This window comes from Capra hircus, chromosome 10 (genome assembly GCF_001704415.2).
Source record: "Capra hircus breed San Clemente chromosome 10, ASM170441v1, whole genome shotgun sequence".
NCBI classification, from domain to species: domain Eukaryota; kingdom Metazoa; phylum Chordata; class Mammalia; order Artiodactyla; family Bovidae; genus Capra; species Capra hircus.
In genome coordinates, this window is record NC_030817.1 from 85,677,369 (window position 1) to 85,941,674 (window position 264,306).

General features: G+C 47.8%; 1 protein-coding gene and 1 pseudogene across 2 annotated transcripts; one reads left to right on the forward strand and one right to left on the reverse strand.

The window, feature by feature from the left end:
* On the forward strand, window positions 16,014–16,624 carry LOC102171340 (annotated as a pseudogene).
* Window positions 42,322–193,363, reverse strand: CORO2B (coronin 2B). 2 transcript variants are annotated; one of them, XM_018053593.1, is made up of 12 exons: window positions 192,710–193,363; window positions 113,757–113,957; window positions 68,949–69,065; window positions 57,309–57,458; window positions 56,428–56,592; window positions 54,401–54,517; window positions 54,175–54,279; window positions 53,540–53,636; window positions 49,632–49,744; window positions 49,207–49,297; window positions 48,864–49,003; window positions 42,322–44,293 (listed from the first exon to the last, which is right to left on the reverse strand). In XM_018053593.1, the coding sequence occupies exons 1-12, from the start codon at window positions 192,722–192,724 to the stop codon at window positions 44,162–44,164; spliced, it is 1,443 nt and encodes a 480-aa protein (XP_017909082.1). In that variant the 5' UTR covers window positions 192,725–193,363; the 3' UTR covers window positions 42,322–44,161. The 2 variants fall into 2 exon arrangements, with proteins under 2 accessions (XP_017909082.1, XP_017909083.1); XM_018053594.1 differs by lacking the exon at window positions 192,710–193,363 and adding an exon at window positions 172,181–172,486 and having other exon boundaries at window positions 43,522–44,293.

Below are 264,306 nucleotides of genomic sequence, written 5' to 3' on the forward strand. Positions count from 1 at the left end.
CTCCTTTTTCATTTTAAGTATGATAGTTTCTCCCTCTAAAGAGGCTTCAAAAGCATACCTGAAAAGGCTATGTCGTAGTCCATTAATTTACTTAATTCAAACCAAATGGTAAGATATTCAGGTTATTTTCAACTTAACCACTAGACATTGTGTTATATTCTTTTATGGATTTGATAGTCCAAAGATCACACCACATACTGTGGTAGTTGATACATATACACAGAAATTCATTCTCAGCCATAAGAGCTTGAACCTCACAGCAAGCCCTAGATCCTATGTGATTCCCCCAGAAAGGGTGGTGCCTGGATACCTACTGCCCCCTTTGGAGCAGATGGACATTTTCTGGCTCCAGGTGTAGGTTGGGGAGGTGGCCTCCCAGAGGCCAGGTGCTATGCCTGGCATCAGGACTGTGAGAATGGCCAGGTGTGCCCTGCCTCCCAGAGCTGGGAAAGGAACGGGGGAGTGGAGTGAAATGAAATGCAGAGACACTGGTCTCAGGTTTTCTGATGTTGACTCTTGTGAGGGCTTTTAAGAATCAGTTAATTTCACATAGATTGGAAATAAATTGTAAAATGGATGACGGTGGGTGAGTTAGTGCTGATGAGACCCAGAGAGGAAAAACCTGTCTGTGTCAGTCATATTAAGCAGTCACATCAGCCCTTGAGATAAGGTCTTACTGTGCCCATTTTACTAATGAGGAAAACAGGTCCAGTGACTTGGAGGTATGAAAAGCAGGAGGCAGGTAGGTCTCTTTGGGCTATTTCCATTTCATCAAACTTAGTCATGTATGGCAAGTAGGAAGAGGAAGCTCAACCAGAGGGAGGGAAGCAGTAACCTCCTCATTGAGCTCTTGCTGAATACCTGGTATCGCATCTCACTGACCTGATTGAATCCTCACAGCCATCTTAGGTGACATAATCCTTGTCATATGGGTGGTTCAGAGAGTGGCAGGCCCAAGGTCATGCAGTCAGATAAAAGGCAGCATTGAAAATAAACCAGCGATGTGTGGTTCCAGCACCGGCCCTCTTAGCAGATGGTGGTGGTTTAGTCGCTGTGTCGTGTCCAACTCTCAGAACCCCAATGGACTATAGCCCTCCAGTTTCCTATGTCCATGGAATTCTCCAGGCAAGAATACCGGAGTGGGTTGCCATTTCCTTTTCCAGAGGATCTTTCCCACCCAGGATTCGAACCCGTCTCCTGCATTGCAGGCATTCTTTACGACTTGAGCTACAAGGGAATCCCTCTTACCAGGTGGCTCGGTGGTAAAGAATCCTGCCAGTGCAGAAGATCCCTGGGTCAGGAAGAAATGGAAATTTATTTCCTTAAAGGAGGAAATGGCAACTTTACCTTGAAGGAGGAAATGGTATACTTTCCCAGCTGTGGACAGAAGACCCTGGCTGGCTACAGTCCAGGGATTCATAAAGAGTTGGACCCAACTTAGCACGCACACACACACCAGAGTACCTCCAGCCTCCTCCTCCTCCCCCAAGCTGCAACCAGCTATGTTGAAGCAGTTACCCTGCTCACCTTTGGTGCCAGGTTTCCCCACCAGGTCTAGCAAATGCCACAGGATGGACCCTTGAGACAGAAGGGCCCTTAGAAATCACCTAGTCCTCAACCAACCCTCTCATTTGATGAAAGAGGAAACCAAACCCAGGGAAGGTAAGTGATGTGCCCAAGGTCATCCTGCAAGACAGTGGCAGAGCCCAAACTCCCATTCCTGGGCTTCTGAAGAGCCACGTCTCTCACAGATACATCCTGTGGTTGCAGGGAAGCCAGCTGTCATGAGATGTAGGATGTACTCACTGTAATGTCTTCCAGAACACAGCCAAGTCTTGGGGGGGAAAGGATGTGGTGAGTGCGTGACACACCTGTTTTATGTGACTTTGGGGTTCACCTATGTGTTTAAATATTCACGGCGGGTTTGCCTTCCTGGTAGTGTCTGAGAAGTTGATCATCCTAGAAAAGGGTGTGAATTTGTTGATGGAGAGAGTAATGTGACAATTCTTGATCATGAGTTCCTTCTTTGTGTAATGTGCTGTCTCTACTGCCTCCTTCAAACCTCATACAGATTTCAGAGACAAAACCAAGGCCTAGAGAGGTGAAACAGCTAGCCTCAAACTTGTCTTTCTGATACAAGAGAACTTGTTCTTATGCACTACATTGAAAGAGCCAGGCAGATGAGGGAAGAGGGGATAAGCAGTTCAGTTTGTCTCATTTGCTGACTTGCAAAGGCTGTTTTTATCCTCATTCAGAAACTCATTGTTCTTGGTTGGAAAGATTCCCACAGTGGGTCCCTAATAAGCAGCTTTGGACAATGGCAGCCCTGAGTCCCAGGACCAGCCCTTAAACAGGCCCCTGTGGCCCGCTGGACCAGGGGAGAGTGGGGCCAAGGACTGGAGATGGTGAGACAGATGAGGGCAGGTCTGAGGCTTCATCTGCCTGACTGAGGCCCTCAAGGTAGCCACAGATATGCCAGCAAATGGAAAGACCAGAGACAGATTCAAACCTGATAGGGCTTCTGTGGACTGCCAACGGTCTGTGATTGTAGGGGCTGATGCAGGGGACATCAGCTGCTATTGGTCAAGGGACCAATGAAAGGACTCACACAGATATGGACCACTCCCATTCCTGAAGTTCAGATGGGGCTGACCCCCACTTCTGTGGTTCCTGGGATGAGCAAGTGACCCTGTCCTAGTCAATCAGCATATTCCAAACTTTGACCATAGTGACTGGTTCGAGGAGAGCCTGGAAACCAAACTGGTTAAATGAGGCTTGGTCCTTGGGATTTTGAAAATTGAGAAACCTACTACTAGGGTTACTGGGCTGGGAGGATGGAAGGACATCCCTTGGAGAGAGACTCTAGATGTCTCCATTTTGGCCTGAGAGAGTCCTGACGAATTCAGAGAAGTGAAGATACCAGCATACCAGCATACATAGAACTTATTGCTTGCTGGACTTTGTACATTATTTTGCTCGTTTCTCAGAATAATCCTGATGGTCATCGTTATCCCTTTTTCAAAAACTGAACACATATAAGTACTTGATAAATATTAGCTGCTCCGTGCCAATCAGCCTGGTGTTTCCCAAATTTCCCTAGAAAGGATCCTCGGTGCTTGACAGACTGCCAGGTGTCACCCCTGGGAATTCTGGTCCAGGAGCTCTGGACCAGGGCCCAGGAATCTGTGTTTTAACAAGTGCCCTGAGGATTCTCACCATCAAGGACATTTGGGAAGTGCATTCAACTCAGTCCCCACCACAGCCTACCAAGAAAGGTTATTACAGACATTTTAATTTAAAGTTGCAGCAAGCACAGCTCAAGAGAGGTTAGGTAACCTGCCCAAGCTGACGCAGGTGGCGAGTGACCGAGCTGGGGTTTGAACCTGGGTCTACCTGACTTTCACACTCCTTGTGGAAAGGGGGTGATAATAACTGCCTGTATGTGTCACAGATCATGAAAGACTCAAATGATGGAAAGGACTTCACAAAGTGGGAAGTGAAAACCACTGCCAAGAAAGAGAAGTCGTGATTTATGAAAAAGAAGCCCAAGTAACAAGAGAAAAACAAAGACCTAACAGTGAAAGTCGCTCAGTCGTGTCCGACTCTTTGAGGCCAGAGTACTGAAGTGGGTAGCCTTTCCCTTCTCCAGGAGATCTTCCCAACCCAGTGATCGAACCCAGGTCTTCCTCATTGCAGGCAGATTCTTTACCAACTGAGCCACTAGGGAAGCCCAAGAGTGTGCTCGAGTGGGTAGCCTATCCCTTCTCCAGTGGATCTTCCTAACCCAGAAATCAAACTGGGGTCTCTTGTATTGCAGAGGATTCTTTACAAACTGAGCTATCAGGGAAGCCCTAAACCACTTGGTAACTGAGATGACCTACATGGAAGTTTTTCCCTCCCTTTTAAAATTTGTGTATAATAAAATTTGCTCTTTGTGTCAACCACCAGATAGGCGGACTAGATTTTAGTTTGTAGATCTTAGTTGTAAAAAGAAATGGATCAACTCTCCGGGAATGTCGTAAGTCTTGCTGATGGACTTCTGGAAGTGTTACAAGTCTTGGCTGGGACTCAGAGGAGACTGGACTCACGTCCTAGCTCTGAGACTAACAATTTGGGTGACTGTGGACAAGTCACCTTTATGTCCTATAAGAAGAGTGACATGGGCCGTGCATCTTCCGATAGCCTTAGTTGATAGTTTGTTACCTTCTTTCCCTCTCTGCCCTGAGGCTCCAGGTTAGGCTTTGTTGAATGTGAAGTTTAGGAAAGGCATTCATGGGAAGAACTCTGGGGTAAGAGAAGGGTTAAATGTGGGCGCAGCAGTCTTTCTGCCGAGGTAGGAGCTCTTGGTTGAGAAACTAGCAAAATGATTTTAAGGTCCCAACCTATAGATAGCCCAGTCTTTACACACCCACTATTGCCTGGGTCGTCCAGCTGGCCCAATAACGAAGCAGAGAGAAAACCAGTCTGAACTGAGCGCTCACCAGGTGCCCAGAGCTTGACACAGGTCCTCTCATTTCATTCTCACAGCAGAATCCGCTTTGAGGTACTTATCATTCTTTTCACTTTCCAGATGAAGACACTGAGGTTCAGAGATGCTATGTCATTTGCTCAAGGTCACACAGCCCAGGAAGGCATGAGCTGGTATCAGAACCCATGGCTTCCTGGCCTGAAGGATGGAGGTGTTTCCTCAATCCTCAGATCCTGAGAAGCCTACACCGAACGGCAGCGAGATTCATCTTCTCCAAATCTTGGTTTGACTAATTTCACATTTCTCAAGAATCTAGCTCTCAGAACCAGTGCGCTCCTCCCACTCACCTCTGCGGTTCTCCAGACTTCTAAGTTTGTGACAAAAATCAGCCTCTCTGTGGTCCGTGGAAATAGATGTCTTAAAACAAAAGTGATCAGAACCTCAGGAACAAGGAGGATGGATGGCTACCTCTGGAGAGAGTGACACTAGATGTTTTGAAGGATAAATAGCAACCTCTTCTGGAACTTCCCTGGTGATCTAGTAATTAAGACTTTGTGCTTCCAATGCAGTGGGCTTGGGTTCAATCCCTGGTCAGGAAACTAGGATTCCACATGCCCCATGGCCAATGACAAAAACAAGCAAACAACAACAACCGCCCCCCCTCCCCCAACAACTCTTTCAAATGCTTGAAAAATAGGAAGAGATAGCATGGCTGATGGTACCATCCTGAGCTAGAGCTGGGAGGCTTGTATGATCAGCATAGAGCCACCTCTCTGGAGTGGGTATCCTCCCAGAAGTGTCAGGAGAAACAGAGCATGTCTGTGTGCTGATAGGACTGGTCCAGAGGAGAGGGAGGCACTTAAGATGGAGAAAAGACAGAATCTGGGAGAAAATCAGAGGCCTGGGGTCCTGTAATAGAGGCTTAGTCTTCAGTACAGGAAAGGACACTTCTTCCTTTGTGACAGAAGAGAAAGGAGAAGAAGGTGATAGGTAAAGTTAGGTGGGTAGCTTTGGTGGAGGGGACAACTGCTTTTGAGGGAAATGTGAGGCAAGGTCACCAGTGGGAGCAGAAAGGAGCAGAATGGCTGTTGAGTTTTGAGGAGAGACAAGAAGGTATGAAATGTTGTTCTGAAGGGTGGGAAAACCACCACCTCTGGAAAGCCTGTTGTTACCTGCAAGAGATGACCATAACTTTAAAGTGGGACCTGTCAGCATGGCTCGGCTGCTTAGTGCAGGCATCAAGGGTGTAGACAGCTGGATTTAACTAGCCAGATGAGTATAATACATAGAGTGTGGGGGCAAGGAAGAGGGGGTGTTTAGGAAGTTGTAAGAATGGACCATGCATTCTAAGTTGGCTAAAGAGGGAAGTGAGTCATGACAGAGTGAAAAAGCAGGAGATGGTTGGTAGGCTGGAGAATGGCTGGGATTGAATAACTGTTGGGATGGGAGTACCACAATAGGTTACCAAATGGACTTAGCTGATGTTTATAGGGAATTCCATCCAAAAGCAGCAGGATACACATTCTTTTCAAGTGCACATGAAACATTTTCTGTGATAGATCACATGCTGGATCACAAAACAAGCATTTGTAAATGTAAGAAACTTGAAATCATATTAAGCATCTTTTCCAACCACAGTGCTAGGAGGCTAGAAACCAACTACAAGAAAAAAACTGGAAAAAAAAGAAGTGGATGCTAAACAATATGCTACTAAACAACTAACGGATCACTGAATAGATCAAAGAGGAAATAAAAAAATAATCTAAAGACAAACGACAATGAAAACATGATGATCCAAAACCTATAGGACTCGGCAAGAGCGGTTTGAAGAGGAAACTTTATAGCAATACAAGCTTACCTCAGGGAAAAAGAAGAATCTCAAATAACTGCCTAACGTTACACCTAAAGCAACTAGAGAAAGAAGAGACAAAACCTAAAGTTAGCAGAAAGGAAGAAATCATAAAGATTAGAGCAGAAACAAATAAAATAGATGCTTAAAAAAAAACTATAGAAAAGATCAATGGAACTAAAAGCTGCTTCTTTGAAAAAGTAAAAATTGATCAGCCTTTAGCTAGACTCATCAATAAGAAGTTAAAAGGAAGTTCCAATTGATAACACAGAAATACAGAGACTCATAAAAGTCTACTGTGAATAGCTACATGCCAACAAAATGGACAACCTAGAAGAAATGGACAATCTTTAGAAGAATGGACACTGGGTGTAATGGAGAAGGAAATCGCTACCCACTCCAGTATTCTTGCCTGGAGAATTCCATGGACAGAGGAGGCAGGGGTCCATGGGGTCATAAAGAGTCAGACATGACTGGGCGACTTAACACACACTGGGTATACATTTCAGCTAAAAAAATTAGAACAATAAATAAATATTGAACTTTGGCTAAGGATACGCATGCTGGAGGATTTGGAGGTAAAAGGCGCTGATTTCTGAAACTTAATTTTAAATGCATAAAAAAAATAAGATGGGTTGATAGATACATGATCAAGTGAATAAGCAGAATGTTAATGCTAGAAGTTAAATGGCAAATATGTGAGTGATTATTGTACAATTTTTTCAGCTTGTATGTATGAAAAAATTCAGGATGAAATAATAATGTAGAAGACAGCATGCAAAAACAAAGATATTATATAATCAAGATTATGAATGATTTTTTAAAAATTATTTATTTTTATTTCTTGGCTTTGCAGCACGGCCATGTGAGATTTTAGTTCCCTGACCAAGGACTGAACTCATACCCCTTGCATTGGAAGCATGGAGTCTTAACCATTAGACCACCAGGGAAGTCCCCATGAATGCCTTTTTTAAATCACCTAAAATATTACACTGTGTTTTATATTCAATTTAAATACTTGTAACATCATTCTTGTGTTACCAAATTTTGAAAACAAACATTTTAGAAATTTTGAAATAGAAAAATAGAAACCAAATTTTTAAAATCTGTAAACCTGTGACCCTCAGAGAATCACTTAGTGACATATTAGTATATTTTTTTGTTTACTAATAATATCTTGAACATTTTCTTATTAGTGACTATTCTTAAAACCATGATTTTTTAGATAGTATATTCCATTGTATGTATGTACTATATAAACTGTAAAAGCATTCCCCATGGTTAAACACTGGCTTGTTTCCCAAGTTTTTCTATTGCAAACAAAGCTGGGGTGAACAGTACTAGGTATACATCTTTGCCCACATTGTGATTTTTCTTCAGATGAATTCCTTGAAGTTGGGTTGCTAGGTCAAAAGTTAGAAACATTTTTTACAGTTAAAACTAGCAAATTTACATACTCTATCAAGTGTACAAGAACACTTTTTTCATGCAATTTAGTCCCCTTTGGATATATATTTTTTTAATTTAGTTTTTTTTTTTTTTTTTGCCAGTTTCATAGGAGGAAGATTGTACCTTATTATAGTTTTAATCCATATTCCTTTGAATTCTACTAAACATTTCTTTTCCTCACTCAGTCATGTCCGACTCTTTGCGACCCCATGACCAGGCTCCTCTGTCCGTGGGATTCTCCAGGCAAGAATACTAGAGTGGGTTGCCATTCCCTTCTCCAGGGGATCTTCCCGACCCAAGCATCGAACCTGGGTCTCCTGCATTGCAGGCAGATTCTTTACAGTCTGAGCCAACAGGGAAGCCCTAAATTCAAATAGTGATTTGTATCCCTTTTTTAAAATTATCTATCCACATCTATTTTTCTGTCATTCTGGGGGAATTTTACTATTTTAATTATTGATTTACTAAAACTTTTAAAAATATTTATATTAAAACTTCTTGTAAAATGACTGTTATTCCATGCTTCACATGTTTGCTACAGATATTTTCCCTAGCTCATGACTTCTCTTTTTTTAACTGAAAGTTTTAGTTTGGGATACTTTCCCAGCTGGCACTGGTGGTGAAGAACCTGCCTATCAGTGCAGGAGACATAAGAGACATGGGTTCAATCCCTGGGTCAGGAAGACCCCCTGGAGGAAAGCATGGCAGCCCACTCCAGTATTCTCACCTGGAGAATCCCATGGACAGAGGAGACTGGTGGACTACTGTCCATAGGGTCGCAAAGAGTCGGACGTGACTGAAGTGAACTGAGCATTCACACACTTGTATATTTACATGTAGTTGTAAGAAATAATGCAGAGAAATTCTGCACACCCTTCACTCAGTTCCAGTGGTAAGATCTTACAAAAGTACAGTCAAATATCATAACCAGGATATTATCATTGACACATTCAATATACAGAACATTTCCATCACCACAAAGATCCCTCATGTTGGCTTTTTTATAGCCACACTTTTCTCCAGCCCCAAGTCCCTCGTTAACCCCTGGCACAATGATTGTGTTCTACATTTCTATAATTTTGTCTTTTAGGAATTTTGTATAAGTAGAATAATGTAATATGCAAATGTTTGAGACTATCTAATTTAACTCAGCACAGTTCTCTGCAGACTCACCCCAGTTGCATAATAGCTCCCTCCTTTTCATAGCTGGGTAGTATTTCATGATACCAGGGTTTAACTATTCCACCCATTCTAGGACATGGAGGGTTATTTCTAGTTGTTGGCTATTATGGATAAAGCTGTATAAGAATTCTTATATAGCTTTCTATGTAAACATAAGTCTTCATTTCTCTGGGATAAATGCCCAGGGGTGCAATAACTAGATTGTATGGAAGCTGTGTGTTTAGTTTTCAAAGGAACTCTCTCTTTTCCAGAGAGGCCATACCATCTTACATTTCCACCAGTTATATAAATAACTGAGTTTCTCTTTATCCTTGGTAGTGTTGGTGTTGTCATTTTTTTTTTTTTTTCAGAAATTCTAATGGGTACGTATAGGGGTAGCTTATGGTGGGCTTCCCTGATAGCTCAGTTGGTAAAGAATCTGCCTGCAATGCAGTGATTTGATTCCTGGGTCAGGAAGATCCCCTGGAGAAGGGATAGGCTAGCCACTCCACTATTCTGGCCTGGAGAATTCCATGAACTATATAGTCCACGGGGTCCCAAAGAGTCGGACACAACTGAGCAACTCTCACTTCACTATGGTGGATTTAATTTGCATTTCCCTTATGGTTAATGATATTCTATGTGTCTATCTGCCGTCACTACATCCTCTTTGGTGAAATGTCACTTCATGCACTTTGTCTGTTTTCTCACTAGATACTTTCTTATTTCCTTTTCTTTTTTCCTGTTGAATTTTGAGAGCTCTTTATGCATACTAGTTACTAGCTTTCTGTCATATATGCGGACTTTGGTAGAGCACAAGTTTTTCATTTTGATGAAGGTCAATTAATCCTTTTATAGATGATGCCTTTGGTGTCAAGACTAAGAACTCTGGGTTTAGCCTTATGTCTGGAAAATTTTCTTCAATGTTTCTATCTAAAAGTTTTATAGTTTTACATTTTACTTTTAAGTCCATGATCCATTTTGAATTAATTTTTATATAAGCTATCAGGCTAAGGTTGAGAGTTTGTCTTTAACCTATGAATGTCCAGTTGCTCAAGCACCATATTTTGAGAAGTCTATCTTTCCTCCATTGAATTGCTTCGTAAAAAATCATTTAGGTGTATATGTGACGATCTATCTATTTCTGGATATGCTATCCTGTTGATTTAATGTTTATGCCTCTTTCAATAGCACACAGGCTCGATTAATGTAGCTATTTAATAAATCTTGAAATTAAGTAGATTAATTCTTCCAATTTTTTCCTTTTTTTTTGGCCATGCTGTGAGTAATGTGGGATCTTAGTTCCCTGACCAGGGATTGAACTCATGCCCCCTGCACTGGAAGTGTGGAGTCATAACCACTGGACTGCCAGGGCAGTCCCCCTCCCACTTTTTTCTCATTTAAAATTGTTTTAATTATTGTAGCTTTCTGGCCTTTTCATAGAAATTATATAAAAACCTTGCCAATGTCTACAAAAAAAAAATCTTTGTGGGGTTTTGATAGAAACTGCATTAAACTTAGATATTAGTTTAAAAATGAGTGGCATCCTTACCATGCTGAACTTTCCAATCCATTCACACAATCTGTTTCTCCATTTATTTAAATTTTTTTTCTTTCACTAGGGTTTTGAGTTTCAGCATACAAGTCTTCTCATATTTTGTTAGGTTTGCACTTAAGTATCTCATTTTTTGAACAATTTAAAATGGCATTTTAATTTCAGTATTCACATGGTCGTTGCTAGAATGAAAAACGAAGGTGCTAGTTGCTCAGTTCTGTCTGACTCTTTGCCACTCTATGGACTGTAGCCTCCCAGGCTCCTCTTTCCATGGAATTCTCCAGGCAAGAATACTGCAGTGGGTAGCCATTCTCTTCTCCAGGGGATCTTCCCAACCCAGGGATCAAACCCACATCTCCTGCATAGCAGGCCGATTCTTTACCTTCCGAGCCGCCAGGGAAGCCCATATAGAGGTATAATTGATTTTACTGTGTGGAGCTTGTATACTATAACACTGATGAACTTCCTTCTTAATTTTAGGTGGGTTTTTTGGGGTAGATCCCCTGGGGTTTTAGGCAGACGATCATGCCATTTGCTAACAGTGCTGTTTTTGTTTCTTTCTTCCAATCATTATGCCTTTAATTTTCTTTTCCTGCCTTCATACTCTCACTAGAACTTCTGCATTATGTTGACTAAGCGTGATGAAAGTGGAAATACTTGCTGTGTTCCTGAAATCTGGGAGAAAGCATTCAGTCTTTCTCCAGTAAGTAAAATGTTAACTGTAGATTTTCTGTATCGAGTTCAAGTTCCCTTCTCTTCCTTTTTTTTCTAGGAGTCTTTATCAAGAATGGATGTTGAATTCTGTCAAATGCTTTTCCTGGAATAATTGATAGGACTGAGTGAGTGATTTTTCTCCTTTAGACTTTAAAGTGGATTATAGTAACTGATTTTCAAATGTTGAATTAACCTTGCATCCTGGGAATAATATTCATTGTGCTGTAGTATATGATTCTTTTTATATAGTGCTGAATTCTATTTGCTAATATTTTGTTAAGGATTTTTACATGTATATTCATGATAAGAACTGATTTGTAGTTTTCTTTTTTTGTACTATTTTTATTTGGTTTCAGTATCAGGGAAATACTAGTTTAATATGTTATGAAAATTCTTTTCCTACTCTCTGGAAGAGATTGTGTAGAATTGGTGTCAATTCTTTAAATGTTTCATAGGCTTTTCCAGTGAAACCATCTGGATCTGATGCTTTCATTTGAGAAGAGTTTTTAAGTTATGAGTTCAGTTTCCTTAGTAGTTATAGGATCAGCTACTCAAGTTATCTGTTTCATCTTAAGTTGTGACAGTTTGTGTTTTGGGGGGAATTGGTCTTTTTCATCTAAGTTGTCAAATGTGTATAGAGTTGTTCTTAGTACTTCCTTATTTTCCTTTTGATCTCTGCAGGATCTGTATGAAAATTCAATTTCATTCAATTTCATGAAACCTCAATTTCACCACTCCTGACATTGATAATTCAAGGCTTCTCTCATTTTTTCTTTGTCTTCCTAGTTTTGTAATTTTATTGATTTTTTTCAAAGAATCAGCTCTTTGTTTCATTGATTTTTTCTATTGTTTTTGTTTTCAATTCTATTGATTTCTCTTCTTATCCTCATTATTTCCTTTCTTATTCCATTATGTTAAAAAAAAAAGTCTTTATGATATCAATCTTAAATTCACTGAGGCTTGTTTTATGGCCCAGGATACAGTCTATCATCATATACCAAGCTAAATGTATACCAAGATGTACGTATACCAAGATATATTCTATCAGGGTGTGAAAAGAATGTGTAATTCCGCTGTTATTGGGTGGAATGTTCTAAAAATGTCAATGAGATCCTGTTGGTTGTTGTTTTCTTCTATATCCTTGCTGATTTTCTGTCTAATTCTATCACTTGTTGAAAAAGGAATATTGACGTCTTCAGCCCTAAGTGTGGATTTGTTTATTTCGCCTCTCAGGCCTGGTACTTGTTACTACATATATTTTGCAGCTTTGTTGTTGGTGTATATATGTTTAGGACTGCTGTGCTTTCCTGGTAGATATGTCCTGTTATTACCGTGTAATGTCCCTCTTTGTCCCTGGTAAAATCATTTGCTCTGAAGTTTGCTTTGATATTAATATAGCCACTCTTGCTTTCTTTTGATTGCTATTTGCATGGGAGTTATATTTCCTAAAGAGCCTCTTTAAAATGGGAAATAGATGATGAGAATTATAGTTAAATACTTTTAAAATATAGACTAAACTTTTAGCTATACATAAAGAGAAGAATCCAAAAGTGCAAAGACCAAGCAGCATTGCTGAACTCACTTATTTTACTCCCAGTGTGCTCTCTTATGGGTGAACAAATTAATAAAAGAGTAATGTATTCTAGTAACTTTGATATGCCTAATTCAAAGATGGCTTATACCAATCCCCCTAGAACCTATGCCAAAGAACAGAACTGTAATCAGAGGTCTTCTCCTAATTTGTATTTTCTGGGGACAATTCCTCCAACCTCTAGAATTTTGCTGGATTCCCCCAGGCCTCACATTCACAAAAGATCGTAGATATAGGATTTTGATATTTTTCCAAATGAAATCATATGTATGACCACAGAGGCATGCCAACAAGACTGAAAGAGGTTCATCCAAGAACTTTAAACTTGTGACCCATTAATGGACCCACACTGTTGATTGTGTCCTGTGAATTAACATTTTTACAAATTTTTACAAATTATCTTCTAATTAGCACAAGTACAGTAAATTTTGTTATATCTTTTTTTTTGTATTAAAGTTGCCAGTTTTAAAAATGTAGATATTTAAAATATGGTTTGATTTTCTTGGCCCCATTCAGATATTTATTCATTTTTAACTTACTAGGAATCTAAAAAAAAAAAAAAGACACTAACAGAGTTCTCTTTTGATGGTTCAGTGAGCCCTGAGTCCTCTGAGTATCAGGTTCAGTTCAGTCACTCAGTCGTGTCCAACTCTGCGACCCCATGAATCACAGCACTCCAGGCCTCCCTGGAGTTTACTCAAACTCATGTCCATCAAGTCGGTGATGCCATCCAGCCATCTCATCCTCTGTCATCCCCTTCTCCTCCTGCCCCCAATCCCTCTCAGCATCAGTACCTGGTTCAGTTCAGTTCAGTCGCTCAGTCGTGTCCGACTCTTTGCGACCCCATGAATCACAGCACTCCAGGCCTCCCTGTCCATCACCAACTCCCGGAGTTCACTCAGACTCACGTCCATCGAGTCCGTGATACCATCCAGCCATCTCATCCTCTGTCGTCCCCTTTTCCTCCTGCCCCCAATCCCTCCCAGCATCAGAGTCTTTTCCAATGAGTCAACCCTGATCTAGGATGACTGGATTCGTATTAGCTGATAATTTATGCTTTTACCTAGAAAAAAACAGAACTCAAGTATTTTCCACCTGTGTTAGAACAACACTCTGAAGGAATCAACACTAGAAGGGTTGCTTTCTATCCATGAAACATATGGGGGGATGCTGATCTACCAACTCAAATAAACCATTTAATATAACCAAAATGTGTATCTTGTCCTTTATGTATGTAATATCAGGCAAGCTTCCCAAAGTAAATACAAATACAAAGTAGCCATTTTATCACCTTTTCTGAAAAGTCAAAATCTTTCTCAAAAATCTGCTTAAAAACTGATGCCACAACTGTGTAATATAAATGCAAGCCAAAGACTAAGCCCCAGTCCTTTAAGATAGGATTTGTTGGTGAATTTAGATACTAAAAATATTCCAATCCTCCAAATCATGGAGGCTATAAGAAAACGTCAGGAAAGTTAATGGCCTAGCTAACTTGAACACTAGCATGGGTTAAAAGACTTTTAAAAATCAACCATCACACAATGGATGTTCATGCCATCCCACCGTTCAGTCACTGGAGGTGGCAGGCTGAGGCCACACTGGTCAAAGAGAGAGGTGGGATTATGTCGGATTATATGTCACCATCCTCATATTGAGCTTCCCTGATAGCTCAGTTGGTAAAGAATCCTCCTGCCATGCAGGAGATCCAGTTCGATTCCTAGGTTGGCAAGATCTGCTGGAGAAGGGATAGGCTACCCACTCCAGTGTTCTTGGGCTTCCCTTGTGGCTCAGCTGGTAAAGAATCTGCCCGAAATGTGGGAGACCTGGGTTTGATCCCTGGGTTGGGAAGATCCCCTGGAGAAGGGAAAGGCTATCCACTCCAGTATCCTGGCCTGGAGAATTCCACGGACTTTATAGTCCAAGGGGTCACAAAGAGTCGGACATGACTGAGTGACTTTCACTTTCTTATCCTCAGACAAGTGTGATCTGACAGAGCCATATATAGGTATTATGGTGGGATTCAAGCTTTGAAATCATGGTATATATAATCAGAATTAACATAGATTTTTGTCTGTTATCCATTGCTACTTTAATAACAATAAAAGCAGTCCTTCTGAGGCTTAAAAGATAAGTATTAAAAGAGCAAATAGGTACAGAAATCTCATTAACTGATTACTTAGGATCATTTCTTTCAAACCACTGATACATTAATTTGGAGCAAAGTTTAAACTGTTGTTTTGTTATGGTTTAAATAGGTAATACACTCACATGGGTCAAAAATCAAACAAAGAAGTGTGCAATAAAATACAATATTTAGAAACAAACCTACCTAAGGAGGCAAAAGACTTGTACTCCAAAAGACCCCAAATAGCCAAAACAATTCTGAGAAAGAATGGAGCTACAGTAATTATGCTCCCTCACTTCAGACTATGATATAAAGCTACACTCATCAAAACAGTATGGTAACTGGCACAAAAACAGACATATAGATCAGTGGGACAGGATAGAAAGCCCAGAAATAAACCCAAATGCCTGTGGTCAGTTAATCTATGACAAGCGAGGCAAGAATATATAATGGAGAAAAGACAGTCTCTTCAATAAATTGTGCCGGGGAGACTGGGTAGCTACACATAAGATAATGAAATTAGGATATGCTTTAACACTTTATACAAAAATAAACTCAAAATGTATTAAATATATAAATATAAGATGGGATACCATAAAACTCCTAGAGGAAAACATAAGCAGAACACTCTTTGACATAAATCACAGCCATAGTTTTTCAACTCTACCTCCTGGAGTAATGAAAAGGAAAAGCAAACCAATGGGACCTAATTAAACTTAAATGCTTTTGCAGAGCAAAAGAAACTGCCAGTACAATAAAAGACAACCAAAACAACGGGAGAAAATATTTGCAAATGATGCAACTGACAGGGATTAATTTCCAAAGTAACCAAACAACTCATGAAGCTCAATGTCAAACAACCAAAAACAACCAAACAGTCAGATCAAAATATGGGCAGAAGACCTAAATAGACATGTCTCCAAAGAAGACATACAGATGGCCAACAAGCATGTGAAAAGATGCTCAATATTGCTATTTATTAGAGAAGTGAAAATCAAAAGTACAGTGAGGTATCACCTCATATTAGGCAGAATAGCCATCATCAAAATGTTCACAAACACTCTTTCTCTTCAGAAGGCCACTGAAGATCCTGGTGTTGCCATGGGCCGCCACCCCACCCTGTATTACTGGTACTATAAGAACAAGCCATACCTCAAGTCCCACTTCTGCCGAGGTGTCCCTGATGCTAAGATTTGCATCTTTGACCGGAGGCCAAAGAAGGCAAAGTGAATGAGTTCCCACTCTGTGGCCACATGGTATCAGATGAGTATGAGCAGCTCTCCTCTGATGCTCTGGAGGCTGCCCATATTTGCGCCAGCAAGTACATGGGAAAAAGTTATGGCAAAGATAATTTTCACATCCAAGTGTAGCTCCACCCTTTCCTCACCTGCATCAACAAGATGCTGTCCTGTGCTAGAGCTCGTAGGCTCCAGACAGGTATGTGCTGTGACTTTGGGAAGCCCCAGGGCCCACACCAGCCAAGTCATAATGTCCATCCACAACAACCTGTAGAATAAGGAGCATGTGATTGAGGCCCTCCACAGGGCCAAGTTCAAGTTCCTTGGCCACCAGAAGCCCACATCTCCAAGAAGTGGGGATTTACTAAGTTTAATGTGGATGAATCTGAAACCATGGTGGTAGAAAAGCTCATCCCAGAGGGCGGTGGGGTTGAATACAAGCCCCTGGACAAATGGTGGGCCCTGCATTCATGAGAGGCTTGGCAATGTCCCCTCCTTACTCACACCCACCAGTGAATCCTACTTCCTTACCAAGAAAAAAAAAATACACAAATGCTGGAGAGTGAAGTGAAAGTCACTCAGTTGTGCCCGACTCTTTGCAACCCCATGGACTGTCCACAGAATTCTCCAGGCCAGAATACTGGAGTGAGTAGCCTTTCCTTTCTCCAGGGTAGCTTCCCAACCCAGGGATCAAACCCAGGTCTCCCACACTACCAGTGGATTCTCTACCAGCTGAGCTATCAGGGAAGCCCTGTAAATGCTGGAGAGGGTGTGGGGAAAAGGAAACCCTCCTATACTATTTGTGCGAATGTAAATTGGTACAGTCTGTATGGAAAACAGTGTGAAGCTTTCTTTAAAAACTAAAAATTGAGCTACCAAATGATCCAGCAATCCCACTTCTGGGCATATATCTGGAAAATACAGAAACTCTAATTTGAAAGCACATTCGCATATATAAAATAGATAACTAACAAGGACCTGCTGTATAACACAGAAAACTCTACTTAATATTCTGTAACGACCTGTAAGGGAAAAGAATCTTAGAAAGAATGGATATAATGTATAACTGATTCACTTTGCTGTACACCTAAAACTAACACAATATTGTAAATCAACTAGACTCCAATCAAATCTTTTAAAAAACAAAACAAAACAAAAAAACCAGACCACCCCAATGTTCACAGCAGCACTATTTACAATAGCCAAGACATGTAAGCAACCTAAATGTCCATCAACAGATAAATGGATAAAGAAGTTGTGGTACAATGAGATATTACTCAGCCGTAAAAAATGAAATAATACCATTTGCAGCAACATGGATCAATCTGGAGATTACCATCCTAAGTGAAGTCAGAAGAGAAAGAGAAATATAAAATTTCATTTATATGAGTAATCTAAAAAAAGAATACAAGTAAACTCACTGATAATACAGAAATAGACTCACAGACATAGAAAAGAAATTTATAGTTACCAAAGGCTAACAAGGGGAAGGGATAAATTGGGAGTTTGGAATTAAAAGATACATACTACTATATACACAATAATGGACAACTAGGTTCTGTATAGCACAAGCAACTGTATTCAATATTTTGTAAGAGCCTATAATGGAAAAGAATCCGAAAAAGAATGTATGTGCATATATATATGGAATTGCCGCGCCCTCCTCCAGGGGAGCTTCCTGACCCAGGGATTGAACCTCTGTCTCTTACGTCTTCTGCATTGGCAGGTGGGTTCTTTACCACTAGCGCCGCCTGGGAAGCCCTATGTTTACACACATATATACATATATACACGCACACACATGTATACGTGAATTACTTTTCTGTACACCTGAAGCTAACGCAATATTGGAAAGCAACTACACGTCAATTAAATGAAATTTAAAAATAAAAAAGCCATGCAGTAAAAGCTTTCATTCCCATTGCATTCTCCAATCACTCAGTTCCTATGTGTTACCCTACCGATACACTTGTACTTTTTAAATTAGTTCTAAGATGCCATTTTGTAAATATGGATGTATTATAACTTCCCTCCCTTTTTACACAAAAGGTATCATTAAACACATGATCTCTAAAGCCAGACTGCCCATGCTCAGACCCCAGTTCTTCCACAAATCAGCTGTGTCTTTAAGCAAGTTTCATAACCTCCCAGTGTCTCAGTTTCCTCAATTGTATAATGAGGGTGACAGTGGCAGCTGTCTCCTACGGTTATCTGAGGATTAGATGAATGAATATATGTACAAAGCACTTCGGACAGGGCCTGGTGCACAGTGAGCCATCCACATGTGATGGGTGCTGCTGGCACCAGGGAAGTTGCAGGATCAGAAGTCTAAGTGCACAGGCTCTGGAGTGAGACTGCCTGAGGTCAAATCTTAACTTCCTTACATGTGAAATGCAAAAAATAATACTACTTACCCTCACAGGGTTGTTGTAAGATTGAAATGGACAGAGCCTCGCACTGGGTAAGCACGGCTGTATTTCATCGAATCCAAAATGCCATGTACTCTAAGACACGTCATTATTTTATGGACTAGGAAAGGAAAAAAACATTCCAATTAAATTATGACACACCTTTGACTATAACACATCCTCATTTCAAGTGAGTCACAAAGTGAAAAAATGCACGTCTTAGAATTGATGAAATATGGGATACAAGTGTTAGCTATTACACTCTTATTTTCACTTAAAAATACATCTTGGATATCACTCTGTATCGGTACAAAGAGAGCCTCTTCTTTTTTTTTTTTAAGTGGCTATATAGTAATCCATTGTGTGGTTGAGCCATAAATTATTTAACCGATCTCCTATTAGTTTCCAGTCTATTGCTGTTACAAACAATACCACAATGAATAACCTTGCAGACATGTCATTTTGCAAGCCTGCTAGTCTATCTGTAGGATAAATTCCCAAATTGGCATTGCTGGGTCAAAGAGTACACGTATTTGCAATGTTGGCAGGTATTCTAAGCTCCAGTGTAAATGGCCAGGTTACTTCCAGCTAAGGAATCATGGATTGAGGCCATTTGAAAATGATCAACCTCATGGAACAGGACAGTAGGATGACAAGAGTCTCATCACACAGGAATGGGAGAAAGGAAATTTTTGTATGCTGCTGGTGGCCACCTAAATGGGTCAGACTTTTTGAAAGACATTTTGGCTCTGTCTTTTAAATTCTCATTCTGGAAAACTATCTCACTGAAATTCTAGCACAAGTTGCAAAAACGTATGTAATAAATGCAAGAATGTGTGACGTGGAGAAACAGGGCAAAATGCTTACTCTATAAACTCATCAAAATCTCACAGGGCTAATTCTTCCCATTCTACAGACACGGACACTTGAGATGGAGGAGAAGGCTGCAGAGAGAGGACAGTACTCAGGCAGCCTGCTCCAAGTCTGTGCTCTTAGCGTTATGCAAGTAGACTCTTTGAAATAATTAAGAGAAAAAAAAAGACCCCTGAAAGTCCCAGAGTGAATTAGTTAATATTATTATGGTGGTGGTGGGGAATAAATTAAGAATTTTGGATTAACATTTATATATTACTACACATATAATAGGTAACCAACAAAGACTTACTGTTTAACACAGAGAACTATACTCAATATTTTGTAATAACCTACAAGTGGAAAGAATCTGAAAAAGAATATATAACTGGATTCCCTTTGCTGTACACCTGAAACTAATATAACATTGTAAATCAATTATACTTTAATAATATATATATTATAAATTTATACTTTAGGAAACTGTATAACCATGATAAAGAATGAAGTAAACCTTTATACAGCAACCTTAACTCATGTCTACAAGGTACTGCCTTAAAAAAATTAACACAGTCTGAGTACACTCCAATAGATGCCGATAGTCATGTATCAATCTGACAGGTAGATAATAAAAGGTCTAGATCAGGATCTGGTGCTCGATGATCTGAGGTGGAGTTGATGTAATAACAGAAATAAAGTGCACATAAATGTAACGTGCTTGAATCATCCTGAAACCACCCTGTCACCCCATTTTGTCTTCCATAGAACTGGTCCCTGGTGCCAAAAACATTGGGGACTGTTGGTCTAAAAGGATAATTCAACAATTACGGATATTTTCTCCAAATCCCCCTGATTATGAGCGAGTGGTAGAGATTTCACTTTGTATACTTCCAAATTATTTGAATATTTTTACCGACCCTCTTGTTACTAAAAGGTCATTTAACTCCAGACAAAATTGTTCTTCATCCCTGCACCAATGTCATCAGAATCACCAAGAAATGTTAGGGTATAAAAGGCCACTATGGACCCTGTGAGTTAAAAAGAAAAAAGAACCCAAATTTAGGGAAATATAACACTGACCTGTGCAATGTAAGAGAGTCAGGCTCGATCCTTGGGTCAGGAAGTCATGACTTAGTGACTGAACAAGGACAATTACTTGGGAAATGATTCAGCACAATCACCTACTAAAGTCACTTATCAAATACTGTGCCGTCGTGTGCTGTGCTCGGGCGCCCAGTTGTGTCTGACTGCAACCCCATGGACTATAGTCCACCAGACTTCTCTCTCCATGGGATTTTTTCCAGGCAAGAATACTGGAGTGGGTTGCCATTTCCTCCTCCAGGGGATCTCGGACCCAAGGATTGAACTGCATCTCTTGTGTCTCCTGCATTGCCAGGCAGAGTCTTTACCACTGAGCTCACCGGGGAAGCCCTTATCAAATACTAATATCAAATATTAGTATCAAATGCTAATAGTCTTTAAATAACTAAAAGACCGTTCAATTTCCTTTAGCATTTTTTGTATTGTTTCCTCCATTTTTTAAGTTCTTTTGACTCCCTAGAATCTTCCTGAGCTCACTTGAATTTCTCTCTCAGATACCAATTAAAGTAAAATTTAAGATCTCTTACAGCAGGATGTACAAGGGACCAGGGGTGGGAGGTGGGATGTCTGTGAATGATCCTAAAGGGATTTCCCTTTTTGAAAGGTCCAGTCTAGGCTGAGATGGTGAAGTCAGTCTGGGCACACAGAGCAAAGTCACTGATGATTTCAGGAGAGGGAATACCCTGGTGGCCCAGTGGTTGCTGCTGTTGCTGCTGCTAAGTCGCTTCAGTCGGTCCAACTCTGTGAGACCTCATAGATGGCTGCCCACCAAGCTCCCCCATCCCTGCGAGTCTCCAGGCAAGAACACTGGAGTGGGTTGCCATTGCCTTCTCCAATGCATGAAAGTGAAAAGTGAAAGTGAAGTCGCTCAGTCGTGTCCGACTAGTAGTGACCCCATGGACTGCAGCCCACCAGGCTCCTCCACCCATGGGATTTCCCAGGCAAGTGTACTGGAGTGGGTTGCTATTGCCTTCTCCGGACCCAGTGGTTAGGGCTCTGCAATTCCATGCATGCATTTGATCCCTGGCTGGGGTGTTAAGATCCCACAAGGAGAGCAAGGCACAGCTGTCTAAAGAGGGAGGCAATTTCACCCCAAGACAACTCATGAGGGAACCCTGCTCTCTCCACTCTGTCCTTCAATGATGGAGGTGGACAGTGAGTTCACAGCTGCTCAGGAAGAGACTTGCTCTCAAGGAAGAAGGAGAATCACTGAAAAAAATGGCTTGATCTTTGGAGAAAGTCATTTGAAGTCATATAAAGGCAATTCTTAAGGAACTCTCTACTAGGAAAGCCAAGAAAAGGACTAAAGTTTCATCTTCTTTAAAGAGCTAGGCTGCCAAGGTTCTCAGCAGGAAGCATCTCTTCCAGCCCACCAGACCCTCTGAGGTCCAAGCTTTTCCACTCACTTCAGGCTCTGGATAAGTTCCCATCAGGAGATCCTAATTTTTCATGCCTCTCTTCTTTCTATCACCCTTTTCATACTTCTTAAAGTGGTCAGCTCTCCTTCCTCTTAGCTTTTTTTTGGTTAGATTTTTTCCCCTCTTTCATTCTCCCATTGAGAGTTTTCCTAGAAAACTCTAGGAAAAAAATATTTTGCCTTCTTTCTTGATCTAAAAATGTGATGTTCACTGTATCCTGGGAACCCTGTTTCACTGTCCTGTCACTCACTTTCCCATTATTATTCTGTCCTGGTATCTTGGAGGTGACTGGAAGGGGTTCCTGAATTTGTAAACTTCCTTTGTGTCCCGAAGTCAGAGGAATCCGCAGTCTCTGGCCATGGCTGGAGCCCCAAAGTTAGAAGTCATATTTACAGGCTTTACAGCAAAAAGGCACAGAATATACCTTCTTATTTGAGATCTTTCCCAGCACAGCTCATCCTCACCGGTGGAGATTTACCACTGAGGCTTTGGAGTTTGTGTTTCCTTTCCTTTTTTCCTTATTTAACTAAAACATTGTCTTGGTTTTCTTCTGCTTCACAGCAGCACTCAAAGTGTCTATTCTTTTCTGCTGTTCTTCCTTCATAATGAAAGCAGCGGGGGTGGGGGCAAATGTGGAGCCTGGAAGAAGCCTGCTTTCTGATTCTGCATCATTTCAAGAAGATGCTTACTGACGGGGCACCTCTTCTCAGGGGCGGTCCATACCTCTCTTCTTTCTCCACTGTCCTTGCTTCTCTTGCAAATCTCAGTATTCTACCCCAAGCCATCTGCTCAAGAAGCTCCCCGTGCAGCCACAGCAACAATGTCTGCCTCCCATACTTTCGACTGGAACTAAAGCACTACTTCCTGGTTGTGTCTTTATGTGAAATATATAACTTCCTGGATTGCATCACTTCCTGGAGCCCAGCATTTTACTGAACCAACAACTTTCCTATTCAATTTTGTCCTTGTCACTGCCTGACATTAGTCCCTGGTTCAAAATTTAAGAGGGTGTTAAGAGTTCTTAACACAAACAAAGGGACATAAAGAAACTTTGAATGGTGAGGGATGCCTATTACCCTAGTGGTTGTGGTAAAGGTATCACAGCTTGTATATATGTCCAAACTCATAAAATTATAGACATGATCAATATATACTTTATCAATGATGCCATAATAGACCCTCTTTAAAATAACTCCAATCTTTTGTAATATTCTGCAACATCTGGGTTTTTCTTCCTTTATTTCTCAACCAACTCCTGTTTTTTGGATTTGTGTGTACACATATATACTCAGTGGGCAAAACTGAAGCATATCTCTGGTGGGTCAAAGGTTGGAGCTCTTGGGCTCCTGTGAAGGATTTGGGGGATACAAATACAGTGGTTAAATACAGTGATTACTAATCACATCAAATAGGTACCTGCCACAGGCCTGAGATCATTTCCTTACGTCTTAGTCTGCTATTTGCTCCAAGTGTTCTCTCAGTCTTGATTTCTGTCTAAGTTAGTTGGGCATAAAAATAGTTCCCATATTTTATCAGTGTTTTTTTATCACTTAGAATTTTTCATTTTGTACTTATTGAAAGTGCTCTTTTAGACTTGTTTTTATCATTCATCTGTCTTGTACACACATTAAAAAAAGAAAAATTGGTTGCGGCACCACTAAAACTTGTCCACATTTAGAGCCTAGCCCTTCTGAATCATCACTGCTGTCTGTTCAACTGCATGAGGTTATCCTCTGTGCTCTGAGAAGTTGGAGAGAGAGCTTTTCTTAAAAGGCTACTTCACTAGTCAATAGGCTTTGGAATTTTCTTTTCAACCACGGACACTAATTTTGCAAGTGCAGGCAATAAAACTACCTCAGGACTCCTGCCTGGCCAATATAATTATAAGACACATCTCAATATTGGAGAACTAAAATGGGAAACGTGAGAGTTTTTGAACTGGAGTAGTAGGGAACGTATTTTTCATCATGTGCTGTAATGATTAATAACCTGCCTATTGTTTCTTCATAATGTTTTGTGATAAAGATCATTTTTTTCTTTTTTAGGTTTGGAAACTCAACCTCAGAAAGATAAGGTAACCTATAAAAGCAATGGGAGGAAAGTTAGCACCACTGTGTCTGACCAAACCATCCCCTCTCTATGCTCCTGCCTCTTCCACCCTGCTCCATCTGTCTGACATTTCAAAGCCTCTTATTTTGCCTTGGAGGTTAACATCTTGGGGCACTCTGTTTCTCCAGGCCACACCAGTTTGGGGGGGCAAGAGGGTATAACTGCATGATAAACAACATGAATAAATCCATGTTGCTCTGACGCCTCTACCACAGAACTACAGAAATCCCAGAGGCTCTCATATTCCTCCCGAATATCCAGGTAGGTCTCATATGCACTTCTCAGTTAGTCCCCAGGCCCTTAACTCAGTAGGCTGCCTATACCCCATTTGTCCTTCTGTGAGCCAAAGGTCACTGGCCAGAACTGCTACAGGGAGGACCTCCTATCTAAATACCCTCCAAGTGGGACTCTAATTTTTGTTCCCTGTTCTCAGAACTGGGTCCTTGTACCAAGTTTGTGGGTTGGGTATCTCTTCTAAGAGAGGCTCTCTGACCTGACCTCTATGGAAACTGATTCTCTTCACTTCAATCATTCTGTCTATGGCCTACCCACAACCCCCAACTTTCCAGACATGGTTAGATGCCCAGGAATCCACAGCTGTGGCAGCTTAAGGCTAAGCTCTAGATTGAAAGACCCCAAGACACAGGCCCTGTCTCCTTGTATTAGTTTTCTGTTGCTACGGTAACAAATCGCCACAAATGTACTGGCTTAAAACAGCACACTTATTATCTCACATTTCTGTAGGTCAGGAGTCCAAGAAGGCTTGGTTGAGTTCTCTGATTATGGTTTTTATTAAAGTGTCAGGACTAGGCTCTTATCTGAAGGCTCTGGGGGAGAATCCACTTCCAGGCTCTTTCAGGTTGTTGATAGAAGTCAGCTTCTTGTGGTTGTAGGACTGAGGTCCCTGTTTCCTTGCTCTCGGCTGGGGGCGGGTCTTCAGTTCTCAGTGCAGTTCAGTTCAGTCGCTCAGTCGTGTCCGACTCTTTGCAACCCCATGAATCGCAGCATGCCAGGCCTCCCTGTCCATCACCAACTCCCGGAGTTCACTCAGACTCACGTCCATCGAGTCCGTGAAGCCATCCAGCCGTCTCATCCTCTGTTGTCCCCTTCTCCTCCTGCCCCCAATCCCTCCCAGCATCAGAGTCTTTTCCAATGAGTCAACTCTTTGCATCAGGTGGCCAAAGTACTGGAGTTTCAGCTTCAGCATCATTCCCTCCAAAGAAATAGGGCTGATCTCCTTCAGAATGGACTGGTTGGATCTCCCTGCAGTACAAGGGACTCTCAAGAGTCTTCTCCAACACTACAGTTCAAAAGCATCAATTCTTTGGCGCTCAGCTTTCTTCACAGTCCATCTCTCACATCCATACATGGTCTTCGGTTCTACATGCTGCCTTATTCCTTCTTATGCTTTCCATGTACCCACTCCACCACCCCTACAGTAAGTCAGTTGCCTTCTCATGCTTTGAATCTCCAACTTCTTCATCTTCCTCCTCTGATTCCAGCAAGATAAAGTGCTCTAACTTTAAGGGCTCATGTGATTAGATTGGCCTCACCCAAGTAATACAGGACATCTCCCTATAATCATAAGATCCAAAACCTTGATTACATCTGTGAAGTTGCTTACCATGTAACAAAACATATTTATAGGTTTCAGGGATAAGTGCATGGTTATTTTTGGTGGGGGGCATGATTTGGCCTACCACACCCCTAATTAGTTTGGAATCTCCTTGCAAAGTGGGGGCCATAAACAACCCTAAACTTGCAGGCACCTAATAAATTCTGTTGCTCAGAGGACTTGGAGGCCTTTTGTCTAACAAAGAAGGTTAAAGAGAAGAGTTCAAATTCCAAAGAATTTTAAAAATTCTTTACTCAAAAATTATAGGGGAAGAGATACTGCCTCCTTGTGGGAGGTAAATGCCTTTAAGTCAGTGGCTCTGGCTGGTGGCACTCCTAAAGCTTGGTGTGAGAAAAGCTATGGATACCGTCTGCTGTTTCTGGGGTGGATAGAACAGATGGCCACGCTCCTGTTGGTGATCAGACTGGGCAGAGTGGGTTTATTCAGGGGCAGGAAGCTGGCCTTAGAGATGCTGGCTTTTCCCAGGCTGGCTTTCAGCCAGTGCCTTGGGAAATCTTGGACAGGGAGGCTCTGTGAAAACAAATTCACATGCATTTGGTCAAGAACGCTTTGTGCTGGAGACTTAAACATTCTGGACCTCCCTGAGCCTCACAGAAACCCACCAGTAGCCTGTAGGGGCCCCGTTTTACCAATGAGGAAACTCAGATTCTGAGAGGTTAAGTGACATGCTCAAAGTCATGCAGTGAGGGCACAGAGGCAACACTAGAGCCTGCTCTTCTCTCATAGTTCAGCCTCTGTCTTCCATTCTGCAGGTGCTCCCTGGGGAGGTAAGGAGCCGTGGTTTATCACCAGTGTATTTGTTAGGGGAAACACACTGCTTGAAACCACCCACCATGGCCAGGCACCACAGTAGCCACTTGTGTGAATTATTTTACAAAGGCAGGTCCTAGTAAGGAACACAGCAGTAATAAGTCACCACTAACCAGAAGAGCTCAGGAGAGGTCAAAAGGAGATGCCACGTGTCCTACCACCTCCCAGAATCCTTCTCACTGGCATCCATGTTAGCTGAGTAATGTGTGCACCACTAGGAAAGACCCTGAGTCAGAATGATTGGCCAAAGACAACCTAGAGGCTAATTCCAATTGCCTTAAAACCTGAGACTTCGAGCCACGTGGCAGAGCAGTTCTCCTGGATTCCCTTACCCTCCTGCTCTCCCTTCCTGGGCCTCACTTCCCAATAAAGCCTCTTGCTTTGTCAGCATGTGTGTCTCCTCGGACAGTTCATTTCTGTGTTAGACAAGAGCCCACTCTCGAAACCCTGGAGGGGGTTCCCCTTCCTGCAACATATTGGGTGACTATGAAAGCTTCTTCATTTGTCATTCTAGTCCTAGCCTACCTTTTTCCTGACCACCTCAACCTTTTTATTTTCCCTTTGAGTTTCTACAATATCCATTCATTCATTCTGAACTCAACACACTTAAGTACCTGCGACACACTAGGCATGATGTTGGGTGCTGGAAATGAAGGTGAGCAAGACAGATCATTCCGTCCACTCATCATTGAGCTTACAGAACTGTCTTCATTCTTGGAGAAGACAATTATATAAGTAACAGCTGTGAAGTGTGCTGAGCATTAGGGTGAAGAAATCAAGGATGTTCTGAGAGTAGCAGGTTGTAGGTTCTGACCTATTCTAGAGACAGGAAGAACCTCCTGGGGGGGGATTATCAAAGTCAAGACCTGAAGAATAGGAAGAAATTAGCTAGATCAGGAGAACTGGGCAGGAGCGATGCAAGTGGAAGGGACGTGGCATACAAAGGCCAGGAGGCCAAAGTACATGGCAAAATACTTCATGAAGCCAGGAAAACTCAGCGAAATTGAGCAGCACCCTGTGGGGGCCCTTCCAAGTACATATCCTTTCCATGGTTCCTGTTTCTTGTTTGTAGGAAATAGGTTTCATTCATCCTTCTAGACCTTCCCTCAGTTCCAAAGAACAGATTCAAGTAGTTATTAATCAGGGTTTGATCCCTGGGGTCGGGAAGATCCCCTGCAGAAGGGAAAGGCTACCCACTTCAGTGTTCTGCCTGGGAAATCCCATGAACAGAGAAGCCTGGCTACGGTCCATAGGGTCACAAAGAGTTGGACACGACAGCGCTAAACCACCACAGGGAAGGCAGGGGATACAGAAAGAAGGGAGAAGCAGTCAAGAAAAATGGTGCAGCGATGGGACTGGGTCCCAGTTCCTCCAGCGATATAACATAACAATATTTTTGAGTTCTTCTACAGAAACTAAGACCCCTCCACCCAGGTGGAGGATGGTAGTAACTTTAGGCTGAGCCCAAGACTCCCGGAACACCACTCTCTTCCCCCATCACCAGCCAATAGGGGAAAGTCACACATCCTATAGCCCTCACCCCATGTTTGCCTACAAAAACTTCTTCCCAAAAACCATTGAGGAGTTTGGGGTTATTGAGCGGAGGCCACCCATTCTCTTTCCTTGGCCTTGTGATAAATTTGCCTCTGCTCCCAACTCCAACTTTTTGGTGTGTTTGGCATGAGTGTGTATCAGGCAAATGAACTTGGGATCGGTAACAAAAGCAAAACAAAGAGTATTCATCTGAGATGTTTTGGAAAACAACCAATTCTGCAACACCAGCTGGGTGTTCAACAATTCAATTTAATTGTGAAACAAACTACACAAGAGTTAATGTACACCCTATAGCTTAAGCTCAGTCCCACAAAACAACCTCTATTTCAGATGCCAGCTGTAAGTTGTAAGCTGCACAAACCTCTCACTTACTGGCTATAAATAAGGGGCTCCCAGGACACCCTCCTTGGGTTTGATACTTTGCTAGATCAGCTCACCAAACTCAAGAAGGCACTTTACTTACACTTACCAGTTGATCATAAAGGATGCAAATCAACAGCCAGATAAGAAGTACACAGGGAGAGATAAGGAGGGCTCCTGAGCAGAACTTCTGTCTCCATGAAACTGGGGTGCACCACCCTCCTGGCACGTGGATGTGCTTACCAACTCCGAAGCTCTCGGGATCTTGCTGTTCAAGGGTTTTTACAGATCTCAACCTCCAGCGTTTCCTCCCCAGCTCCCAGCGGGCAGTTCTCACCATTTAATCACTGGGTCCTTCTGTTAAGCAGCCCCATCTGCAGGCTCTCTAGGGGCCCCGCCCTAAGTCACTTCTTTAGCATAAACTCAGGATAGAAAGGGATTCCTCATGAATAACAAAAGACATTCCTATCAACCCGGAAATCCCAAGGGTTTCAGGAGCACTGCGCCAGGAGAAAGCAGAGACCAGATATTTATTTAATAACATAGCAGTCTATAAGAAGCAGAGTTCTAGGCAGCAAATGGCAACAGCTGAGGCCCAAGGGATAAGAGGACCAGATCAAGAAAGATCTTGTTGATGAAGCTAAAGAATTCTACTTTTAGGGCAGTGGGGTGCCACTATGGATTGAAGTTGGGGAGTGATAAGGTGAGATTTATCATGTTGCTGCTGCTGCTGCTGCTAAGTTGCTTCAGTCGTGTCCAACTCTGTGCGACCCCGTAGACGGCAGCCCACCAGGCTCCCTAAAGATGCTATTTGGAGAACTGATTATAGGGACAAAGCTGGAGTCAGAGAGACTAGTAAGGAAGATATTATGGTAATCCTGGTGGAGACAATGACGGTTTGGGGAGGCCGAGAAGATGGAAAGAAGTGGGTGGGGTCATGAGAAGGTTGAGCTGGACTGACTTTGACATTGAATGCACTGTGATTTCTATCATTCTTTCAGAAATTGTGCTCTCCCTTACAACATTTACTTTTACATTTATTCCCCCTTTTTTATGTATACATTTTATTTATTTCTGTTCACTATTACATTTCAATTATTTATTTATTATCCATGCTGAGCAGGATGGGGATCTTAGTTCCCTGACCAGGGATGGCATCCGTGCCCCCTGCAGTGGAAGAAAGTGAAGTGAAAGTGTTAGCTGCTCAGTCGTGTGACTCTTTGTGACTCCATGGACTGTAACTCGCCAGGCTTCTCTGTCCTTGGAATTCTCCAGGCAAGAATACTGGAGTGGATTGCCATTCTTCTTCTCTAGGGGATCTTCCTGACCCAGGGATTAAATCCTGGTCTCAGAATTGCAAGCAGATTCTTTCCTGTCTGAGCCAGCAGGGAAGCCCAGTGGAGTCTTAACCAATGAACCATCAGTGAGGTCCCTATTACATTTTAATTTTTATTCACTTATTTTCACTTCTTTAATGTTGTTTGACTTTTCATGCATTCATATCTATGATTCCAACATTCCTTAAGATCTGAGATTATCTCTCATACCTAATCAAAATGTAAATTTTTTATTCTTTGGGCCTCAGTTTCCTTATTGTTAACATGTGGTTGAGAACTCAGGCTTTTCCTGCTTCATAAGGTTATTTTGAAGACCTAGCCTTCAATGGGAGAAGGCAGTGGCACCCCACTCCAGTACTCTTGCCTGGAAAATCCCATGGATGGAGGAGCCTGGTGGGCTGCAGTCTATGGGGTCGCTAAAAGTCGGACACAACTGAGCGACTTCCCTTTCACTTTTCACTTTCATGCATTGGAGAAGGAAATGGCAACCCACTCCAGTGTTCTTGCCTGGAGAATCCCAGGGACGGGGGAGCCTGGTGGGCTGCCATCTATGGGGTCGCACAGAGTTGGACATGACTGAAGCGATGTAGCAGCAGCAGCAGTAGCCTTCAATGAGATGATGATGATTAAGATGCTCTAAATAGCATGCAGCTGCAATAGATAATTATCAGAAAGGAGTTACCTATCTGTATTAGATTAGCACTGCCCACAGCGGTATATATTGGTCAGGATACAGTCAGAAAAGAGAAAAGCTGGTTTACTGTCTCTTGTATGTTTGATTCGTAAATTATGACTGAAGTTCAATCAATAATAGCCACATAATATTGACTTCAGCAAGAGAGAAGCCTGGAAAAATGTTTATTGTGATAATTGAGTTGGGTAGTCAATGGTTTCTTGTGTCTACTGGGGTAATCCTGATGTAGGAAATAGAGGGACTTCAGGTTAGACATTTATATATATATACATATATTTATATATATCCTGTTTCCATTTCCTGAGACAAGTGATAGGTGGGTTCCATTGAGACATTTACAGTCAGCCTCCTGTTTGCCCTCCAAAATCAAGTAACAACAAAAACAGGGTAAATAGCCAGCACTTATCTCTTGTAAACACTTCAACGTAATAGTCATGGCAAAGACAAAGCGGGACAAAAACCTGTTTGAATTGGAATTGAAAAGGATTAAGGGATCTCCCTCCCCCTATTTTGGGACAAAGGAGACACTACACACATGCAGAAAGGCTCCTTCTGTGTCAAAAGTCAAGGGATAATGTTAGGCCATAATGAGTCTTGCTCTACCCAGAAGCCTTCACTTCAAGATCCGTCTTTGTCCCCCCAGGGGAGGGTTAGCAGGGTAGGTCAGGTGTGAAAAAGGAAAACAGATGATTGGCCTGAAGGAAGACCAAGACCCGGAAGAACTGCCTTATATAAATGACTTAACAGCCTCTTGAGAGGGAACGCCCACACCCTTTCTCTCCAATTGTGCATCTCTGCCTTTCTTCTGTCTCAACTAAATTTTCTCTATGTGCTCTCCCGCTTGTTGTTTGATGCTATATCTCTAATAATAAACTTTGTACCCGCATTTACAGTTTCTGCTTCAGTGATAAATGCATTTTTCACTGGGTGCAAAGATCCAGGGGAAAATTACCTTCTAGCCTCTAGCCCTTGCTGGTTTTGTGGCTAGGATTCCTGGTTTTCATTCCTGGTTTTCCCAGGATCAATTCCTGGGCAGGGAATTAATATCTCGCTTCATGCCACCTTTCACTGCTGCCTCGCTGAGATCAATCCTAACATCTCAATTGTACAAGTGATTGGCTTGAACCCGATCTCACAAGATAGGGAAAACCTAGGTCTTCTTCAAGATTTCTATGACTTCCCTGTCAGACAGGAGGTAGGGCACAATCTTTAAAAGAATAGCATAGACCAAGGACACAATGTAAACTGTTTAGAATAAAATAGGTCCAAGATGGCAGGCGAGTAGATTTCCACTAGATCTTGAGCCTCAGTATGTGTTCACTGAAACACATCAGCAAGTTAAATGACACACCCACAGGCACCAAGATAGATCTAAGTCTGACCATAAAGATCTTGAAATGGGCAGTGGCCCAATTCCTGGAAATCTCCACCCTTTCCGCCAAATAGCTGGAATAATCTTCCCATTCATCAGCCTGTGAAATTATCCACCCCTATAAAAACTGAAAAGACCCTGACGCTGGGAAAGATTGAAGGCAGGAGGAAAGGAGGACGACAGAGGGTGAGATCATTGGATGGCATCACCAACTCGATGGACATGAGTCTGAGCAAGCTCTGGGAGTTGGTGATGGACAGGGAAGCCTGGCGTGCTGCAGTCCATGGGGTCGCAAAGAGTCCAACACGACTGAACGACTGAACTGATAAAAACTGACAACCCCATACCCTGGTGCTGCTCTTGCCTTCTCAGATGGCCCACACTCTGTCTGTGGACTATATTTCTCTCTAAATAAATGCACTTCTTACATATCACTTTGTCTCTCACTGAGTTCTTTCTGCTCTGAGACATCAAGAACCTGAGCATCATTAATTCCTGAGGCCAGGTGTGCTCTCAGTTAAAAGACCATGGGTTCAAGTCCCAATCTGAGTTGCAGTTTCACCTGGACCTATGTTTCTCAGTGTTACCTGACTCTAAATTTCTTTCTTTGCTGTCTGTGGACACACCTTTATCTCTATCCTAGAATTGCCCCCAAAGTTGAACACAGTCCCTACTTTGCTGCCCACTGGCCCTGCTCCCACAAGGCAGCTTTGGGTAATAGACATTTATTGGCGATTTGGGAAATAGATTACATTGGAGAGAGGACTGAATTGCAGGGCTGCAGTCCAGAGATCTCTTTGTTCTTAAAAATCTTCCCCAATTTTTTACAGACCAGGGCATTAGTCTCTGATCAGATTACTTGGTTTTCCTTTTGCCTCTCTCCTTTGTTCTTCCTCATTCCCAAATTCTTCATTTATTTATTTATTTATTTTTTTGCCTCACCATGCAGCATGTGGGATCTTAGTTCCCCAACTAGGGATTGAACCCAAGCCCCTGCAGTGGAAGCGTGGAATCCTAACCACTGGTCTGCCAGTGAATTCCTCCTGAATTTTTGTTCAATTTTTAGGCAGAGCTATTTAGCTATCTTTGTTTTTTCCTCCCCACCCATGTCCTTAGGGCCTCACCTTCTATCCCCAAGGGGCCTATCAAGGTATTTTCCTAAACAATGACATTTCCTTCCTGAAAAGGAACTCTGGTGCCAGCTGATAAAATAATGACTTCTCTTATCTGCTTCAAGAATGACAAGGTTGCCAGATCGTGTTTATTCTTCAGAGGATCTGACATTAGTTGAGCCTTCTGGCAAATGGGGAAAGCAACCTGTCTGTGTCCCTGGTAATTTAGGTTTGTACCCGTTATGTCATTTGATTTGATGCTCAGAAGTTTGGGAGAAAGAGTAGGTAGCTCTGAGTAGCTCATTTTATGTTGGGCAAAAACAGCGTTTAGAAACAAGTGACTGGATAAATGCGCTCCTAGGCTCAATCTTGAACCCAGATCCAGCTCATTCAGTTGTCTTTCCCCTAAGAGTTTTCATGAAAATTGAAAATATCCCTGGTTTATTAGCCAAGTAAGCTGTTTTGAGAATGAACTTGGTGTCCCTGCGAAGAAGGTCAAAAGAGACATGGGTTATTTGACAGATAGGTTTTACATAAATGCTGGAAGAAAAGATAAGCTGTCAGCAGATGCTCTTCTGTGCTAAGACTGAAATGTTAGCCTCCTCAAGATAACCATCTTCAGGCCATTAGGAAAGACTAAGGCTACAGAGGAATCCAGCCAGATTGCTAGGTATGCGCCTCCTTCTCCCTGCCTTGGGTGCCTTGCCCTTTTCTCTCCCACCCCAACCTTATCCTTCTTCAAGCCCACTTTCCACTCCTCAGAATCCTCTGGGAAGCCATCCTGAACAGCCTCATACACATGGAATCTTTCTTTCCTGGAAATCCCACTGGCAACTACTCTCTGCTTTGCACCAATTAGTGTGTTCTAGATCAGTGGCTTCCAAACTTGGTTGATTGCGACCTACAGTGAAAGGCAATGGCACCCCACTCCAGTACTCTTGCCTGGAAAATCCCATGGACAGAGGAGCCTGGTAGGCTGCAGTCCATGGGGTCGCACAGAGTCGGACACGACTGAAGCGACTTAGCAGCAGTAGCAGCAGCAGCAACAGTGAAAAACACATATTTTTTCATTTCAGTACACTCCCCCCTCCCCCAACACAGAAAGCAATACACACGCTAGCAATGCACAAAGTTTCATGCACAGATGTGCTATGCTGTGCTAAGTCGCTTAAGTCATGCCCTACTTTGCGACCCCGCAGACTGTAGCCTGCAAGGCTCCTCTGTCCACAGCGCTTCCCAGGCAAGAATACTAGAGTGGGTTGCCATTTCCTTCTCCAGGGATCTTCCCCTTCCAGATATTGAAGCGGGGTCTCCGGCGTTGTAGGCAGACTCTTTACTGTTTGAGCCGCCAGGGAAGCCCATCTTATTTCATATGGTGGACACTAGTATTTCCTTCCTGTTCTACTTAGTGCTTTCTTATTCTATGATACTAAAAAAAAAAAAATGCTGGTTGTAACACATTAAATTGATTTCAAGACCCACTAAGAATAATCCTTCCTTTGTGCATGAGTGCTAAGTCACTTCAGTCGTGTCTGATTCTGAGCAGCTCTGTGAACTGTAGCCCACCAGGCTCCTCTGTATGGGATTCTCCAGGCAAGAATACTGGACTGGGTTGCCGTGTCCTTCTCCAAGGGATCTTCCCGACCCAGGGATTGAACCCACATCTCCTCCTTTCCTGCACTGGCAGGCAGGTTGTTTACCACTAACACCACCCGCGAAGCCCAATCATTCCTTTGATCTCTCTGCAATTCAGTGTGATATTTTATCATATTCTGCAGCCTCCCTCCACCTCCTGACTCTCGATCTGATTCTCCAGATCAGCTCACCTGAGTACTCTCAGAAGCTCCTCACAGCCTCTTGCCCAACGTGTCTCTCTTTTCCATCCTCCTCATGGATTTTTCGAAAATGTAAATTTCATCTGATCATTTTGACGCTTCTAAGGCTTTCCATTGCTTAAAACTGCCTCCCAAATAAATAGCCCAAGGAGAAGGCCCTTTGCAGACGGTCCCCTTGCCAGCCTTTTCCTTAGCTCCAGCAACTCAAGGCCCTCTCAAGTCCGCTGTTTCCTTCCTCTGTGACTTTGCACACACTGTTCCCCGCCTGGAAGGCACCTCTCTCTCTTCTCTAGTGGAAAACTACTTTCACTTTAAGAACTCAGATTACTAGAAAGAAGGAAATCCTGTCATCTGTGACAGCACGAATGGACCCTGAGCGCACTATGCTAGGTGAGATAAGCCAGACAAAGACAAATATTGTTTGCGGAATCAAAAAAAGCCAAATTTGTAGAAACAGAGACTAGAATGGTAGTCACCAGAATGTGGGGGCTGGGGGGTGAAGGTGGGGTGGGGCAGGAGTTTTGGGAATGCTGGTCAAAGGGTACCAACTTGTAACTAGAAGACGGGGATTTAATGTACATCTAGTGATTATAGTTAATAATACTGTATCATGTACTTCAAAATTGCTACAAATTTTTTTAAGATTAAAAAATATATTTACTTGGCTGCACTGGGTCTTAGTTGCAGCATGCAGGATCTTTAGCTGTGGCATGTGGGATGGGATTGAACCTTGGGTGCCTGCATTGGGAGCACAAAGTCTTAGCCACTGGACCACTAGCGAAGTCCTGCTAATAGATCGGAAATGTGCTTGCTACAAAAAAGAAATGACAGGTTTGATCCCTGGTCAAGGAACCAATGGAGAAAGAAATGGCAACCCACTCCAGTATTCTTGCCTGGAGGATCCCAGGGACAGAGGAGCCTGGCGGGCCATGGTCCATAGGGTGGCAGAGAGTCGGAAAAGACGGAAGCGACTAAGCACGCAAAGGAACTAAGACCCTGCTGCTGCTGCTGCTGCTAAGTCACTTCAGTCACGTCTGACTCTGTGCAACCCCGTAGATGGCAGCCCACCAGACTCCCCCGTCCCTGGGATTCTCCAGGCAAGAACACTGGAGTGGGTTGCCATTTCTTTCTCCAATGCATGAAAGCATGCTGCATAGCTGCAAAAAAAAAAAAAGAATAGCAGCGGTAATGACTTGATTGGGCTTCCCCAGTGGTTCAGGGGGTAAAGAATCTGTCTGCAGTGCAGGAGACATAGGAGACATGGGTTCAATCTCTGGATTGGGAAGATCCCCTGGAGGAGGGCATGGCAACCCACTCTACTATTCTTTCCTGGAAAATCCCATGGACAGATTAGTCTGACGGACTACAGTAAATGGGGTTGCCAAGAGTCGGACACAACTGAGTGACTTAAGCACACGTGAACAGTGATTTAATAAAGATGTTAGCTAACACTATGGTGGTGGTCATACTGCAATACACAAACACATCAAATCCTTAAACTTACACAATGTTGTATGTCAATTATATCTCAATAAACAAAAAATAAAACTCAGATTACTGTCACCATGAGGTTGGTGTTTTGATTGTTCCTATATAGTGCTCTGATCTATTACGTATTATACTGAATTATAATTACTCATTCACATGTCTGCATCTTGAGAGATGCGGGCCAGGAATTTGTATATCTCAATTGGTTTTATATCACTGGCGCCTAATGTAATGTCATTATCCAGCAAATGCTAACTGAAAATTAGCAAAGGAACACTGTTCTCCAGGGACTTCCCTGGTGGTCCAGTGGCTAAGTTTCCTTGCACCCAATGCAGGGGCCTGGGTTTGATCCCTGGTGGGGGGACTAGATCCCACATGCTGTAACTAAGACTCAGAGCAGCCAAATAAATAAAAACCAATATTAGAAAGAAATAAATTCTTTGTATAAGAAAAAGAACACTGTTCTCCAGTTCCATGTCATTAATTAAATTTCCCCAGTTCTATATTATCTTAATCGGTGGCCATTTTAATGATCCTGTTGTGTATGTGTGTGTGCACACGTGTGTACACATATGTGTGCACGCATGTATGTTGGTGAGGTGGGGGGAGGGTGAGAGGATGGATTTTGTAAACAGCTGTTGATCTTATTGTGTCTGATATATCTCCTCCCAGCCAGAGATATTCACTGCCTCAGGGAAAACTAAGATTCTGATAGCAGGAATGTGTAACAAATAAACAATTAATAATCAGATTTTGACTTTCCAAATGTAATTTCAAAAATTCATGGTTGAAACAATAGTTCTGACAGCCTAGGGTTTTGATTTGAAGAGGAGAAAGGGCTCAATGCCAGAAGAAGCAGGTCACAGGGTTTATGCCACAAACAGTGGATTGGGAAGAGGCAAGATTAGGGATTGGGGACACCTGGGGTAGGGTAGGAGGAGCTCAGTGGGTGGCACCAGACCTAAAGGGATCAGGGAAGGCCAAGTCAGCATCAAGAGGATCCAGGGAAGGCTGAGCCAAAGCCTGGGGAGAATCTGTTGTCACCTTTGCGCAGGAATCCACGTGAGCAGCGTGCACCTCAGAGGCAGGGATTCTCCTATCAGGCCTTCCTCCCATCAAGAGTCCAAGACAAGTGACACCTGGCCATATCTGTGTTGCTTACGCCATCCAACTACCCACAGGCGCAATCTCCTCCTCTGGTCTAGAGGGGCCATGACGATGTGGGAGGAGAGGTCCCAGTTCCTGTACCTGGTGAACTGAGCAGAATAAGCCCGAGGTTTCATTCAACAGGAAACAGTGGCAAATCCTACGCTTTTACACGTATTTAAAATATCTTCCAAACTAAAAAATAACCTTTCTCTCTCACTGACAAAAATTGTCTATTGTAGAAAAATGTAGCTCTTCAAAAAGGAGAGTGCTAACCTGTTATCTCATCACCCTGAGAAAATCACTGTTAGTCATCTCGGTCCTCCCAAGCATTCTTTTCTGCCCTGTATGTGAATTTTAACTGTAAATTAGAGTGGAATCTCTTTGCAAACAAGAACTATATCCTGTTCATCTCTTTCATCCTCACATCTAGGATAATATGTGATGCAGAAAAGATGCTTGATAAATATTTTATAAAACAAATATTTTGTAAAATAGCTTTTGCATGAAAATGCTTCCTAGTAGGTGAAGAGAGACTAGTAGGCTTCTACTTGCTTCCTAGTAGGTGAAGAGAGGCAAAAAAAAGCTATTTTCATTGTCGTTACAAATGACTTCACCGTTGGACAAATAGGTGAATGTCAGGCATCCTGAGGGGCAGGTGGGACACGTAGGGTGGAAAAACCCTGGGGTGCGTGGGGCCCTGTCATTTCACGGGACAGTATCAAGCAGCCCCAAGGGGAAGATAGCTTTTATAGTGATAAGAAGAACCCAACAGAGCTCTCTAAGAACAGTCATTCGTCTGTGAACTAGTCTGAAGGACAATTGCGAAGCTGGGTGCAACCAACACTGCCTGCTGTTGGAAGTTTAAGAGAAGTATAAAGCAAGGTACCAAGCTCTGTAGAGTGCTCCATCTGTTGGCAGGGGGTGACTCATTTCTCATCACACCGCTGATTCCATTCCTGGGACGTTTCTGCACACATCCACCTTCCTCCCCTCCCCCTGTATCCCCACCTAAGATGACCATCCTGAAGTCTGCCCTAACCCATGCCCCAGCCACCCCTTTCCCATCTCCTCCCTTACCCACCACTAGCCTACCAGCCCTCGCCTGGCTCCCTGCTTCAGAGCCGCCCCCTAATCCTTTCTGTTTGCAGTAGTCAGAGGGAAGTGTTCACTCCTGCTTCAACAGAGTGGAGCCCAGCCTTCCAGGGCACCGATTCAGGGCTTCCCATGGTCTGGCTGACGTCTTTCTCTGCCCCTGGGCTGTATCTCTTGCCTGGGATGCAGCTCAGGTTTCTCTCATCAGCAACTTCCTGGAGACCGTGTGGGGCTCAAGCTGGTGAGCCCCAGGCCCGGGCTGGACTGTGACCAGGGCTGCAGAGGTCTAGCCTGGACCCCTGCTCCTCCTTCTCTGGCGTTTCTTCCCTCCCCTTCATGTTCCTGGCTCTTCCTTCTGCCATCTCATCAGCTCCAGGCCTCTTTGAATTGTATTCTCCAGGCCCCTCCCTGCCATTGTCCCTTGGGCAGGACAGGAAGCAGGGAGCTGCTAAAGGTCGCAGAGTCAGGGGCTCAGCTGGAAAGGCAACCCCGGTTCAGCCTCTTACCAGCTGCTCGGGACAGGCAGCCTCAGAGGGTGGTGAGGTGAGCGCCCCCCTCTGGCTATCTCCAGATAACTCCTGCAGCAGTCTGTTGACAGCGACTTGGGGCAGCGAGGGTCCTGCTGTCCCCCACTGAGCCTTCTTTCTTCTGTACTTGGGGTGTTTCAGATCCTGGCTATTCTGTGTGTCTGCTTTGCCTGAGGCCCTTGTGCCTATATCTGGGTCATTCATTCTGGGGTGGGATGGGAGGTGGCAGAAGGGACTCAGCTCAGGAAAAATGGGCTTGATAAGAAGGCCATAATCTGCCACCTGCTGGCTGGATTCAAGCTCCTAGCAAACTCTTCCTGGTCTTTGAATCTTGCCTTAATCACTGTGACCTTGATCCAAAATCCGTAGTCTTCAGTGTTCCCATCGCCCTCCTTCCACTTGAGCCCGCCCCTTTTTCATTGCCCCCTTGTTTCCTTCCTTCAACCTGTCCACCCTCTTCACAACAGCAGCTGAATACCGGAGGAAATCTGTTATAGGTAGAGCTTTGGCAAGGGCAAAGCTTCGCCCAAAGGGACTGTGCTAATGGGGGGATTCCAGGCAATGGGACAGCCAGGTATGAGGACTGGGACAGGAACTTCATAGAACTCTGCAGACCCGACCATGTCGCTTCTCACCTTCTCTAAGTAAGGCTGATCCAATTGAGTTTGTCACTGAATTAATTAAAATTCTAAGGGAAGATAGTCTGCAGGTTGCTCCCAAATAGAAATACAGAGGCACAGAGAGCAAGAAGCTTCTGCCAGCATCGCCCTCTTCCTCTCCCTGATCCAAGGGCCTGCATCCCCCTGCTCCTCAGGCTGGCGGACCTGGGTTGGTGGGGATAGAGGAGGGGAGTCTGGTAAGGCTTCCTGTGGTGGAGGTGAGCGTCTGCTCCTGCTCTAAGCAGCCCGGTCAACACAGCCTTCCAAGCTGAGGGGCAGGGCCCTTGTGGTGCAGGTGTTTGCAATATGAAATCATTTCGCACAGGAAAGAAGCAGCCACGTTCTGCACGGTCCACTGGCAGTCTGGGATGTGTGCCCAGCACCAAGAGAGAGTCTAAAAATGCCCAAGCCCATCTTGGGATCTCAGGAGGCTGACTGAAGGGAATCCAGGAATCAGTAAATCTGCAAACAACTGCCTATTTCACCTGGAACCCGGCAGAGGGTGGAACTCACCCCAGCCTCCAGGGGTTCCACATCCCGCTGGGTGACATGATGCCTATCAATGGACCACTGGTTGGAGCTCCTCAAGGGCAAGCCTGGTTCTTTTCCATCTCTGGGTTCCCAGCGCCCAGTACTGAGTAGATTCAGCCACTCAAGGTGAGTTAGGCTGAGCTTAAAATCCAAGTAGGTGTTGGTATGTGGGGGATGTGTGACCAGAGTTCTAGGCCTGCCCAGAGGGACCTCTCCATACAAGAAAAGGGTCTGAAGTTTAGCCTCAGATATTCTCACCTGGAGCAAAGAAGGGAGCAAGCACCTGGTGAGGAACATGGCATTGGGGAAAGGTATGAAAAGCCAGATGGGCTTGTTCTCCTACATGGTTACACTAATCAGAGCAATGTGGTAGGTGAGGCCGTAACTGGCCGCAGGATCAGCAAGGCCGTAACTGGCTGCAGGATCAGTGTAATGAATGAGGAGGCATGGAGCATATTCTAGTATGTGAAGAACTAAAGGACTTATGTGGACTGCCAGTGAGCAAGCAATGGGTTCATCAACAAATGCACCTGGGAAACGGACTGCTTGGAGAGAAATTACATTCACCTCTGACCTTGAACAACCTTCCATAATAAGTGATAATTAAAGAGCTTCCTAGTTGGACTGGGAATTGGGGATCCCATGGGACAGAGGCATACGTGAGACAGATCACCGTGTGTGTTCACCTGCCCCAGGCTGGGAGAAGCTTTGGTGAAAGACCCAGCTCTACCCACCTTCTTCCACCCCTGGAGAAGGAGCTTTGGAGTCCAAACTCTCAATGACCTTAGCATTTCTTTCAAGCCCAGCACTGTGAATTGATCCACATGAGAAGCTCTAAGGCTGTCTTTTTCAAATTCATGTTTCCTTAGAGTATATTTCTGCACCCAAGCCCTGTTGGAAGCCACCCTACTACTTCCCTTCTCTTGATGATATTGGGTTAGCCAAAAATTTTGTTTGGATTTTTCCATAACATCTTACGGAAACTATTTCTTGTTTGCATCACTTGTGCTAGACAATTGGTGATCTTGGGGCTTTGTTCCATTCTCCTAATTGCTAGGAGAAACTTGTGGAAACTCAAGCGTCAGATCATTAAGGGACCCTCCAACTGTCCTACACCCTCACTTTATAGAGAAAGTGAAGCCCAGACAGGAGAAGTGAATCACTTCAGGTCACACAGCCCATCAGAGGTGGAGCTGGGCCTGGACCATGCCCTACCTATCCCAGGTCATGCCCCCTGCTCTTCCACTGCCCTTTATCATTTCCTCTCCAGCCCTCTTTTCTGAGATCTTCATTGCTTTTCTCTGCTTTTCTCTCTCTGGAGTTTTCTGTGGTATCCACACTGTCACATGACTTGGTAGACTGACAGCTCTGCTCCACGACCACCCTGGCTCAGCGAGAGAGGGAGGGTGGCCCAGAGGCCTGGCAGCCCCTTGTCTCATGACCCTGAGCCCTAGCCCTCCTTCCAGAAGAGACCCTGCCCAGCGCTGAGCCTGGCTGAGGACTGGGAACCTGTGCCTCCTCTGACTCTGGGCTCAGGAGGTCCATGTCCCTGTGTGTCTTCCCCATTACACCAGCTAATGACCTTGATTGAGCATGTCACATTCTGGACCTGACTACTCTTTTTGAAAATGGGAAAAATTAGAACACACCACTTAGAGCAGCTGTGAAGATCAAAGGAGTCAAGTACACGGAGTAATTCTTTGTAAACTGTGGAGCAGCATCCAATGTACAATGTAGGTGTCCTCTAGACCCCAACACAGGGCTGGATGTGGGTGCGGAATAGAGGTTCTCAACTGGGGACAATTCTGACATCCCAGGGGGGACACTGGGTGATATCTGGAGACATTTTTGTTTATCATGACGGGCTTCGGGTTGCTGTGGCATCTGGCTGGCAGAGGCCAGGGATGCTGCTAAATAACTGATCATGCTCAGGACAGCCTTCAGAGCAAAGAATCATCTGGCCCCAGATGTCAGCAGTGCTGAGGTGTGAAGTCACACCTGTAGACACAGACATGGGTTGTTGTTGCAGAGGAGCAACAGAGCTGCGGCTGGGGAGTTGGCCATCAGGACACCACGGTAACCAAGAGGAGGAACCGCCCAGGTGAAAACGAGCCGGCTGCGCCCAGGTCTGACAACTTGAAAACATTTTATTTCAATTCTATCCTTGGGAGGCAGCATAAATAATCACAGAAGACCACAAAGGTCAGTGGGGAAGAAAAAAAAGCTTTAGAAGTGTGGGGAGGAGGAGATGTGAGCTGACGCAGTCTAGCAGCGGGGTCTAGGTGGGTGAGGAGACCCTGCTTTAGCTGGCTGTGAGCGTGGAAGGCTCTTGGAGAAAAAGCCTGAGGGTTTGGGGAGCTTTCCCTGCCCAGGTCACTCGGAGGGGCTTAGGGAGCCCCGCCTTTGTGGTTGGATGTTCTGCAGGGTGGCTGTGGGACAAGCAGGTGCAGAGCACAATGCGTCTAGAGATTCTAGCTAATGAGAGAGAGGTGTAGACACCCATTTCTTAATCCCCAGACCAGATCTCCCCCCTCAAACTGTGACTTTTCTGAGAACAGTGTTCATACACTCTGTGAGTAATGAGAAATGAAGGGAGAAAAGGAGGAAAAAAAAGAAAATGGTAGAAGACCAAGTGAAATGTGGCATCTCCCAGGGTCCTGTGGCCTTGAGCTGCTTCTCAGTGTTTTCATCTGCAAAGTGGGGAGAATGCTCCCTGCCTCTGGGAGCTGAGATGCGGCTCAAAGGGGATCCTATATGTCGAAGGGCTGTGTAAACCTTAAAGTGCTACACCAATGTTAGGGGCTGTGGTCCTTCTACAAGCGAAAGGCTGACCGTGGCTGAGAGCAGGGAGGAGGGACACGCGCGCAGAGCAGCCCTCGGGGCCAGCAGGCCACTGCTTGGCCCTCCCAGGGCCAGCTCCACCCTCTTCGGCCTCAACCTCCAGGAGGACGAGGCCTCATCTTGGAGTGAGTCACCTGCGGGGTGAGAGCGAAGGGTGGAGGCCAGGAGGTCGGAGGGATACTGAGTGTGGGGGAGGGGTGTGGCCCATCAGCACTACTGCTGTTGGGAGGCTCCGGGCAGTCCTCCTGCTCCCCCGAGACTTGGGCCCTGCTGATGCCCCTGTAGGACTGGCATCTTGATGCAGTGGGAAGCGCCCAGGCCTGCGGTCTGCACACCACTGGTCCTGGGTCCACTGTTCACCTGCTGGGTGACTCAGCGATGTCACTTCCCCAAAGCAACCCTCAGTTCTATCATCTGTAAAATGGGGACACTATTCCCTACCCTGACTGCCTCACAAAGTGAACAGGAAAAGGGCATTGCCAGAGCTTTAAGAGCATCAGGGGAGGGCAAGGGGTCATTATGGCCTTGGTGAAGGATCCTCTTAATTCCCTGAAGATAAGAGAGAGGGGGCAAGAGACAGGAAGGAGCTGGGCTGCTTGCAACCCTGGTCAGGCAAATGGGCTTCAGGGGCTGCCCAGGGTGAGGGAGGGAGGGGAGGGGAGGGAGACCGCGGATGCCTGCAATCCAGCCCTTACTGCGCGTCCATCAGGGCCACCGTGAGCCCCAGCAGGAAGCGCGGAGATGTCCCGGCAGCCCCCTCTGCCGGAGACAAGTTCAACCTCTAAGACTACTGGGGTTCTGGCTTCCCTCTGCGCTCCTTGGTCCCCAGAGGGCACTCGTCGGGGGGAGTTCACAGCCTTTGCCCAGCAGAGGGGAAGCCGAGGCTCCGGGGGTGTCAGGGAAAGGGATGCCAGCCTGGACTCTGGGAGAGGCTGGGGACTCCTATTAGCATGAGGTCGAGAGGTCAAAGGTCAGCTTCCAGTTCTTGAGGTGGCAGGCGGGGGGTCCTCAGGCTCTCCCCCAGCTCCAGTCCTGGCGCTCTCTCTGGGGTCACCGGAGAAGGGGAAGTTAAGGGACGAGTAGAAACAACGGAGAGATCGGCTTAGAAAGCAGCCCAGCCGAGGAGCTAACAGTTCTTGGGGCTATTGCGCAAGTTTTTCAATTCCAGCTGAAGCTGCCGAATGCGGATGTCTTTCTGGGCCAGCTCCTCTTTCAATCTCCGAATCTCATCCTGCTGCCGGAAGAACATTCGAAGGAGCTGGTGTGGACGAGAGAAGGGGCCAGAAGGGTGGGAGAGAACAAGTGAGAAGGTGACCTTCGCGGGGGGTAGAGGTACTCGTACCCCGCCCCTCCCCCCATGCAGCCTTTGTCCCTCTCACTCAGGCCTCCCACCCCTTCCCCACTCCCGGGTCGAGGTGACTCAGGTGGCCACTCTCCCATCTCTAGACTGAGCTCACTCATGCCCACTCCCGCTCCTACTCATGCCCACCCCCACGCCGCCCCTCCCCACCCCACCCCACCCCACCCTGTGAGGCAGAAAAGAAAGGACCCTGATCCAAGATCACCAAGGAAGGGCCCAGTCCACACAGGCCAGATAACCTAAGCTTACCCATTTAGGGCCTCAAGCCTTAATAATTTATTTACTTACCATTCAGAATGGAAAGCTTTCTGAAATGTTTTGTATCCGCTCTCTCTCTTTTTTTGTTTTTAAATTGGAGTATAGTTGCTTTGGGGGTTTCCAAGGCGACATTAGTGGTAAAGAACCCACCTGCCAATGCAGGAGATGTAACAGATGCTGGTTCAATCCCTGGGTCAGGAAGATCCCCTGGAGGAGGGCATGGCAGCCCACTCCAGCGTTCTTGCCTGGAGAATCCCATGGACAGAGGAGCCTGGCGGGCTACAGTCCAGAGGGTTGCAAAGAGCTGGAGTATGCGCACATGCACAGAGTTACTTTACACTGCTGTGTCGATTTCTGCAGTACACCGCAGTGAATCAGCTATATGTATACATACATCCCCTCTTTTTTGGATCTCCTTTGCATTTAGGTCGCCACAGAGCAATGAGTAGAGTTTCTTGTGCTTTACAGTATCTTCTCATTAGTTATCTACTGTATACATAATATCCTTCTCTTTAAAAAAAAATGTTTATTTCTGTCTAGGTCTTCGTTGCTCCCTGGGCTTTCTCTCCCTAGCTTCGAAGAGCGGGGGCTACTCCCTAGTTGCGGCGCGCAGGCTTCTTGTTGCGGAGCACACGCTCTAGGCTGTGCGCTTCAGCAGCTGTGGCAGGTGGGTTCAATAGGTGCAGCGCCAGGGCTCTAGAGTGCTGGCTCAGTAGTTGTGGAGCACAGGCTTAGTTGCTCCGAGGCCATGTGGGATCTTCCTGGGCCGGGGGTCAAACCCGTGTCTCCCGCAATGGCAGGCGGATTCTTTACCACTGATCCACCAAGGAAGTTAAGAATATCTAATTCCTAAGATTCATATAGTTCTCTTTCTATTCATATAGGCTTCCCCCTATTCTTCTCTTTTCCTTAAGGTCAGGATATAGAATGGTATTTTTCCTGCTGATGGGGGACTAGCACAGCACCCCAAAATTTGCACTGGGCATTGCTGGAGTAGCTGTGAGTAAAGCATAGGAATCTGACAACACCTTTGCTGGGATCACTCCCTGGATTAAACACCCTCTCCACTGCTTCCATAAAACAGACTGGCCCACACAACACAGCCTCTGCAGGCTCCTGAAGGACCCCACACACTTGAGTTGAATGTTAGCAACAGACAGTTGCCTTGGTCCTCCAACTGCCCAGTGTGAGTTGCAGCTGTCTTTGTAATTGCATAATTTAAATACTACATGAACTGATGAAATAGAAATACAAAAAGAGAGTGGCTCTTTCTATAAAAACTAAGTTGAATGCATTTGAGAATCTTGATGAAGAGGGGGTGCTAAAAAGTTGCTACTGATAGGTACGGATGATATACACACAAAAGACTGAGGAATATTCTGTATCTTGATTGTATGGTAGTGGTTACACGGCTGTAGGCATATGTCAAAACTCATGGAACTGTACCCTACAAAGGATGAATTGTACGGCAGGTCAATTATACCTCAATAAACCTGTCTTTAAAAATAACACTTGGGAAAACTTTGAAAAAACAAGAGCTTTGTTTTCAGATTGATTTTAAGTTCTCATTCTACCTAAAAAAACACTGAAAATGGAAATTGGAGTTAAAATGCGATTTATTGGACAGATACATAGAAGATCCCAACTAGGATGTCCCGAGAGAAAAGGAAGGTCTTGATTCTACATCAAAACATGTGGAATGAATGTATATGTTTTATATTTTAAACAAAAATAAATTGTTTAAAGAATGTATATATCATTTATATGATTCATTCCTTTAACTGACTTGGAAAAAATTTATAGTAACCAACAAACCAGTTCTAGTTACCTCTGTTTCGAGAGATATTATGCTATATGCCCCACACTAAATAATTCTACATATACCCAATGCCTTCCAAGTTTCAAAGTTTCCTTGTATAATTTTTTTGGATCAGCTTTTGTTTAAAAAACATATTTATGGAGGTATACTTCATATGCCATAAATTTCACTCATTTTAAGTGTCAATTCAGTGAGTTTTAGTAAAATTACAGAGCTGTACAGCCATATCTCCTCCCGTGTGTCAAGCTACCCATGTTGAACCAGTTTCTTCACTGTTGAACCAATTTCTCATTCGTTGTTTCTAGTTTTTTGTATTAAAATTGTGGGTAAAAGGTAAAACAAGAGTTACCAGCCTCTGAGCAAAATTTTTTTTCCCTCAGGGAGGAAAGGACACAAGCTGTAGTGTATAGATTGTGGCATTTGTGTTGTTTGCTTAGAGACCCTTTAAAATATTTCTCCAGGTCCCCTGTTCTGATTCATATAGACAAGTTCACTCCCTGTAACTGCTATTCAACCCTGCCCTCTCCACACCCAGTACTAGAACAAACTTCAGGCTCTTATTGAGGCCCTAGGCTTGCAACAATTCAACTATGCCTACCTTGTCAGGGTACATAAAAAATTTCTTTTAAAGAAAACGCCAAATATGTACAAAAGTGGAAAGAAAAGCACCATGAACCTCCAAGTACCCAACTTCCAACTTCAGCAAATAACATGTAACCACTCTTGCTTCATCTTTATTTTTACCTACTTCCCCGTACCACTCTCCTGGGTGATTATTTTGAAGCAAATCCCATTGATCATAGTTTCATTCAGCCTTAGAAATCTGAGCATCCCTCTATAATGGCACATAAACATATTTTATAGCAATTAAAAATTTACCTGTCAATTTTACCTTTAAGACTAAGCCTTGGTGGTCAGGAATGATCATACTTTTATGAACAACAGTGATAATTATAAGATGGCCCCCATGTTATCCCCCTCCTTTCAAGGATGGACTGAACCCAGTAACTTGCTTCTTATGAACAGAATATGGCAGATGTGATGGGATGCCATTTGCAAGGTGAGTTTACAAAAAGACTGTGGTTTCTACCTTTGACACCCTCTTTTCCTCAAGGCCATGCTGTGAGCTGCCCTGTTTTGAGGTCCATGTGGCAAGGACCTGAGGGAGGCCTCTCGATGTCAGCTCTTGAGGGAATGAGACCCTTAGTCTAATTACCTATGAGGAAATGGGTCTTGCTAGCAACCAAGTGAGGAAAGCCAGAAGCAGATCCTTCCACAGGCAAGTCTTTAGATGTGACTGCAGCCCTGGCTGACAGTTCACACCTTCATGAGAGCCCTGAGTCACAGGCACCCACAGACACTGTGAGATAATAAGACATTTGTGGGATTTAAGTCCCTAAGTCTTGAGGTAACTTGTTACATGGTTCTCATTGTTCAGTCACTCAGTCATGTCCAGCTCTTTGCAACCCCATGGACTGCAGCACGCCAGGCTTCCCTGTCCTTCACCATCTCCTAGAGCTTGCTCAAACTCATGTCCATTGAGTCGGTGATGCCACCCAACCATCCCATCCTCTGTCACCCCCTTCTCGAGAGCTAATGCAGTTAGCCTCTCTGTGCATTGCATGTGAGCAGGAAAAGTGCTAGATACTTAGGGACGATCTCTTTAACTCTCACAGCATTTCATATCCCCATTTTGCTGTGAGGAAATGGACTTAGGAAGGTCAGGAAACATGTTCAGGCACAGCCAGGAAATGAGAGAGCCAGATGCAGGTGGCTCCCTGCAGCATCTCCACTTCAGCTGCATCCAGCCCAGGGCCTGGCACACAGTGGGCATTCCATGAATCCTGGCTGAGCTGAACTGTATTTGTGCCAGGGACCAAGGGTGTGGTGGAAGGCAAGGCCTCTGGGGGGCGTGGACAAGGCCCAGCTCTGGTTGCCCTGAGAGAGCTGCTCCCTTTCCAAATGGTACAAAGAGTACTTTCAGAAACACTCAGCCTCTTCCACAAAAACAGGAAATCATCAGACCTCGCGGCAGCTGCCATGCCAGGGAGGAAGGCCGTGCTGTAACACATGAGGCTGGCTTTCCCTCGTGAGCCAGGAATTTACAACTGCAGATGACAGCGACATTCTGATATGGATTCACAAGGGGACATGTAACTCCAGGTTCTGGGATTTGTGGGGATGGGGAGGGGCATCAATATCCTACCATAGCCCAGCCTCTATTTATTGGGGTCAGAGGCAACAGAAGCCCACAGCAGGCTACTTACGGTATTTGTCACAGAAAGAAAAATGCCTCAGAACTGAGCTGGCCTAAGGGCCTGAAGCTCATAATTGAAATGCAAAGGTCTCACTCTGCCAGTGTGTGTGGAGGCAATAACTTATTTTTCTTACCTCATTCTCTGTCCTGGGTGGGACATTTTCTAGTAAATCTATTCCGTTGACCACCACGCTCTTCTTTTCTTTGATGGGAGCCTTGAACACCATTTTGGGGGACTTCTTATAGCCTTCTTTCAAAGACATCAACACAGGATCTAAGCAAGGCAAGGCATGTATTCTCACCAGCTATCCTGTGGACTCTCCACTGATGGTGGCTCTCACGACACCATGCCTGACAGTTGGCTGATGTAAGGGCGAGTTCAACGAGGAGGATATGCAAGGGGAAGGGGGTGGGCTAGACTGAAGGCCAAGATTGCAGTCTCCCATTCTCTTCTGGGAAGCCCACCCCCAGTGGTACCTCGGTTGATGCCTCCCAGCCACTCATCAGGGGTCAGAGCTGGCTCCGTGCCCGGCGTCATGGGGTAAATATCTTCCTGGTAGGAATCCGACTGCAGTGGGGTGGAGCAGAAGAGTGGACAGGTGGGGGACTGCTGAGAAGGCCCCTTCTCTCCAGTCAGAGTCTCCCCTTCGCTGACCTCCAACCACATACCTGCTCTCTCTGCTCCGAGTCTTTGTATTTAGTGTCTCCCACCTTGCCTTTGTTAGGAAACTGCCCTCACCTTGGAGTGGCCCTCACCCTCTGCACCCCAAATTAGGCCTGAAGACCCCAATCCACAGGAAAACACCTCCTTCTTCTGAGCTCCTCCAGGCTCACAGCCCCAGTAGTGAGGAAGTTAGCTTTCAATGCCAGGGGCCCTTTGCAGCCAGCCCGGCCCCACTCACCCTCCGGGGCACGATCATGGAGATGGGCTCTATGAGGCCCTTGAGAGTCACCAGCTTGTAGAATCGGAACACCTCGCAGGCAGACACGTCCAGCCCATGCTTGGGCATGACCCCTGCGGACAGGCACACACACGGCTGCATGGGGTCCCAGGAATCCCCCCAAGCAACCCTCCTTTCTGATGACCTTGGCCAGGGGAAAGGTGCAGTTGGAGGGCACTAGGTTTGGAGGCAAGGACCCATGCAGTGGACAGGAAGGGGCTGGGGGCTTCCCGAGTCAGGCTTTGTCTAATAAGCCCCATGGGCCAGCCCTGTTTCACCAAGGTGCGTACTGTAGAACTGGGGGCCTTTGAAACCTGAAAGGGGCTGCACAACTACTGGAATCTAATCCAATCTCTTTGTAGGTGAGACTCTTGAGGGGCAGAAGGAAAGGGGCTTTTGCCCACAGTTACACAGTGTTGTCACTCTATATAGCCCAGAGCCCATCACCTGCTGAAATGAACTGGCTTCCCGAAGCCTCTGTGCTCCCAGTCTTCATAGAGAAAGAAGGAGGGAGAGGACTTCCCTGGTAGTCCAGTGGTTAGAAGTCTACCTACCAATGCAGGGAACATGGGCTCGATCCCTCCCTGGTCTGGAAAGATCCCACATGTCTCAGGGCAACTAAGCTCATGTGCTCCAACTACTAAGCCTGCACTCTAGAGCCCATGAGTTGCAACTAATGAGCCAGTGCTGTGTAGCGAGAGAAGTCGCCGTGATGAGAAGTCTGCACACCACAACCAGAGAGTAGCCCGGGCTTGCTGCAACTAGAGAAAGCCCACCAGTAGCAACGAAGACTCAGCACAGCCAAAAATAAAGAAATAAAATAAAGGAAGGAAGAAAGAAAGGAGAACACTCTCCTGTGCACTCAGAGGTTTAAATGGAGCCCAAGATTGCTGCTTCGTCATGTGCTTTCTTGGATTGACAGGCACACGTGCATGCGTGCGTGTCTGCGTGTGTTCATGTGTGTCCGTGTGGGCGCCAGACACAACAGCCCTAACAGCTGCATCAGCTGAACACCTGCTGGGGGAGCAGTTCGGCGTGGGGTGAGACACACCAGCTTTGGGGTGGGACAGGATCCTGAGTTTGAATCTTGATTCTCCCCCCCTTTCTGGCTGGGAGTCCTTGGGCAAATCACTGCCTCTCTAAGCCTTAGCTTCCCTGGTTGCCTAGAGGAGTCCAGTGGTGGCCCCTCATGAGACTGAGTGTGAAGATGCTTGTTAACTGCCCAGCAGTGATGAGCACAGACAACATGAATTTCTTTCTCCAGGATGTGAATACGACTGAAGGTTCTACCTTTCCTCATCTGGAATGGAAAGATGCTCTACCAGAACAGAGAATTCCAGAACCTGGAGGGAAGTGGCTTCGTGGTACCGTGAGAAGCCAGGAGACTTCAGTTTGAGTCCTGGCTCTGCCACTTAGAGCTATGTTACCCACCCAGGGTGAGTTAAGTAGCCACCCAGAGCCTTCAGAAAGTGCCTGGCTCGTGGTCAGTGCTCAACAGTGAACTCAGGTGAGGAGGACAAGCAGAAAAAGTTATCCTCAGTACCCCCTCTTTCCCTTCTCCCCAAGTCCTGATGACCCAACTTTCTAAACATCCCCGGATCCATCCTCATCTCCATGCCATCCCCCTAGTTACCATCCTCTTTTGCCTAGAAGTCCACAACAGCCTCCTAACTGGTCTCTCTGCCTGCCTCCTGCCCTCTCAAGATCCAGCCTCCCAAATCCATTCTTCCTACAGGAGCCACAGCAATCTCAAACTAACCTTTCAGATCATGTCACATTGTCCCACTCTCACCTACCCACCAGCCCAAGAAGAATAAAATTCTTCAAAGAGTTCCCAATGAAATCCCAACTCCTCCCCGTGTGATGGTTAACGTTATATGTCAGTGGGCTCAGTAAAGTGGATGACCCTCCCCAGTGAGAGTAGGTGGTGGGCATCTCCCAATCCATTCTGGGCCTGCATGGAGCAAAAGGCAGAGGAAGGAGGAATTTGCCCTTTTTTCCTGCCACGCTGCTTGAGCTGAGACATCTCATCTCCTGCCCTTGAACTGGGTTTTGTACCATTGGTTCCCCGGGGTCTCAGGCCTTCACACTTGAACTGAATTATATCGCTGGCTTTCCTGGGGCTCCAGCTTGGAGAGGGTAGATGGTGAGACTTCTCAGCCTCTGTAATTATGAGCCAAATCCTTGCAATTCCTCTTTTATAAATACATTTGGTTGTTTCTCTGGAGAACTCTCATACACCCTGTCTAATGCATCCCATGGGATCTGGCCCCAGCCCACCTCTCCAGCTTAATCTCCTAACACTTTCCCCATCTGCCACGTGTTCCACAGTCTATGCCGAGCCACACTGACCTCCCTTCTGCTCCTAGAACATGCCAGGCTCTTTCTGGCCTCAGGACCTTTGCACTAACTGTTTTTTCTGCTGGCACTACTCTTCCCCCTTCCTGCTTTTCAGATCGCAGTTTAAAATGTCACTTCCACAGCGAGGTTTCCCCCAGTCACCTCATCTAAAACAGTCCTCCTCACTCTCTGTTCTATGATCCCATTTGATTCTCTTCTTAGAACTTACTACCATACAATGTTTTCCTTATATATTTGTTTATTGTCTGTCTTCCCTTCAGTGGGCAGTGAGAGAGGCCATGTTCTGTTTTATTTATTACTGTACCCCTGGACTAAGCTAGGGTCTGGGCACACAGTTGTAGCCAATAAACGTTTGTTGAACGACTGTGTGAAGGAGCAGAAGGAGCCAGGGACTCTGCTAAATGTTTTGTATACGTGATCTCTAAGCTTTACAACAGCCCTTCAAAGTAGGTTTAACCCCATTTTACAGATGAGGAAACTAAGACTCAGAGGGGTTAAGGACACAGCTGAATCAGAGTATAAACCTAGTTTGGACTCCAAAGTCCAGGCTGCTTGTTATACTAGTTGATGATGGGGTGACCGTGAGGAAGGTGGGGGTGACAGAGCCCTGGGGAAGGGTGAAGTCAGTGGAATGGTCATCAGGACCTCAGGCCTATCTCTAGCTTTCCAGTTTGCTGTTGGTCACTGGGGCGGGGGGGTGGCCCTTAGGCCCCTGCAGCCCTGATGTCTCTGAAGCTGGCCCTCAGGCCCTGTCCATAACACCAGATCCTCAGAAGGATGAAGCCAGACTCAAGCTCTAAGGAGAGAAGGGAAGAGAGCCACTCCAGAGATTTCTTCCACTGGGTGATCTGGACCCCACATGGCGGACTGCTGAGTCAGATGCCCTGTCAGTGTGAGTCCCTGGGCACAGAGGCTTCACAGTAAGGCTTTAGTGGTGGGACAGAGTGGGCGTGAAAACCAGACACTACATTCGTCAGTTCTGGAGTCCTCTCTGGGATTTGCCTGAGAACCTGGAGAGCCTGGGGAGGTGGGGAGGGGACCCCTGGAATTCCTCTTGTCTTCTCAGGCAGGGACAGAGCTGCTTCAGGGGACTGGGGGGTCCTGGCTTCCCAGCAGCTTCAGGAAGGGGCCTGTACTTGGACCTGGTTCTGAGCTGTAGTTACTGAACCTCCTTCCACCATGTCAGAACCACAGTGGGCTTCAGCCTCCCCATCTGCAGACAGGAATGCAGGGACCGTGCACAACCCTGCAGGCTGCTGATGGCCAGAGATGGCAGCGGACGCCAAGCACCGTGGATGGATGGAACCGGTCAAATGGGCAGTGACAGGCTGGCTGAAGACGAGTAGGCTGACCTTCACAGGGCAGCACTTGGAGGTTCTATTCTGACTGGTCCATGAGTTGAGCTTCAGAGGCTGATTTTTCATTGTGGGGGAGAGGTGACCCAAGAGCTCAGTTCCAGTCTCTCCTCTCATAGTGTAACAGGCATGGCAGCCCCAGGGCCCCCTTACCAAGACCTTTCTGCGGGGCCGGGGAGCGGAACTCCATGAGGTAACTCAGGTAGGGTTTCTCCGTGCTGATCTCGTAGTACCGGATGTTCCCATCACCCTGGGGGCCAGGGGAGAGGGAGGGGAGGAAGAAGGAGGGGCAGGGGTGGGTTCAGCAGATCCTGGTCCAGGAGGCCACTGAAGAGAGCCTCCACGAGCCCCCAAGACGCTCAAAAGGCCATGGAAGCCTGGCTTCTAGGCCCCAGTGGGGATGCCATGCGGGAATCGCTGGGGGTGGTGGGTGGTGTGTGTGGGAGGGTGTGTATGCTGGTGGGCATATGGACAGTCTTCTCGACAAACAAGATCTCCTGGCAGGTGCCTCAGATCCCATCATTAGGGATGATGCACTCCAGGCTCTGAGCCTCATTCCCCTGTAAACTCTGCCTCCAGTCCACCCCCAAGGGATCCTCAGTCACTGACACCTGAGTAAAAGGAGCATCCAGTGCAAGGGTGGGTTTTGATAGAAGACGGTGGGACCGTTTTGGGTCGGGAGAAGGGCAGAGGTTAGGCTCTTCTTGGGAGGTAGGGAGGGACTGAGGGCCCAATGGGGGCAGAGGTCTCCCACAGGCTGGCCCCGTCCCTCCCCCACCTTTCACTACCTTTCCAGCCAGGTAGAGCATGTGGGTGTCGGCGTCGTAGAAGGGGAACAGAAGGCCAGACAGCCCATCAATTTCCTCCTCGATCAGGGGCATGGACAGGTCCTCCTGCAGGCGGGGCCCAGGATCAGTATCCAGGCAGGACGGCAACTCACCTTCCCCAACCCCAGCCAGGCCCCGGGGCTACGACCCTTTGACATCACCCTCCTCCCCGCCTCCTGCGGCTGACCTGGTCCCAGAGGGCGATCTGTCTCGTGTTCCACCTGGAGACCCCCGTGGTGAGAAGGCGCTTCATGTTCCCCAGGAAGACCACCCGGTTCACTCTGTGGTTTTTGCAGTTCGCCTCCTGATGGAATCAGAGAGCTGGTGAGCCAGGCCCCCGACACTAGGGTGCGGGCTGGGCTGCCTGGAGGGCCCCAGACACACATCCATTTCCCGACTCCCTGAACCTGTGGATGTTTCCTTGTTTGGAAAAGGGTGATTTTCACATGTGATTTTAAGTGAAAGACCTCGATATGGAGAGATTCACCCTGGATCATCCTCAGGGGTCCTAAATGCCATCACTAGTGTCCTTATTTGGAAGAGAGAGGCGAAGGGAGATTCCACAGACGCAGAAGGGAGAAGGTGGCGTGACTGCAGAGGCAGAGACTGGGCTGGTGGGGCCACCAGCCAAGGAGGCCCCCGGAGGCTGGGGACACCTTCCCGTGGACGTCCGGCCTCCAGAACTGTGCGAGAGGATCGATTTCGATTGTAAGGCTCCCCGCTTACGGTAGTTTGTTATAGCCGCCGCAGGAAATGAATACAGGTGCTGTGGAGCATGGAGCCCTGGGACCAGGAAACCAGACCATACCCCAGAGCGGACGGGGACACGGACCAAGCCCCAGGCAGGGCTGGCGCTGGGCCAGGTGCCAAGTGCCCTCACTGAAGTATCTCTCCGTCGCCACAATGCCTACTGCAAGGGCTCTCTGAGGATGCGGAGCTTGAGGCTCAGGATGACCGGGACTCACGCTGGGTCACTGCCGACTGACTCACTTCACCAGGACCTCCTTCTAACTGGGCCATCCTCTGCCTCTGCTCCTCCCTCTGGGCACCTCCTTTTCCTCCTAACACACAGCGGCCCTTTACCGGGATGAGTCAGCGTCAGGTAGGAACCAGAGGCTGGTGGGCAGTGCAGAGAGCCGGGCTGGAGTCACTCACTCTGGATTTTAGTTCCAAGTTCTGCCAAAAAGTGGAACCATGGAGGAGTCCCTCACCCTCTCTGGGTGTGGGATGGAGGTTGGAGGTCTCTGCTGTTTTGTATCTTTTCTGCTCAGCATGGGCTCTGGGGTCCACCTGGCTGGGTTTGAATTCTAGCTCCCCCTGTAACTCTGAGATTCAGGTCTGTCCCTCTCCAAGAAGCAGTATTCCCATGAGGGAAACGGAGAGGAAGAGCAACAGTGGCCACCGCAGAGGACCGTCACAAGGATTAAATGGGGGTGGGGGGAGGGCGACGCGGAGCCCACAGTTAGTGCACGCCACACAGTGAGCTCTGGGTGAATACTGACGACACTAATAACTACGGTGATTATTGTCTGTAAACAGCAGTTGTTGTACACGACTTTCTGGTCCTGCAGTATTGGTTTTTCCAAGATAAATGCGTCAGTCTTGCTTGTGTTAGGAGGTAAACCTCAGATCCCATCCAAATTTTCCAAGCCATCTAGTGCCACTACTAGCAGGAAGTTGGTACTCAAGAAATGTAAATTTCTTACTCCCAAATGGCACCTAATCCCTTCCTTGGAGTCAAGACCCAGAATCAAGGACCAAAACTGGAGCTTAGTTCACCATCCACCTCTCCACTTGGAACCGCCCCTGAGGCTGGCACCATCTACCATCTCATCCCATGCAGGTGGCTGGGCAGTGAGTCCAAAGTCCCCTCCTCCTGTGCCCATGATGAGCACCCAGGAATTCATGTGCGGAAAGGGGTCACCACTTTGGCGTTCAGAGCAGGCAGAAGAATCCCATCTGGGGAGAGGGGTGGAGTCTGTGGGGGTGAGAGAGGCTACTGAGGTCCCTCTGCATCCAGAACAAGGCAGCGCTCCTATGAGCAGAGAAGGGCCCAGAACAAATGGGCTGGTCCCCAGAGGTGCAGGGCTGGTCCCCAGAGGTGCAGGGCGGTACTTGGAAGACCGTCACAGTCCTTCCTTCCAGGGCTGGCTGACAGCAGAGCCCCAGCTCCCAATACCTTGCCTACCCCTCAAGAAAGGTGCGGGGCTTCACCTGCAGGACGCGGCCAGAGCGCGGCTCGATCACGCGCAGTTTCTTGTCCTTGCACGTGGTGGTGAGCAGGCTGCCGTCAGTGTTGAAGGACATGCAGAGGATCACGTCTGAGTGGCAGTCTATCATCTTCACCGGCTCACCCACGTCCAGGTTCCAGATGAGGACCTGGGAGGGCAGACACGCAGGAGGCAGGCTCAGCCCTGCTGGGAGAGACGCCCTGTGCAGGGTCGCCTTGCTGGGATGGGGGCCATGTCGGTGGGCTCTACATCAAAGGTGGCTGTGTCCCCATCACACAAATCCACCACTGTCCTTGGGCAGACCCCAGCCCCGGCCGGGGCTCAGTTCCTACTTCTAGCAAGAAGGATGAGTGTTCCTCGTTGGGTTCCATATCTATTTTGAGGGCATACCTGGGGGTAGGATCTGGGGCTCCATTCTCCCCGCCAGCAGCTTTGGGTTCTTCTTTTTCCTACTAGGAGGGTAGAGACTACTTCTTGGTTAAGAGGTGGTCAGGTAGAGAGTGTGGGCATAGAGTGGGTATTTATTTTTTTTCTTTTTTAAAATTTTTATTAGAGAATAGTTGAGTTCCAGTGTTGTGTTAGTTTCAGGTATGGAAAGGGCATGCTTCTCTGGTATATCAGGGCTGGAAAAGGCAGTAAAGATGCCTCCAGCTTCTGTGGACCGCAGAAATGACGGGCACACAGAAAATGCTCAGCTGTGTGCATGTCAAATGAGCGAATGAATGAGTGACTGAATGAATGAGACATTGGCCAACAGGCTTGGGGAAGTAACAGTGCTCCCTACAGCCCCCTAAAGATGCCCTTCTCTCTCCCTCTGCCTCCCTGCTGAGCTGGCTCTGGCCACTGTGCCCACGGGCTGCCCACCTTGTAGTCGTAGCCAGCACTGAAGAGGATGTTGTTGGTGGTGGGGTGCCACTCGACCAGTCCCACACGCCGGCTGTGTCCGTGCAGCTCCAGGAGAGCCTCCGTCATGTTCCGCTTCAGCCCGCCCTCGGGGATCTCCCAGATCCGCACCTGCAGAGCAGACGGAGGGCCAAGGCTGGTGGGCACAGGGCCAGGAGAAGCCCCTGCTGCCCCTTCCTTGGACGCCAGATCTGCCTAGTAAGACACCTCCTGGCCAGGGCAGTGGGCAGAGCCTGGCGGAGGCTGGGGCGTGAGGGAAGGTTGCAAAGGGTTGTTAGAGAGAAGAGACCATCTTCTCTGTGCCTTTGGGAGGATCTTCTCTAAGAAGTCTCTGCAGACCTTGGCAACTACTATCCCTGGCATGTTTGTTATTGTTTCTGTCTAGCCAGGCCCAGAGGACCACACATTGAGCAACTTTTAACAAGGGCTGTGTTCAAAGCCTATCTCTGTTTCCCTTCCCACGCCCTTCTATGAATGCCTTCAGACTCAGCGCCTCTGTTTGTACCACATGGCCTGTCCTTCACTCTGTCCCCCACCCAGAATGGACACTTGAGCAGAGGGAAACCCATCTGGGAGGCTGCGAAGCCCAGGGCCTCTCCTGAAGATGATGAACTAAGGGGCAGAGAAGGGTGAGGCGCTGGACGCTGAGCTGAAAGCATGTCGAGCCTGGATGTAGTCTTGCGGATGCTGATCAACAAGTGGGAAGAAAGAGGAAGGTGGAATTTAGAGAGAGGAGTGACCATGTGACCCCAGAGAGAGAAAGTGAACAATTTCTCTGTCATCTTCGAATTGCACACATGCATGCTCAGTTGCTAAATCATGGCTGACTCTTTTGGGACCCCACGGACTATAGCCTGCCAGGCTCCTCTGTCCATGAGATTTCCCAGGCAAGAATACTACAGTGGGTCACCATCTCATTCTCCAGGAGATCTTCCTGTCCCAGGGATTGGACCCGCGCCTCCTGCATTGGCAGGTAGATTCTATACCACTGTGTTACCAGGGAAGTTCGATCTTTGAATTATCACTTGATTATTATGTTAATGTTGGCTATTTCTCAAGCCAAACATACGTCACACAGTTTCAACTATAAATGGGGGGGAGGTTCAGTTTTTACCTTGCCTTGCCTACTGGCAGAATAAAATAAGCTACTGATTGTAAAAACTTGTAAAGTATAAAATGCTCTAAAGACCTATGGGATTATAGTTCTTGTTATAATTATCATCGTAATCATTAATACTATTTATTATGATGTAACTGAGTGGAGAGGAAAAAGCCCATGTGATTACAGCTTAAGACACCTTTATAACAAATATTTTGAAAATCTGAACTCCACACTTCCTAGAAAGGAGAAAAACAGGGCAAACAGCTTTGAGATACCATTTATAATCTTCTATTAATAAAACAGCCAACTGAAAGAAACAGTGTTGGCAAGATTATACTGGAGCTTATGGATTCAATTGGTGATGGTAGTATTACAAATCAGAGTAACTCTGTTTTGGAAACAATTTGGCAATCTTTAGTAGATTGTTCCCCTTTGCTGCCGCTGCTAAGTCGCTTCAGTCATGTCTGACTCTTAGCGACCCCATGGACTGCAGCCCACCAGGCTCCTCCACGCATGGGATTTTCCAGGCAGGAGTACTGGAGTGGGGTGCCATTGCCTTCTCCGGTTCTGCCTTTAGTAGGAACTATAAAGACATTTGGATTATATTCTTCGACCTAGTACTTTCGCTCTTAAATTTCAATATAAGCAAAAATCTCCATGCATGAGGATGTTCACTGCAATGTAGAAAATTCAGAAACACTCTAAGTGACCACTATTAGGGAAATAATTTAATATGTCATAGCAATATGAAATATTAGCCAAAGATAATCATGATGGCTCAGAACAAATAAGGGAAGTATACTAAAGAAAGTCAAAGGCAATCCCAAAGACAGGGGAGCAAGGCTGGCAACTGGGGGTGTCCCTAAGGGAATTCCCTTGATGTGGTTTCCTTTCTTGGCACTTTATCCTCAGAGTATAGAAATGAGTATTTCCCACACATGTGTTCCCCTGAAGACCCAGCTCTGAACATACCAGCCATGGGAGGCTCCAGGTCTAGCCAGGGATTTATGGTTACTCTTGGGAGCACCATTCTCGGCTTCAAAAAACATATTTGAGAAAAAGTTTATAATTAAGGGACAGTTTAATGTTTTTTCATCCTCAACGTTATAATCTCCTGTGGTTGTCCCAGCTCTCTAGGAAAGCCCAACACTCCACACAGCCCAGCATGCTGGTGGCAGCTGGGGGGAGGGAGGTGACAGAAAGGGGACCCAGTGTGCTCCCTGGTCTTTCCCTGACCGCCCTCTGCAAAGGCCTTATGAGATGAGGTCTCACAGAGAAGTGGCAGAGAGGGTGGAGTGGGCACCAAGGTAGATGACTCAGTAGTCGTCAGTAAGACACGCATTCTTGGGGCTTCCCTGGTGGTCCAGTGGCTCAGACTGTGCTCCCAATGCAGGGTTCAATCCCTGGTCAAGGAACTAGATACCACATGCAGCAGCCAGGAGTTCGGGTGCTGCAACTAAGGCCTGGCAGAGCCAAAAAAAAAAAAAAAAGACACACATTCTTCTTGTCCTGCAGTGTCCCAGGAGAAGGTGACTGTTGAAGAGTGGAGACTAAAAAATGCTTGTGTTACACACACACACCACACATTCAATACCCTCCCCTTTCTTTCTTTTTTATCCAAAGGGATGCTATGATCCATACACTTCAGTGACTTGCTTCTCTCGTGTAACGAGAGCTGGTGGGCATCTTTCCACACCACTACACGTGGCCCTGCCTTAGCTTTTTAAGTGGCCAGAAGGACAGCTGCTTTGTGGCCGTGCCATGATGGATTTAATCAACTTCTGTGAATGGACACCTGGGCTCTGCCCACTTTTCTCACTGTTGCAATTCATTCTGTGATGATGAGGCCTGACATGCAAGTTTGGGCACGGCCAGGAGTATTCCTGTAAGACACATGCCTAGCAGTGTTTCACTTTTTTAGTCCCTGTAAAATTGTCCTTCAAAGCTGTCTCCAGTTTCACCAGCAGAGTCTGTGTTTCTTTACCTATATGTCTAAAACTGTACCTTCAAAACCAGGTTTTGGGGACTTCCCTGTTGGTCCAGTGGTAAAGAATCTGCCTGCCAATGGAAGGGATACGGGTTCAATCCCTAGTCTGGGGAGATTCCACATGCCACAGGGCAACTAGATCTGCCCACCACGACCATGGAGCCTGTGCGCCCTAGAGTCCACGCGGCACCGCAGGAGAAGCCACGGCCACGAGGAGCCCACGGTGCGCGGCAACTAGAGAGCAGCCCCCACACAGTATCGAGAAAGAAAGACATTAAAAAGCCCACAGGTTTTTGTCCTTGGATCAAGAAGGGCTTCCTGGTAGCTCAGCTGGTGAAGAATCTGCCTGCAATGTGGGAGACCTGGGTTCAATCCGTGGATTGGGAAGATCTCCTGGAGAAGGGAATGGCTACCCACTCCAGTATTCTTGCCTGGAGAATCCCATGGACTATATAGTCCATGACCCCACAAAGAGTCGGACAGGACTGAGCAACTTTCACTTTTAAGAATGCCATCTCCCTGCTGTTGGATTTGCAGGTCTTTAATTTTTAGCAATACTGGGCATCTTTTTCCATGTTGGTAGACTACCCTTGTTTGCACTTGACAGGAAGCTTGAGATGCTTTCAGAGTCAAGGGGATGAAACTTTAAGGGGCAGGAAGATAGGCCAACAGGGAGGTGTATGGGGACAAAAGATCTTGTCTACGGACACCTCATACTGTATCTCGAGGACAGCAGAGAAGCACAGACACCAGGAACCCGCAGCATTCAGTGCACACACACTGACTGAGACAGGAGAGGAAATCTGGCCTTTAAGAAAATCGTTGAAACAGAAAGTTGGGCCTCACTCATTCCATATACACCTCTTACGAGCCAAGCCCTGGGTACCAATGGGATGGATGCTGAGGTCATCCCATGCCTGCGCTTGATTGGCACACAGTGGGGTCACAGGGCAGACAGCCCACGGGAGCACAGGGATGGGGCAGCCTGAATCCAGTCTGGAGGGTGATGGGAAGATCCACGAGGTGCAGGGTTAGAAGAGATGTTGACCTGCATTTGAAAAGACAGGTTGGGAATGTGGGGAAAGACAAGGAGACAGAAAAACGACTCCTGTGAGTGGCTGCAGGCACAGTGGGTGGAAAATTAGGGGTGGGTCAGCCTGGCTGGTGTGGAGCAGGCCAGCAGGTGATAGAGGAAGCCAGAGGCTGGACCCGAGCAGCCCTGCTTGGGCTGAGTCTCAGAAGAAAAGCTTTTTTCAGAACAGCCTGATTCTTGAGGATCCAGCTAACTGAGGCATCACTGGGTCACATCACGGGCAGGGTACAGTAGAGACACCAGGGAAGCTGTGAAGAGTGGGTCCACTCAGGCTGTAATCCAGGGCCCAACTAGATGACCTTAGATAAGCCAGTTAACCTCTCTGAGGCTCAGGCTCCTCATCCAGATGATAAATCGAGAGATATACACCTTTCAGAGGTTAGGGTTGAATGAATCTGGACTTCAGGGTCCTTGTGAGTCTGAGGCTTCCTAGCTGCCCACACAGGTTGGTTTGTTGGTGTGACAGCTCTGCCTGGTAATGAAGGGGCTAAGCCAAGGGGAGGGTGGGGGGCAGGTGGTGTATATGCCCAGGCACAGCCGCTGGACAGGCTCCAAGTCCAGAGGAACGAAGGGCTGCAGCGGGGGAAGCCAAGAATTGTTTTCACCAATAACTGCTAGAATTGGGTCTCAGATGGAACATGCCCCACAGGGAAGGAAAGGGGAGTCTTGTCTTAAAACCCCATTTGATTCTAGCCACTTTGCTTCCTGGGGTCCAGTTTCTTCTGCTGCATAAAGTAAAATAAAAGTCGCTCAGTCGTGTCCGACTCTTTGTGACTCCATGGACTACACAGTCCATGGAATTCTCCAGGCCAGAATACTGGAATGGGTAGCCTTTCCCTTCTTCAGGGGATCTTCCCAGTCCGGGCATTACAGGCGGATTCTTTACCAGCTGAGCCACAAGGGAAGCCTTGCTGCATATTGAGACAGTATTCGTTAATCTTCCAGACTTCTCTGCTTTTGACACCACTGAATGTTATCACTGGGGAAAAGAGACTACTTCTGTTTGATCCACCACAACAGCTAACAGCTGGCAGCACACGCAATGGGAGCTCAGAGGAGGAGCTGGAGTTCAAAAAAGGCCCAAGTAGCTGGAAAGGAATTCCAATCCCTAAACATTCAAGGGATTTGCTGGGAACAAAGACTGGATGGGTGCGGTAGGTAGATCTGCTCACAGGTTGCTCTGGAAGCGGTTACTTCAACAGGAAACCCAGCAGAGTCTGCCAAATTGGATTTCTGGAAGGAAGGGAAGGGGAGAAGTGGCAAAAGCGCTTTCTCCAGCTAAGCTAGCTGTGTCTGGGACTGTCCCTTTCATAAGTCCCTGAGTCAGAGCCCTGTTTAGTTAAACTCAGTTACAATCAAGCCAACGTGTTGGACACTGGGGGCCAGTCCTCAGCCAGTAGCTCACAGTCTTGCAGGGTCGATGGCAGACATGGCTAAGGCAAGGTGGGTGAAAGGCACAGTTCATAAAGCTGCAAAACCAAGTGTCCTGGTGCACAGGGGAGGGAGCACGTGGCTGAGAATGCGAGAGCTTTGTGGCCCACAAGCTCCATTCCAACCCAGGCTCTGACCTTAGCTGCGAGACTTCAGCCAATGTTCAACCTCTCTGAATGTCAGTCTTCTCAACTGTAAGAATAATTACACCTACCGTTATCGTTGTTATGAAGATGAAATAAATATATACCCTGCCAAGCAGATTAGTAATACTTAACAATGCTTTGTTGTTTAATGGCTAAGTTGTGTCCAACTCTTTGCGACCCCCTGAACTGTAGCCTGCAATTCCTCTGTCCATGGGATTTCCCAGACAAGAATACTGGAGTGGGTTGCCATTTCCTTCTCCATAACAATGCTTGCTTAATATTAACTAAGGATTATATACAAATTTTAGACTGGTCCCATTTTAGATGTGATTTCTATTTTTCATATGTGCTTTGTGGTCCCCTGAGTAGTCAATGAATGTGGTAAGAAGTCTGTCTCCATTTTACGCAATGCAAATACATTTCCTCTTTAAAATTCTTATGTGATTATGAAGGTGTCTGGCTGGATCTCTCTGCTTTCTGATACATTGAGGACTGTGGCTGCTAGTGACTTAGGCCCAGGGCCTACTCAGCCCCTCTGAGAACACTGTTACTAAGTGACAGAATGCCCTGGTTAGGGGAACCGCTTGTTACATAGCTACAGCAAACAGCACTTACTGCCTACATCTGTGGTATAGGAGCTCAGAGGAGCGGAAGTTCATAGTGGTCCTAAGCAGCTAGGAAAAGATATGGATTCCAACTCCTTAGTATTTACTTAAAAAACAAGTCTTTTTGGTGTAGTGTAGGGAGGAACGGGCAAATATAAGGTATAGTTTCTGCCTTCCGATAGTATCCAATTAAGCTGTACTACATTACATAGCCATGAGCCCGGGATTTCCATCCAGCAAATCCACAGGTACACTGCCTAGAGCTGAAGTCAGAGCAACTCTTCTCTTGTCTTTTCTGCAGTGAGAAGGAAAAAATCATGAGGGTCTTGCCCAGAAGGTCTTGGAACACCCACCTCCTTATTTCTTCCCAACTATCTGGTTTGCTACTAGAAACGGAGTGCATCGCCACTGGCCTGGACAAGAGCGAGAGCCTCCAAGTTCGCCTTAACGTTGATATCTTCTGACCACGTAACTGGTTCCTAATGTGGGAAACAGATCGCTCCAAAGAGAAGGAGGACAGAAAGGCCAACCGAGGGTCCAGAAGAGAGCATGACTGAGCGTCTACCCTTGAGAATCTTATGAAGGGGCTGCCAGCAGATGAAATGAAATGGTAAACATGAGGTTGGACGCAGGAAGGGATATGTGTTACTTATCATCATTATTATTGTTATTATTAATGGCTCTCCTTTCATGGGTAAGGAAATGAGCCACAGAGAGGTTAGGGAACTTGCCGAGGTTGCACAGCTAGGAAGGGAGAAGCTGGAATTCAAAGGCCAGATTTGAACCAGGCCAAATGCCCTGTTTCTCTCCTCTGAACCCCTACCCCTGCTCATCCCTTCCTTCTTCCCTGGATGGAACCTGGCAAGCTAGAGAGGGTGTGGTCCGTCCTTCTGCTCGTCTGTTCCAAGAAAGAGGTGCTACTCCATGACCCCAAGAATCTAAAAATTACCCCATCTGGGGCACAGACAACCTTCCAGGCCTCTCACTGATGGTCAACTCCTCCATTCAAGGGTGGGTCTTTAAATCCACTGCCCTACTTCTAGGACTAGGAACAGTGCCTGGCACATCATAGACACCTAAGACACTCTTGTTAAATGAATGAACCAACAGAAGAAGCTGAGAGGCCCAGAAACCTTCCGACCATCAGCAGCTTCAGCAATGAGTCACCCGTGGGGAGGCATGCTAGATCTCGCTTTGGCCAGTAGTGAGCTGGGTAGATGGCAAAACACCCCTTCAGTCCTGAATTGGAAGAGGGGGGCCTGGTGGGGATTTCTTTCCTAGATTTTAAGGCTTAGCCTTCAGCTTAGTTCTTTTGGGAAACCAATGATGAAAGGCCTACTGGGGCCTCAAGAAGCACAAAGTGACATACATAATGGAAAGAATTTTGGAAAAAAAAGAGTCAGGGTCTCTTTCTGTCCCAGCCCTCCAGCCTGCCCTCACTGGGACAGGATATCTAGACGCCTTGGCCCACATTAATGGTTATGAAGTTCTTAGTAGCCAAGAAACACTAGATTCATTTTGCTCTCATGATAAACCATTTTACAGCAGGGGAACCGGGGCCCAGAGAGGTTAAAGAAGCTGGTAAGATCACTGATCTAGGAGCCTGGCTGCCTAATGATTGAGCCACCCCTCCACACTGGTGGAGTCTCTGCAGCTGCCAGGCACACTGGTGAGGCCTCTCGGGGCTATGTGCTTCCATCTCTAAAAGGAGTACGATGCTCCCTTTCAGCTCCAAGAGGTACTGGTTCTCAAGTTTATATGTGTGTGTAGGAGGGCAGGGGGGTGGGTGGCTTCCGGCTGCTTCCAGCAGGGCTGACATCCTGCCCCAGCCCACCCCCAGCTCCTGGCAGGGTGGGGAGCATCACCTCTCCTGGGGGGGTGTTGGGTGAAGACAGCTGCTGGATGGAAGAGCAGTGGAACAGAGGGAAAGGAAAGATGCTGAGCCCAAGAGAGGGGCCTGTCTCCCTTCCCCTCCTCCCACTCTCCTGGGATCGCTCTCTCCTCTCCTTGAGATGTCAGAAACCTCTCTCTGTGGCTGCTGGAGAAGGGCTGGGAGCATGAGGCTTGGAAAGCCATAGCGCCCTTCCCTGCTGCCTGCCAGCCGCCCTCCCTAGCTGCGGCAGAAGCTATAAAAAGCACAGCCCTTCAACAATAGGTGACATCACCCAGCGGCGGAAAGAACTGGATTCTGCCAGATGCCAGGGAGAGTTACAGCCCCCAGCCTTCCCTCAGGACGGGAGCCCCTTGGGAAAGGGCTTGGTATGCTCTTGGATCCCTGAAAAGAGGGGCTTCGACTCTTGAAGGCCTCCTTATGCCCTAAGGGAGAGGAGACTGGTGGGGGGAGGGGGGCAGACCTGGGGATGGACTTCACTGGAGATTTTTCAAGGGATGGAGATATGGGAAAAGAGCTGGGAGCAGGGCTGAGGCTGGCTGGATCCCCTCAGTGTCCTCTGAACGTTGTGAGACAAGCAGAGGGTAGGGAGTGGGTGTGCAGGGCCTGCCAGGGTCTCTCTGGGTCCCTTTGGGAGCTGGTTCCCTCCCCAGCTCTGGCACGTGGCACAGTGCCTGGTATACAGTGCATATGCTGACTGACCTCCTAACCTTGGTTCTGGGTGTGGTGTCTGAGGCGCAGTAAGCTGGTTATGTGATCTGGAGTGGGTTGAAGGGTGCCCGACGCTGGAGGGGGCAATGGCAGAGATGGGAAGGTCAATCAGAGCGGTGCTGGCAGCGTTGACCAGCCTCCTCACCCTACCCTGGCGGCAGCTGGTCCTCTGCCTTTCCAGCTCCCCTCCTAGGACCCGGGCAAGGATGCCCTGCTCTGTGTGCCCTCAGCGCCCTGCACGGGCTTGGCATAGGGAGCTCGCTGAGTCGGAGAGACTGTGTCAGATGAATCTGAACTGTCAGCCCCTCCAGGCTCTGAGCCTCAGTTTTCTCACCTAAAGCCAGGGATGTGGGTAGTTGCTCAGGGTGCCGGCTGGGAGTCAGGAGACCTGGGTTCCAGGTCCGTCTGGGACGTAAGCCCCTGTGTGATCCTGGGCCCTTGGTGTGCCCTTCTCCAGGAGGGGCTTGTTTCCAGTCATGGCAGGGGCAGGGGGAGTATTGACTCCAATGCCAAGACCTCTGGCCCTGAGGCTGGGGAGGGGCAGAGACATGAGCTGGCTGGACTGGCAGCCAGAGCGAGAGCTTAGTTCCTCTCTGTTCTGGAGACTTAATTCCCTTCTCTCTGGTGAGCAGCCCCGGGCCAGCTCCTCTCCCCCTGTGGCCCCAAGCCCCGTGTTCTTTCTCTTTATACCCTCAACATGTACACGAGTCATACCCTGCTCCTGGGCACTCCCTTTCTCTCTGCTGAGCCACATTCCAGCACCAGCCCAGCTGGCTGGAGTTCCACTTCTTCCACAAAGCCGCTGTGACCCATCCAGGCCCTTCCTTCCCTGACCCCAGAGCATTCAGTGTCTCCACACCACACAGATGTAGGGGCTCCTGTTCAGATGGCTTGAGAAGCACAAGTCTCACTTCAAAGTTCAGCTGCTCACCCTGGCGTACCAAGCCTTCCCTCTCTGCTCCTGACCTCCGTTCACAGCCTCCCTTCCTGCCCAGTCACCGTCTCCATTTTGCTGCAGAAAGTAACCGAACCTGATGGACTGTGCCCATCACAAATTCTTGCCCTTCTTTCTTATGCTGTGCCCTGCCCCTGATGCTGCTGCTCTCAGGAATCCTCTTGAGTTGACTCAGGGCTTTGACTTTTAGGAGTTGGTCAAGCCCATTCTACTCTATTAGCTCCCTCTGCAACACTCCCTTTTACTAGACACTGTGCCAGCTGACCTCCTCCCTACCCCCTAATTTATTAACCAGTGGGGACTATTTGCTGTGAATCTTTTTCTTTGGATAATTCATGAGATGGACTATATTCATTCTCATGTATTCATTTATCTTTCTATTCATTTCATCTACCTATTCACCTTCATCCTGTCATCCTTCCCTCCATCCATCCATCTATCCATTATCCATCCATTCAGAGATCTATGCATCAGTGTAGTCATCCATCCAAAGATCCATTCAGCTAGCCATCTGTTTGTCCATCCATCCATTCATCCATCCATCCATCCATCCAACCAACCATCCCAACCAACCTACTAAGCATCTACTAGGTACTAGGCTCTGTGGTGGATGTTTGGGATTCAGAACCAAAAGGCCATGAGCTCTCAGGCCAGTCTGGAAAGACAGGAGACATGAGCACCAAAGTTTCTTCTAGTTCCAGTATCCTGGGAGTCTATGACCTGCCCCCAGACTATGCCAGTGAGGACTAGAGAGATGCTTGTGGTCTGATCTTCCCTCATCTGGGAACACCAGGGGCTGGAGCAGCCCCTCCTCGCCAGCTCAGCTGAGGCTCTGAAATACCATCTTGCTCCCAGGCTGGTGTGTTGACATTGCTGAAGGGCAATTGAAGAAAGGCCTGGGGCCCTTCTCCAGAAACACAGACACTGCTGCCAACACCTGACTCTGCCTGCACGTGTGCAAGTCAGCAGAACCTGGGGAAAGGGCGACCAGAAAGCAGCTTCACATGTTTCTCCCCCTGGATTCTTTATCTCCCCTTTCCAAATTATCTGCCTCCTGTCTTCCCTCATCTCATCCCTCCAACCTGTTCTCTCTTCTCCTTCCCTCTGTCTCCCTGTTCCCTCCTCCTCACTTTCCTTCCCCTATTTCTTCTTTCTCCTCATTAAGTGGTAGGATGCATGATGTTCAAATCCTGGGCCACCCCTGTGGGTCCTTGGACAAGTCATGACAAACCTCAGCCTAGTGTCCATCCCTAAAACCATGGCTCACAGAGGACGAAACTACCCAGCCTGCAAGAACAGGGTCTCTTTTGCTCATGGCGCATCCATTTCTCACCCTTTCCCCTTCTTCCTTGCCCATATTCCTCTTCTGATCCTTTTCCTTCTGTGGTCACAGATGAGTGCCAAATCACAGATTTAATCTTTTTGTTCTGTTCTCACCTACAAAGTCAACACCTCTGAACGAAATCACGGTAAAGGCAGCAGACCTGCCATACAGCTCATGGACTGGCTCCCTGCCCTCTTCCTCACTTCCCGTCTCGGGGCTAGCTGAAGGGATGACCAAGAGGGCAGAAGAGGGGCAAAGAAGGGAGAAGGAGGGAATTTAGGGAGGAAGGCCTCCAGGAGGAAGCAGGGAGGCATCCCCGTGCACCCACCCTCTCCGGGGAACACCCTCCTGCTCACCGACGTGTCCTCTGAGCATGAGGCAATGATGTTGTCGATGAAGGGGTTCCACTTGATGTCCAGCACATTGCCCTGGTGGCCGCAGACCTTGGGATAGTTGGGTTCAATCCTGCCCGTCTGCCAAGGAGAGAGAGGGAAAGAGAAGAGAGAGGGGATTAGTTTGATGGCCCTGGGATGACCCAAAAGAAGAGCCAGAAGGTCCTAGAGGGTCCACTAATGTTTCTGGATCCCTGCATCCAGCTGGGCCAGACTCTTCTGCGGCTGCATCCTCCCAACCCTGAATGGTGGTGGGAGGGTCCCAGAGCAGGGTGGGTGGGGCCATGCTGGTCCACACGACATCTGAGTGCAGCTTAGAGAAAGGTGTCCCTTCCTCAAGTGAAAACATCTAAAGTTAAGATGTACCCATCCACCTGAACCACCAAAGCCTGGTGGGCAGCAGCGCTGGCAGTTCATGGGCCGTATGTCTGTACTTCCGCCCCATCTCTAGGGGGAGCTGACCCGGACAGGTTTGGATCAAGAGGCGGCTCTTTCCTGCCGCTCCAGCAATTGGTGGAGAGGTCTGAATCTCCGGGCACACGCGCACGTTAATCTGCCTGGGAAGTGAGCGGTGCTGTTCCCAGATGCGGCGCATGCTCGTTCAGTGTGTGCCCGGTGCCCTGTGGCTGAAAGCACCGTCTCTGGAACCACACAGGCCTGTGTCTGAATCACAGCTCTGCCGCTTTTGAGCTCAGAGGCCTTCGGAAAGTCAACGAACTTCTCTAGGCCTCGGTTTCCTCATTTCCTTTCTTTCTTTTTTTCACTGCTTCAGCAACTTTATTTTCAGACACGTGGATATAAAATCAGCTGGAAAGCTTGAGAGTGCAGCTGTCATAAGAGAGGTTCCTCATTAGTATTGCTGCGAAGATTAAATGAGCGAATGTGCTTAACAAAGTACTTAGCGTGGAGATTATCATCATAGTGAATGCCCCATACCCGATACTAGTTATTATCATACAGGTTAGATGACACCTCCTCCAGGAAGTCTTCCTTCAAAGAATTAAGCACTCCTCCTCGGTGAGCTCATTGTATTCTGTGCTTCCCTCTATTATAGGCACCATCACAAAGAATTGCAGTCTGCTTCTGTCTGTTTATGAGCAACTGAGGACTGCCTTGTCTCTGAATCTCCAGCAACTTACAAGTCTGGCAAACAGTAGGTGCTCAGTACATGACTTGAAAGACATTCTGCAGTGGAGGTGTAGTCCACAAAAGATGGAGCAAGGGGAGTTGGGGTGAGGGGCAGTTCCATGCCTACTGGCTGCAAAGGTGGAAGAGAGGAGAAATTGGAGACAGAGGCTGTGTCTCCATCCCCAGGTTAACATGAGATTTTTGGTGTGTGGAGGAAACAGGAAGGGTTTTCCCAGTCACTGCCCATCAGCTAACAGTGATCAGAGGCACCTGAGGCAGGTCAAACCTCACCCTCCTTATATTCCTCAACTGAATAAGCAGGAAATCAACCAGTTTCAGGCAAGCCCCTGCTACACGTGCCTTATAGTTCACCAGTGTGATGGGGCAAGAGTTATTTTAGAGTGTGTGTCCCGCCGTAACCTCTTCCCCACCCACTTCTTGTCTGAATGTCTATCTCCAGGTTGTCTGATTTTTTTTTTATAACACAGCAATGGCAGTGGTATGGAGGGTGAGGCATGAGGCAGAGAAAGAGAGAGAGGAAAAAGGCCTCGGAGATTGTACTTGGGAGAACTTCACTGACACTGTATCCTGGGGGAAATCAGAGATTTAAGGAAAAGGATTTGGGGAATATGGCTCTCAGTTAAGAATGGGATCCCCTTTTGCATCTTATGAGGGACACGATATGAACTGGAACACCCTTTTCAATTACTTTTAGGCTGTTGGACTATGTTTCTTTAATTGAGACTCTGAGCAGAGACTGATCCACACATGGCCCTAGGATTTACTAGAGTTACAAAGTAGCTTCTTGAACTCTCACAAAGCCCTGGGAATTAGGCATGAGGAAATGAATGCCCAGAAATGTTAAGCAACTTGCCCAAGGTCACCCAGCTGAAAGCAAAGCTTGGATTCCCACACAGCGGTGACCCTCAAAACCGAGCTGAACCCCACTGCTTATTGCTGGCCAACTCCCCTCCTCCAGCTCTGATGTCCACGGGCTGACAGGCCCTGCATCACCTGTTTCCACGGCTCACGCGCTCTCTGCCAGAGCCTTCTCTCCTTACATCTGATCCTGAAGGCTGCCCTGAGTAAAGCTGTCTGCATTTAGCTTTCGGTACCCAGGCAGATCTCAGGGGCACTGAATCAGTCAATAGGTAGCCAGCAGCTAGCAGCAGCTTCTGGTCAGCAGCCTGCAGGTGATGTCCTGGAGGGACAGGTGAAGCCACATCACTGGAGTGTATCAGAATGGGGAGAGGTCAAGTTTCTACACTGGGGGGTGGGAGGTGGGGGGTGGGTGGGCTTCCCAGGTGATGCAATAGTAAAGAACCCACCTGCCAATGCAAAAGATGCTGGAGATACGGGTTCGACCCCTGGGTCAGGAAGAGCCCCTGGAGAAGGAAATGGCAGTCCACTCCAGTATTCTTGCCTGGGAAATCTCATGGACAGAGGAGCATGCTGGGTTATTGGTCCACGGGGTTGCAAAGAGTCAGACACAACTGAGCTCGCACCCATGCACCATCCTGACAGAGCATATCCTTCCAGGTGGATTTCCCTTTTCAAAATGGATGCCTTCCCCAAAGGGATGGTTAACATTGATTTTCATGGCTGAATCACATTGTTGTTCTCGTAAATGGTGACCCGCAGAGTTCTGCAGTGCAGAACCTGCTCAGCTGTACACAGCATCCTCAATGGGAGGGACCTCTTTTGAAATTGGCAGCTCTGAATTTTTCTGTTTTATATAGTAGGGATCAAACTCTGGCCCATGGCAGTGAAACCACTGAATCCTAAACCACTGGACTGCCAGGGAATTCCCTAAATTTTGTTTGAAAGACAAGATTCATTACTAAGAAGAAAAGTTTGAAAACCACAGTTATATAGAGAAATCAAGCAAATTTTAAAATACAATTATTAACACCAGGAGAAGAACAGCATAAGAAAGCTTGTACAATCATAGTGATAATGACTTATGGACAATATTTACATTGTGGTACTAATGTAAATCCTGAATGTTTATTTAAACATGGACTTCCCTGGTGGCTCAGATGGTAAAGCGTCTGTCTACAATGCGGGAGACCTGAGTTCGATCCCTGGGTCAGGAAGATACCCTGGAGAAGGAAATGGCAACCCACTCCAGTACTCTTGCCTAGGAAATCCCATGGACGGAGGAGCCTGGAGCAGGCTACTGCCCATGGGGTCACAAAGAATCGGACAGGACTGAGCGACTTCACTTTCACTTTCAATAATGTAAATCCTGAATGTTTATTTAAACATGAGTTGTGCTATAATATACTGGGCTGGCAGAGGTAGGAAAAATGTGTGTGTGTAGAGTTAAGACAGGAGACAGAGCTGCTAGAGAGCCAGATCCTCATCTTCCATAATAGGAAGTCAATAGACAATGTCTAAGATTTTAAAAAATCAAGACATTGAAGAGAAAGCATGTCATTAAGAAATACAAAGAGAAGTACAAAAAGACCCAGCTCAAAACACTGGAAGCAGCTAAGGAGTAGGAAATGAGGGGTGTAGCAAAGTAGGGTAAAGATTGAGGGGACAGGGCCTGGTGTGCTAGCAAGCGTTTAACAACTGATTTTCCAGGAAAGAAAGGCCCTGGTTTGGAACATTTGCCAATTTCAGTGGCAAGTGCCCATCATTTCAAACTACCACGGTGCTATCACCAGAAGCAGAGTTAAAAGAGACTTAGGAGGCTTCCCTGGTGGGGACAGGGGATAAGAACCTACCTGCCAATGAGGAAGACATAGGTCTGATCCCTGGTCCAGGAAGATTCCAGAGGCCAAGGAGCAACCAAGCCCAGGAGCCACAGCTACTGAGTCTGTGTGCTGCAATTACCAAAGCTGGTGTACTGCCCCTACTGAAGCCTGTCCATCCAGGCTGGTGTACTGCCCCTACTGAAGCCTGTCCATCCAGAGCCCGTGCTCTGCAATAAGGGAAGCCGCTGCAGTGAGAAGCCCACGCACCGCAGCTAGAAAGGAGCCCCTGCTCGCCACAGCTAGAGAAAATCCGTGTGTAGCAACGAAGACCCAGCACAGCCAGGAAATAAATGAATTAAATAAATAAGATGCACTTATTAGGGAAAAAGAGACAGCAGCACACCAGACAATTAGGAAGAAATAAATGGTTAATATTTAGTACTTCTGTTTTTAACATAATTCATTTAATTGAAAGTTGCATAAATTGTAATGATCGTGCTTAAAAAGTGGCAGGGAAAACTCCTAAAAATTTAACAACATGCAAAAATTAAACAAAAATTTAAACATGAGCTGGTGTAAGCCCACCCCAGCACAGCCCTTGCAGTGTTATAGGCCTCAGTACTATTAGACTTCGTGACCCCCTGTACAATTATTACTCTTAGAGACCTGACAAAGAACAAACAAATGAAATGCATGTGTCAGGTGTTCTAAAGGAAGCTTGTTCTGAAATTGTTTTCCTGAATTTGTAATAAATGTGAACAATCCTCTCCCCAGACCCTTCAAATGCCTCTGTTTTCTGTTCTACTTTCTGGATGCAGGTGTGGCTAGAGACCAAATGCAGATCTGATTCTTCATGGCAACCCAACACTGCCGTCTCATACTTGTGCCCATGGCAACACTAATAGCTATTATTAATACAGCAATATAATCAAACATATTAATTTACAGACACCATCACATTTAATCCTCATAGCAACCCCAGCTTGTATCTGAGAAAATAGTTGTGTAAAGAGCTTCTCCCAGGTGGCGCTAGTGGTAAAGAACCCGCTTGCCAACGCAGGAGATGTGAGAGACAGGGGTTTGATCCCTGGGTCAGGAGATTCCCTGGAGGAGGACATGGCCACCTACTCCAGTCTTCGTGCCTGCATGTCCCAAGGGCAGAGGAGCCTGGTGGGCTACAGTCCATAGGGTTGCACAGAGTGGGACGCAACTAAAGTGACTTAGCACAGCACAAACAGCTTCTAAGGAGTGAAGTCACAGTTTCTCACTGTTTCATAACTTTAGAATCACTGTTGAGATGGTCAGCTCACAGAATTGTTCCAGCAGGAGGGTTCCCCGGGGTCCTGGAGTCTAACCTGCCATTTGAACCTCAAAAGGAGCTTGAGCCTCAACAGAGCTGGGACAGAAATCTTGCTGCATAGGGTGGGGAGGGGGTGCCTGTTACACGATGTCTTTAATCACTGGGGAGATCTTCAGGCTGTTAGGGCAGGCCTTGTCCTGGCCACCTTGAAGGACAAATCCAGTCGGAACAGACCTTCGATGTCAGATGGCAGGGGTCGTGCACCCTGAGTCTTTTCAAGGAGGAGCCCACAGCTGGAGATCAGGCTGCAGCTCAAATATTCCTGAGCTGCCAAAAGACAGAGCTGGGAGGGGCTGGGACACGGCCTCTACAGGGTGCAGGGGAGGGCCAAGCAGGGCAAATTTCCCACAGATCTATTTGACAGGGTCTTGGGCTTCCCCGGTGGTTCAGACAATAAAGAATCAGCCTGCAATGCAGGCTACCTGGGTTCAACCCTTGGCTTGGGAAGATCCTCTGGAGAAGGGCATGGAAACTCACTCCAGTACTCTTGCCTAGAGAAACCCCATGAACAGAGGAGCCTGGTGAGCTACAGTCCATGGGGTCGCAAAGAGTCAGACACGACTGAGTGACTAAGCACAGCACAGGACAAAGACTTTCGTTTTTATTTGTATTATGTGTTTTTCATATTTTGGCCATGCCACGCAGCTTGTGGGACCTCAGTTTCCAGACCAGGGATCGAATCTGGGCCGTGGCAGTGACAACACTGCATCCTAATCACTAGGTCACCAGGAAACTCCCTCAGAGACTTTTAAAAGTTTCTTAGCCTTTGATCAATAACTCCACTTTGGGAATGCATCCCAAAGAAATGAACAGGGAAGCATACTAAGACATTCACTGCCCGGTTATTTGTAAGAGGGAACAAAAATAAAAGCTCAACAATGGTACATTGTGGAAATGAATTTTAGGATGCCAATATAATGGACTATTATGAAATCACTTAAAATCATATTTTCAAAAAATATTTAATGACATAGGAATTGCTCAAGGGCTAATGGTAAGTGAAACAGTCAGAATTAAGTTTATACCTAAAATGATCCCTAGCTATTAAAAAAAAAAACACAGTCTGTAAGAAAATGCATCAAAAGGTTAATAGCGATAATCTCTCGTTAGTTGGATGTTAGTTTTTCTCACTTTTATGCAATGAACATTTATAATTTCTAATAAAATATAAATGTCATTTAACACACACACACACTCACCATAGTGTTTTGTTTCTGGTACCCCAGGTGGGAGATGATCACCATAGATTTGATTGAAAACTATCCCTCTCTGGTTTCAGTTAAGCAAGTCTTAAGGAAATGAGATGCAGGCTCATACTGACCAGATTTACATGTTTCAGAAGCTTTGGTGGAACATAGATATGGTTTGCTCATACAGGTTTCTTTACTCACTTGTTGCCACACAGATAGTTTAGGGGAAAATAAGATCCTTGAAATTGAATAAAATTATATAGCTAATTGAAAATATGTTTCAGCGTGTGTGTGTGTGTGTGTGTGTGTGTGTGTGTGCAGGCAGGCCAGGCTCTCCCTTGGAGAGGCTGGACGGTGTGGCTCACCCAGCAGATTGCCAGGGGAACGGCGGGTACCCTGGGCCCCAGTCCAGGCTTTATTTGAACCCAGTGAACTGACTGAGATATTTTCAAAACAACCTGCATTGCAGCTTCAGCTTCCTAGAATTTCCCATGGTTGCAAAGCTGAATTTTGTACACAGAAGCAAAATGCTTTCTTACCTGGAGAATCAGCTCAGTGAGGCAGAAAGAAAAGAGTGAGCAGGAGGCAGGCTTTCTAGGCTCGGTCTCCGGCCACCTCATCCACCGAATGACCTTGAACGTGCCCCTTGGCTTCTCCGGGCTTCCCAGATTCCTGGACCCTGGGCAAATCCCTTTCTGCTTCTTCCTGGCTGCCCATTTTACTGTATGAAGCCAGGCACACCTGCAACCAGAGGGCCTAGCTTCTGGCACACCAGGACGGAAGGCATGGATGAGCATCAAATCATGGGGATGGCATCACTGGAGATAACAGTGAAAAAGACGAGGATGGCGATAAAGACCGTTTGACAAGTGCTTACAGTGTCTCGTGCTTAGCAATTTGCATACATTATTTTATGTAAGTCTTGTTACAAAGTTTTAGTAACTCCAGCAAGGACCTACTGTATAGCACAGAGGACTCTGCTCAATATTCTGTAATAACATAAACGGCAAAAGAATTTGAAAAAGAATAGATGCATGTATACGTATCACTGAATCACTTTGCTGTACCCCTGAAACTAGCACAACATTGTTAAACAATATAAATTAAAAAAAAATAAATTTATTAAATCCTACAACTCCCCTATAACAACCCATTTTATGGATGAGAAAACCACACTCTGGTCAATGATTTGCAGAAGGTGATGCAGCTGGGCAACAAGAAGCTGCAATTTGCACTGGGTGCTGTCTGGCTCTGAGGCACCTCGGCTACATCGCCCTCCTATTTCAGAATGTAGGTGAGGGCCTCCCCTGTGGTCCAGGGGTTAAGGATCTGCCTGCCAATGCAGGAGACATGGGTTCGATCCCTGGTCCAGGAAGACCCCACATGCCAGGGGTCAACTACGCCCATGTGCCACAAATACTGAGCCCATGCTCTCAAGCTGTGCTCTAGAGCCCGTGCTCTGCAACAAGAGAAGCCGCCACTATGAGAAACCCGTGTACCACAATGAAGAGCAGTTCCTGCTCGCCGCAGCTAGAGAAGGCTGGCACACAGCCATGAAGACCCAGCGCAGCCAGCAATAAATGAATAATTTTTAAAAACAGTGTAGGTGAGACACTTGATAGATAAGTGGTGATTGTTGTTCAGTTGCTCAGTCCTGTCCAACTCTTTGCAACCCCATAGACTGCAGCACACCAGGCTTCCCTGTCCTTCATCATCTCCCAGAGCTTGCTCAAACTCACGTCCACTGAGTCGGTGCAGCCATCCAATCATCTCATCCTCTGTCACCCCCTTCTCCTCTCGCCTTCAATCTTTCCCAGCATCAGGGTCTTTTCTAATGAGTCAGCTCATTGCATCAGGTGACCAAAGTATTGGAGCTTCAGCATCAGTCTTTCCAATGAATGTTCAGGGTTGATTTCCTTTAGGATGGACTGGTTTGATATCCTTGTGGCCTGAGAGAGTCTCAAGAGTCTTCTCCGGGACCACAATTCAAAAGCATCAATTCTTTAGCACTCAGTCCTCTTCATGGTCCAACTCTCACATCCATAAATTAGGGGGGAAAGTCATAAATCAGAAGTAGGCCTTCAGAATTTCTCATAAGGTTATCAGAAGGGACTGACTGGCAACTCAGTTGTGAAAACCATCATGCTTGCTCCTGAAGACCCTCCCTTCCCCAACGCTCTCTTTTCTCTCCCTCACCCTAGTGGTTCTCAAACTTTGCTTTTGTTTTAGAATCACATGGGAAGTTTTAAAAATTCCAGTGCCCAGGTGGGGATCCCATATCAATTTAATCCCAGTGTCTGGGAAGGGGGAACCAGGCATCAGTGTATTTTAAAGATTTCCAATTGATTCCCTTGGGCAGTGAAGTGTGGGAGCCACTACGCTAAAGACTCCATATCCTGCTGGGCCCTCAGGGAAGTACCTGCAAAGCTCACTCCTTCTGGCACAGGAGCAGAGACTGTCGGTGTTGCTAGATGTGGATGCCAGGGGTGAGAAGTCAAAAAACAGCTTTGCATGTTTAGTGCAGGTCCAGATAAAGCAAATAGGAAGGAAAATGGTCACATCAGGTGATGTGCGATTTAAAAGAAGCCCCAGAGCAATAGATAACCCTGACCCAGGAGATGGGTGAGCTCACAGTGGAACCCCAAGCTTCTGCATGAGAGATGTTTTGGGCTCTCCACCCTTCTGCCTCTGTCATCACACTCCCTCCTCCATGTGCTGCCCCAGGTGTCCCAGACTGTCTGAGTAGGCTGCCTACTACTCTCTTCCCTTCTCTGGATGGACACGGACATTAGTGAGAGTTATTATAAACTAGGCAATGTAGTCCTTCTCTCTAAAGCTCTGGGCAGAGTCAGGCCCCTGTGAGCAAGCCTCCTGGGTGTGAAGGAGGCCTCGGCCTCCAGCTCTCAGCCTTGACACTTCAAAAAGCACTTGCACCTGCATTATCTAATTATTAATGCCCAGGGAAGGGGTGACCCAAGGGAACTTGCTCCTGGTCATCTCCACGTGGCGGTGACACCAGAACAAGACTGTGCAGCCTCAGAGCTCTGGGTACCACCACGGCCTTCTCAGCAGGGCCTAAGCATTGTGTGTCCTTCGTCCAGAGCAGGAGTCCCCAGTGTCCAGTATCTAAGGCCTGGTGATCTGAGGTGGGGCTCATGTTATAATTATAGAAATTAAGTGCACAATAAATGTAATGTGCTTGAACCACCCCCAAACCATTCCCCTCTGCCCTGGTCTGGGGAAAAATTATCTTTCATGAAACTGGTCCCTGGTCCCCAAAATGTTGGGGACTGCTGGTCCAAAGTGTGGGTACCAGCACCCCAGGTGTGCCCAATCTGCCAGTGGCTGTCCCCAACACACGAGCACACACAGGCACGCAAGCTCACACATTTACACATGCCCCTTCCCCCCATATAAACTACTCTCCACACCACTTCTTCCCAGGCCTCCGACTGCACTCCTTCCTTCCCTCCATCCCAATCAGAACTTCCTGGGCTCATGTCCCACACTTCAGGGCCCTGCACTCTTCAGCCCGTTAATCTGGAATAATATGTATAATAAATAAGAGCCTGCTAAGGAGAACACTGGAGGCTAATGGGTCAGTCCATTTGTCCCCGTGGGCCACCGATGTGCATGTTCACAGCAAATTTTTAGAGAAGGCCGTTTAGCCCAGAGGTGGTCTCTCCTGGGTGTCTGGGCCCCTGGACAGTCCTCTGGGAACTCTATTTTGGGTGGAGGGCTTTGTTCGTGCTAGAGCTCACAGGACTGTCCTTGGATTTCTGAAGTGGGCCCACCGATTTGCCCCGTCTCTAGTGTCTGCCCTCTGCAGTTCTCTCTGAACCAGCTTACATACCGTTGTCTAATTTTTCCAGAGTACAGCTCTGCTGCAGTAAGCCTCCCACTCTGAAATTTTCAGTGGCTCCCTACTCTCCCTACTATCTTGACTTTCAAAGCCAAATTCCTTATGAGACATCAGAACTGCTGTGGTCCCAGCCTGACCCTGCCCTGATACAATCGCCCACCCTACTGCCCCTGCCACGCGAGTGACTCTCCACACCCCCGACCTCCAACGCTCCCGCCACCCGATAACCTTTGGTTCCTGGCTCAGCCCTGCCTCCCGGCTGTGAGCACCCCGAGGCTGGTGACCTTGGCCCCCCTGCCTTCAGAGCCTCATTTAGTGCCCTGCTCATAACAAGCACTTGAGCTGGGTGAATGACTGTCAGCCCGCTTCCCACCTCTGAGTCTTTGCTCACACTGTTCCCTCAGCCCGGATGCCCTTCCCCATCCTCAGCACCCAGGAAACACCGTCCAGGGAGCAGACGTATCTCTCAACCTTTCCCACGCTGGGAGATAATACTGGATCCTGCTGTTCTGACCTTGAGAAATTCTAGGTCTGGGGCTGAGCTTCGGGGTAGATTCACAGTCAGAGGGCAGAGTGTGACAAAGGCTGTGGTGCTCTGACGGCCGTCACCCTGTCAGACAAAAGTTCATGGAGAGACCTCAGGAAGCCTCCCAGCTTCATGACTTCCTGTTTTGAAATTTCCCCTCGGTCTTTTATCTTTGTGTTTCTCAAGCTGGAAAGGGTTTGCTGGTTTTTCCAGTTAAGATCCCTAGTGTGCATGCGCGCTTATGTTCTGGGGGAAAATGGTGGGAACGGGTTCCCTGGGGAGGGTGGGTAGAGGGTTTGTATGGGGAAGAGCTGTAAGGAATTCTCTTTCTCCTGGTATGTATTTGAGCACTTGGAGATGAACCTAGTTTTCCCAGGCTCCAGCAGGAAGAGGTAATAAGGCCACCTTTGTCCTCGGTCCTGGCCTGTGTCATGCGGCAGACCCCAGAGGAAGAGATAAGAGACTCCTTGAGGCTGAAATGGGAAAAAACTGAGTAACAGTGGGTGTGTAAGAGTGTGAGTGTGTGTGTGTTGAGGAGAGGGATGCCTGGGACCTCAGTGTTCACACTAGTCCCTGTAGTTTCCTGATTACTGGCCCCTTTTTATTAAGATAAAACCCCATGCTAAAACATAAAGAAAATAAGAAAACTCCAAACTTACTGTGCCTGAAGAGTGGGTGTGGGTTTCTGGCCCTGGCTGTTCACAGTCTCCTGGAGAGACAGACAAAGAGCTAGACAAGGTGCAGGGTGGGCTGTGCTTCGGTGGGGGAAATGCCGGGGCTGTGGGAGTGCAGGAGGGGGGCAAGTAGTTGAGGCTCTGAAATCCAGAAAGGCTTCCCAGAGGAAGCGTGGAAGGCCCAAAAGATTGATAGTACACAGCCAAGGACGGCGTGGGGGATGCTTACAACACAGAAGGACCAGTCCCTGCCAGATAAGTGGAGAGAAAGACCAGAGAAGGGCCAGTTCAGACGGTTCAGGAACTCGCTGGCCTCATGAAGGGGTGCGGGCTTCACCCCGTGGGCCTTAAGTATAATGGGGCTGGGGACCACAGAGAGGAGAGTCCCTCACACCCCAGTCCTGCCTTCCTGTCCCAGTGTCCCACTGTGGGGAAGGGGAGGGCAAAATCTGTGCCTACTCTAAATGTAAAAGAATTGGCAAAAAACACAAAACAGCGTCCATGCAAATTGTGGGGGAAACCTTAGTTTTGTTTGCTTTACAATGGGCAGAAAAGCAAATCTCTGGTGGTGTCAGAAAAGCAAGAGAAAAGGAGAGTGCTTGCACCATCTCGAGGCTGTCCACACCAGCCCTGTCCTTCCTCCCTGTCACAGAGCCAAGAGGACAAAAATCCCTTTCCACTTGCCGTCTGGCCCAGGGAGAAAGGACAAAGAGGTGGACCCCTCTGCCTGAAGCTCTTCCTGCAACCTCCCCACACACCTATTTCTGCTGCAGAATGAGAGGAAATTCATTAGGGGCCATTATTTTGGGCCCATCCACCCGGGTTTGGCGAGCATTGCTATAGCTCTGTTCCAGTGGACGGGGCAGCAGCCAGGAGTCAGGGCCCCGGCAGATATTGTTAGTTGCTTCCTGTGTCCCTCCTGAGTCCTGCCATCCTTGGAGATCTGAGCTGGACATGGATGAGATGAAGTCTGAATGTCTGCCTGGGGCCACGTGACCCCCTAGAGCTCTGACAGCTGTCTGCTAAGCCTCTGAGACCCCTGGGTACCTCTCCGCATTCACGGGAGATTCCCAGAGGCCTCGGGTAAGTTAATCCTCACAAATACCTTCACATCCGCCCCTTCCTCTCCAGGCCCACCCTGCCTCCCACCTCCAGGCACTCATACTCTCCCAGCTGCTCTCCTTCATGCCAGCCTTTTCCCAAACCCCACTGTGACATCGGCATTCTATTAATATAATGATTTGCACTGTGCAGCTCCTCCAGAACTTTCCATGGTTGTAACCATTTGTATGAATGTGGTAGTTTGGCATCCAAGCTTCCCTCCTGATCTGGGGGACGCTCCTGCTGTGGGCTGCATTGATGAGACACGGTGCCTCAGCTCCCATTGTGAGAGCTGAAACAGGGCTCCTCCCACCTGGGGTCCCCTGCTGGCAAGCAGGGACATGTAGCTGGGCTTGGCCAATCAGACCTTCCGCCCCGGGTGGCCAAGCTCTGATTTAACTTGGTGCTCACTTGTGTTCCAGTTCCATTTGCCAGCACCCAGCCCCTTGGATCTATGAAGGCCCCCAACCCTCTTTTGCTCAGGAAGATCAAAGGCGACTTTTATGGCCAGCTAGGGATCCAGACTGAGTCAGCGCCCTTGTCCCTACCTTGATTAGATCCAGTTCATCTGCCTGGCCCTTGAGGGACTCACACACCCTGTTCCACACCCTCCACTGACTTACCAACCAGTTTCTTCAACACTACTGGGGGTCATACTTCTCAATTTTAAATATTGTATCTCAGGTCTTTATAAAACACTGCAATCTCCCTACATCCCAGTATTTTGATGACCACATGTTTTTTTTCTCAGACTGCTTCTCACATCTAGTAGAAACACAGAACTTCTTTGCCAGGTCATATGTGTCCTAACCCTTGAGTTGGGAAAATACGGTCCCCAAACAGGGTGCTCCTCACTGGCCCGTGACAGCCTCACTCCCCCTCCCCACCTTCCTCATAACACATGTCCTTCCCAGGCTGGGCCTCTGGACCTATGCAAGCCTTAGCCATCCTTCCCCTTAGCTTCACAGCTCTCCCCATAACTCACCACTTGTGATAATACTGGTGATCACTGAGGGCCTTCGACAGGGCAGGCCTGAAACCAAATGTTATTTCAATTATTTACCAAGATAACTGTATAAAGCACATATCATTGTGTCCATTTTACAGAGGAGGAAGCTGAAGCTCAGTGAAATTAGTTAACACAGTGTAAGGCCAGGACTCAAGCCTCAGTCTGTGTGACTTCTGAGTTAGAATGTAATCTACCTGAGCGGCAGTGCTTGGTCTAGTTCTCTGCTGTAAATCCAGTGTCTGGAATTGTGCCTGACTGATGGCAGGCTCTCAGTAAATTTTCATTGAATGAATTAATGATGCCATAAACTTTGGGCCTCATCGGGTCCCCTGTACAGTTGCATGGGTTGTGCACTGCACAACTCAAGGGACTCCAATTCACATGGTGTGGAGCCTTCTGCGGTGCTCTGGGCTTAGCCATGATGCTGCCCTGCCCCTTCACTTAGTACTGCCTTGTGTTTGCTCTGTTTCATGGTTGTTGGAGATTATCAGTACCATCATCTTAGATGAGATAATCATGGAGGTTTCTCAACAGAGTGTGGGACAAAAGTGAAACCTAAGACACGAGAGGCATGCTTCTTATGCCCTCTGGCTACAAGCACAAGGTCAGGTCTGTACTCGAGATGGAGCGACTCCCCAGCCTCATGCTGGCAGTTGCACGGGCGCTGCTTCTGTCAGCAGCGGGAGAGGCATCCACCTCCCCCAGGCTGGACCACTCCTCCGCCTTATCCACTGAGTGAGCCCACCGTCCACCAAGAGCCTGCCGACTGTGCAGAGGGAGGCCCAATGCCTGCCATCTCCCGTGCTCAGACACTGCCAAGGCTCAGCCCTGGGCTGCCGCAGGCCCCTGGAAGCTGTGAAATGCACGGCAGAGCAGCGGACCTCTGGCTCAGCCCCTCAGCCTTGCTCCATCAGGGACATCTAAGAGACCAGAGAAAGGGATGCACCACCTCCAAGGCAATGGCCCTGGGACCTCAGTGGCCTGGAAAACTCCCTTTAAATAGTGAGCGAGCAGCCCGGTCCTTAGATGCCCTCCCTCTCCAAGCCTTCTCCTGGCTGAATCTGTGAAGGCTGGTGATCCTCAGGGGTTGGGGCTGGGCTCGTGGGAGAAGGAGCCTACTGCAGCACTTTAAGCTCTCAGGCTCTGGGGTCCAGTTTCGACTCTGCTCTCACTGATGGTGACTGAGCAAGTTCCTTCCTCCTGGGCTTCAGTTTCCTCGTGACAATAAACGCATGCTCACGCAGTGCCTGGCACTAAGTAAGCACTCAGTCGATATCAGTTATCATTATCATCTCCAAAATGAGGGTCTGCACTCCCCTTCTACCCCTGTGCTCTGCACAGCAACCCCGCCCCGGACACTCCCTCCGCTGCCCTGTGCTCTGTCTCATGGCTCCATCCCCCTACCATCCAGGGCTGGGTGTGTGTCTAACCCATCCTCATGGCCCAGGCCTAGCACAGTTCCACCCAGCACGCATGCCCAGAAGTGACTGGTGAACAGAACTGAAACCTCAGGGTTCTTCCAGCTCTGTCTATGGTGACAAGCTGAACCTCCACCCAGACGCTCATCAGACAGAGACAAGGACCCTCCCTGGGCTTGCCACTGGCCGCCTAGAGATGGAATCCTTTCTCTGAATGTCAGCTCCATGACAACGTGTTTTTCTCACTGCTGTAACCACAACACCTAGCACAGTGCCAGGCACACAGTAGATTCTACTGATAAATATTGATTGAATGAATGCGACAGGGAGAAGCAGGTGACATTTCCAGGAAGGTGCACACCCTCTCTCACCCACCTGGAGGGCCAGGGCAGGGCTCTGCTCTTCAGCTCCTCTTGTCAAGCTGAGTTGGGCTGTCAGAGGGGCAGGGAGGGGAACACACCCCCTGTTTATGCCTGCCATCTGGCTTCTAGCCAGATCCATTATCTTTCCATTGACTTGGGGCTACTCTAATTCTCAAAAGATAAATGGGACAGGAGGCCTGGCCTGGGTTGAGCACTGGGGGATGCAGTCATGAAAGCCTGGGGCTAGGTGAGTGGTACTTGCGTGTCTGGAGGCTCCGCATGGGAGGCGGTGTGGGCCGCTCCTCTGAGCCTCGCCCTGGCTGCCCCACCTGCCAATCCCTGGCACACTCAGGTTGTCCAGCGGCCCCATGGCCACGTTCTGGGGGCTCTGTGTGGGGGAGGGCAGAGAGGGCTTCCATCAGTGTAGAAATTTGGGCTTCCTGATCCTTCAGAACCCACACTCTGCACTGCGGAGCCCTCGGCCATGCCTGGCTTGATGGTCTGCCCAGACTGGGTGGCGAGAGGTTAACCCACGAGCAGCGGCATGGGTGCTGAGCATCTCCTGGGGGGTGTCAAGTGCATGACCGGCCTCAGGAAGGGATAGTGGCACTCAGAGTGCAAAGTGGAGGCTCTTGTCAGTTTCCGAAGGCCGAGCTCAGTCTCCCTGGGCAAGCCTTTGGTCCTCACTGGGCCCCAGGAGGCAAGGGTTTTCATGGAACCTGATCTCTGCTTGGGAGGGGAAGGAAGCCCCTGGTCCGGTCCAGCCTCAGGTCTAGTTGCAAAGACCCTGTGGCCAGTGGAGTCAGAGGATTGGGGTCTGTTCTTGATGTGATGGTGGAGGAGACCTTGTCCTCCAGCCGGAGGACAGGAGGCAGGCCCAAGAGGAGGGGAGGGGAAATGTCACCCTCTGACCCCGCAGTCCCGACAGCTGAAGACAATGACCTGCAGCTAGTTAAAGGCCAAGGTGGGCCAGGAGGAGGAGAAGCGGTGCCACTTGAATTCAGGGTCCTCCCTTGGAGTGTCTACCTAGCTCACAATGATTCCCTTACCAAGACTTTTACCCACAGATGTTGAGGCTCAAAGCTACGTTAATTCCTAACACACACTCACACTCACACATACAGAGCTGACTGGATCAGAACGAACATCTATTGATAATTCAAGTTTAGCCAAACAGATTCTCTGATCTGTCCCTCCCCTCCATCCCCTCCCCCACCCTCCCAATACACATGTACATTCAGCTGATTGGATCGAGATGAACATTTAATTCAAGTGTTGAGCCAATCAGATTCCCTGACCACCCTATTTAAAGTTATAGCCCCCTCCTTCCTCCCACACCTCTGTCATCTTCCTTAATTTATTTCTCTTCCTAGCATTAGTTACACACGCTACGATTTACTTCTCTGTCTCCCCTCCTAGAACACAGGTTCCACAAAGGCCAGAATTCTGTCTGTTTTATTCTCTGCTGGGTCCCCACTGCTTCCAACAGTGCCTGGCACATAGTAGGGGCTCAGCAAAAACTGGATGAGTAAGTGAATTCTTCCCAGGAAATATAATAATGGCTTACATTTATAGAACACCTACTATGTATTTGTGCTTTCTAAGGACCTTCAAGTGAAGTCGCTCAGTCATGGTCCGACTCTTTGCGACCCCGTGGACTGTAGCCCACCAGGCTCCTCCGTCCATGGGATTCTCCAGGCAAGAGTACTGGAGTGGGGTGCCATTTCCTTCTCCAGGGGATCTTCCCAACCCAGGGATCGAACCTGGGTCTCCCGCATTGCAGGCAGACGCTTTAACCTTTGAACTACCAGGGAATACATATCTAAGGACCTTAAATATGTATTAACTTGCTATAGTCTCCATTTTACAGATGACTTGCCTAAGGTCACACAGGGAAAGCTATCTCACAAGTGCTATGTATCTGTATGTGTGTATTACGCTATTAATAACTGTGGTTTTATGCTTTACAAACATGTTTATTAACATCTTACTTGAATCTCACCACTCCCCTGCAGGAGGCATTATTTTCTTAATTTTGGAAATGAGAGAACAAAGGCTCAGAAAGGTTAACTGACTTGCTCAAAAAAGTGAAACTTTTTTTTCACCAAAGAAGTGCCAGAGCTGAAACCACCACCTAGGATTATACACCCTCCCCCCAAGTCCCTGGGTCTGTCCAGACATCACGACACCCTGCCTGCATCTAGAAGATGTCCTTCCAGCCTCCGAAGCTTATGCTTTCTTCCCCTGGGAAGGTGAGTTAGAGGAAGGGACAGATCTGTAGGCCCAGGGGGAGGGGGAACTCATTGAGGATGGGGAATTGGCACAAGCTCGTTTCCCTTCAGTTACTGAGAAATCCTCAACGAGGACGGACAGCAAAGCAAAAGGCAGACCCTGGAAGGGGAACTCCAGAGCAGACTGAAGGGGGATACGAACACTCCAGTTCATGCTGGATAAGAGGTATTCTCAGCATCCTGGCTGCCTTCTTCAGATCACCTTCTGCTCTAGTTCCCAATTAAAGTATGGCTCGCGGAGCTGAGAACAATACGGTACTTCCAGCCTGTGGTCTGACCAGTACCAAAGGGAGGGGGAAAGACCTCCTCCTTCTTTCTTGACCACAGGATTTTGCTACCTTTTTATAAAAAGAACTCTGATTCTCTCAGCTCTGAAATTCCACCATTAGGGATTCATTCCTTACACTTCACAGCTCTTTACATATAGACACTATTGATTAGAGCAGAGTGGTAGGAGATATTGTTGGTCATTGTCTACTCATTCTGAATGAGCTCTGGGAACTTTCCTAGAGGCAGAACTAAGGGGAAAGAGCACGAGGACACTGGTGGAAAGGTTGGAGAGGGGGAGAAAAAAAGAGGATGAGGTGACTAGGGTCACTGCGAACTCTTAGCCTCAGAACTATCTGTGTCCTACAGGGGAGCCCCTATCCACGAGCCTGTCTCTGGCAGTCAGGGGCCCTGCGCCTCCACCTACCAGCAGTATAGACCCAGAGAGGAGAGGCATTTGTTCAAGGCCATGCAGGAAATAGTAGATGATGCTATGCCCAGGGCCACGCCCAGGCTTCCAGACACTCAGTCTCCAGTCCCAGCCCTGCCAGTTTTGAAGGCGTCACTCCCAAAAAGGGGCAGTAAGGTCGCCCCAAGAAGACACAGGGCACACATCAGTTACCTGAGTGCAGTTTACTGGATTCACTCTACATCAGACACTGGTGGGGCACTCTGCTGACCCGTCTCATCTTTCTGGCACATATGTACCGGGGCTATCCCCCCACCGCCTCCCTGAAGTCCTCTCATCAGGGAGATCTTAGACCCCAAAGGGTTGCTTGTTATGTGGAAAGCCTACCGGAGCCAGAGGAATAGCATAGTGGCCAAGCAGGGAAAGCTGTGCTGCCGCCATTCCACCAGCAGAGGGCGGCGGCTGCGCTGCTCTCAGCTGCATCCAAAGTTGTAACGCTACAGGAGGAAATTTATCCCACCAGCTCTTCCTAAGGCTCTGGTTCCTGGGACACACGCTTGCCTTCGCTTAAATGCTTCCAGGCAACTCTAGCTTACCACTGTGCTATATTCATTAGAAACTTCTTCTTTATATTGAGATGAAAATCTGCCTTCTTGAAACTCTCACCATGAGCACTTAGCTATGCTTCTGGGCCACACAGAAAAAGTCAACCATTTTTTTATCTGCCACGTCTTGAGAGTTGGAGCTGGCCACCTGCAGTGCTGTGTAACTTTTAGCAAGACGCTTTCCTTCTCTGGGTGTTTATTTCTTATCTATGAGACAAAGGGAAGGATCCTGATAAATCTAAGGCTCCTCCCAACTCTGACATTTCAAATGACACTCCTTTCACAGTGACCACTGAAGGACAGAAGAGGGGATGCTCTGCACACACTCTTGGGGGAAATTTCTGGTATCCACGCTGCCTTCCAGGCACTGTGTTATCACCTTCAAGCTACAGCCTGTTCTTAGACCCTTTCCACAGGATCTGGGTTGTCCTGGCCACTATACACTCACCCACTTCCACCTGAGCCCCTCTTCAGCCCCGGCCACACCTGACACCTTCACTAAGGGCAGCTGATCCAGCTGCCATGCAGGGGGCTGCTCGTGAGCCATGGAGCTCATACCCTGGGTCTCCTCATCCTGCCTGGCATCCCCTGGCCACTTGGTGGGGAGGGGAGGGACAGGCTCACGGGTGGCAGGTCCCCACCTCATAACCTGGAAGCGCCTCGATGTTTTCTTTCCCTCTCTGCCTCCCCTTGGGCCTCTCATCCTGGATAAGGATTCTTCTTGGTTCTCAGAGAGCCTTTTCTCATTTCCAAAGCTCGGTCACTGCACCATTTGTGGTTTCCTTTGAGAATCAGACGAACTCACTGTCCTTAGACATTTTTGCTTTAATTTCAAAAGTCATCCATACTCAAAGGAGACAACTTGAAAACACCCCGGAAGTACACACACACACACACACACACACCCCAACTCCAGATTCCCAAGTTGTTCTACTATCCTTAGGAATAATCACTATTATTTTTGGTATAAGTATTCCCTAATGTGCACTCAATGAGCAAGTGAAATAAGGGCCTTTTGTTCCTGTTCACTATCCCTGTGGGCCTCCTATCAGGCTCTCCAGGGCTCCCCCAAAAGTCAGGCATAATCAGAACTTTGTGAGTTGATGCACAGCCGCCCACAGCCCCCTGGGACACTCTGTGTTCCTATGAAGTACTTTAATCTTGGGATGTGGTGGGAGGCAGCCTCCAGGTGGCCCCCTGCAATCTCCACATCCTGCTGTACACACTGTACCCTCCCACACTGTACTGGGGTCAGTGTGTGATGCTAAAAACTGCAGTGAAGGCTACAGAAGCTGTGGCTTCTGCCTTGGGCTCTCTTCTTCCCTTGGATCACCCTTCAGAGGAGGCCAGCTGCCATGAGTGGGGACACTTAGCTAGTGGAGAGGCCTAGGTGGTGAGGAAGGAAGACCTCCTACCAACAGCCATGCGAGAGTGAGCTTGGAAATGAGTTTCCCCAACTGAGCCTTCAGAGGACTGCAGTCCCAGCCAACTGCTTAACCTCATGAGAGATTCCGAGCCAGAACTACCCAGCTAAGGCTGGGTCTTTTGTTGTGCAGCAGTAGAAACTCATATGGACAGTTTCCATTTGTTGTGAGGGAAGCATAATAGGCGTTAGCATCAGACTTTGACATGAGAAAATGAAGCACAGAAAAAATAAGCCATGTAGGTGAGACTTTCACCTCCATGTTTGTCCACTGCCAGGGAGGAGGAGGAGCGAATCTGATGCATGAACTTTCTTGGGTCTCCAGTTTGAGGTCCAAACCCCTGATATTTCAGAGGCCCCCTCCTCACTTAAAAAAAGGCAGTAATTAAAAAAAAGGAAAGATGGGAAAGAGAGAGGAGAGATAACTGCTATTCTACCCTGGTGAATATTAGCTTCATTTTATACCCAGCTGGAGAGCTTCGTTTCCCTGTGCCATTAAATATTCTTCGACATGACCATTTTTAATGGCTGTATGGTATTTCATAGCAAGGCTATATCACAGAATATAACACAATCCCCTACTTTTGGATCCATAAGAGGTTTATAATTTCCATCACTTTAAAAAGGCCATGGTCAACACAGCAGAATCTTTGTACACATTTGTAATATTTTTTTAGAAGGAAAATTCCAGTACGTGTAATTGCTGGGTTAACAAGACTGCACTGAAAAATGCTTTTGTTATGGATTTTTAAATGTTCTTCAAAAAAGCTGTCCTAATTTATATTCCTATCAGCAATTCAAGAGGATGACTGTTTTCCTCATATCTGTAATAGCGCAGGATGTTGTAATATCTTTAACTTGCTTATTTTTAGATTGAAAAAATGAGATCTCATTGTTTTCATTTGCAAGTCTTTGATGTCTGGTAGGATTGACTATGTCTCCATTTGCTTATGGGACATTTGCATTTCTTTCCTTGTGAATTACCTCATTGTATGAGGTACACAAATTTTTTCTCATGGGATGCTTCCCTTTTTCTTAGTAAGCGCTCTTTGTATTACTTCTTCACATTTAGTATCCCTTCTCACTTTTGATCCATGCGCTACAACGCATGATACTAAATACCTCTACTTTGCCTCTTGGTCCCTACACGGTCCCATATCTGGCTGGTTATCTATAAATGATGTTTTAAATTATTTATTCACTTGGCTGCGCTTGGCCTTGGCTGTTGCGCCCCGGCTTTCTCTCGCTGTGTCTCGTGGGCTCAGCAGCTGCGGCACACAGGCCCAGCTGTCCCGAGGCCTGAGGAATCCTCCTGGAGCAGGGACTGAACCTGCGTCCCCGGCACTGGCAGATGGATTCTCAACCACTGCACCACCAGGGAGGTCCATAAATATTCTCTTTATTAGCAGGATTTCTTTGTAGAACCCAAAGAACCAGCCTTGAGATGATCTTTCCAGTAAGTTCAGATTTATTCCTGGCCCAGGGGCACAGACTCATAGCTAGCTCAGAGGTAGTTTTGCTCATTGTTCTCAGTGATACACCAAAAAGTCAGGGCCAGTCACGGGAACGGGTTCCTCTTGTTAACTCTCCTGGCCCCGGCCCACTCCTGTGCTTATGCAAAGAACTCCAACTGCTTTTAGAGTACATGCTCCACCCCCTGGGCCAGGAAAATCTACCACAGGCCTCACACCAATACCCACTTTGCCAGAGAGATGCCCTGTCATGGTTCCCATTATGGATTTCACCCATCTGTAGGTTAGCAAAGGCACCTGTATAGATTTCAGACACTCAGATGCAAATAAGCTACTGTCCAGGAGTAAACAAGATGCTTCACTTCTCAAGGTCAAGTCCTGTCTCCAGGCTTCCTAAGGAATCTATTATTACGTGTATTTCTTCGCCAGCTTGAGTAAGAGGCAACCTTGAGCTTGAAATCCTCCAGTGGCTTCCCATTGCACTTAGGTGAAAATCCTAACTGTCAGGAGGTCTCCAGAGTTCTAGGTAATATAGTCCTGCCTATCTCTCCACCGCTCTCCTGCTCACCCACGATGCTCCCCTTGCGTCAGCCTTCTTTTCCGTGTTGGGCCTTAGCATGTACTATTCCCTCAGCTGAGACACTTTTTCCTGTGATCTTTAAAAAAATTATTTATTTATTTAATTTTACTTTTCGGTTGCATTCTGCAGCACGTGGGATCTTAGTTCCCCGATCAGGGATGGTTCCCATGACCCCTGAAGTGGAAGCGTGGAGTCTTAACCACAGGGAGTCCCTTTTGCTGTGGTCTTTATATGACTGGCTCCTTCCCAGCCAAGTTCTCAAAGAGATCATTCTTGACCATCTTATCCTATACATACCTCCCAAGTCTCTACTGCATTGCTAAGATGTTGTTGTTATTTTCACAGCACGTAGCCCTATCTGAAACTATCCTAAGACTGGATTGTTCCCAGTGTGTGTCCTTATATTGTTTGTGACTGGCCCACACAGCGCCTGAGAACAGGGACCCTGTCAGTACACTCTATCTGCATTGTATTCACGATCCAGACGGTTCTCTGACCTTCTGTAGTGTCCCTTGCTGCACTCCCTCCCATCCCAAGCCATGCCTGCAGATTGCCAAATCTGGGCATTTAGGGGGCAGGCAGACACAACCCAGGCTGTCTTGCTGACTGAGACTTGCTATGTACCAGGTACTGCTAACCTCTTGATCTACATCATCACCTTTCTTCTGGTTCTATCATTATCCAGCTGAGGGACTTTAAATAAGTTACACAACTCTCTTGTGCCTCAGTTTCTTCATCTGTAAAATGCAGCAGGCCCTGTTTCACAGGGTTGCTGTGAGCGTTCAGTAAGACAAGGAACAGTCCCTGGCCCACTCCACGTGCTCAACAGGCATGTGAGTGATTACTGTTCTCATAATAACCCTACCAGGTAGGATTTGTTAGTTCCAGTTTATAAATAAGAAAACCAAGGTTTTAGGGTCTATAGCTCAGTTGGGAAGTGGCTCAGTCAGGATTCTAAGCCCCAGGGCCTGTGACTTCATGGGCACACGTTCTTCTTAAAGAGACAGACCTAACTGGTCTGAAGTCTCTTTTCCTTTCCAGTGACTGCCTCCACACAAGAACAGAACAGGCTCTTTCTGCATTTTTGCAGTGTGAGGCAATGCCACATTACCCCAGGCTTCAGTGCACTCTCCCATCTCACAGATGAGGCAACCTGAGGCTGAGAAGGAGCATGTGGGTGAGCAGAGAAGCCTGGTGCAAAGCTGGTTCACCTAATTCTGCTCCCAGACACTCAAGCAGGCTGAGTCTCCATGTGAGGGGCCTGACTGGGATCTGCTGGAAAATTTTGCCTTGCCCATGGGGGCTCACCCATTACATCTCTGGTCCAGAAGTTTAATTTCAAAGATCTGTAGTCAGGCAGGCTTGGAACTTTGGCCAAGACACGGCACCACCCTGAGCCTCAAACGATTTCCTCATCCAAAAAGATCTCAGTCTAGTATCCTGGTGGAACCCTGGCTGCTGGGAATAGAAGGATGAGTGGGAACTGTCTCCAGGCTCAAGGAGCCCAGCAGGTAGTAGCAGGAACAGGTGTGAAACAGACGGAGACCCTGGGAGTGGCAGGGATGGGTGTGAGCATAACCAGCTGGTAGATCAGAGGGAGAAGCCACACAGCTCCGGGAGGTTTCTCCAAGGTGGTACCCTGGAGCTGAGTGGGCAGGACAGGCAGGCATCAGCCATGTGAAGAGCCAGGGAAGGGCACGGAGGTGGGAAAGGCCAGGAGGGCTCAGGGCTGGGATGGAGGATGTGGTGAATCTCAGTGGAGGAGTGGGAGATTCAGTGGAGCCAGGGAGGTGTGGCCTTAATCCAGAAAGGGAGGGGGAAGCCTTGGGAGAACTCAGGGCCCCAAGAGAGTGAGCGGAGATTCAGAAGGGGTGAGGCTGGAGAGAAGGACCTCAGTGCCTGTTTGTCATGCAGACGGGCACTTCCATTGTGACTGTGGATCCTCTCGTGAACCCCAGGAGGAGCTGAGACTCGTAACTTGCCCAAAGTCACAGAGCTAGTTTCTGGCACCAAGATTTGGACACAAGTCTTTCACCATAAAGCTGTGTATTACTTATATATAATGTCTCAAGGAGGTGATCCCAATAGTATAAATTTAAAAAGACAATGCAGAAGCCTCCTGCCCACTATGGAGTTGATAGAGACACAAGCTCCTTTGGCCCCTTCCTTACCCACTCCCTACCCCCAACCCCCAGCCCCACACGCCTCACTTTGATGCCCACTCCAGCTATCCAGGAAGAGCTCATTCAGGGAGAAGGGAAGCACCTTCTTAGGCCATTTCCCTTTCTTTGTCTGGGGCTCAGCCTGGAGAGCTCAGCTGGGCAGGAGCAGGAGAGGGAGAAAGAAAGGAAGAAAGGAAATTCCCACCAGCTGTCAGGAAAGAGACTGTCTCTTAGAAATGCTACCAGCCTCTCCCTGGGTGCTATAGAAGATCGAACACTAGCGGTGGGGGAGGCTGTCACCTTTTGCTTTCACATGAGTATCACCGCACCCAGTTCACGTCCTAAAACCTCAGCTCCCCCTCCTTCACTCTCAGAATGTCTGAGATCATCTGATGGCTTAGCATATGCCAGGCCTTGTGCCAGGCCTTGTGCCAGCTGCGCAGAATGTCACCAAGGGATTCTCTGTCTGAAGTCTCTTCTCTGCTTCAAACTGGGGCACCTAGTTTTGGCAAGTAGAGTAAGTTGTTAATAGTAGAATCTAGGTGGTGTTCACTGCAAAACTATTTAAACTCTGACGTATGTTTGAAAAGTTTCATAATAAAATGTTGGCAGAAAAAAACTATCTTTCCCAACCCAAAGTATTTACCGGATAAACATCTGACGTATCACCACCATTATCTCAGGATAAGACACCGCCATTATTTAACACTTTCCTGGAGGTACTAGCCAATGAAATTAGAAAAGAAAAAGATACTAGAGGTATAAAAATTATAAAGAGGTAAAATTATCACTACTCACAAACGATACGATAGTACTCCCAGAAAACCCAAGAGAACCACTGAAAAACTACTGTTAACAGTGAATTTAGGTGCGGGGGACTGCCCGTGAAGGGTTAAGTCTTGGGAGCTGCTCGGCGTTATGCAGAGCCCTAGGACATGTGCCTAAGCTCCCTGTCCCGCCACCCTCAAGAATTTTTATAGCCCTTAAGGCTCCAAGATGTTTGGTTTCGGCAACATGTCATAGAAGATAGATTAGCTTATTGTGATCTGAATACAATGGTACGGGTCTGGTGATTGTATCTGGAGATGAAAAACAATCTTGTAAAGGTCAGAAATCACGTATTTTATCCTATATATGCTGCAGCACAATAAAGCAAGGTATCAGCCATTTTGGTCTGATCCTCTCAACCCCATCTTTTGTCTCTCTCTTATTTTCTTAGCGGGGACGCTCCGTTCTCTCCCTGTGCAGGTGCGACTCTTGCTTGTGCTGGCCGCGGCAGGTGGCGCCCAACGTGGGGCGGTTCGACAGTTTTCCTCGCCACTACTCTCATTAATTAAAAAGAGTGAGTATATAAGTATACAAGTGCATTACAATTGAGGAGGAGTAGTAAGGTATATAGTTGAGAGTATAAATATGGGACAGACGCATAGTCGTCAATTGTTTGTACATATGCTATCTGTAATGTTGAAACATCGGGGAATTACTGTTTCCAAACCTAAACTAATCAATTTTCTTTCATTTATTGAGGCGTAGTATTGTTAAAGAATTTCTACAGATGAGAGTTTTAATACATAAAAACATGTTGCAACACCGACATCTTATGGAGCTTTTAAAAAATAAAGGGAGGGGAGCTGCGGGGGACTGCCCGTGAAGGGTTAAGTCTTGGGAGCTGCTCGGCGTTATGCAGAGCCCTAGGACATGTGCCTAAGCTCCCTGTCCCGCCACCCTCAAGAATTTTTATAGCCCTTAAGGCTCCAAGATGTTTGGTTTCGGCAACATGTCATAGAAGATAGATTAGCTTATTGTGATCTGAATACAATGGTACGGGTCTGGTGATTGTATCTGGAGATGAAAAACAATCTTGTAAAGGTCAGAAATCACGTATTTTATCCTATATATGCTGCAGCACAATAAAGCAAGGTATCAGCCATTTTGGTCTGATCCTCTCAACCCCATCTTTTGTCTCTCTCTTATTTTCTTAGCGGGGACGCTCCGTTCTCTCCCTGTGCAGGTGCGACTCTTGCTTGTGCTGGCCGCGGCAAGAGGTATAAAAATTATAAAGAGGTAAAATTATCACTACTCACAAACGATACGATAGTACTCCCAGAAAACCCAAGAGAACCACTGAAAAACTACTGTTAACAGTGAATTTAGGAACATGGGGGGGATAAAAAAATTAACATAGAGAAACCAGTGGCTTTCAAATATTTAATCACCAGTTAGCAGATATGATGGAAACAGGGCCCTACATACCATAGCAGGGAAAAAAACTAAAATAAACAAGCAATGAGGGTCAGCTAACATTTGAGAAAAGACCATGATGAATGATTACTAGCTTTATTGATATTAAAACATATTATAAAGCCGTAGTAACACAGCATTATGACATTGGTACATGAACAGAGAGACAGATCTGTAGAAAAGAATGGACAGCCCATAAGAAAAACCCCAATATATTCAGAAATGTAGAATGGAGCAGAAACTCCATTTCAAATCAGCAGAGGAAAGATGGATTTTTCATTAAGCAGTATTAAGACAACTAGATAACCACCTGGAAAAAAATTCAGCTGGATCTATATCTCCTACTTTACACCGAGATAAATTTTAAATCAAGCAAAAATTTAAATATAAAAATGAAACTGTCTAAGTATTGGAATGCCTGGTAGGAAGACTACTTTATAACCTCAGAGAAGGAAAAGACTCTAACCATAGCCCAAGATACAGAAGACACAAAAGACTGATAAATTGGACTTCTTGAAATTTAAAAGAGGAAATCCCCAGTGCAAAAAGCACCACTTGGAAGGTATATTTGCAACTTATATCCTAAAAAAAGGGACTAATTTCCCTAATACATAAAGAACTTGTAAAATCAATAAGAAAGGAAACAATTGATAAAAAGGGTAAAGGATATGGATAGACAATTCACACAAAGAGGAAATGCAAATAGATTTTAAACATATAAAGATGTTTCAACCTCATTTTTGATCAAATGTTAAATGAAGTTACTCTGATAAAGCTTCCCACTTACCATCTTGGCAAAAATTTTTAAAGTATGGTAACATTCCATTTTCAAGGGGTGTAGGAAAATACACACATGTATACTTTCCTGGTGAGAATATAAATTGTTACAACCTCAGTAAAAGACAATTTTGTAAATGTCTATCAAAATTTCAAAAGCACATACCTTTTTCTCCTTAATTAAAAATTTTTAACTATGGCATATTTATATCTGATAAAAAACAGAGATCTCAGCTGTATAACTTCTTAAATTGGTGCATAGGTATACACTCACGTAATTACCTCTGCAATTAAGATTTCTATCACCCAGAAAGTTTCCTCATGCCAACGCAAAATGCAGCCCCTGTTCTGACTTCCAACACCACAGGCCGGTCTTGTCTATTTCTGAACCGTGCATAAGTGAAGTCACACACTGTGTATAGTTTTGTGTCTGGCTTCTTCTCAGCATATTTTAAAGATCCATCATTGCTGCTGTGGGTAACAGGAGTCATTCCTCATTACTGCTGCGTACTGTTCTATTTTATGAATCGACCACAATTTGTTTACCTTGCTGAAGGATATTTGGGTTGTTTCTAGTTTAGGGCTATTATGAATAAAGGTGCTACGGACATGCTTCTACAAGTCTTTTTTTGGATACATGTATTCTTTTTTGGGGGGGTATAAACCTATGAATGGGACTGCTTAGTCATAGCATAGAGATTTGCTTAACTTTATTAGACAAGGCAGAACAGTTTTCCAAAGTGGCTGTAACATTTTACAGCCTCACCAGCAAAGTAGGAGAATTCTAGTTGCTCCTCACCAACACTTGACAATGTCAGTCCTTTAAATTTTGGCCATTCTGGTGGGTGTATAGTAATAACTTATGGTTTTCATTTGCATCTTCCTGAATAACAATGGGCACATCATGAGGATAAACAATCTACACAAAAATGAAGGGCAAATAAATGTTAAACAAACAGAGAATTTCGGCCTCAGTCTTGATGTTTATCAAGAAAGTAGCATCTTTCATAGGTTTAGTGGTCATTAGAAGTTTATTGGTCATCCCACTTTCATGCAATGCCCATTCAAGTCTTGCACACCCCATTTTTTGACCATTTTTAAATTCAGTCACGTATTGGAGGTACCAGTCTTTCCTCAGATATATGCATTACAAATATTGCCCCCATGCCTGTGGTTTGCCTTTTTACTTTCTTCATGGTACCTTTTGATGAGAAAAAGTTTTAAATTTTAATAAAGTCTAATTTATCAAATGTTTTATAATTATTTTTTTAATATCCATTTTTTATTTGGCTTAATCAGGTCTCAGTGGCAGCACTTGGGATCTTTAGTTTCAGCATGTGGGATCTAGTTCCCCCACCAGGGATCAAACCTGGAGCCCCCTGCATTGAGAGTACATAGTCCTAGCCGCTGGACCACCAGGGAAGCCCCTATAGGGGTAATTTTTTGTGTCCCATTTAATAATCTATGCCTACTACCATGTCAGGAAGAAATTCTTATGTGTGTGTCCTTCCTGGGAGAAAGCACATACCTCTTGAACCACCAATTCAACTTCTAGAAATTTATTCTACACATATATGTGAGACAAGACATGCCCATAGTTCTCTGCAGCATTGTTTGTGAAAGTGAAGTTTGGAAACAATCTAGACACTCCTCAGTGGGAAATATGTGGCTCAACAAACGATGGTACGTCCAAACAAGGGAATATTGCGCAGCTGCAAACACAAATGAGGACACTTTCTGTATTTGACATGGAAGGATCTCCAAGATACATAATTACATGAAAAAAAAGCAAGATACACAGAGAGCAACGTAAGCACTGTGCTATATTTGTATAAAAAGGGATAAGTGTGTGTGTAAATATATATACACATTTCAGGAAAGACATTTGAGAAGCAGCACTGGTTGCCTCCTGGTAGAAGAACTGAGTAACTGGGAGATAAGCATGAGAGGCACACTTTTCACTGCAGGTCCTTTGCTTCTGAAGTTTATGAAGATTTTACCTATCTGAAAAGAAATACTTATAGACACATGTTAGTCTCAGTAGGTAAGGTTTTGTATATGTGGATATTGGTGAGAAGGGGCAGCCCAGAGAGGGCAAGAGCTGGAGCAAAGGTGCAGAGGAAAGTCAGGTCCCCCACGCCTGGGGAGGTGAGAGCACTCACAGACTGTTTTGCCCAGCCTCAGCACGGCCTCAGTGTTACCTTCCAAACAGCAGCAGTTTTCACTGTCTCAGGGGTAAACCCCCAGGAACAAGCCCTCTGGGATGGCTGGTAGCACTGAGCCCACACGGGAGTATCTACCACTGTCAGTACTGTGTTGGGGTACTTGATCTACCCTGTGTTATCTAAACCTTGTTCCTATCTAATGAGCAGTCTTATGAATTATGTCTCTTGTTGGACAGAGGAGGACAGTGAAGCTCAGAGAGGTTGAGTAACTTGTCCAAGGTCACACAGCCATGACGTAGCCAAACTGGACCCTGGCCTATATATCCTCCCTTCTCTAGACCTGTGGAAGAGGAGATAGGGAAAGGGAGGGTGGAAAGAGTTAAGCACCCAAGAGGAAGCAACCGGGCTCTTCCCTGGCTCTTTCTCAGGCAGCCCCTCCCCCCCACCAGGTTGCTGTTTGGCCTTGGGCCCCATCTGCACCCCCCCAACCCCCCCACCCCCCTGCCGACTGCAGGAAGGAGGCACAGATGGCAGGCGAGGATGAGGCCCCCAGCCAGGCTCACCCAGCTGTCACTTTGGAGAGCACCATGCATCTCCTCCTCCTCCTCTCCTGAACAATTGGGAGCAGGCCAGCCTGGCCCCAGCTGTTCCCTCTTCCCGGTCCAAGGCTCCTGCAGAACCACGCTTCTGAGGCCTTTGTCTCCAGGGGAGGAGAGACACAGACTCCCGGGATGTGAGAGCCAGACAAGAAAGACCTCAGAGGACAATGGGTTTGACAACTCATTTTATAGATGGGGAAACTGAGGTCCAGAAAGGCAATGGGACTTGCCCAAGGTCACAAAGAACAGGCAGAGAAGTCAGGCTCCCTCACTGCCAGCAAAGCTTAGGATCTGGGGGTGCCTCACAGGGGTGCTCAGGCAGGTTTACTTCCCCCTCCCCACCAAGCTTCCACCAGAGCAGTTCTGTGTGTCTCAATTTAAATACAAGTATCATCTGCCTGTGATTTTATGTCAGGGGCCTTTCTCCTGGGTCCACAGACCCTTTAGGAAGTCAGTGAGCTTGGCTAGGAGGAAAATCATGTCTACATTTTCACTAGCTTCTAACTGAAATTTAGTATGCCGTTTGTTTATAAATGAAGCAATAAACCCAGAAGCATTAGCTGAACCTGTAACTTTCTCATCAATAGACTTCACAGATATTTTCAGATCACCTTACTCTATTAGAGTTATCTCAAATACTGTTTACGCTCATCACTGCTCTGAAACTATAGTACTGATTAGGCTGTCCACTTGAGCATGTTATTTAGTGCACTAATATAAAAGCACATTAACTACTAGATCACAATTCTGCTATATATTTTGATAACTAAATTTCAATGTAATTGGCTTTCTTTATAATCTTGTATATTTTATTTTATGTACTTAAAAACTCTGCTCTGTGGAGAGGTCCGTGTGTGTGTGTGTGTGCACTTAGTCGCTCAGTCGTGTCCGACTCTTTGCAACCCCATGGGCTGTAGCCCGCCAGGCTCCTCTGTCCATGAGATTCTCCAGGCAAGAATACTGGAGTGGGTAGCCATTCCCTTCTTCAGGGAATCTTCCTGACCCAGGGATTGAACCTGAGTCTCTTGCATTGCAGGCAGATTCTTTAAGCCCCTGAAGGGGTCCATAGGCTTTTCCAAAGAGCCAAAAGTGTCTAGGCCTGCTATCCTCAGAAGTTAAGAATGTTTTATTTGAACAAAATATTCCAGGGTTGAAAATTAAAGTTTGAAACTTTTTGTACTAGATCTGCAACCTCATAAGACTGATAAAATTGGGACTGAATTCCCTTGAGATAAAGGAGTATGCCTGGGGGTGTGGGCATGGCTGGCTGGTGCCCTATGTGGGAAGCCCACACACAGAGAAAGTCTTGCTCAGTGCCAAGCACCCTCCCAGTCTTTATGTAACACATCACTGAATCCCCAGAATAGCCTTAGGGTGTGTGCGTGTGAAGTCACTCAGTTTTGTCCGACTCTGCGACCCCGTGGACTGTAGCCCGCCAGGCTCCTCTGTCCACGGGATTCTCCAGGCAGGAATACTGGAGTGGGTTGCCATTTCCTTCTCCAGAGGATCTTCCCAACCCAGGGATCGAACTCGGGTCTTCTGCATTGCAGGCAGACACTTTATATCCTCTGAGCCACTAGCATTTCTCCCATTTTGCAGATGAGGAAACAAAGGCACAGAACAGTTAGGTCACTTGCCCAAAGCATGTGGCTAGTAAATGGTGGAGCTGGGACTTGAATCCAGATCAACCAATGCCAGAGCCTTTGTGCTTCATCTCTGGGCATTCGGCATCCCTGTCTGGGTAGACGTGAGCCTCCAAGAAAAGTCCCTTTGGTGTGGCTGCTGCCAACTGGGTGCTTTACTTGGTGGGGGTGGGGTGATGGGAATGGGATCTTGAGGGTCTGCTGCCCCAGCTGATCATCTGACACAGGGGGCACTAACTGGCTGTGCAACCTTGACCAGGTCCATTGACTTCTCTGGGCCTCAGTATATCCGTCCATAAAATGCGGAGTTCTAAGCATTGTCACCCCTACCTTCCCCCTCCTGTGATCACTTGAGGGATGACCCACTTGGAAACCTAGCATAGGTTGCTTAGCAACTAAAATCAAGGTCTTTGCTGAATAGAATGGAGAGTGGGGAGGACAGGCTAGCATGATGCTAGTTGGTGCCACAGAGCAGTCTCTTGTCTTAAGAGGCTGAATGCTGTGACCTATCCCACCCCATCCTATCCCTCAGCCGACCCTCTAAGAGTCTTGGGATGGGGATGGAGGTGGGAGAGGGACTTGAGGAAGGCCTTCCTGAAGAGAAACATGCCTAAGGACAAAGTCAGACCTGGGGTTTCTGAGGCTAACACTCATGGTTCTGGAAGCTGCCAAAAGATGGCAGACTAGGAAGGGTCTCGGCCAAGGCCTCAGGGCCCCCCTGGAGATGCTCTGCTCCCAGCCAGTCCATCTTAGTTCCACTCCCCATTCTCCTCCGAGCCCTATTCCACTTCTGCTCCTCTAGTGTGGGAGTCCGTGGGCCCAAGAAGAGGGAGCTTCTGAAAGTGCAGCCTCAGGCCTGACAGAGTAGGGCATGGGGAAGGCTGTCCTGTGTGGACAGACCCCCTGCCTGTGAAATTCCATGGTTAGCAACACACTCCTCTGGGTCTCGAGTGTTTGGTCTCCTTGAAACTCACTCCTTGGTAAAGGAAGTCATCATCATCCCCAGCACCTTAGGAGGTGTGACTTTGGACTCAGGAGCCGCTAAGTGCAAGGATTTCTGGGAAAGGGCACAGAGGGCAAGCAGACACGCGGGGCAGAGTTGGATAAGACACTTCTCCTTGGGGCCAAGATTTCTCCTGGGTAGAATGAGGTGCTGGGTACAGTGTCCATGGAGACGAATCAGGGCCCTGGGGAGGTGGGCATGGGCTATGAGGACTGTGTGGCTCAGGGCATAGAATCTCACACTCATGCCTACCCAATGGGCCTGTGCCTCGAATCCAAGCCAACTGGATTTTAGAGAGCCTGTGTCCCAGATTCCCTTGCCCTTGCCCACCCTCACCAACCTGAAGCTTATTCTAGTAGCTGCAATAATAGAAGCAGAACAGCACGGTTTTTCTGAGCAGTGGCTGTATGCTGGGCGCTACGGTGAGCCTCTGCATGCCTTACATCTCATTTAACTCGGTGGGGAGGAGGACCCCAGACACTCAGGCAGGCTGAGTTAGAGGTACAAGAAGTACATGCTCGTGCTAGTAGCTCAGGCATGTCCAGCTCTTTGTGACCCCGTGGGCCACAGCCCGCCAGGCTCCTCTGTCCACGGGGTTTTCCAGGCAAGAATACTGGAGTGGGTTGCCATGTCCTACTCCAGGGGATCTTGGGTCCCAAAGCAGGTGAGGCCCCTGCCCTCATGCCCTTCCTCCAGGGACTCACCTGGTACATGAGTGTGCCCCTCCCCCGCTCTGAGGGCTCTGGGTGCCTCCCCTTTAGGCAGTGTGTGGAATGCTCAGGGGATTGTCTGGAGGCCAAAGACAAGCCTCCCCACTTGCTGCCTGTGGATGCAGAAGCCCACGGGCTATTTCTGGGCCTGAGTGGACTGAGGAAGGGGAGGAGACGGGCAAAGCCCTGACGTCACCACAGCTTTTAGCTCTGGAGCACACACTCCGTGCCAGGTGATGTGCTAAGTCCTGATACAGAACCTTATTTAGTCATGGTGGCACCTGAGAAATAAATACCATTATTATTTCACAAACAGGGAAAGTGAGGCACAAAGAGGTTACATACCCAGGGCTCCTGGCTAAGGGACAGATTTCTAAACATATGTGGGTCTCCATCAGAGGGAAAACGGGGAGCAGCCCAAGGGGACTGGCAAACTGGCTTTGCTAGGGGAAACACTGACTGAGACCGCCCACCCTGGCCAGGCCCCACGGTAACCATTTGTGTGAGTTATTTTACCACAGGAGGTCCTGGCAAGAACATGGAACTAACAAGCCACCACCAACTGGAAGAATTCGGGGAGGGTCAAAAAGGGATATCACATGTCCTACCAACCTCCCAGGGTCCTCCTTGCTGAAATCCATCCTGGCTGAGCAAAGCATGTGCCACCAGGAAGAGCCCTGAGTCAGAATGATTGGGCAGAGACAGCCCGGAAACTAATCCCATCAGCATAAAACCCCAGACTCGGAGTCATGGGCCAGAGAATCCTCCTGGATTCCTTTACCCTCTTGCTCTCCTGGGTTCCCCTACCCTACGCCCCTTCCAGATAAAGTCTCTTGCTTGTCGGCACATGAATCTCCTCAGACAATTCACTTCCGAGTGTTAGACAAGAGCCACTCTTGGGCCCTGGAAGGGGTTCCCCTTCCTGGGTGGTGCCTGGGGTCAGAGGGAGGGCCCATGGCCCAAGTTCACAGAACCTAGTGGACCAGGTCCTATTACTTCCAGCTTCACTGACTCTGCTAGGAAAGAGAAGAATGAATCAAACGGAGGCCCTGGCCCCAAAGCAGAGGGATGGACTCTTTGACCCTTCCAGGATACCCACCAGCCCCTGCATCCCTAGTCCATATCCCTTCCAGAGACAGCACCCAGTCCATTATAGAGAAATAAAATCAGGGAGCAAATTCCCACTTCTACTGAAGAGCCTGCCTTCACTTTTCTCAAAAATAAGCAGTCGTTCTTCCAAAAAAGGGAAAAACACCAAGCAAGGCTGTCAATCTCAGGCCTCAGACAAACGCAACGAAGTTGAGGCTTCCTTTCTTCCCCTTTCCCCCAAGTCACTGACTGTACGCGCAGGCTGTCACAGGCTTTGAGATGCAAATTGCACCAAGCAGAAGAACAAAGAACAATTGGAGAAAGATCTGAAAAATGGATTCGGAAAAGGTTCTCTTAATTCCTCAGGAGAGGGGAGACCTCTCCACAGAGGGGAGCAGGAAATGAAGATTTGGGGCCTTTTTATGGGAGAGAGAAGGATTGAGAAGCCCAGGGCTGACAATGGGGAGTGTTGGGAAGGGAGTGTTATAGAAATCATGCAAGCCGAGGCTCTGGGTGAGCACAAAAAGTCTGCTTTGATTACAGTCCTCAGCACTGAGCTGGGCACTTTCCCCTCCTTCTTTTAATATCAGGCATCACACATGTTACATACTTTGACTCATGGAGCTAACCTGTCTGCCAACATTCAGGTTTGATTCCAGAGCAGTTGGGTTGGGCAATACTGCTCTAAGGGCTTGAAGGGGAGGATGCAGCCCTCTTCAGCCAGGGCAGCCCCTGCAGGGCACCACATGGTCCTTGGCGCTTGGAGATAAGGGGCTCCCAGACCAGCAAAGAGAAAACCCCAGCCGGGAGACGTGGCATGGTGCTTCTGGGACCGAGCCGCAGGTCACACCCATGCCCACTTGCTGAGCACCTTCTGTGTGCAGGCCTTGTATACACATCAGACACCTCCCTGCCTCTGGGGCTCTCAGCCTAATCAAGGTGGGGAGCTGGACTGCAAACTCCATGCAGGGGGAGATTGGTCTTATTTACAGTGGCGTCCCCAGTTCTAGAACTGTGACCGAAACAACAGGTGCTCAGTAATCATTTATAAGATGGACGGGTGAGTAAGCGGGCTGGCGGGTGGGCGGGTGAGTGTACAGGTGAATGGGTGAATGAATGAAGAGACAGGTGGCTAGACGGATGGACGAGTGGACGCATGGATGGACAGATGGACGGACTAACCACGTAGAAAAGAAGGAAGCATATAGACAGTGCTCCAAGCAATGGACACAAAATGCCTCGGATGGGTCCTGGGAGGGGGAAAGCTTCACGGAGCTGGCCTCATTGGAACTGGTCCTTGAGAGATGAGAAGGAACCGTTCTTATGCTCTGCACAGTGCCTACCAGCACACAAATGAGGACGTATTTGCATAAAAGAGGGGAAGGGAATGTGAGAGCTAAATTGAACTCTAGGGACCATGTGGCCCAACCCCATCACTCTGCAGAAAGGAAAACTAGGGCCCAGAAAGGAAAAGTGACTCGCCTAAGGTCGCTCAGCAACTAAGCGGCATGGCAGAGACTCAAGTGAGGTCTGTTTGCTCCTAGAGTCTGGTCTCTGAGCCCTGTCCTATGCCGCTCTCTTATCCAGGGCTCTGCTCCTCTCACTGAGATGCCTTGTGGATTTGTGCTGCTTTTTCTGCCCCAGTCCACCTCCACCAGCCATCCCTGCAGGGCTGGGGAGACCCGGAGCAACTGTCCAGCCTGGGTTAGACCTCCACCCTTGAGTAGCAGAGCCAGGAGAAGAAGCAAGAGGAGGCCACATTGACTGGGCTGGGGGAGGACAATGCAGCACCCCACCCCAAGATCCAGGGGGAAATGTTCCACCACCAGATTGCCAAGACTGAGCAGACATGAAGAGGGAAAGCGGAGGCCACAGGCTTACACAGGAGATAGCAGTGACTATCTGGAGATCAAATGTATCCCAACCCCAGAATTCAGTTATGTGCATTATACACAGCTAAATCCGAACATAAATGAACCGGGGATTCCAGTTTCTGGAGAATGCAATTAATGTCCATCATTTTGAACTGCCAGCAGGATGAACAGTTAGGATGAACCTGTTCAACAGGGGCTTCCCTGCTGGTCCAGTGTTTAAGAATCTGCTTGCCAATGCAGGAGACCCGGGTTTGATCGTTGGTCTGGGAAGCAAGATCCCACATGCCATGGGGCAACTAAGCTTGTGCACCACAGTTACTGAGCCCAGGCTCAAGAGCCCATGAGCTGCAAGCACTGAACCTATGTGCCGCAACTACTGAAGCCCACATGCCCTGGAGCCCATGCTCCACAACAAGAGAAGCCACTGCAATGAGAAGTCTGCACACTGCAACTAGAGTCGCTCTCACTTGCCACAACTAGAGGAAGCCTGGGTGGAGCAATGAGAACTCAGCACAGCCAAAAATAAATACATACATACATAAAAATTGCTCCCTCCCTGAACCATGGAGTTGGTTCCTCGAGCAAGACATGGGGAGGACTCTCTCAGAGACCTCCAACCCACTGGTCCACCAATGAGATGCCCCTTGGACATATCAGAGACAAGGCCTGATGCTACTTGGGTCTCAGTGCCAGGCAAGGGGCTGGGTGCCCAGTGCCCGCCCCGTGACTGAAGGAGTGGTGCTCTCCTGTGTGGTCCTCTGCTCCAGGATGCTTCCCCCCACCTCTCCTTGCTGACCGAGATTGTTACTTCTGTCCTTCAGAGACAAAGCTTCCCTACCTTCTAGCAAATACCTGTTCTCATGGCTTCCAGAAAAGATGGACACATGAGGTGTCAGAATATCACAGGAGTTTACAAAGCACTGGCTGAATTAATGTTCCATGTTGAATTAATTCATAAAGTTCATTCATTAACTCACAATTCATTAATTCATAATGTTCAATTAATATCCAACTCTACTTGGAGGTGTGGAGATGTTCAAATGATGGTGATAATAATACAAGGCACCTCTAGACACATGGCTCTTCCGAGTCCTCTTACAGAGGTGGGCCGGCACGTGGCGAGGGGGGCCCTGGTTTTAAATTCGGCCACTCGTGTGCTGTACAAGTCTCCAAGGAGTCTCTTGACTTCTCCAAGGCTCTGTTTCGTCATCTGTAAAATGGGATGACCAACTGTACTTTCATCCTGGGGCTGGAGATGAGATTTGAAAAGAGCTAGTATGTGAGACCCCCAAAATCTCCCCAAAGCTGAGGACTACTGGGTTGTGAGGGGAACCCAGACCCCTGATGTCCAGGCCAGGTTTCCTTCCTTTCTGCCATGTACCACGTGGGTAGCAGGTAGCTGGCTAATGCTTAGCCATGCCAGGCCCGGCTTCCAGCTTCAGCCTGGATGTGGAGGCGGCAGGTGGGCAGCCCTGGTGGAGTGTGGCAGGACAGGGGTGGCGTACCTGGGGAGGCCCGAGTGGTTAATCAGGCCTCTGGGCACTGTGCCTGCTCTCTGGAATATTCATAAGGCCCCTCCAGCTGTGCCAGGCAATCAGGGTGCTGATTGCTCCCCCATCTGCAGCTTAACATTCCACTCCAGAGAGGACAGAGCTGGCGGCTGAATGTTAACCAGGGGAAAATCCAGCCTTCACAACAGCCGCCTGAATACAAGCCTGGGAAAGACAAATCCACCCCTTTCAGATCTGCCAGCTCGGCCAGAACTTACTCGTCCACCAGCGTCATGGGCAGTGGAAAGAGTTTCAGATTCAGAAATAAGTGGGCTGGTTTCCGGTCTGGTTCTGCAGCCTCAGTTTCCCCAACTGTAAAATGGGGATGGTTCTACCAAACCCCCTAAATTCAGCATTCAAAGAACTAAGATCAGGGCACCTAGTCCCATCACTTCATGGCAAATAGATGGGGAAAAAATGGAAACAGTGACAGACTTTATTTTTGGGGGCTCCAAAATCAGATGGTGACTGCAGCCATGAAATTAAAAGATGCTTTCTCCTTGGAAGAAAAGCTATGACAAACCTAGATGGCGTATTAAAAAGCAGAGGTATTACTTTGCCGACAAAGGTCTGTCTAGTCAAAGTTATGGTTTTTCCAGTAATCATGTATGGATGTGAGAGTTGGACCATAAAGAAAGCTGAGCGCCAAAGAATCGATGCTTTCGAATTGTAGTGTTGGAGAAGACTCTTGAGAGTTCCTTGGACTGCAAGGAGATCAAATCAGTCAATCCTAAAGGAAATCAGTCCTGAATATTCATTGCAAGCACTGATGCTGAAGCTGAACCTTCAGTACTTTGGCCACTTGATGTGAAGAGCTGACTCATTGGAAAAGACCTTGATGCTGGGAAAGACTGAGGGTAGGAGGAGATGGGGGAGACAGAGGGTGAGATGGTTAGATAGCCATCACTGACTCTACTGATATGAGTTTGAGCAATAGGAGATAGTGAAGGATAGGGAAGCCTGGCGTGCTGCAGTCCATGGGGTCGAAAAGAGTTGGACACGACTGAGTCACTGAACAATAACTACCACCTAACCCCCAAGAGGGCTGATTAAGACAGAGTTTGTTGGACTGGAGTGCTAAACAAAGGCAAGCCTTCATTGTTTGTTATTGTTGCCGGCATACTTCCTCCCCTGGGGGAAAGCTTGTCATCACAAATATTGAGGTCTCAGCAAGCTGGCTTGGGGGGAAACTGAGGAAGGAAGAGAAGCTTCTGGAAGAGTCGGCCTCAGGCTTGGCCTCAGGGCAGGTGCCAATCTTGTTATTCTCATCTGCCCCAAACCTCTCAGAGAAGCAAGAAAGGAATGGGAAGGGCATGTGACAGTAGATGGCCAAAAACTCAGAAAAGAACTATAAAAGCAGACAGCAGCTTTCTGAGTGCTCAGGAAAATAGTTTGGAGCCACGCAGGGCAGGGACAAGAGTGTGCCGCTGTGAGTTCACAGCGCATGAGTAACGTCCAAGCAACGACCAGAACTCGCCAAGAAACGGCCGGAACCTTGCCTGTGTTTCTGTTGAGTAATACAGGAAACTGTTTTCAGAGAGATTTCTATCTAAACCAAGAAAATTAAAAACTGGAGCTAAAATAATAGAATCTTCTTCCTAGAAAACTGCCCAATGAGGAACAGTTCATCTCTCCTACTGGCAGATCAGAAGGGGCTTCTGAACTGGGCATTACTGCTACTGCTGTTTGTTAGCCCTGTCCTCCCCACTCCCCCGAGACCAGCCAGCCCACAGTGGTGGATTCCGCCCTGACCACAGGGGCAGGAGACCGACAGCTTTGACCCAGGCAGCTGGGGAAAGGCAGGCTCCTCTCTGGGCTCAGGACTCTGTTCCATAGTCTCAGACATCAGGGTCCTGCCTCGGACTAAACCAACTGCTCAGCCCCAGGATCTGCCTTGCCCCCACCCGTCAGCCCCTCACCCTCACTCAGGGTACTTCCTGCTAGCATTCACTACAGCCAGCTCAGAAGCACGTGTTACTTTGGGGGAAAACGCTGGACAAAATACATAAAGGGAGGGCTGACCTGAGTCCCTACTCTGGGTTGTTTGTCTTCTGAAACCTCTTTACATCAACCAATTGTTTTTATTTCTTTTTTTCCCCCTAAAGTACGAAACATTGTGCTCATCTAAGATAAATTCAGTAGATACAGTTAAGGAAAAAGAAAAAAAATGAAAAGAGCACTCATGATGCCAATATTCACAAATAACCACTTTTTAAACCCATAGGTGTATATAGAAAGTGAAGTTGCTCAGTTGTGTCTGACTCTTTGCAACCTCATGGACTGTAGCCTGCCAGGCTCCTCTGTCCATGGGATACTCCAGTATTCTTCCCTGGAGTATGGGCAAGATCTTGCCTGGGATCTTCCCGACCCAGGAATCGAACCCAGATCTCCCGCATTTCAGGCAGGCTCTTTACCGTCTGAGCCACCAGAGAAGTTTAAAAAAGTGAAAGTAGCTCAGTTGTGTCCAACTCTTTGCAACCCCATGGACTGTAGCCCACCAGGCTCCACTGTCCACGGAATTCTTCAGCCCAGAATACTGGAGTGGATAGCCATTCTCTTCTCCAGGAGATCTTCCCAACCTGGAGAGCGAACCCAGGTCTCTGCATTTCAGGCGGATTCTTGAGAAGTGCATATATTTTCCCAGTCTTTTCCAAAAAGGTGAATGGCTACATAGATATCATTTAATGGGATTAATTAGATTTTACCTTTTTTTTTCCAGCTAACAGTAGGTGATAAAATTTTCTTATTAAATATTCCACTGCATTGGTGGTTCTTGAAGTGTGGTCTGGGGACCCCTGGGGATTCCCAAGACTTTTTCAGGGAGTCTGTTGGGTTAAAACTATTTTCATAATAATAGGAGACATTATTTGCCTTTTCATTCTTGTTCTCTCAGTTAAGTATACAGTGAAGTTTTCCAGAGTCGTATGATGTTTGATATCTCAGCAGGCTGAATGTAGAAGCAGATATTCAAATTCAGCCATCTTTTACTAAACCAGATTAATTTAAAGAGATTTGCAAAAATGTAGAACAATGTAATTCTCAATTTTTTAAAAAAATTTAATAATTTTTCGTAAAATACAGTTTTCTGTAAGGATGTGAAATGGGTTTATTATTAGGCAAATAACAAATGCATATTTTTGAAATTCCTACATTTTTATTTTGAATATGCTAAATATATTTTTAAAATTTTAATTTTGGCTGTACTGGGTCTCCGCTGCTGCGGGCTTCCTCTAGCTACGGTGAGCAGGGGCTACTCTCTAGCTGTGGCTGCAGGCTTCTCACTGCAGCGGCTTCTCTTGTGACGGAGCACGGGCTCTAGGTATTTGGGCTTCCGTTGCTGCGGCCATGGGTCCAGTAGCTGCAGCTGACGGGCTCTAGGGCACAGGCTCAATAGTCGTGGCACACGGGTTTAATTGCTCTGAGACATGTGGGATCTTCCTGGACCAGGGATCAAACCCAAGTCTCCTGCATTGGCAGGTGGATTTTTTCTCATCAGGGAAGTCCCCTGAATATGCTAAATGTTAATAGGTACATAGCTATATAAGCAAAAGCTCTTTGGGGTCCTCAATATTTAAGAGCATAAAGTGATTCTGAGGCTAAACTTTTGAGAACAACTACTCTACATCAGCACCTTTGGTGACTGTATAGCACCCCTCTGTGTGGATGGCCCCGAATTTGTTCACCCATTTCTTTATTGATGGATCTACAGGTTGCTTCCAATTTTCGCTGTTATAAAAGTGCTACAGAAATCCTTGGGTCCCTGGGACTTCTCTGGCAGTCCAGTGGTTAAGACTCTGTGCTTCTACAGTAGGGGGCAGGGGTTCGATTCCTGGTGGGAGAACTAAGATCTCACATACTATATGCCATGTGCAGTGTGGCCCCAAACCCCACTACCACCAATAGAAAGCAGATGGCAACCCACTCAAGTACTCTTGCTCCCATAGACAGATGTAGCCTGGCGGGCTACAGTCCACTAAAGAAACAAAAAAACACCACCACCAAACAAACAAAACACCCCAACACCACCCGCCTTCAAAAAGCAGATCGAGTACCTATATAGTGAAACTTCCAAAATGAAAGAAAACAAGAGAAATCAGCTGGAAGTCTGAGCCATCACTGTTAGTCTATTATTAAATTAAGCAAAATGTATCACAGGATATGAACAGACGAAGTTGAAAGGCTATGTGTACACTGAACATACGTGCATGTGTGCAGATACATATGTTTCCAAAAACAGAAACTTACGCTCTCTAAAGAGCTCTTTTCCCCCTTGCTGTCCATGAAGTGTTTACAGAAACGGACCATATTCTAGGGCAGAGTTACAGACAACATGAAAGCCTTCGGTACCGTTACAAAAATGGAGAGGAGTTCAGAAACTTGTAAGCAATTTGAGAGAGAAATTTCATTTCTCTAGAAAATAATTTAAAAAAATGATACTTGCAAAAAGAATAAGGACAAAAATGCCATACCCTTTGAAATATATATATGCCTGAGAGTATTTCTGTAGAATACATTCCTAGAAGTGGAATCACTGGGCCAACGGACACATCTTTAAATGTTACTAGATATTGCCAAGTTACCTCTGTTTACACCTCACCAAGAGTAATATGTTAGTCCATCAAATACTCAGAGCATATTTGAGTGCCTGCTCTCACATCTTTGGCAACACCAAAGATTACGACTCTTTTAAATCTTTTTCTACTTAGTAGGCTAAAAGATATATTCTACCTTCTATAAATTGCTTATTCATAGCGTTTGTCCATTTTCTATTGGGTCCTCTTATTGATTTTTCTTAATTCTTATATCCTGGATGTGCAACTTTTGTCTGTTATATACAGCAAATATTGTACTCAATTATGTTGCCTGCCTTTTAATTTTGCTTACATGTCTCCCTAGACTACAAAAATTACCTTTAAAAATATTGTTATAAATGTATTCTAATCTACTAATCATTTCCTTTATGGTTTTATGGCTTCTTAACTAGCTTAGGAAGCCTTTCCCTGTTTTATGATTTTAAAAATACTCTCCATTTCCCTCTAATACCCTTACAGCTTTTCACTTTCCTTTTTAATGTTTAGATTTTCAATCCACCTGGAATTAATTTTTGTTTTGTTATGGTGTGAGGCATTGACTGTTGACCTTTGCAAACCATGTAGTGGAATATAGCAGGGTGTCAGCAATGGACTTGAGCCCCAGTAAGAACCAGCCCATGTGTTTCTGGTGACCTGCAAGCCTGCCTACTGCAGCTGGAGGTGAGCTGGTCCCTGCGGGGACAAATATCTGAGCCCATCTGGCTCAGGAGCAGAGACAAGCTACATTTCAGAATTCTTCCTAATGGGATAGAGCTGCTGTGAGCACCTGCAAAGTCAACAAGGAGAGCTGATAACACTTCCAAGAAAGAACCAGAACATCTTTACCAGGTTGTTTGGTTCTCAAAGAGCTTTCTGCCCATCACCCTCTCAATGCCAACATCACTATGGAAGTGGAAGGGGATTTAAGGGGTCCCCTTTACCGCTACAGGAAAATAAGGTACAGAGAGGTTAAGTGACACACCCAAGGTCACACTCCTGGTAAGTGACAGAGACCAGCCAGAACCTAGATATCCTGCCCCCAAGCCCACACAGCTCCTCAGCCGGCTCCGTGAGCCAGGCTCTGTGTCACCGTCACTGGCTTCCCTCTTCTGTGGAAGGGAGGGTCTGGCCTAAGGCTTCCCCAAATCTGAGCCCCCACCACTGTGGGCAGGTGAGACTGGAAAAACCCATCCTCCACCACCAGCTGACAGAGGCTTTCTGGTCCCAAGGATTTCTTGGGCACGTACCTCCTCCATTCCCCAAGTGTCTGGCTTGGCGGAGGACGGGAGAGGAGATGAGTCAGGCCGGGGAGGGAGAGCTCAGCCATAAACAAGCGGGACTGACAGCGAGCGCTTTCCCCGAAGCATGTGACCTCCCATGGGCCTCCGGGGACTCCGTCTGAATGGCAGAGCTTCAGAATTTCATGATTGAGGCTCTGCAGATTGAATTTGCCAGATTCACGAAGGCAGCCACAGAAGAGAAGAAGCTTTTAGAGAGGAGATGGGGGATGAGAGAGAAGGTAAATTATTCCTAGTCCCTCAGTGAAGAGCTTGAAATGTTTTCAATGGGTGTGTCATTTTTGCAGATGCCTGCCCGATGTGGCTCTGCTGGATCTTCAGTGTCTCCAGCTCCAGAACTGAAGCACACACAGGAAGGACAATCGTGGAGCCGGATCTGGCCTGGAGATCAGATGACCCAATCTCTCAGGGTCAGCAGGAAGCCCGGGGACCCCGAAGCAAGTGACTTGTCCAGGCTGCGGGTTCTGGGAACAGATCTCAGTCCGCCTAGAGAAACGTGTCCTCTCCTGGATGTTCCTCAGGTCCCCCAGCTGCACCTGTTCCGGTGATTCTTGGGGAGAACTTTGGGGAAGGTGCACCCACTGGACGCATGATGAAAAAGTAAAAGGTGGGGGGCAGGGAGACACAGGGCAACAGGCCCAAGAATGACCAAGCGGGGTTTCTCTCTGCCCTGGGGCAGCAGCCAGGCCTAAGGAGGTGTAGGGGGCCTACCTGTTCCAGGGGGATGACGAGGAAGGAGCCGCCCCCCGCACTCTCGGTGACGATGGCCAGGAAGCGGGCGTTGACGGCACAAAAATGATTATCATGCACATTCTTGGTGATGGGGATGCCGTCAAAGCAGTGCTCCCGGTTGGCCACCTTCCCATAGACGTTCCGGAACTTGGAGCTGCGGTACTGCGGACGCCAGGACATCTGTAAGAGGCCGGGAGAGACACGGGTCAGGCCAGACTGTCCCTGAGGAGCTGAGCTGGGCACAGGCGTGAGGGAAGCGGCTCTCGGGAATTTAGGAGGTGAGGAAAGCCCGGTGCCTGCCCTCAGGAGGCAGAAGGGAAGGGACCCCCAAGAATCAGACGCCTGGCCCTGTGCAGGAGGACTTACTCTTTGAATAAATTCCCGCAAGAGCAAAGACTGGCACGAGGGCGCTCACCCATTTCTTCGTTCAGTACACCCGCCCACACCACCTTTCAGAAAGGATGGAGGAGCCTTTCACTTCCAAGGCATGTGCCATGTGATAGAGCCGACCATCCATCCAAAACATGTCTGGGCTGCCTCTTGCGTGTCAGAAACTGTGCTTAATTTAGTACGGGACGTGCAGACAGAGGAGGCTGGGTGTTCACAGAGACACAGAACCCTTCTGATGATGAGGGGCGGGGGAAGAAGACAGCCCCTCTATGTGCAACGAGGCAAATGACCCTCCTCTGATTGTCTCTAGGGCTCCTAACCCACAAGTACACCCCAGAAATCTCAGCCCTATACATCATCATCAGGCCCAGAGAGGTTAAGTGACTTGTCCAAAGCCACACAGCTAATGAGTAGGGCCAGGGACACAAGTCTCCTGACTGGAAATCTGAGACTCTGCTATGCCAGATTACTCTTTGGAGCAAGGTTTCTCCACGCGTGACCCACAGGTCACTTGTATTAAAAATCTTCTGGGATGGGGGAGGTTTCTAAGCCTCCCATATCATTTGTTAGAAATGCTGATTCTTGGGTCCCAATCCAGACTTACTGAATCCAATATATTGGGAATGGGGACCAGACATAGGTATTTTAATCCAGCTTTCCTGCCCCAGTGAGACAGAAGCGCAATGTTCTAGAGAATGGAACGGCACCCCTCCTCACCCCTCCTGCCCACCACCCACAAGACAGAATCCAACTGACCAACCAGCTGGCCCCTACTGCATACATGTCCCGTGCTAGGCACTGCAGAGAGCACAGATGTGCACGGACGGACGCGCAGGTGAAGGGCAGGACGGGCAGCCCGACCGTGCAGTTCAGCTTTGCTGTAGGATGGCGCCTCCTATGGGAAACCCTACGAACGGGCGCCATGGCAGGTGGAGCCCAAATCGGTGCTATCCTGGCAGACAGGCATCCAAGCTCAAAGCACCCAGTTGGGGTCTGGCATTCAGTAGGAGCTCAAGAAGTGTTTTACAAATGTGAACATGCGGGCTTCTCTGGTGGCTCAGTGGTAAAGAATCCGCCTGCCAATGCAGGAAACATGGGTTCGATCCCTAGTCCAGGAAGATCCCACATGCTGCAGAGCAACCAGCCCAGGGAGCCGCAGCTCCTGAAGTCTGCACACTCTAGAGCCCGTGCCCAGCAACAGGAGAAGCCGCTGCAAAGAGAAGCCTGTGCACCGCAGTGAAGAGGGGGCCCTGCTCGCCGCAGGTAGAGAAAAGCCTGCACAGACACGAAGACCCAGCACAGCCAAACACAAATGTTTAAAACTGCAAAAAAAAAAAAAAAAAATGTGAACATGCTTCTGACCCGACTCTGCCATTATCTGCCATCATCCACCCCCTGCTCTTCCTGTCCAGTCTCCCGATATGCCTTGAGTCTCCCAACCCATCTCAGGACAGAAATTTCTTCAGATGAAATTCCCAAGGGGATGGAAGGCAAAAGGAAATAACCGCCACAGAATCAGGAAACCAACCCTGGAAATTTGCCTGAAAACAGAACTTTGCATTGGATTTAAATAAAACCAGGAGCTCAGACACAAAGGCCTCTTTATTGAAGGAAGAAGTTCAGATCCAGTGAGAATCCCAGGGATTCTTCAGGCAAAGCCTCTTCCTGCCAGCTCTCTGTCCTCTCCTCCCTCAGGCCACTGCCCTCCCCTCCACTCCACCCCACTTCCCAGCCTCTGCCTACACTGTACCCTTCCCACCTGCCTTCTCCTCTCTCTGCTAAGTTCTGCCCACGACCATCCATGACAAAGTCCTGCGGGAGAGCCAAGAGCACTTCTGGCTGTGTGATCTTAGGCAAGCCCCTTCTGACCAGATCCTCAACAGGATTACATCAGTGATGCCCTGATTGCAGGGCACCCAGGTGGTCACTCATGTTCCTTTACATGAGATGAAGTTTTTAATTTTACTAGCATGGTGTTTATTTTTATTTATTTATTTTTTGTAGATGTTTTTAATGTGGGCCACTTCATTTATTTATTTTTTTTTAATTTTTATTTTACCTTATTTTACTTCACAATACTGTATTGGTTTTGCCATACATTGACATGAACCCGCCACGGGTGTACATGAGTTCCCAATCCTGAAACCCCCTCCCACCTCCCACCCTATATCATCTCTCTGGATCATTCCTGTGCACCAGCCCCAAGCCTCCTGTATCCTGTATCGAACATAGACTGGCGATTCGTTTCTTACAGGATAGTATACATGTTTCAGTGCCATTCTCCCAAATCATCCCACCCTCTCCCTCTCCCTCAGAGTCTAAAAGTCCATTCTATACATCTGTGTCTCTTTTGCTGTCTCGCATACAGGGTTATCATTACCATCTTTCTAAATTTCATATATATGTGTTAGCATACTGTATTGGTGTTTTTCTTTCTGGCTTACTTCACTCTGTATAATCGGCTCCAGTTTCATCCACCTCATTAGAACTGATTCAAATAAAAAAGTTTTTTATTGAATTTGTTATAATATTGCTTTTGTTTTACGTTTTGTTTTTTCGGCTGCTAGGCAGGTGGCATCTTAGCTCCCCAACCAGGGATCGAACCCATACCCTCTGCACTCGAAGGCAAAGGCTTAACCACTGGACTGCCGGGGAAGTCCCTCATGTGTTTATTTTAATTTGTATTAGAAAAAACATGTAACTTAAATCCACGATTTCATAGATATTAGTGCTAAGAAAGCTATGTTTGAGAATAATGAATTAACTCAAAGAAAAATACCGTTTGAAAAATATAGTATGGGTGGTACATGGTCCTGGCAGAAATTTTGTCTGATATTGAGTACTGGCAATCACTCTGTCTCCTTCAGGTAGAACATTCTAGATTCCATAGTCCTCCCAAAGAGAAAGGAGCCTGCTCATTCCAATCTCCTGTTTCTTGTAGGTGCAGATCTGGTCCAGAAGGCCTTTGCCCTTTTCTCTGCCCTGCCCAACCTTCAAGGCCTGACTTGAATCTCACTACCCTTCCAAAAGTCCAGCAGAGAGAATCTCTGTTGGGATCAGCCCCAGCCTGCATCCAGGGAAAAGCAGAGAGCATCTTGCAGCAAGCCTGGCACTGCTTCTCCCCCACCAGTTGGTAGACTGGGGCTGATCTCTCTGCAGGACCTCTGGAAGGGTTAGGGGAAGGAGGCCAGGGGGCCCTTATCACTGGACCTGGACCTTCACCCGGCATGAAGCCACAGCAAGCATGCCTGGCAGAATGCTGGACTGGGAGTCTGCATTTCTGGATTCCTACTAGCCTCGGAAAAACAGTTTGCCTCCTTGAGATGTTCTAAAACAAGAACCATAGTTTCTGACTTTCTGTGGTTACTTTAAGAATCAAAATGAGATATGTAGATACAAGATCCCATCCAAGATAAGATCGTACCACTGCTCCTGCGGGCCCAGTCAACTGAGAGGTGTCTGGAAAGCATCAGACACAGACCCTGAGTTCAAATATCTTAGGAGCCTTTGGAGGAGATGAAACCAATGCTTGAAAAGTAGTGAGAGGCCAGGGAAGCAGAGGGCACTGGGGTAGGCTTCATGGAGGTGGGGGCATCTGCCAGCATGGGACACTGAGAGAGCCCAAGGCACGGTCCACAGTCCCCCGAGAGGTGGGAATTACAATGTCCTTGTGGTACGGAGTGGGAAAGAGACCCAGCCCAAGTCGGGCGCACACGATTCACTGGGACCTGCTCTGACTCTGCAGACCTGATTATGTTTTTTCCAACTTCTTATCATAAAAAACTTCAGAAAACAAAAATAGTTGAGAGCATGGTACAGTAATCACCCACCACCTAGGTTCATGCGCATCAGCATTTTGTCACAGCCTTTTTTCTCTCTGTGTGCCTGTCTTCCTTTTTTTTTTTTTTTTCAGTTTTGTGGAATTAGTTGAAATGAAGCTGCCAGCATCATGACTCCTGTCCCCTTATTATATCAGCCTGCATTTCCTACAAAGGAGGACAGTTTCCTGCATAAGCATATCATCATTACCATATCTAAGAAAATTAACAACTCCTCAGTACCATCTAACACCCAGCCAATATTCAAAATTCTTCAAAATACCTTTTACAGGGACTTCCCCAGTGGTCCAGGGGTTAAAACTCCATGCTCACATTGCAGGAGGCAAGAGTTTGACCCCTGGTCAGGGAACTAAGATCCCACATGCCATGCAGTATGGCCTTAAAAACCAAAGAAATGCCTTTTACAGCTATTCCATATTTTGAACCAGGATTGGGAACTGTGTTGTTCCCACGTATTTCATTTGGTTGTGATCTCTCTTTGGCCTCCTTTAAATCTAGAATACTCCCATTACTTTTTTTTTTTTTAATTTAAAGTGACACTGACTTTTTAAACACACCAAGTCAGTTGTCTTACAAAAAGTCCTCGTGAGGGACTTCCCTGGTGGTCCAGTGGTTTGGACTTCACCTTCTGGCACAGGGAATGCAGGTTTCATCTCTGGGCAAGAAGATCCCAGATGCCTTGGGGCTAAAACACCAAACCATAAATCAGAAGCAATGTTGCAACAAATTCAGTAAAGACTTTAAAACACAGAAGAAGAAAAAGAAGAAAATGTCCTAGTGATTTGTCTCCTGTTGCTTTGTGGTCTCTTCAAAGCCATTCTTGGATTCCCTATAAAGCTGAGGAGTCAAACGTAAAGCTTTGATACAATTCACTTTAAAGATGCCCCTGTTATTAATCTCTGGCTTGGGTGAGGGTGAGCATATAGAGGAAGGGACAGAGGGAACTCGGGGGCACGCACCTGGCTGAGCTGGTGGCAGTGAGGGCGGCTGGCTAGTGCCAAGCTGTTCTGGAGGGTAGGGAACAGGCAGCTGGAGGACCTGGGAGGCTGGCTCAGGCAATGGCAGACACTGCAGGCCAAAGCGGAGCATCTGGAGGCCCCGGAGGTCTGACTGCTCCGCCCGAGCTGACTTCATTCTGAGGTCAGATGCAGGGGTGTGCAGGCAGGCAACAGCAAAGCCTCCTCCCGCCGCTGCAGAGAGAGGAGGCCATGCTGAGGCTGGCACTGAAGGAGACACCCAGACCGCAAAGGGAAATCAGCGTGGCAGCCAAGAGGTCCCCTGGGAATCTAGCCCTTTGCGGTTTGCCCCTAGCCCTCAAGCTCAGCCCAGATCCTGGTGGATTCCCCAAAGCTAGTTCCAATGAAGGCAGGGCATATACACTCTCTCTGAATCTCCCAGGAGCAATCAGCACAAGACTGAGATACATTGGAGCTCCCTAAGAGGAAGGATTTTCTTAATGGTGAGAGTGCCTGAAATGGAAAAAGAAGGTATCATGACAGGTAATGAGCCTCCCATCTCTGGGAGGATTCAAGGCTCAGGTAGATGACCTCTGGTTAAAGGCAATGTGGAAGGGAGATGGGACTAGATGGCCTTCCAGCCCCTCTCAAATAGACCTTGTGTTGCACGAGAGAAGGGGGCTGGGGTCACAGAGTCCCCGGTCAGAGGCCACCCTGGCCAGTGACCTTCCTTCTCTGTAACACAGGGATTCCAATGTCTCCCCAGCTGGGTTGCTGTGACACAGAATGACAATGGTTCTCGTGCCATTTGGCATCTCCCCCTAGGCCTCCTCACATTGCTGATCAGTGCACAGTCACTTATTTTAAGGTATGAATATTTTCTCTCTCCCAGTACTAGACTGTAGGTTATGTGATCATCCTACTCCTTCTGGGCCCTGCAGAGCCCCTCCACCCCAGGCCTGGCCCTGGACTTCTGCTTAGCAGGAGTCTTCTGGTGACCCTGGTTGAATAATCTCTTGGTACGGCGGGAGGGTAAGGGCCAAGTGCAGGCACACTTGCCCGGTTCCTTGGATGCAATGGGATGAACCTCACTCCAGGGCTGTGACTTCAGTTTATTGAGATTCTGAATTTTCAGCTCATATCCCCCACTCCTGGCCACAGGATGAGGGGCCTGGTCCTTATGCTCAGCCCATGAGGGCTCTGGGCCCAAGCCCTTCTTTGTAGTGTTTGTCTTTCTGGTGACACAGCCCCATCTCCTCTGGGCTTCTTGTCACCAGGATGCCAAGGCCTCTTGAACTCAGTACAGCACTCAAGATGGGGCTTAACGAGTCCCTTGCCATGGACAGCACAGTATCAGCAAGGCAACCAGTTCCATGACCCTCCCCAGACACCACCTCCACGTCTCTTCGTTTGCCCCCAGGTGCCTCTGTCCAGCGGGCAGAGCTGGACGGGTACTACAATCCCACTGAAAATATCTGGTACATATGTGAATAATCTGAGGCTCGGGGAGGTTAAGAGGCTGTCCCAAAGTCATAAGCTGTGAAAGCCACAGAGCCGGGCCCTTTGTCCAGAACTTCTGACTCTTATAAAGACGTGAGTGACCTCAGGTCCTGGTTCCATCACTTAATGGCAAAATCTTTCTGGTCAAGTTTCTAAACTGACCTAAATCTGTTTCTGTAGCCATAAGAGAGAAACAACTATGTTATTTGCCCAGTAAGTTATAATAAGAATTAAATGAGATAATTGGATAGAGTGCTTAAGGGAGAAAAGGAACTTCTGACAGGTTACTGTTCTTTCCGACATAATACCCACCTTCTCCTCTTTTGGCCTCTCCACCCAAGCTATTAATTACTCCTCCCTGCATTTTTCCTACAATGCAGGTTTCCATCTTGGCTGTTATTTGCTAGCTGTGTGACTTCAGACTAGTTACTCAGCCTCTCTGAGCATCAGTTTCTTTATCTGCAAAGTGCAAATAATGTCGTCCAAACCGCTGAATACAATGACGTGACCAAATGCCAAGTGCCTGGCAAGGTACCTGGCATGGAGTGGGGTGATGCTTATCACATGCTAGTTCCACCCTCTCCCTTCTCCTGTAAGGGAGAGACTCTGACCTCAATTAAGTGTTCACTTGGGGAGGCCGGGCTCTGGCAGCAGAAGGAGGAGGGAGGGAAAAGCTCTGGCCTCCAGATGTGCATGGTTGCCGGGCCTGGCCCCTGGTGGCCTCTCCCTGGGCACAGGGCCATCCTGGTCTCCCTCTGAGAGGGGAGGGTCCGGAAGGAGGAAGTATTCATTTTGCAGCTGAACGGCTCTTATAGCCTCTTAAGAAATAGAGGCAGGCTTTTTTCTCCTCTGAGATGATTGTTATGAACACTCCACATGGAGACAAACTGTATCCTGTCCTCCAATCCCCAAAATGATGCATTTTGGCCAGCTGGAGCACTTTCTAGATGATGATGGCTAAGACTCAGTCCTTTAACTGGAACACACAAAAAAATACATGGGGTAGTTTTTGTTCCCATCTCTAACTAGGATGGGGTGGGGAGCTCACGGCTACATCCTCAGGGAGAGTTGTCAGCCGGGGAGCGCAGGAGGCCTCAGGACCTGCCCTGGCGGCCACTGGATACTTGTTCCCATGGGCCAGCCCATGAGGACCTGTGGGAGGGCCACTCCCTGTCCCTATGCCGCCAGAGAAAGGCTGACATTTTCAGTCTTGTCTGGGTCATCACCCATGTGACCCAGGGTAAGGCACCTTCCTTCTCCAGGCTCGGTGTCCGTTTCGCTGAAATGTCGATATCAGCTGCACCTACATCTTGAAATCCCTATCAGGATGGGACGCCTGGGGATGCCAGGGACAGAGGCTTTGCAGAGGGTGCGCCACTCTAATTGACGACAGACACTATCATCAATATCTCTGCCGAATTCGCCTACAACATTCTGGGTTCACAAGCCATTGCTGGTCAGCCAGTCCTCCTCCATCTCTGAGCCAGCTTTGCTTTCCAGAGCCCAGGACTGGACACATGGGAAGAACAGGGCACATGTTCTCAGACTGGAGGGAGCAAAGTAGATCAGCCCAGGGCCTTGAGAAGCTTGTCAGGTCAGGTGGGAATTACTGGCGGACTCTTCTCTCAGTTTTCTCCTCTGTGAAATGAAAAGCTAGGATCTTTTTTAAGCAGAAGAACACTTTCTCTAAATAAAACATGACTCAGAACTCCAAAATGTAAAACGGGCAAAGCTGGAACTGTTTGCATTCAAATCTAGCAGGGAACTGGGAGCAGCTTCCAGCAATGGTCCTGGGACTGCATCGTGGAACGCAATCCGAGAACCTCTGGTGGGAGGGAAGTGGCCAGAAACCCACGTTCCAGCGGGCTCAGCCACTAGCCTACTAGGGACCCTCTGGTAGATCCCTGCTTCTTTCCCTGCAGGAGATGGCCCACCCTGCCAGTTCTGGCATTTAATAGTCTTACTGGGTTCTTACTGGCTTCCAGGACTTCTGAAAAGATCTTGAAACCACTCAAGAAATTTCTAGCATGAAGAAGCTGGACCACAAGTGTTCTCGCTTAAATGCTCTCTTTCTGAATCTGCTCAGTTTGAGCCTCTAGGGATCCAGGAGTCCCTCAAGGGTCTGCTTCTGGATTCTCTGCACCCCACAGCACAAGCAATCTCAGCCGGGGTGCAGGACAGTGGAGGCTGACCCACTGCCATACTGAACAGCACAGATTATAGATCATTCCCATCACTGCAAACTGTTCTATTGCATGCTGCTAGGAGAATATCAATTAGCTCACAAAAGCCACATCCCAGAAGAAGAGACTCCAACAGAACCTCCACACCGGGGAGCTCCGGCTGGGGTGCACATCGACCACAGAAGGCCAGGATCTGGAGCCACCGCACTGACTTTCTCTCCATCCCCAGCAAATTCGGAATTCTTAGGTTCCAGGACAACCCTCAGAGCCTCTTGGGCAAACCCCTCAATCTTCTCAACCATGAAAAGGGGCTTCCTCCCCTGTCATGCTCCACCCTGCCTGCCTCACACCATCAGGGAGCAGATCAAAGTCAAGCGGGAATGAATACGGTTGGGATGACGCCTTCTCCACAGACTACAGATGGAAGATTCAGATCAAACATCCACAGATGCTGCACTCTGCCCATCACCCAACACAAGTCCAGCCAGATATGGAGTCTATTCCGGGAGCAGGCTTCCGCCCCGAATCCCTGCAGCCTTTCCTGATCTGCTGAGCAGGACTGGTGGACACGTGAACAGAAGGCTGCCAGCCTCCTCTGCTCCAAGCTCTTCAGGAGAGCTTCCCGTCTCCCCTGAGATGACTCCTGAGCTGGGCAGTTGACAGATTCTGAAGTCCCCAGATTCTGTCCTGGGCTCCCCTTTTTCTAGCTCATCAGACTAATAACAATAGCTTACATTTATTAAGGGTGGACTGTGACCCAAATATTTTACAATCATTACATCCTGTAATCCTTATAATAACCCCAAGGTATAGATGCAATTGGAGAAGGCAATGGCACCCCACTCCAGTACTCTTGCCTGGAAAATCCCATGAACAGAGGAGCCTGGTAGGCTGCAGTCCTTGGGGTCGCTAAGAGTCGGACACGACTGAGTCGGACACTTTCCCTTTTCACTTTCATGCACTGGAGAAGGAAATGGCAACCCACTCCAGTGTTCTTGCCTGGAGAATCCCAGGGATGGGGGAGCCTGGTGGGCTGCCATCTCTAGGGTTGCACAGAGTCGGACACAACTGAAGCGACTCAGCAGCAGCATAGATGCAATTATTATCTCTATTTACAGATGCAACTAAGTTTGTCCGAGGTCACTTAAGTGGAGGAACTGAGATCTGAACTCAGACCTGACACAAGGGTCTCTTGTTCGTTGCTCAGTCCCTAAGTCGTGTCTGACTCTTTGCAACCCCATGGACTACAGCACACCACGCTTCCCTGTCCTTCACTATTTCCCAGAGTTTGCTCAAACTCATGTCCATTGAGTCAGTGATGCCATCCAATCATCTCACCCTCTGTCACTCGCTTCTCCTCTTGCCCTCTATCTTTCCCAGAATCAGGGTCTTTTCCAATGAGTCAGCTCTTCGCATCAGGTGGCCAAAGTATTGGAGCTTCAGCTTCAGCATCAGTCCTCCCAATGAATATTCAGGATTGACTTCCTTTAGGATTGACCGGTTTGATCTCTTTGCTGTCCACAGGACTCTCGAGAGTCTTCACCAGCACCACAGTTCTAAAGCATCAATTCTTTGGTATTCAGCCTTCTTGAGTGACTTTCTTGCCTACTTCCCAGTAGTGACATGACTGCTGGAAAAACAATAGCTTTGACTATATAGGTCTTTGTCGGCAAAGTGATGTCTCTGCTTTTTAATACATTGTCTAGGTTTGTCATAGCTTTTCTTCCAAGGAGCAAGCATCTTTTAATTTCACAGCTGCAGTCACTGTCCATAGTGATTTTGGAGCCCAAGAAAATAAAATCTGCCACTGGTCTCTTACTTTACGTGTTTGCTCCCCAACTACACTGGATGTTACTGAGAGCAGCAACTATGTCTTATCCTTCGTTCTCTTTCCTGGGCTTACCTTTCTCTAGGCTTAATATAGTATTGATGAATGTTTACTAAATGTGTGAATGAGTACAGGAACAAGAGGACAGGAAGAAGGAAGAGTGACCCTGTCACTTCCCCTTAAAGCCTCCAAAAGCCCCCAGATCCGACAGCTTGACCATCTCTGTATGGGGATCTGCAGGCTGATTCTAACTTGCAAGATCCAACCTGGGCAGAAAGCAAGGAGAAGGAAGTATCTGCCTCCCTATGAACTCAACTTGTCTTACATGTGGTCCTGACACAAAAAGACTTTCATAGAACCATAGCCTGCCAGTGCAGAAAAGGTCCACTAAAATCTAGCTTCTCATTTCACAGACTGAGGCCCAGAAAAAGGAAGGGACTTGTCCAAGGTCACACAGCAAGGTCACCTGATGACCAGTCTACACACTGTAAGCCTCCTTGTGGGAAGGTGGGGGGTAAACGGATGTGGGGGGTGTGGTTAAGGGGATTGGATATGGTGCTGCCATCTCTCCCCTGCAGGCAGCCCTGGAGGGAGTGTCTGGGGTGGGCAGGCCCCATCCAAGGAAGCACCCACCCTCTCCTGGGGTTCTGAGTTCTATATTCCTCTGCCTAGGAAGGGAGGGGGTGGTGGAGCTCAAAGCACAGACCCAACAGATGGTTTCTATTTGCAGCCACTGCGCCTGGTCTGTGCCAGACTCCTGACCTATTTTGAGGAACTGAGGGCCCCGCTGGCTCAGGGAGAGCCTCCCACTCACACCCCTTAACCCATGATTTGGCAAGAGATCAGATGGGTGGTTCAGGGCCAGTGGAGATAGGGAGTGGAGGAGGAAAACCTTTGAAAATGAGGCTGGGGTGGAGGTCTGCAAGCTTGAACTCCAGAGCACAGATTCTCAAAATGTGGCATCACCTGGGGTGTCTGTGGAAATTCAGGTTCCTGGGCTCCTCGGCAGGCCTGCAGGACCGCGCCCTCGGGGAGTGGGCCAGGGACTCTACGTTTGAATGAAGCTTCCAGGTGATTTCTGTTTTTGTAGTGTACTGTCTGTGGGCCAACGGCGCTGGCATCATGTGGGAGCTGGTTAGAAATGCAGAATCCCAGGCCCCACCCATGACTGAAGCAGAACCTGCAGGATCTGCATGCGTCAGAATCGCCCCCGCAGGCTTGTTAAAGCACAGATCACCGGGCCTCACCTGATTCAGGAAGTCTGGGGGTCTGGGAATACGCATTTCTAACAAGTTGCCTGGTGATGATGAAGCTACCTAGCTCCCTGAGCTGTAGTACAAGGGGCACCATGCCCTTTGGGCATCTGTAAAATGGACATAACTCATACCTTTTTTTTTCCCAAAGCAGTGTGAGGCACCAATAAAATAATAACATGTGTGAAAGTGTTTTGTGAATACTTTGTGAATTATTATTTTTAAATAGCAAAGACTATGTAAATTACATCAGTTTATACTTCACAAAGTGTTGTAGATGATCTCACTGGCTTTGACAATCACCCTGTCTTATAGCAAGTCAGTCAAAGAGCCATGCATTCCTTCAGGGCTTTATTCTGCATCCCAGGATTATCCAGCACAGGATCAGGCAGGCGATAGCTGCTCAATAAGGACTGGTGGAATTCAACCCAAGACGGCTGATTCACTCTCTTTCCAACCTCTACTTCTCACATCCTCTCCTTAGAGGCCCTCTGGTCCCTTGTTAGGTGAGACATTTTTTTTAAAGGTTATTTGATAGTTGGGGCTAAAGGGTGAGCTTTAAGGAGACTCCAGGCCCAGTTGCCACCCTCAGGCTCCTCCCCTATGAAATGTCCTGTCTGACTCTTGGGATGAGTTGGGATCCCATGTTGAGAGAACCTGGCCCATCCCCTGGCACCTGGTGGGTGTGTCCTCGAGGCAGAGGTTCTTCCCCCACAGGATCTGATCACCCGGCTAACTCCAGGCCAGGGAACTGCAAGGCTTGTACGTCTATGGGCAGATCTAGCATGGAGAAGGCAATGCCACCCTGCTCCAGAACTCTTGCCTGGAAAATCCCATGGACAGAGGAGTCTGGTGGGCTGCAGATCGTGTGGTCGCTAAGAGTCGGACACGACTGAGCAACTTCACTTTCAATTTTCACTTTCATGCATTGGAGAAGGAAATGGCAACCCACTCCAGTGTTCTTGCCTGGAGAATCCCAGGGATGGCAGAGCCTTGTGGGCTGCTGTCTATGGGGTCACACAGAGTCGGACACGACTGAAGCGACTTAGCAGCAGCAGCAGCACGGGCTGATGCTGCTCCCTGTCAACAAAACCTCCTAAAATGATGTGTTGGCGTGCTCTTTGGGAAAGAAACAATTGGAGCTGTCCACAGATGGAATCCCATGGGCCTCCCCAGAGCCCTGCAGTGGGGCCCTTCTGCTTGGTCCCTGTAAGCAGGAGGCTCTCAGACTGTCTACCTCATAGACAAGGACCATAGCTTCCTATTGCCTGTAAATGCAGAGAAAGATGGGCTGATAAACAGTACAGATAAAAGATGGGCTGGGAACATGTAATGTGGCCTGGGCCTTCTCCTTCCCATGAGCTCATTTATCTAAATTGCATCCAGGGGAGGGCTGCAGGATCTCTGTCAGTGAACAGAGGAAGCCGGGCCATCTATCAGTGTCTCAAATGAGAAAGGAAAGGGGTGAACCCTTTACATTCCTCTCAGTCATCTTGGGCATAAGAGAGGGCAGTGAGCACACAGCAGGCCACATGCACAGAGCTTACTTGAGAAGACTCTGCACTGTCCTCCAAGGGATGTGTGTGTGTATGTGAGTGTGTATGTGCGTGTGTGTGTGTGTAAGAGTCAACATTTCTGCTAAGATGCTGGGAACAATTCAAGGGGACTCACCAGCTGATGGTTTAGAGACAAGAGCAGAAACTTTTTGATTAAATTTCACATTGTTGTTGCTGTTTAATCACTAAGTTATGTCCCATTCTTTGCGACCCCATGGACTATATCCTGACAAGCTCCTTTATCTATGGGATTTTTCAGGCAAAGACACTGGAGTGGGTTGCCATTTCCTTCTCCAGAGGATTTTCCCAGGGATAGAACCCAAGTCTCCTGCATTGGCAGGTGGATTCTTTACTGCTGAGTCAACAGGGAAGTCCAAATTTAACATTACTGAGAAAATAAAATGGCTTTTGTTTGAAAAAACCCCCTGACCAACGACTGTCTTATGATGTTCTGTGCTAGCGTGCTAAGTCGCTTCAACCGTGTCCAACTCTGCAACTCTATAAACTGCAGCCTGCCAGGCTCCTCTGTGCATGGGGATTCTCCAGGGAAGAATACTGGAATGGGTTACCATTTCCTCCTCCAGGGGATCTTCCTGACCCAGGGATCGAACCCGTGTCTCTTATGTCTCCTGCATTGGCAGGCGGATTCTTTACCAGGTATGATGTTCTACCTGTCACCTTACGAAAAGAATCTCGGAGTTAATTTAGGACCCAGCGAGGAAGGAAGACTCCACCTGGATATTTGGCTAGTTCCCCCAGCACAGCACTCGTTCCCCAAACTCACAAGGGACACAGCCTCCTTCTAGGTGGCCGTGTTGTGTCCCAGGGGACCTCCAGCTCAGCTCTAGAGCTCTGCCCAGTAGAAGGGACCCACACTCAGCAGTGACAGGCTGCGGGTTTAAATGTGAGCTCTACGAGGCAGTGGCTGGTTACAGAGAGAAGGGCATGGGGAGGAGGACAGAGAGAAGTGTAAAGAGCACCATTTTTTCTTTCTAAATATGTCACTGTGCTTTACTCTTTAGTATTTTCTAACCACAACCTGCCCTCTCTTCCTCCTCGGGGCATCCGTTCACCGAGAGAGGGTTAGGATTGTTCAAACAGCAATCGGAACAACTCAGCTTCTGACATCCACTACAGGATCTGCAGCTACACAACAGTCTTAAGAGCCAGACTTGAAAGGCTGTTCTTGACTCCCATTTCCCCCTGATAGCCAGTGAAGAGAGTCTCCTGGATGACTGGACGGCAGAGTGTCCTGGTCAGACACCAGAAGGAGGGGAAGCCCACTTCTTGCAGAAGGAAAGACAGAGTGAGAAGGAAACAGAGACGACAGGAGACTCAGATGCATGCCCTGATCTTCCACACACTGGGCCTGAATCTCAGTGAGGAGGTGGGTGTGTTTTGTAGGTTGAGAGTGGTGCTGACGGCAGAGGGTAGAGGTGTTTCTCTCCAACTTCTTGACTGGTATTCTAGAAGGAGAGAGACCACTACTCAGGATGGCCCTGGGCCAAATAAGAGGTGACCTCTCAGAATTAAGACGGCCAAGGGAAATGGTCAGACAGGGAGGGCCAGGCATGCACTCTGGAGCCTCTTTCAGCATTTTTTTTTTTTTTAAAGAAAGACTAACTAAAACAAGTGTCATGAAGGAAAAAACTGGAATTCATACTGAAGCTTGCTTTAAGAAATGGATGTGCCTAAAAACTCCCCTCAAAAACCTGCAGATTTTGCCTTGCACTTTTAAACATCTTTTTATGTAAAATAGCGTCGATGCACCTCTGCATATTTTCAAGTTTTTTATCTTGCTGTGAGAGCCTATGTCGTGACTGTCGTCGACAGTTTTATTTACTGGTTTCTTTGTGAAGCTGAGAAGGAACATTAAATGAGGTGAAAATGCCGATTTATTTATGAAGTGGGTACTTATAAATGAGATGTTATTCTATGCATAGAGGAGAAAAAGACCAGCAGTAATGTCAGGTGGGTGGCATACTGCATTAATTCTCAGGCAGAGAAAAGAATTCTGCTCGAGAGCCTTGTGATGTTTCTTCTAGTGCAGAATTTTTCCAAGGTCTAGTTTTTAGTTGCAAACTTGACTTTGAAATGTTTCTGTTGGTTATGACAATCAAGGATATTTGAAATCATTACTGTGTCATGCTGCATATGGGGTTGGGGTGGGTGGGACAAAATTAATATTCTTGGTTAACAGTGGTTAAATATGCTCTTGGGTGGTGAAGGGAAGCCAGCAGTCTGGCCCTGCACACCCCACAGGGAGGACATGGAAGATCCAAGAGCCACAGGCCAGCAGGAGGTTGCCATGGCGAGGGGCAAGCTCACTGAAGCAGAGGCTGTGAGGAAGACAGACAGTGGGCCAAAGGCCCAGCAGGGGATGGATGCTGCCCTCAGGGCCAAGGGAAAATGGACTACGAGTCTGTCCACTGCAGACTCCAATGCAGATGCCCAAGGCATGCCCTGCGAGGGGACACCAGCCACACCTCAGCAGACAGCAGCCAGGACATGTCTGAGGACCGGCCAGAGGTCTCCCTCCCCCTGACACCCCAGGTCAGGTAAGCCCTGCTGTCGACATCCCCAGGTGCCATTCCACAAAAGAGTTGGAAGGGGAGGAGCTCTGAACAACGACCCTTGGGAGTCACTCAAGCAGAAGCCAAATTAGCTCAAAGAGGCCGAGTCTTAACATCACAAGACTAGACCACTAAATCAGACTGGCTCTACTGCGTGGAGCTCCACGCATTCCATCACTGTGACCCTTCAAGGCGGGGCTCCTGGATGAGATCAGATCAGCCTTAGAGAAGTAAAGAATCTGTATCTTCTTACACTCTATTATACACAAAATAAACAAGGACCTACTGTATAGCACAGGGGAGAAGGAAATGGCAATCCACCCCAGTACTCTTGCTTGGAAAATCCCATGGACAGAGGAGCCTGGTAGGCTGCAGTCCATGGGGTCGCTAGGAGTCGGACATGACCGAGTGACTTCACTTTCACACATTGGAGAAGGAAATGGCAACCCACTCCAGTATTCTTGCCTGGAGAATCCTAGGGACAGGGGAGCCTGCTGTCTATGGGGTCGCACAGAGTCGGACACAACTGAAGCGACTTAGCAGCAGCAACTATGTAGCACAGGAAACTATATTCAATATCTTGTAATAACATATAATGGAAAAGAATTTGAAACAGAATATATGTTCTGTGCACCACATGAATGGTGTCCCCTGGAGTTATGCACGTGGGGGCAGGGGTGCCTGCGAGTCTCTTCACAATGAAGAAGTGGCCGCAGAAGCAGGAGGTGGAGTGAGAGAGATCCCGTCACCACCACAGAGGCCAGGCTTGAGCAGACAAGACAACCAGGGGTATCCCATGTACGTGTAGCTCTGAAACGTCATCCCAGGCTTCTGATGCCTGGTCTTGTGGCTGCTCTGGGATCTGGGGAGTCAGCCTGCTGGTCATTCTCTTGTCTTCCATTATTTTTATTTATTTATTTATTTATTTATTTATTTATTTTTACTTTTTAAATTTTAAAATCTTTAATTCTTACATGCGTTGGGTCAACAGAGAGAGTCTTTCTACCAACAGAGATCCCACTCAAGCAATGCAGAGGGACAACGTCTGGCCTTTCTTGGGCAGCTGCCCTCAGCCACTCTAGCCCCCAGTCTACACCGACAAGTATCTACACTGGCAACTGGAAGTGTCTCGTCCCTGGCAGCTCAAGAGAAGGGACTCTCCTTGAACAGGCATGTCAGGACTTTCTCTGCTGTGGTTGCTGGTGTCAAGAGGCTATGATATGGCTGATTCATGTTGATGTATGGCAGAAACCATTACAATACTGTAAAATAATTATACTACAATTAAATATAAAATTAAATTAAAAAATAACACACACACACACAAAGAGGCCAGTGAATTGGCTCCAGTGGGTCTCTGACCACACTGTCCCTGGGAACGCGCCCTTCCCACGCACTTGCAGCATTTCCTGGCCGCAGGTCCCAGTGGGTACTCAGTACTTCATGGTCTGATCTGTTCTCTTTACATGTAAAAAGAAGATGCAAGAAGGCTGTAAGCTGGGCCCACATGCCAGCTTTGCAGGTTGGAAAGAGCAGGCCTCTAAAATCAGACAGACCTGTGTTTAAATCCAAGTACCACCACTTACTTAAATAAGCAGGGTGACAATACCCAGACTTGACATACTCTTTTCCCAATTTGGAACAGTTAGTTGTTCCATGCCTGGTACTAACCGTTGCTTCTTGTCCTGCATATAGGTTTCTCAGGAGACAGGTAAGGTGGTCTAGTATTACCACTTTTTAAGAATTTCCCACAGTTTGCTGTGATCCACACAGTCAAAGGCTTTCAGATAGTCAATGAAGCAGAAGTAGATGGATATATATATTTTTTTAATTCCCTTGCTTTTTCTATGATCCAATGGATATTGGCAATTTGATCTCTGGTTCCTCTGCCTTTTCTAAATCCAGCTTGTACATCTTACGCAAATTGGGAAAGGAGTACATCAAGGCTGTATATTGTCAGCCTGCTTATTTAACTTATATGCAGAGTACACCACGCAGAATGCCAGGCTGGATGACTCACAAGTTGGAATCAAGATTGCCAGGAGAAATATCAGCAATTTCAGATATGCAGATGATGCCATTCTAATGGCAGAAAGCGAAGAGGAACTAAAGATGAAGGTGAAAAAGGAGAGTGAAAAAGCTGGTTTAAAACTCAGCATTCAAAAGGCTAAGATCACGGCATCCAGGCCCATCACTTCATGGCAAATAGACAGGGAAAAGTGGAAACAGTGACAGACTTTATTTTCTTGGGCTCCAAAAATCACTATAGACAGTGACTGCAGCCATGAAATTAAGAGATGCTTGATCCTTGGAAGAAAAGCTATGACAAACCTAGACAGTGTATTAAAAAGGAGAGATATCACTTTGCTGACAAAGGCCTATATAGTCAAAGCTATTGTTTTTCCAGTAGTCATGTATGGATGTAAGAGTTGGACCATAAAGAAGGGTGGGTACCAAAGAATTGATGCTTTTGAACTGTGGTGCTGGTGAAGACTCTTGAGAGTCCCTTGGACTGCAAGGAGATCAAATCAGTCAATCCTAAAGGAAATCAGTCCTGAATATTCACTGGAAGCACTGATGCTTAGGCTGAACCTCCAAAACTTTGGCTACCTGATGGAAAGAGCTGATTTATTGGAAAAGACTCTGATGCTGGGAAAAATTGAGGGCAAGAGGAGAAGGGGATGGCAGAGGATGAGATGGTTAGATAACATCACTGACTCACTGGACATGAGTTTTTGAGCAAACTCTGGGAGACAGTGAAGGACAGAGAAGCCTGGTGTGCTGCAGTCCATGTGGTTACAAAGAGCTGGACATGACTCAACAACTTAACAACAATCACCACCACTTGCTAGGTATGTACCACACTTTGGACAAGTTCCTTAGCTTTTCAGAATTTGCCTTCTCATCTGTAAAACTGGAGGAAAACAATGCCTACCTCTCTGGGCTGCTTCCATCCTCTTGGTCTCCCTCAGAGTGTCCTGCACATAGGGTCAATAGCCAATTGTTGGGTAAGTGACTGGATTTTCGGGGTTGGAGGGAAGGAGTCAAGCATAACTTTAGAACTGTTCCATGACTCTGCCATCTGGGTATTCCCTGAGAGCACTGGGACAAGTGCCTGGAAAAAGGGTGTTGTGGCAGATGCTCCTCACTGGGTACATGCCAGCCATCCCCATCCCTTTCCACCCACTTCACTACAGGAGGGATACTCACTGTTCTAGCATCCCTCACACTTAGGAGATACTCTATCACCCAGCTCAGTGGGGGACTCTTGGGAAAGGTTTTTTTAAACTCATTAATCGAATGAGAGACATAAAAGCTCTTTCTTACCAAACTGGCTGATATACTGCTTCCAGGCTTTGTTAGCATTTGGGAATGTAATGCCTAGAGCTGTGGCAGCCTTCGTGGGCCCATGAGGTGATGAGCCCCTGATCAAAAGCTAACATGATAAAGAGGCAGACAAGAAGGATAGAAAAAACCTGGGTTCTTAATGACACTGAGTTAGTGAGTGATAGTTGCTCAGTTGTGTCCAACTCTTTGTGACCCCAGGGACTACAGGCTCCTTTGTCCATGGAATTCTCCAGGCAAGAATACTGGAGTGGGTTGCCATTTCCTTCTTCACTTAATGACACTCAGTTCAGTTCAGTTGCTCAGTCATGTCAGACTCTTTGCAACCCCATGAATCACAGCGCGCTAGGCCTCCCTGTCCATCACCAACTCCCGGAGTTTACTCAGACTCGTGTCCATTGAGTCAGTGATGCCATCCAGCCATCTCATCCTCTGTCGTCCCCTTCTCCTCCTGCCCCCAATCCCTCCCAGCATCACAGTCTTTTCCAATGAGTCAACTCTTTGCATGAGGTGGCCAAAGTACTGGAGTTTCAGCTTTAGCATCATTCCTTCCAAAGAACACCCAGGACTGATCTCCTTTAGAATGGACTGGTTGGATCTCCTTGCAGTCCAAGGGACTCTCAAGAGTCTTCTCCAACTCCACAGTTCAAAAGCATCAATTCTTGGGCGCTCAGCCTTCTTCACAGTCCAACTCTCACATCCATACATGACTACTGCTGAACCACAAAACCAACCCTAGGCCTCCTCTCTCCAGGCCTCTTGTTCAATAAACTGTGAATATGTCTAGAGCTTGAGTCATTCTCAATTGGCTGCTTTTGTTACTTACAGTCAACAGCATCCCAACTGATAGAGATGTAGCAGAAAGGGTGCGGGTAGCAGATGTCTCTGGATTTGGTCATTACCTGTGACCTGCCTCCATGAGGTCTCCACGTTTCAGACATTCTGCTCCCACGACCAAGAACCTAGAGATTATGAAGAAGCCTCATCCATGCCTGGCAGACCCATCTCTGCCAGAGGGCGAAGGAAACCACGGCCCCTCCACTCCCTTTCCAGGTTTCCTCTCCTCTCTGAGCGGGGTTTCTTGGGGTGGGCTGATACCTCTGCCTCTTGTGCACGTGCAGGAAAAGTTGCACAACTCGGGGCGATAATGCCGACCACTCGGGGAAAAACGCGGTCATCAGACTCACACTGCCCGTTGTTACACAACCACCCACACAGCGCCTTCCCATCCAGCAACACTGTTGAAGCTTGCAAGAAAATTTCCTCTACCATCCCCACCCCCACCCCCAGCCCATTTTCTTTATTCCACTGAATGCTGTCATTACAACAGAAACCATGAGGAAGGAGGGTGGAGACGAGAATGAGGCTACGTATGTAAAACATCTGGCACAGTGCCCAGAGGGATAATGAGCAAAACCGCCAGCACCCCGTCTTTCCCTTTCAACAGAACGGCAGCGCGGTGACAAGACACGGCCGTCGGGGATGCCTCTGGCAGGGCATCCCACTGTCCTTGGTTTTTTAAAGGAATTGTTTACTTATGTATTTTACTTTTGGTTGCGCTGGGTCTCCATTGCTGCACAGGCTTCTCTCTAGTTGTGGCGAGTATGGGGCCGCACTCTAGTTGTGGTGCGTGGGATTCTTGTTGTGGTAGTTACACTTGTTGTGCAGGTCTATAGGGCACAGGGGCTCAGAAGTTGCAGCTCCCAGGCTCGAAAGCACAGGCTCAACAGTTGTGATTCATGGGCCCAGCTGTCCCATGGCACGTGGGACCTTCCCAGATCAGGGATTGAACCCACGTCTCCTGCATCGGCAGGGGGATTCCCATCCACTGCGCCACCGGGGAAGTCTGGGTTCTTGGTTTTTGAAGTGCTTTCCCCTTTCTCTCATGGTATTCACGCATACACTCACCCAAGCTCCTTGACTCCCCAGTGAGTTGGGGTCACAGTCACAGGGTCAGGGTTCTCAATTAGCCTTTTCTTCAGCCCCATCCCAAAGCGCTGGATCTGGTCCCCACCAAGGCTGCTGCTGGTGCTGACCATTCTACGGGCCCCCATCCACTTCATGAGCACAACACAGAGCCCGTGAAGTTGCTGGGTGCTCAGCGTTTTCTCATCCATCACTGCATCTCAGTCCTGGCCCAAGGTTGGGTTCTTTGCTTCAGGCCTCCCTGGTCACTATGGAAATCAAAGCTGAGGTTCCCTGAGTACCAACCTACTGGCAGCATCTGGCCTCTGCAGCCTCACCTCTGCAGGTACAGTCTCTTTACTGACCCCATTATGGGAGTCAGACCACCCCAGTCTGTACGGTGCTTTGACGAGAACAGACAAAGGGGCCCCTTCCTCTTGGCAGATGCAGCTCCAGGCCAGAGCCCATTGCTCCATGGGTAGAACTCAGGCTGGATCACAGCCCCAGCTGCTTCTCCGCCAGGTGCCCCTGTGCAGGGCACAGCTCACACAACTCTCCATGGCGGCCATGCATGGAGCTTTTCCAATTACCCTCCTGTGTTTCTGACCTAAATACTACTCTCAAAACTGATAACTCTAGAACTTTTGACGGAGCACTGACAGAACACCAAGACCTGCCTAGTACCCCCAGCACAATCCCAAGGCTAACCTGGCACTCCCTGGAGGGCTCACCTCCTGAGCGCCTCTCTGCTAACACAAGTTGAAGTAAAAGCACCTCTGCCACCTAGTTCCAATTCATTCCTCCCTGTCCCACCTGGAGGAGAATCACACAGCTGTCCCTGGAGACACAGAGGTCCCTTCCTCCTGTGTTAGCATCCCACCCTGGTTAGAAGTCTTCTACCATGAACCAGCTACTGTCATGGACCAGTTGCTTTACTTCTCAGGGCTCTGTTTGCAGGGCAAGTGGAGATAACAGTGGTACTTCCTCCTCATGGGTTAGATATGAGGATTAAGTGAGAAAATGCAGGTAGATTGCTGACATTATCTGATATACTATGCGATTCCATACATGCAGCTAGGCTGAAAAATCCTTTGACTCCGAGTTCCTGCTTCTTTGTCTGTGACATGGGTAAAGCGATATGTTGCAAGTTTTCATGTTTTTGACAATATGTAGGATTCACTGTGTGTTAGGTACTGCAATTATAATTTCACAATATGGACTTACGTCAATCTCACAGCACTCCAATGAGGCAGGTGCTATATCTTCTTGCAGGAGAGGAAACGGAGGCACAGTCAGTTGCCCAAAGTCACCTTGGGAAACGGTAGAACGGGGATTCAAACCGAGGCCTTCCAGCTCCACTGGGTGTGTGCTTAACAAGTAAGCTGTGGGGCCTCGGTGGCTATTGTGAGAACTAAATGAGATAATGCATGCGAAGTGCTTGGCACGGAGAAGCCACTCAATATACGGTCATTATGCTAATGAGGCATTACTCTTGAATGTTCATCATCATTATTACTAATATATGCAAAGTGCCCACCAAAATCAAGCTGCCTTTTCATCTTTCTCCCTCCCTCCAGCACTGAGGCTGCTGTGTTTTGGTGGTGGGTGGGATTCCTGGCACTCTTTGTAGAGGGTTCCTTCTGGGTGTCCAGTTTTGGGGCAGGGAGAGATTTGGGGTACAAAGGAGAGGGCGAATAAACTCCCTCAGCGTAGAACCTCATCGAGCTAGTGATAGCTCAGACACACAGCAAATCAAGTTGGTCCAACGGGGACACTGGGAGTTGGGGATAAGTAGGGGGAGCCTGGGGGTCTGGGGGATGTGGAAGCAGATGGAGGGAGACCAAGCTGCCCCTGCAAGATCCAACTCAGCAAATGATAACTGAGACACCTAAGACCATCTCTGAGGCCCAGTGCAAATGCCCCTCTCTCCAGAAAGCCTTTCTAGATCTCCCAGTTGAATCAACGTCTTCCTTCCCTCTGCTCCAATAATACTTTTTTTTTTTTTTTCAACTGTACCATGTGGCACTTGGGATCTTAGGTCCCTGACCAGGGAGCGAATTCATGCCCCCTGCATTGGGAGTGTGTAGTTTTAATCACTGGACCACCAGGGAAGTCCCTGCTCCTATAATACTCTATATTTCTAGCCCAACCCCACCCATATAATGCCTACTTTGTTTTAGATTTCCAGCACAAAGAGGCCAAATGTCTCTGACTAGAGGCTTTTGGAGAGCAGGGACCAGGTCTGTAATATCCATATCTCCCGCAGGGCCTTTCGTACAGCAGAGGTTTAATGAGGGCTTGTTAATTGAATGGTGAATGAATGAGACACACCTCCGCCCGCTTGGGGCCTCTCTCTTCTGTGGACTCATCACTGCAGAGCGACTGTGTGGTTGGGGAGACTCTGAGTTGGCCTGAGAGGTGAGCAACAAGGGCCCAGTGAATGTGGGGGGACGTGGGTGATGACGGCCTCCGTTTCCACCAACAACAAAGGTTGGGCCTCACCAGGAGGAGGGCAGTGCCCCCGAGGTCACCCTTCCTTCCCTGCCTTGGCTCTGGCCAGTGCCCAGTCACCCCTGAGTCACCCCTTCAGGCTGGGGGGTCTGTCCAGGCCCCCCTCCCTCCTGCACACTTCCTGCTCACATCATCCCATCCCACCCAAAGACAAAGACCGGACCAGACCAGCCCCTCTCACCAAACCATCACTCTGGGTCTCCCCTCCCAGGGACTGTGCTGCAGCCAGACTCACCTCGTCCCGGGCACGTGGTTACTTTCTCTTCCCAACCCCGAAATGGCCCAAGGGGACTCCTGTCCTCTTCTCTCTGTGTGCTGGGGTGCCACCGGTCCCACCTCCAGTGGGAGCCACACAGCTCCAGTGCCCTCCCCACCAACATGTTCTTCCTTGCTAGGATCCCTTCCACACTTTGTGTCCCTTCACAGGGATTCCAGGCACATAGAGTAAGGTGCCCCACACTGATGTATTGCTTTTCCTGTGTTCAGATCTTGCCTCTAAATTTCCTGAGGATTAGAATAGTGCCTTAGTCATCTCCAAAACTCCCTTATGAAACCCACACAGAACAAAAATAATAATGAATTCACAAAATAAAAGCAAAACAGATAAGCAAGCAAAAATAAAAATTAATAATAAGTAATGGAACAAAAAACATTCAGGCACTGTTATAAGCAATTTACGTGTATTAACTAAGTCCTGATTATCTTTCTTAGGCTGACATTATTGTGCCCATTGTGCAGAGGAAGGAATGGAGGCAGAGAGAAGGTAAGTAGCTTGCTAAGCAGGCGTGAAATTAAAAGATGCTTGCTCCTTGGAAGAAAAGTTATGACCATCCTAGACAGCTTATTAAAAAGCAGAGACATTACTTTTCCAACAAAGGTCCATCTAGTCAAAGCTATGGTTTTTCCCAGTAGTCATGTATGGATGTGAGCTGGACTATAAAGAAAGCTGAGCACCGAAGAATTGATGCTTTGAACTGTGGTGTTGGAGAAGACTCTTGAGAGTCCCTTGGCTTGCAAGGAGATCCAACCAGTGGGTCCTAAAGGAAATGAGTCCTGAATATTCATTGGAAGGACTGATACTGAAGCTGAAACTCCAATACTTTGGCCACCTGATGCAAAGAACTGACTCATTTGAAAAGACCCTGATGCTGGGAAAGATTGAAGGCAGGAGGAGAAGGGGACGAGAGAGGAAGAGATGGTTAGATAACATCATTGACTCAATGGACATGAGTTTGAGTAAGCTCTGGGAGTTGGTGATGGACAGAGAGGCCTGGTGTGCTGCAGTCCATGGGGTCTCAAAGAGTTGGACACAACTGAGCGACTGAACTGAACTGAAGGTCCCACAGTCTGCAGTGATGGGACTGGAGGTTGGACCCAGAAGTCTGGTTCCAGGGCTGATGCTCAGAGCCCTCATGGCTCTCATCAGTAACTGCTAAGGGGCTCAGTGATTCGGTCCTCTTAGCTGATCTGTAACTTCCCCAGCAAGACTGGCAGCTGAGGGGCTAGGGCCATGGCCCCAGCCTCTCGTCATACTTCCAGGCCACTATTTCTAAAGCAGTAGTTCTCAGCTCTTGCAGCACCTTAAATTCACCTGGGAAGGTCTCTTTTCATAAGTACTGATGCCTGGGCCATCCCAGCCAAGGAGACAGAAAGTTGATGAGGGGGTCTGGGCATCTGTATTTTTAAGAGCCCCTCTCAGTGACATCTAAGAGCCGCTGCTCTAAAAGTGGTGATTGCCATGGGGACCCCGGCTCGATCTTGCTATCTTGTCCCCTCACTCAAAAGCCAGCAGTCCTGCATCTGTTATCATCCAGGCTGCTGTTTTCTTTCTGTCCATATCACTCCTCCCCAGAGGGCGCAGAGGAGGCGAAAGAGCAAAACTCAACCTCGTCATGGCACCAGGCTCCCCTGCATGCAGCCACAGAAGGCTTTGGGATGGAAAGAATCTGGAGTAGTCTCAAGAGCTTTTTTCACTTTCTCTCCGTCCTTAAGGCATAATGACATAATTCAAACCCCCTAGGGATTGGTGCTATTTTTCCATCATTTACATGTTTGTGCCATTCGGTCTTCATCCTTCCTAGGAACTGGCTTTGATGGTATCACTTGTAGGGGCCCTTGTGTTCCTTTGATCTGCCGAGCATATCGGGCAGAGGGCTCCAGAGCCCTGGACCTCCCAGGGGAAGGGCTGAGCTGCCTGAAATGAGGCCACAGCTTGTTCTCCAAAGGGTGCAGCCAGACTTCCAGGACAATGGCACTGAAGCCTTTGATAGAGTGTGCTCTAGGAATAAAACAATCCAGGGGCAGTGCCAACTTCCTGGTTTGAAAATATAGCATCTAAGGGTCAAGTCCATGAAAAGAATGGATTGTGAATCAACCCCTGTGCCCAAAGCACCTGCCCAGACCCGCTGACCTGCCACGCTTTGCAGGGTCCAGCTTCTTCCATGCCACACCTCCCCACCCATGCTGATTCTTCCAATGGCCTGTCCCTCCTGGTGGCAAACTCTTACTCATCCAAGGTCACCTCATCTGGGGAGCCTTTCACTTAGTCTCAGGGACTAGGTACAGTATTGTCTTCTCGAATCACCTTTTCACATGGCTCACGGAGCCCCTACCCCAGGGTGCAGTGTCTACACTTGTGGGTCTACAACTCTGGTTTCTCCCACTAGTACAGGACCTCGGGGCAAGAGTCCTTCCTCTCCGCATCCCTAGTACTTAGCACAGCACTGGCTACGGGCCACAAGACAAGATCCACAGACTCAATCTGGCCCGCAGATGTGGGGCTCGAGGGCCAATGCCATAAATCAAATGTTCTGAATTGGTTGCCAAGATTTAAAAAATCAGGATATTTCTCATAAAGATTCAGATTTCTTGATTTTTTTGAAACACCAGAAATCAGAAGATGTGTCCCCTCTAGGCCCATATTTACATCGCTGCCTCTTCAGAAGTAAGTGGGTTGTCCCTGTCCTGCTCAAGTCACCTCCCTAATCATATTTCTTGTCTGTATCTTGTAGACACTTGACCTCTGAGCCCTGGAAGAGGCATGCTGGAGGTAATTACAAAAATATTGCAGAAGAATGAACTACTTTGACTTTTGAAGCAGCCAGTTCAGAAAGAGGTATATGTGAATCAAAGAAACAGCATTTCTTGCTAGACAGGATTTCTGGACAACAGCTGGGGATAATTAAATTACCCCAGGAGGATCCTTGGGACCTTGGACTGCAAGGAGATCAAAACAGTCCATCCTAAAGGGAATCAACCCTGAATATTCACTGCAAAGATGGATGCTGAAGTTAAAGTTCAATACTTTGGCCACCTGATGAGAAGAACTGACTCACTGGAAAAGACCCTGATGCTGGGAAATACTGAAGGCAGGGGGAGAAGGGGATGACAGAAGAGGAGATGGTTAGAAGGCATCACCGACTCGATGGACATGAGTTGGAGGAAACTCCAGGAGATAGTGAAGGATGGGGAAGCCTAGTGTGCTGCAGTCCACGGGGCTGCGAAGAGTCAGACACAGCTTAGTGACTGAACAACAAAGAGGAGGATACACTGTGGCACCTCCATACTATGGACCACTACTTAGCAATAAAAAGGAGCAAGCTGCTGACACACCCAAAGCCATGGATGAAGGTGTGGAACAAGCCAGACACAGGCTTCCTGAGTGACTCCATTTACAGGCAGACCTCGTTTTACTGCATTTCGCAGATGCTTCCGTTTTTGCAGATTGAAGGTCTGTGGCCACCCTGCAGCCAGTAAGTCTACTGGGACCAGTTTTCCAACCACATTTGCTTACTTCGTGTTTCTGTGTCCTGTCTTGGTAATTCTCACAGTCTTTCAAATTTTTCATTAATATTATATTTGGTGATCTGCGATCAGTAATCTCTGATGTTACGATTGCAAATTTTTTGTTTTATATATTTCTTTTTTAGAAACATTATTCTTAATTTTTGGCTGTGCTGGGTCTTTGTTGCTGTGCATGGGCTTCCTCTAGTTGCAGTAAGCAGGGGCTACTCTCCAGCTTCAGGGTGAGGGCTTCTCCTGGTGAGCGAGGGCCTCAGCAGCTGCGGTGCATGGGCTTAGTTGCCCTGAGGCAAGTGGGATCTTCCCGGACCAGGGATCGAACCTGTGTCCCCTGCATGGCAGGTGGATTCTAATCACTAGACCATCAGAGAAGTCTCTGTATTTTTCAATCAAGGTATGTACACAGAGTCAGACATGACTAAACTGACTTAGCACGCATGCCTATTTTTTTTTTAGACATAATGCTGCTGCTGCTAAGTCACTTCAGTCGTGTCCGACTCTGCGGCCCCATAGACAGCAGCCCACCAGGCTCCCCCATCCCTGGGATTCTCCAGGCAAGAACACTGGAGTGGGTTGCCATTTCCTTCGATGCGTGAAAGTGAAAAGTGAAAGTGAAGACGCTCAGTCGTGTCTGACTCTTAGCAACCCCATGGACTGCAGCCTACCAGGCTCCTCCGTCCTTGGGATTTTCCAGGCAAGAGTACTGGAGTGGGGTGCCATTGCTATTACACAGTTTTAAGTGCATATAGGCTACATTACAGTATAGACATAATTTTTGTAAGCACCTCCAAATTTTTGTGACTTGCTTGATTGTGATATTTGTTTTATTACAGTGGCCTAGAACAGCAGTATCTCCAAGGTATGCAGGTATATGATATTCTGGAAAAGACAAAGTTATAAAGACAGGAAACAGACGAGTGGCAAGGCCTGGCGCTGGGAGAAGTTGACTGCAAAGAGGCAGAAGGGAACTTTGGGGGGTGGTGACAGCAACGTGCCTTATGATCATGACAGTGGTTACATATTGCACGCAGCTGCGGAAACACACAGACTGTACACTAGATAGGACGACTCTTACTGCACGCAAATTATACCTCAACAAGCCTGGCCTTTTTTTTTTCCCCCTTTTGAATCAACTTTATTTCAATATCATGCATAGACAATACAATGCACCCATTTTAAGCATACAGTTTGATGAGTACTCCCCACAAATAAGAAACTGAACAATTCCACCATCCCAAAGAGTCCCCTGATAGGTACCTTTGCAGTCAGGCCCCGCTCCACCTGCTGTTCTGGCCCACGGCAACCACTGGTCTGACTTTTGCTACTAATGGACTAGCTTTGCCTTTTCTAGAATTTCACATAGATGGAATAGAGTATCGACTTTGATATTTGGCTTTTTTCCATGCAACATCAAGTTCTTTTGAGATTCACCCCTGTTGCTGCGTGGATTAGGCTGCTCATTTCTACTGCCCGGCAAAACCCCAGTGAGGGGGCAGTGTCCATCCACCAGGTGCTACAGACAGTAGGTTGTTTCCCATTTGAGGCTGTTGCAAATAAAGCTGCTGGGAACGTGCCTATACCATTCCTTGTGTGGACAAACGTTTGGAGTCAGTACCTAGGAATAGAATTCCTAGGTCTTAGAATTAGAAGCCTGGCCTTAAAAACAAATTACTGAAAGAAGTTTTTGTCCTGGCCTCAATGCAGAAAGTTGCATAAAAGAAAGCTTCCAGTTGAGAGATCCTAAGCCCTGTTTGGTGGACCGAGCCGACCTGGGTCCCTTTGCCTCTGCAGTGATGTGCTCTGTACACTCGCTGTCAGGAGCCTTACTGTAGCCAGGAGAAAGGGTCCCTGGGAATGCTGCCACTTGTCCTGTAACGTCCCTGCTCTGGACGGGTGAGACCTTCAGCCACTAGCAATGGAGCTAAAAACAGAGACTCTCAGCCCCACCTAAGAGCCACTGAATTAGAATCTCTGAAGTCAGAGCCAGGAACCTGCTGGTCTAATGTTTAGAAAGCCCCTCAGGTGAGTCCAATGTATAATATTAGAGATACATCATATATTGGTTTTAGGTCCTATAGATAGTAGTTCCCGATATGAGCTCCAGGTTGGAGAAAATAGTGAATGGTGTCTTTCAAAGGCACGGATGCTCTGAGCATCATCATTAATATGTTTGTTAGTAATTGTGATCACTGTTGGGTCTAAAAGCTAGACTCAGCAGGGTGCTTTCAGCTTACAGAGCACCCTGACACGGATGACCTTGTCTAAGTCGGGCAGCTGGCTCGCTTGATTTATCCCCATTTTTTGAAGGAGAAAACAGAGAGAGGTTAAGTCACTTGCCCAGACTGGGCAGGAGAAGAACCTGTGACCCTAGTGGTTTGAGTCCACTTCATCCTGTCCCTAAGGCTCAGAATTGTCCTTCCCATGGAGGATGAACCCAGAAGCGTTGGGCAAAGAGGGAGGAATCAGAAGGGGTTTCCTCTCAATCCAGCTGTCAGTATCCCTGTTTGCAATCCCGGTGCCCAGGCTCAGAGCAGCAGCTGAGATCGTGGCGATGGCAATGAGGGGGTGGGCCGCTCAAGGTGTCAGCCTCCGATCTCATTCCAGGCAAGTGGTGCAAACCAGGATTACCCAGGAGCTGTGACCCAGCATGCAGTGATCACACCCACTGTTGCCTGCCTGTGTCTGCTGCTCCTGGGATCCTTAGGCGCCCGGGTGCCTGGATGGAGAAGCCGTCAGGATCTCCAGAGCAAAGGGAGCTGAGGGCCGCCCTTGGCTTCTCACACCAGGATGCCCACAACCTCTCCTGGACATTGTCCAAGAGGGACTCACCCACCTCTGTGGCTGTAGGAGGCGACAGGGTGGCACTGAGGAGGCGGGATAAACAAGGCTATAGGCAGGAGAGGCTGGAGGCTACTGCTGGCAGCCTGTACACGGCAGATACTGCCCGGATTCCCACGTGGCCTCCCAACAGTGCTCCCAGGGGCCCAAGGTCTCAGTCCAGCTGCTCAGTTCTTGCCCCAACCCTGCCACTCTGGCAAGTCTCAGGACCTCACTTCTAGAGGCACAGAGTGAAGGTGAAAAGGACGGAGCCATATCCTTGCTGTATGACCCTAAGCAAGCAACCTCAATTCTCTGAACCTCAGCTTTCTCATCTGTAAAGTGGGGATGATATTTATGGTGCTTACCTTACAGAGTTGATGTGAAGATTAGATTCAATAAAATATACAAAGCACCTCACACATTCTAGGCCTCCATAATTTCAGCTGTCACTACCACCACCATCCTCAGTTTTCCAGTTTGCAAAATGGGATTAATTCTAACCCCTGCCCTGCCAAACTCAGAGGGGTATTGTGAGATAAGGTAAAACTGTAAATTCCATGAAGACAGAGCCTGAGTTTGCTTTCTCCTCCAATGCATCCCTAGGATTTAGAACAATGCCTGGTGTTAATAATATTTGCAAGAGTCAGATACAACTTAGTGACTGAACCACTGGTAATTTTAGGTGCTTAGCAAATATGAATGAATGAATGAGTGAGTGAGTGAAGCCTGGGGATGTTTCTTGTGACTCTGAAGGCACTCTACAGAGTGCCTTTATCTCTAATGGCTGCTTTTATCTCTAATGAGTAGTCAGTGATGTCCAATGACAAATGAGTAGTCAGTGATGTCCAATGACAAAACAGGTCCTGTTTGGAAGTGCTGAGTTCCCCATCACTGGAGGCAATTAAAGAAACTGGAAGGTCACTTGACTCAGGTGTCAGATATAGGACTCACACATCACGTGGGTGACACCTCACGAGTCCTTTCTAACTTACACTTACACATCCCATCCATATCCTCCAGCCACCAACTGCCTTCTCTTGTCAATTCACACTTCAGTGACTGTAAAACCACCCCTGGCATCACAGACTCCACTCAGACAGACGGCCTCAAACTGTGCTCACGTCCACACATACCCCACTTTACACACCCAGCCAGTCACTGAGCAGTTGCCACCATCACCACTGATGACGGCAGCAGCTGACGTACTGAATGCTAGCTCAAAACCAGGCTTTGGCTAGGTCCTCCTCAGACGTGGTCTCATTCAGTTCTCACTCCTAAGAGGAAGGGCTCCGTTTCCCCATTCTGGAGGTCACATGGGTTGGTGGGAGCTGTCTTGCTCAAGAGCCTGTCCTCTTGAGCCACCCTGCCTTCCTAACACAAATCAGCAACCAAACTAAAGTGAACTCAACCGGTTCTCACCAAGCTGCTTCCAGCGCACCTGACATCCCAGCCTTGATGGCAGAATCAACCTGCCCACTGGGAAAGGCGGATCGTGAGGACAAAGGCACAGTCTCACCTCAAGTGCGCGTGTGCTGGTCTCCAGGCTCACGTGTGGAACCCCCGTCAGCAGTGGACTCACGTGTGGAGCCCCCGTCAGCAGCGGACTCATGTGTGGAGCCCCCGTCAGCAGCGGACTCACGTGTGGAGCCCCCGTCAGCAGTGGACTCACGTGTGGAGCCCCCGTCAGCAGTGGACTCACGTGTGGAGCCCCCGTCAGCAGTGGACTCCCGCCGGGGCATGAGCAACACAGCTTGTGAATGGTTCCAACCCACCTCTGTAATTCGTCTCTACTCCTGCCTCCCTCACCATATAACCCAGCCAAGCCAGACACTCCCTCGGCACCTCTGGGCCTCTGCTCAGGCCTGGCCTCTTATCAGGAACGCCTTCTCCTCTCCTCCTGGCAGCCCCCACTCTCCTGCTCAGCTAAGCCTCTCTGGTCACTCCCTCCTCCGCGCTCCCTCCATGACACTTGGCCCAGTCTTCCATGCCAGCACTGACTGCAGTGTTCTCTGCCTTGTGGTTTATGTGTCTGCCTCCCTGGCCAGACTGTGAGTCCCTTGGGGTGGGGGCAGTGTCTGGTTCAATGTGCAAGTCGCTCTGTGAGCTCAGGGCCTGGCATGGCAAAGATGCCCGATCAATGCTGTAGTCTCATTACTCACGGCCGGAAAGGTCCCCACACAGGGCACGGGCAGGGTGGGCAATCATTATAGAGTAGAGAACGCTCATGGCTGATGTCATCCATCCACACAGAGCCGAGTAACAAGCCCTGTTAGCAAGCAGGCGAGGAGAACATCTGGGGCTCCTTTGGAAAGCGACAGATTCTGGGAAGTGGATCGTGCAGAATCGGGACGTACTGTTCACGCTGCTCCCAAGTGCAGCCCGGCTCACAGACCGCCTTGATTTCACCCGGCCGACTTTCTACCATTTGTTGGGGGATTTCATCACGGAAACTGGCTCCCTGCCCGACCCTGCCTGACACTCACAGGGGCCAGTCTGGCAGTGCTCGAACCCTGGTCAGGCCCATCCCGTTCTGGGCCTCAGTCTGCTCATCTGCAAAGCAGAAGAAACAATGACCCCTGCTATGTCTGCCTCATACAGCCAAGAAAAAAAGGGGATGGTGAGTAAAAGACAGAAGGGACTTCGGAAATACAGAGATGATTCAAAAGCCAGAGGCAGGGCCAAATGAGGTTGGAGGAGGAAGACTCACTTCACTCCTGTGATTTCATACATCCCACAGGACCCACAGGCAAGGTCCTTTCTGGGCCACGACTTCGTTACTTGTCAGATCGAGGTTCAAATGAATCACAGTTTTCCAAACTTCATAATTTGTGTACCCCTGTCAACACGTCTTCACTATCTCTACAAGTCACCTGAAACATGTTTTTAAATTTTTTATAAACTGACTTTCTAAAATTTAAATATCTAATTCAGCTGCACCCTAGACAATTTTATCCACAACCAAACTGGGTTGATCTGTTAGCTGCCTTTGTTTATAATACACATGAAATAAACACGTGACAATTAAACCAAACAATGTTCATTCAGGCCCCACTGAATGGTGGCCTGGTGTACAAGGCCCCCTCTTGTACACCACTGGTGGTCCACCTCCATTCTTTAGGAAACAGAGGGACTTCCTGGTGGTCCAGCGGTTAAGACTTCACCTTCCAGTGCAGGAGGTATGGGATTGATCCCTGGTTGAGGAACTAAGATCTCACATGCCTTGTGGTCAAAAAAAAACAAAACATGGAAAACAGAAGCAATATTGTAACAAATTCAATAAGAATTTTTAAATGGTCTACAAAAATAAAATTTTAAAAAACACAAAGAAAGGATCCTTCAGGCTTCTTCCAGCTCCAGTTGTCCAAGGTTTACATCTATGTGATGCACCTACCTGGCACCCAGTCCTGGGACAGAAGCCATCAGTTCAGTTCAGTTCAGTCGCTCAGTCGTGTCCGACTCTTTGCGACCCCATGAATCGCAGCATGCCAGGCCTCCCTGTCCATCATCAACTCTCAGAGTTCACTCAAACTCACGTCCATCTAGTCAGTGATGCCATCCAGCCATCTCGTCCTCTGTTGTCCCCTTTTCCTGTCTGCCCCTAATCCCTCCCAGCATCAGAGTCTTTTCCAGTGAGTCAACTCTTCGCATGAGGTGGCCAAAATACTGGAGTTTCAGCTTTAGCATCATTCCTTCCAAAGAAATCCCAGGGCTGCTCTCCTTCAGAATGGACTGGTTGGATCTCCTTGCAGTCCAAGGGACTCTCAAGAGCCTTCTCCAGCACCACAGTTCAAAAGCATCAGTTCTTCGGTGCTCAGCTTTCTTCACAGTCCAACTCTCGCATCCATACATGACCACGGGAAAAACCATAGCCTTGACTAGACGGACCTTTGTTGACAAAGTAATGTCTCTGCTTTTCAATATGCTATCTAGGTTGGTCATAACTTTTCTTCCAAGGGGTAAGCATCTTTTAATTTCATGGCTGCAGTCACCATCTGCAGTGATTTTGGAGCCCCCAAAAATAAAGTCTAACACCATTTCCACTGTCTCCTCATCTATTGCCCATGAAGTGAAGCCATAGGAAGTGGTAATTCCCACTTTCTAGGAGAGTCCAATCTTGTTTATGAAAAACTGTTTTCCAGTTGCTTCAGTGCGTTTTACTCGTATTTCATTTAAAGCCTGCTCTAAGGCACTATGGGGGCTTACCAGGTGGCACAATAGTAAAGAATCCACTGCCAATGCAGGAGATGTAGGTTTGATCTCTGGGTCTGGGTCAGGAAGATCGTCTGGAGGAGGAAATGCAACCCACTCCAGTATTCTTGCCTGGAAAATCCCATGGACAGAGGAGCCTGGTGAGCTACGCAAAGAGTTGGACATGACTGAGCACGCACTCACACAGGCACTTTCGAAGGCATTATCATCAAAGTGTTAGTCACTCAGTCATGTCAGTTAGTCGTTGCCAATTCCTGCTCCACTGCCGTTTCCTACCCTAAGGCATTATACCTAAATATGGATATTATAGTGGGATGAAAAATTAAGCAGGTGACAAAAATCAGATTATAGGAAAGTCAGGGTAGGAGAACTAAGGCAAGGCAAAAGGAATACACAAAAGGCCACTGATTAGAGCACTGAGCTTCCTAGCGGCCAAGTAAAAAGGGAAACACGACTCATTCTCACCAGCGTGGTATACATGAGCAATGCCCTCAACTGCATCCCCGAGATAAATACGATGGGCTGGTCTCTGAGGCTGCTGACCGGGGCAGAAAGATGCTGCTCCCTTCTCCTGACAGGCGCCCTTGCCTCTCCTTGAGCCCATCTCCTGTGCTGATGCCATGGTGACAGCCCCCCTCCCCAAATAAAGCTTTGACCAGATCACTTCCCTTTCTCAAAAACGTGCAATGTTTTCATCTTACCTCCAGAATGAAATCTGAAAATTTCAGGGTTGCATCCATGCATCACCACGACCTAGCCCCAAAGTATCTTTAGGGTCAAATCTCTAGGAGTCTCGTATTTGGATCTCAGTGAAACTGCCTGAGTTCAAATCTTAGCTCTACCACCTAGGAGCTATGTGACCCTGGGCAAGATACATAGCTTCCCAAAACCTCAATTTCCTCATCTGTACCATGAAGGCATAAAGAGCTCTGTCTCATGGGGACATTCTGAGAAGGGAACATGATGACCCTGGAAAGGCGCTGCTCACATTCCATTAGCTCTTCTTTGCTCTTCCATGGGGCCCTCTCGTATCTCCACAGCTTGGGCTATGGCTTCAGTCTGGATGACCATCCTCTTTCTCTGTTGACTGAAATCCTATCCTTCACCCAGATGCAGTTCAAGTGCCACTTGAGCCAGGGGCTTCCCCTGACTCTCCCAATCAGAAGAACGCATTCCTTGTTCTGACTCCCCACAGCACATCGTTTAAATGCAGTACAGTCTGTGCACCATGTACATTTCTCTCCCTGGAGGGTCACCTCCTACTAGGAGGTTATGAAACCCAAGTGGTAGGTTGCTACTGGCAAAAAAAGAAAAAAAAATAGAAAATATCAGTATGTGTGGCATGACTTTGGATTTGATTTTGTATGTATAATGTGTGTGTGTGTGTGTGTGTGTGTGTGTGTGTGTGTGCTGCTGCTAAGTCGGCTCAGTTGTGTCTGACTCAGTGTGACCCCAGAGACGGCAGCCCACCAGGCTCCCCCATCCCTGGGATTCTCCAGGCAAGAACACTGGAGTGGTTGCCATTTCCTTCTCCAGTGCATGAAAGTGAAAAGTGAAAGTGAAGTCGCTCAATCATGTCCAACTCTTAGCGACCCCATGGACTGCAGCCTACCAGGCTCCTCTGTCCATGGGATTCTCCAGGCAAGAGTACTAGCGTGGGGTGCCATTGCCTTCTCCAGTGTGTGTGTGCATTTGATCACAAAACAAAATGATTTTCTTACTAGGAGTGACAGCCAAAAAAACGTCTGAAAGCCACGGCACCGTCTGTGGGTTCCTGGAGGGCAAGGACCAAGTCAGGTGCACCTCTGGGTCACCAGCAGTTTGCACAGAGCCTGACACATAGTAGGCACTCAGTAAACACTGACTGAAGTGAACTGAAAATCTAGTGATCCAGAACAACGTGTTCACTAGGGCATTCCAGGTGCCTGAGCTTCAACCATAAACCCCAAGTTCAGCCACAACTTCTGAGAGCCCCATTCAGACACAGGGTCAAGCCAGCAGGATTCCAGTTACCCAGTGGGGATTCAAAATGAGGATGCTGGGGGACTTTCCTGGTGATCCTGGTTGAGAATCCACGTTGCAATGCAGGGGATGTGGGTTCGAACCCTGGTCAAGGAACTAAGGTTCCACGTGCTGTGGTGCCACTGCAGAGCCCAAGAGCCACAACTGGAGTGTCCACACCACAATGAAAGATCCCACGTGCTTTTAACTAGGCTCTGACACAAGCAAATAAATGAATGAAATGAAATAAAATCGAGGGTGTTGGGAAAAGGACAATGTGGCTTAGTCCATGCTTATCTAGGGCCCGCTCACAGGACTCTCTCTTCCGTAACAAGAAGTGACGATGGCAGCAGGGCCCACCCCACAGGGAGAGAACACAGGGAGGAAAGTCCTAGACTTGACCTGCTCCTGCTCTTCACATCGAGTCTGCTGAGAAAGAACACACACAAGCACGTGCTTCTGCTCATGCACGCATGCACCCACTCACAGGCACACACACACAGTCACAGACAAGCACGTACACTGCCCTCCACTTCACAGGTGGGAACGTGGAGGCCCAGTGAGGGCAAGCGACTTGCTCAAGGTCACGCAACAGACTAGGGGCAGAGCTGGGATCAGACAAGTCCCTTGGTTCCTAGACCAAGGATGAAGAGAGGACAGATGATGTATTAAATAGAACGAGGTTCAGAAAAACACAGAAGGTCCCTTTCAAGGCTGAGAGGCGGTGTCAGGCCCAGCCCCACGGTCTGCAGGGGCTGACATGCTCCTCTCCCTCCACCCTGCCTCTGGGTCCCGGCCCACCCCAGCCGCCAGTCCCCTACGGCCACCTTGCCAGGACAGCCTGTCCCCTCAGGAGGGCCGGGGGAGCCAATGTCTTTGGAAAGCTGTAACTCAGGCCCATCAATTCCTGGGCCATTTTCTTAACCCCCCAGAGCTGTAGCTCCTCCTCTGGGAAGCACAGTTACTGCCCCACTTTCACGGTTTTGGGAGAATTAAATGAGACAAGATAAGTTAAGGGCCTGCGAGTGTAAACCTGAGTTCCTCCCATTCCTCCCTCCTCCTCAGAACTTGTTATTCCATCCTCAGAGATTTCTTCCAAATAAGAGCAAAACACCTCTGGTCACATCTTCCTCTGCGCTAACACCCTCAGTGTCCTACACTAAGAGAAGAAAAGTCCAAGCTCCCCGCAAGACACTCAAAATCCTATGGGTTGGATTCTGTTTCTTTACCTCGTTAGCTCTTTGTCCATCAACAGAGCCATCATTTTTATCCAGCCCGTCACCTGCGATCTCAGGGTTTGCTGGGAATGAATACATGCACACACCTAAGCACGCACACACGCGCACACACACACACGCACACACACACACACACACAGAGCATTTGTTCCTCACACTTGGCTTCTCCACACCATCCTTTCAAACACCCAATTCCAAAAGCCTTCTCAGACCCACGCTATTGGAATTAGTCTGCCTGTGTGAGCTGCGCTCCAGAACCTAGTGCACGTCAGCACGCCGTGCAGTCCCTCCTTGCATGTCTTTCCCCTGAGACCGTGAGCACCAGGAGGGAAGACCCTGACCTTGGGCCACTGGGCCCAGACGCCCCAGGGCTCTCATGAACGATGGTGCTGTGGGTCTCCTGGTGAGTGTCAGCATCCACGTGCTGACGCCTGCACGCAAGGCCTGTCAGAATCACTCGGGCTGCAGCCTGGAAGATTCTCATAACTGCTCATGGCTTCCAGCAGGCATTTGATCCAAGATCCAGGGCAGCCGCCGGCTTTTAAGGGAGTGTGGCATGGCAGAAAGGTCAGCGGGCCAGGCAGCAAGAGACCCTGGTGGAGGCTAGTGACCTTGAGCAAAGACTTCTCTTCTGTGGGACTCACAATACAATTTTGAAACCTATAAATAACACAGAAAAAAGGCTAAATGCCTGTCTGAGAAGGAACTAGGACAACTGAGAGCTTTTTCAGGCTACATACATCCTGCCCAAGATTCTAAACCCTCCTCTCCCTAAAAAATGTGTATCAGAAACTGGGTGGGGGGCGGGGAGTAGATAAGAGACACGAGTATTCTTTTGAAAGAATTCTGATTAGTCATGTCCCCAACAGCAATCATGTGGGGCCCATGACCATACTGTCTGGTACCAAAGTGCAAGCTCCAGGCCCGTAGGTTCCACACCAGAGCACGATGCTTGACCAGTCTGAAGCAGGACACGATGCGCTCCAGGCAGGGTGCAGGGCAGTGAGAGACGGCTTCTTCAGCACAGAGGGGAGGAAAGGGTTTGCTGCCCGGGCTGCTGGGTGCGGGGAGGCAGTGAGCCCACGTGTCAACCAGCCGCGTGTCTGGTCCGCAGACGGGCTCTATAAGTGGCAGCCTCCCCCACCCTCCTCCTCTAGGGGAAGCCTGTCTTTCATCAGGCAGGTTCCGTCAGGCAGGAGCACCTAGGAAGGAAGGCTATGCATCTTCCCTCTGCTGCTGCTCCGAGCCCGACCATGGCCTCTGACTCAGGAATGGACCCATTATGCCTCAAAAACACCCTTTCTCATTCCACAGGCATTTACTGTGTGGCTGCCAGGTCCTCAGGTTAGGGGCTTCAGAAGAGCAAGACACCCCTGCACTCCCAAGAGGTTCCCTGTCCAGGGGGAATGACTGATTTTCTGTCAACTCAGGTTAGGAAGGTCCATGTCAGTCCTGTTCCTTGGGTGCCCGGCCACATCACAGGTGCCTCAGAGAATTACTGGCTGGCTGGAGCCAGGGTTAGCCAGAGAGCCTCTATTAATGACCAAACAGTGAGTTCTGAACAGGTCTGGGAGCCCTGGGAGCTGGAGGGAGGGGGACCGTTCCCCTGACTGCGCTGAACTCGCAGTGGGCTATCGTTCCCCTCCCACCTCGGTCAGGAAGGCCTGCCTGGCACCCACGACGCTCACCCCTCTGCTCTCAGAGGCCCCGCTGCAGAGCTCACCTCCTGCACCCAGCACCCCCACCATCCCCTCCTCCGGCCATCCAGTGCCTGGTAAACAGGACTCTGTGGGGGGCCGAGCCCCCACCCCACCCGGCTCCCACACACAGAAGCTTTGTCTGAGCGGCTGATGCATAATACATGGGCATAGGCCTGGACCAGCCGCGGGCCCATCTTGGACAACAGGCCCGTCACTAAGAGGTTGTGAGGGGCGCAGCCAGGACACAATGTGCTCCAGTCAGAGCTGAGGGCAGCGGATAAAGGCCCACTGGGGCCCTGGGACCAGCCCCTCCCCCAGCGCTCAGGGCAGGGATGGAGAAGAAGGCTGCCCTCAGAGGGCCCCGGGGGTGGGGGTGGCTGTCCTGAAATCCTCCCAGCCACTTTCCAGGGCAGCCGCATCCTTGGCTCTGAGCCTTGGCTGTTTCTCCCCGTGGCTGGTGGAGAGCCGTCTAGGAGCCCTCCTTGTCTTGGTCGCCATGTTCCTGTTTTAAGTGGGTTTCTCCAGCAGGCATTGCCACTCTCAGGGTATAGCGTGCTCCTTGAGGTCTTGGGCTCCTGGATCTTGGCTGCTCCAGAGGCCCCACATGTACCCACGCCCAAGCATCAGTGGGAAACAACCGGGGATAAGAGAGGATAAGAGGGAGGCATGATGAATCACCCGCTACTTCCTAAAAAAGGCCTTGCGCAATTTTATGTGATGGAACAGCACCCTTCCTCTTGCAGGATATTTAAGTAGGATAAATCCACATGCAGTTAGCTCTATGTAAGCAGAACTGGGGAACTATACATATATCTGCCTTAGCAATAAAGATCCGGAAGATTCCCTTTTGAACCACCAGGCAAACACATTAAAGATGTGTTCGGAGGGTCTCACTAGCACAGAGATGCTTATTCTAAGGCCCACTCCAGAAATTCCGATCCAGGAGGTCTAGATGAGAGGCCAGGAATCTGCATTTGAATAGGCACCTAAGAGACTCCCATGTAGGTGGGCCACAGATGACGCTTTTTTAAAAAATATATGTTTCACTTTTGGTTGCGTAGGGCCTTCATCACTGGGCCTGGGCTTTCTCCAGTAGAAGCAGGCGGGGGCTACTCTTCATTGTGTTGCGCGGGCTTCTCCCTGCAGTGGCTTCTCTCGTTGCAGAGCACAGGTTCTAGGCACGCCAGCTTCAGGAGTTGCAGCTCACAGGCTCTAAAGCGTGGGCCCAGTGGTTGTGGCACATGGACCTAGCTGCTCTGAGGCAAGTGGAATCTTCCCAGACCAGGGATTGAATCTGTGTCCCTTGCACTGGCAGGTGGATTCTCATCCACTGCACCATCAGGGAGGTCCCAGATGACACTTTAAGATGAACTGGTTAATTAAAAATTATAGGTTTCAGATATGCAAATAAGTACTACCCAGGGCTGGTTCACTAAACAACCCTCAACAAACTAAATCAATAATGATAGAGTTAAACTCACAGCAATTTTCAATTAAAAAGTAGAAACATCAGCAATTGGACAGTGGCACCAACTCAAGATGACACCAGGGGTAAAGTATGCTTACTGAGAATTTCTGGATTTCTAGCACACAGTAGGAACTTTGCTAAAAACTGCAACGGCACCAGCCATCCTTGTAAATTTTAAGGCCTCAGTAAACTCTACGGATGTACTAATTTGGATTTCCAAATACCAAATATGGCTTAATAATCCTTGTTGATACAGGGAGATGCCCATAAGCAACTTTTGGTTGTGTATTAAAACAAAAATCAATGGAATTGTGCTTCATTGGCTTGTAATTCCAAATCTGTTCTCAACCGTTCAGAGAGAGATTAGCCCCTTTATGTTCACTTTTGGTCCTTGTCAACATGCACATGTAATTGCATCAAGAGCCTCTAAGACTTTCATTAATTTCAGCTACTTCTGGGAGTCTACTCGAATAAACAATGACCAGTGTGGACACACTTCACATACCTGGAAGTTTCTGAAAAGCAGAGAGTTGCACCCACCTAATTATTCAACAATAAGAGGCTGATGACATTGAGTACGTCTGTGTTCAAATGACAGAGCATCATTTTCAAGCATAAAAAGTATGTTTTTGAAGCATATACCATATTTTGTCACTCTAATTCAACTGATTGTGGGGCTGACCATCAATTTCTGTTCTTCTGAGAAGGAAAAACATGTAGTGGTAAACTATGATATGCTATCTATTGAAAATATATCCCAATCTCAGAGATCACAAAATGTGCAATATTATAATCAATGAAATATAGTATAGATAACCCCATGGGGAAATGCTCTTGATATAATATTATAATAATAAATGTCAAAAGGTAGGATATATTTAAATACACTCATAGGAAAAAAAGAAAGGGAAAGCAGAAGAATACAAAGAATGGTCCAGGATGAACACATATCATCTTTATTGTCTGATTTTTTTATCATTTAAGAAAATAATTATAAGAATGAATTGGCACTGGAATGGCAATATCACGGTGAGCAGGCACACAGTCACAGCCAGTCTCAGGGCTGGGCACCCTCCCTCTCATTGAAGAACCACAGCTGGCTTAGCTTAGTAGTTGCTCAGTACAATTTTTTCTAACAGAAGCTTTAAAGAGCCTCTTTCATTTTCCCTCTTGGGTTATTTCCTTGGCCACCTGCAGGGTGTGGCATGGAACATGTTACTTGGCAGCCCTGTGAGTTGAAGCCAAGGGACAGGCTGGTGTCTGAGGTCCATTTTCACTCTCATCCCATTTCTCTAATGCGAACATTCTTGACTGGCCTGAGGCCTTGCTGGCCTCCCAAACCCACCTCACAAAGGCTGAAATTCTTCGCCTGGAGAGCAGAGTATCACACTCTGCAAGGTGGTAAGTCATTTCAATAACTGAAATGAAAACATCAGTTCCTGGAGAGATGGGAGCCTGGGGGAGACAGAGCCTCAGGTACTGAAGATGGATATAGGATCTAGTCTGAGGCCAGGTGTCTACAAACAGAACTTAAAGGCACAGGGTGCTTGGGGGGATGGGAGGGAGGGATGGAAGAGCAGGAGGAGGTGAATGAGGGAAAACGCAGAAGGCCCCGTGACACCAAAGAAAAGGGCACGAAAAAGGAGACCTGGAGCCTGGCAGACAATCTTCTCCAAGGAGAACGGCAAGCAAGAGTTTCTGCCTGCCTCCCTGCAGAGCTAGGCAAAATGCTGGACCTCTGCCTTCTCTGGGCGGTCCCTGGTAGCTCAGCTGGTAAAGAATCCCCCTGCAATGCAGGGGGATCCTTGTTCGATTCCTGGGTTGGGGAAATCCCCTGAAGAAGGGATAGGTATACTTGGGCTTCCCTGGCGGCTCAGCTGGTAAAGAATCTGTTTGCATCGTGGGATACCCGGGTTCAGTCCCTGGGTTGGGAAGATCCCTTGGAGAAGAGAACGGCTACCCACAGTACTGTCGCCTAGAGAATTCCATGGACAGAGGAACCTGGCAGGCTACAGTCCATGGGGCCTCAAAGAGTCGGACACGACTGAGCGACTTTCACTGCCATCTCTGGATGCCATGCCAAACTCCCTAGTTTGATTGTAGGAAATCAAAATCTAGGAATTTTGATTGTAGGAAAAAGGGAGGAAATGCAGGTGAGCAGAATGGTGTGAAGATGTCGAATTCTCACAAAGGGTCCACATCCCCATCAGGATGTCCCTTGGTTGTGTTCATGACCAGCAGCCCCAAGGGATCAGCCAACATGTCAGGATCAGTCAGAACGTTGAACTGGGACCTGGAGACTAAGGTTTGAATTGTGAGTCTTTCAAGCGACCCTTAGTACATCATGTCCCCTTCAGTACTCATTTTAGGAAAAATAAAACTGATCGCATGAATCAACTGATCCTTAAGGTCCCTTCTGATTTGGACAGCTTAAGGTTCCAAAATAGATGTGACTCAGGCAAGTCATTGATTAAAAAATGTTTTTATTTTCTTTTTTATCTAATAATAATAGTACATACTTAAGGTGTGATGATTTGCTATACTTAACATGATGATTCGGTATAAACATACACAGCGAGATGAGCACTGTGTTCAAGCGAGTTAATTCAGTCATCTCCTCACATGGTTATCATTGTGTGTGAGTGTGCAGTGACAGCACCTGCTCAGCTCAGTCGCCCAGTCGTGTCCGACTCTGTGCGACCCCATGAACCGCAGCGCGCCAGGCCTCCCCGTCCATCACCAACTCCCGGAGTTCACTCAGACTCATGTCCATTGAGTCCGTGATGCCATCCAGCCATCTCATCCTCTGTCGTCCCCTTCTCCTCCTGCCCCCAATCCCTCCCAGCATCACAGTCTTTTCCAATGAGTCAACTCTTCACATGAGGTGGCCAAAGTACTGGAGCTTCAGCTTCAGCATCATTCCTTCCAAAGAAATCCCAGGGCTGATCTTCAGAATGGACTGATTGGATCTCCTTGCAGTCCAAGGGACTCTCAAGAGTCTTCTCCAACACCACAGTTCAAAAGCATCAATTCTTCAGCGCTCAGCCTTCTTCACAGTCCAACTCTCACATCCATACATGACCACAGGAAAAACCATAGCCTTGACTGGACGGACCTTAGTCGGCAAAGTAATGTCTCTGTTTTTGAATATGCTATCTAGGTTGGTCATAACTTTTCTTCCAAGGAGTAAGCGTCTTTTAATTTCATGGCTGCAATCACCATCTGCAGTGATTTTGGAGCCCCCAAAAATAAAGTCTGATACTGTTTCCACTGTTTCCCCATCTATTTCCCATGAAGTGATGGGACCAGATGCCATGATCTTCCTTTTCTGAATGTTGAGCTTTAAGCCAACTTTTTCACTCTCCACTTTCATTTTCATCAAAAGGCTTTTTAGTTCCTCTTTACTTTCTGCCATAAGGGTGGTCATCTGCATATCTGAGGTTATTGATATTTCTCCCGGCAATCTTGATTCCAGCTTGTGTTTCTTCCAGTCCAGCGTTTCTCATGCTGTACTCTGCATATAAGTTAAATAAGCAGGGTGACATCTACTTACTCGTAGCAAACATCCAGTATTCGGTGCAGTATTACTAACTATGGTCACCATGCTGTGCATTAGATCTTTAGGCCCATTCATTCTGTTAACCAGAACTCTGCATCCTTCGACAAACCTCTCTCCATTTCCCCTACCTTCCTGCCCCTGGTAACCACCATTTTGAGCTTTGCTTATATGTATTTATTTAGATTTTTAAGATTCCACGTATAAGTGAGATTATAGGTTTTTTTTTTCTTTCTGTGTCTGACTTGCTTCACTGAGCATAATATCCTCCAGTTTAATCCACGTTGTTGAAAAATGGAAAGAAATTAAAAAAAAATTTTTAATTAAAAAATTTTATTTATTTTTTGGCCATGCAGGATCTTAGTTCCCCAACCAGGGATCAAACTCACACTTAGGCTGTTTCTATATCTTTCCTATTGTAAATAATGCTTCAGTGAACATAGGGGTACAGACAGCTCTTCGAGAATCTGAAGAGGATTCCGACTATATACCCAGAAGAGGAATAGCTGGATCATATGGTAGTTCTACTTTTAAATATTTGAGGAACCTCCAAACTGTTTTCCATAATGGCTGTGCCAATTTACATTCCCACCAACAGTGTACCAGGGTTTCCTTTTCTCCACTTCTGCACCAACCTTTTGTTACATTTTTTAAATAACAGACACCCTAACAGGTCTGAGGAGCTATCTCATTGTGGTTTTGATTTGCATTTCCCCAATGGTCAGTGACATTGAGCACCTTTTCATACGCCTGTTGGCCATTTGTATGTCTTCTTTGGAAAAATGTCTGGTCAGATCCTTTCCCCTTTGTTTTCTGTTTCTGCTCTTTGTTTACCCTTTGTTTCAGAAAACAACTGTTTTCTGTTGTTATTCATTTGGTTTCTGTTTTATGCTATTGAGTTATATGAGTTCCTTTTAGACTTTGGATATTAGCTCCTTATTGGATACATGGTTTGAAAACATGTTTGCTCAGTCCCCAGCTTGCCTTTTCTTTTTGCTGATAGTTTCCTTCGCCATGTAGAACTTTTCAGTTTGATATAGTCCCACTTGTTTATTTTTGTTTCTGGTGCCTGTGCTTTTGGTGTCATATCCAAAAACTCATTGCCAAGGCCAACGTCAAGATTTCCCCCCATGGTTTCTTCTAGGAGGTTTACATTTCATGTCTTACATTTAAGTCTTTACTTCACTTTGAGATGACTTTTGTGTATGCTGTAAGATAAGGTTCTCATTTCACTCTTTTGTATGTGGATATCTGGTTTTCCCAACATTTACTGAAGAGACAATTCTTTCCCCAGTGTGTTTTCTTGGCACTTCTGTAGAAAATTAGTTAACGGTGTATGCTCAAAAGTTTATTTCTGAGCACCAGTCACTCATTTTGATCATCCAAAAATTTCTGAACATATTATCTGTGCAAGGCACAGCCTAAGGACTGCAGATGCTGCAAAGCAGAATGAGAGGCAACATTCACGGAACATTTCATACTTGTCAGGCACCCATTCTACAGACAGTAAAACTGAGCCTTAGACTTGTTAGGTCATCTGCCCAAGGTCACAGAATGATAAACAGTTAAATTGAGAGCCGAATCCAGGTTAAGCCATTCTGCTTCATCTTCCTGCTAAGAAATAGAGCTCCACTTTTGCCTTCAAAGAACTCACAGTCCAGTGAGTGTCTGAGTTAGGCAACCACAACAATACTGAGTGGGAGACAGAACAATGCCTGATTGACCTAACGGAGAGATGAAGGGGAGTCGAGGAAAAGCTGGCATGGAGTCTGCCTGAGGCTTGACTCAGATTCCAGACTCAGAGTGTGGAACCAGGGGCGAGGGAGGGAGCGGCATTGGCATTTCGGGAAGAGGAAACAGCACAAGGGGAGGATCCAGGGGACAAGCTCATGGGCCATCAGGAAAGGGCAAGGAGTCTGTTGCTGCTGGAACAAGGGAGCCTGGAGACTAGCCTGGGAAGATGGGCGGGGCCAGGCGGCAGCGGGTTTTGGATGTCAAGTTAAGGATCGGCAGTTGAGGGGGTGTGCCTGGACCTACGCCAGCCCTATGGTCAGGAGGAAAACCCAGAACTTCTGGGCAGGGAGTGGCTGGCTCATCGCTTGCTTCTTAAACCACTAGAGGCACCAGAGACCCCATCCACCCTGCAGAGCCTAGGCTCCTCCGCAGGGCTTTGAGACTGCAAACTCCCTGAGGACAGGGCCCATTTTTGACAGGTCTTCAATGCCTGCCCTGTGAGAGGTGTTCCATAAATTCTCACCTACCTCATTTTGAATAACAAGTGGAATTATCACCACATCCTTTTTCTCTCCGTGTCTGAGTCTCTGGGCAGGTTTCCAACAAGAAAACTAAGGGTGGAGGGGAAAAGCTGGTTACACAATTCCAGGGCCCCACGGGGATGGGCTTGCTGGCCAGTCTGGATGACTCATGCAGATTCCAGGCTGAAAGGGACCTCTTCACCCTCCCCTGCCCCATTCCAGCCTGTCTGCCATCATTGCCAGTGACAAGGCCCCAAAGGCCCATCCACAGGCGTGCGGGGAAATCGGGTCTCCGGCCCCACGTCCTTGCTGGCTGACCCCAGCTCACCCTGGGTGGCCAGCACAGCAGTCTGCCATCAGTAGCTTTTATGCCTTTGATTAAGTCACAAGGAGGCTCTGGGGGAAAAACACAGCAAAGGGGCAAAGGACCAGGAGAACAGGCCTGGCACTGGAGGAGCTGGGAGGCCAGCAGCAAAGAGAAAAGGAGACCCCAGTGACCTCCTCCACTCAGGAAACCTTTCACCAAAGACTACTCAGCAGACACCCATGGGAGGCAAGGCCCAGCCCTAGGGCTCAGAGACTCCCCCCCCCCCCCCCCCCCCCGCCGCCACTTCTTTCCATGGACTCTCCTCTGGTTCAGCCTCTCATCACCTCCTGCCTAGATGCTTGGTGTGGACAACAAACTGACTCCCTGAACTGGTACTCACATAGCCTCACCTCTTCCTAAATGTGGACCCTGGTGGGAATTCCCTGGTGGTCCAGTGGTAAAGATTCCATACTTTCACTGCCAAGGGTATGGGTTCAAACCCTGGTTGGAGAACTAAGATCCCATAAGTCGAATGGCATGGCCCCCCAAAAAAGAAAAACAAACAAACAAAAAAACCAACAAAAATAAAATAATATGGACCCTGCTGGGAAAAAGAAGAAAGATCACTCCTAATGGCTGGGTGTGACCCAGTCCACCAGATCCTCTTTCTCTCCTCTGCCCCAAGGGCTCTGGACAGGGAGCACCCGAGGACAAGGGCAGGCGCGCTCTCTCTCTCTTTAAATATATATTTACTCATTTGGCTGTCTCGGGTCTTAGCTGTGGCATGCCGGATCGTTGTTGCATCATGAGGGATCTTTTGTTGCAGCTCACAGGCTCTCTAGCTGTGGCCTACTTGGTTCAGTACTTGCAGTGGGGGAGCGCACAGGCTTAGCTGCCCCATGGCATGTGGGGTCTTAGTTCCCAATCAGGGACTGAACTTGAGTTCCCGATGATGCAAAGCAGATTCTTACCCACTGGACCACCAGGTTCCTTTGACACAGCAAATATGCCGCTGCAGGGCAGCTGCATTCCTGGTACCAACAAGGCCCCACACTCAAGTCGCAGTTGTTATCATGAGTTCCCATGTCCTGTCTGCTGGGCCAAATCCCAGCCATCCCCAAGGCCCAGTCCACACATGCTTCTCCTTGAGCCCGCCCTGCTTCCCCGGTGCCCCGTGCTGTGACCTGGGGGCCCTAGGGACTGCCCAGTGCACTGGCTGCCATCAAAGGTCAGCTTCCACTCGCTGCCCGTGGAACACAGGGTCTGAGTCTGAGTTCTCTCTCTGTGTGTCTGACATCGAGTAGAAGTTTTAGTAAATACATGTTGGGTTTCAGGGGATACTTGTTGGAATACTTGCTGAATGGACAGATGGAGAGCTGGAACAGTGGACACCGCGGGAGGCAGATGACAAAGATGATGACAGTGATAAAGAATTCCAAGTCCCCTCATGGAGCTTCATCACTCTGCTGGTGGGAAGCCTGAGAAAGGGCATTTAGGAGTCCAGCTGGGGAGGGGCAGGGAACAAAGCTCTGAGGCTCCAACCATTCAGGATTCAAGAATCCTGGTTCCAGGGGGTGGTCCCTCCTTTGGAGAGGAGGGGCTGGGAAAAAGAGGCGAGGGCATTCCCTGACCCATGGTTCTCACATCATCCTGCAACAAATCCCTGCAGTGCACAGGGAGCCAAATTCTTGAAAAACAGAAATGCACACACACACACACACACACACACACACACACACACACACACACACACACAAGGGGGAGACCGCTGGGCCCCCTGCCAGTCAGCAGGTGAGCCTGACAGGGCAGTTGTCCTGCAGGCCACATTCTTCCAGGGAACCTGAGGAGAGGGGAGGGAGCACCTGCCTCGCTGGCCCTTTTCCCAGAGGCCTGGACACTGTGACCACCGCCCTCTGGTCTGGCCGTGGGCAGCCAGCCGCAGGAGGCCAAACACTGATCACTTTACCGTGGGCACTGCTCAGCCTCTGACTTCCAGCTCTAGGTCTGCTGTGGCCCTGCTGAGGCCACCAGGTCTAGTTTCAGTTGTCCCAGTCCAAGGGAAAGGAAACACTTGCCCAGGATAAGCGTGGTAAATCTCCTCCCAAGGGTGGCAGCTCACAGTCTACAAACCCTCTTTTGAGGCTGCACTCCAGTAGCTGCAGCTGAGCCGAAGGGTGGCAGTCAGGCATGTGAGAGTCCTCCTTCCAAAGCCCCGGCTTTTGGGGTCCTGTGTCTGAGAGCGTTGGATTTTGACTAAAATAGGATACATGCCCTGAGGTCTCGGGGAAGATGGGGACATGGACACGGGATGGCAACTGTTCCTCTAGACCTAGTCTCACCCACCTTAAACAGGGGCTGGAAGTGACTAATCCAGAGAAGCGTTTTGTGAAAAGGACTTCGTGGTGGTCCCATGTCCCCTCCCCTTGAATCTGGTATGGAAGCGACACTACATGACTTCTGAGGCTAGATCCTAAGGGGTCATGACCTTCTGCCTTACTTGCTGAAACACTTGCTCCTGGAGTCCTGAGTCATCATAGGAGAAATGTGGCTACTCAGGCTGCCATGCGAGGAAGGCCAAGCCACATAGAGATGTCCTATGTAAATGCTTTCATCCACAGCTCCTGCTGGGCCCCGCCTTTAAGTCACCCCAGTCCAGGCACCAGATCGGAGAATGAAGAAACCTCCAGATGATTCCAGCCCCAGGCCCAGGTGCTCAAGTCACCCCGAGTCATTTGTGGTTTCCTAGTTGAGACCCTAGACACTGCAGAACACAGATGCACTGTCCCCTCTGTGCCCTGTCTGGATGCTGACCAACAGAATCCATGCCGCCCCCTTGCTAAACCCGCCACCTACTCTAAAAGCCCAATGTCTGTCTCTTCCCTGGAGAGCCAGGGAGGAACTTGGGAGCTCCAGGATGCTTGCAACAGGCTCCTTTTTGTAGCACCCTCCATCATGGGACTCCCTTTCCGTAGCTCCGAATCAATCCACAGTGAGTGGAGCATGTACTGAGCACCTATAAAGAATCCTTCTCATGCCCATAGCTCCTGGAAGCATCTTCCATGCCTACTCACTATGCTCAAGAAAACTGTTCTCTATCTGGAGCCATCAGAGACTGACCAGACATACTGGAGAAAACGGAACCCTGTGTTCAGTTATGCTCTGGATTTTTCTTCTCTGTTTCATTTTCAAATACTCTGACCCACTATATCCATGAGATATCAAAGGATCTCCACCGTTTCAGTGTGTCTGTATCCAAAGTTGCAGTTTCTACATGGCCTCTTCCACTCAGAAGCAGCTCAAAAATCTTGCAGACCATGTGCCAGAATTTGGGGTGTGGAAAACATTTACTTTAAGGAAAGCCACTGACCAACAACTGCTTTGTTCAGTTCAACAGAACGTGCTGACAGCCTACAAGGCCCTGTGCTGGGCACCGTGGGGCCTGTCTACACAGCTCTAGATACAGGAATCCCGGAGCTGGAAGGGCCTCGTCCACAATGCCCAATGCAGAGCCCAAACCCTCCTCACTCTTGCTCTCTGGAGGGCAGTTGGGACAGGTGACCACTCCCTCCTCCTTGATCCTCCCTTGGCCACACCTCCTCAGTCACTTGAAGCCTTTTCCCCTCCTCAGTCTCAGCCATGGAGAGCCTGGGGCTCAAACCTGTCACTGCTCTTTTATTTTTACCCAGCCCCCACCCTCCATGGGAATGACTCAGGGAGCACGGAATAAATGCTGATGGGCCACCACCTCAGAGATTCTGACTCACTGACCTGCAGGGACGTGCAAGGGACTCTAACGGTACTCACAGGCGTGACCCGCTGCCTCTACTCTTCCCCGCCTGAGGGCATCCAAACTCGGGGATTTAAATACCATCTGTAGGACTTCGCTGGTGGTCCAGTGGTTAAGAATTCGTTTGCCAATGCAGGGGACTTGGGTTCAATCCCTGGTCCAGGAAGACCCCACACGCCACGGGGCAACTTAGGCTGTGCACCACAACTACTGAGCCCATCGGCTGCAACTACTGAAGCCCAGGCGCCCTGGAGCCTGCACTCTGCAACAAGCGAGGCGACTGCAATGAGAAGCCTGAGCACCGCCCCGAGAGCGTAGCCCAGGCTCACTGCCACGAGAGAAAGCCCACGTGCAGCAACAAAGACCCAACACAGCTGAAAATAAATAAATATCATCTACGTTGACGGCTCTGAAATTTCCACCTGACATCTTTCCTAAGCTTCAGACCCTTCCCTTTAGAGTCTCAAAGACACCTCCGACCTAATACATTGGGAACCAACTACTGATTTCTCCCCACCCCAGGCTGCTCGGCCACCAGTGACTCCCAGTCAATGGAGCTTTCATTCCACAAGCCTAAGAGCCATCAGTGAATCCCTCCTCTCTCCCTCAGCCCACCTGGAGGTCCTGTCAATTCTCTCTTCCCTTTTCAATCTCAGAGTGCCTGCATTTTCCAAAGAACCTTTACACAGTTATAGCCCTGGAGTGCATAAAACTTTGTATCCAGCCCTCTTCACTTAGTAGAAACAGCTTCCCACATGCAGAGCATCGGGTATTACGGTTTTTAATGGCTGCAGAATGCTCCATCAAATAAATGCTGCTTAATTTACTTAGCCAGTCTCATATTGGAAAGCCTTTATTTTGCTCCCAAATTTTGGTTATAAATAATGCTGCGATGAGCATCTTGATGCACAGAGCCTGTCCCCGACTCTGGATTATTTCCTTTGGACAGATTCCCAGAAGTGGGATTACTAGGTCACAGGATATGGACATTTTTATGGCTTGTGAAGCACATTGCCAAATTGCTCTCCAAAAGGGTGACAGTACTTTTATGCGTCTTTGATGATGGCATATACAGATCGGAATATGCCACCAAAGACCCGGGACAGTCCTGGCAGCTGGGAGTCTGGAGTTCTTTTTTTTCAAAGACTTCTTAAAAGGTTGCTTAATTTTCTCCTAATTATCAAAGTAATAAATACACAGTGCATGGGTGCTGAGTCAATTCAGTTGTGTTTGACTCTCTGCAGCTCTTTGGATTGTAGCCCACCAGGCTTCCTTGTCCATGGGATTCTCCAGGCAATAATCCTGGAGTGGGTTGCTATGCCCTCGTCCAGAGGATCTTCCCAACCCAGGGATCGAACCCATGTCTCTTATGTCTCCTGCGTTAACAGGCGGGTTCTTTACCACTAGCCCCAGCTGGGAAGCCCATTATACCTAGTACAGAAAGGCAAAGACAGAAATGTATAATCAGATAAAAGTACCTCTAATTCCACTTTCCAAAGGGTCTCAGAAGATATGACTTTTGATTATAGGATTGTATTTGGGCTGAATTTCCACGTGAGTGAGGTGGCTGCTCTTTTTTAATTAATGAGTTAATCTATAAACTTGGCTGCACTGGGTCTTTGTTGCTATGCAGGTTTTCTCCGGTTGCAGTGAGTGGGGGCTACTCTCTAGCTGTGGTGTGTGGGCATCTCATTGCGGTGGCTTCTCTTGTTGCAGAGCACGGGTTTTAGGGCACGAGGGCTCAGAAGCTGCAGCACGTGGGATCTTCCGGGACCAGGAATTGAACCCGTGTCCCCTGCACTGACAGGTGAATTCTTAACCAATGAAGCACCAGGGATGTCTGATGTGGTTGTTTTAAATTATGGCTTTAAAACGAGAGGGCCCTGGCCTTTCTGGAGTAGTCCGCTGGGAAAGATATTAACATATTCTTGCCACACTGTTAAGTTTAATCACCTCTTTTTAAACAACAACAAAAAAAATTAGTTTTTTTTTTTTAACTCCCGGTGTGAAATCCTGCTTAGGGCAGGCTAGGGATACCTCAGTGAGGGTATGTCTTTGCCCTCCAGTGACAGAGTCCGTCTCCTGAGTCACAGCCAGAGTTATTCAAACACAAGCCTGGTCCTTTCCAGGTGGGGAAGATGGCCCTGGGGTCGGGGGAGAAGCCGGCTATGAAGTGTCAAACTGATATCCTGACCTTAAGAGCTGGTACTGAGAGTTGCTCTCAAGGAGGTCCTAGAACATTCTGAGCAATGGCTGGAGCCCCGGAACACGAGTTGAGAGCAGGGAGCCCCCAGAGTGACAACAATGACAAACCGCAAAGAGGAAGAGGGACAGCTCATGTTTGTTACTATACGCCAGGCTTGGGGTTAAGCGCTTTACGCATGTGAAATAAATGTAATGCTCACAACATCACCTGTACATTAAGGAGTTATAACAGTTAACGACTTTTTTTTTTTGGTATGGACCATTTTTAAAGTCTTTATTGAATTTGTTACAATATTGTTTCTGTTTTATGTCTTGGTTTTTAAGGCCTCAAAGCATGTGGGATCTTACTTAGCTCCTCCACCAGGGATCAAACCCGAACCCCTGATTGCAGGGCAAAGTCTTAACCACTGAACCCCTAGGGAAGTTCCAACAGTAACTACTATTATAATCAACCTTTACAGACTGTGTGTTAAGGCTACCACAAGAGAAGACTGGATGGTTCAACAACCTCCTAGTTCTGCAGACTGGAAGCCCAGGATCAAGGTGCCAGTGGGGTTGGTTTCTGGCGAGAGCTCTCTTCCTGGCTTGCAGACGGCCGCCTTCCCACTGCTTGCCACATACTCGGTGTCTCCTCCACTTTCTATAAGGGCGTCAGTCCTAAGGATTAGGGTCCCACCCTTACTACCTGTTGTTGTTGTTCAGTCACTAAGTTGTGTCTGACTCTTTGCGACCCTATGAACTGGAGCATGCCAGACTTATTACCCGGTTTAACCCTAATAACCTCCTTCAAGGCACTATCTCCAAATTCGGTTATGGCTTTAACATATGCATTGTGGGGAGCAGCACAATCAGTTCACAATACCTCACTGTCCTGAGAGACACAGACTCCTGACATCTTCCAGATGACCCTGCACTGCCCCGCATCTCATCCTCCATGCAGGCTCTGCTGCCGTCACACCGCATGTTAGCACTGTCAATGAGCAAGCTTTTGCTGACTAGCTTACGATTATTTGGAGGTTGCAGGAAACCTTTACTTATCTGTGCCCACCACCCCATACATTCATCCAACTCATGCATTCACTCTGTCGTCCACCAACTAGTTTAGGAATCACGTACTAGGAGCCAGGCCCTGTGTTAGCCCTGGGATGTCAATGGTGGACAGGATACAGTGACAACTCTGCATTTTAATAAGGCCGACCTTCCCACTTCTCTCTCCCATTGTACTGCCTAACCCCAGGCCTTCTGACAGCTCTCACCTCCTGTCCCAAACCCAGCCTGGGCAGGGGTTCCTTAACACCTTCCTGCTCAGAGGAAACAGATGGTGTTAATCCAATGGGACAGCCAGCTGTTTCTAGGCAAGGGATCGCAAGGCTGTGTGTTACCTCCCAGAAAATAAAATTATGCATATCCCAACAAGGAAAATAAACGTGTGCTCGTAAGACTTGTACAAGCAGTCCCTTTTGCCCACAAAACAGGTTTGCTTGCATGAAGCATTTCTATTAGAAAACAAAGGAACTGCTTCTTGATGTTCTCAGAGAGGGAGAAGGTGGGCTGTGCTTACCTCACCAAATCTCCCTTCACTGAAGCAGAGAACCATGAAGCTCACAGCCACCATCGTTCCCCCAGGAGGGGCAAAGGAGGGGAAACCTCAGCAGACACAGCAGTGGGACCCCCACCAACCGGGGCTACCAGAGCCCTGGGAACCGCGGAGGTGACAGCTGGATCCTATTTAACTTGGTACATGAGAGGGATGTTGTTGCTGTTAAATCTCTAAGTCATGTCCAACTCTTTGTGACCCCATGGACTGTAGCCCATCAGGCTCCTCTGTCCATGGGATTTCCCAGGCAAGAATACTGGAGTGGGTTGCCATTTGCTGCTCCAGGGGATCTTGCCGACCCAGGGATAGGTGGGCAAGGTGGATTGGAAGGTGAATTCTTTACCACTGAGCCACCTGAGAAGCCTCACGAGAGGGATAGGCAGGGATTAAAGACATATTACAAAGGGCAGTGGGAGCCCTTTTCACTCTTCTTTTTCTAGTGGCCTGAAATTCCTATAACAAGGCGAATAAAACATCTAGGTACAATGGATACACTTTGAACAAAGATGCAGTATAGAGCACAGGGAACTATACTCTGCGCCTGTAGTTGCTACAATGGAAAATGGGCTTCCTTGGTGGCTCAGTCAGTATCGAGTCCACCTGCAATGCAGGAGATCTGGGTTTGATCCCTGGGTTGGGAAGATCCCCTGGAGAAGGAATTGGCAGTCAACTCCAGTATTTCACCTGGGAAATCCCAAGGACAGAGGAGCTTGGAGGGTTATAGTCCATGGGGTTGCAAGAACCGGACAGGACTTAGCAACTAAACCACCACCGTAATGGAAAAGAATCTGAAAAAGAATAGATATTTATGTATAATGGAATCACTCTGCTGAACACTGGAAACACTGTAAATCAACTATACACCAATACATCAATTAAAAAGAGAAACCATCTGAGTACAATGCATGTGTGTGCCTGGGGTCAGACCCTAATTTGGGCCAAATACCCCAATTACTCCAACACTCTCCTTCCCTTCCCTTATTCCCTTCCACAGCACCAAGTGGCCTTAAGTGAAAAAAAAAAAACAAACCTGAAACTATTTTAATTTTTTAATCACACACACAAAAATGCTTGCCAGAGTGGCCTTTGTAACATCTAAACCTGATATCATTCCCTTGCACAGTGCGTATTTGCTCCCTGCCCTCAAATCAAGGCCACGGTCCTTGCAAATTGGATGCTGATGGCCTCCTTGGCTTTGGCCCCACCATGACACACTTATGCCTCACCATGCTCAATTTCTTTCTGTTCCGCAAAGCCTTTGCCTCTCTCTTCCAGGCCTTTGCCTAGGCCATGCCACTGGTAACTTTTTGGTCATTCTTCCTCACCGTCTGCTTGGCCAAATCCTCCTCCTGGCCTCTGCATCAGTGCCCTCGCAGTCCCTGGGCTGCATTAGTTGCTCCTCCCCAGGGTGCCTAACCCTCCCAACCCATGCGCTACCTGCAGCCTGTAATAGCTGCCCCACCCCCATATCACCCTTGGCTGTAAGCTTCACGCAGACCTGGGCCTCTACCACACTCACCACTTCATCTTCAGGACCTTCTCAAAGGCAGCAGCCAGGCAGAGCTCAGGGTGCTGCCTGAATGAAAGAGTCCAGTGAGAGGCAGGCCCCTCAACCCCTCGGTGCCCACCCTCCCCGCCCAGTCACGGAGGCCAGGGCCTGTATTTCGTCCATTTCTGCATGTCCAGGGCCTGCCACAAGGACTGGCACACAGCAGATGCTCAAGAATGTTTGCTGCACTAGAGGGAGTGGATATGGAGGAGTGAAGAGAAAACTCAGCCTTCTGGATAGATGCTCAGATCTCTTCTGCTGTCAGCCAGCTGTCCACACACCCACATACCTGCACACCACCCCAGTCTCCTCAATGGAGACCCACACACATCACGAGTGCCACTGCCTTACAGGCTGGCTGGGAGGTGTCCTGTCCCTTTTAATTAAAAGTCAGACCGGCAGCCTCCTCCCTACCCATTCCTCTCTCTCCAGGTCATTTCTGAAGATTGAGAATCAGCAGGACAGCTGAGAAGGAGGTGGGGTGGATGTGGAGAAATTGCTAGGTTTGCATCTCTGCCTCCCAACCCTCCTCCCACATAAAACAACTTTCTTGTGGGTGACCAGGCCCAGAGATGGCAGTGCCAGGGGCCTGGGGGCTGAGGGCCGGGCCAGGGCTGACCCTTGTTACTCTTTTCATTTCCTCAAGTCTTCTTTCCTTTCCCACTCCTTCCCCCACAGGCCCAGTTTTAGGGGATCCCCTTCCTTCCTCCTCAGGTGGGGAAGGCAAAGTGCCTGGCCTGGGGCCACTACCCACAGTTATAGAGGCAGGAGGGTCTCCGAAGGTCCTGGGAGCCACATCAACAGAGAAGCTCCCCGATCTGAGCCCTGGGGTGGGACTGAAGGCAGACAAAGGCTGCTAGCAAAGACCCCTTTCTCCTTCAAGCTGACCGGTGGGGGCTTACTGTGTTAGAGAAGCTTGTCACCTGGCATAAAGCAAAGCGGGTATGTACTTGGCTAAGCCCACTTCTGGGCAGACTGTGCTGAAAAACATCCCAGAGGCACAAACCAAGCACAGTGGCAAAACAGGGCTGGGAGAGACGCAGACATTCCAGGAAGGCCTCCTGGAGGAGGTGGCATTTGAGTCAGGCCACCAAGGGGAAGTGTAACCTCCACATTTTAGCAAGATTTGCAAAGCAAACAGCACTTAAACGACTGGAATTGTGTGTGTGTGTGTGTGTGTGTGTGTGTGTGTGTATTTTAGATGAGAGGTGTTTGTGGGGGAAGGGAAACCCCTGGCCTGTATTGAGTCTGGCCAGGTGTGAGGATCATGTGTGAGTATATTTTATCCCTGCAGCACTGCGAGGAATTAGGCACCACACCACAGGGGGCTGGGTGGCTCCTGCAGAGGCTGCTTCCATCACCTCTCCTCAGCCCAGGTCCTTTCTGGAGGGGCCCCTGCCAAGCAGCAGGGACAGCAGCAATCCACACAGAGAGGAGGGAGGGGGACCCTTGAGCCGGTCTCCAAGGATGCAGTTCATTAGGACGCATCCTCTGTTGCCATGGTGATCCCCAGCCCACAGAGCCAGGCTAATAGTTCCTGGATTCACTCAGGCCTCGAGCACAATTAGACAAGATGAATTTTTGAGTTGGAGCATAATGAGACCCGGACGTCCGGAAAGCATATGGCAGCCTCCCAGGGGACAGCGGAGCCCCGGGAGAGCACACTCCTGTCACAAGGTCACCAGGCCATTGCCTCTCTTGGGCAGGAGGTCTGGGAGGCATTGGGGAGCACTTCCCTTCCTTTAGAATTCTTCAAGGACAGCACAGCCTCTGTCTGAGCAGCACTGGGGGATGGGAGAAAGGAAAAATAAGCTTTCCATATCTGTCCCCAGCCCTTCAGGGGACAGGTTTGGGAGGCTTTATTCTGCATCCTCTGATAAATTTGCCAACAAACACATCTCACATGGCTGAAGCTGTGTTGCACGCACAGAATAGACCCTCGTATCCATGCAAAACATAAGATACGTCATTCAAAATTCTCTACTGGAACATACACAGGGCCAGGCACAAGAAACACATCATGGGGATTGGGGCACCACATGCTACTCCTCACTCAGGGCACAGGGCTTACCCTCTGGCAGGGGAGACAAGGTGTGTTGTCAGAACCATTTCAACACAGCAGTGACATGAGAAGAATGGAGTCTGGAGTGAGGAGAGATCAGAGAAGGCTTCCTGGAGTAGGTGACATTTTGGCTGGGCCTTGAGGAGAGATCAGAGAAGGCTTCCTGGAGTAGGTGACATTTTGGCTGGGCCTTGAAAGCAGGGATCAAGAGATCTTTTGAGTAGAGACAGATCAGAAAAGCACAAGTTGAGTTTGGGGCAGCTAGCAGACCAGCATGGCTGGAGGGCAGGGTCAGGGCAGGGGGAAGCTAAATAATACTGCTACCCAGCTTGATGGGACCCCACTCCACACTCCCCTAATCCAGGGCAGCCCCAGCCCCTCTTTGGGACTGAACCCAGGACAGGCTCCCAGCGAGGCAGCCCAGCTTTCATCCCTATCAGCTTTCCTCTAGCAGCATCACCCTTCCAGCCATCAGAAGTTTTGGTCAGAATCAAAACTCTTTTCTGACAAGTCTCCTGCACAAACCCCTCAGTGTTCTAAACACAGACCAGCCCCTTGGTGCCCAGCAGAGATAGGGGAAGGGAGAGGGGAGAGTTATAGTTTGCTGTAGGATCAGAAGTAGGGAGGAAGGATTTGGGGAGAGAAGACAGCTGCAGAAAGGGGCAACCCAGGTGTGGCAGGCTCCAGGGAGGAATGCTTACCAGGGACTTTCTCTCTAGGGTACCAAGCTCCCCGAGATTCTTGAAGGTTCAGGCTATTTAGAAGGCAAGGCTACTCTCCTGAGAAAGTAGGAGCTTTCTCTAATACAGCTCTCCTGGGTTACCACCTTTGGATCAATATTTTTCCCAGGAGATTGCTATTAGCAAAAATCACTGACCCTGCATAATAAAGAAGCAGAGATGGCAAAGCTTCCTGTTGGTTCTCTGTCTCTCTCCTCCAACCCCGCTTCCAATCTCTGGCCAGGAACCCAGCTCAGTTCCCCAATTCCGGCTGGCTGCCACCCCTCTTCTCCCAGGGCTGCCCACAGAGCCCAAAGCACTGAGCTTCAGCCTCTGAGAGATCTGATTTTCTAAATCTGAAAATGCTGTCCGAGCCAAGGCTGGGGAACAAGGGAGACGGTCTGGTTGAGGGGGGCTGGACCTGGGACACAGAACTGCTGACCGGAGCAGCCTCCTCCTGGGTTTCTCAGGCACCCCTGCTCCCCCACTGACTTCCACCTCTCAGGAACCTCCAGGGACTCAACAAGCTCCAGAACCTCACCTCGAGTCCTATCTCCCCTCCAGCCCTCACTGTTCCACTTGGCCAGCTCAGGCCTCTTGCTTGGACCATCACAATGGCCCCCAAAGGTCTTGGGCCCCCAGGGGAGGAGCAGGGACCACATCAGAGCCGGGACGGAATGTTGGCCCGTGCCCCTCTCTGTCCTGGGTCACCTCAGTGACTCTGGAGAGGCCTCTGTGTTCCATAGCAACAAAAGGGCTTTTTGTTTGGTCCTTTTCTTTAAATGGGACAGAAACAATTCGGGGAGAAGCTATTGGTAAAATGCAATGCTTCTGAGGGACTAAAGAGCCAGGCAGTTAGAGGCATGGCTCTGGGCTGCATGAAGGATGGGACAGAATCTTGGCTCTGTCTCAGTTTACAAGTGTGTGATCTTGGGCATATTACTTAACCCCTCTGAGCTTCAGTATCCTCATCCACAAAACAGACATAACAGTAGCACCTGTCCCTCTGCCCCCATCCCTGCACCTCACGGACTGTTGAAAGGATGATATAATATGCACCTAAAACAGCGCAGACCCTGGATCATGGTTGGCACTAAACAAACATCTCTCCTTAATATTCTGTTACTGGTGAACTCCAGTCCTACAGCATCTCCCTTGCCACTCAGACCTGGGCCAACCCAGAACAGACGCGCCCGGCAGCCAGTAAAGCATCAGTACCACTTTGCTCAGTCGGTCCTCCTTGACCCGGGAAGGCAGGGCCTCTTAACTACTCTTTGGTTTTACTCAATTTGAAGTGAGCTGGACACCAATTCCCCGCAGGAAAAAATAAATACGCTTCTGCTCAAAATACTAATGAGGTTGGAGGGGAGGTGGGGCTGGCAGGGGAGGGCGGTCCCCTGAGGACTTCCGCCAAGTCCTGCCGGCCCCTCAGGAGGATGTGGCCCAATTTGGAGCACCCTCGAGAGGTCAGGAGCAATGGGAAGCTCTGGTTTCGCTTCACAAGCCCCAGATCAAGGCTAAGCTGGCTCAGGTGACCCAGGGGAGGGGTGTGGGAAGCCCACCGGGGTGATGCCCATGGATTTGTGAACCAGCACTTCTCTGGGGGCGCTTTAGGAACAACCTGGCTGTCTTCCTCTCCTCATAACCAGCCCCCAAGGCCTGGAGATTCCTCTTCCCGTTCCCACCGTCTCAGCCCCGGTTCAGACCCTCACCATTGCCCAGGCTTCAGCCTTTCCCTATCCTGCCCATCCTCCCCTGAGTGGTCACTCTCATTTAGTCAGTCAACAAACAACAGTGAGCAGGAAGCCTATGCCAGCAGGAGGGAGGCAGGAGGACTCGGGGGGACCCAGGCCCAGCTTCGCCCTCCTTTCTGACCTCCCCCCTCACACTTCCCTAGACAAAAGCCTCACAGCTATGCCTTGAGTGGAGGGCAGCCCCTCCTCAGAGCCTGTGCTGTGCTTAGTTGCTCAGTCGTGTCCAACTCTTTGAGACCTCAAGGACTGTAGCCTGCCAGGTTCCTCTGTCCGCAGGGATTCTCCAGGCAAGAATACAAGAGCGGGTTGCATGCCCTCCTCCAGGGAATCTTCCCAACCCAAGGATCGAACCCAGGTCTCCCACATTGCAGGCTGATTCTTTACCGTCTGAGCCACCAGGGAAGCCCCCTCAGAGCCTAGGAACTCTCTGTTCTCTCAGCCAGAAAGATCTTCCCAGATTCCACGTGGCTCCTCCTCCCCTCCTTCCGCCCTGGGCCCTCATGTCCCCTTGTCAGAGCTGCTCTGTCTAAAGCAGTCCCTCCCATCACCTTGCCCCCTGACCCCACTGCACTTTTCATCATAGCATTGACTACCACCTGACACCCTAATATTTCTGTATTTGCGTTCTGTCCTGTGTCCCCGCCCTCCAGGGCCAGTCCCCTGAGGGCAGGGACTTTTTTCTGTTTTGTTCACCTATGTGGATGTGTCCTACCATCTAGAATGGTGGCTGGCACAGTACATGCTTAATGGATGTTTACTGTTGTGGAATCTAAGGACTCGATCACGTCTCTTTCCCATGCGCAACTCATGCACAACTCACCAGGGCCTCCAGCTTTGCCTCCCCTCCCCACCTTCCCAGCTCCTGACCCTCCATGCTCCAACCTCCCTGGACAACCTGGAAGCTCTCGAACATCTCAGGAGTAAGCCTGCCTTGTTTGTATTCGTGCTGCGCCTCCCCTCCTGCACCCTTTCCCAAATCTTACTCAACCTTCAAAGTCAGACTCGAACACCACCTCCCCTCAGAAGCCTTGTCCAGTCTCCCAGGCTCCGAGGCTTTCAGGACCTGCTTTCAGCACTGCCCCAAGCGCTCCTTCAGTGTCTGTGTCTGCCTCCCAGGCAGAAGTCAGCTTCCTTAAAGGCTGGGGAGATGGGTCCCTTCTGTGCACCCCCAGCCCACACAGTGGCTGGCAAGATCAGGTGCTTAGGGGATGGTCATTTGCAGTAAGATTCAGATTGTTCTAATGATAAGAACTGTTACTAACTACTATCTCTTTACAAGGTCCACCACGGGAGACAGAACAACAAGCCAGCCCCAGAGCTGAGAACAGAAGCCCAGCCTCAGGGGCCAAACTAAGGGCAGGGATCCAGCTTCCCTGAGTGTGGACAGCAGATAATCTGAGACCAGCCACGAGGCTTGGGCACGGAGCCACAGACTTCCACATCTGAAGACAAGGCCGGTCCCACTGTCAGGGGGAATTGCTGCCTGCAACTCCCAGGGGATGTAAACCGGACACCCCTGTCCCTTTCCTGGGAGGAAATCCTGCCAGCATTCTCAGGGACGTGGGACAGCAGGGCTGAGCTGAAGGAGGAAGGGGGGGAGGGGGCCAAAGGATGGGCCTGGGTCCTAGAGCCCTCCCGCTAGCCTGACCCCATGGGCCACAGCTGAGGCCACCAACGGCCCTCAGTCCTGCTCCTGGCCAGCTCTCTGGCCTGGAACACTGAATAGCTGGGACTTTCACACAGCACAATGCTCTCTACACCCCTTCCTACCTCTTCACTGCTTCAGAGCAAGCCCACTCCACAGCTCATCTGACTCTCCAAACACTGTCAAGGGCCAAATAGGATTACTTAACCAGAGAGGTTAAGCAACTTGCATAAGGTCACACAGCATGTTGAGGCAAAGCCCAGAATAAAAACTAGGCTGAGATTTCAGCCGTTATTTGGAATCACCAGGAAAGCAAGTGCTGAAGGGCTTTCTCGGGCTGGAGGCAGGAGACTGAGAGGGCTTCACCACCTCCAGAAATCCTACCCCACCTTCTTCTGCAAGTACACAGTCTGGCTTCAAACCCCAAGAAATTCCATCTCTGCTCACTGGTTCTCAGACTTGGGAAGTGGCCTATTCCCTGTGACTTCTTCCCTGGAGGATGCATTAAATAAACAGAGACCCTTTCTCATTTTTCTCCATAAATATTTCAGGAGACTTAAGAAACAAACAGGTCTGTGTTTGATCTACTGGCCACTCAGAAATGGGGGCTCCTCTATCCCAGGCAGGACCGTCAAACCATCCCCAGGGATTACAGTGTCCTCCAGGCCATGGCAAAGGCAAGATGGTGGGGACAGCCACCTTCCTACAGGGGCTCTTCACCTAGGTCAGGGAACCTGAAGGGAGCTGGAGAGCAGAGCCCAGTTTTTACCAGAAACGCCCCTCCCCTCACTGTCTGCCATTCCTAGAAATTCCTCCCCTCGCTGTTTGCCGTTCCTTTGCTCAGAATCTGTTGTTTTGGGGGACACTTCAATCACTGCTGCCCAAGACCACGCCACAGGGGACGTGGGGTTCCACACAGACAGGCACCACCTACGGGGATGGGGGTGCAGAGCCTCTCGGAGCAGGTGAATCACAGTCCAGCTGGAGACGGCAGCCACTTAGCAGGCCAGGTTCCCCTTAAGACTTCCCCAAAGTCCTTTTGTTTATTGATTCAGATGTTCACGGAGGACATTATTCTTGGACCCGGCACATTCCGCGGCTCCCCATCGCTGACAGGATTCTGACTTCTCAGACCGTCATTTCCTGTGCTCCCCGTCTCGCCCCACCCCAGCCCCCCGACCAGAGTCTCACCGTGCGCTCCAGTTAACCCGGCTCCTCCTTTCCCCCTCGAGTCTTTCCCTCGCCTAACCGCTCTGCTGCCTGTGCCTTCTCTCCTCTCCCGTCCTCTTCTCTCGCCCTTCTCAGGGTGGTGCACATGCCAACTCCTCCGTGAAGCCCTTCTGGATCATCCCGCCCCACGGTGACCCCGCCGCTCCCCCGAGCTCCGTCGTGGCTCGCCGCCCACACTGCCTCCCCGGGGACGGCTCCTGTGACACGCTCACGTGTGAGGGCTTATCATTTCAATTCAGTTACAAGTGTCTATAGAGCCAGGCTCTAGCTTCTGTTTCAGCCAGGTGTCTGAGGATGAGAGCTGAATCTGGATAGGTCTCCTCTAGCAGGACACTCCGCTCTTAAGAAATCTTGATGCCCAGACCCTAACTCCCAGAGAATCCGATTCTGTTGTTCTGGGGGTAGGGGAGTAGGGAGGACCAACTATGTAATCTGGTCCTCTTGATGAAAAATTATAAAGAATTTCAAGACAGGAGCAGCAGAACATTAAATCAGGCACTGCACAGGTCCCACACCTGTTGATACCGACCCTGAGGAAAAGCATATAAACCTCCCCAGGTGATCTGCAGCCAGCATGGAGAATCGCCGCTAATGACAGCGAGGAGCCACTGATGGTTCTGCACCTCCGAGCTCCCAAGACAGTGCGTGCATCTGCGTGTCCTTCACCTCTGCAAGCCTGGGCTGCCTGGGGCCCAGGCAAATATTTGTAGACTGAATGAATATATGAATGGATGGAGAGAGATGGAGCTTGAACCAGAAAGCTGAGAACGGATCTTTTTTCCATTAGAAAGGAAATGTATTAAATATTAATGTTTTATTATTAATAAATAGAATATTTTATATAATAAAACCAAGCATTAATATTTTAACATTCACATATTTAAATATATCCAACATGCTTACAGTACAAAAATCTTTAGTGTTCAGCTTGAAAATGCTTTACACATTCACCTAACTACCATTTCAGAAGGTTCTCTTGTGCCCTATCCCAGTTAATTCTACTCCTCATCCCCAACCAGCGTAGCACTCAAAACTAGATAGAATTTTCATCAAAGAAGGACTCTCTTGGACTTTCCTGGTGGTACAGTGGTTAAGACTGTGCTTCCAATGCAAGCGGCACAGGTTCAATCCGTGGTCAGGGAACTAAAATCCTATATGCAATGTACTGTGGCCAAAATAAGAAAAAAGAAGGGCTATCTGGCAGAAGCAGCACAGGGGAGGGTGTATTAAAGAGACAAGGAAGAGGCTGACTCATACAATTCCCTTCATTGTGTGCAGAGGGCTGATATTTATACCAAATGGGAGGGGGCAGATACAAAAGCTCAGATAGGCTGAGCGACTTGCTCGGAGGCACAGAGCAAGCTGGTGGCAGAGCTGAGACTCCAACTCTGGTCCTCAACCTCTGAATTTCATAAACTTGCCACAAGCCCTGGCAGTCTGGAGTGAGGTGTGTGTGCATGTATGTGTGTGCTGGAGAACACAGCTCGGGAGGAGACTCTGGCTGCAGGGTCTGGGAAAGCTGGGGGAGGCAGGCTGAGTAGCCACAGGGCCTAGTTCTGTGCATGAGCACACCTGTAGGCTCACTTTTGCACCTGGACTTGGACCAGGTGACACTCCCCTAAGCTAGTTTGGGAAAACTGAGTCCCAACCAGAGGGGATCGACCCAAGGTCATACAGTGTCAGAGCTGGGGCTTAATTAAGCAGGGGGCTCCAAAATCGCATTTCAGAGGTCTGTTCACCAGGCCAAACGCACATATTCCTAGAAAGGCTTGGGGCCCCTCTGCTCCACCACCCTCACTCCCATCTTCTCAAGCTCAGATCAACCTCTCTGGCAGCCCTAGGCAGATGGGAAAGGCCAGTGACCTACAGTGGTCCCAGCCAGGGGCATCTCCCTGGGGAAGAGAGGGGCACATGTAGTCCTCACCCAGGTACAGGGAGATGCCAGCAGGAACTCTGGGCTGAGGGCCTGTAACTTTCACTCCTACCTCATGACACATGAACTTTGTGAATCTCCAATCACTGAAATGCCTCCGGGACAACATGGGTTGGGCGGGACCTTCTAAAGTGCAAGTTGAACCATGTCACTCCCCTGCTTAAAACCGTCTGGGGGCTCCTAGCACCATCAGGGTGAAGCTCACCTTCCTTGGCTGGGCAGCTCTGCTCCCCCGGCTTCTCCTGCTGCCCAGTCTGTTCATCACCCGCCATCCTACCCTTTCCTACCCAGCAGCATCCAACTCTTGTCTCTCTTGGAATGAGCCAAACCCGCAGCTCTCTCCAAGCCTGTGTCCACATCTGGGATGCCTTCCCCTCCTTTTCACCTGCCTCTGCTTAACTCATCCTTGATGACTGAGACGAGACCTCTTCCTCCAGCAACCTTCTTGACCCCCGCCCCATCCCCATGGCTTCAGAGGTGTGTGCACACATCTCCGCTCCCCCCACACCAGCCTCTTTCCCCTTATCTCTGCAGCCATGTGTCCTTCTGAGCCACCATCTGCTCCATGAGACTGACCTCCCTCGAGGAGGGGCAGTCTGAGTTTATTCCTGCGTGCTCAGTTCCTGGCACTTTGGCCCTGGTACTCAGGTGATCAGCAAATGCTTTCTGAATGAATCCAATGCCTCATTTTACCTGCATTAAGGGTGAGGGGTGGGGAGTGTGGTCAGTGGTCAGGGGAGCAGGGAAGCCAGGGTGGAGAGGTGCACAGAATAAGGTTGGTCATCCTCTCCACTCCTGTTCCCTGAGCAAAACTGGTTCATGGTAATCGGCTCTCCCCCGCCTTGCCTTCCCCCTTCAGGAACCACTCCGGAGTCTTTTCCTAAAATTTATTTATTTACCTCTGGCCATGCTGGGTCTTTGTGGCTGCACACGGGCTTTCTCTTTTGCAGAGAGTGGGGGCTACTCTTCACTGCGGTGCCTGGGCTTCTCATTGCAGTGGCTTCTCTTGTTGCAGAGCCCGGGCTCTAGAGCACAGGCTCAGTAGTGGCGGCACACAGACTTAGTTTCCCGATGGCATGAGGAATCTTCCCAGACCAGGGATCAAACCCGTGTCCCCTGCACGGGCAGGCAGGCTCTTTTAACTACTGGACCACCAGGGAAGTCCTCTCCTGAGCCTTAGTACTTAGGGTCTTGCTATCAGCAAGCTGAGGCATTACCCTTCCCAGGTAATTTTAATTACATCCATTTTAATAACATCTCAAAGGCCCAGCGGCACAGAGTTCTATAGAGGCTTCTGGGCATGGTGATTGGGAGGGTCTTCTTTAAAAAGCAACCACAGAGCATGCTCGGTTTCTGTGTGTCCACGGGGCTCCGTAACCAGACGTACCAGGTTCAGATCCCAGCTTCCCTGCTGTGTGCACCAGCGCGAGGGCCACCCTCTCTGAGGCTCAGTTTCCCCTCCTGTAAGGCGGGGATAGGCGGAGAGGGAAAGGGCAGGAACGGGAGGGAACGGATGTGCGCTGGCCACAGGAGTGGTAGCTCAGCAGAGCAGCGCCCCTCCCACTGCTTCTCTACAGCAAAGGCCCACAGGGCTCACTGCTCCCTCAGCCAGCCTCGGCACTCTGGCCCTCTGGGGCCTGCAGAGAGGCGGCTTTGTTTGTGGCTCCTGAGCCCCACTCTCCTTCCCTCCACCCACTCTCCCTTCCTCCTTCCCTCCCTCCCTCCAAGTGAGAGTTCCAGGGAAAACTTTGTCTGGAGACTTCTCAAGCCAGTGATAAGGTCTGGCCAGAGGAAAGCTCTTAGCAACCCAGACTCCCAACCCAAAGGCCCTTCTAATGGTTTCAGAGAAACAAAGGAGAGAAAGATTGCTTGCAGCCCTGCGTGCCAGGAGGGCCGGCTTCCAAGAGGGAGACTGGGGTTCTTGCGCCGCTGTGCAGGCGAAGGTGGTGGCCTGGCATAAAGGACACATGGGCCACCAGATCTGGGTAATTACAGCCCCACAGCCCAGCAGCAAGAGCCTCAGAAGTCGCTCCTTCTGCCACGACCATGAGTCGGCCCTGGGGCCAGCCACTCCTGGTTGGTTACTCGGGAAGCCAAGCTTTTCCATTCAGGTGCCCCTTGCCAGCTAGACTAAGTTCGCAAAGTCTCCTTTCTGGAATTTTCCCCCATGCCCACTTTTCAATCAGTCCTTGGCCTGATTTCTAGTTGAAGCCTAGAAAAACCCACTGTACTGAAGCTCATCTGACCTGAGCCTGCCCCTTTGGGTAAACCTTCTGGGGCCTCAATTTTCTCCTCTGTAATGGAGGAGTCCATTTCATCCCTTTAGATTTCCTTCCGGCTCTAGCAGTGTGTGGATCTATAGGCGTAAAGATTTAGTCCAGCAGCAATAACCAGGGAACTGTCTAGGATTGTTTCAAATTCTGCCCAGTCTTGTACCTTTACACCAGGTACCCCAAAGTCTATATCACATCTTTTCTAATGTGCATAGATAGCCCTTGGATGAGCACTGTGAAAGGTACTAAAAAGAATCAAGTGTAATCCCTGATTTCAGCAAGCTCACAATTGAGTCAAGGTTCATCTTCCTAAAACAATCAGCAAACGACATAGCATGTTAAGCTTTTATTTGCATCTGGTGCGGTGGAGACTGGCTGCTACAGGAGCTCCTGGGACAGAGAAATGAATGTGGTTTAGACCCTTGAGGCTCAGACGGTAAAGAATCTGCCCGCAATGCAGGACGCCCAGGTTCGATCCCTGGGCCAGGAAGATCCCCTGGAGAAGGAAATGGCAACCCGCTCTAGTATTCTTGCCTGGGAAACCCCATGCACAGACCTGTCAGGCTACATTTCATGGGGTCGCTAAGAGTCAGACACGACTGAGCAACTAACACTTGTACTTGTGGACCCTGGAAAGGCCAGTTTAACAGGACAACTCAGGTCCTGAAAGAGACTCCATGCACAACAATTTCATTAGTTTGTCCTCTGATATAATAATGACTAAGGCAGGAAGGTAGACCCCTGGGCTTTAGAGGACAGATTTGTGATAATAAAAACTTATCAGATGGTCCTTCAGATATACAGAAATCCCCTTTCCCAGAATTCCAAATTTCTCAGAATCCCAAATTTCCCCAAGCATTCCTGCAAACTGATCTTTCACCTGAAAGTCAGCAGGGCAGGCAGCAATAGTATTATCTTCCTTAAGTTGAAGGAAAAAAACCCCAGGAAATTAAATCCTTTTGTCCCCACCCACCAACACCTTTGTTTTTAGCTGTTCCATGTCTTAGAAACTCTGCCAGATCATAAAGCTGTTAGTTCTGAAATCACACTTGAAGTGCTTAAACTGTTTGGTATAAATGCTTCATGCTACTAGAACATACTCCTTTCCCTAAACCCAGAAGAAGAGCAACCTGAGCCACAAGGAAATAAGGATGCGCCTAGAGCCAAGGTCAAGGTCACGTGCCACTGGGGATGGGACGGGGTCTCTTTACCCAGAGACCCAGGCAGGACTGTGTTCTGGGATCCATACTCCCCTGCCTTCCACAGTGAGCTCAGACCTGCAGGGAGCCAGGATGATACAGATCAAGGTTCGGATGCTTTATTTGGCTTACTTTTCAAATGAAAGCAGGACACCCAATTTTTACAGCCAGATTATTTGTCCCAGGCATATCAAAACAGCCAAAAAAATCAGAACAGGAAGAGAGAAAAACAACTTTTTATCTGTACCCAACTAGCCTGATGAAGTGAAAACAGAGGCCGTCTGGAAGAAATGAACTTGGCTCTTTCACACCAGCAGAGTAGGAATCAAATCTTTTAAAATTTTATTTATTTATTTATATTTATTTGGCTGAGCTAGGTCTTAGTTGCGGCATGTGTGATCTTCATTGCGGCATGCGGGACCTTTGGTTGCAGCATATGGGATCTAGTTTCCTGACCAGCAATTGAACCTAAGCCCCCTGAACTGGGAGCACAGAGGCTTAGCCACTGGACCAGCAGGGAAGTCCTTGAATCAATTCTGAAGCCAGGACAGCAGGGGAGAATTGGGTTATCTATTGGAAGGAACTGCCAAACTCTGAAGGCCATGAAATGCTGGTAATGCGGGGGACAGGACAGAGATCGTATCAGACACAACAATAAACAACCCCATGCATGACATCTATGAGAGCTTCACTTACACATTACAGCATCCTAGTAAGGCTGAGTCCTAATTCAATTTTCAAAGATGAGAAAATAGAGGCTCGGAGATTCTGAGGGACTGGTCCAAGGTCACACAGTCAAGAAAGGAGGCAAGAGCAAGGGCTGGGCCTTCTGCCTTCAGGCCCCCTGCTCTGGCCCCATGTTTTGGGGTCATTCCAGCCTGATTGAGAGGCAAAACAGAAGACTAGGAGGCAGGCTCAACCCTTTCCAGCTTTGGAACCCTAGTAAATTACCTCCCTGCCCTCTGCGGGCCTGTTTCTGCTACTATAGAAATGGAAATGATGATAGCACAGAGCTCAGAGATAATCAGGAAGATTAAATGAATAAATACATATGAAAGACTTTTTATGTGCTTGGGACATAAACTAAGCACCCTAGAAGGGTTAGCTACTTCTGTTGTTTATTTCACTGTCAATTCCTTGAAAGCAGGGACTTACCAACTGGTGAAAGGCTAGAAACAGCCTAATAATAAATTCATATTTATTAAGATTAGGAGTCATTCTCATATTCCTAGAAAGTGTGAAGTTCATAGAGGCAGAGGCCTGGACCAATGACCTCAGATGGCTTGGGAGTTAAACCCTGAGCATGGGGGCTTCTTCCCAGGGATTAGCGTGAGCACCACCCAGAGGCAGCCTCCCCATATTCCCATCTCTGGGCAGCCAGAGCCTCCCACCTTGTCACTATCTGTCTCACTCGGGGCAAGTTTAAGCCTGTGGTGAATGTCACCTTCTCTGAGTTCGGGCAGGGCAAAAACCAAAATGCAAACACTCAATAGACTTTGAACATTAAAAATTCTGGCTCTGTCCCTGCGGATTTACTTTAAAGACCAACGCACACCCAGATAACTAGAAAGATTTAAAGAACAAAAGTGGTCATAATCAGGCCCAGTAAAAATGTAAGGTGGAAATTTTTCTGCCAGAGCAAAGTTTCCTTTTGAAAAAATAAATGACCCCTCCCCAGAGCTGCCTGCTAGCCAGGAGGGGCACTGCCCTCCCTTAGGGGGCCTGGGAGGCCCTGGGAGGGCAGCAGAGGGCTGGGCAATTGCATGTGGCACTTCCACACCCCTCAGGTCAGTTTAAGAAGTTGCCCAGGGAGGGACTTCCCTAGCAGTCCAGTGACTAGGGCTCTGCGCTTCCCACGCAGGGTGCGTAAGCTCGCTCCCTGGTCCCCTGCAAGCCATGTGGAAAAAAAGGAAAAGAAGTGGGATAAGGCATCTTCAAGCTGCAGAGAGGAAGAAGAGTATCAAGGTCAGGAAGCCCAAGTCTCTATTCCGCCTCAATGGGTGACCTTTCGCAGCTTATTTAGCCTGTGTCTGTTTCCTCATCTGTAAAGTGGAAATAATGACAGTGATCTAGACCATGAAGTCTCTCTGATGATTAAATGAGCTGGGCTGAGCCTTCACCCATGTCTGGCATGCAGGAAGCAACCCTGAAGAACTGTTTCTGACTCTAGCCATCTGCTGGTTCTCTCTCCTCCGCTCCCCATGTATGTCACCTGCTACCTCCTACTCAGTCTACGTGATTCAGCTAACAGCCCCTCCTGAGCCCCCTGACTAGGTCAGGCCCACTGTTACTATTCCCAGAGTTCCCTGCTCATTTCATAACACCCCAGGACACTCATTGTCAGCATTTGTTTAATTTTCTGTCTGCCTGACGTTAATAGCTGACAACAACTGCCAGGCATGTGGTAAATGCTTCACACAGATCAGCTCTTTTAATCTTTATAATAATCCTTTTAAGTACTACTATTATCAATCCCAATTAATGGATGGGGAAGCAGATGTTCAGAGAGGTTAGGCAACTTGCCCAGGAACACACAGCAAGTAAATAAAACAGTGCCATCTGTCTGACTCTAAAGCTGGCACTCTTAGGCACCCTCTGGGCATCAAAAGCCATCTCAAGAGAAGGCTGCTTCTGGTAAGGGCTGCAGGCCTGAATCACAGACCTGTGTTCCCTATGCAAAGCTAGCTGCATAGAAATGGAGAAGGCTCTGTCTCTGTTTTGCCACTGGGCTGGCTGCCCTACCAATAAGCAGCCCTATCCAATGCCAGTCACCACGCCCAGATGTCCTTCTTACCCAGCAGCCTTCCGCCAATCAAACACATGGTTCCCAGCTCCAGCAAAGGCCACAGGGAAGTTTAAGCATGACACACCCACGAATGTCACCCTCAAGGCAAGCACACCTCCATGGCAGGGCCACAGACACAGACAGGAGCCCTGTGCTTTGGGGGTAGAAGGTGCAGAATATGATGGAGCCCCAGTAGGAGAGGCCTGGAAGTTACAGGATGTGCTCTGGAGTGAGGCAGCCCAAGTACAGATCTCTGCTCCCCTACCCACTAAACCTTCAATCTTGAACAATTCAATTATCCTCATTGAACCTCAATTTCCTCATCTGAAAAATGGGGTCATCCAATAATAGACTCAATCTCGTGGTGCACAGAGTAACTGCAATCATGCCTGCCCAAAGCCTGCTTAATAACTGTTATTCTTGTCATGATGGTGATTGTGTCTTCACATGTTACGGACCATTATGTGATTGGATCGAGCAGGTTCTAGCTTAAAGTCAGAAGATCCGGGTGTGCATCCCGGCTCTGACCACATAAGCTCTGTGACTTAGGGTGTGGTCTCTTTTCTCATAGACTCTGTTTATTCATCTGTAAACAGGGGGAAGCCTCCCACCATGGGACGGGCAAAGCAATGCACAGCAGTAACCCATGCTTGTATTCTGCAAACAGGACAGCTCTGAGGAAACCTGGGCACCTCCCATCACTGTGTTAATTAATTGGAAGGAGGGTGTCAGCCAGAAACCAATTACCAAGTCCCTCCAGGGGCCTCTGCAGGGGGCAGGGAGGAAGGAGAGAGGAAGAGTGGTGACAGCTCCTCCCCATTCCCCCCCCCCCACCCTACTTGTGTCTCCTTCGCAGCTGGTCCCACACTCCAGGCCCACAAAGGAGAGGCTCATTCTAAGCAGCGTCTTTTCATGTGGAAACCACCGGATTTGCATCTGTCCATCCCTGGCCAGGCCTGCCCCGTGCCAGCTGCTCTGAGCTTCCCAGGCTGCAGGCAGCTCGGGCCGGGGCCTGTGGGGTCCATGGGCTGGGAAAGGAAGGGAACTGAACAAGCTGAGCAGGAGGAGAGGGAAGGAGAGGGGGTTGGGCACAGAGGGAATTTGCACATTCCCTCATCTCCTGGACACCAGACAAATCCTGTGGCCGGCACATCCAAATCAGAATCTGGGCCGCCCCAGTGCCAGGAGCCAGCGGCGGCTGAGGCCATGTCTGCTCCAGGCTGGCCAACCTGGGAGAGAAGTGGAAAAACTCACTCCATGGCTGGGCTGCCAGGGCCTGACGCTGCCAGGCCGCTGGTCCGGCCAGCGTCCACACACGCAAACCAACCAAGCCCGTGTTGGTGCTGACTCCACAGTCTTGGCCAGCTGTGGGGTGATTCTGGGGGCCCTGGGGAGCCTCACACCCTGCCTTGAGGCCCCTGGGTGCTGCCATGGGTGACAAGGCGGCAACATCCTCAGCCATGAGAAAACAGGGCCTCTGGGCACATTCAGGAAGAGAGTAACTCAGCAGAGCTTTTGTAGAGAGGGATAGACGGCAAGGAAGGGAAGAGCCTGCATTTACTAAGCAAGCATTAAGGACGGGCAGTCAAGACCCAGCTTGTGTCCACTGGACCCTGACACTCCTAACCCAGGTCTCTATGATACCTCCTTACACACCCATCTCTTCAAAGGCCCTGGACAGCAGGGGCTGCAGCTATATATTCTCTGAGCCCAGTGCCTAACAGGGCTTGGCCCAGAGCAGGAGCTCAGAGGGCTGGACAAATGAGTAAATGTTACCTAGATTCCTTCTGCATGAGGATGCCAGTGATCTGCAAAAAGAATTGCAAGGAAGGAGGCAGTATAGTGAGCGTGTGAGGTGTACAGAAGGCAGAATCCTCCCCCATCCCACCCCAAGAGTCTGGGAGCTGGGTCTCTGCTGATGAAATGGGGCAGGACCCTATGGTCCTTGCCCCTCACGTCCTCGGCCTGCCTTTTGTCTGTGGAAAAACTTCAAAGAATAAGTCTAACCAGAGAAGTGAGAATACGCAGAAACAAAGGAAAACAGCCAAAGGAGAGCAAATAATAATAGTTTCGATATTAAGCATAGCCAAGGACCTGTAGTTCCTTCTCAGGAGCTATCGATAATATTCTGAGCCATAGCCTGTGAATTGTCTTATGGATACTGAAACTCCCACCAGCTGGAGAAGTTAACTACGTGATGACCACCCTGCAGCCGGGACATAAGCTGCCACAATTCCAAAACTGGCCTCAAGGAAATAGGAACAAACCGACCCTGGAACTGAAGACCAACTGTACTTAAAACAATCAAGATGACGCTGGTCAGACCACCAATGACTAATTTCAAGATGACTATCAGAGCTGACTGTGCTGTTTCTATACGCAGCTCCCTCCTTCGGCCTATAAAAGCTCTACCCCACTGGGTGTTGGGGATGGGGGAAGTCGGCCTTTGGACAGGTGTTCACCCTATCTGCCCACCCACATCTCACCAGTTGCCAGCATCCAAAATAAAGCAAACTTTCCTTTCCACCAACCCAGCCTCTTTAATGGCTATTGAGCAGTGAGCAGCCAGATCCCACTTTCAGTTACACCGGTACCTCTTGGCCTTTTAACTGAGGTTCTCTCATCTCTTCTTGCAGTAAGAGTCAGACAGGAAAAAGGTGCTGGGAAGTGGGATACTGGAGCTCCAGCATCCTACATGGACTGGATGTGGGTCAGTGAGTTGAAGCAGAAGGGCTTGTAATCCCCTCTTCCCCATCCTGACCCCGGGCTCCACTCACCTGGACCCAAAAAAGGGACAAGCTGTCCAGCAGAAGGAAACCCAGATACTAGCAGCCCAGGCTGGGGCAATGTAGTGGGGGTAAAACACCCACCCCCACTAGGGTGGCCTGAAGTCCCCCTCACTGGGCAGCTGGGCAGAAAGAGCACTGACCAGGAGTCAGGAGAACCCAAGTTTCAGCCCTCTAATGTCACACTTGCTGAGTGACTCTAAGGAAATCACGGTTCTGCTCCGTGGGCCTAGGTTCCTTCATTTGTCAAGGGAGAGAACGCGATGATATATTCTGTTCTCCTATAAGGCTCTCTACAGGGGCCTAGAGACATGTTGTTTGTGTCGTTCAGATGCTAAGTCATTTCCGACTCTTTACGCTCCCATGGACTGCAGCGCACCAGGCTTCCCTGTCCTTCACTATTTCCTGGAGTTTGCTCACTCATTTCCACTAAGTTGGTGATGCCATCCAACCACCTCATCCTCTTTCACCCCTTTCTCCTTCGGCCTTCAGTCTTTCCCAGCAGAAGCCAGGGGCTCCAAGCAGTGAGCTGAGCTCTGTGAGGGTGGGACAGGAGAGGGAAGGCGAACCTGCAGGTCTGGCGGCCAGGGTGCAGCTGACAATCCTGCTCGTGGACTTGGAATCTACCGCTCAGCACCAGCATCCAGGGTCCTCTCTTTGCCCACATTCCTTCTCCTAAGTCACTCTGAGGGACGGTAGGCATTCCTGCCACTCAGGGCACTTTATGGCTCCCTGAGCCAGCCTAGGGAATTTGGAAAGCACTAAGCTCAGTGGCACCTAACTTAACAAGGCACCTGGGAACAAGGCCACCTAGCCACTAGAAGCCACCACCTTCCTTACCCAGAAGCCCCAACTCTGGTCACATCACAGATAAACGCCAGGAAAGCACTCCAAAGGACCTCTGAGCAATGAGAAGGAGGTTGCAGAGGCCAACACAGAGCTCAAAGACTTTTCTTACAGCCCATTGACCAAATTCTACACACAATTCTAATATATTTTGTTCCATTTTTCCAGCCAAAGGCAGTCTAGAAACAGATATTTAGAAGCAGAGGACTGCTATATGCTAAGTCAGGTATATGACTGAAATGGAACAGCAACAGAAAAATGCTAAAAATCAGGCACAAGGACTCAAAAAATAAAATCATCTGGAATGAAACTGTCTTGTTCCTAGGAGGGCTGCCTTCACTGTCACCCCTGACCTGCCCTATGGAAGGATACTGGACCACAACCAGGAGGAGGCTGGGCCTTGACCTCCTGTGGACATCTGCAGCCGGGGAAACTGCATCTGGTCCTTCCCTCTGCTTTCTCTTCTTTTTTCTTCCTTTCTTCTTAGTACATAAAGAAACTAAGACAGCTTACTAAAATACACACCATAAAATATAGTTTAAAACATCATACTCAGGAAAAAAATGTCATCTGGCTAGACGGTCACAACCCAAAATCTACATGGCTCTGTGTCTCTAGTGTGTTAGAGCAGAAGCCCTTCCAGAAAACCCTCAGGCTTTATATGCAACCTCACCTGCTTTGCCCCACAAAGAAGGGGGACTGGGGTAGGTACCAGAGGGACGGTGGCAAACGGAAAACAGAGGCCCCTCCCCCAAGGAAGTGCTACTGAAAACCTGGCAACAGGCCATCATGTTTCCTCGTCTCTGCTTTCCTATCATCTCCTACAGTGCACACCAAATCCCGGCCTTGAGGATCTGCCCTCCAGGGATCTGACCCAAGAGCTCCAAGCAAGCGTCCAAGAAGCTGGGCTTGCCCAAAGTGGTGATTCTTTGCGTAAAGGCAGCAGGAGCTGGGGTCTCACCCTTTAATCCATTCCCTCCCCTGCCTACCACCCCCAGCTTGTAAGTGTGATCCCGCTTCCCAGACTCCCTTTAGGGTTCTTCTTCATATCTGTCTCGTAACCAGACCAACTTCAGAGAACAAAGAGCTTCCTGGTCTCCATCAGAGCTGACTTCTTGCCAGAGCTGAAGTTGTCCCAAATCCCCGCAGAAGGTGGAACCAATTCTGCATTTCACAGATGAGAAAACAGAGGCCTAGAGATGGAAGTGACTGGTCCAAGGTCACACAGCCTGTTAGTGACTTATTTAGGACTAGAGGCCAGGCCTTCAGACTCCCAGAACACTCTGGTTCCTTCTCAAACTCAGAGAGGAGCCTTTACCAACAGGCTTTCAGGCCTGCCCCCCCCTCAACCCGCCCCCCAGGCCCCTCCCCTGCAGGCCTCTTGCTCCTCCCTACTGGAAAACCTGCAGTCTATGAAGGGCTGGCAAGGGAAGAGTAGATAGGGTTAAGGTGGGGATTTTATTTAATCCTCTGAGCCAGCTTAAACCGATGCCACATTTGTTAGAAGAGCAAGACACAGAGGGATTTGATGGGGGATGGTGAGGGAAGGGGGCACATTAGTGAATAATCACTGGATACCAAGAGGCCAGGGCTGCCAATGGGTTGAAAAGACAGGTACTCACCTTCATGGACTCACCACCCCAGGGCCCAGGTCTCCAAGTAGTGGCCCTCTACCACTGGAATCATCCAGTCTCCAAGGCGCAGGGTAGTGGAAAGATCACAGCCTAGAGACTGAAACAGGCCTGAGGGCCAATCCCAGCTCACCTACTTACTCACTGTGTGACCTCAGGCAAGTTACTCTACCTCTCTGAGCCTCAGTTTCTTCCTCCATTAAAGGGGGCCTGAACACACCTTCCTTGCAGGTCTCCTGGGAAGGCTGCCTGAGCTCACATACAGGGGAGACACTGAATCAAATCTCAGGGCTGTTATTACAAATCTCTCATCCAGGCCCATCCATAACTCTCTTACTCTAACCTGCTTACCTCTTTGACATTAACACTGTTAATGACAGCAATCCTTCCCAGCTAAATAGCATTTGTATCATTTGAAAACACTAAGCATCCTGCCCTCCGTGGGTCGCAGCAGCCCTGCCAGCCGCAGCCAGAGCTAAGGCGCCCCTTCAGCCCCCAAGTTCATCTTCCCACGATGTTTCCCAGTTCCAATTCTGGAATTGAGCCCAAAGACCCTGACTGAACGTGCTGTCTTATAGCAGATCTTGGGGGGCATCAGATGGAGCTAGAACCACTTCTCCCATTGCTTCCAGGCTGACCCACCATCTGGTGTGCTCCTCTGGCCACAAACAAGTTGCCCTTCCCACTTTGACCTCCAACTCTCTAATTATGAGAGCCAGGTGGGCAGCTGGTGGAGTCTGGCCTTGGGTACATGGCTCACCAAGGCCAGGCTGTGATCTCCTTACCCTGACTGAGCTCTCTGAAAAGTGTGGGTTCACACCCTTGATCTTACTGGTTCTTAATAATTGCTGGTCACCAACCCCAGCGTTCAAATTATCTTTCCTATGCTCACACTCCAGGAGGAAACTGAGGGCCAAAGCAGAGGGCCCAGCCAAGGTCACCCAGGGGGTCGGGACAGAGCTGGGGGGTGAATGGCAGGTCTCCTAAACCCTGGGCACTTTCCACTATCTAGGTCTGCTTCCCACTTAACTCTTTCTTTCCCACAGCAAGGAAGCTCCCAAAATGTCTCCTGTAAGCCTCGGCCCCTAAGATGAGGTCCAAGAACTCTCCCCCAACACTGGAGCTGCCAGAATGAGCGCCGCCCCTCCTTACCCCGCCACAGCTCTTCCCCACATCTTGAAGTTGGCCACTCCAGAATGTTTCCCATCCCTGGTAGCAACTCCCGGGATTGGGGAGCGCCCACAGACTGCTTTTAGAGTCAGGCCCAAGTTCCTGGGATGGGCAGCAAAGGCCGGCAGGTGGGGTGGGCTTTCACCTCTGCGGGCCTCCTCAGGGCGGCAAGTCCGTTCCCACACCCACTGCCCAGCGTCGGTCCGTGCCAGCGACACTCCCCGCGGTGCGCTCCAACGGGGAGGAGGGGGGACACCACTGAGCTCCCCGACACTGTTCTCCTGGGGTTAAAAATGCAGCATCCTAAACGAGGGTTAAAAATGCAGTCCTGGAGTTGAGCCGGCGAGAGGGATCCTGCCCAAACGACAGTTACTGCCAAAGCGACATCCTCCCACTTCCCTCCGCAGTCCTGGGGGCCGAGGGGCTCGAGCGACTGCGGCAGCAAGAGAGGCACACCTTCCCGACCCAGCGCCCCCCCTCCACGCCCACATCCCCGCGCCCTCCGCAGCCCAGGCCGGGGGCTCCCAGCGCCGGCGGTCCCGGGCGCGGCGGGCCAGGGGCGCCTACCTTTGTGACAGTCATGCAGAAACTCCGGGGCGGTGCGGGGCCGCGGGCGCGGCGTGCGGGGGCGGCGGCCGGGGTCCGCCCGGGGGCTCCGGGCGGCGGCTGGAAGGGGTTCCGGAGCGGCTCCGCGCGCTCCCCGCGCCCCGCGGGAGGCTCAGCCGAGCCTGGGGGCCGCGCTCCGGGCGGGCAGCGCGCAGGGACCGCTCGTCAGCGCTCGCCCGCCGCTCGTCGCTGATGTCAGCCCCGAATGTGCATTTATAATAGATGAGCCTCCTTCGCCGCAGGAAGGCGAGGCAGGAAGAAAGGGAGCGAGGGAGAGGGCCCAGGCTGGGGGGCGGGGGGAGGAAGAGGGGCCGGGAACTCGCTACAAAGGAGGAGGCGGAAGGAGGAGGAAACGCACGCCCGCCCGCCAGCCGCCGTGCCCCGCGCCTCCGGGATCGGTCGCGGCCGCCGGGCACAGCGGCTCGCCAAGCCCGGGGCCGGGGCCCAGGCCCGCGGCCTTAACCCCTTCAGGCCCGCGGCCGCCTGGCGGCCGGGCGAGGCTGGGTCCTGGCACCTGCCAGCTAGGGCGGGGGATGGGCGGCGACCCGGGCTCTGCGTGCCCCGTTGGCCCCGGGCCCCTGGCGAAGTCACACGCTAGATGGCCGAGGCGCCGCGCGGGCCGAAACGACCGCCAGGCTCGCCCCCTGGAGGTTCGCAGAGTCGGCAGGCGGGCGGGCGGGGAGGGCCGAGCGGCTGGCTGAGAGGGGCGTGGCAGCCGCCCGCCGGGACTCAGCCTGCACCCCTGCCTCGCGCAGACCCCGGCACCGAGGGGCGCAGGATGAGGCGGCCCCAGCACCCGTTTCAGTCTCGTTCCCGCAGCGGGAGCTCGTAGCCAGTTTTACAGAGGAGGAAACTGAGGGTCAGGGTCGGAAGTGACTGAGACAACTGGCGTGCAGCCGGGCTGGCATTTCTCTGGGAGCCCGCTCTTTCCACGTCGCCGCGAGCTCTGAGCTCTGTACCGAAGCCCGGGTTATAAAAGCTGCGTTCTAGAGACAGGAGAGCCTAGCCCCAGGTGTGTCCGTACGACCCTCGGGCTTAGTGCTCTGGGGGAACACAGGTGCGTCCTCTGCGGTGAACTAATCCTGACCTGGTTCCCTCCCACCATACTCTGGAGCTGCTTCAGGGACTTGAGGTACAACCACCTGAAGGTGTCCCCGCAAGTCTTCTGAAAGAAGTCCTCCTCCTGATCACCTGAGCAGAACCGGTTTCGGCAGATCCCAAACTACTGAAACTGAGGAGGGGAGGGTTAGCGGAGATGGAGGCGGGCGGATCTGCCACGCATCACAACCTCCCCCTACGCCCGGAAGTGTTAGTTTTCTGCTCCTGGCGGTTATACAATTCAATCAAATACAGGACGTTCTCCACAAAGGAATGCGCACCTGCTCTGTAGAAGGCGCTGGAGGAACAGAGAGGAGATCGGATGCCTGCCTTCACCGAGCCCACAGTTTAGAGCAGCAATAATAATCGGCATCTGTAGAAATCTTTGTGGATCATCCTGCTACTTTTATTTACATTTTCTCCTGTGATCCCTAACGCAATAGTATGAGTAAGGAATGACCATTCTCGGTTTGCTGATGAGTGAACAGTCTCAGAGAGGGGCGGGGACCTCCCCAAGATCACACAGTGACAAAGCCAACACTTGAACAGAAGTCATTTTCAACTGAGCACAGCATTGTGCTTTGGAGCTGTGAATTCCAGGGCTACTCATACCTGCTGCCTTATTTGAGCTTCACCCTTGGGAGGGAGCTGGACAGTTAGTAGTCCTGTTTTCAGCCACGAGAAGTTTAAATGCCTGACTCAGTCTCTTGGGTAGCACATGATGTCACAAGCCTCAGGCATCTGATTTGTGCAGACTCTTCCTCAATGTGTTCCCACGTTGGACCTCATGCTTTTACCGCATTACTCCCCTCCCAAGAATGCCCTCCTCATTCTTCTGCACTGATCTAGACTCTCTCTGCCTCTCACGGTCCCATCTCCTTGCCAAACCCCTGACAACTCCAGCCCCCACGGGTGCCCATGTTGCATTTGAGTCCCAGCGTCTGGTCTTGTTTTCATGAGCTTCTGGCTAATACAGACTGTGAGCCCCCAAGTGTTCAGAGAACCAGGGCAAGTCTTCTCTTAGGTGCTCAGTGAATATTTAATGCCACCAAGAACAAAATCAAGCAGAGTAAACGTTTGACCTGCAACAGAAGAAATTTAAATTGGATCCATGGAAGCATTTCCCCTTAGCAAGCTGTCCAGCATCAGAAGGGGTCGCACGCCCTTTCTGGGCTGTCTTGGGCAGGTCAGCCTCAAGACAGGAGGATGGACCTCAAAACGTTTCTGAAGCCCCCGTAGCCCTTGGAAACCATTAAAGGGCAACTCAAGAACAGGAGCCACCCTGCCCCCCACGACTGTGACTTGCCCATGTTTCTCTCTCATGGATATTTAAAATCCCAGATTGTCAGCCTCAGCTACCCAGCATGCCTCTTGGCACCTTCCTCACCATCCGCCAGCGTTGTGGGCTCTGGGAACGAGACAGATACTTAATATCAGCCTAAGCCAAATGTAATTAGGAACATCAATCTGCTGCCCACAACCCACGTGACAGGCTCCCAAGGCAGAAGGAAAATGTTTCTGATTCCTCACATGCTGCTGGCTCGCCCCTTCTGTCTGTCACTCTCCCCAGTGAGAACAGAGGTCTGGAAGAGCAATGGCCCCCTCAAAGAACTTGGCAGGCCCCCCTGCAAGTCAAGGGCTTGGCGCCTAAGAGATACACAGAAATGTGTGCTTTTTCTGTGGTCTGACTGTCGATATCACAGTACCTCCCACCTCCTGGTCCCCTGCGACATGGCCCATCTTAGTTTGGATTCTCCTCAAAGCAGAGCCTGAAAAAGGAATTGGATGCAGGTGGTTTAATTGGAAGGTGATCCCTGGAAGCAGGAGTGGAAGAGTGAATGGGGGTAATTAGTGAGATTGGGAAGAAGGAAAAGTCAACATAAAAATTGGCTTTATATAGTAGAAAAGCTTTTGCATACGTGTGTATAAATACGTATATGTTTTAGAAAATTTTTGCCTAAAAAATGTATGACCTTTGATTCTATTTGTTTGACTTAGTATGAATAGAATGCTAGATTTCTAATTTAAAAAATAGGTATGCAACAAGCAACAAAGGTTTAATGTTTTAAACATTAAACATTAAACACAGGGAACTGTGGTCAATATCTTGTAATAATGTATAATGGAAAATAATCTGAAAAATAATATATATGTATATGGAGTTCCCTGATAGCTCAGCTGGTAAAGAATCTGCCTGCAATGCCGGAGACCTGGGTTCGATCCCTGGGTTGGGAAGATCCCCTACAGAAGGGAAAGGCTACCCACTCCAGTATTCTGGCCTGGAGAATTCCATGGACTGTACAGTCCATGGGGTCACACAGAGTCGGACACGACTGAGAGACTTTCACTTTTACATATGTATAACCTTGCTGTGCACCTGAAAGATTGCAAGTCAACTACACTTCAATAAAATATATATGCTAAGAAAAAAAATTAAGATTGGAAAAAGAAAAAAAAATGGCTTTATATTGTTTGTTCTCAGGGTCACTGCCGGGGCCAAAGGGGCCCACTTCCCCAGAGACGTCTGGGATGTGGCCAGGATTGCCTGCCAGGAGTCATTCAGTGGGCATTCATCCATGGGCCCCTCCTCCCCACTGTCTGAGGGCTGCTTCTTATGGCATTCCTTCAGCTTGGAGAATGCCCTGGGCCAGAAAGTAGAAAGACACCACCACCACCACCCAGCTGTTACTCAAGGTGGGATGCTATTAGTTTAAGTCTGAGCTCTATTGGACCACCCACTGAGCTGTAGGTTAAACCAGAGGGAGTCTGAGTGGACATGTTAAAAACTGCGGAATAAATAAGCATTTGCAGTAGAAGCTCTGGTCTCCTTTAGACTCCTTCATGCCCCAGTGCTGTAAACCATGCTCTGTCCTCAGCCTTGAATACCCTTACACCTCTTTCTCTGCATGCCAAACTCCTATTCATCTTTCAAATCCCAGCTCAAATGGCACCACCTCTATGTAGCTCTCCTGACACTATCTCCACAGCTGCCTGATTCACACTGTACTATAACTATCATAATTAAACATATTTGTCCTGTCTCTTGATGGGGCTGTGACCATGTGTTCTGTCTCTCTCTTTTCTTAATCACAAAACATAGTTGACACATAGGAGATGCTGGATAACTGCTTGCCAATCCAATTGGGCTGCCATGGGCACCTGTAGCTTCAGCCTTAATAACCTCTTGGCTCAAGTTCCAGCATGCCTTAGGGCAGCATGTCGACGTCAGGCTCTGATCCGCCTCTTGTGTTTGTTTGCCTAGCTTTTCCCCAGACCCTGTGTTGGATGCCACTGTGCAGAATTAGGAGGGCTTGGTCCTTGCCTGCAAGAAGCTTGCAGTCTCCCTGGAAAGACCTGCAGATGTGAGCACACATCCCAGACCATGGGTGGGGGCTGCACTGTAGCACAGGGCCAAGAGGAGGGAAATCATCAAAGCTGTGAAGCCCTATAGGAGGGAGGAGTTCTTCCAGTCCTCCCTGGCCGCCTCGTTCATGCCAGGACACACACCCACACACCACCTGCCCTCGGGTGCTAGTCATCAAGTCCTGCAGCTCACACTGTCGCTCAGTGCCTTCCCTTCCTCTCCTGCCTCCTGCCTTGTGCTGATCGCTCCACTCTCCTCCCAGCAGCTCAGGTATCCCTGGTCAAATGCACGCGCACACACACTGACACACCTGTCTCCTTGAAACCCACCAGGGTTCCCAGCTGCCTTCGGCATGAGGTCCAAACAGGGTCCTCCAAGACCTGTCCCAACCTCTGCCTCTGCATGTTGTCTGTCTCATCACACTCTTATCTTTCCCTCCCCCTGAGCAACTACCAGACTCTTCTTCATTCTTTCTTCAGATGTCACCTCTCCTAGGAAGCCTTCCTGGACTCTGACGGGGATGGTTTGGGTGCCCAGTCTCTGTGCTACTTTCCATAACCCTCTGAGCCTCCTTCTTTTCTGCACGTCTTCATTGTTTCATTATTTCCTGTTTGTGTGTTTAACAGCTCTTGGTAATTCCAGCACACAGCCAGTGCCTTGTTCAATACCCTCCCCTGCATTTAATTCTTTCGGCCCCTTACTTCCCCCTTTCTTTTTCATTGTCTGCCCATCCTCTCTTCCCCACTGCCTGTCTCCACTGGTGCGTCCACTTTTCCATGCTCCGTGTGTGTCCTCCTCCTACTTCACTGCATCCAAGTTCTGCTCTGCCCCCTGCCCTCTGGGCAGCACCGCCGCTGCTCTTCACCTCTGCGCGCGGGGCTCCCCCCGCCCCACCTCCCCTTGACCGCCTGCTTCTTCTCTTCCTCCCGGCTCTCCGCCAGCTCTGTGCGCTGGCCGCACCCGCGTGTCCTTGTCTGCAGCCCTTCTCATCCCTGTGTTTCCCTCCCGCCGTCCCTGTGGCTGTGTCTGCTCTGTCCTCTCGCTCTGTTTCTTCGTCCTTCACCCTGTTTTTCCGTGGCCTCTGAACAACATCCACACGCTGACTCTGGTGTGTGAATGGCTGGGCTGCTCCCGGGGTATCGTCTCGCACCCCGTATCTGAGGGGTGATGACTGGTGAGCTACCTGGAGGCAGGCACGTCTGGGCCCTCTGAGGGCTGCATCCCTCCCTGCGGACACCTCCACCTGGGCAGCAGGTTCTCCGTTCTCGAGCCTCTCTGGGAGCTTGTACCCATGCGTGTGGGAGTGGATGGCTTTTTCTGTTTAGGGGTGGGTGGGGTATGGAAACAGATGATGGAGGGAGGAGCCTTGGAACTAGGCTGAGTCAGCCTTCCCCAAGAGCTCTGCCCTCCCATCTCTTCCTGGGGCCATGATGGCTGCAGAAAGGGCAGATGGCTCACCCTGGTAGGGCTTCCCAGCAGATTCGATGCGTGCATCCCAGGGACAGGTGTGCTCCAGAAACACAGTCCATTCTCACATAGTGCAGTGGTTAAGTGCCGGCTCTGCAGCTGTAATATACAGGTTCAAACCCCAGCTCCCCCTCCCCTACACTGTGTCATCAGGACAGCTGTTTGATCTCCTAGTACCCTGTCTTCTTTTCTTCATCATGAAGATACCAGTAACAGTGGCCTCACAGAACTGTTATGCAGTGTAAATGAGAGAAAGCACTTGGTGCAGTGTCTCCACTCCGTAAGTCCTGTGACGACTGTAAGAAATCAGCTGTATCTCCATCACTCAGCCTTTCAGTCCTCATGATTCTCAAGTCAGAGTGGACTAAACAACTATTTTTTTTTTAATTTGTAATTACTGTTTAATGTGAGAAGAGGGTGAGATGGTTGGATGGTACCACCGACTCCATGGGCATGAGTTTGAGCAAATTCTGGAAGATGGTGAAGGACAGGGAAGCCTAACATGCTGCAGTCCACGGGGTCACAAAGAGTCAGACATGACTGAGCGACTGAACAACAACATGCATTATAGGGAGGAACATCTTGCTAATAATTAGCATCATCACCATCATTAACATCATCATTCTGTTCATTGATACAATACTTACTATGTGCCAAGAACTATTAATACTAATATAAATATAGTACATGTATGTGTTAGACTAAACAACTATTATCTTCCCCATTTATCAGGAAAGGAAATTGAGGCTGGGAGAGATGACATGGCTAGCCTAGGCCCACAGCTAACATGTAGCAGAGCGGGCTCAAGGCCCAGGCAAGACCGAATCTTTGCTGCACTTTCCACAACCCTGAGCATCTGTCACAGCGTCTCACAGACATGACTGAGCACACACACAGAGTATCGGGAAGGGAGTCGGGAGTCTGAGTTCTTACTGTTGTTTTTCAGTTGATAAGTGAAGTGAAATGAAAGTTGCTCAGTCGTGCCCGACTCTTTGCAATCCCATGGACTGTACAGTCCATGGAATTCTCCAGGCCAGCATGCTGGAGTGGGTAGCCTTTCCCTTCTCCAGTTGCTATGTTGTGAATGACCCTTTGCAACCCATGGACTGCAGCACACCTGGCTTCCCAGTCCTCCACTATCTCCCAGAGCTTGTTCAAATTTATAACCATTGAGTTCCTGATGCTATCTAACCTTACCTCATCCTCTGCCACCAGCCAAGTCTTACCAGAGCCCCCATCTCCAAGTCAAGCAATTGACTTTGTTTCACTAATTTTTGTAATGGGATTATAAAATCCCATCTACTTAAGAACTGTCCATTGACAAGCATTTATTTCACAAGAAAAATCTTTGGGGGAAAAAAAAAAGAAAAGAGGAAAAAACCTGCTATGCCACTACCACCAACAGAAGGTGAAAGCAGTCCCTTATACAGAGCCGCTCGGGCCCTAGAAACGAGATTTCTAGCCTTTAGAGCTTTTTGGATCTAAACTTTGAAATAACACGCACTGCAATGGTTCTCAAAGTGTGCGTCCCAAACCAGCATCAGCTTCACATGGGGGCTTGTTATAAATGCACATCTGTGGGCCCTATACCAAGTTTACCAATTCAGGGCCCAGCAGGCTGTTGAAATAAGCCCTCCAGGGGATATGAAGAATCATTGATTTTCATCATAAAGTATGGTGAACCCCCTGTCAGAGAAATTCTATGTCCCAGGTAACATAGTTATATTTGAACAAGGGATTTAATATCTTAACCAGTCAGTGGCTTTCAAACTCTTTCCTCTAAGGACAAGATTACAAGTCTGGCAGGGAGCAGAAGGGTGACCGAAGGTGCCTAAAACAGGTCCAGCAAGGAACTGTAGCTTTGACGTTTCCTGCTTCGGCTTGAAATCCTGTGCAAACTTCTTGGCTGCAGGTACTGTCCTAGTGAAGCCCTGCTTGCCTGTCTGGGGCTAAACCTGAAGATAGGCCCAGGAGTGGAGATGGCGAGAGTCCTGACAGGCTCATGGGAGACATGCTCCTCAGTGTGGAGAATGAGAATGGGACCTCAGAGCTTGGGAGCAAGGTCTTGAAGATCTGGTTACAGCCCAGCAGCCCCTCCCCAGAAGCCCCACAGCCAGACTAGCCCCTGGCAGGACCCCCAGGTCTCGCTCATCCCCACCCCTCTGTGCCTGCCCCTAGGATTGCTGTCTTCGATTCTTCTCCAGGATGGTCAGGTCTGGCTACACTTCAGTGCTCAGCAGAAAGCCGCAGGGATGTTCTATTCTCTCCCTCCGCTATGCTTCCAGCACTTAGCAGCTTGTCCATGTTGAATACCCTGAGGCATTTGCCAGTGCTGCATCTCAAGTCCTTCATCCTTTGTAAAGAGCAGGCTTTGGACCAGACGGTCTCCAGGGTCTTCTCTGGCTACTCCAAGATGATCAGAACTTCAGTTTGCAAGAAGAGGGTTTATCTCTCTTAGTCATGTCTACTCTTAGCACGTGCAGGGCCTCCAGCAAATTTGTGTGTGGCGGGGGGGAACCTTTGTTAAAAAAAAAAAAATTCAACTGAGTAAACTTGAGGATCTAATTGGCTTTATTAGGCAATTTATCAGCTGAGTAGCATCCCATCCTTCAGATAGAAGGGAGCTCTGAGGGGTTGGACAAAATGAAAGGTTTTTATAGAAAGACAGGCGAGGCAAAAGAGTTATTCACACAAGAAAAGAGAGGATTATTTTTAGGTCTGGATGTCTTCTTTTGGTGGAGAAGGGACTGACAAGGGCTTTTACCTTGCAGCTTGCCTTCTTTTCCTCTGGGGCATGGAAAGGGCCTCCGTGACAGATTACCTCATTGGTGGTAACCATAAAATTCCAGACTGGTTGATTATGATTACATTTCTAGTGAAGGTTGAAGCTGCAATTCTGTTAGATACTAAATCTAGGGTTGGTATCCTGGGCTTTAGCACAAAATGACACCACCTGGGGCCTGCAGTTTTTCTCTTTAGCACCCTTGTCTAGATCAACAACTTGATTTTTAAATGCAATACGAAGTTCTTGACTCTCATGAGGTGTTGTGACTTATCAACGAATGAGCAGAGAAAAGGTCTTAACATATTTTGCTGGTTGTCCAATCAGTGCACATGAAGAGTCTTCATACAGTCCAAGAACCATCTTTTCCTGCTCAGGTCCAGGAACCATCTCTTCATGTTCTTTATCACCAAATACGACGTTCCTGGATAATTTCCTTTCTTCCATCATGAAAAAAAGTGAGAATGCTGCTGTTGTTGACAACACCATGGCTTACAGGAAACTGTTTGTGTTGAAACCATGGAATCTTCTTGTCTCTGCAGTTTCCTGCTACCCCTACTGCTGGCTGCTGACTTACTCCTGACACTGCGTCACCCACTGTGTTGCCATGAACTCTGGCTTCTAACAACTGTCTCAAAGGGTCCGCTTTATTGATGATGACCATAAATGCAAGTCCTACCCAGTGTGCAGGAGAATGAGAAGGGCCATTTGTTTTCTGATCATAAACTGACCATTCACAATGTTCAAGTGTAAATGACGAAGGCCATAACAGGCTGCAGTGGGGTGGAGGGGGGTGCCCTGGGTGCTCCTGGAAGTTGGCACCAGGGTAAAGGACGTTTGCTACCACTCCAGCCACTCCTGGCGCTGTAGGCTGGAGGTGGCACCATGATGGGCAAGAATCACTGCACAGACCCACACATGGGGCTCAAACTCAAGGGTCAGCAGTGGACTGATGGTAGTCCAGAAGCCTGAACTTGTCCTGAGTCTGATATGAGGATCACTCAGAGTCAGTGTGTCAGCCCAATTCCAGTGGCTCGGTCTCTCAGGATCTCCTGCAAAAGCAATATGGCACCAGCCAGGCTGTGGGAACAACCTGCTCACTAGATCACCCTCTTAGACCTGGAGCTTGGCCTCAAGGGCCCTAGGACATCTCCCCGGTGTGTGTGAGTCCTGAAGCTCCTGGTGGGTGGATATCATGCCAACTCCATGCCTGGGGGAAAGGTCAGAGAGTACTTGAAGGAGAGAGATGGGGACCCCAGGCAGGGGCCAGTCCAGGCACCCAGGCACCTTGTTTGGGTGGCACTGTCAGCCCCAACTGGTTCAGGTACTTGCATTCTCTTCAGCAAAGATGTGACAGGTGAAGCTGTCAGGACTTCACTGAACCTCAGGGGAGAACAACAGGAGAGTTTGAAAGCTCACCTGCTGTCTTACTTGTGGTTCCCTGGGCCCGCTGACCAGCCCGTTTTGTGGGCACTTTGCTAATTCCTAACATTTTATCCTCTGGTCTTGCCTCTAAGTGAGGACACCAGTTTATGAATCGCCACCCAGAGGTTCCCCCGAGGTTTTACAAGGTCATGATCAAGACCTACAGTAGCCCCTAAGACATTCTACGAGGCCAGAGTTACCCTGATACCAAGTCCCAGACAAAGAGATCACGAGAAAAGGAAACTACAGACCATCATCTCTTATGAGAATAAGTGACCTCAGTTCTAGATAATGGTTATACTGCATGCAGGCACTTTGATCCTCCCAACAACCCCATGAAGCTGCATCTGTTTTTCAGGTGGAGAAACTTTGGTTGTTCTTGTTTCGTTGCTAAGTCATGTCCAGCTGTCTGCGACCTCATGAACTGCAGCACATCAGGCTTACCTGTCCTTCATTGTCTCCTGGAGTTTGTTCAAACTCATACCCTTTGAGTCAGTGATGCCATCCAACCATCTCATCCTCTGTTGTCACCTTCTCCTCCTGCCCTCAATCTTTCCCAGCATCAGAGTCTTTTCCAATGAGTGGGCTCTTCACATTAGGCCAAAGTATTGGAGCTTCAGCTCCAGCATCAGTCCTGATTATACAGGGTTGATTTCCTTTAAGATTGACTGGTTTGATCTCCTTGCAATCCAAGGGACTCTCCAAGAGTCTTCTCCAGCACCACAGTTTGAAAATATCAGTTCCTTGACACTCAACCTTCTTTATGGTCCAACTCTCACATCCATATGTGGCTACTGGAAAACCCATAGCTTTGAGTAGATGGAACGTTGTTGGCAAAGTATGTCTCTGTTTTTTAACACACTGTTTAGGTTTGTCATAGCTTTTCTTTCAAGGAGCAAGTATCTTTTAATTTTGCAGCTGGATGAATCACAAGCTGGAATCAAGACTGCAAGTAGAAACTAAGGGGTGAGGCTAAATGACTTACATGCATTCACATAGCTCATGAGTGATAGAGCTAAGATTCAGATTTGTTTCCAAGTCTACACCACCCAGCCAGCACAGAGGTTAAGAGAAACAACCGACCCTGCAGATTTGTCCCTTCCTTCCAGTGTTACCTCTGCCAAACTGCTTGCCCAGGTGACTACAAGAGTAGCTTCTCCCTACAGGGGAGAACTTTCTGCAAACCTGCTGGGGAAAGTACAGACCCCACTGGAAAATGACTCCTTAGCCAAAGCACACACATCAGATTGCACACTGTGAGAGTTATGTTGTAGGAAGGCAGTGAAGCAGGAGGCAATCTGTCATTGCCTGAGCAAAGCCTTAAACCTCGATGCACCTTAGTCTCCTATTTGCAAAATGGGGACTAAACTCCAAAATACTGATAATACCAAATGCCACTTAATGGCAGAAAGTGAAGAGGAGCTAAAAAGCCTTTTGATGAAAGTGAAAGAGGAGAGTGAAAAAGTTGACTTAAAGCTCAACATTCAGAAAACGAAGATCATGGCATCCGGTCCCATCACTTCATGGGCAATAGATGAGGAGACAGTGGAAATGGTGTTAGACTTTATTTTTGGGGGCTCCAAAATCACTGCAGATGGTGACTGCAGCCATGAAATTAAAAGATGCTTACCCCTTGGAAGAAAAGTTATGACCAACCTAGATAGCATATTGAAAAGCAGAGACATTACTTTGTCAACAAAGGTCCGTCTAGTCAAGGCTATGGTTTTTCCCGTGGTCATGTATGGATGCGAGAGTTGGACTGTGAAGAAGGCTGAGCACCGAAGAACTGATGCTTTTGAACTGTGGTGCTGGAGAAGACTCTTGAGAGTCCCTTGGACTGCAAGGAGATCCAACCAGTCCATTCTGAAGGAGATCAACCCTGGGATTTCTTTGGAAGGAATGATGCTAAAGCTGAAACTCCAGTACTTTGTCCACCTCATGAGAAGAGTTGACTCATTGGAAAAGACTCTGATGCTGGGAGGGATTGGGGGCAGGAGGAGAAGGGGACAACAGAGGATGAGATGGCTGGATGGCATCACTGACTCGATGGACGTGAGTCTGAGTGAACTCCAGGAGATGGTGATGAACAGGGAGGCCTGGTGTGCTGCGATTCATGGGGTCGCAAAGAGTCGGACACGACTGGTCGACTGAACTGAACTGAACTGAACTGAACTGAACTGAAACTCCAAAATACTGGCAATACCAAATGCCAGTGACTGCCTAGAGCAACAGGAACTCTCATTCATTGCTGGTGGGAATGCAGAATGGTAAGCCACTCTGGAAGACAGTTTGGTAGTTTCTTGCCAAACTAAACCTACCCTTGCCCTACAAACCAACAATTACACTCTTTGGAGTTGCCCAAAGGAATTCAATGCACATCCACGTGAAAACCTACACCTGGATGTCTATGGTAGTAGACAACTTTATTCATAATTGCCCAAACCTGGAAGCAACTCAGATATGCTTTAGCAGGTAATGGATAAATAAACTGTGGTACCTCCAGACAATGAAATATTATTCAACACTAAGGAAATAAGCTATCAAGTCATGAAAAGACATGGAGGAAATTTAGATGCATGTTACAAAGTAAAAGAAGCCATGATAATGTTACATACTGTACTGTATGTGACATTCTGGAAAAGGCACAATTATGGAGACAGTTGGACATGACTGAGCAACTGAACTGAACTGAACTGATGGAAACACTAAAAAGATCAGCAGTTATCAGGAGTTAAGGGCAGAGAGGAATGAATGGAAGGAGCACAGAGGATTTTTAAGGCAGTTGGAAATATTCTGTATGATACTGTAATGTTCGATATATGTCATTATACATTTGTTGAAGTTCCTAACATAGAACACCAACAGTGAACTGTGAAGTCTGGACTTCGGGTGATGAGGAATCATCCAGGTAGGCTCATGGATTGTAACAGATGTGCCCTCTGGTGGGGAATGTTGATAGTCGGGGAGGCTGGGTCTGTGTGGGGGCAAGGAGCATATGGGAAATCTCTGTAAATTCTGCTCAGTTTTGCTCTGGACCTAAAACTACTCTAAAAAACAAAAATCTATTTTTAAAAGTGGGGCAAACCCACCCAGGTCTCAGGCTGGGATAAAGAAGCTAATGCCAGTGGAAACAGTTTGCAGACGGCAAGTTGGTTTGTTGACATAAGGGATTGGCTCCCTTATGTGTTTACATCCCAGTTGTGGCAGAACTCTGCAGTGGGAGTTCAAGTCTGTCGTTCTGACTTTGGGGGCCCAATATCCTTTGTCACAGACCAAGTAATGGTTTACAAACAGTAAGGCTTGTTCTTCTTCACTCCCATCCCCATGACAACCTCTCAGAGAGGAAGTGGCAAGTGGTGGTGATGGTGATGGTGGTGGTGGCAGCCACCATCTATACCCAGGCACTGTGTTAAGCCCTCTATACACATTATCTCACTTAATCCTTACAACAAATGAGAAACTGAAGCATGGGGATGGGAGAAGTGGGGAGGGGTAGTGGGTGGAGGATAGGCAACTTGCCCTGTGTCACACAGCTGCTCAGCAGCAAAGTAGGTTCCAGAAGGCTCATTGCTTGTACTTAACCTCCAGGTTTGCCCCTAGGTGGTCCAGGCTTACCCTGGAGGGCACCCGAGGAGGTGGCCCCATTGCCTGATGACTGGGGACCAGCTTCATGACAAATGATGTCCCATATCCAACACTTCCGTAGGACTGACTATGAACCAGGACTAGTCTTAAGCATGCGACGTGCCCTGTTCCTCTTCTTACAGTAACTCCACGAGGAAGGTACCTTTATTATGTCCATTTTACAGATGAGCAAACTAAAGCCTAGAACTTGAAGAACAGAAAATATCAGACCCCAGAGGGAAAGTGGGGCTCAGCTGGTCCAAGTCCTCTAATGGACATCCTGCCTCCCCCAGGAGACCTTGAGTCTTCCAGCTGCTACAAGGTCAGTCGAGTCAGGTGTGAGTATGCGTGTGTGTGCATGTGTGTGCGCGCATGTATGTATAATGTCCACTTCGCTGTATTGTTGCTGCAACACTTCCATCTGAGACTCACCAAATCAGCAGCTGAGAGAGGCCACAGCAGGGCCCTGCCCTCTGCTGCATCCACCCTGGGGGCACAGGGCAGTACAGGCCTCTTTCCCCACCCAGGACGAGAGAGCAAAGTCAGGGTGGAGGAAGGAAAGTCAGAAGCCTGGAGCCTCTCTTGCCCCTTAAGCACAGAGCAGGGTTGTGGAGCAGGAATGGGCCACAGTGGGGTGACAGGGCAGCGAGTACGTAGCCCAGGGAAGCAAAGCATCCAGGGCCAGGAAGCAAGCCGGGATAGTGTCCTGACTCCCGGAAGGGGTGGCCCAAGGTTAAAGGGGAGGGGAGGAGCCAGTCTCTCCATGGACCCCTCCTCTTAGTGTCTACCGCTGTATCAAAGACTAGATTTCAAGTGGGATGGGCTTCCCAGGTGCCGCCAGTGCAGGAGACATAAGAGATGTGGGTTTGACCCCTAGGTTGGGAAGATGCCCTAGAGGAGGGCATGGCAACCCACTCCAGTATTCTTGCCTGGAGAATCCCATGGACAGAGGAGCCTGGAGGGCTACAGTCCACGGGGTCATAGAGTCGGACACGACTGAGCGACTGAGTATGCACTCTCCTCAGAGCACACAGAGAACCACCTATGTTCTATGTGGTCATCAGGGACAAAAGGCACTACTGTTACCCAGATCTGAGTCCAAATCCTACCTTTGCTGCTCCCTGGCTCTGTGACCTTGGTTGAATTACTTAGCCTCTCTGGGCCCCGGTTTCCTCTATCAGATGGGGATGAGGGCAGCAGCCACCTCACAGGGCTTAGTCTGTATTTGGCCCGGGTCAGGGACTCAGAATATTTGAGCCACTTCTCAGCTATAAAATGAGATTTCTAATAGTACCTACCTTGTCATCAAGGTCAAACGAGTAACACACTGAAAGTGCTTAGGAAGGATCCTGGCCCAGAGAAAGGGCTGACTTTTTATTATTAACATCCTCCTCCTCCCTGCCCTTCTTCCCATCCCTAGCAGGTTAGCAAGGACATGAGGGAGGGGCTGCTTGACTTTAGGCTACAAAGTGCAAAGCTGGCACTGTTCTCAGCTGCCTCGCCTCAGCAGTGGAGGAAAGATGGGGTTGCAGGAATTCTTTAGCACCAATTAACACCTTGAGGCTCCCTTCTGCTCTCACCCTGGTCTGCCTCCCCGCTGGCTGGGGGCTTGGAACCACGTGGCAGAGGAAGCAGCCAGGCTGGGGGCGAGGGGGATATTGTGGAATCAGCCACTAAGACTGGAGTGTGCCAGCGGAGCCCTGGCAGGTGTTATTTACTCCCGTGAATGTGCGTGACTATATGCTCAGTTGTGCCAGACCCTGTGACCCTATGGACTGCAGCCCTCCAGGCTCCTCTGTCCATGGGATTCTCCAGGCAAGATACTGGAGAGGGTTGCCATTCCTTTCTCCAGGGGATCTTCCCGACCCAGGGATTGAACCTGTGTCTTCCGAGTCTCCTGCTTTGCAGGCCGATTCTTTACCACTGAACCAGTGAGGAAGCCCTATTTATTCCTAGCTCTGCAGGAAGGCTCCAGAAGGAAGTGAGGAAGGCAGGGAGCCTGGGGCAGATCTGTTCCTCCGGCTTTAGACAAACGGTCTCTCCCAGTCAGTCGCCCTCCTAGTGTGTCTGACACCCAGAGTGGGGGAATCATCCCTTATCCCATACAACAAACACTCTCAGTTATAACCTTGCAAAGAAATCACAAAAATGAATGGGAAAAAAGCAGTGAAAATGTTTCTTTTGAACTTCACATGTATTCAGCCAATAAAAATTTTAATAGAAGTACAAAAAAGGAAAATAGTAATGATCAATACCTTCTCATGACATTAATGTATTTTTTAAATGGAGAAAAACCTACATTTCTATATTAGTCACAGTGGCAAATAATAACATTACAGTTTCTGCAAATCTGTGAATGACAACATCCAATTTGATCTTCTCAAATTCATGTTCAGGGCAAAGTAAAGCCATATTTGTCCATCTATCTTTGCTCATAAGTCACTGAAGAATTTAATTTTAACTTAAAATTACTTTTACATGAAGCAATAGATAAGTAAATAGTTAGGAAAAGTATACGAATAGATTTGGTAGAAATTCTAAAAATTCCATTTCACAACAAATCCCAGAAATTGCAATACTGCTTATATCTTTATTTCTTTGGTGTAGATTATTGTTGTTGCTCAGTTGCTAAGTCATATCTGACTCTTTTCGACCCCATGAGCTGCAGCATGTCAGGCGTCCCTGTCCTTCACTGAGTTTGCTCAAACTCATATCCGTTGAGTCAGTGATGCCATCCAACCAACTCATCCCCTGTCGCCCCCTTCCCCTCTTGCCCTCAATCTTTCCCAGCATTAGGGTATTTTTCAATGAGTGGGCTCTTCACATCAGGTGGCCAAAGTATTGGAGCTTCAGCTTCAGCATTGGTATTGATTATGCTGGTTTTCAAATGTTTCTTGTAGTCAAAAAATTCCAGTAAAATGTCTTCACCAGAAATTTTTTTCTCTCTATTTGGGAAAAACTTCTGAAGTTTTCCTTCTTCAAAAATCAGAGGAAATGGCTGAAGGACAGAGAGTTCAGTTCAGTTCAGTTCAGTTCAGTCATGTCCAACTCTTTGTGACCCCGTGGCCTGCAGCACACCAGGCTTCCCTGTTCATCACCAACTCCCAGAGCTTGCTCAAACTCATGTCCATTGAGTCAGTGATGCCATCAAACCACCTCATCCTCTGTTGTCCCTTTCTCCCTCTGCCTTCAATCTTTCCCAGCATCAGGGTCTTTTCCAATGAGTCCGTTTGGCCAAAGTATTGGAGCTTCAGCTTCAGCATCAGTCCTTCCAATGAATATTCAGAACTGATTTTCTTTAGGATTGACTGGTTTGATCTCCGTGAAGTCCAAGGTGCTCTCAAGAGTCTTCTCCAACACCTCGGTTCAAAGGCATCAATTCTTTGGCACTCAGCTTTCTTTATGGTCCAACTCTCACATCCACACATGCAGGACAGAGAACATTGATGGAATTTGACCCATGGCTTAGAAAGATGACAAAATTGAGTAACTCAACTTCTATTTCTTCATCTTTATAATGACTGTAATTGTAGGTCATTTTGAATCTACTGAGATAGAAACTATGTCAGAGGATAGTTTGAAGGATTTCATAATAATTAAATTGATCTCCAAACATTTCCATAGAGTAGCTTAGTTTAGGTGTGTCAAGGTCCATTGTATAATTGGGAGTTTACATCTTGAAAACAATATTCATTAAAGGGTAAATAATAAAAAATGTATTGTACATTGGCACTTTTATTATTTATCCTTTAATAAGTAGAGTGAAAAAATTCTGGTGAAGATATTTTACCAGAATTCTTTGACTACAAGACACATTTGAAACCCACACATTCAATAATAAAGATAGAAGCTATTTAAACATAGACCATCTAACGTTCACAAGGGCTACTGTAGTTTTCTTTTCATGTATCATCTTTGGATTTGGTATGGAAATAATTGTGACTTCATATAATGAATGAAAAAGTATTCCTTTTTTCTCTTATTTTGGGGTAGTAGGAGAAAAGATCAGTACTCTTCTTTTAATGAGTAGAGGACTTTGGTGAAGCTGTCTGGTTCTGGGCTTCTTTTTACTAGGAGATTTTTCTTTATTGATTCAATCTCTTTACTACATATAGCTGCTACTGCTGCTAAGTCACTTCAGTCGTGTCCGACTCTGTGCGACCCCATAGACAGGAGCCCACTGTCCCTGGGATTCTCCAGGCAAGAACACTGGAGTGGGTTGCCATTTCCTTCTCCAATGCATGAAAGTGAAAAGCAAAAGTGAAGTTGCTCAGTCGTGCCCGACTCTTCGCGACTCCATGGACTGCAGCCTACCAGGCTCCTCCATCCATGGGATTTTCCAGGCAAGAGTACTGGAGTGGGGTGCCATTGCCTTCTCCGTACTACATATAGGTCTATTCAGATTTTCTATTTCTTCTTGAGTTAGTGTTGGCAGTTTGTATCTTTCTAGGAATTTGTTCATTTCATCTATGTTATTCGCTTTTTTTGTCATGCAGATGTTCATATTCTCTTACAGTCTGTTTTCATTTCTGTGTAGCTGGTAGTGAGGTGAAGGTGAAGCTGCTCAGTCGTGTCCGTCTCTCTGCGACCCCGTGGACTGTAACCTACTAGGCTTCTCTGTCCATGGGATTCTCCAGGCAAGAATACTGGAGTGGGTTGCCATTTCCTTCTCCAGGGAATCTTCCCGACCCAGGGATCAAACCCGGGTCTCCCTCATTGGAGGCAGACGCTTTAACCTCTGAGCCACCAGGGTTGGTAGTAATATCCCCAATTTCGTTTCTTGATTTTAGTAACTTGAGTCTTTTCTCTTTTTGCTTAGTTAATGGTGTGTCAAATTTGTGATCTTTTCAAAGAACCAACTTTTTGTTTCATTGGTGTTCTCTATTTTTCCCATTCTCTTTTCTTTAAGTAAGTAAGTGTTAGTTGCTCAGTTGTGTCCAACTGTTTGCAACTCCATAGGTTTTAGCCTGCCAGGCTCCTCCCTCTATGGGATTCTTAATGCAAGATCACTGGGGTGGGTTTCTATTCCCTTCTCCAGGGTATCTTCCTGACCCAGGGATCAAACCCATATCTCCCTCATCACAGGAGATTCTTTACCTTCTGAGCCACCAGGGAATCTCTGCTTTAATCTTTATTATTTTCCTCCTTCTGCTTGCTTTGGGTTCAGTTTGCCCTTTTTTCTAGTTTCTTAAGATACAAAGTCTTTTTTTTTTTTTTTAGATCTTTTCTTCTATTCTAATGTAGGCATTTACAGCACAAATTTCCCTCTAAGCACTGCTATTGCTGAGTCCTAGAAGTTTGGGTATGCTGTATTTTTGTGTCAAAGTATTTTCTAACTTTATCTCCCTTGTGATTTCTTCTTTGACCCACTGTTTGTTTAAGAGTTTGTTGCTTAATTTCCAAATATTTGTGAATTTTCCAGCTTTCTTTTCTGTTGTTGGTTTCTAGTTTCATTCCAGTGTGGTGATTTGGATGATTTAAATTAAATGATTTAATACTGGATGATTTGGTGATTTGGATGATTTGAATTAAAAAAAAAAAACAACTATTGAAACTTGTTTTGTGACCTAACACGTGGTCTGTACTGAAGAATGTTCCATGAGCATTGAGAAGAATATATATTCTGCTGTTGTTGTGTAGAGGGTGCTGCCTGTGTCTGTCAGATATATTTTGTTTACAGCTCTGTTCAAGTCCTTTATTCCCCTATCAATTTTCCTAGTTGTTCTTTGCATTATTGGAAGTGGGGTACAGAAATCTCCACTTATTATTGTAGAACTGTGTATCTTCCCTACAGTCCTGTCAGTGTTTGCATCATATATCTTGGAACTCTGTTGTTAGGAGTATTTTTGTATATGGCATTGTATCTTCTTAATGAATCGACCCTCTTCAGTTCAGTTCAGTTCAGTTGCTCAGTCGTGTCCGACTCTTTGCGACCCCATGAATCGCAGCACGCCAGGCCTCCCTGTTCATCACCATCTCCCAGAGTTCACTCAGACTCATGTCCATCGAGTCTGTGATGCCAACCAGCCATCTCATCCTCGGTCGTCCCTTTCTCCTACTGCCCCCAATCCCTCCCAGCATCAGAGTCTTTTCCAATGAGTCAACTCTTCTCATGAGGTGGACAAAGTACTTCAGCTTCAGCATCATTCCCTCCAAAGAAATCCCAGGGTTGATCTCCTTCAGAATGGACTGGTTGGATCTCCTTGCAGTCCAAGGGACTCTCAAGAGTCTTCTCCAACACCACAGTTCAAAAGCATCAATTCTTCAGCGCTCAGCCTTCTTCACAGTCCAACTCTCACATCCATACATGACTCCTGGAAAAACCATAGCCTTGACTAGATGGACCTTAGTCGGCAAAGTAATGTCCCTGGTTTTGAATACACTATCTAGGTTGGTCATAACTTTTCTTCCAAGGAGTAAGCGTCTTTTAATTTCATGGCTGCAGTCACCATCTGCATTGATTTTGGAGCCCAGAAAAATAAAGTCTGACACTGTTTCCACTGTTTCCCCGTCTATTTCCCATGAAGTGATGGGACCGGATGCCATGATCTTAGTTTTCTGAATGTTGAGCTTTAAGCCAACTTTTTCACTCTCCTCTTTCACTTTCATCAAGAGGCTTTTTAGCTCCTCTTCACTTTCTGCCATAAGGGTAGTGTCATCTGCATATCTGAGGTTATTGATATTTCTCCTGGCAATCTTGATTCCAGCTTGTGTTTCTTCCAGTCCAGTGTTTCTCATGATGTACTCGGCATATAAGTTAAATAAGCAGGGTGACAATATACAGCCTTGACATACACCGTTTCCTGTTTGGAACCAGTCTGTTGTTCCATGTCCAGTTCTAGCTGTTGCTTCCTGACCTGCATACAGATTTCTCAAGAGGCAGGTTAGGTGGTCTGGTATTCCCATCTCTTTCAGAATTTTCCACAGTTTATTGTGATCCACACAGTCAAAGGCTTTGGCATAGTCAATAAAGCAGAAATAGATGTTTTTCTGAAACTCTCTTGCTTTTTCCATGATCCAGCGGATGTTGGCAATTTGATCTCTGGTTCCTCTGCCTTTTCTAAAACCAGCTTGAACATCAGGAAGTTCACGGTTCACGTATTGCTGAAGCCTGGCTTGGAGAATTTTGAGCATTACTTTACTAGCATATGAGATGAGTGAAATTGTGTAGTTTGAGCATTCTTTGGCGTTGCCTTTCTTTGGGATTGGAATGAAAACTGACCTTTTCCAGTCCTGTGGTCACTGCTGAGTTTTCCAAATTTGTTGGCATATTGAGTGCATAATATCCCAATCTCTTGTACGATTGTTTATCTGAAATCTGTTTTGTCTGCTATTAATATATATAGCCACCTAGCTCTATTTTGGTTTTTATTTGCATGGAATATCTTTTTCTGTCTTTTGATTTTCAGTCTATTTGTGTCTTTGGGGGGCTTCCAGTGTGGGGTTGCCAGATTTAGCAAATAGAAAAACAGAATTCCCAGTTAAGCTTGAATTTTAAGATACAATGAGTAATTTTTTCATATAGTATATTCAGTGTAATATTTGGAGTGTATTTATATTTAAAAATTCGTGTTTTATCTGAAATTCAAATTTAACAGGGCATCCAATATTTTGTTTGGGAAACCTTTTCCAACAAGCATTTAAAGACACAGGCCCTACCCTCTGAGAATTTCTGATTTTAGGAGAAAATTAGGACCTACCTTGGAAAGGTTCCCAGTTCAAGGGGGAAATACAATCCTTGTATAGGGAGCTTGCAGTCTGAGGAGAATGGAGGTGGGGAGAAGCTATACAATCTGACCAGGAGGCAAAGGGAGTTGGGCAGGCCTTTGCATCAAGGCCCCTGCTCCTTCTTGGGTCTCCCAAGGTTCTCTCCCCCATACCTCACTGTAGAACTGGGGAGTCCCAAGTAGCTCACACTGGGGACAAGATCAGTGGATAATAGAGATAACAGGGCACCGATTACTCCCAACTCATCCACATTGACTGTGTGTGCACAGCACACTCATGCTCACACTCATAGGCACATTCTTTACTATACACACATTCTCACATACTACTATACACACAGCCCTGCCAAACACACAAGCAGGATAAAGATGGTCTTGTACATGCACACTCACTGAAATGTGTCCCACTCACACAGACACACGGTCCTGCACGTGAATACATCCCTGCTGACACTCACTCAATTCTGTACAAAATAATGGATCACAGTAACAGCAAACCTCGTGCTCTCTGCCTATGCCTTCTCAAGCTCTAGATGTCTGTGTGTGTGTGTGTGTGTGTGTGTGTGTGTGTGTGTGTGTGTTTGGGGGAGGTAGGCATTTTTTTTTCTGCTATCTTTATCTGGATATCTGTCCATCATCCAGACGCCCACCCCAGCTATTTGCCTCCCTCCCTGCAGGAAGGCGGAGGGATGATGGGCAGGTCTGGTCTCCATGACAACCAAGGACCCTCTTCTCTGGAAGGAGAAGGTGCTGGGAGGCACTGTTGGCTCTTGCCCAGGCCCTTGATCTGAGTGGGCCAGGGGGTGAGGCCAGTGGGGGGAATAGAGGGAGGCACGGATGGGATGGCCATCTGGACCTGAGAGAGTGGAGCTGCAGGCACTGCCCAAGTCCTCCAAAATGGCAGATGGGCATCACGGTGCCTGAGAAGAATTGGGAGGAGGGGGCAGCCCAGGGTGACACACGCAGGAGAACCCCCACTCCCCTCCCAGCCTAGTCCCCAACCCCACTGCTTCTCCCCTCGAGCATCCTCAGATCTGATTCTGGAAAAGTACCTTCTGAAGCTTCCTCTTCTGGGCCCCCACCAGCACCAAGAGGTGGAGTCGTGCTAGGGGTGTGGGGGAGGCACAGAGCCCTTTACACCACCAGGGCTCTCATGCCCTTTGTGTGCTGTTCCCCTGGGGGAAGGGTGCCCCCCGCCCCTGCCCCTGCATCCCCATTGTGGGTCCTGTCCTATCCCTGGTGGCTGGTGGGGAAGATTACACTACTCGTGCTATAGGGAACCCCAAAGAGTGGGTGTTCATCTGGGCAACCCCAAACAGGGTGAGGAGCCTGGGCTCTGGTTCCTCTGGCACCTTGGGTTGTCCCGGCTCTTCCCTCATATCAGACCCATTAATAAGACCAGCTTAGGCCTGGCTCCCTGTCCTCAAGGTCCTGGAAGCTGGCCTGAAAGTGAAAGGTTTAGGCGGAGGAGACTCACCAGCAAGGAGCAGAGAGGTGGAATATGGGTTGGTCGTGGAGGACTGTGCTTGCAGAGAGAGGAGGTTGTGTGTGCTGCGTGATCTCTCCTCAAGAATGAACTTGCAGATTGACAGCAGGGAGTGCGGTTAGCGGACAGCCTCCAAACACCTTCTGTCCACAGAATTTGAAGCCTTATCTTGCCAAGCAGCCCCAGCCAACGACTGAACACCGCAAGTTTCAAGGTCTGCCGGGTTCAGCCCGCAGCAGGACTGCCCGGACGGATGGCAGTCTGGGCTCCAGAGCTCCCTGTTGGTGGGGGTTGATGGAGATGTTGTTGGGTCTGCGTCTAGGTCTGAGGCCATCCCCACCTATCCTGCTTCCTCCCTCCCCATCTTTCACAAGTTAAAGCATCAACCAGCCTCTTGCACCCCTAACTCCAATTCAGTGACTGCTTACCAGAGGGCCCAAACTGACGCAGATGCCAAGAGCCACACTGTGTATGCGTGCCGGAGCGCCACGCTTTTGGGGGAAGCGGAGTTCCTCTTGAGCCCTCGCTTTCTTAAGAAGGATGTGGGCCGCCCTGCCCTCTGCTGGACACTCTGTGGAACTACACCTCCAGAGAGCGGCAGATGGGGACCGTGGTACCATCTCATTGAAGCCTTCTGCTCAGAGACTGTTGGCTGTGAGAACTTCAGGGGTCTCTGTACCAACAGGGAAAATGAGCCCCAGAGGAGTAAAGGATCAAACAGAGAGAAGGCCTTGGGGGACATCGTGCCACCACCAAGGTCGTTTCCTCTGCCCCTATCTTGTCCCTTCAGCTCTTCTTCTGGGTGCTGGTGTGGGTACCATCAGCTTTGCCCTCTTCTTCTTAGTGGGTATCCTTGCTCACGCTGGCCTCCATCCTTGCTCCCAGGACCTCTGTGATTGCCTCTGCACAGATGCCTCTGGTCCCCTACCTCTCTACAGCCAGGATGACCTTCCTAGATCTCAAGTCAGGCCTCTTTTCTTTCCACCTAAAGGCCACCATGGCATCACGCCTGTAAGGCCACTTCAGTGGATCCCCCTCCCTCACTCCCCACCCTTGCCCAGTTGTCACTGAGACCCCAAAATTGCAGAAGCCCCAAGTCTCCAGCCCAAAGAGGCTGTTCCTTCCACATGCACTGAGAATTCTGCACCTGATGACCCGTCTCAGAGCCTGGCTCAAATCCTCCTCCCCAGCTCCCTGAGCCTGTGTACTGACCTTCATCCCACACGGTAGGAGCAGTCGCTTCTTTGTGCTGCTCTAAGTCCGCAGGATTGCTTCCTTCAAGAGGCTCGTAGTCAGACCACCAATTTAGGCCATTATTCGGTAGGGAAGGTTCAGCCCAGGCTCTCAGAACATAAGAAGGGGGACAAGGTCTTTTTCTTTCCTGAGCCTGTTGTTGTCCAGTCGCTAAGTCATGTCCGACCCTTTGCGACCCCATGGACCACAGCACGCCAGGCTCTCCTGTCCTTCACCATTTCCCGTAGTTTGCTCAAGCTCACGTCCATTGAGTCGGTGATGCCATCCATCGATCTCATCCTCTGTCATCCCCTTCTCCTTTTACCTTCCATCTTTCTCAGGGTCTTTTCCAATAAGTGAGCTCTTTGATCAGGTGGCCAAAGTTATTAGAGCTTCAGCTTCAGCATCAGTCCTTCCAGTGAATATTCAGCGTTGATTTCCTTTGGGATTGACTTGTTTGATCTCCTTGCAGTCCAAGGGACTCTCAAGATTCTTCTCCAACACCACAGTTCAAAAGTATCAATTCTTTGATGCTCAGCCTTCTTTATGAACCAACTATCACATCTGTACATGACTACTGGAAAAACTATAGCTTTGAAGTACCCCAACATGTTTTGTTTTTCCACACCACCAAACAATTCTCCAGTTCTCAGCAAACGCTAATGGGGTGCCCTCACAAATTTAACTCAATTCTGAAACTATCTACCTGGAGGTGGTATTAAATCCCACAGGTTAAGGGCTCAGTCTTGCCCTTCACTACCTCCTAATCCCTTCAGATGCCAATTACAAGTCCCAGGTCATCACCTGTGCTTCTAACCAGCTGGCTCTAGATCAGAGGTTCCTACGATCCCTCTGTGGGTTTGATCAATTTGTTAGAGCAACTCACAGAATTCAGAGAAACATTCATTTGTGTCTACCAGTTTATTGTAAAACGCTGCCATTTAGGAACAGCCAGATGGAAGCGATGCACAGAGCAAGGTATGTCCCACTCCTCAACCTCCAGCCCAGAAGCTCATCCACTCTGGTTGTTCAAGAGTTTTTATGGCACTTAATCTGTAGGCCCTCTCTCCATTCCCAGGGGTCACTAGGTAAGCCTGAAGTTCCAACCCTCTCATCACTTGGTTTTCCTGGTGACCAGCCCCATCCTGAGCCTGTCCAGGGCCCCACCCTAAGTTATCTTATTAGCTTACGCTCAGGTGTGCTCAAAAGAGGCTCCTAATCCTAGAAAATTCCAAGGGTTTTGGGGGCTCTTTGCCAGAAACAGGGGGCAAAGACTATATATATATATTTCTTATTATTATTACTTTTTACACCATAGGCACCAACCAAGATTGTCAGCCAGAAGTTGACCAAGAACTGTCCAAAAGACACAAAGAACTGTTGACCAAGCAGAGGGGTTACCTAGATTTCGGGCGGTAAAGGAGAATCCACCCGGATAGGCTCTCACCAGGGTCCGAAGTGAGAAAGTCAAAGAGCACAGACAGAATGCTAGGACTGCACTTGCACGCAGGGAGCTGGTTGGGATTGGGGGCAATTTACAGAGTTTTGACTCTCAGGCCACAGGGATATGAGGGTCTTGAAATGAGTCTTGATGATCTGGTTGTTAGCAGACAATTTAATTAGTTCAGTCTTAACCTCTCTGAAACAAGTAACTAAGTCATTTTGGTTTGGTCTATGGCTTGACACGCGGAGAAGGCAATGGCACCCCACTCCAGTACTCTTGCCTGGAAAACCCCATGGACAGAGGAGCCTGGTGGGCTGCAGTCCATGGGGTCACTACTAGTCGGACACGACTGAGCGACTTCACTTTCACTTTTCACTTTCATGCATTGGAGAAGGAAATGGCAACCCACTCCAGTGCTCTTGCCTGGAGAATCCCAGGGGCAGCAGAGCCTGGTGGGGGCCACACCCTCTATGGGGCCACACAGAGTAGGACACGACTGAAGCGACTTAGCAGCAGCAGCATGGCTTGACACAGGGAGGGGAAACCAGTTTTTTCACTTCACAAACGACTTTAGCTGCATGAGGTCACTGCCTCCCTACTGGGCACAGGCACTCCCTGAAAGGGCCTGCAGAGAGCAGGGACACCCACCCCCAGGCATGGTCCCACTGCAGGGATCCCCCAGGATGCGAGGGCTTTCAGCTTATAATTTGTCCCCAGGCCTCCCCGAGGCTGTCCGTACTTCACGGGGCAGGTTCAACACCTACTGCCGCCCTCAATGCCCACAATGCCAGTCTGTCCTGCCCACGCATTGGGGAAGCCACGGGCAGTGCCAGGGCCCTTCCTGAGACAAAGTCTTCAGTGACTGTAAACACAGGAGGAGGCTGGTGCCTGTGATGGGATGACTGGGCCTGCCCGAGGCTGGACAGTGTGGGAAGGGGCCTCCTTCCACAGCCCCTGCTGTGGAGCCGGGTAGCGGGTGGGCTGGGGTGGGAGCCGGGCCCTGGAGGGGGTCATGGAGAAGCCGAAGGAAAACAGCAGCCCTACAGGGCTAGCAGAAATCCAGCGGGGATGAGTTGCAAGATGCTCAAACAGGAAACAGCGCTGGGACTCTCTCTCCTCAAATCCGAGCTCCAGAGCAGGCAGGGGACAGATAGAGCCCTGCTGAGGAGGCCGGCGGCCTGGGCCCCCTTTCTAATCCCACTTCTGAGTAACTGTGTGACCTTGGGCAAGACAGCACCCTGGAATGTTCAGGTGGGAAAGGACTGCTGAGAGAAACGTGTCCAGTGGTTCTCATTCCTGGGTGCACATTGAAACTGCATGGAGACTTTAAAATGCAGATACCAGGGCCCCGCCCCCAGATGGTCTGGTTTAATTCACTTGTGGAGCAAGGCCTCAGTACGTGTAGTTTTGAAAAGCTCCCCAGGTGGCTCTCCTGTGCACCTGGACTGGGAAGTAGCAGGTCCTTCAATCTACAACTTTCCGTCCAAACTCCTGGGTGTGGTAACACGCGCTTCAGAGTCAGATAGACCTGGGTTCGAATCCCAACTCTGCCATTTACTGTCTGTGGAAGGTAGACTTGTCTGACCTTGGCCCCACACGCTGGGATCCCTTCCTGGCTGTTAGGACTCTGAGCAACTTACTTGTCAGTTACTCAGCCTCTCTGAGCCTCAACCTCCTCATCTACAAAATGACAGCAACACCTTTCTCACTTAATATCTGGCCGACAAGGAGGATGGGGCTTAGAGACTTCAACTTGCTCCCCTGGGGCTCTGGTGACTGAGCCGACAGCACCCAGGTAACCGGCCTGTCTCTGAGCCACCTTTTCCCAGAAGCTCGTTGTCACTCACTTGCCCACTTTGGGGAGTAGGGAGGGGAGGACCAGACCCTCATCTGTTCAAGGAATACCCTGAACTTATAAAACACACTGACTCCTGATTTCCAGACGGACGTTTTTTAAAAAACATTTTTTTCTTTTTGTTAAAGTCATACTGTATATTAGCAAAAAATGTGGAAAAATTCAGAAAATTATAAAGAAAAAAAAAGCAAAAATAAAACAAAACATTCAAAGTACCAAATATATGGCCGGTCAAGTTTTTGCTTTGACATACTGCTTTCTTTGCAAATTTCTTTCTTTGCAATTTTTTGGCAGACTTTTTTTTTTTAAAGAAAAAGTATTTATTTATATGGCTGCACCAGGTCTTATTTTTGGCATGTGGGAACTTTTGGCTGTGGCATGTGGGATCTAGCTCCCTAACCAGGGATGGAATCTGGGCTCCCTATACTAGCAGGTCCCTTCTTGGCAGACTTGAGTTTATATCATTAAGACAATTTTGCATGATGTAAGTACTTTATGTTATGAGTATTTTCTTTACATCATTAACTTTTTTTTTTTTTTTTGCAAACATCTTATTTTAAGGCCCCTTAATAGTCCTCCTTCCAAGGAGCCCTATGGTCATAACCATTACCCTGTTGTGGAATAGTTTCTATTTTCCCAGTTATAAGAACTGTCATGAGGAACATTTTTGAACATAAATCTTTCTTTTCACATCTGTGCCTATTTCCTTAGGACACATCCCTAGAAGAAAAATTACCGGGTGGAAGGGAATGAGTATTTCTAAGCTACAGATTCTCAAGTTGCTCTCCAGAAGCATTTACCAATTCATGCCCCGATCAGTGTCCCACCCTACAAGGGCCATTGCTGGATATGAGGATGCTTTGCAGCTTAACAGTTATTTCTTTGATTTCTCATGAAGGTGAGCATCTTTCTCCATCTGCCTCCTGTCATTTGCTAATGGAGACTTCACAGCCTCTAACCCAAGGCCAGGGTCACGCAGGGTGGTGGGAGGGAGACACTCTGGCCTCCAGCTCTCCTCCATCATGTGGGACAGCTGGAGAAAGAGAGTCAACAGTTCTGCAGCCCCCGCCTTCCCCAAGACCAGGCCTGACTGCGTGTGCTGTAACCAGAGATTTGGAATTCAAGGGCAGGGCCATGTCTCCTCTGCATCGCCTGGACAGATGCCCCAGCCTCAGCAACAGCAGTCCCAGGGTCTTAGAACTGGAATGCTTCTCCTGCCAGGTCTGGCAGAGGCAGGGGCCGGGGAGGAGGTGAAGGTCTGTTTCGTCCTGGAAAGCGCAGGTTCTCTGGGGAGAACTCTCTGGTTTCCAGGTGGGCATCTCCTGAGGCCTTTGCTTGGGGTCCTCAGCAGGACATAGACAGGATTCCTGCTCAGGATTGCCCCCACCTGCTACCAGTCCTGAGGCATGAACCCCTGGATGGTCCTTCCAATAGCTGCTTCTGTGTCTAGCCCCCTTGACCTCCTCTAGCCACTCACCCCAGCTCCCCAAATGGGACCAACGTTGCCACCTACGGGCAAAGTCAAAGCCTCTGTGCTTCTCTCTCTTCCTCCATATTCCAACAGCGCCAGGGCCTGGCCAGTCCATTTGCTGAGCTTCTCAAGACCATCACCGCTCTCTAGCCTGTTATGGTCACCTTCCCGCTGGACTGCTGCCCAGCCTCCAGCTTGGTCTCCTCGCATCCTTCTTGTCCCCTGTAATCCTTTCTCCCTTAGGAAATCAGAGTGAGCTTTCTAGGATTTCAATGTGCTCTAACCCCTGCTTATAACCCTCGATGCTCTCCACAGTTCTTCAGAAACATCCAAACCTCTTTCCATGGTTTGTAAGGTCCTGAGTTGTGCAGCCTGTGCCCTGGTCTCTCCTCATCTCTCACAGCACCTCTTTCCGTGGTTTGTGAGGTCCTGAGTGGTGCAGCCTGTGCCCTGGTCTCTGCTCGTCTCTCGCAGCCCCCACACCCGCCATCCTCACTGCACCACGTTTAGGGCACAGAAGTGTGGAGTTCTTGCTCCCTCACTATTTCGGCCTGGCCCAGGCTGCTTTCTCTGCCCCTTTGCTGGACACACTCCTACTAGGACTTCAAAACACTGCTAGACATCATCATCTCCAAGAAGTCATTGCCTTCCTATCAGTTTTTGTGTGGCTGTTGCAACAAATTATCACAAACATAGTGTTTTTAAATGATGCGGATTTACAGTTTTAGAGACCGGAAATCCAAAGTGAGTCTCACAGGGCCAAATCAAGGTGTTGGCAGGGGTACACTCCTTCTGGGAGGTTCGAGGAAGAACCTGATCTTTGCCTCTTTCAGCTTCTAAAGCTGCCTGTCCCCCTTGCTTTGTGGCCACTTCTTCCCATCACTCCAACCTCTTTTGTTTCCATCATTTGTCTCCTCTCTCTCTCTCTGACCCTCCTACCTTCCTCTTGTAAGGACCCTTGTGATTACATCAGTCCCATCCAGATAATCCAGGGTAACCTTCCCATCTCAAGACCTTTAATCACATCTGTGATGTTTCCTTTGCAACGTAAGGTAACGTTCACAGGTTCTGGGGTTGAGGACACAGACATCTTTGGGATGAGCCAGTATTCAGCCAACCACACCCCGCTCTCTCCCTCAGTTATGGATGAGATGCATTTCTCCTGTGCCCGTGCAGCCCCTGGAGATCTCCTCTTCACTGGACATGCGCCCCTCTGGGTCATTCTCCCTTTTCTGGTCTGACTCCCCTGCTAGGCTGAGCTGCAGTGACTGGGTTGTCCTCTGTGCCCCTATGTTCCAGGGCCTGGCACCATGCCCAGCAGGTAATTGGTGCTCACTGCATGCCAAGTGAATGAATGGTTACCTCTCTGCTTCTTCAGTCACCTGAAGGCTGGCAGCAGGAAGCCCACTCGTGGGCAGCCTCTGCAACTGCCAAGCATCACCACTGGGCCCCAAGCCTTGCTCTTCCCTGCTCTCTGCCCCCCAGAGGAGAGACCCCAGGCAGCCATCAGTTTGGGAGAACTGCTTAAGCAAAGGTCTGGAGGTAAGATGAAGCATATTGTAATCAGAGAGGTTGACAGTTGGGGTGTTTGAGATTCTGCATAAGGAGTGGAGGAGGAGGCTGGAAAGGAGGCCGGAAAGGGTCCTCATCATGCTCCGGGGGTGGGGGTGCTCAAACGTGTACAGGAGGCAGTCTGCACGGGGAGGAGGTGGTTCCAGCCAGCTGGTGCTCATGAGCACACACTCTGCACACAGCCTCCCTCTGATGGGGCTGTCACCGAGGCAACAGATGAAGTTGGTTGCCCAGCAACAAGGCCCTGCCTCCCCCATCCCTCTAATGGCCAATTCTGCCCCTTGGGAGCTTTGAGCCCTTTCTAGATTGCTCCAGTGTTTAGACGGGACCAGATTTCCTCTGTGTCCAAATACCAGTGGTAATAGATGAAAGGGCTCTTTTGCGGTGGCTGTGGTCAGGGTCATGGATTCAGAGTCAGGAGAGAAGAGGGCCGAGATGGCCTGGATGAGGAGGGGGGCAAGGAGGTGTTTCAGCCTCAGTCTTTCCTTTTCCATTTTACTACAGTGAAGCAGGAAGAGCAGCAGCCTGGGAGTCAGGAGACTAGTGCTGTGGCCTGGGTCTGCCTCTCTCTTCCTGAGTGTTTCAAGCAAAAGACCCTTCCTCCCTGTTTCTCAGTTTCCACATCTTTGACAGGAGGGTTTGGGCAAGCTGATCACCAAGGCCCCTGCTAGGCCTGACACTCTGTGGTTCCAGAACCTCAGCAGCAGAGATGGACCAGACACCAGACTCCAGGTTCCATCCAGGTATCTGCCCCACCCACCCCTCAGCTCGGCAGCCTCTGGTCTCAGTCCACGGGGAGAGGAGGGCCGTTTGGCTCTGAGCATCTCATTGATGGGGGCTTCGCCAGTGGCTCAGTGGTAAAGAATCCACCTGCAATGCAGGAGACCCAGGTGTGATCCTTGGGTCAGGAAGATCCCTTGGGGGAGGGCATGGCAGCCCAATGCAGTATTTTTGCCTGGAGAATCCCCACGGACAAAAGAGCCTGGGGGGGCTACTATCCATAGGGTCATACAGGGGCGGACCCTACTGAAGCGACTTAGCACACACACATCACATTGATGAAGGGCCCTAAATCCAGACTTCAGATGTCAGACCAAAGAAAGTTATAGTCGCTGTCATGTTTCATAACTGAAAAAAAAATCAGTAATCATAAGCGTTTAAGATAAGCTGCAGTCTTTGTAACTCTTAGTTGCCATTTCTCATTTTTCAAATACATTTCAGTCTAAAGAAATGAAAGGGCTTCCCTAGTGGTTAGGAATCTGCCTGCAAGGCAGGAGACATGGGTTCCAGCCCTGGGTCGAGCAGATCCCCTGGAGGAGGAAATGGCAACCCACTCCAGTATTCTTGCTTGGAGAATCCCAAGGATGGAGGAGCCTGGAGGGCTACAGTCCACGGGGTCTCTCAAAAAGAGTCAGACACGACTTAGTGACTAAACAACAGCAAAGAAATGAACACACTCCAGGTACCCTTCCACTTGCAAGGGGCCTCGCTCACCAGTTCTAGGGGGCTAGCTGCTCAGTGTCCCTTCCAGGAGATCTGGGGGTCTGGGCACCCTGCAGATGATATGGGACCTTCAGAGAGAGTGAGGTGTCTGGTCAAGGGCCAGGTCTGTGGGGGGCAGCCAGGGAGCCGAGGGTTGAGGAGAACTAGGGGTGGCTCTAGTGGTAAAGAAGCCTCCTGCCAATGCAGGTAGACATAACAGGCGCGGGTTTGATCCCTGGGTGGGGAAGATCCCCTGGAGGAGGGCATGGCAACCCACTCCAGTATTCTTGCCTGGAGAATCCCATGGACAGAGGAGCCTGGCAGACTACAGTCCATGGGGTTGCAAAGAGCTGGACTCAGCTAAAGCCACCTAGCAGGCACAGAGGCTGAGAAGGCAGAACCGGGTGAGGGACTGCCCAGACACCACTGCCCCCTCTGCTTCCAGAGCTGGGAGCGACCCTGCCTTATGAACAGCCCATGTGGGGGTCTGTGGCCCAAGGAGCTCCAAGATGAGATGAGCCACCCCTGCTACACCGTGAGCCTGCAGTGATCATTCGCCGGGTCTCCCAATCCTCAGCACCCTGAGAGTGAGGACCAGGGTGGACTGGACCGGGGGTTGGGCATGCACACAGAATGAGGCCCAAGAACATCCTAGCTCTGCGTCCTCTGAGCTGCCTGTCTTTGGGGTCATAGCTTTGCTTTTCCCAACTGCATCCTCCCCACCCACCTGGGCAGATGATGGTTGGGAAAAGCTGAGTGGAGAACCCCACTTAGGGTTGCTGAAGGGGGCACCCTGAACCCCCTTCCCCTGGAGGGTTAGGAGCCAACTCCCCACACAGACACACACCCAGCACAGCTGCGGGAAGCCGGCTACCCCTACCCCTTCGATCAGGCTCTGCCCACCAAACAGCTCACACGTGTGGTCTGGAGGGGGCAGTCTGCAGGTGGGAGGGAGATAGAGGTATCAGGAGTGGAAATTGTCTTCCTCTGGGAGATACGGGACCTGGTTCAAGCCCTGGCTCTGTCACGATTGCAGCAAAGCAGCAAGCCCTCTTTAGTTTCAGGGTCCCCCTCTGAAAATGAGGAAGCTGGACTCTCCAGAACCCCTTCCCATCTGAAATGTCCTCTGGTTCCAGAGGGACCTCTGCTGTCTGGTGGAGAAAACCTTCCGATGGAGTGACTGGCAGATTTGTTCTGAGACAGCACCACCTGCTGGCCATTCTGGGAATGACGCCCATCCTTTCTCAGGTGACCCTAAAATCTCAGAACTCAGGTGGTCCAAATGGCAGCGGCTGAGCCTTACTTTGCACCTGGAACATTTCATTAAAAGTTTACAGGACATCGTACTCTATAGGTGCTACCGTGTTCCAATTTTATAGATTATGAATCTGAACGTTTTAGAGAGGTTAAATAAGTTGCCTAAGGTGGTCCAAGATGGGGCTGAAATTCAATGTTGCCATTCTGACTCCGTAGTCCCTCACATCCGTACATAACCCCCTATAACGGGCAGGTGTCAGAGGGGCCCTGAGGCCCAGGCTGAGTGACTTGCCAAGGCCACATGGCAAGTCAGTGACAGAGTAGGGAGAAAACCTAGTTCAACTAGAGGGAGCGTCACAGGAAGCGCACCCCTCCGTGCCTGCTTCTGGGGTTCGTCTGAGCAGTGCTACATATTCACGTGGCAGAATAGAAGTAGCTTCAATCCTGCCTCAGGCAAGGAGTTTTCTCCATAGAGAATTCCCAGCTTCAAGCACACCTGGGCCTGGCATCTCTCCTCTCCACCTCTTAGCCACCTCCACCTTCTCCAGGTCTGGAAACCTACCAAGGGTAGTTTGCACCCTCCAGGGAGCAGGAAGCAAGGAGCTTAGCAGAACTGAGAGAAGCTAAGTGACTTGCTCATGGTCATCCACAGTTTCGTGGAGGAGCGGAGGCTGCAGTGGAATGACCCAACTTCCAGCTCAGGGCCTTTCCCCTTCCGTCCTCCCTGCGGCCCCTCCCCTGCCCCACAGAAGGCTCCAGCTGGTTCTGCCAGAGACTAGTCCAGGGAGCAGGAGAGAAGGAGCCAGAAGACTTGGCTCAAGACAGAAGAAGGTTTTGGTGCCACAAGAGCAGATACATTAAACAACCTGTCAACAAAAAGGCAAAAGAACCAAGCATGTAAGGTCCAGCTCTAAAAGGTCAAGAAGGAAGATTTTTTAAAGTAATTTTTGCTTATGGCCGTGCTGGGTCTTTGTAGCAGCGCGGGCTTTTCTCTAGTTGCGGCGAGCAGGGGCTGCTTTCTAGTTGTAGTGCCTGGATTTCTCAATGCGAGGCTTCTCTTGCGGCGGCGGCGCACGGGCTCCAGGGTGATCCAGCGTCAGCAGTCTCGGCAGGTGGGCTCAGCAGTTGCGGTTCCCGGCTCCAGAGCACAGGCTCAGTGGTGGTGACCCGTGGGCTTAGTCGTTCTGCGGCGTGTGAGGTCTTCTGGACCCGGGATCAAACCCACGTCGCCTGAACTGCCAGGTGGATTCTTTACCACTGAGCCACCTGGGAACCCCAGGAAGGAAGACCGACAAATTAAACACTGCTAAACCGAACTCTCAGAGAGTTGCATCCTGTACAGCAAGATGCCCTCAGCACTGTGGTGTCCCTGGCCCACGCCAGACGGCAACACACCAGCATACTGACTGTGGTCTCTGGGTTGTAGGGCTGTCAGTGACTTTTCATTTGATTTGTTTTCATTTTGATTCATTTGATTTGATTTCATTTTTCATTGATTCTATGTATTTTCTAATTTTCCTGCAAAGAATCTATATTGCTCTTGTAATAAAGAAAGGAGGGGTATCTATGATTGGGGAAGAGGAGGAAGAATTTCTTAAACTACAAAAAGCACAAACCAATAAAGAAAAGATTAGTCTAGCTAACGATATTTGCCATTCATACAACAGGGAAGGGATTAGGAAATGATGTAGGAAGAACCACTATTGATCGTTAAAGAAAATAAATGAATCAAGATTACAATGGGCTGAGAATACAAAAGGCAGTTTGCAAAAGAGAACACCCAAGGCGTCGATAACCATGTGAAAAGGTGTTTGTCCCCCAAGTTGTACACTGCTCATTCATCGCGTTGGTGAAAATGGCCAAGTTGGAAACGTATACTGAGTATTGTTAAAGGAGATGGACACACAAACAGTCTCATATGTTGCTAGAAGGAGTGTAAATTAGGCCAATCTAGAGAATAGTTTTGGAGAAGGCAAAGGCACCTCACTCCAGTGCTCTTGCCTGGAAAATCCCATGGACGAAGGAGCCTGGTGGGCTGCAGCCCATGAGGTCGCTAAGAGTCGGACATGACTTCACTTTGACTTTTCACTTTCATGCATTGGAGAAGAAAACGGTAGCCCACTCCAGTGTTCTTGCCTGGAGAATCCCAGGGACGGGGGAGCCTGGTGGGCTGCCGTCTATGGGGTCGCACAGAGTCGGACACGACTGAAGTGACTCGGCAGCAGCAGCAGCAGAGAAGAGTTTGGCAATGTGATAAACTTGAGAATGCCCACAGCATCTTCACTGTGACGTGTATCCCTAAGAGCCACTCACACACATGTGCAGGGGGACTTACCTGCTGCCACGGTGCTGCCGCTGGCTTGTACCCGCTCGTGGGCTGGGTTGTCCCAACTCTTCCCAGCTCTGCATTCAGGGATGTCTGTCAGTAGCTTGAGATCAGTCATGAGTCGTGGTGAGATTATTCACACCTCAGGAATTAGCAAACATTACAAACAAGGGCTTTCTTTTTTCAACAGAAAGTTGATGGTTAAACATTTACTGGTACACCACTGCAAATGTGCTCTTTGTAGTTTTAATTTTAATAGAAAGACATTGGCTAATCTACACGTTTATTAATTGGTGGATAATATGTGGTGTGTTTATTCTATAAAATAGTGTACTGACATTAAAAGAACTAGATTTATATATCCACAAAGACTGATCTAAATATCACACTGTTAAAAAAAGTGACAGAATGAAATATTTAGAGAGATGCTATGTAGATTAAAAATTCTCCAAATTCTCAACATTCTCCAAGCCAGGCTTCAACAGTACATGAACCCTGAACTTCCAGATGTTCCAGCTGGATTTAGAAAAGGCAGAGGAACCAGAGATCAAATTGCCAACATCTGTTGGATCATCGAGAAAGCAAGAGAATTCCAGAAAAACATCTACTTCTGCTTTATTGACTATGCCAAAGCCTTTGACTGTGTAGATCACAACAAACTGGAAAATTCTTAAAGAGATGGGATTACCAGACCACCTGACCTATCTCCTGAGAAATCTGAATGCAGGTCAAGAAGCATCAGTTGGAACTGGACATGGAACAATAGACTTGTTCCATATCGGAAAAGGAGTACATCAAGGTTGTATATTGTCACCCTGCTTATTTAACTTATATGCAGAGTACATCATGAGATACGCTGGGCTGGATGAAGCACAAGTTGGAATCAAGATTGCCGGGAGAAATGTCAATAACCTCAGATATGCAGATGACACCACCCTTATGGCAGAAAGTGAAGAGGAGCTAAAAAGCCTCTTGATGAAAGTAAAAGAGGAGAGTGAAAAAGTTGGCCTAAAGCTCAACATTCAGAAAACGAAGATCATGGCATCCGGTCCCATCACTTCATGGGAAATAGATGGGGAAACAGTGGACACAGTGAGAGACTTTATTTTTTTGGCTCCAAAATGACTGCAGATGGTGACTGCAGCCATGAAATTAAAAGATGCTTCCTCCTTGGAAGAAAAGTTATGACCAATCTAGACAGCTTATTAAAAAGCAGAGATATTGCTTTGCCAGCAAGGATCCATCTAGTCAAGGCTATGGTTTTTCCAGTGGTCATGTATGGATGTGAGAGTTGGACTATAAAGAAAGCTGAACACTGAAGAATAGGTACTTTTGAACTGTGATGTTGGAGAAGACTCTTGAGAGTCCCTTGGACAGCAAGGAGATCCAACCAGTGGATCCTAAAGAAAATCAGTCCTGAATATTTATTGGAAGGACTGATGTTGAAGCTGAAACTCCGATACTTTGGCCACCTGACACAAAGAACTGCTTCATTTTAAATGACCCCGACGCTGGGAAAGATTGAAGGCGGGAGGAGAAGGGGATGACAGAGGATGAGATGGTTGGATGTCTTCACCGACTCAACGGACATGAGTTTGAGTAAACTCCAGGGGTTGGTGATGGACAAGGAGGCCTGGTGTGCTGCAGTCCATGGGGTTGCAAAGAGTCGGACATGACTGAGTGACTGAACTGAACTGATGTAGATTAAAAATGATAATCAAATTGATGGAACATATGTCTGCATTTTAAGTTGATTAGAAGGATAAACACCAAATATATTGTGGTAGTTGCCTTTGGGGAAAGGAAGGGGAGAAGAAGGAGATAAGGGACTTTACCTGAGGTGTTTTGTTTCTTTTATTCACTAAAATAATTCTGGAAATATATTAATGACTGTCATTGTCACTTGGGGTAAATGAGTCACGACTTGATTTACAGAAACTTGCTCTAAACACGCACACACACATTGCAACTAGATGACAGAATCTTCCTGGAGTTTAGGGAAGTCTAGGAGAAGGTCACTCCTTATCTCCAGGTGGATTTCTTCATTGGCAAGACTAACGCTACAGTCCCTTGTCTGGTCACCCTCCAGGCAGGAGACAGGGAGGGGGCGCAGCGGAATATACGGGACCATCAGCAGAGAGTGATTCTATATTCGGAAAAGGGCCTCGAGCCCATTTTTCGCCTGGAGAACTGAGGGTGGCCAGCACTGCTTGGGTCGGGATTTTGCTCTGGAAAATGAGTGAGACGGGCTGGCAAGAGAGGGACAGCAGGGTGAGGTGAGGTCTGGGCGTTTAGGAGGCCCCGTGCTGAGGAAATGGGACCTTTCTGGAGGAAGCACCAAGTCTCTGGGCGGCCGCTGACCCTGACAGGCTTCCCGGGTGTTGGCCCAGCGGTCTCCAGGGAGCTAGGGACAGCAGGACTGAGCTCAGGAGGCGGCCCCAGCTCCTGCCGCCTTCCCCCAGTGCCCACAGCCTCCCAGACGGCCTGTTTAGCCTGGCTCTTTACCCTCCTGGCCTGGACAATAGGATTTCTCTCTCTCAAAAAAGGAATGTCTCTACCAGAACTGAAGGAAGAGGAAACCCCTCTGGCTCCTTCAAGCACCGCCCTGGCTGCCGCTCTGCCCCCCACCCCAGGGTTCGGCCCCCTCCCGCCCTGTTCCAGGCTGGGCTCCAGACTGGAGGATGCCAGGGAGGGGCACAGGGCCTCAGCCTCGGGGCGTTTGGGGCTGGTGGGAGAGGCCAGTGGGGAAACCCCATCCTTTATCTCACCAACTTTAAAATGTGGGCAGTGGCCACACCCACACAGGCGATGCAATTTAATTCATGATTCAATTCACAGGATTGAGCTGACTACCTCATATTTGGCAGCGACTGGGGTGGGGGCAGTAGGAAGGCCACACAGTTTGGAGTCACATAAACCCCAGACCTAACATTTATAGCAGCAAAGGCCTTTATATATCAATCCAGTGAAAATAAGTGAACTAAGCCCCCAGCTTGAAAAGTTGGGGGCAAATTCACGAAGGTTCAGAGGTAGGGTCTTCATTTTTTGATACTTTCCTCATCGATTGAGCCCTCCACGTGTGCCGGGCATCATGATTTTATTTATCATAATTCCTTCAATCCTCACAGCCCCACAAAAAAGGAAATACTTCGACCGTTTCACAGATGCAGAAAATGAGACACAGTGTCAATCACAAATTGGCACTTGCCATGAGTGTCTGCTACTAACCTCTGCAAGGATTAAATCATGTGCTGCCGCAGCTGCTGACCTCCAGCAACCCTGAAGGAGATCAGGGTGGAGAGTAGAGATGGGGCACTCTGTGCTCCAGGAAACTGGCAGGACAGGTCTTCAGATAGTTAGATCTTCTCAGGAGCTGATTTTATGAGCCCAGTTCTTGTATCTCCTCATATCTAGAAAAGCACTAAAATCCTTCTTGGTGATGATTGTTTCTCGTGACTAGCAGAAGCTTCATGAGACCAGCAGAAACTTTCTATAAAAAAATGTGCTTGATTGCACGCACTGTCCCTTTACCAAAATCACAGACATGCTATCTTCTCCCCTCACCTCTTTGGAACCGTTTCTCAGAACTATCTGAGGTGCTATCTCCTGGGCTGCAGTCCTCATATTGCCCCCAATAAAACTTAACTCACAACGTCATGTTGTGCACTTTTTTTAAGTTGACAACGCAAAGGTGAGTACTCATCGCTGACTCCACTGCTCAACAACTGCAGTGAGGGCCGGGTGCCAGGCACCAGAGGGAGCACGTAGATGCTACCACGTCATCCTCCAGGAGTTTAGGGTCACGCTGGGGTGTGATGCTCTCACCCGGGCCACCCGCTCAGGTACTGTCCTCCAGGCAGAGGGTCAGTCTCTGTTCCTGCTGTAGGGCGGGGACTGAGTCCTCTGCTGCTGTGTGTCCGCAGCAACTAACTCAGAGCCCAGCGAAACTGAGGGGCTCAGTACACAGGTGCCGAGTGGGTGGGTCAGTGGACAGACACACTGCGTATTGTTACACGCTGTCTCCCAGTTGCTCCTCCCGGTAACCCTCTGAGGGAGGCACCATCTTTATCTCCTTTTTCAAGATGGGCAAACTGAGCCACGCAGTGATACAGCCACTCGCTCAGGGGAAGGAGAGCCAGGGTGTGCAGCCTGGTGACGGTGCCTCCGCTCTCAACCACCACCCTCTACAGTTAGCTGTCTACAGCAGGGGGACGTAAGAGCTTGGAGTCAGCTGGTGTGGTCAACGGGATGAGGTCTGAGATACCCCTCAGACAACCAGAGAAAGGGATGGGGTTGAGGGGAGATAATCCAGGAAGCACACACATCATGTGTCCAGCAGACTGCCCTGAATTGAGGGCTGGGGGGTGTCCGGAGTTACCGGACGGCTTCATTCCTTCATTCCCTAAAAGGCAGCCATTGAAGGCTGCTGGGCAAGGGGCTGCAAAGGGGAAGCTGGGGAGATGGAACTGGCCATCACAAGCAGTGGTGGATGGGGGCAGGGAACAGGACAGGAGGACAGAGGGGAAACTTCTAGAATTGTCTGCAAGGAGGAATGGAAGCTCTGAGCTCAGAGACAAGCTGGGGGCAGAAGAGGGTGCTGGAAAAGAGGCATCAATTCAAGAGTCATTACCAGGGAAGGTTCCTTGGAAGCAAACAGGAGGGTCTCCATGGGAACCATCAGACTCTGCCCCTGGGAAATTGCCCTTGCTGGCCTTTGAGTCGCATTTTTAGACAGTCCCTTGAGCCCCTGGGGTGAGAGACGATGGAGGGGAGAGGGTAGAAAAGTGGGGGTGGGGATCCACCAGCCCCCCAAATGCCTTTAGTGTCTGTGTCTCTGCAATGTCAGGAATGGGCGCAGACTCCAAGATAAACAACTGGTTGACCCGGCCCATGCTGCTGAGAGTTACTGTGAATCAGCCCCAGGCTCAGGTCCAGGGGTGAGAGATATTTCCCAGCCAGTGAGGAGGGAGCAAGCCAGCAACTCTCCTGGAAATTTCCACATGTTTTCCCCTCTTTTTGAGGAGGAAAAGCTGAGGGCTACAGAGGAGACATGACTTGTTCAAGGTCACATGGCAGCAGCAGAGTCACTGCTGGAAAATGCCTCCTTAGAAACTAAGCCCAAGCTTACTGTGAGTGCGAATGTTTCTGCTGCAAGCCTTCCTAGCTGTCTCCACCTGGCCAGCCTGATGCTTTGCAGATCTGCACTGCCTTGGTGGTTAAGAGTTTCCTTTGTTCTACAGTAAACTCTGACCACCCAGGGGAAGTCTGGAACAAGGCATTTCTTGTTAAATATTCCAGGTAGTGGAGCATCATTCAGCAAATCACGTATTGATATTGACTGTTGATTATCAAAAAGCGAGCTACACAGTATGTGAGTGTGCACTGGGGTGGGTAGAAAATATTCCCATTTTCCTCTTTCTTGGCACATGGTAGGACTGAATGTCTCTGATCTCTTTGGGAATTAAGTGAAGTCATAAGTCTTGCCCTGACCTATACAGTGTGGACAGAAGTAATGTATGACCCTCTTGGGAAGCTTGAAGAGCCAAGATACAGTTTTGGCCATGTCCCCATCTTGCTCAGCAACTGTAAAAGCGGGTGTTCAGGTGGAGCCTTGAGTGGCCTGGTTTCTGGGTGATTACCATGAGTGAGGTCCCCTTCCTTCTGGTCCACACTGGACGTGAAATGTGAACCAGAAATAAAGTCTTATTCATCTGGGGGGTGTTGTTAGCATTGCTTGGCCTATCCTATTCTGACTGACAGAAATTTGTATTTGGAAGGTGGGGGGGCGGGGGGGGGCGGGTGCTGTTGAAACAAACCAAAAACAAAAAATGTGGCATATGCTTAGAGATTCCATGGCAGGTGGTGATAAAATTAATGCTGGAGGCTGGAAAGATGACGATCTTTGCAGTGGAGAAGGATTAGGTAAAACAATTACCTGTGGTTACGAGGAAAGTGGTTTAGGGAAAGGAGTTTGAAGGCAGAAAGCTAATAGTGTGATTTGCTTAATGTTGGCTACATTTGGAAAGGCACTGCAAAAAGTGATGAGCTGGGCTTCCCTGGTGGTCCAGTGCTTAAGAATCTGCCTTGCAATGGCAATGGAACAGGGCAGGAGGACAAAGGGGAAACTGCTAGAATCAGCCCCTGGTCCAGGAAGATCCCACATGCACCTAAGCCTATGTGCCCCAACTACAGAGTCGGCGCTCTAGAGCCTGCGAGCTGCAACTCCTGAAGCCAGAGCACCTAGACCCAGCACTTGCAATAAGAGACGTCACAGCAACAAGAGGCCCGCTGCCTGCAATGGGAAGCCCCTGCTTTCTGCAACTAGAGAAAGCCCACGTGCAGCAGCGAAGACCCAGCACAGCCAAAAAATAAAGTAAATAAATCTTTAAAAAAGTGATGAGCACAGAAATGATGTGGTTAAGGATAGGTCGACCTAATATGTGCGTGCACATGGGAGGATGACATCTGGAACAATTGGAGTCTTTCCTGCCAGGAAGAGGTAAGGAACGGGATTTACTGGCCTACCTGAAACAATCAAAAATATGAGACAATGGTTTTCAAGACGCTGGATCTCAGGCAACAAAGGTCAGTGATCTCCAAACACAACAAACAAATGAGCTGAGTCCTGTGACTGCTTCATTGTGTTGGCCAGGGGAGCGTTTCCTGGCCACAGGGCAGGGAGAAGGAACACAGGCAAATCCCGGACGACTCCTTGAGTTGAGGAGAGAGAACTGAAAGGCAGCTAGGATTCACGGGGCAGGGTGCTGGAGAGGAGAGAGCTAACGACTGCAAGTATCGACAGAGGGTCCCCCTGAGGTCTTGAGCAGAGTTCTGAGAAGCACAGTCCCTGTGAGGATACCGCCTGAGCCAGAGGAAGAGCACCTGAAAGGATCAGTGGGATTCTGGAGCAGAAGTTCACACAGGGTCAGGAACAGTGCTTGTTATCCAGTCAGACTGAAAAACCTCACAAGTCGCAAAGCACTGGGCAAAGTGCTCAGAAGGGTCTTGCTTCACTGGTGGGGCATGCTTAGTTTCTAATGAGGGTGTTTTTTTTTTTTTTTAAGCTTTTTATGTTGTCTTGGAGTACAACCAATTAACAATGTTGTGGTAGTTTCAGGTGGACAGCAAAGAGATTCACCCATACATGTACATGTATCCATTCTCCCCCAAACTCTCCTTCCGTTCCATCCAGACTGCCACATAACATTGATCAGAATTCCCTGTGCTATACAGCAGGTCCGTGTTGGTCATTCATTTTAAATATAGCCGTGTACATGTCGATCTCATACACCCTAACCATCCTTCCCCTGCTGTTAGCCATAAGTTCATTCTCTAAGTCTGTGAGTACGTTTCTGTTTTATAAATAAGTTCATTTGCATCGTTTCCTTTTAGATTCTGCACATAAGTGATATCAGGGCTTCCCAGGTGGCGCTAGTGGTAAAGAACCTGCCTGCCAATGTAGAAAACCAAGACACGGGGGTTTGATCCCTGGGTAGGGGAGATACCCTGGAGTAGGAAATGGCAACCCATTCCAGTGTTCTTAGCTGAAGAATCTCATGGACAGAGGAGACTGGCAGGCTACCGTCCATGGGGTCACAAAGAGTCAGACACAACTGAAGTGACTTAGCATGCATGCACTTACGGACCAGGCTTCCAGAATCAGATAATATTCTCGTGAGCAAGTTTCTGAAATAAAACAGTAATATTGTGACAGCATGGATCCTGGAATCAAACGTATGTTTTTCATGCCAAGTTTTCAGAACCATGTAATGTTTTAATAAATCAAGTTTCCAAAATCATGTAAGTCTATTACAGGTCAAGTTTCCAGAAGCACGTAAAGTTACGAAATGGCATAACATTATTATTGGCCAAAATTGCAAATCATATAACATTTTCACAGGTTAATGGTCCAGAATCACAGAAAGTTCTTTCAAACCTTTGGATCTAGAAACACACAGCCTAATGTTCTAAGAGTCTATTGTTCCCTAAACCTATATACTTCTCATGGACCAAAGTTCCAGAATTGTTCAGTGTTCTTAAAAGACCTGAATTCTGGAATCCCACATAATTTTATACAGATTATATTCCCGGTCTCTCATTTCTAAATCACTCACTGAGCCACCAATTGAAGTTGACTGTCTGCTCTCAAGGTTCATAGAATATTACTCCTCCAATGCCAAAGGCAGGCACTCTTCCTCTCTCTGGACAACCCCAACTGTGGCATAGCCCCTAACAGATTCTGGAAGTGTTTACATATTTGTGAGAGGCTGGAGGAACAGAAGGGTGGTATCATCAGTGTATTGAGGGTCAATAAAAATAATAATTAGAACAACATGACAACATGTATTGAATACCTTATGTCATTGATGTACTTCATCTAATTATCCCAGCAACCCTGTGATTGAATTATCACTACAATTAATAACATAAATAATTATCATCTACACCTTCACTTTCTAGAGATCAAACTCAGTCTCAGAAAAGTTAAGTAACCTGTCTAATGTCATACGTCTCTGAAGTAGTAGTTTTTAAAAAACTGTCAGCCTGGTTTTTGGTTTGAGGGGTACACAAGGAGATTCCTCCAGCTTTGAGGGCAGAGCGTAGTAAAAGATAGGTTTACCCTTGAGATCAAAACTACCATATTTCACTAGAAAATGCTAAAAAAGAGAAAAAGGAGCCATCTACTGAAAAAATCCTTCTTGAGAGTAAATAGAGAGGAGCCAAGGAGACTTTGGAAGGCAATTGTCTAAATAAGGTGACCAGGGTGAAGCCGTGAGTGTAACCCGTGTAACTAAGAACTGTGTACCAGGAGCCGTTGTTCTGGGCCGTGTAGAAAGAGCAAATGTATTGGCAAAGGGGCCATAACAATCAGCATATTTTCAAAGGTTGATTTAGAAGTCTTTAATCAGCAGTGAGTGGGAAAAGAGGATGCACGCATTGGCTGGTGTGAATATGCTGGTCCATTCGGCAGATAAATTCCTAAGGTGGAAGTCAGTATACCATTCAGCAGTCAACTGTTGAGTTGCTATCATGTTCCTGAGTCTGGAGATAAAATACTGCAAAAATGTATAAGGCAACATCTTTGTCTTTAAGATGTCCCACTGAAACAAACGGAGCAAGTAAACCAAGGCCAAACCTAGATTCACTTCTGGGGTTGAGGGTGCTGTATGCATGTCTGTGTGTGTGCACGCATGCATGCACAGAGAGGTGAGTGGAGAAGAGCTGATGGAGACGGAGATGGTGGGCTGGCTCTATAAACACAAGAAGGTAAAGGTCTGTTGGGGGTGAAACTGGCAGAGGTGGTGTGAGGCCTTACCAGCCAGAGGACCAACCAAACACACAGGTTCCTGGTGGGGGAAAGGCACGTGGGTACATGAAAACCACGAGGAACTCTGCGTGATTTAGACGAAGAGCTCATGCTGGGGAGCTAGAGAGCAGGGAGATTAGGGCCAAACTGAGTCTTGTTTGGATCTATCAGTGGCTGTATAAAGCTACTGAACGTGAGGCTCTAAGATGAGGCTTATGCCCAAGCATGAGTGGGGTCTGGTAGGAAAAGATATATATTGCAAGTAGTAGAACAAACAGCAAGAAATAAAAACAAAGATATATTCCTAATTAGTCAATAGTGGAAACTGAATGAAATTAACACAAAACTCAATGAATCCAAAGGAAGGCAAGGAAAGAAAAAAAGATGCCACGAGCCGATGGGCCAAATAGGAAACAAGTAACAAGATGGTAGAGTCGTACCAAAAGTTATATTAAACGGAGTATTTAAAACACAGACTATTACTAGATGCAAAAATGAATATGCAATTATGATAAAACACAGTGTATCAAGAGGACACACAATCATAAATATGTATACTTCCACTAATACAGCTTTAAAATGAGGGAAGGAGAACTTACAGAATTGCAAAGATGAATAGACAGATGCACAATTGTTGTTGGATATTTCAATACTCCTCTCTCAATAGAACAAGTAGTTAGAAAGTCAGTAAAGCTAGAAAAGACCTGAACAGCACTTCCAGCCGATCTGACCTAATTGACATTTATTGAACGCCACTTGACAACAGCCCCACCTTTTTTCAAGTGCACATAGATTGTGTATCAAGACAGACCCTTTTCTGTACTATAAGGAAGTCTCAATGTATTTTGAAGGAGTAAAAACAAAACATGCTTTCTGACCAAAATGGAATTAAACCACCAATCAATAATAGAAAGGTGCCAAAATCCCAAATGTGTGAGATCTAAAATAACTTTAAAATAACTTTTGATTCATAGAGTAAATCACAAGGGACATTTAAAAAATATTTTAACTAAGTGAAAATGAAAAGTCAACATAAGATTTCTTGGACACTGCTTACTGAAAATTTCTGGCTTTAAATGTTTGCTTTAGAAAGGTGTTTTGTCAACATTGCAAGCTTCACTCTTAAAAACGAAGGGAAAAAAAAAGCAAATTACACCCAAAATAAGTGAAAAGATATTAAGGAACAGAAATAGGAAATGAAAAAATAATTGAGAAATCCAAGCAAATCAAGAGCTGACTTTGAAAAGATCAATAAATTGAGAAAACCTGTGACAGCAATTCATCAGTGGGGTGAGCAGGAGGAGAATACAAATGACTTACACAATGAATGAAAGAGAAAGCGTAACTACAGATTCTGGAGATGATAACAGCATACTAAGGGAAGGCAATGAAAAGCTTTATGCCAACAAAATCAACAACTTGGATGAAATGGCCAATTGCTTAAAGACACAGCTTACTTAAGAAGAAATAAAAATATTCAAATAGCCTTACATGTGTGATGAATGTTTCCTGAATTTTGTGAATTATCCCTCATCCTTGGCATTGTGTTTCCTACTGTGGCCTGCTTTGACTGATTTGAATCATGCATGTGAAAGAACATAAGAAAATAAAATACTTTGGCTATTTACTCCTAAATTGACATACACAAGGAGCAGTGAATAGACTTATGTTTACCAAGTCATTAAATCCGGAAGCATATGGGAAAATACTGCATCTACTGACCAGTCACCATCAGGATACATATAGAGAGGGAGAGAATAAAACCCCAGTCTACCGCAGCATCGTCCTCCACCACCTCCTACTGAGCTGGGTTCCCTGTGTCTCAGAAAACACTGGAATGCCAGATCAGAGGACCCAACAGTGACTGAGGTAGAGAGGAAGGCCGACCGCTTTGGGGATTCAACACCTTTTAAATTTACTTTGGCCACTTAGCTTTTAAGGTAACTATTTCATTTAAAACCTCTCTCACTGTTTCCATTGTTTTCCCATCTATTTCCCATGAAGTGATGGGACTGGATGCCATGATCTCAGTTTTCTGAAGGTTGAATTTTAAGCCAATTTTTTCACTCTCCTCTTTCGCTTTCATCAAGAGGTTCTTTAGTTTTTTGCTTTTTGCCATAATGGTGGTATCATCTGCATATCTAGGGTTATTGATATTTCTCCCAGCAATCTTGGTTCCAGCTTGTGCTTCCTCCAGCCCAGCATTTCACATGATGTACCCTGCATATAAGTTAAATAAGCAGGGTGACAATATACAGCCTTGAGACACTCCTTTCCTGATTTGGAACCAGTCTGTTGTTCCATGTCCAGTTCTAACTGTTGCTTCTTGACCTGCATATAGATTTCTCAGGAGGCAGGTCAGGTGATCTGGTATTCTCATCTCTTTAAGAATTTTCCACAGCTAGTTGTGATCCACACAGTCAAAGTCTTGGCATAGTCAATAAAGCAGAAGCAGATATTTTTCTGGAACTCTCTTGCTTTTTTGATGATCCAGTGGATGTTGGCAATTAGGTCTCTGGTTCCTCTGCCTTTTCGAAATCCAACTTGAACATCTGGAAGTTCAGGGTTCATGTACTGTTGAAGCCTGGTTTGGAGAATTTTTAGCATTACTTTGTAGCATGTGAGATGAGTGCAATTGGGCAGTAGTTTGAGCATTCTTTGGCATTGCCCTTCTTTGGGATTGGAATGAAATCTGACCTTTTCCAGTCCTGTGGCCACTGCTGAGTTTTCCAGATTTGCTGGCATATTGAGTGCAGCACTTTCACAGCATCATCTTTCAGGATATGAAATAGCTCCACTGGAATTTCATCACCTCCACTAGCTTTGCTTGTAGCGATGCTTCCTAAGGCCCACTTGACTTTACATTCCAGGATGTCTGTTTCTAGGTGAGTGATCACATCATCATGGTTATCTGGGTCATTATGATCTTTTTTGTATAGTTCTTCTGTGTATTTTTGCCACCTCTTCTTAATATCTTCTGCTTCTGTTAGGTCCATACCATTTCTGTCCTTTATTGTGCTCATCTTTGCATGAAATGTTCCCTTGGTATCTCTAAGTTTCTTGAAGAGATCTCTAATCTTTCCCATTCTATTGTTTTCCTCTATTTCTTTGCATTGATTGCTAAGGAAGGCTTTCTTATCTATCCTTGCTATTATTTGGAACTATGAATTCAAATGAGTATATCTTTCCTTTTCTCCTTTGCTTTTGAATGTATTAATGTTTTGCAAGGAGATCCAACCAGTCCATTCTAAAGGAGATCGGTCCTGGGTGTTCTTTGGAAGGACTGATGCTAAAGGTGAGACTCCAATACTTTGGCCACCTGATGCAAAGAGTTGACTCTTTGGAAAAGACTCTGATGCTGGGAGGGATTGGGGGCAGGAGGAGAAGGGGACGACAGAGGATGAGATGGCTGGATGGCATCACCGACTCGATGGACATGAGTTTGAGTGAAATCTGGAGTTGGTGATGGACGGGGAGGCCTGGAGTGCTGCGATTCATGGGGTCGAAAAGAGTCGTACACGACTGAGCTACTGAACTGAACTGAACTGAACTGAATGTTTAATTGACTTCCCTGGTGGCTCTGACGGTAAAGCGTCTTCCTTACAATGTGGGAGACCTGGGTTCGATCCCTGGGTCAGGAAGATCCTCTGGAGAAGGAAATGGCAACCCACTCCAGTACTCTTACTTAGAGTCCCATGTTTAATTAAGTCATTTATGTGGTTTCTTAGTTCCGCATATAGTTTTTGCTCACATATGAGTAGTAATATTGAAATTGAATTTGTAAACTCAAGCACAACACATATTTCATCAAAGAAATTGAATTAGTAATTTAAAAGCTTATCCCTAAAACAGAGCACTTTAGATCCAGATGGCTTCACTATTGAATTTCAACAAACATTTAAGAAAGTGATCATACCAGTTCTAAACCAACTCTCTCATAAAAAAGGAGAGAACTCTTTATGAACCAAATCTTTATGAGACCATTATACACTGACACTAAAATCACACAAAGACACCATGGAAAAGCAAAAACTGCAGGCCAGTATCACTCATGAACATACACTGAAAAAAGCTTTTCAAAATATAAGCAAATAGAACTGGTGATATTTTAAGGGATAATACACCATGTAAAAGTAAGGCTTATCCCAGGAACGCAAGATTGCTTGAATATTCAAAAATTAATCAGTTGAGATTCACAGTGTTAATAAAATGAAGGGTGAAAACCATATAACCATCTTAATAGACACACAGAAGGTATCTGAGAAAATTCAACAATTTATGATAAAAATTCTCAGTGAGCTAGAAACAGAAAGGAACTCACTTGACCTGATAGAGAGGATCAGTTAATTTTATGGAAGATTATGCTTTCCTTCCGATGTGAGAAACAAGATAAATGTGTGCTTGTATCACTTCTACTTAAAATTGTCCTAGAGATCCAACTCAAAAAGGAAAGAAAAAGAAATAAAAGGCAGCTGGATTGGAAAAGAAAAAGCAAAACTGTACATATAGGGGATCTTTTAAAAGTGAATTTCATATGGTGAAAAGGCCAATACTCAAAAAATCAACTGCTTTTCTCTACTAGCAGTGACAACTCAGAATCAAAACTGAACAAAACACCATTTACAGTAGGATCAAATAATACTTTTGGGGAAAGTATTATAACTTTAATAACACATAGGGATAAATTTAGGAAAAACTTAGGGATAAATCTGACCAAAAAAAATATATGCAAGACGTGTACTTTAAAATCTATGAAGCATTGCTGCAAGAAATTTAATAAGGCCAAAATAAATGGAGAGCTGTATTATGTTCATAGATTGGAATGCTGTTAAAATGTTAATCCACTTCACGTTGGCCAATGGATTCAAGGCAATCCCAATGAAATCCGAGAAGGTCTTTTTTTTTTTTTTTTTTTTTGAGATTGACAAGCTTCTTCTAAAAGTTATATGGAAGTGCAAAATACTTAGGATGGCTGAAGCAACTTTGGGGGAAAAGATGAAGGACCTGTATCACCTGATTTTAACGTCCACTGTAAACCTATGGTTATCAAGAGAGTGTGGTACTGGCATCAGAGTAGCCATATAGATCAGTGGAACAGAAAAAAGAGTCAAAAATAATGCAGATGGTCAATTACTTTTGACATAGTTCAAAAAAGAGAAGGACAGTCTTTTAAAAAATGGTGCTGGAGTATCTAGATGTCCATATGCATAGTGAACGTCACCCAGGCGTGTCTGACTCTTTGCAACCCCATGGACTGTAGCCCGCCAGGCTCCTCTGCCCATGCAGTTCTCCAGCCCAGAGTACTGGAGTGGGTAGCCATTCTCTTCTCCAGGGGATCTTCCCAACCCAGGGATCGAACCCAGGTCTCCCTTACTTCAGACGAATTCTTTACCATCTGAGCTACCAGGGAAGCCTAGATGTCCATATGGGAAGACGACTCCTCAATCTCTACTGAACATTACATATAAAAATTAACTCAAAATAAGTAAAATACCAAATGGTAAAACATAAAGCTATAAGACCTACAGAAAATACATGGAGAAAATCTTTGTGATTTGGGGGTAAGCAATGATTTCTTAGCTAGGAAAGAAAAAGCAAAAACCCACAAAAAAATTGATAACTTGAACTTTGCATTAGTCTGCTAGACCTTTCACAACACAATACCACAGTCCGGGTGGCTAAAACATCAGAAGTTAGTTTGCTCGCAGTTCTGGAGACTAGGAGTCTAAGATCAAGGTGCAAGCAGGTTGGTTTCTACTAAGGCCTCTCTCCTTGGCTTACACATGGCTATATTTTCACTGTGTCCTCACATGGCCCTCTCCCTATGTCTTTGAATCTCCATGTCTCTTCCTCTTCCTATGAGGACACCAGTTCTATTGGATTAGGGCCCCACCCTTATTACATAATTTTGGTGATGGACAGGGAGGCCTGGTGTGCTGTGATTCATGGGGTCGCGAAGAGTCGGACATGACTGAGCGACTGAACTGAACTGAACTGAACCTTAATTACCACTGTAAAGGTCCTATCTTCAAATATAGCCACTTGGGGCACAGAGCTTCAGGATATGAATTTTAGGGGGAATACAATTCAGTTCATAACAACCTTTATCAAATTAAAAATCTTCTGCTCTTTGAAAATTTCTTTAATAAATGAAAAGACAGGACACAGGCTGGGATAAAATATTCACTTTACATACATCTGACAAAGGACTTATATCATGAATCTATGTAGAATATTTAGAATTCAACAATAACAGAAAAAGCAACTAAAAATGTTCAGTAGGTTAGAAAAGACACTTCAGCAAAGAAGATGCTGCTGCTGCTGCTAAGTCACTTCAGTCGTGTCTGACTCTGTGTGACCCCATAGATGGCAGCCCACCAGGCTCCACCGTCCCTGGGATTCTCCAGACAAGAATACTGGAGTGGGTTGCCATTTCCTTCTCTAATGCGTGAAAGTGAGAAATGAAAGTGAAGTCGCTCAGTCATGTCCGACTCCTAGCGACCCTATGGACTGCAGCCCACTAGGCTCCTCCATCCATGGGATTTTCCAGGCAAGAGTACTGGAGTGGGGTGCCATTGCCTTCTCCGAAAGAAGATGCATGACTGGCCAATAAGCATGTGAAAAGATGCCCAACATCATTAGCCATCAGGAAAATGAAAATTAAAAAACCACAATAAGATATTAATATAATTACACACTCATTAGTGGTTAACGCTTAAAAACTGACAATTCTAAGAACTGGAAGGATGTGGAACACTGTTAGTGACCGTGTAAAATGATATCAACCTTTCAAAAAATTTTGGCAGTTTTATTAAGCAGACGCTTATCATATGGCCCAGCAATTCTACTCCTAGGCATTTACCCAAGAGATATGAAACCATACATCTAGGAACAGTTCATATAGAAATGTTTGTTAGCAGCTTGTTGTTCAGTCACCAAGTCATTAGTGACCCCATGGCTGCAGCACGCCAGGCGTCCCTGTCCTTCACTACCTCTCGGAGTGTGCTCAACCTCATGTCCATTGAGTCGATGAGGCCATCCAAACATCTCATCCTCTGTCGTCCCCTTCTCCTCCTGCCCTCAATCTTTCCCAGCATCAGGGTCTTTTCCAATGAGTCAGTCTTTGCATCAGGTGGTCAAAGTATTCAAGCTTTGGCTTCAGCATCAGTCCCTCCGATGAATGTTTAAGGTTGATTTCCTTTAGGATTGACTGGTTTGATCCCTTTGCAGTCCAAGAACAGCTTAAGATAGATTAATAAAAGCCCAGAACTAAAAATAACCACAATGTCCATGAACTAGTAAGTGTATAAACTGCGGGACATACATGTAAGGGAATACTACTCACCAGTTAAAAGGAATAACTATTAATAAATGTAACCACGTGGATAAATCTCAAAATAATTATGCTGTGTGAAAGAAGCCAGGGACAAAAGAAAACATGTTTGGGATTTCATTCATCTGAAACTCTAGAAATTATAGAAACAACAAATCTATGCTATAGTGACAAAAAGTTGATTAGTGGTTGCCTAGGGCTGGCTCTCAATCACTCTGATTGACTGGTATTAATAGATAGCACAAGCATACTTCTAGGGGTGAAGAAAGTGTTCTTTATCTTGATTTTTATGTTGTTCACATGAATATATATATTTGTTAAAGCTCTTTGCACTTTACACTTATTTTTTAAAAAAATATTTATTTATTTGGCAGCATCGAGTCTTAGTTATGGCACCTGGGATCGTTAGTTTCAGTGTGAGGGCTACAGAGCATGAAAGCTCACTAGTTGTGGCACGTGGGCCTAGTTTCTTGTGGCATGAGGGAATTTAGCTCCTTGACCAGGGATTGAACCTGTGTCCCCTGCATTGGAGTGGATTCTTAACCACTTGACCACTAAGGAAGTCCCATGTACACTTTAAATGGGTTCATTTTACTATATATACATACATACACACATGCATTATAAATGTATATATTCATGTATATATAAATAATACCCCAATAAACTTGATTAAAACCATTTTTAAAATCCATAGTTTTACTGTCTACCCAGGAGCCCAATATAACCAATGTTGACAATTTCGATCTTCATGGATTGCAGTTTCTGTGCTGTGGACAGATGTGAATTAGGCTAAATCTGAGATAGGAGTTTGGAGATTTTCATTGAGTGAACAAATTATAGAAATCATATTTCTATTTTTTAACAAATGAAAAACATTTTCCCCAAATTCTGTCAAGAGTTGAGTTACTTCCAGCTTGGTAACGCATAAAGCCTTGAATCCTGCTATGACCCAGAATGAGGGGATGCTATCCTTTTCCAGGTTTTGACAAGCTCACCAGTAATCTGCTTCAAAACATGTGTAGTCCTTCCTGACTTTTTCAGCAATGGTTCACAGACTGCTCTTTTCTTTTCAAATGCTTCCCAAAAGGAGGTTGTATGTTCCCCACTCCTCAAATTTTGAATGACTGATTTCAGAAATGGCTTCAATCTACATGCCAGTCATTTTAGACCATAATAGTCTCCATTAACTGTTAAACGATGTCAGTTTGCTTTATTTTTGGGTTTTAGTGGGTTTTTTTTTTTTTTTTGCTGGATGTGCTCCCTGTCTGAGAGGGACAGATTTGTCTGATTTAGTTATATCCAGATGTGCCTAAATAAAAGACAGAAGAGCACAAATACTGAGTCAGAGGTTCAGTGAATTTATGCTGTATTTCTCATAAATTCCTGTGGGTTTCTTTTGGCACCAGCATTTAATTTATTATTCTCTGTTTCTTTTAAAATGCAGTCTGATGCAATAGTTAAGGGGCAGTGTCATCCTGGGAGCCTCCACTTCTGATCAGCGGCTGCAACACAGTGTAAATCAGTTCAGCAAGGGTTCCCAGAGTGTCAGTTGTGCACCCGGATCCTTGATGAGCCTGATGGAATATTCAGAAGAAGGTTCTGGCTTCCAGGAGTCCACCACAAAAGCGAAGCATGAATGGTTGCTAGGGTTCAAGCCAGGGTAACTAAATTTTAGTTACGGTTCCTCTGTTTATGTAGCAGCATTCACTCAACAATTCATGTAACTTCCTTGTTAAATGAATTTTACGGTGCTTCCACATCATGATTTTCAAAATACAGGAAAAGTTACCTCTATTTACAGGATCAGAGTGAGATTCAAAGAAGATAATGTTTAGGTTGTCCATCTATAAAATATAAGTACAATAAAATTACGAAGTTCATTTATTGGAATATGATTGGGGAGATAAGCCTAAAACAACTCAGCAAAAAGTATAAGAAAATATTTATGATTTATTTATTTATGCTCTCACAGAACAGCAAGAAGGGATTAGGAAAAACAATTGTTTCAGTTAACTTGAAAAGTATTAAAACAAGATTTTTAAAGATGTAAAGGTGAGGATTGACTCTGAGCTATGACAGAATAGCTTGTATCAGATTATAGGTTTCACTGAGACCAACTGAAAATCCTGAATTTAAAAAAAAATTAGAAATCTCTTTGAAGAGTTGTAGGACTACCAAAGCAGCCACTATTTAAGGGGCCAGGATTTTGCAGGAAAAAAGAAAAACCTCTGAAGACATGAACATTTGATCATCACTTTTCCCTTTGGGACATTTGGTGTAGGGGGAGAAGCTGAGGGACCTGGCAGAGGTTTCCCACAAACAGGCAGAGAAGCCAGCAGAGTTCAGGCCATCTCACAGGACAGAGAAACAAAAAGCACAGGCTGGGGCTTCCAAGGCTTCCAAGACCTATCAGACTTAAGGAGTCAAGGTCCAAGAGGCAGTAGAGGTACAGAGGAGTGAGCCTGACCGTTGGCAATTCTCTCCTCGAGGTGTTTGTCAGTACCCTATGTAGAGTAAGAAGCTAAGAAGCCAAGCAAAAGGACGCTGAAAGCATCCTAGATCCCTGGGAGATAAAGATCTGATTTTAGGATTTGCTAGGGATAAAGGACCCAGGAATTACCCAGGTTCTCAGCTGGGACCCCTGCAGGGCTACTATCTAAAAGAGTAACCAGAGGAAGACTGACTCTTACAAAGACTAAAACCAGGCCTCAAGTCATTCAGCCTCAACTGAACTGAAGTGGACTGGTGACCCCTACTCTAGCTGCCACTAGGGGATGGGGTGAGTCCTCTATAGAAGAGGGTGACATCATCCAAAGCCTCCACAAATTTAAATACAAGCTCACCAGGATCCAGTCAACAGTACTAGGTGCAACAGGTCACAGGGCCAAGAAAAGAAACAGACAAGAAAAGCGAACGGGAAAGACAAACCCACAGAGAGCCTAGATGTTAGATTATCAGATACAGTAACTTTCAAATAACTCTGATTAATGTTCTATTGATAACAAAATGGAGAATTTTACTTGAGAACTATAACTGCATTAAAAAATAAAACAAATTCTAAAACTGAAAAATAATGTAATTCATGGCATTAAGAACACAACAGGTGATGCAAAAGCAGATTGAAACAGCTGAAGAGAATTAGTTAAACTGTACTGAAGTCATTAGCAAATATCCAGTCTGAAGTCCAAAACAAACAAACAGAAATACTGAAAAGAAGATAAGACACATAAGGGATATGGCGGAATGTTTAAATATACATCCAAATATGCATATAATTGAAATTCCAGGAGGGGAAGATAGAATAGAGAAGTGATATTTAAAGAAATAATGACCAAGAATATTCCAACAATGACAAGACTTCTAGCTGGAGATTTAAGAAGTGCTACAAAGTCCAAGCAGGATAAATATAAAGAAAATCACACCTAGGAACATCACAGTGAATCTCTAAACACCACAGAAAAAGAAAATATTCTTGAAAGTGCTCGGGGTAAAAAGATGCATACTTTTAAAAGCAGAATAATAAGATGAAAGCCAGAAAAAAGTGCAATGATTTCTTCAAACTGCTAAAATAATAATGATGAAGATAATAATAATACAATCTAGAATTCTGTACCGGCGGAAAAAAATCTTGCAAAAGTGTAGGCAAAATAAAGTTATTTCCAGACAGACAAGAACCAAAATTCAGCACCAGTAGACTTGCACGAAAATAAACACTACAGTGAGTTCTTCAGGAAAACGTAAAATGATCCCAGATGGGAGGAAAAGAACATGTAGGAAGGAATGAAGAACAATAGAAAGGGCAAAAGAGTGAGTAAGTCTAAATGAATGTTGACTTATAAGATAATACAGTATAAGTTTCACATACACACAGAATTGAAGTGCATAGCAATAACACAGAAAGGAGGGTGTAAATGGACTTTGTCTTCTAAGCTCCTAGCACTGTTAAAGAATTTACAGAAGGATTGGTTTCTACTAGACTATAATAAATTAAGTAATCTAAGGCAATCTCTAAAATAATAGTAAAAGAATGTCAAACTGATGAGCTAATGGGTAAATGGAATAATGAAAGGTGTTTTATTATTGAAAAGGAAAAGGAAATAAAATAGGTAGGAAAAATACAAAAATAACCCAGTAGAGATGGTAAGTATATAACCAAATGTGTCAGTCAAAGTACTTAATACTCCAGCTAAATGTCAGAAAGGAAAATAATGGTGAGAGGTAGGTGGCTCAGTGGTAAAAGGATTCTTCTGCCAATGCAGGAGACTCAGAAGACGCAGGTTTGAGGCCTGGGTGGGGAAGATCCCCTGGAGAAGGAAATGGCAACCCACTCCAGTATTCTTGCCTGGGAAATCCCCTGGGGAGAGGAGCCTGGTGGGCTACAGCCTATGGGGTCACAAAAGAGTCGGATACAACTTAGAGACTAAACAACAAAGAGACGTACAGGCCGTAGCATAAATACTCCATTTAAAGGACATACATTTTTGGACTAGATATTTTTCTAAAACATAAGTGTCTTACAAGAAACTCACCTTAAATATTAAGTTGAAACATATGTAAAGACCAACATGCAGCCATATTTTGACTTACAAAAATGGCAGTTTCGAATGGTTCAACCTAAAATGAGGGCGCAGTGAAGCTGAAGGGGCAGAAAAAAATAAACTATGCAAACAGTAGTGAATAGAAAGTAGAGACTAAGGCAAGAAGCATTTCTCATATCAGAGAGACATTTTGTAATCCCATCAGGATGACTCAGCTGTCCTAAATTCTTATGACCCTAATGGCATAGCTTCACAATATATAAAGCAAACATTAACAGAACTCATAGGAAAAACAGACAAAATCACAATCATAAGGAGAGGTTCCGATATATCTCTTTGTAACTGAAGAAACAAGTAACAACAACACAGGCCTGTAAGGATATAGACCTAAACAACACAACTGACAAAATTCATCTAATTGGCATACGTAGAACCTGCACCTAATGTCAACAGAAGACACAGTCATCTCAGGGGCACGTGAAACATGTACCAAGATTGGCCACAGGGTGGACCGTAAAGCAAAGCTCAACAAACTGCAAGTGGTAGAAATGATTCAAAGTATATTCTTTGACCTTAGGGAACTAAATTAGAAAATCAATTAAGAAAAGATAACTGGAAAATTCCCAGATGTTTGAAAATTAATCATTATGTTTCATATAATAATACATGGATCAAAAAATCACAATAGAAATTAGAAAGCAGTTTGAAATGAATGATATAAACATGACATATCAAAACTTATGACGTTAAAGCTATATACTTAGAGGAAAATTTATTACCTTAAAATGCCTATATTAAAAGAGAAGAAAGCTGAACATCATTTATACAAGTATCCATCTCAAGAAATTAGAAAATAATAAATTATGCCCAAAGAAAATAGTAAAAAGAAATATTAGATATAACAGCAGATATTAATGAAACAGGATATAAACAAAAAAGGAAATCAACAGTCAAAGTCAGTTGTTGGAAAGATGAATCAAGAGAGGGTGCAAATTATCAGTATCAGTAATGGAAAGACAACTAGTCATAATATTCAAATATTTAGATTTATACAGACTGCATTATGAGATCAAGATTAAGAGAACAGCCGATAACACCAGATTGCCTAGGTCTTTGTGGTTTAAATAGAATTGATACTATGCACAATGGCCAACATATGGAAACTGACTACATGCCCATCAAACACATGAATGAATAAAGATGTGGGACATAAGAACACACGATGGAGTGTTATTCAGTCAAGAGAAAAAAGAACCTACTTAATGCTGGAACCCTACTTGCTATTTGCAACAGCATGGATGGACCTTGGAAGCATTATGCTACGTGAAAGAAGTGAAACAGAGAATGATATATACTGTATAATATGTGAAATCTGAAAAAGCCAAACCCATTGAAACAGACTAGAATGGTGGTTCCTAGGGGTATGCGGTGGGGGTACAGAGAAGATGGTGGTCAGGTGTACAAACCTGAAGTTATAAGATGAATACAGTCTGGAGATCTAATGTACAGCAGGGTAACTACAGTAGGCAACAGTGTGTTGCATACTTGAAAGTTGCTAATACAGTGGATCTCAAATGTTCTCACCACTGAAAAGAAATGGTAATTATGTGATGTGATGCAGGTGTCAGCTAAGCTATGTTGGTAATCATTTTACAATATATAAATGTATCAAATCAGCAAATTGTATATCTTAAACTGATACACTGTTATTTGTTAAATATATCTCAATAAGTTTAGAAGATTAAATCAAATCAAATTAAATTAACAAAATAGAAGTAACACATCGGACAGTTTTGGAAAATCCATGGCCATTGTCTTTCCACAGATGACTTTTGCCCCGTTTTTTTCATTTGTCTCCTGGGACTCCAACCACACACGTTTATGGATGTGTGCTTCAGCGCATTTGCACATTTCAGGAAGTCAGATCTCCCAAAACCTGGTCTGTCCTGGCCACGGCTGCAGGCTACTGGGACTGGGTTCTCCTGGGCGCCCTCTGAGGATACTTTTGTCCCGGGGTGAAGTAGGGGTGGGGACAGACAGCAGAAGTGGCCCTGCAGCAGCGGTCCTGTGCGCCCACATGACGAACAGCCTGGTCAGGGGCTCCCCAGATGAGCGGGGCTCCCCGGGGCTCTGTGTGCTCTCTGTGCTTTGCTCTTGTTTATGCAGGACTGGGCTGGAGCTAGACAGCCAGGGTGTGCGGTCTGAAATCACTGACCAGAGAGCAGAGGCCCTGACCAGGCTCCTGCTAGCCTGGAGGTCATTTCAGGGCACTGACTGAGGGGCCCAGCGCATCCAGCTTGCTCTGTGTCTGTATGGCCCCTTGACCTCTCAGTGTTTACAGCTCTAAAGAGAAGACCTTTCTTTTCTTCAGCCAGTGCACCCCCACCCACCTGCCCTGCTTCATCAGAAAGAAGCAGGAAAGGTCATCACAGGGTTACCAGGGAGCCCCTGGGAAGCCCTAGGGTGGAGAGCAGCCCGAAGTGTTTCTCCAGCTGCAGCTGAAGCTCATGCCCAGATGGTCCCAATTCTAGCGCAAGACTGCAGAGCTGCTGACTGAACTCAGCACAGAAAAAAAGGACTGGGCACTGCTTCCTAGGAGCAAGGGGAGCAGAGGCCAAAGGCAAGAGAAGAGACAGGAGACGAGGGAGGAGAGGAGAAAAAAAATCCAGCAACAAGGGAATTGGGAGATGCCCCTGGCGGTCCAGTGGTTAAGATTTTGAGCTTCCAATGCAGAGGGCGCATGTTCAATCCCTGGTCAGGGGACAAAGATCTCACATGCCTTGTGACAAAAAAACCTTTTTTTAATTAAAAAGAAGAACAAGAAAATTGGGAGCAAATGGAGGGTGGATGGGAGTGGGCAAGACAGAAAGAAGGGAACAAGGCCTGATCAGGAGAGAAGCAGCAGAGGGGAAACAGAGGAGGGCAGAGAGGAATGTGTCCCTAGGTCACTGTCATCCATGCCTTTCACTAGAAGAACTGCATCTTGTCAGGGATAGAGCTTAAAATCCTAAAGCATGGGGTACTAATGGTGGCATTCAGGCATATGCCGGAGACGGCCCTTCATCTCAGAGGGCCCCTAACCTCCCTTCTAGCCTACAGATTCATCCCAGGAAATTGCAGCCTAATGCTGGCAACTAAAAGCTGGAAGTGGGAAAACATTTCCTTGTGTTTTCAAAAAGCATCTGCTCTTTCGAAATCACTTTCAATGAGAAATGTGAAAACCGGAATCACTCTCCAAGAATGAAACTGCCTCCCTCTTAGGCCAGTGGTCTAGGTCACAGAAGCTTCTGGTCACCCTGGGCTGCTGTGCTCAGAATTCCATGGGTAGACCCAGGCGGTAGGAGGGATGGGATTGCAAAGCCGGGATGGCCAGATTGATAATAAATCACCCTCCAACATACAAGGTTTAGCTGTGAGGCTCTTCTGGGAATGGGGATTCAGGGCAAAGGAATCCGCCTTAATGGTGTTTCCAAAGGCCCAGTCCTATGCTTTCGTGATTCTGGCTCTTGGAGGCCTCCTTTGCCTCTGCCCGGCCCCTCGCCAGGACCATCTCCTCCCTGGGCCTTCAGACTCTGAAATCGAAGGCGGCTTGTGGCCTGAGGGGCTGGCTGGAGAAGGCGGTCGTCCTCTGTGGGAGGCGGAGCAGGCTACCAGCTGCAAAACAGAACATTCGAGCCAGGCCACGGCTGGCAGGGGCGGGCGCTTTCCAAGTGGAAAGCAGTGAGAAATATGTTGGAATCTGCCTCCAGAGTCATGGAATTTTCTTTTTTTTAATATCCCTTTCAAACACATACTTTGAAAAACTATTCAAAGGCGGGGGGAAATTAATTAGGGCCCTTTGTGCTGGGTCCCCTCCCCCAGAGCTCCTCTAGCGAGAGAAGTAAAAATAGAACCTGTGAGAGGCTGAAAATGTACTGCAAACAAAGATCATATTTAAGAGCCCAACGAGGCATGACTGTCCAAATAGGAAGAAAGGAGCTAATTATTTCCATCATTGCAGAGGGAAACGGTGGCAGTCTTCTCGGGGTCGTTGGGAACAGCCTGAAAACTGGAAAAGCCCCAGGAGGCTGGGAGGAGATGCCTTGCCAAGAGACAGACCCCGCTGTGCCCCTCAGATAATCACCACTTTTGTCCCCATCAGGAAGAAGTGGAGAAAAGCAGAGTTTGGAGGATATTAAAAATCTCTTCCACTTATAAACAATTTGACCTTTTAAATATATTCTTCCACTCGTTTGATCCTCAACTGCCCCCTCCCCAAAAGTAGACATGGTAGGAGTTTTCATTTTCTCCCTGTGAGACTGTTGGCCCAGTCCAAGTTACACGAAGGTGTTTCTGGCAGGTTACGTAGGGTGGGGAGTCAGACATCTGTATACCAGGCTACACTGGCCAACTTTCAGTGCAGCATAGAGGTGAGGAGCACAGGCTTGGAGCCAGGCAGGTCCAGGAGTGAGGCTTGGTCCAGCCACTCACAGGCAAGTCACTCCCACACTGAGAGCCTCAGTTTCCTCTTCTCTCCTGGGAACAGTCCCTCCTGGGAGCATTCAGCCTGCAAATTTTAGAGGCTGTCATGAGGAGGAAAGGAAATGCGGTATCTAAAAACTTAGTACGTACTTGGTGGATAGCAAGCATTGGGTCAGTTGTTGCTATCAACTTTGCCATCAGTTGGGGTACGGACAAAGAAAATGATACTGGAGAAGAGAGCAGGGAGGCACGCCTCCCACACTGAGGCACAAATCCTACTGTAGGAGTCAAAGATCCTTGAGTCAGGTGACCTGGGGTGAATTACATCATCTTCAAGCCTCGGTCTCCTCATCTGTACAATGGGGATAGTAGTGCCTTCTGTGGCTGAGACAATGCGCTATGTCCACTCTATCACATCTTTTTCCTGAGTTCACAGTAGAACTACTCCCAGCTCCCTTGCTGTTAGGTCAAGGGCCTAGAACCAAGTTCTTCTCAGCGGAATGTAAGTGGAAGCGAGGCTAGTTATCCCAGCCTTGAGCCTTAAAAACATCCATGTGTTCCAGCAGCCCTATTTTCTCCCTTGGAGGAGACAGAGAATGTCTAGCTCCAGGATGAAGGAATCATGACCCAGAACAAAGCCACCCAGCTTGCACTGCATTCTGCAGCGAAGGAGAAGAAAGCCTTGGCTGTGAAGAGTCGCTGAGATCAGGGGGTTATTTGCTGCAGCACATCCCAGCTCCGTCTGGTTAACACACCTCCTGTGAGCGGTGGAGGGGGTGCAGGGAGGACAGGGGGCATGAGGATCAAAAGAAATCTTGTGGGCAGGGCTCTGCCAAACATGGAGGGTGGCTCTGCTAGTTTCAGGACAGAAGGCTTGGGCACAGATTCAGTACTAGACACCCTTGGGTCCCACAGACACTTCTCCCGGGATCTTTAGGCTTTACATACTACTACTAAAAAAAGCTGCCATCTAGTGAGCTTGTACAGCTATGTGCCAGATATTGGGTGGGGAGCTTTCTCGGTGAGCACTCATGCCCAGGATGGCCCTGTTGCACCTGGAGGGCAGCCCAATGCAGTAGCTATGGGGGAGGGGCCCTCTGGCCAGGCGCGACTCTGGACTTACAGTGTGACTTTGGACAGCTCACTTGACCTCTTTGTGCCGCTGCAACCTCATCTGCACACTGTTTCTGTCTAGTCACTCAGTCGTGTCCTACTCTTTGCGACCCCATGGACTGCAGCCCTCCAGGCTCCTCTGTCCATGGGATTCTCCAGGCAAGAATAGTGGAGTGGGTAGCCATGCCCTCCCCCAGGGGATCTTCCCGACCCAGGGCTTGAACCTGTGTCTCCTAAATTGGGAGGTGGATTCTTTACCATTGAGTCATCAAGGAAGCAGCCCCCCCCACCCCCCCACCCCCGCGCAATGTTATGAAGGTTTAAACGAGTTATTCTGTGTCAAGTACTTAGCACGTAATAAATACTCTCACAATGTTAGCTCTTCCAAGCGTTTCCCTTTAGAGATGATGAGGCTCAGAGAGGTAACATGCCTTGCCCATGGACACTCGTCTAGTAAGAAGTTGAGCCTGGAACTGAAGATAGCGTTACTCCAGAGCTGTTGCTCATCTCTCTGCATTTGCAGGAGATCTCAGGAGAATCTCTGTGCCCCACCAGAAGACCCCAGCAGAATCATGGCTGTCACTCCCCATCATTGTCACCGTCATCACCACCGCCAGCGCCCCCTGCTTTGTAGTAGCGCTTTACATTTTCACAGTGTTCTAGCATTCTGCCTCATTTCATCTTTACAGCAATTCTGATTCCCACTGTATTAATACAAATAAGAAACCCGCAATTGGAAGAGAGTGCTGGCTTATCCAGGACTGCTCACTTCTGGTGGGAGAGTAGGACTTGAACCCAGGGCCTTTCCCCCTCATAGCAGTGCCACTGAGTAGCCCAATGGGGCGCCTTCAGGTCTGCCTTAAGCAGCTACACTTTCCTCTAGGGCTTACTCCTTTCTACCTAGGTGCAGCTCAGTTCAGTTCAGTTGCTCAGTCGTGTCCGACTCTTTGTGACCCCATGGACTGCAGCACACGAGGCCTCCCTGTCCATCACCAACTCCTGGAGTCCACTCAAACTCATGTACATTGCGCTGGTGATGCCATCCAACCGTCTCATCCTCTGTCGTCCCCTTCTCCTCCTGCCTTCAATCTTTCCCATCATCAGAGTCTTTTCAAATGAGTCAGCTCTTCACATCAGGTGGCCAGAGTATTGGAGTTTCAGCTTCAACATCAGCCCTTCCAATGAATATTCAGGACTGATTTCCTTTAGGATTGACTGGTTTGATCTCCTTGCAGTCCAAGGGACTCTCAAGAGTCTTCTCCAACACAGTTCAAAAGCATCTATTCTTTAGCACTCGGGTTTCTTTATAGTCCAACTCTCATATCCATACATGACTACTGGAAAAACCATAGCTTTGACTATACGGACCTTTGTTGGCAAAGTAGTATCTCTGCTTTTTAATAAGCTGTCTAGGTTGGTCATAACTTTTCTTCCAAGGAGGAAGCATCTTTTAATTTCATGGCTGCAGTCATCATCTGCAGTCATTTTGGAACCCCCCAAAAAAAAGTCTGTCACCATTTCCCCATCTATTTACCATGAAGTGATGGGACCGGATGCCATGATCTTAGTTTTCTGAATGTTGAGTTTTAAGCCAACTTTTTCATTCCTTCCTTTAATTTTCATCAAGAGGCTCTTTAGTTCTTCACTTTCTGCCATAAGGGTGGTGTCACCTACATATCTGAGGTTATTGATATTTCTCCCGGCAATCTTGATTCCAACTTGTGCTTCATCCAGCCCAGTGTTTCTCATGATGTACTTGGCATATAAGTTAAATAAGCAGGGTGACAATATACAGCCTTGACATACTCCTTTCCCAATTTGGAAACAGTCTGTTGTTTCATGTCCAGTTCTAACTGTTGCTTCCTGACCTGCATACAGGTTTCTCAAGAGGCAGGTATGGTGGTCTGGTAGTCCCATCTCTTTAAGAATTTTCCACAGTTTGTTGTGATCCACACGGTCAAAGGCTTTGGCATAGTCAATAAAACAAAAGTAGATGTTTTTCTGGAACTTTCTTGCTTTTTCGATGAACCAACGAATGTTGGCTATTTGATCTGTGGTTCCTCTGCCTTTTCTAAATACAACTTGAACATCTGGAAGTTCAGGGTTCATGTACTGTTGAAGCCTGGTTTGGAGAATTTTGAGCATTACTTTGCTAGCATGTGAGATGAGCGCAACTGTGCAGTAGTTTGAGCATTCTTTGGCATTGCCTTCCTTTGGGATTGGAATGAAAACTGACATTTTCCAGTCCTGTGGCCACTGCTGAGTTTTCCAAATTTGCTGGCATTTTGAATGCAGCACTCTCACAGGATCATCTTTTAGGATTTGAAATAGCTCCACTGGAATTCCATCACCTCCACTAGCTTATTCCTAAGGTCCACTCGTCTTTGCATTTCAGAATGTCTGGCTCTAGGTGAGTGATCACACTATTGTGGTTATCTGGGTCGTAAAAATCTTTTTTGTATAGTTCTTCTGTGTATTTTTGCCACCTCTTCTTAATATCTTCTGCTTCTCTTAGGTCCATACCATTTCTGTCCTTTATTGTGCTCATCTTTGCATGAAATGTTCCCTTGGTATCTCTAATTTTCTTTAAGAGATCACTAGTCTTTCCCATTCTATTATTTTCCTCATTTTCTTTTCACTGATCGCCGTGGAAGGCTTTCTTATCTCTCTTTGCTATTTGTTGGAACTCTGCATTCAAATGGGTATATCTTTCCTTTTCTCCTTTGCTTTTCACTTTTCTTTTCATAGCTATTTTTAAAGCCTCCTCAGACAGCCATTTTGCTTTTTTGCATTTCTTTTTCTTGGTGATGGTCTTGATCCCTGTCTCCTATACAATATCACAAATTTCTGTCCATAGTTCATCCGGCACTCTGTCTATCAGATCTAGTCCCTTGAATCTATTTCTCACTTCCATTGTATAATCATAAGGGATTTGATTTAGGTCATACCTGAATGATTTAGTGGTTTTACCTACTTTCTTCATTTAACTCTGAATTTGGCAATAAGGGGTTCATGATCTGAGTCACAGTCAGCTCCCAGTCTTGTTTTTGCTGACTATATAGAGCCTCTCCATTTTTGGCTGCAAAGAATATAATCAATCTGATTTCTGTATTGACCATCTGGTGACATCACTAGATGTCAACACAAGTCATCTCTTGTGTTGTTGAAAGAGGGTGTTTGCTATGACCAGTGTGTTCTCTTGGCAAAACTCTATTAGCCTTTGCCCTGCTTCAGCTGAAACTCCAGTACTTTGGCCACCTCATGCGAAGAGTTGACTCATTGGAAAAGACTCTGATGCTGGGAGGGATTGGGGGCAGGAGGAGAAGGGGATGACAGAGGATGAGATGGCTGGATAGCATCATGGACTCGATGGCCGTGAGTCTGAGTGAACTCCGGGAGTTGGTGATGGACAGGGAGGCCTGGCGTGCTGCGATTCATGGGGTCGCAAAGAGTCGGACACAACTGAGCGACTGAACTGAAATGATTCTGTACTCCAAGGCCAAATTTGCCTATTACTCCAGGTGTTTCTTGACTTCCTACTTTTGCATTCCAGTCCCCTATAATGAAAAGGACATCTTTTTTGGTTGTTAGTTCTAGAAGGTCTTGTAGGTCTTCATAAAACCGTTCAACTTCAGCTTCTTCAGCATTACTGGTCGGGGCATAGACTTGGATTACTGTGATATGGTTTGCCTTGAAAACAAACAGATCATTCTGTTGTTTCTGAGACTGCATCCAAGTACTGCATTTTGGACTCTCTTGTTGACTATGATGACTATTCCACTTCTTCTAAGGGATTTTTGTCTGCAGCAGTAGATATAATGGTTATCTGAGTTAAATTCATCCATTCCAGTCCATTTTAGTTCACTGATTCCTAGAATGTCGACGTTCACTCTTGCCATCTCCTGTTTGACCACTTCCAATTTGCCTTGATTCATGGACCTAACATTCCAGGTTCCTATGCAATATTGCTCTTTACAGCATTAGACTTTGCTTCTATCACCAGTCACATCCACAACTGGGTGTTGTTTTTGCTTTGGCTCTGTCTCTTCATTCTCTCTGGAGTTATTTCTCCATTGATCTCCAGTCGCATATTGGGCACCTACCAACCTGGGGAGTTCATCTCTCAGTGTCCTGTCTTTTTGCCTTTTCATACAGTTCATGGGGTTCCCAAGGCAAGAATACTGAAGCGGTTTATCATTCCCGTCTCCAGTGGACCACATTTTGTCAGAACTCTAGGTAGGAGGCTACCTAGGTTAGCCTCCAGCTTCTCTGGGGGTGGTGGACTCGGGAGGCCTGGCCTGGGGCAGCAGGGCAGTGCCATCTCCCAGCAGTGGTGCCACCTGACTCGGCTTGAAGCAGAGAGACAGGCCATCCCCAGGGCTGAGTGACGATCCTGTGAAGGGGCAGGGCCAAGGTCTGCTGTGGCCCAGGTTGCTAAGGAGGACCTGGGTGGAGCACATGCTGTGCAGACACACAGAACAGAGCCTGTTTGGCCAAAGGGATCCAGCCTGTCCTCTCTGTGTGCAGAGGGTAGTGAGCACTGCTCAGGGGGTCAAGGCCAGCCTCATGCCCGACGTGGGTTGCTCTCTGATCCATGGTCCAGCCACACACTGATGCCTAACCTTAGCCAGGACTGACCTCAACCCTGGCCCCACATAGACCCTTAAACCAGGCAGAGACTGGCTCCAAACCTCAGGCACAGACTGACCTTGAACCCACCCATGGCGTTATTCCACCCAGAGACTCACTAGAGATGACCTCTGGGGAAGACCCGTACTTGACTCTAGTTCTCAAGGGCTGCCCTTCACTGCCATGAACTAACCACTCACTGACCGCAGACTGACCCCTGAACACTAACCCCTAACCCCAGGCTGGCCTGACCCTATAGAAGAGCGTGTGTCACTGGACATACAAAGAAGAGGCTAAGTGAATCTTCACTGTATAACACTTAGACTCTCAGTAGGCTGGGAGTGGAGGACATACACGGTCATCTCTGCAGAGACATGTGTAACCAGTATTCTCCAAGGAAGAACTTTGACACGAGGAGAACACGTGGTGAGATGGTCTTAGCCACCTCCTCCAGCATGGGCAGCATTTGAGTCCACCCTAGTAGAAATCCTATCAGAAAGAGAGAAACCTGCCCAACTCTTTCACAAGGCCACTATAACTCTCTTTCAAAACTTTATAAGGACATTACAGAAAATTATAGACTCTTTCACTCACTGCCATAGTTGTAGTTCTTCTTGAAAACCATTAGTCACTCAGTCATGTCCTACTATTTGTGACCCCAGGCTCCTCTGTCCATGGAACTCTCCAGGCAAGAATACAGGAGTGGGTTGCCATTCCCTTCTCCAGGGGACATTGCAGACCCAGGGATCGAAACTGGGGTCTCCCGCATTGCAGACAGATTCTTTACCGTCTGAGCCACATGTAGTTCTTCATAAAATATTAGCAAAACTATTTTTAAAACAGCACATCATGACTAAGAAAGGTTTAGCCAGGAATGTGAGGATGGCCCAGTATCAGTAAGTCTACCCATGTATCTCATCACGTTAATAAACAAAGAGATAAAAACCACGTGTCTCTCAATGGGCAGATAAAGTTTTTTTTTTTTTTAAAGGTCATATCTCTTTAATTTTTTTTTAATTGGAGAATAATTTCTTTACAATGTTGTATTGGTTGATCACATCTTTTATGATAAGAAGTCTTAAAGACTATAAATAGAAGGGAATATTTTTAAATCTAAAAAGTTTCTCAAAAATAAAAAATAAAAAGTTTCTCTACTAAAACCCTATGGTAGATAATCCTAGCAATAAATTTCTTAATAGTTTGGATACATTCTTCTTCTGTTAAGGTACAAAACAGGGATGACTACCATTACTCAATATATTCATAGTACTAGAGGATCTGATCAATGATTAAGATAAAAAAAGAAATGAGGATTGTAACATAATTATTGCAATGGAAGAAATGAAACTATCAGTGATAGAGAATATGCCTATCTACAAATAAAAACGAACATCAAACAGATAAACTAAAAGAACTAAGATAGTTTCTCAAGATGACTGAACATAAGATCAACCTACTAAACTCATTAACATTCCTCTAAAACACAACCAACAATTTAAAAATATAGTAGAAAATAAACTTTTACTCACAATAGCAAGAAATCTATAAATTATGTGGGGATTAGCTAAGTGAAAAATTAATTAGATATTTGTGAATCAAATTATAAAACTTTATAACAAAGGTAAATACCAACTGGATGCGAAAGGTAAATTTAAACAACTTGTAGAAGATAAACCAGAAGAAAATCTTGTCTAGGCATGGGAAATGACTTCTTTCATGGCCCTGATAATACAAACCTTAAAAGGGAAAAGGGATAATTTATCTACATCATTAGTAACAATTTTTTTCAATAAAAACACAATGTACAAAGCTAAACAAATGATAATCTGGGAGAAAATATTTTCAATAGCTTAAATGGGGTATGGATGCAAAAGATACATAAGGAAATCTTGCAAATCAACAAGATACATAACCCAATGTCAATGGATAAATTAGCAAAGGAGATAAATAAGCAATTTGCATAAGGAAAATGCCAAATGGCTAAGAAGTATGTGAAGAGAAACACAAGCTCATGGCCCTTAAAGAATAAGTTCAAATAAGTTCAAAGTTCAACTATGACATGCCCGCTGACACTCATAATCCTGGCAAAAATTAGAAAGCTGGATAATATCAGACACTGTTGGAGAAGTAGGAGAGCAAGGGCCACGTACTTAGGTGGGAGCATCTATTCTGAAGAGTGACCTGGTCACACTTAGTGAATGAATTTTGGGCAGTACAAGCATACCGCGGGTATACAATCCAGAGAGACTACCTACAGGCCCATGGAGAAGACAAGGAAGGACATTCATCTCAGAAATTCTGGAAGCAGCAGGACATCAGCAGAAATCCTAGCATTCTATGTCAATTGTTGTCAATGTGCCCTATGGGGTCTGTGTCTCAGGCAGGGCAACACACTCCATGTACTTGCAACAATTAGGTATAGGTCTTAAAAACAGCATTTACAGAAAAAAATGCAAGTAAGTGTGACAGCTAAATCACATTAACATTCATGTAAATTAAAAGCAAATACACATAAGGAATTCCCTGGCAGTTCAGTAATTAGGACTCTGCACGTTCATTGCCAAGGGCCTGGGTTCAATTCCTGGCTAGGGAACTAGGATCCCACAATCAGCACAGCATGGCTAAAAAAAAAAAAGAAGAAGAAGAAAATACACGTAAAGAGCACTACATTACGTATTTCCCCATGATACACACATATCTAATGATATATATCACACACACTGGGGAAGAAAGCAAAAAGCAAAAGAGAACAGGAGCTGTCTTAGTTTCCTATTGCTGGTACGCATTTCTACAAACCTAGTGGCTTACAACGATACAAATGCACTCTCTTACAGTCCTGAAGTCAGAGGGCCAACAGCAGTCTCACTGGACCAAAGTCAAGGTGTCATCAGGGCTGACTCCTTCTGGAGGTTCCAGCCGAGAACCATGTCCTTTGCTTTGTCTTCCTTCTAGCGGTTGCCAGCACTCCTTGGCTCACAACCCCTTCCTCTGTCTTTGGAAGCAGAATGTAACATTTGCATCTCCTTTCCTCACTCTGCTTCCACGATCACATCGTTTTTTCTGACTCTGATCCTCCTGCCTTCCTTTTTAAAATTTTTTAAAAATTAATTTATTTATTTTAATTGGAGGCTAAATACTTTATAATATCGTAGTGGTTTTTGTCATACATCGACATGAATCAGCCACGGGTGCACATGTGTTCCCCATCCAGAACCCCCCTCCAACCTCCCTCCCCATCCCATCCTCCAGGGTCATCCCAGCGCACCAGCCCTGAGCACCTTGTTTCATGCATCAAACCTGGTCTGGAGATCCACTTCACGTATGATAATATACACATTTCAATGCTACCTTCTCAAATCATCCCACCCTCACCTTTTCCCACAGAGTTCAAAAGACTGTTCTATACATCTGTGTCTCTTTTGCTGTCTCGCATGCAGGTTCATCATTACCATCTTTCTAAATTCCTTATATATGTGTCAGTATACTGTATTGGTGTTTTTCTTTCTGACTTACCTCACTCTGTATAATAGGCTCCAGTTTCATCCACCTCATTAGAACTGATTCGAATGTATTCTTTTTAATGGCTGAGTAATATTCCATTGTGTATATGTACCACAGCTTTCTTATCCATTCATCTGCTGATGGACATCTAGGTTGCTTCCATGCCCTGGCTATTGTAAACAGTGCTGTGATGCACGTTGGCGTACACGTGTCTCTTTCAATTCTGGTTTCCTCGGTGTGTATGCCCAGCAGTGGGACTGGTGGGTCATATGCTCCTGCCTTCCTTTTATGAGGACTCTTGTGGCAACACGGAGCCCACCCAGATAATCCAGGAAAGTCTCTCCATCTCAGGATCCTTTTTAAAATCACACTCGCAAAATCACTTTCCCATGTACAATAAAATATTCAAAGTTCCTGGGAGGACTACTCAGGTATCTTTGGGGGACTACTAATTTGCCTACCACAGCAACTTTGCATGGAGAGATGATGTTGGAATTCCATGAAAAGAGAGTAGTTCTCTCAAGTCTCTATAACTTCTGTTTTTATAGAAAAGCGCTCTGAAGGAGAAGTGTGGAGTGCTAAGAGGATGTATATCACAGGTACTGTGTCCCTCCTGGAAGCCTTGGGATGGCTTTCCTGCGGATGTAATATTGAACAGATCTCTGAAGGATGTGTAGGCATTTGGCGAGGCCAAGAGGGTGAGAAAGGGGAAGACTGGGGGGCATTTTGCATCGAGCTTCTTTCAAGATCTCTATGTTCCCTTGCCCTTTGCTCTGTCCCACCTGCAGAGCTGCGGCCTCTTACCAGAGGAGCAACCCTTTCCACTCTCTTCCCTGCTTTTTCCTCCCCAGGATTCCCTCTCTGCAGGCTCTGGATCCCAGCCCCACTTGCCTTCTCAGGGTTGGTACCTCTGTTTGTGCCCAGAAATGTGAAATAAGCAAACACATCTCCATCACTTCCTTATTCTTCACCCCCACCTGACTCAATGGACATGAGTTTGAGCAAACTCTGGGAGACAGAGAAGCCTGGCATGCTGCTGTCCATGGGGTCACAAAGAGTC

Coding starts and splice junctions, on each gene's coding strand:
- CORO2B (XM_018053593.1), bottom strand. Junction 49,745..53,539: donor GGCCCCGCAGAAAGGTCTTG/GTAAGGGGGCCC, acceptor GCCTGTCCGCAG/GGGTCATGCCCAAGCATGGG. Junction 49,004..49,206: donor GCTGGGAGGCATCAACCGAG/GTACCACTGGGG, acceptor TGCCTTGCTTAG/ATCCTGTGTTGATGTCTTTG.